This window comes from Achroia grisella, unplaced genomic scaffold (assembly GCF_030625045.1).
Source record: "Achroia grisella isolate CSIRO2021 unplaced genomic scaffold, CSIRO_AGI_Agris_v1 utg719, whole genome shotgun sequence".
Lineage (NCBI taxonomy): Eukaryota > Metazoa > Arthropoda > Insecta > Lepidoptera > Pyralidae > Achroia > Achroia grisella.
This window is the reverse complement of record NW_026713002.1, coordinates 456370-703991: the sequence shown is the minus strand read 5'-3', so window position 1 is coordinate 703991 and position 247622 is coordinate 456370. Positions and strand designations below refer to the sequence as shown.

Sequence of the window (247622 nt, the reverse complement as noted above, 5' to 3'; positions counted from 1 at the left end):
TCAAATGTTGCTTTAATAAGTAACATCGATCAGGGGTTGCGTGGTATATCGTGTGTTGCAATACTGAATGGATTTCGGGGAAGACTTCGTTACAATAGAAGCATTTGAAATTAGCTTGCTGGTAAAAGAATGGCTTGACGGTGGTGAATTGAAGAAACGTGGCGGCGTTTTGCCTCTCAGATATGGTCATTTGCCATATACTTGTTCTTGGTCCGCGCCGTCGACTTGTCGATAATCCTGAGAAAATAAAATTTTACCTTAATCTCTTGTCTATGTCTAAAAACCAAAATAGTGTCGTGCAGAAACAATGATACCAACCGTTAATGTACCACTTGTAGCTAACAATAGTATATATATTAGAAATATTTTAAATACTGATCTTTCAATCGACATTAAGGCGTCATATACCACAGATAAGAGAATATGATTAATATTACTAAGATAAAAAATATTACATATTCTTATTATTCACATAGGGACTGCATAAAATAAATAAAGACCTATTAATGAAAAGAATATTTATTGAAAACCGATAAACATACAAAAGTATTTGACGTATTAGCAATAGTTTTTCTACTCAGATCATCTAGGTAAACCAACAGATATTCACTGAGCTCTTTACACAAATTTAATTAGTCATCACTGCCTTCCCTTTATACCATTATTTGTGATCGGAGCAGTATGCCATCTTCTTCCACTGATCCCCATCGGCTGTCATATCTGAGCTTACTCTCCTATTTTACAAATCATCTTTCACACAATCCATCCATCTTTTTTTCGGTCGTCTTCTCCCTTTCCATCCATTCACTAGTAAAATAAAAAATAAACTAGTGCAATGAATAAAAATTACAATGTCCCATGACTGACATGTACGTGAGCAAATAGGGACGCTTGATCCACATAATGTTGTCCACATATCGAACAATTAAAACCCATATCGTGCTGCAAGATGTGTTCTTTTAAATTCTTCTTTCTTACATACCCCTTCCCGCATACTCCGCACACAAACTTTTTCTCCCCCGAATGAACAAACATATGCCTCGACAGGCAATACTTAGAAAAAAATCTAGAATGACATATAGAACATTCTTGATTCTTCTCCTGCAAATGCACGGATCTTATATGAATGAGAAGGTGGTACTTCAAATAGTACTCTCTTCCACATGTCTCGCATTTGTATAATCCAGTCGATTCATTGTGCATTATTCTCAAATGCTTTGTTCTCTGATAACTGGAGTTAAATCGCTCGGGGCATATAGGACATCTTCTTGGCCATTGTTTTAAATGGACTCCACGCATATGCATAGTTCTTTTCGCAGCGTTACTAAACACTTTATTACATTTATCGCAAGGAAAGCTCCCTGATTCGTGAATCTGGAGATGCCTTCGCAACAAGTGGAGAGATATGAACACAGAGCCACATATGTCACAGCTATAGTTGTTGTAGTGTTTACTCATATGAATAATAAGTAGTCTTAACTTCAGGAAACTCTCTCCACAAATTTGGCAGTCGAATATTTTCGCAGCAAGTTTGAATGGAATGATATTGTCTTTGAAGTTTAAATCTATTATTTTTCCGTGATTAGACAAATGTGCTTTTAGCGTTTCTATATTCGGTGGTATTTCTAAACACAGTTTGCATTGTAAATTACTGACGTCCACTTTTAAATTCTTATCTCTCACTCTATTGGTTAATTCTATTTTTAATTCTTTAATACAGTGTTCATTAGTAGTATGTTCCCTTAATAAAACTGCGTCTAAGAATGGTTTTCCACATACAAAGCATTTGTACTTATTCCCGGCGTGTACAAAGGGGTACACATAAGAATTTTCAAATATAACTAAAGCGTTTTGTTTCCAATTTTCAAAATCTTTATTTCTTGTCTTTTTATGACGATATCGATACGGGCCTAGAACAGTTTTAATATTAACTTTAACAGATCCTTCACCGGACTTTTCCTTCATGATTGCATCAAGAGATATTGGTTCTTGAAGCATCATCATTTTACTAGAATTTCTTTTTCCAGCCTTGTGTTTTACTCTAGCAGTTTTCGTTTCGTTTACTTTACCAGCCCTTTCTTTTATTCGATGCTTTTTTGGCATTTCCACTGCGTTTTCATATGGTAAAGCATCTAAAGGTATTGGAAACTTTAGAACTGTTAATTTTATATCAGCATCATTTTCATCTTTTACTACAATTGTAGAATTTGTCTCGTGGATGATTCCTAGAAGAAAAATAATGAGTATGTATTGGTAAGATTTCTTTGACACTATGTATGTAGAACTATTACCTACAAATAATTAAATAATAATAACTTTGGTTATTCTACATTCTAATATATGTATAAGCATTATAATTAAAACAATCACCATTGTTAGTAAATTTCTATGTACAATAATCAGTCTCGCCTGAGCCACAAAGTAAGCAAGACGTGTGCTTTGATTTCCGTAAAATTTATCGAGCCACTACCATTCAACTAAAACCTCTATGTAATAGCAAATATAGTTTAATATTGAGTCATAGTTTGTCCTGCTACTTATAACCAGTTATTTAAAGTGCATTTGAACATTTGCTGCAAACCACTCCATTACTTCACAGTATAAGCAAAATCAAAAGATAAATCATGCAACGCACTCCAAAATCTGGACAGACCATCTTGTTCTCCTCACAACCCGATCTCAGTACTACAAGTGAAATTAACGAAGTTGTCAAGAATGTTAATCTCAGGAAACGCCGTCACCCCGATTTGGATCAAATTACGGATCTAAAAGACTCTTTAATGCAATCTTTCAAGGATATGCTAAATACAGAGATTTCGGAGATGAAACAACAAAATACACAAATTCTTCAATCAAATGCTGAAATTATAAAACTACTTCAAACTAATACCACAAATTTATTAGTTGCAAATGAAAAAATTGCTGCTCTCGAGTCTGCACAGGAAGCGGCCAATGAGAAAATAAACAATCTTGAAATGCAATTACATGAAGTACAAAAGCTACAAAAGAAGAAAATGGTAGAGGTAAGAAATATTACGAAACAAAATTCTGAGAATCTTAAAGAGATCTATTCCAATTTGGTCACTACTCTGGATATAAGGTCCACCATAGAGATGCCAGTCATGTACAGAAAAGGAAAGAACTTAAATGCACCAATAGTACTAGAATTCCAGGATATAATGCAGAAGGAAATACTTCTAAAAGCGGTAAAAAAGTATAACAAATGCGAAAAAAGTAACCAACTAAACACCGAACAATTAGGTTTACCCGGAGTAAAATCTAGAGTATATATTTCAGAAGCAATTACAAACCTGACTAAAAAGTTGCATGAAGTCGCACGCGATCTCGTAAAAAATGGACACTTTAAATACAGTTGGATATCTCGTGGAAACGTACTAGTTCGAAAGGATGACGGTCAGCCAGCGATATTAATTAGATCCCTTGACCAAGTTCTAACACTTCATTCATCGTGACTATTTTGCGAAAATTCATCAAAGTTCATTTTTCTAATGGTCTTGGGTAGATATAACATTTTTATATTATTTTTGTTCTATATTTGGTATAATGTTCTCATGCTCCTTAATATCAATTTTATATATATTGTATTGTTTATCTATCTATACACAAAATTGTATATCATTTTATGGGATTCATATAATTTTGATATATTTAATTCTATTCTTATATATTCAAAGAGCAAAGTTGTATTACCATACTGTGATATACTATTATATTCTATCGCCGTCTGGATGATGTTTATCAAATATGGAGTATATATATTCTATTATCACACACTCAGTATCTTCTCTAAAAGTCATCAACCGAATACCAAAGCTTTAGTAAATAACCGTATAAATTATTTTGAAAATGGCTAATGACATTAATACAGTCACGTCAAGCGTTGATCACGAAATCAACGCTGGCGAATCGTATTTGGTTGATGATCCAAGTGTCTTTCATGAACTAAAATCTATATCTAAACACTCTCTGAAAATTGTTTCCCAAAATATTCGAAGTGTAAATAAAAACTTCAACGATCTGAACATATTCTTATCAAGATGTAATCTGGATTTTGACTTAATAATATTGTCTGAGTGTTGGTTACAGTCTTGCATAAGTATTCCTGTATTAATCGATTATGACAGCTACCATACTTCTAGACACTTAAACCAGAATAGTGGAGTAGTGGTCTATGCCCGCAATAATATTCGTAACTTAACCACATATGAACCATCTTTGTCTGATGCGGATGGTCTAGTCGTAAACATTGGGAACCAGTATGCTTTCATCTGTATCTATAGATCACCTTCATTTGGATCATGTACGAATTTTTTCAACTCCTTAGACTCATTACTAACAAAGCTACAAAATATACCAAATGTCTATATAATTGGAGACTTGAATATAGACATAAGTAATAGTAACTGCGATCCCAGATCAGATGAGTACTTGGACCTGCTTGCCTCCCATGGACTGATCCCCAGTCACATAATACCTACTAGAGAGACAAAATGTCTTGATCACAGTTTTGTAAAATCTAAAAACAAGGTTTTAACTGTGGTATGTAACTCCTCAATTACCGACCACAACTGTGTTTTTCTTGACATACCCACATCTCATACTCACAATATTCGTATACTAAAATAAAAAAACAGGATAAATTATGAAATGGCTGGTAAATTGCTATGCACCGCAAATTGGAATGATATTTATATGTCTAGGGATCCAAATGAAGCTACTGAATTGTTTATTGGTGTTGTGCGGGGCATAATCAAAGAATCTACTCATACTTATACTGTCTCTCATAGGAAATGGACTGTTCAACCTTGGGTAACTCCTGGATTGTTAAGATGCATGAGATATCGGGATACATTACATAGACGTCATAGAAAGTCACCCGATGATATAAATCTAGCAATAACATATAAACGCTATAGAAACCACTGTAACAATATTCTGCATAAACTAAAAAATGAGCACGACAAATCTAAATTACAAAATAGTAAAAACAATATAAAAAGTACATGGAACGTGATAAAGCGCATATGTAATATTAACAATAATAATAATTCTATGATTTCCACCGAACTTTTAAGACTGAAGCAAACACCAGAAGATTCGATTGAATACATAAATGATTATTTTGCCAATGTGGGTAATAAACTTGCGGTTGATATTTTGCAAAATCTTAATTTATCTGAGACTGACCTTACTCAACAATATACGGCTGAATACTCTAATCTGAACTCATTCGTACTATTAGAAACCGATATAAATGAAGTAAATAAAATTATACTATCACTAAAAAATACACCAGCTTGTGGCTGGGACGGTATTTCATCTATATTTATAAAAAAATACATTGATATTCTAATTACTCCAATTACCTTCCTTTGTAATCTCTGTATTTCATCAGGAGTTTTCCCAAATTCACTAAAAAAATCTGTGGTGATACCTGTATTCAAATCAGGAGACAAAGACAGTGTCAGCAATTATCGGCCAATATCGCTCCTTACCGTTTTGGCTAAGATCCTAGAAAGACTGATTAATCGCCGTCTCGTAAGCTTTCTGGACACAAACAACATTTTGTCAAACAATCAGTTCGGGTTTAGAGAAAAATTGTCTACAAATGACGCGATCGAGAGCCTTGTATCCCATATAGCCGACAACTTAGACAATAAACGAAAATGTGTTGGAGTTTTCTTAGATTTGGCTAAGGCGTTTGACACTGTCTCCGTCCCAATATTACTGTGTAAATTAGAGTCCATAGGCATACGGGGATTACCTTTGGAATTACTTAAAAGTTACCTCTGCGATAGATCCCAAATCGTAAGGATTGAGAACAGATATAGTAGCAATCGAACCGTCACTTTTGGAGTGCCTCAGGGTTCGGTCCTTGCACCGACCCTCTTTCTAATTTATATAAATAGTCTCTCTAATTTTAACCTATCAAATACAAAAATTGTGTCATTTGCGGATGATACCGTTCTAATATTTACAGGTCCTTCATGGGAGGAGGTTCGTCTAACTGCTGAGAAAGGAATAAGGGTTATAATAAATTGGCTTGACAAAAATATTCTAACATTAAATCTAAGTAAGACTAAATATTTAACTTTTTCAATATACAAAAATAATCAACCTAAGCCTGATTTTACAATAAGAGCCCATACCTGTTCCCAATATGAAAATGGAAATTGTGGCTGTGTTGTTCTCTCTCCTACAGATAATATTAAATATCTGGGTATTATAATCGACAAAACTTTAAACTGGAAACAACATATTGACTCATTAAAGTGTCGAATTCGTAAACTCATACCAATATTCAAGAAAATTAGTTTATTAAGAGACGATAAAACTAGTAAAATAGTCTATTTATCTTTATGTCAGTCTATTATTACTTATGGAATTTCAGCTTGGGGAGAAGCAAAGAAAACCATTCTGATCAAATTGGAACGCGCCCAACGATCTATCCTTAAAGTTCTAAAATTTAAGCCATTTAGATACCCCACAACAGAGTTATACCGTGATTTTACGGTGCTAACAGTACGCCAGCTATATATAAAAAGAATTGTTATAAAACAACACTCTCACCCAATTAACTTGGATAACTCTAAAAGATTAACACACAAAGTATACAAAGTACCCACATGTAAAACTACTTTTGCACAAAGCTTTTTTAATTTTCTTGGACCATTACTTTATAATCGCATTAATAAAAAAGTATTGTTAAACAATAGAAATAAATATGACTGTAGAAGGACACTTCAAGATTTTTTACTGAAACTTGACTATACCGGCACTGAGGAAGTTATTGCAGTTACATAATAGAACAACATTACAATACAATAACTATCATACATACATATATATACATACATTTACAATATGATGTAATATATTATAATATAATGTAACTTAGTATAGTTTAATCTATACTAATATAATATTTTATCTATATATAATTACTTTATACTAATATAAATATATAGGATAAATACTTATCTTGATATATGGAGCATGAATTAGAAATTTTATCTTTATGTTTTCTTTTTCTTTAACATAAATTCATTAAAAAAAAAATACTTAAATTATCTGTATCGTTAACATACAGTGGGTTGCCAAATTAATAGGGACAGTCACGAAATATTCGTTTTTTGTAAAACATTGGTCTATAATTAATTAAAAATGTCACTTTAGGCTATAATTATATTTAATAATATCAGACACATATCTTATAATGAATTTAGACTATAATAATTTAATATTTGAACAACTAGAAAATATAAACAAGTATAATAAAAATGATGATGGGAAATTATTAGTATTTTGTCACATTTCCTTTTGCTTCTATCAGTGCTTGAATCTGCCTCGGCATACTTTCAATACACTGTTTAGCACTTTCTTTTATTTTGGGATTGTGAAACCATACATTTATTAATTTTTCAATTAGTTTTACTTTGGTAGTTATGATTTCCTTAGCAATTTCCGCCTTGGTAATTTCCCACAAGTTTTCTATGGGATTCATATCAGGAGAATTGCCAGGCCAAGGTAAAACTGGAATGTTGTGGTCTTCCAAAAATTTGGTTACACTCCTCGCTTTATGACATGGAGCTGAATCGTGCATAAACACGAATTCCTCCCCATTCGGGAACCATTCCTGAAGTTGCGGCAACAGGCGAGTTTCTAATACTTGCTTGTATTGGTCCTGTCTCATGGTTCCCTGGACGATATAGAGGCGCCCAACTCCTTTTGCGCTGATGACAGACCATACCATTATTTTTACAGGGTGTTTAATTCGTTCCACTATGCAATCAGGATGAAATTTCTCGCCTGGGCGCCGCCTCACGAAGTTACTTTTGTTGGCCAAAATTTCAAAAGTTGACTCGTCTGAGAAACATACCTAAAAAAATATAGAAACTATTTATAATTTTTGTAAATATGATTTTATATAACACAAATAAAATTAACCATAGAACTGACCTTATTCCAGTCTTCAACAGTTTTCAGGCGGTGCTCACGAGCCCAAGCAAGCCTTTTCTTTTCATCGCCTCTGTTAATCGGGGTTTCTTATCTGGACGATGACCTGTCAGGCCTTCCTCTGCCAACCTTAGCTGTACAGTTCTTTTTGAAACACGTATTCCAGATTCCTGTACTATCTGAGTTAAAAATCCAGCACTTTTCTTTCTGTTTTGCAAGCAGATATCTCGAATTTTCCTATCGGAACGTGTTGTTGTGATACGTTTTCTGCCACATTTGCCTTTTCTTTTGGGCGAAAGTGGCTGATTTTGATCTAAATTTATTTTTATTTTATTGACGGCAGATTTCGATATCCCGGCCAGTTGTGCTATCATCCTCTGAGAGTGATTTGTGTGTAGGAGAAGGGTTTTAACCTCGAATTTTTTTCTCGGAGTCAAATCTACCCCTCGACCCATAGCCAAAGCTGAAAATATAAAAATAAATTAAAATTGTTCTAAAATCCGCTCCAAAATACTTTAATTTTAATTATAGTAAAATATTACTTACTTGCAGGTATTGATTATTTCACAAAACCACTAAAGAACTGTTTAAAAGAATAATTTACGTGTTTCACTTTTACACGTGTGAACGACTGTGTGTCTCTCCCGTCATTAAAATATATTTCCAAAATAAACAAATCTCTCAGCACTTGAAATTCACTTTGAATTTGAGTTATAGAGACAAGGTGAACATAAAAACATATCAGCAAAAAACTTTTACCACTTAAAAACGTAGTCAAGACCACTTGAAGAACAAAAATTATAAAAAATGTGACTGTCCCTATTAATTTGGCAACCCACTGTATACTGTAATAAGTTATTATTACATTCAAAAGAATGTTGCCGGCTGACGATCCCATTGTATTATAAAAACCGTTTGATATGCCATTTAAAAATGAGCCCTATTCATATAGTGCGAGATTCTTACCTTGCCGTAACACAGTTATCTAACTAGCACGGGAGGTAATGATTTTTAACTGTATACCCTCAAAAATATTTGTTTTGTTTTATATAGTTTATAAATAGTAAAATTAACAAAAGTGAATAAAAAATTAGATTAGATTAGAATCTATAATGATTACATAATACGTTAAAATAATTATCTTTAAAGTTTAAAGTTTCAGCTTAAATTTAAGAATATTGTTAAATCATTTTTATTCTGTAATGACAATTCACTCACTAAACGTCTACTTAAATTATAAACGTTGTGACGGAAGCACTGTATTTTAGGTTGGTTTAAAATGAGACACGTTCCTAGGTGAGGTAAAATATGTGTATTCAGCTCGCTAGCAAAAACGTAAAAGCCAAAGAATATGGCATTAGAAAACAATCGGTATATAAAAACAGAACGTCAAAATATACAATTCAAAAATATATAAAATGCTTATAAGAACTATCAAAAACGTTGCCTTCGGCAACAAACGTACATGAACCATGTACGAGATTATCATTTCATAGTATAAAAATAAGTAAACAATGGATTTTAATACAAAATGGCTTTTAAAAAAAACAATTGGGTACTTCATTTCATCTCTATATAGAATTATGAAAGATTTTTTCTTTTGAAATGTCTCAGAAAGCCTTTCCCTAGAAATGTACTGTTGATTTTATTTATTCGATTGTAAGCTGTTGGTTCTCTTATAAATCAATAAATAATTTAATGTGAAATAATATAATAAAATTGAGTTCCTTCTATTAGTAGCCTGACCCGGTTTAGCTCGGGTCGGCCTATATCACTTTGGACTACTATATACTAGCTGTGCCTTTTCACCCGCATGAAATTTATAGCCTGTGTTATCATCATACACGCACCTGTCCATCCATACTCACAAACTTGCGCATTTATAATATTAGGTCAGATTATAAACAGTTTAAGAATTTCTTAAAACAGTCAATTGATTCCGAATTTTACTTTGCTCGATAACTAAATCCGTTCCCACTGTATATTATTTGTATAAAAAAGAAATTTATGACAATCATATACAGATCTGAAGTAAAATAAAACATATAGTATTAAAATATATTGTTTTATTTATTGTGCATTTAAAGTATCAATAATTTACATTTTAAATGAAATATTTCAATATGATTGTAATTAAAAAATTATATAATATAATACCTAATCATAATTAAGAATAATATTTTAGTGGAAGTGGAGTAGCTTCTCTGATACCTTCAAATTCTACTGCAATTCCGACTCTACATTCACTGCAGTCCAAATGTAGTTCAATAAGTGCCGAAAGAGAGGTCTATGGATGGCACAGAATATATTTACTATTGTGTTAAATTTGTCTTTATTTCCGCGACCATTGGCATATGTGAGATTACAAATATTAGACGCAAAAGATTTTCCAACAACGGAGACTGCATGACGATCTATGTTGGTGATCAATCTGCGACTGTTATAAGTCCATTAAGCAATTGAGAAATCCATTAAGAAATTGACGGAGATGAAGAGTTTGGTGATGACTGATCATCGTCGATAAAAACAGTTGTAAAAGTTGAACGGAATTAAAAAGATTTAAACGTTCAACTTCATGATAAACCATGTAGTCTTAGATGATCTTTCAAATTTTTCCGTCTTAAGAACGCCATGCCGCAAATTCCGCATTTATAGTTTTTCTCTCCCGTGTGGATTATCATATGCCGCTTCAATGTCTCCTTGTTGCAGAATCTCTGATGGCAGACATCGCATTGCTGGTTTCTTTCCTGGAGATGGACAGACCTCGTGTGACAAATCAAATGGTACTTCAAATTAAATGCCCTCTCACATATGTCGCACTTATGAACTCTCGTCGATTGGTTGTGTACGTCTTGTAAGTGTATAGTCCTTTTGTAATTCGAATTAAATCTTTCCGGACACATTGGGCACCTTCGAGGAAATTGCTTCATATGCACACCTCTTATATGAAGAGTTCTTTTGTAGGCTGTATTAAAAACTTTACTGCAACGATCACATGGGAAGTTTCCATTCTCGTGCACTTCCAAGTGCTTTTTCAGAAGACGCAACGTCATAAACCCTGAGCCGCAGACCTCACAACTGTAGTTGTTGAAATGCACGCTCATATGGATAACTAAAATCCTGATTTTAATGAAAGACTCCTCGCATATAACGCATTTGTATGCCCCGTTCTGGCCGTCCAAATTAAACGGTATAATATTATCTTTTAATTCAGGATTTATAGGTTTTTGATGTTCCTTCAGATGATGTTTTAACTCTAATAGATCTTTTGGTCTTAAAGAACAAATCTTGCACATTATATCACTAATGTCGACTTTTAAGATATTTTCTCTTCTGTTGTTGACCAACCTCTTTAAGGGAGCGAATGTATGAGTGTCATTCATGTGTTGCCTCAAAAGTTGCGTTTCTAAAAATGGTTGCGAACATATAAAACATTTGAATTTATTGTTCCCGTAAATAAACGGGTATACTGTTGAGAATTCGAAGAGTGTGAGCGCGTTTTGCCTGATATCACCTGTTTTTTGTAGTTCTTTATCTTTTGCGGGGTCTGTGGATATTTTTACTGGAGTTTCTGATCGAGGTATGGAAAGCGGTGATGGACTGCGTGAGGGACTGATTTTTTTCACTGTAACTTCATAATCGTAGTCCCGATCCTTTTTCAATTGACTGAAGTTCACTATAGTTCCCAATGGTCTACAGAGTGTTCGGTCGTAGGCAACTTGGAATAATGGCACAGTCCGTTTAGATTTCTCCTTAATTGTGCTGTCGGTTCCTAAAAACAGAAAAAAAATGTATGTACTCGTTTGATGGCTCGTTCATGCAATCTTTTAAAGGCATTAGTAAGTGAACCATTTTCATAAGTGCGAATTAGAACCATCTCCCATTTCTTAATATATGTTACCGTCAACGGTACCGTCCGCCAGCGTGCCCGCTAAAGCAGATTTCAGTGACTACAACGCCATCTAGTTTGAGTGATATAACCACCATATATTTATAATTAATATATATATTTTTAATTAATTAATATGATTTATTATTATAAACTGGAAGTAAATATATAAATAGTAAAGATTAAATCAAATTACAATTATGATATAAAATGTATGTTCTAGAAGATTGATATAATCAAGTTTGTTTTTGAGTACAAGATATAAGTTCTGATTTGACCATAACAGTCCTACCTACCTACTGACTTTAAAAACAGTGTGGACAGTCCAGTTTGGTTTAAACGCTCGAAGTGAAAAGTGAAACATATAAGTGAAACAAGTAGTCTTCGTTTATCTTTGCTGCTGCTGCTGACCCGTAACATATAACCTATTATTATAAAGACCAAATATTTTATTTTCATTTGTTTATTTTTTTCTAATTATTTTAGACTTTTCGCACTATAAACTTGCAAGAAATAGAAAATTTTTATTAAAATAAACTTGCACTTTTGAAAAGTCATATTTTTTTATTCTACCACTCATTCGGAAAGACTAATCACAAGAAGAATGAGCAAGAAACTTGCGTGTTGCTCTTTTAAATGAATGATGTACAGAATTACATTTTTAAGAATTTTGTGTGAATAAACTTCCAAATAGCAAAGTTGACATAAATTAATAGTTGAGTCGTTACTCAACTATTAATTTATGTCAACTTTGAAATAAATCAGTTATAGTTATTAGAGCAGACCAGCCCCTACAAGCAGTACCCCTACACAAGAATAACGGGTGAGTAAGATAATGCTGGCGATTGTATTTTTTTTTATCTTCCATCAAAAGTCATTAAAAAGTGTTTCATAATCTATGTTATAATATATAAGATGTAATATTATCTAATCTGTGGTATAAGTGAACAATTTTCATATAATAATAACAAAGTACACTATTTTCGACGGCCTCGGTGGTCCAATGGTTTAGCACACCGCATTACTTCCCAAGATCGCGTGTTCGATTCCTCGCACGGTGCAAACATTTGTATTCATGAGTATGATTGTTTGTTTCGGTCTGGGTGTTTTCTGTGTATATTATGTAAGTATTTACAAAAAAATTAAGTATTTATATCTGTTGTCTAGTACCCATAATACAAGCTCTGCTTACTAAACACACTACGAGTATGTATATAGGTACTGAGTACAGATTTGTATAGTAGGAGAATCGAACCTGTGACCATTAGAAGACAAAGCAGTATTAAACCGCATCACCAACTTCACTGTGATTTATAATCTATACTAGCGATACTATAAATTGAGATTTAAGCTATCCTATCTTTCAAGTTGGATCAAATTGCACACAATGTGCAAATCAAATTTGCAATCAGCTCAGTAGTTTAGGAGTCCATAGCGGACAAACAACGTGACACGTAATTTTTATATATAAATATAACGATTACTTGACTTGACCGGACTAAGATTAAAAAAAAAGACATACTTAAAATATTTTATTCATTTTACAATTACAATATAACAATACTCGTCCAACGGAACCTTACACAAGTCTTACAATATCAAATGTAAAATATCACTATACAATAAGTACCCGGGCGATCGAGCTTCGCATTTATTTTAACACTGTTTTGAGGAGAGATGTATCAGTACTAAAATTATAATTGCGAAATTGACTGTCTGTCTGATTGTCTGTCTATTTGTTACAGTTACAACGAAACGGCTGAACGTCATGACATAGACGTGAAGTTAGACAGGGAAGGATATAGGCTATTCTTTGTCTCAAAAAAAAAACAGATAAAGCCACAGGTAATAAGTAGTATTGTATAGACTAACTTTTTAACACAATCTGTAAATTTTTTCGTTACTTTTATCGTCATTAACAATAATACAACGTAAGATGACGTTGTATTATTGTTCAAGTTCATCTAAATAAGCACCTTCTCATAGAAAACATTATTTATAAAAAGCTAATTAAAGCTTGATAACCCAGGTATCTCCAAAACTGATTACAGAAAAAGACTGAGCAAACCTCTGTAACCCTGGTACTAATTTTATATTACTGCAGTTGGCAACTATTAATTTTACTATTATCCTTCATTTAACTTCACTCAACTTACAATCATCATGAAAACAAACCACGGCAAGACACTTTGCTGTCCGAAACCGCATTTGGATGATGTACTTTCGTGTGATGCTTCAAACTACAATTCTGTACGAACCCCGTGCCACAGATGGAACAAACAAAACGCCTGTCATTCTCGTGAATTCTCATATGCTCCCGTAGAGTGTACTTCCTAGCGTACGCCTTCTTGCAAACGCTACATTTATATTTCCTCTCCCCTCCATGCCGTACCATATGGTCCTTCAATTCCGATTTAGAATAAAACTTCCATTCACAAACATCACATGTATGCCTTTTCATTTTCAAGTGCACTGTCTTTATATGGAGCCCTAATTTCCCGCTCAAATTGAACACCCTAGGACACATATTACATTTAAACTCTTTCAATTTAAGACCGTGAACGCTAGATATATGTTTGTTCCTTTGAAAATAATTTCGAAACGTTTCCGAGCAATGTGGACATCTGTGTCGTTTAACTTGCAAATGGACGGTAGCAAAATGTTCATTTTTCGCATTCGTCGAGCGGAAAACTTTGTCGCAGCTATCGCAAGCAAAAGACCCAGTTTCGTGTGAGAACGCGTGTGTTCTCAGTCTTTCCGGCGTCATAAAACCCGTGCCGCATTGCTCGCATATGAAATTTTGAAAATGCACGTTCATATGATGGTTTAATGATTTGAAATCCGCATATCGCTCGACACATAGTGCGCATGGGAAATCATATTGCGACACCCTGAACGGTAAGACTCCATCTTTTGATTTTGGGTCTATATTCAACTTGTGTTCTAATAATAAATGCGTTTTTAATACATGGAGATCTGTGACGTTGTCTTCACACAGTTTACAGCTTACATTGGTTATATCTACTTTAATTAACTCGTATTTCTTTAATTTTGACATTGCGTCTTTTATTTCTGAACAGTTTTGGTTTGGATGCTCTGCTGTATTATGCTCCCTCAATTTGACTGGATCGGAAAACTGTTGTTCACAATAAAAGCACAAGTATAAGTTTTTCATCCACCTAAATGGACAAATCTTGGAGTTCTCCAGAAGCACCATCGCGTGCCGCCGGCGCATCTTCAATTCATCGTTTAATTTCCTACGTTCTTCTTGTCTCCGGGTTTCTTCAACTTTTCTAAGCTCTACATCTGCCCAATCGACAAGCGAGTCTTCACCTATAAATAAGAAAACACACGTGCATGAGCATCAGCATCTCTCATTAATTTCATGCAAATTACACAATATTACATATTAATTTTAGTTCAATACTTGATTAGAAATCGTCATTTGAGAAAAATGCTCATTCACGTGACATTTTCTTTTAAATTTTTGTTCCAAGTATATTCAGATAATATTTTAAATAATATAAATGAATACCTCCTCATACCTGCTTTCCTCATATGAATCTAAGTTTATAGCATACCCTTCTAAAGGAATTTAAAAGTTCTCTTTAATTATGATAAAGGACACTCCTAACGCTGTAGGCATGCAAAGGCCGTACCGTAACAGTTTACCATCCATTACCAGTAATTACACGAGCACTTCATTATTTATTAAATAAAGAGAAAAATAATTTACATTATAACTGTGTTACAATATTGGTACGGTCATCAAAAAACCACGTCAAATGGGTCAGCGCTCCGATGAGTATGGGTTCGCTCTCAACCTTTATATGAATTTTCTGATTGGGGATCTTAGCAGTACTAAAATTAGTTGTCACATTGATGGGATTTGCTTATAACAGTTATGTGGATGATAGGTGTTGTTGAGCCCTTCACTTAATAACTTTAACTCATGGACTCAACCACAATGCAAAAATAAATTAGGTTAGGAAGAACATTATGATTGGTACTAAAAAGTACTAAAAACAACAGTTACTCTTACTCTTATATCTACATTTAGATATTTGGGTCACTGGATCACTAAGGACTGGAGGACTGTAGGTCGCTCTCTGTCCGATATAATATAATTCTTTTAAAATATGGTCGTGAACAAGAGCTTCTTGATTGGACTGGTCTGCTCTAGTCACTACGGCTGATTTAATTTTATTTATTTACTTAACCAGTTGTTTGTGTATTTAATATTTTAACTCTAATGATTAGTACTCTAGTTCATAGTTTATATTCACAAATTTTAACTTAAAATGTAAAGTTTCAACAATAATTTAAAGAACAACAGAAAAGTTTCTTGTTCTTCTTGTTCTGGTTCTTAAGCAGTAGATAAAAAAATTGTGACTTTTCTATTCTACTCTTTTAAAGATATTTAACAGTTTCGTAAATTTTCGCAGAATATTTTCAATTTTCAACTAGCGACTATCTTTATGGTGTGTTTTCATATGACCTGTTAAACTACATTTCTGAACGAAAGCACGTCCACAACATTTGCAGACGTATCTTCTATCATTATTATGTATTCTCATATGACTGTGGAGTGTTGTTTTTCTCAGGTAAGCTTTCCCACAGACCTCACACTTGAAATTCCTTACACCGCTGTGACAGGTCATATGAATCTCTAAATTTGATTTATATGAAGTTTTAAAATTACAAATGTCACACGTGTATAAATTAAGTCTGATATGTTTCTGTCTTTCGTGCGCTTTCAAAGCTGAACTGAGCACAAATGATTTTGGGCAGAAACTACATTTGAAATTATTCATCTGGTCACCATGAACTTCTATCATATGTTTCACTTTCTGGTAATAATCTTTGAACCAGTCTGGGCAATAATTGCAGACACTCCGACTCTTTTTCATGTGTATAGTCTTATAGTGTGAACGATTGCGAGATTCGCTACTGTACACTTTTCCACAGACTTTACAAGGATATTCGCCACTATCATGAACTTTTAGATGTCCTTTCAATCTCTCTGCAGTCATAAAACCAGCGCCGCATTGCTCACAAAAGAATCTACGGTAATGTTCCTTAACATGATTATTCAATTTGATATACCCATTAAATTCACTATTACAAAGAACACACTCCCATTTATCATCGGTAATCCTGAACAGCGTAGTTCCATCATTATTAACATCTATTTTCTTTTCATGTTCCTCAAGTAAATGACGTTTAAGTTCATCAAAATCATTGAGTTCTATCCTACACAATTTGCAACCGAATGTAGTTACATTCATTTTAATAAGCTGCGATTTTCCCGTTCTATTGAGCGCCTTGCGTATATCTTTCTCCTCTAACAAGCTGTGTTCCGTTACAGTATGTTTCTCTAACTCGGATATGTTATAACAACTCTTTGTACAGTATATGCACATGTAAAATCTATTGAATCTAAATGGGCATAAGGTGGTATTTTTAATGAGAATAATTGCAGTACATCTGCTAGCCTCATTCTGAAGCAGATCTTTCCTTGTTTCCCCACCGTCAATTCTATTGATTCTCACAGGACATGATTGAGACCCTTGCAGCTTTGGACTATCTCTAGCCAGTATCGATTTCTCAACATGAAGCACTCTTATTTTCACCGGATATTTATGTTCCGGTAATGTACGGATGTTCATTGGTGTTGATCGTTGACCTAAAAATAAAAAATAACTATAAACATTAGCGATTAGGGCCTACGAACGTCTATAGTTAATCTTACTGTTCATAAATGAAACGCAAACCATTCGATGAACTCTTCTTGTGTATACAGTATTTACCATTCTTTCAAGAAAATCCCTAAAATCCTACGAAGAATTCTCGAGTACCGACGAAAAAAATATGCCGATGATCTTGAAAGACGAGCTTAATTATCAGTAAAACTCAGATTATAGATAGAAATAATTTCAGAAGTAACGTTAAGTATTAATGTGATATTTTTCAATAAATACTATTCATAAAATAACAGTAATAGTTAAAATTCAATAATTAATAACAAGAGAAATGCTTACACTATACATTTAAAATGTATAGTGTAAGCATTTCTCTTGTTCTAAATCATTAATCAAATTTCATAATAAAACTCCATTATGATTAAATAAAAACAATTTATTGTAACTTGTATAAATATTTGTAGACATTAAATTCTTATCTTGACTTTTAGCTTTAGTACGTGGTGCTTAACCTCGTTATAATATAGTTTCATATGCATGATATGTATATATCTTTTTTTATGTAACTGGAATGGCAAATTAACTGTCGGTCCACCGGGTGATAAGTAGTAACCGTGGTTTATACCTGGAGAGCGTCAAGAACATTATGACACCCTCCTGCGTTACCATTCTGTAGGATTAAGAGGTCACGTCTGTACCCTGTACATTAGTTGCCATATCTCACCTTCCAATCAAAACAACGCTTACAAATCTGTTTGCTACACATTTAAAAATTAATAATTGAGATTCTCAACGTCTTTATGATGAGTTTTCATATGCCCTTTCAAGCTGCACTTCTGAATAAATGCCCTTTCGCAATACTGACATACAAATCTTCTATCATTATTATGTATCCGCATATGTTCTTTTAGAGTTCTTTTTCTTGCGTATGCCTTATTGCAAACTTCACATTTAAAGTTCCTTTCACCGCTGTGGCAAATTAGGTGCTTTTTGATCGCTTCTTTATAATAAGTTCTGTGATCGCATATATCACAGGTATATGTGTTCAATTTCAAATGCGTTTGCCTCTCGTGCGCTCTTAAATGCGAGCTGACCATAAACACTTTTGGGCAGAAACTGCATTTGTACTCGTTGGCACCTACACCGTGCACAGATATCATATGTTTCCTCTTGTGGTAGTAATCTGTGAAGCTTTCTTGACAGTGTTTGCAGATGTTCTTCTTCGTTTTTATATGTATCTTCTTATAATGGTCTAGTCTAGTTGCTTCTGTTTTGTATACTTTATCGCAGTCCGTACATGGGTATACTCCTATTTGATGCGTCCCTAAATGACCTTTCAAACCACCCGCAGTGACAAAACCAGCCCCGCACTGTTCGCACGAGAAATTCCTGTAATGCTCATTGAGATGTTTGTTGAGAAATCTATATTTTACGAAATGCTGTCCGCATAATACGCATTGGTATTCTTTATCCGTTATTCTAAAAGGTATGACGCCATCATTTGTGATGTTTATATCCTTCTTATGTTTCAGTAACAAATGATTCTTTAAATCGCTGAAATCAGCTATGTCAGCGCTGCATAGTTTGCAAGCGGCATCGACTACGTTCACTTTTATCGGTTGTGATTTCTCCGTTCTACTTAATGCTTTACGTACATCTCTTTTCCCTACCGCATTATGTTCCTTTTGGGTATGCAGCACTAGTTGGGGCATTTCCAAAAACTTTTGAGTACAATAAAGACACATATAGAATCTGCTGAATCGAAATGGGCATATTGTGCTGAATAGAATTAGATTTACAGCGCTATTTCTGCTAATTTGCTTTGCTAATATATCACTAGGTCCATCGTCGACTCCAGTTATCTTAATTTGCACAGCTCTCGAATTGCTAGCCATGACGGTGGCTTGGTCACCTAAAAATAGAAAATTTCAGTATAAGCGGCTATCCAGTCAATTTGTTATTACTATTCATATATTTTTCTTTCGTTTTAAATTTGTTTATGTGAAGTTTTCAAGAAGAGAGTACTGGAATGAAAAATGAACTCCTTATAGTGGATTTGGATTTATTCTTGAACAACTATTGGCTATTATGAGAGACAGCCAAGGTCCTAACCAACTCAAGCGATCTTTAGTATCAGAAGAATTAGCATATCTTTTAATTAAAAGTACTTAACTTATTTAAGTTATATATCGTTTACATTATATTTAAGTTATTAGAAATAATTTGTTTGATTGTTATGTGTATGCATTACAATGGAGTGGAACGATTTTAGAATTTTTATTATTTGTGTTTTTTTAATTACGTTTTTTTGTATGCGTTTCCAAAATATACAGCCTTATTTTTTATTCAATTATTTCGTTCTATTAATCCTTCTTGTCCATCCGAATAGATCACTTCTAACGATAAGGCCGCTTGTTCATTTCTCTGTATTGAATCTTATTCTGTGTAATGTGACACAACAGTGTGTTTATGGTAACACTGATCTTTCATTCTCTGCTGGTTCAGGCAAATATAGCAGTTATTTTAAGTACGTTATAGTGCACTTTTATATGTTCTTCTTGAAACAAAATTACTAAGGAACAATGTTTTATTTCATTCCTCGTTCAAATGGCACAGAGTATAAATGGAAAGACGAATACATATCCGTTATATTGGATTTGAAATTATACAATTACATAAGATGTATATATTTATTTGTATAATATCTATAAAAAAACAATAATTCTTACATACTAATTAAAAATAACATCACCTTAACTCTATTATAGCTCAAGTATTACGCCCATTAAAAAAATTATGTAAGCAGACTAGTGTTATATTATTTGTGACATACTATGTAAAAGATATATAGATATATTAGCTGACCCGGTAATTTTCTTTTGCCATATATACTAGGTTTGTTAACGGTGTGTTGTTTACACACCAGATCATATGTTGAGCGGAGCGCGTTTATTCTTAAAAACTCAACCTTGACCGATCGGAATTCATTTTGTAAACGATGTAGACACTAAGGTAGACCTTCGATGAAATTTTGGTCGGGATCGGTAAGGCGTTTTCGAAGCGTATCGTTACAAACAGTGCAAATCTGATCTCTAAGATCACTTCGCCCTCCGCTCGATTAATATTGTTATTAAAAAATAAACTATATTGATAGTAGAGGCGTAAAAATTTAGGTAATGTAGTTTTTAATGCCGAATAAAAATATATAATTTATTCCACCAAAATAAAAAAATAATCTGTGGGCCAATCTTATCACTTAGGGATATAAAAAATAGATAACAACCAATTCTCAGACCTAACGAGTATACATATAAAATTTCATCAAAATATCCGTTTCGGAAAAGTATGGCAACTAACATTGTGATAAGAGAATTTTATATATTAGATTATATATCTTATGTTACTTTGATTGTTTGTGCGTTTTCTTACTTATTGTTAACAGATGTGTTATTTAAATTATATCTAATAAATATTTTATTAAGTATCAGTAAAACTGTGACCAATAACTAAAGCGTAGAACTTATTATGTATAATAAAAATAATATAACGAAAAAAACATTTTGTGCTGTTTATTCCTATGTAAAATTGCCTTTATTGCACTTTTGAATACAAGATTTGAAATAAATATTAGAAATTTTGTTAGTAAAGGACTTATTAAAAGAGATCTCTTCCAGTCAACGTAAAACAGCGTGACTGAAAGTGGCGTGTGGTCACAGAAGTGTAAATAATAAATGTAAGAAAAGACAAAAGTTAAACAACGATAAATATAGTTGTCAGAGTAATAAGAATACAGTTTTAACATGCCAGCAAATTTTAGTAAAATTTATGTATAAAGCGTTGTTGTGATGAACATTATGTAACATAGAGTTAAGTAACATAGAATAATGATTAAAATAGCAACTATAGTCTGTTTTTTAATCACAGAGACTAAATTGACAGGTGTAAATGTCAAATTTTCAAATAATGTTACCACCTATATCAGGGTAGTACCTACCTATATCGGGGTGCACCTGCGATACCGATTTGTTTAATCGTAACTTTTTATTTTAGAATATAAGTTTTAAAGTTTTATACGAAGTTTCTACAACATTTTTCCAAAATGTACGTACATATACTAGTGATTCCATTACTATCATTGTATTATACAATACAAAATACATTTTTGTTGTTTCCGTATATAAAGTAATTTTTACAGTATTAAGCTACAAATCGAAATATTTTTTCTTTCAAACAACTAAATATTTTAAATAGGTGTATGTTTTATGAAATATGACACCATACTAATATAATTTGTTTTATAAAAAAAAGTCAATTATTCTTTGTTTCAGTGAAATATATGTCAATTTAATAACTATTTTGCTACAACAACCTCTATTTATTAATAGTTTGACTTTATTAATTTCGTTTTAATACGTTTTAAATAAACACCTACGCATTACTTCTGAATAACCTATAAAAATGTGTAATTAATATTAATTTCCGATAGAACCACAACTCTATTTAAAAACTACAAAAAGCTGACAACATAGGTAATGTCAAATTTGTCTCCGAAATAAAAAAAAAACAGACTATAGAGAGAACGCTTAAAATTATAACATAACATTATAGTACATGTGCGATTATGTATATAAAACAACAAATATATACTCATATTTTAACGAAATTACCAAATTATATACTTAATGGATTTAAATTATTATCGATAAAGTTTAATGCCGAACAGTTCCATCCAACCAAACTTCCAAGTCATATCCGGACTCTATTTAATACCTGATAATGCCTCGTTCAGAAGTGAAACAAGTATCGCAATATGAGTGTAGACTCAGTAACGGTCGGAATTTGATCACCAATAGAGAAGGCCGTAATACTTCCAGCAAGTTTTTTTTTCGGACTACTCTAATGCTGTTAGCCGCAGCTGGTCTTTACAGCTTCACCGGACGATAGGGGGCGAGTGCAGATGGCACTCCAAACCCGCAGGTCTTATGGAGCGGCTGAAGGCCAACTCCCGCCTGACGGATACGACTTTAGTCTGTGGGCACCGCTATGGGTTCAAACCTCGGCTCAGGCCGTCGTAATATCGATCCCCGTTTGAATTGGACGGGGGCTTCCAGCAGTGATGTTCATGTTTCCGCACTATTTTGTGCTCTCACACATGCTAACACACATGTTAGGGGAATTGAACAAAATAATATAAACCCATTAAATAATGAAATAGACATCCGCAAAATAACACATAATTCTATAAAATATATACCAAATTATTACAACAATATAGAATATCCACAAGTACATCATAAACAATAGTATTATTGTAACACTACTGGTGATCGTAATCACGTAGAACGTTGTGGTAAACAATCGACAACAGTAATTAAAGCATCTATATGGCGACATCTATTACACTGGCAACACAGGTTTTGTTTCCTTCATTTTTTTTCTGTTCTTGTATATTTTTTTGGCTCCGAGTATGAATTATTTTATCCATATGGGATTTTGCTAATGGCTTAAATTTTTAATATTTTAAATTTAACATTTCGACCAAATTTTGTCTGTTTTTGGGTAGTTTTATGGCTCTTATATACATATTCAACACAAATATAGCAAAAACAATCAGGATTATTTACATAACATCTTGTTGACGAAGTCATATAGAAAACAACAGCAAAAATATATCAGTGTCCAATAAAAAACGCAAATCAAAGTTGAACATAGTAAATGAGGGAGGGAAGTTAGCTGTAACTCAAAAACAAAAGCTGTGAGAGAAAAATTGTTGCTATATTCAGACAATACGTGTTAATTCGAGGTAGAAACGGAAAAAAATCGAAGGAAACAAACATTTTGTTTTGTTGGCCAGTGTTATTTATATTATAAACTAATTATTGTATTCACAATAAATCTTAAAAATATAAAATCGGACAACACGCAAGTTTCTTGCTAGTTCTCTTTGTGATGAGTCTGCATTTCGCACGAGCGGTAGAACAACATAAAAGTATGACTACTGTAAGTGCTTATATATTAAGTTTATATTAATAAAGATAAAGATATTCTTAAAATTATAGATGGCGTGTGAAACAATTCATAAAATCAAATATTTGCCCATTTTGGGATATTTTTCCCAACCGTCTATAGCCTATGTGTTGATCAATATTTAAGAATAAGTATAACAATAAAAGACTTCAGAATTATTTTGTAACGTTTACAAGAAATATATTCAATCATTACATTGTCTACGCCCAAATAAAAATTACGATACGGTTGGCAACACTAACGGAGTAATTCTCTGTGCAGCTACTGACGTGTGTGCTCTGTGTAAAAGAAACTATTAAAATACTTATGTAAAATAACTTGTTAATGATCGTGCTGGTCATTTTGGAAACCGTGACAAAATATCCTACTCTAGTCACGCTGGAAGTGAGTCCCATCAGAGTGGAATCCCTTTTAGCATTATGTATGCTGATATATATATTGTAACATCACCAAGTAATATTGTAGCATACCACAGCGCAGAAGACACTGACATGAGACAGCTTACGTACAAATAGCTGAAGAATAAACGTCACAAAAGTACCCTTTTAGATATATTAATAAATGCATTTTCCTATGAATATTTTGTATATTGAAGTGCAAATTATACATATTTGTAAATATAATGTAAAAACTTCTCAGCATTCCATGTATACACGGTACGAGTGTCCATCGTGTGGCAGAGAGGTACTCCGAGCAGTTCCCGCGATTTGTGAACGGATGTAGGTTTAAAGGGGCTTGCCAACGTACCTCAACATTCACCTTCGTGTTTCTCTCTCTGCCAAGCCACATCTGCTAAGAGCCTGGTAGTGCAGCTTTAGATACGCGTCTCTTCAGCCCAATACCCACAACTGATTTTACGTGAAACCTTAACTCTAATGATATTGTGATGATTCTTAATATTTTGCAAATAAAATGCACATGGAATTTTAAGCCGCAATCGTGTAACTCAGCATTTTCTAAAGATTTCTAATAAAAATGCAATAGCATTAAGTACACCTTTTGTACCTTAACCTATTGGTCAATAAAGAAAAATAAATAGTTCACAAATAGACAAGACAGGTTTCGCCTCATGATTTTACGGTATTTTTATATGTAAAGGTAGGCAGAACACCTGCGTTGTAGCACCTTGTTACGGCATATGCTGAACGTAGATCTATTTAGTACCAAAATGAATGATCCAAATTTTATTTAATAAATTCTTTTTTCTTCTGTATTTTATGAGTATCAAATGAATGTATTTTCTCTCTTTCGTTCTAAATGCTCTACTCTATTCCCTTTACATCCTGTCATTCATTCGTTCAATTCCATTCATTGATTTCTATTCAGTCAATACATATTATTATCAATTTATTAATTTCATACATTGTGTATGTATGTATAATGTGTTGTGTATTATGCGAATTAAAATCATCATCGTCATATCACCTGCTTCTTCCTCATCCCATTTGGGGTCGGCGTAATATGTTAAATTAAGGAACTATATTTAATTAAAATATTATTATGCTGTAATAATTTCCTTTTTTTTTGTAGAGATCATTATCAGACTTTCGTAGTCCTTCAATCTTTGGGATTTATTGAGATTCTGGTGATAAAATTGTGACATTGTAAATGGTTAGTCACGAAGTTCGTGTAATCTAATTAAAAAATATTAATCATATAAATGAAATTAAAACACGAAATTATAACTATTTCAATATCACCAGCAGTGACTTCGAAATGAAGTATCAAATAATATCTGATTTCATTTGTTATTCATGGGAAAAAGTTAATAATTATAAAATTAAATATTTTAAGTAACCCCCAATTAAAAACTCTCATAAATTATAGCCAAGAACCATCTCGAGCATGTAAATTTTCAAAGAAAGTGAATTTTAAATTAATCCGTAATATATACAGACTTCAATAAACAGAACTGGTTTGATTAAGAGCAGTAGTTATAGAATTACATGCCGACATTTTGTTACATATTTAAGTCATTTCCATATTCCTGTGTTGCATTTTCACGTGTGTTTTCAGACTGCTTTTCTGTACGAACGTACGTCCGCAAAAATTGCAGACGAATCTGTCGCTATTGTGCGTACGCATATGCTCCCTCAATGTACTTCGTCTAGAGTATGCCTTCTTGCACACTTCACATTTGAAATTCTTCTCTCCTGTATGACATATCACGTGTCTTTTTATAGACTCCTTATAATTACTCTGATAGTTACAAATATCGCATGTAAACTTCATATTCTTCAAGTGCACCTGCCTCTCGTGCGCTTTTAAAGCTGAGCTCACTAGAAAGATTTTATCGCAGAAGGAACATTTGAAACTGTTCTTTACGCCGTGAACGTCTTTCATGTGCTTCCTCTTCTGATAGTAATCCATGAATGAAGCTTGACAGTGTTTGCAAATGTTCCTCTTTGTTTTTGCATGCACTCTCTTGTGATGTTCGACTTTGGCTGCGAGAGTGTTGAACACTTTCTCGCAATTAGCGCAAGGGTGTGGTCCAATCTGATGTCCTTTCAGATGCACCCTCAAACGTCCAGCAGTTACAAAACCAGCTGCGCATTGATCACAGAAATAATTCCTGAAATGTCCGCTTACGTGTTTATTGAGAAATCTATATTCTACAAAAGTCTCTTTGCATAGAATACATTGGTATTCTTTATCGTTTATTTTGAACGGTATAACCCCATCGTTGCCTATATCTATATCAATCTTATGTGTCTCCACTAAATGAAGTTTTAAAGCATTAAAATCTGTTACAACTGCGTTACATAATTTGCATCCGTAATCAATGACATTCACTTTTATCGGTTGCGACTTCCCAGTTCTACTTAACACTCTACGTAATTCTTTCTTTCCTACTGCGTTGTGCTGCGCTGTGGTATGTTGCACCAACTGTGACATATTTAAGTAGCTCTCAGGACAATAAAGGCACATGTAGTATCTACTAAAGCGAAAAGGACAGAGTGTGGTGTGCAGTAGAAGGTTAATAGCGCTATTACGACTGATTTCCTTCTTGTATACATCTTTAAATGGTTCGCCGTCCTCGACACTGGCGTTCTTAATTTTCTCAGCAACCGTATCCCTAGACGTAGTTGGTTCTAGTGTGGTCGGGTCACCTAAAAATAGACATATTTTAATAAATATATATACTTAATAATCTCTCAACCTAAACTTATTATTACTGGTTACGGAATCACCAAAGAGAAAATTAATTCATCAGGGAGTCGCTCAAATATTCCCAGCGAAATGTGGGCATATTAAGTGTTGCATTCACCACAACAAATATAACGACTCTGACTACCCCATCAGGGATTACAGTCATGAAGCTGTTATTATCATTAATACTAGTTATGCTAAAATTATATTGTGTTCTGAATTTATTTCTTAATTTATCTATACTAATATTATAAAGAGAGATAGTGGTTTTTATTATAAGGTAAGTAAAATCTGGAATCACTGCACCGATTTGAGAAATTCTTTCACAATTTGAAAGGTACATAATTCCAGAGAGATATAGATTATATATTATGTTAATATACATATGCCTAACAGAGTTATGACCTACAGGGCGAAACTGGGATTGTCATTAGTAATAATATATAATCCTGCGCAGTTTAAATTAGACTCTGAAACTACTGAGATATGAACAAATCTTTTTGCATTTGATATTTCAATACTCGAGTTTAACATTTATGAATTTATTCGATATTTTGGTAATTTCTTGTGGTTAAATCTTTAGAAGCCAAAAGAATAAAGTCAGAAGAAATCCTAAACAATAATTGCATAAAAAGCAGGCAGACGATGTGATGGGATGTATCTAGAGTTCTAGACATCCAAGAGCAACTATCCAATTAATTTAGTTTGTTAAAGACATTACCAATTTCAATTTAATTTCTTGGATAATTTAAAAATATAATATAGATTACAAATTTTGATGAGCGAACAAAAAAGTAGGTTGCCTCGATAGATTTCAATTTTGAAAGTTATTTTGAAAAAGAAAAAAATATTAAGCTGATTAGATGACCCGACCAACCCAACCCTTCAGTTATCAGCTTGTCTTGTCGAATACACCAACTGTCACTAAATACGCATAAGTTTAAACTGTAAATATTTTGGAATAGCCAATTTTAGCGCAAATTTCGTAATTTCTCGTTCGGTAAGAACCATCTAGAATAACAAAGTAATATTAATTCACCCTCAAGAATCAATATGTACTCATATAAAAAATAAATCAAGTTATTTATTAGTCGAAAACTTATCGTTTGTATGGGGATAAGGCTTGTTAGTAATGTGTACCAATAACTCCACTACTAACAATGGTCTAACAGAAATAATCATTTCTGTTTGACCTCCACGCGTTTTCCAAAACCATCGTGATAAAATCCTGGTGAAATTGCCACGATGGGCTAACTGATCTGACCTCATGCTCATCCTATCATCCTCCACTAGTGCCCCAGGGTAAACCGTTATCACAGATGGGTGCACTATTTCATTATCATGCAATAATAATGTTATCCTTTGTACTGAACTACATTCAAGCATACAAAATCGAAATCAAATATCATTTATTCATGTAGGACATTTTAGCCGCTTAAGAACGTCAAGTTTTTTGTATTCATATTTTATCCCTATCGTCCAGTTCAGTATACAGATTCAATTGAGAACTGGCAAGAAACTCAACTGTATTTTTTCAAAGCCAGCCTTTTTTTTATATTTATACACTTTATTTGTACCAGATACAGAAAAATATTAAATCCCATAAATATGTATATATATGTATGTCTATCTCTAATCCTATTAATATTATAAACGCGAAAGTTTGTGTGGATGGATGTTTGTTACTCTTTCACCCAAAAATTACTGAACGGATTTTGATGAAACTTTACAGTAGTATAGCTTATACATCAGAATAACCTATAGGCTATAAATTCCACGCGGGGCATAGCTAGTATTAAATAGAAATCGCATGCATTAACAACCATTTCCATGCACGTTTGTATTTAAGTAATCGTTTAGTGAGTAATAGGCTTCGCTCAATAAATATGATTATCATAACAATCAGATAGTATGTGTCCATACTTCTCTGATCTGAATTATGTTAAGGATAGACTTCCATACATCAATAACTACTCTAATAAATAAAACATTTAAATGTATATAAATATTTTAATTAACAGTGAGTATATTTATTCATTTAATAAGATTTCGTTGTAGAACTTAAGGCGTAAAAAAATAAATATCTACAATATTATATGTAAGAGTAAATTATTATATAAAGAGTTTGGATTTATCTTTATTTAGAAAAGGAGAAACTCAATATTTGAGCGATCAAAAAAATAGTCCAATTATAGAAAGCTACATTATGAAATTAAAATAAAAAATGTATGTAGAAACTTGACTAAAATGTGCATCCGCCATCAACAAACAAGAGTCAGACTATTAACAAAATGATTAAAAGTTATTATTTTATGTAAAAAAAATAGACTTTACATATATATAACTATATATGTAATTAGGTTAATAGATAATTGTCGGTATCGGCATTAGAAGCAATAAACATATCTTCATCTAACAGCCTCGGTGGTCTAGTGGTTTAGCACACCGCTTTCCTATCCGATGGTCGTGGGTTCGATTCCTCGCACGATACAAACATTTGTATTCATGAGTATGATTGTTTGTATCGGTCTGGGTATTTTCTATGTATAATATGTATTTATTTACAACAAAAAAAATGTATCCATGTATTTATATCAGTTGTCTAGTACCCGTAACACAAGCTCTGCTTAGCTTGGCACTAGATGGCGCTATATGAATTGTCCAGAGATATTATTATTATCTCATAAAACAAAATCATCAATATCACTAAATTAAATTGCACATTTCTTAACACCTTAGACCAGGGTAGGCGAACATTTATGTATCAACGTGTCATTTTTTCCAAAAAATGTTTAATGGGGTCATTGACGTGCCATAAAATAATTTTGACTCTCTGATTATTTGGAAAATAATAATAATAAATACTAGCAAAACTCTCTATGAAATAAAGTAAATAAAAGAGGTACATATTGGATTGTTTTCATTACACGCATAAATTAAATTACTGTAAAATTAGTGTGACTTCTGTTGCTGCAGGTTAGATGACATATAATTTATGTCGAGGTTGTACGATGTTACTTTTAGCAAAATGCATGTTGAACTGGACTCATCTGTCAAACGGTTTCTAACCGAGTTTTTAATGTTATTCGTCTCTGAAAATAATGACTCGCAGGCATAGGTAGGTGAAAATTGTTAAAATAACATGAGCCAGCTTCTTCAAACAGTTTTATGATCGACGACGTGCCCAAAATATTGTGTCGCGTGCCGTCAATGGCACGCGTGCCATTGTTTCGCCTACCGGGCCTTAGACACCTATCGCTCATTTAATATCTACAAGCAATTCTCTTCATATCATCTCCACATCTTTATGATGCGTCCTAATATGTCCTTTCAAGCTGCAATTCTGTACAAACGCTTGGCCACAGTACTTGCAGGAAAACCTCCTATCATTATTATGTATACGCATATGTTCTCTCAAAGTCTTCTGTCGCGCGTACGACTTCTTGCAGACCTCACATTTGAAGTTCTTCTCGTTGCTGTGGCAGATCATATGTCTTTTAATGGATTCCTTATAATGACTCTGGTATCCGCAAATATCGCAGGTGAAATTCTGATTCTTCAAATGTACTTGTCTTTCATGCGCTCTCATAGTCGAATTAACTAGGAATACTTTCGAGCAGAAACTACATTTGTAATCATTTGAGTCCACGCCGTGTACATCTCTCATGTGCCTTCTTTTCTGATAGTAATCTAGGAATCGAGCTTGACAATATTTGCACAAATTCGTCTTTGTCTTCGTATGAATCCTCTTGCAGTGCTCTAAGCGGGCTGTGAGCGTGTTGAACACTTTATCGCAACTGTCACAAGGAAACGGTCCTACTTGGTGACCTTTTAAATGTCCAGTCAACCCTGCAGACGTTACAAAACCAGCTCCGCATTGTTCGCAGAAGAAATTCCTATAATGTGCTTTTAAATGCTTATTCAAATGTCTATACTCTGCACATTGTACATCGCAAAGACCACATTCAAACTGATCATCAGTTATTTTAAAAGGCATGAGCCCATCATTTTTTACATCTATATCTTTTTTATGTACATCCACTAAATGTTGTTTCAATTCTTCGAAGCTATTGACGTAGTCTGTACATAGTTTGCAAGTTATATTGAGTAGGTTTACTTTGATGGGTTGCGATTTTGCCGTTCGACTTAGCGACTTCCGTATTTCTTTCTTACTTAACGCGTTATGTTCTATTGTGTTGTGCTGTGTTAATTGAGACATGTGCAAGAAACTTTGGCTACAATATAGGCACATGTAAAATCTGTAGTAACGGAATGGACATAAGGTCGAGTATAGGAGAATGTTTATGGCGCTATTTCTGCCGATTTCTTTGGAAAAGATATGTCTAAAAAAACCATCGCCGTCGACTTCCGCTTGTCTAATTTTCACTGGAACCGTAAGAGTGCTCTGTCTAGTTGATTGAGGACCTAAAAATAAAAGAAAAATATGGATATAAGAGTCTCGTTGGACTAAGACTAGAAATTATTTTTATTTTAATATATTTCATTTAAAATATATTTAATTATATTTTTCTTTTATTTTTTAGATATTATATTTATCAAGACTTCAATAAAGTTCTTTATAATGAATCAATGAGAGTTTCTTCGGAGAAATAATTAAAAAAAAAATATTGTTAAATAAATAAGTATTTTTATGTGGGTACTAGCTGTCCCGGCAAACGTTGGTTTGCCTTAAAATAAAAAAATAAATTTAGGGGTGGACTACCCCTAACATTTAGGGGGATGAAAAATAGATGTTGGCCGATTCTCAGACCTACTCAATACGCTCACAAAATTTCATGAGAGTCGGTCAGGCCGTTTCGGAGGAGTATGGGAATGAAAACTATGACACGAGAATTTTATATATAAGATATATTTTCAGTAGCATTAATATAACATAAAATAAATAAAACAATAGATAAAAATAGCTATTTTCGCGGGCTAAACTTGGCTACACAATATTGACAATGTACGACCAAATGCGTTTTCTTCAGAAGTTATTTATTTTATTATTTTCTAGTTTCTTTTAATACTAATAGTTTATAGGTAATGTATTAGTGATGGTTCCCGGCTTCGCACGGATGAATATCTCGGCTTGTTCAATACTATAACATAATTGTATTAGACATAAACCTTCCTCTTGAATCACTCTATTGCTAAATACAGCATAATTTAAAAGATAAAAGCGCTGTTCGCTTTTGTCTATTAAAAGCGGCGGGGTTTGTTTACACTATGTAAATATACCAAAAGTAATTTAATTGGGGCCTTTGATTGTTTTAAAATGAATATTAATATTTAATTAAATTAAATTTATACGTTTAAGAACATTACCAATGTCTTTCGGATTCAGTTTCATTTATCAGTGTTTCCATCACCAGACAACCAGTCAGAAATATAAATTGACATTGAGCTCATGGGGTTGTTAGTACAAAAATACCAGCTGTTAGGTCGACACTCGAGAGGACACTCCATTGTCACTCGTAAATTTAGACACGATGGACTGACTAACCTCTAAAAACAAATATCCTCTTCCACGGACGTTTCCTAAATTTTGTCTGGTAGAAATACTTATTATAACTTTTGTAAATACAAATCAAATCAAATTATTTATTTATTTTATTTATTCGTTTAATTCAGGCTACATGACCCATATTATAAATACCTTATAGACTAACGTACATAAGAAATAATAATAAAATATGTATTTGCAAAATACAGTGGCAAACCATTTCAGAGATTAGCCGGAACAAACAGACAGACAGACAAAAATTGTAATAAATGATATCTTCGTGTAGGTACCGTACTTATATTCATATGCAAGTAGTAAAAAACGATTATTTCAATATTACAAACAGACACTCCAATTATTTATATGTATAGATGTATAAAAAAATATATATAGTATTTATGTCAGTCGTCTAGTACCCACAACACAAGCTCTGCTTACCGTGAGACTAGATGGCGCTGTATTAATTGTCCAGGGTTATTTATTTATTTGTCAGAATACAAGCCCCTTTTTCTCGGGGGAAAGGGGATTGTTAGTAGTGTGGATTGATAACCCCCATTGCTAGCAATGTACCATGTCAGGTCGACTTCCACGCGGTTCCCCCTGGAAACCATCATGTTAAATTTCAGGTGAATTTGTCACGATGGGCTAACTGATCTGACCTCATTGTCATCCTCCACTGGTGCCCTGCCAGCGTAAACCGTTAGCGCAGGCGGGTGCACCATTCCATTATCATCTCCTTTTTCTCAAGTCAGTTAAAGAAGGCAAATTAGTCCAACCCAAAAACGGTGGACTTACAAAAATTCTAATTTGAAAAATAGAAGAATGGATTCGAATTGGTACTTGCTGATGTTCTTGTCAGTAATCATTGCTCAAGAAAACGAAAACGTATCGAGTTTTAATTTCTTTACAGCGCCATCTATTGACGGCCTATTGTATATCATGTACTGGTACCACCAGCACAACTGCAGCCATCATTTATACTTTTTCTCCTTATTTTGACAACAGACTGACTTTATAAATAAAATTGGATAACATTTTTTACAATTTTTGTCTGTCTGTCTGTATGTCTGTTTGTTGAGGCTAATCTCTGAAATGGCATGACCGATTTTGACGGGACTTTATTGGCAGGTAGCTGATGTAATAAGGAGTAACTTAGGCAACTTTTATTTTAGAAAAATAAAATTAAATTCTACGCGGACGAAGTCGCGGGATCAGCTAGTGTATAAATAAAATTGAATAACATTTTATACAATTTTTGTCTGTCTGTTTGTTCCGGCTAATCTCTGAAATGGTTTGACCGATTTTGACGGGACTTTGTTGGCAGGTAGCTGATGTAATAAGGAGTAACTTAGGCTACTTTTATTTTAGAAAAATAAAGTTAAATTCCACGCGGACAAAGTCGCGAGTACAGCTAGTATTAATATATAAATGTACAAATAAAAATATTTTTACAATAGACATTGAGTGCCGAAAGTTTTACACAATTACTTAGTAAAATAAAAACTACAAGTTTTAAAAGAATGTAATAAACTTACAACAATAAAAATTAATAGAAATATAAATAACCCTGGACAATTAACACAGCGCCATCTAGTCCCACGGTAAGCAGAGCTTGTGTTATGGGTACTTAACAACTGATATAAATACATAGAAATAAAAAACATAATAAAATAATAAAAATCTTTAATGACGAGCGTGCATGGCAATAGTTTTCATGTTCGGGATTTTCATTTAATGTTAGACATAGACACCTATATAAAAATACCTATACATTGTAAATAAACTGGCTTTTAAAAAAAAAGTAATTCAATTGAGTTTCTTGCCAGTTCTTCTCAATTGGATCTATATACCGAACTGGACGGTAGGGAAAAAAATTATAATGTAAAAACTTGACGTTCATAAGCGGCTAAAATGTCCTACATGAATAAATGATTTTTGAATTTGAATTTGAATATAATATATAGTAAATTGTTAGCAATGGTCTAACAACACTTATTGGTAAGTGAGATGAAAAATTGAAAACTAAACTCAACTAACTAAACTTGTTATTTACTTTCATACTTTAACCATTATGCAACAGTCTGTAATACTATTCCTTTCTTCATTGTCGGTTTAAAAAGTTCATTGGTTCAACTGTTAAAAGTTGGACGTACAAAAATATGTTTGTTTGTTTGTAATACTTTATTGTACAATAATATTATAAATAAAAGGACACAATTGACTTAGAAAAAAAAAACATGCGTACAATGGCGGACTTATCCCAGAAGAGGGATTTCTTCCAGTCAACCTTTGAGTTACTGAGAGGAATTGCGCAGTGGTGGAAATAGGTACAATAAATAATACGCGTCACAATGACATATATAACTAATAATATATACAGAAAATACACAAAAATATATATACATATACATACATACACATACATATACACATACACATATACATACATATACACATACACACACCAGAAAGGAAAAGAAAAATAATGAAAATAAGTGGAGCATTAAAAAAGCGCAGACTCAGAATGACTCCAGAGCTTATTAAGATGTCTCTTAAGAGAACTGATCGAAGGCGATAGTCTAATCTCTGTGGGGAGTGAATTCCATAGGCGTGCTGTTTGTACAGTAAAAGATTTAGTGTAGCGGTGGCTTATATGATAAGGAATTGTGAGTATAAGATCATGACAAGAACGTATATGCTCACCAGTACGGAATCGGAATCTCTCCTGCAGGTAAAAGGGCGAATGGGGGTTGAAGAGGATTTGGAATAAGAGGGTAAGGAAATGAATATTCCGACGAACACGGATAGGAAGCCAGTTGAGCTGCTCACGGTAGGCTGAGATATGATCAAACTTTCGTAGACCAAAGATAAACCTGATACATAGATTTTGCAGCCGCTCCAGCTTATCAAGCAATCAGGGATCTAGAAATGCACTGTCAGCATAATCCAGTACGGGAAGAAGTAGTGATCGAAAACAATTTGGTACCCAAGGGCAGGAAAAACTGCAGGCGTCTGAGAGAATGGAGAGATGAAAATAATCTGCGGCTTATGTCACTTATGTGAGGCCCCCAAGATAAAGTCTGATCCATGATTATTCCTAGATTCTTGACGGTGGGAGAGAAAGGAATATGATTGCCGTCAAAGACAATGTTAGGAATTTGGACAGATTGTAAGCTTGAGATGGAGTGGTGACTGCCGACAATGATAGCTTGAGACTTCGCTGCATTAATTAATAGACCGAATTTTTGAGACCTATCAGCGATGGTGCAGAGATCGTAATTTATATTGTTGATTGCACGATTATATTGTCAATAGGAGCAGCGGTGTATAACTGAAGGTCATCAGCGTATAAATGAAAAGAAGAGGAGAGAGAGGCCGTGATACCATTAATAAAAAGTGCAAAAAGAATAGGTGATAATATTGCACCCTGTGGGACCCCAGCCAGAACATTAGCCCAGTTGGAGCGGAAATCATCAACTTTCACCAACTGACGCCGGCCAAACAGGTAAGATCTAAACCAGGAGAGAGCAGGAGAGGAAAAGTTCAGGGAACAGAGGATAGCCAGCAACAGGTCAAAATCAACTGAGTTAAAGGCACTAGTGAAATCGAGTAATACAAGAACTGTCACATCTTTATTTTCAATATTGTGCCTTATGTCATCAGTGATCTTGACAAGTGCAGTAACCGTACTGTGTGCACTCCGGAACCCCGACTGGTAGCGACTCAATAAGCTACCTCTGTCAACAAAATCAGAGAGCCGCAGAAGCACAAAATGTTCTAGAATTTTGGAGAGGAATGGGAGGATAGATATAGGACGAAAGTCGGATATAGAGGATGGGTGAGATGTCTTCGGAAGAGGAATAACATGACTATTCTTCCACGAAGAAGGAAAGGTACCGGTGGATAAGGAGCAGTTCAAAATGTCTACAATAAGAGGAGCTAGTAAGTTCTTATTGGGATCAATCATATCAAATCCGATACCGTCACTGCCGAGAGCTTAGACTTGATTGAACTTAGGATTTTTAAAACTCATCGACATATATATGTGAAAGGACCTTCATCATGTGAATGAGGGGAGTTAGGAAGGGAGGCCAAAGTTTCTTGTTTGGTAACGGGATTTGGACGTACAGGGGGAGAAACAAAGGACTGGTTGATCTCATCAAGATTGGGAAAGTTAACATCCCAGGTTTGACGTTTCCCGATACCAATACTGCGCAAGTAGTTCCAGAGCCTACCAGGAGGGCACTTTTCAATATTTGAGTGGATATGCCTACGTCTAGCCTGCCGACATAATCTATTACACCTATTCCGTAAGGTAACGTAATACTGGCGATCACTTTCAGTACAACTACGACGTAACCTGATCTTGGCTCTATCCCGTTTACTCATGAGAGCTTTCAGTTCCGTTGTTAGCCATGGAGCCGGATTGTGTTTAAGGCGCACTTGCTGTACAGGAGCATGTTTATCGTAGGTGCTCAGAATCAGGTGTTCAAATGCAGCCACTTTAGAGTCGACATCTGCAGCAGAGAGGATGTGAAATCAGCAAGACGAAGATCACTCTGCAAGGCATCAAGATCCACGGCACTAAAATTCCGACGAAGGACGACCTTATTTCGGCGTTTAGGAGGACGGAGTTTAAAAGATGCATAAATAAGGTCGTGGTTCGAGAATGCAGCAGCACAGAATTGACCATGGGATTCAACTAGGTCTGGAGATGATGTAATAACAAGGTCAAGAAGGATGGCGGACCATTGTGTGGAAAATGAGTAGGGAGGAGGGGTAGGGAATTTAGATTAAGAGAGTGGAGTAGAGATAGAAGCATTTTAGAACGGCAGTCATTTTTGATTAGGCACGTGTTAAAGTCGCCCATAATAATAAGATGGTCGAAATGGGGTCTCAATTCAGAAATTACGTTTTCGAGGGAGTCAAAATAATTAACATGAAGGGATGGACTGTAATAAACACCCACCAGAAGTTTAGCGCGATTTAGACAGATTTTGATAAATAAATGTTCACCATTTTGAATAGGAGAAGATTGATTTACCACTTCGTAGGGAATATCACAGCGAAGATAAATAGCCACTCCACCGCCTCCAACCATTCTAGAAACCTCTCCCCGTTGTGTAACGCAGGTTCGATCGTTTCTTATTAGATTATAGCCCGGGAGGATATAGAGAGAGGAGGATAAAGATGGTTTAAGGAAAGATTCCGAGATCAGAACTGCGTGAACATGATTGGAAGTAAAAGTACTCAAAAGGTCTGAGTAATGCGCAGGCACGCTTTGAGCATTAATATGAACTACGTTAAAGTTTTTACCAAAAGAAGAGAATTTAAAATTAATATTACTTTCTAAGGAGGGCATATCCGGGATATCATCCTCTGCGCTGGAAAAACTGTCTGATGAGGAAGAGAGAGAGAAATATTCATTATCAGATTCGCAATTTAGTGTATGTGACATGATTACTAATACTTATATATATATATATATAAAATAGAATAAATTTATAATTATAAAAGTATTATAATATTTAAAAAAACTTGAATATTAAATTATTCAAAGAATGTAATAAATTCCGCATCAGTCCACTCGCCGGCAGCTGAATCAAGATAACAAGGTATAATAGCACAACTACATCAAGTACTTACGAAAATAAATATATTTAGAGTCATACGTATTCATAGGGATACAAATATTAAGCAATAAAATTTACGTGCTGATAAGTGACAATAAGATTAAAGAAAAAAAAAAAAAAAAAATGCAATGCTTCCAAGATCGTAAAATTAAGTATAGATTATTTTATGACTTTTGGATATCTGTCACTTGTCATTGAGGTAAAATAAATGTAAACAAGTAATGACAATAAAAAGACAAAGAAAATTAACACGATTACCCCCAAGTGTGATAATACTTCACAAGACAGTTTTATATGTTAACCTACAAGTAAGTTAAGTAGAAATAAAATTGTCTACAACGGGTACATAATATAAGCACGCAAAATAAAATAAAATAAAATAAGAAACAAAAAAAAATATGATAAGAAATAATGCCATCAACCGTTATTTACCACCTTGTATTGGTTTGGCCAGGGCACGGGACCTGGTTTGAGGTGGCTTGTTCCCAGCACGTGTAGATGAGCTGCTTGCAGGCTTGGCCTTCGCTCCATGGCCTCCAGTAATCGATTCCGTCTCGATAGAGTTTTAATGGAACTAAGTTCTTCCATTGTAGTTATCTTCCTAAGTGAGCCATCTGGGCACACCACCATGACTTTGCCATTACCAGTCCAGCAGCCCTTAACACCTAGAGTCTTACGTGCCTCCATAAACACAGCATGTCTTGTACTGGTCAAGAATTCTGATAATGTCAACCCACTGCCACGAAGATACTTTTTAGCGGACCAGACCTGTGAGCGATCAGAAATGCTATTGAAGCGCACCAGGATTGGTCGGGGTTTGTCCTGTAATTTCCTTCCCAGACGCATACAGCTACCAAATGTTGTAGATGTTGTGTTAAAAACTGAAGTTTGTGCTGACATAAACTTTGGAGGTATTCCGAATGTTCTCATCATCTGCCTCGGCTACACCATGAAGCAATAGAATATTAGATCTGGATCTCATTTCAGTGTTGTCAATCATCAATACAAGTTCCAACTGAGCCTTTAAACTAGACACGGTTTTCCAAATAAGACTTTTAAAAGTGTGAAACTCACTTGACAATGATGCAATATCAGTTGATGAGCTGCGGGCATTCAAATCATCTTCAAAAGATGCCAATTTTGTAGAAAACAGCTGAGTGAGGTCATCCATATTCTTGCGAAGTTGCAGTAGGTGATCCATAACGAATAGTGATTATAACTTGTAGAAAATAATAAAGTGAAAATAAGGGTGAAAGAAAAACAGCTGCCGATGTGGACTAATAAACTACTTCATGTGAGTTAATAAATAATTTAATTTTACTGTAGAAATTAATTTAAAACAAATAAAATAAGGAGGAGCTAAATTAAATGTGTGTTTACTTTCCTACCCACCAAATGACATCACCATATGTTATTATGTCAATTAAAAAAATCTTGAAATAAATTTGTTTTTTTTTTTGTTTTTCGGACTACTCTAATGCTGTTGGCCGTAGCTGGCCTTTACAGCTTCACCGGACGTTATGGGGCGAGTGCAGATGGCACTCCAAACCCGCGGAAGGACTTATGGAGCGGCTGAAGGCCATCTCCTGCCTGACGGATACGACTTTAGTCTGAGGGCACCACTAGGGGTTCGAACCTCGGCTCAGGCCGTCGTAATTTCGATCCCCGTTTGAATTGGACGAGGGATCGATCGGAGGGGAAAATTCGGCCGTTGTTCGCTAGAACAACGGCCGAATTTTATATAGATTATTTATATATATAGAGTTATACCATATCGCGTTTTAATTGACTACAGCGCCATCTATTGGCAGAGGCTAACATCGCAAAGTACCGTACATTTGCAATAGCATTCAATGAAATGAAAATATTTTTATGTAAACCAATGAGGTCTCCCCGCGTGAAATTTATAGCCTACAACATGTAGGCTATAAATTTCACGCGCATTTACAGATGTATAAGCTATATTACTCTAGAGTTTCATGAAAAACCGGTCAGTAATTTTTGCATGAAAGAGTAACAAACATCCATTCATACTCACAAACTTTCGCGTTTATAATATTAACTAGATCTGCCCGCGACTTTGTCTGCGTAAATTGTCGATATTTCCATATAACCTTTCATCTCCCTTTTCAACCCCTTACAACCCTTTTTTCGGATTAAAAAGTAGCCTATTCAGATTCCTCCTTTCTCAGATTCTAGACTATATGTGTACCAAATTTCATTTAAATCGGTTCAGTAGTTTTGGCGTGAAAGTGAGACAGACAGAGTTACTTTCGCATTTATAATGTAGAGAAATGTGAAATTCTAATGTATTTTTTTAATTATGCATAAAAGATACTTTAAATCAATAAATAAAACATTACACAGAGTACCATGTATCTGACACACACGCATATATACTCTTTTGTTTATTGTCAAAGTCTGTGCTCAAATTAATAATAGATTAATATTTTTAGCGGCTATGTTGGGGCCACTATTATAGTATTTATGTTTATTGTGTTCCTTGTATTGTAGCAGCAGCAGGAAAGGAGATGAAGTGATGAGTCCAGGTTGTGGCTATGTACATATTTATAATATAGAAGTATTTACCAGAGATGTTAGGGAGCTCCCGTAACCGTAACCAAAACTATCGGATATCTGATATAAAAAAATATTTGTAACCGTAACCGAATCCGAAATAAAAGTGTCGGATAATATCGGATAGGGGCGGAGCCTAATAGAGACACGTTATGTAACCATTTTATTAGCTATTTGTAATTTACTTTTGAAAGTCCTTAAAAATTAATATCCGTAACCGAAATTATCCGAAACTAACGGATGATTTTAAATAATTTCATATCCGCATCCGTATCCGTATCCGGTATAATAATCATTACTATATCCGAAACCTATCTATAGGTATATATATATTTTGTAAATTATTATTTTCGAGCAATAGTTCTAGAAAATACTCCTAGATGAATATATCGTCTGTGTTTACTTTTAATGCCCAATTTACACTCAGCCCGAGTGGGCAGGGAAGTGAGCAGCACGAGAGTGGAAACACTTCCCATGCCATTGGCGCTGCCACTCGCGCTGCCCGGCGTTCCCTCGATTGTCGGTTTTTCGTGCGCGAGTCAAAGGACTGGCGCGCGAGTGGCAGCGTGTTTTTACATTCAGCCCTCTCGCTCAGTTGTCGCCCGGCAATATTTCCGGCAGCGCGAGTGGCAGGGGAAGCGGCTGAATGTAAATTTAGCATAATACAAACTATTTCGCGAGTGTCGTTCGTCATATTCCGCAAGAGATTCCGTTTTCCTGCCATCTTTTTCTGCCTGCAGCCGGTGTACACAATGTTCTTTAACGATGCTCTGGATTAGATTGCAGGTCAGTGGATTTAAAACCTAAATTTTCAAAAGTTCACTTCGATCGAGATTTTATGGTAAGGGTTCGAGGGCTCCCTGAGCTTGAGGGCCCCGAGGCCACTGCCTCTATACTCTAAAATTAGGAACACGCAAGTTCCTTGCTTCTTTTTGTGATGAGTCTGCGTTCCGAATGAGTGGTAGAATAAAAAAAATGTGACTATTATAAAGTGCTTGTATTGAGTTTATTGAAATAAAGATTATTTCTATTTCAGTGCTACATCTCACCTACCGATACACCGATGCTTTATGGTTAACTGAAATGGTTAATACACAGTACCATTTTGTTTTGGGTGGAAGGGGGTTGTTTTAAATATGGACTGATGACCCAAGCGCTAGCAATATATGAGGTTGACGCACGTGGTTTCTGGAAACCATCATGTTAAATTTCTAGTCAATTTGTCGCAATGGGCAAAGTGACCTGACCACATGTTCATTTTATCAGTCTCAGGTGCCCCGTCGGCGGAAACTGTCAGCGCAGGCGGGTACGCAATTCGGTTATCACCCATTAACGAGGTACCAAGTACGATTCTGAGTACCTCTGGTGAAATAATGTAATGTATGGTTGCTTCCGGGGGAGGTCCAGCAGTGGACGTCTTCCGGGCTGCGATGATGATGATGGTTGCTTCCGCCGTCTATTCGATTAGATCTTTTAAATTACGCAACGAATTTTAATGCTTTTAGCAATAGATAGTTACTGAAGAAAAGTTGAAAGTTTATATGTATACTAGCTACTCGCCCCGACATCGCACGGGTGTACATGTATTATATATATAAACCTTCCTCTCGAATCACTCTATCTGTTAAAGAATCCACTTTAAATTCCGTTGCGTACTTTTAAAGATTTAGGCATACATAGGGACGGACAGACAGCGACAGTGACTTTGTTTTATACTATGTAAAGATTACATGTACACCCGTGCAAAGCCTGGGTGGATAGCTAGTTGAACATTACATAAAAAGCCGACTGTACCGTGGTTTTATGTCAGCTGTTAGCATAACAATGTAAAAAATTGTTTTTCCTCTCACTCCAAAATTTGTCAAATATTAGTTTACTAGCTGTAAACTAATATCTGAAAAAATTACCCGCGACTTCGTCCGCGTGAAATATCTAACCCAAAAAAGTTAAAGAAAAAAGTGTACTAACTTATATTTATTAACAGCTCAAAAAATAAGTTTCAAGCTTCTAAAATGACGATACCTCCATACAATCATTCATCTCCTCTTTCAACCCCTTCTTTTTTCACTTCAAAAAGTAGCCTATGTCCTTTCTCAGAATCTATACTATCTGTGTACCAAATTTCATTTATATCGATCAGTAGTTTTGGCGTGAAAGCGAGACAGACAGACAGACAGAGCTACTTTCGCATTTCTAATATTAGTAAGGATATCCTATTTTGAATAAATATAATTGTCAACTGGTTGTATTATGGTGGGACACTACTCAGCTGTAGGCGTTTAATTATATTAGTGATAATTTTCCATTTAATAATGTACCTACATACATATATTTCTGTTAACATTCCACACCATTTTTTTACGTCAACTTAGATTTAACTCCATCATAAATCTCGTCAGTCAACTCCCTATCAAGTCCTAATATTGAAATAAACTTGAAATTAAAAAAAAAATACTACGTAGGTGGCAAACAAGCATACGACCTATCTGATGGTAAACAGTTACCATAGTCTATGGACGCCTGAAACATCAGGTACACATTTGTATTCATGAATATAACTTGAATGGTTTTTAGTAGTATCAATATTACACAATTATTTGTATTATTCTATTTATTGTAAACTATATTTACATAATATTTACAACTGATTAAATGCATTTTATTATAAACTTTACATGTTTTTCTGTTGCAGTTTACGCTTGTTCTTCTCCTATACACATACTATAAGATTCAATAAAATCATACTTTAATTGTCTGTGGTTTGTATGTTAATACTTCTCTTCTCTTCTTTTAATGTCTTCTATATTTATCTACGGTTTTGTCTTTGCTAGATTGCCTATTCTATTTGTTACTTGTCCATTATTCTTATAAATAAAACTAGCGAAGTATTAATTGTTTTCTGTCAAATTCCACATACGTCATAGATACTAAAACATATCCACTTTCATATGCGTGGGATGGTGAACCCTCAAATGCTGTTTCAGACTACAATTCTGTATAAACGACTGCCCACAGACTGGACAAACAAACCTTCTATCATTATTATGAATCCTCATATGCTCTCTCAAAGTTTTCAACCTAGCGTAGGACTTTTTACAGACATCACATTGGTATATCCTTGCACCTCCGTGTTTTATCGAATGTTCTTGCAGTTCATAATTGGTGAAGAACTTCATACCGCATATTGGACACACGTGGTTTCGCTCCTGTAGATGCTGGAACCTAATATGAGCCGTACGACGACTGCATAAGTCAAAAACTCGAGGACACGAGGGGCATGGGAACACCGCAGTTTTCTCACCGTGCACCGAATTCAAATGTTTCAACCGATGTTTGTAGGATGCAAACTTCTCATCACAAATTGGACATTTGTACCTTTTGTTCGATCTGTGCACTTTTGCTACATGAGCGTATAAAGCCGCATACGATGGAAAGGTTTCTTCACAACGTTTACATGGAAAATCTCCTCTCTCGTGCGTCCGAGAGTGGTTCACCATTCGCTGTGACGTAGCAAATCTTTTGCCACATGTTTCGCAAATGAAATGTTCGTAATGATCGTTCATATGTTTGTGGAGACTTAGAAACATCTCGTAACGTTTCCCACAAATTTGACAGCAATGTTCGTCTTTGCTCAGCTTGTAAGGAAGAACGCACTCTCCGTGAGTAACATCAATCAGCTTGCCGTGTTCAATAGTCAAGTGAAGCTTCAACATAGCATAATCCATAATGTTAGCACCGCACAACCTGCAGGAAGTCGTCGCGAAGTCCATTTTTAGAGGTTCGTATTTTCGCGGCTTCAAAAACTGATGAATTTCCGAATGCTGCCTTCTATTATGTTCCCGGAGTTTCTCTGGCTCTAAAAATGAACTTTTGCAAAAGAAACACAGATAAGTCCCCTTCCTGTATTTGAATGGGTAAGCTGTGCATGATTCCATGATAACAGATATGTTATTTCTGAACGCCGTCCTTCTCGCGTTACCCATATCGCGCGCTCTTGCTATACTTGCTGCTGTATTATTCTCAGTGTCAGACTCCACTTCAGTCTTAATCTCTATTTCTTCAGATTTCCTTCCTAAAAATAGAAAAACAGCCGATATAGGATCTTCAACTTCTGTTTCTTACACAGCTTATACAAGCATGATTTTCTACAGCTACATAAGCATAAAGTTAAGAGTTTGTGTTCAAAAGGTTGAAATAAAGATTTTTAAATGAAGCAAACATAATACTGAGGAAATATTTAATTGCCAACAATTCTAGTCTATAATTGGCATATTTACTTTTTTTTCTTTAAAGGTTCCGCGTTCGGGTGATGGGTTCTCATGTGGCTTTGGAGACTACATTTTTGCACGTATGCGTTATTGCAAAACTGACAAACAAATCGTTTGTCATTATTATGTATACGCATGTGTTCTCTTAATGTTTTGAGTCTCGCGTATGCTTTTTTACATATTTCACATTGGTACTTTCTTTCACCTGTGTGTTTTATCATATGATTTTTTAATTGGGCTCCAGTAACAAATTTATAAGGGCAGAGAGTACATACGAACTGCTTATGTCTTATATGGACCTGCTTTATGTGTTTAGTTCTTTGGTTGCACATAGCAAATACTGCTGAGCATAGATGACAAGCGTATTCAATTTTTTTATCATGAGACTGTTTGAGGTGCTTATTTCTATCAGCGTATCTTTTGAATGAATCGTTACAGTATGGGCATCGATACCTATACTCTGGACCGTGTGTTAGAGCTAAATGATTATTTCTGTGAACTCGGGTTCCAAATACTTGATCACATTTTGTACATTTATATTGTTCGCCGTTCTGTTCGTCGTGGATAACGAGATGGGCCTTAAGTCTATGTGCAGCTGAGAATACCTTACCGCACTGGAAACATATATTATTAGGATAATGTTTATTTATATGGCTGTTTAGTTTAGTGAATAATTCAAATCTCTCATCACAATGTATGCATAAATACTCCTTTCCTCCTAATAAATACGGCATTAAACCTAACCCTGTCTCTTTATGCATTGGTTTATTATGAACTATAATCAAATGATCTTTAAGTACATCTAAATCTTTAATACTCTGTGAACAAAGTTCGCATTTAAGTCCACTAATATCAACTTTTATGTTATCTATAGTGCGCGCGAAACGCATTGCCTCTACTTTATTCGGATGTTCTGATACGTGATCCTTGAGCCCTTTAAAATCACCGAAAGTGAGACAGCAGTAGGCGCACGTAAACGCGCCTCTTTTCCACCTGAACGGTGTAACATTCGAACATTCTATAATTAAAGCCGCATTGTCTCTCTGATCGTTATACTTGCGCTTCGGTTTCCATTTTACTTTGAAGTCGATGGATCCTAAAAACAAAAGAAAATCTAATTTGAAAAGCAGCTTGAATAAATGTTGTAGCAATAATTTTAAATGGTACATTCTGGATATCCAATTTTGATCTGTACAGAGCAATAAAATCAATGCATTTCTTCAATAATTTTTATTTATCGATTACACAAACATTGAGATTAACCAATAAAAGTGATTACAGTGATTGCATCCGCATACGATGTATACAACTATGATTATATATTGAAACATATTACAATTTAATTTTCGGGTCTAATTGTCTTCCTTTCTCTCTTGTCGCCTCGCTGAACATGAGAATTTCTTAACGAAATGGTGGCATATATTCCTTGGGTAAAAATCGCATTGATACTCTTTTATCTGACATTGGACCCTTTTCAAATGTTTTAGTCTAGCATAATTTAGTTATGAGATTATCCAATAAAGGTATTACAGTGAATATATGGTATACGAATACTATGTCTACAATTTTGATTATACGTTGAAACATATTTGATTATACAATTTAATTTTCAGCTCTAATAGTCTTCCTATCTCTCCTGTGGCCACGCTGAACATGAGAATTTCTTAAAGAAATGGTCGCAAATATTGCTGGACAAGAATCGCATGGATACTCTTTTCTCTGACCATGGACCCTTTCCAAATGTTTGAGTCTAGAATAATAGGACTCGAAATGTAGTTCACAGACGGGACACCTGTATCTGTCCTTGTATCTATGGGCAAGAGTTCGGTGTCTGTTCAATGCGGCGCGACTAGTAAAAACCAATTCGCATTGAGAACATGCATATTCTCCGGTATCATGGGATCTCCTATGAGCGAACAACTTGTGCTTCCCAGAGAATCCTTTCCCACAAATATGGCATACGAAACTCTGGTAATGTACGTTCATATGTGTAAATAGATTCATTAAATTTTCTAATTCAGCATTGCAATTTACACATTTATATTCCTTTCTTGTCAATATGAACGGTACAAGCTCATCACCGTATTTAGGATTTAGAGTCTTAGCGTGCTCCTTCACAAGATGTTCCTTCAAGTGGTCCATTGTGTCCATTCCTTTATCGCATATATTACACTTCAGATCTGTTATATCAATACGGAGTGGGAATGAATTGCGAACTTCTGCAGTGGTTTCAAAAATACTTAGTTTATCATGCTTCATTGTATGAACTCTTAATTCACTGCAGTTCGCACAAAACAATGGACAGTATGCACACATAAATTTGCCGAATTTATTTCGAAATGGCACCGCATTTGAGTGTTGTAGAATTAGAGCTGCGTTGGCTTTATCCTCTGCAACGCTCCGCTTACGTTTCCAATTAACTGTCGCAATCACCAAATCCATTGTGGGATCCACTTCTGGTCCTATAAAAGAAAAGAAACTAGTTTGAAATAGCCAAACTGTTCTTTAATTTATATCAGCTCAAATCTACTCACAAGCTACTACATATATTATATGATAAATATATCGAGAGTATCCAAAACAAAAACATATAGTGGTCATTTTTAAATTTAATAAAAAGATCGGATTATAAAAACTGCACATAAAGTAAAGATTAAATTCTTCTACTATTGCTATAGTCTTCTCATATGTGTCGCACTGTGTCGCTGTAATTTCGACTTCGTTACAAAAGAGGAGTTACATTGAGAACATTTATATCTCCTGTCTACATTAGTATGCGTCATACGAAAGTGAGCGGCACGTTTCGATGCAGTCTCGTACGTTTTCCCGCAAGCTGGGCAATCATAATCAATTTTCTGCTGACCGTGTTCGTCTACTAAATGTTTAGCTCTACTATAATAATTTGTGAACATTTCAGGGCATCGCGGACACGTATATCTTACTCCTTTCCTATGCACTTTCATTCTATGGCACATCCTAGCAACGCGGGTACCGAATATTTCCTTACAATCCGCGCATGGAAACGAGCCTATTTCATGCGATTGAACGTGTCTTCTAAAGCGAGATTTAGACACAAATGCTTTGCCGCATTCTTCGCAAATGTAGTTTTGGTAATGGGAGTTCATGTGTTCATTGACTTTTGAGAAAGTGTCGAAATGTTCGAAACATATCTGGCAATAGAAGCTGTTCATTTGCAATTTAAATGGAAGCACGCCATCACTGTATTCAAGGAATAGATTCTTTTTATGAATCGAAACTAGATGATCTTTTAAGGAATCAATATTTTCTATATAACAGTTACATATCCTGCACAGAAGATTGCCAATATCAATTTTGACCATATTATTTTCGGTGAGTTTCGTAAAGATTTTCTTTGTGGGTTGTTCGCCAATGTGATTTTTAAGGACATGTTCGCGTAAAGGATCTATGTCTGCGAATCTATGATCGCAATAGGAACAGTAAAAGGTCCCGTGGAACCACCGAAAAGCCCACGCTGTGGAACATTCTAGCAACGTGATAGCATTCCTGCGCATCATAGTTTTAGCTATTCTTTTATCAGATTCCTCAGGTAGTTCGTTGTTGGCACGTCGACGTCTTCTCAACTGACGCTCACTAACGTTTTCTTTTAACTTCCTACCACGTCTACCGCGAATTATATCTGACTCCTCTTCCGCAAAAGCGGAACCTAAAAAGAAAATAAAACTAAATTACAAAATAAAACAAAACTATAGCTCAAGTATAATAATAATAACGTTCTTTTGCAACAACTGTTTCTTATATTAAACTGATGACGTACCCCGACACCGCACTCATGTAAATATTAAAAAGTCGCTAATTATTTTGAAAATAAAAAACCGTTCATGTTACTCATTGATAATGTAGCTACAAGTAGTATGTAAGATCAATATTAAAATAATTTAAATATTTATGTATGTTGCTTTTGACTTTTTTTATGTTTTAGGTGGTATTGTAACTTGTAAATAGTTATTTTTTACACCAGTTATTACCCATTCATTACTATCTATGCCACTGTGTTGGGTTGACTGGGAGAGATCTCTTCTAGAGATAAATTCTTACACTGGTGGCCCGTCAATAAATATTATTAGCGAAAGCGAGTTAGAACACGTTCTATTATAATCCATTTAGTCACGGACTATATATAGCGTTTTTGGTTCATGGGACGAATTACAATTAAAATATCAAATGTAACATTTTACTATATTACATTTGCTAAAGAAATTACTATTTAATAAATAAAAATATCAAATGTATTAAAATAAATTTTATTCCGAAAATAATACTGACATGTTTATAAATTTAATTCTTTCAAATGCTTATACTTAACAAATTCAAAGATAAACATCCATAAAGCTGACTATACATTAGTATGTATAGTCAGCTTTATGGATGCTATAGTTAGCAACGCTTACTTTTATTAGACAGTCTGATATTCAAGTTGCCTTTTAATTTTAATCATATACGGAGATCAATAAAGCTTTCAATTTATATTTGTTAAACTACATTAAGTAAAGTCACAGAGATATCAGTACGACGGCTTTATGGTATCGTTTAATAATAATAATAATATGCTGCTGCTCATGTATTTTTTATATACTCTGTATATGAACAGCATTATGAATCACTTTATCATGTGACACCTGTGGTACTACTATTATTGAGGGCTAATGTGACATGCCCCCCACAAGTTGTAATGACATTGCCATATAAGTTTTTTTTTAAACTCTACCATAGATTATTAAATAATTTGACAGCTGAAGTAGGTGATATAGATATAGCCACGCACACAACACCGAAATTTATAAGTAAAGCGTTGTATGTATTTAGATATTTTCATAAAATTCATTATTTTTAATTCTTCAAAATTTATTTTCACCTATCATAAACGCTAGCTATGTCCTTGCCGTAAATGTGCCAATAACTGAGGCTTCTGTTTAAACACGGTCGCACACCATTTACAACAATACTCCTCGTGAACTTTTAAATGGGACAACAAAGCTTTGTTTCTTGGAAATGATTTCCCGCACACGTTGCAATGAAAATTCCTTTCGCCCGTGTGTCTGACCATGTGTCTTTTAAGTTCATAGCTCGTTTTGAATTGCCATTCACAGCACGGGCAACTATAATCTCTTTGCGGTGGAAAATGGACGGAACGTACGTGGACTGCTCGCTTTCCGCTCGTTTTAAATGACAATTCGCAATGCGCGCAATCGTACGACACCACTTTCTCCCGATGCGCCTCATTGAGATGCGTCATTCTATCGTAGTAGCCTTCGAACCGCATATTGCAATGTGGGCATCCGTACCGAGGACCTTTCGCGTGTGCATGCGCCTTATGAGAATCTCTAGCTGCGCGCATAGTGAAAATCCTATCGCATTCATTACAAGGAAACTTTCCGCTTATGTGCACTTCAGAATGTTTTCTCAAACGTGGCGCCGTCATGTATCCTTTACCGCAAGTTGCGCATATATAATGCTGGTAATGCACGTTCATATGCTCGTAGAGTTTCAGGAAATTATTGAACTTCTCCTTACAAACCACGCACTTCCAAGATTCCTTGTCTAAACAAAACGGTAGAACACCATCAGGATGCTTGGCGTCAAAATAGAAATCATGTTGAACTATATGATTGCGCATCTGATTCACGTCTGTAAATGGTACAGCGCATAATCGACAAACCGCTTCTGTTATATCGACATTTATAAGTGGCATTTCTTTGAATTTGCTGTAAATATCTTTGACGCTGTGCTGGGAGGAACACGTTCTAACATGTTCCCTTAATAAGTCGCATTCAGTGAAGTAGGCCTCACAATAGGAACATTTAAACTTGTTCCTTTTCCATCTAAACGGGCATACTGCCCAACATTCTAGTATCGAGGCAGCATTCTTCTTTATAATAATACGCGCTTCGGCTCTCGCACTTCTCTGGTACCGGCGTTTTTCCTCAACTTTTTGTTTCATTAAATTTCCTGTTGCTCCTACATCTATTATGGTTTCATTGACTTGTCCTTGGAATCCTAAAAATAGAAAATTTTTGGTCAGATTTCGTGTTTCTGGCCTTTGACCATTGTATATTTCCTAATGATATTGTAGCAATATTCTCCATGAGTTCCAGCTTATAAAAATTCACGTCTGAACAGTTTTTAGATTATTTAAGTCTTCTTTTTTTAAATTAAATATAGGTAAAATTTATTCTTAAATAAAACATGCATTACTGCAAAGCATTTGGTTGGCAAGATAAAATTCATAATAATCTAATTTTGCTTATTTGGTGCAACAAGCATATTACGGTTGATACATGTACCATGTTACCTATTATATATTTAATATCTGAGGGTAAAATAAACACAAAATCATTATCACATATTTTATATATATATATTATCTTTTCACAATAAATAAATTTTATCTATAACTTATCACAAACCTACCATCTAACAATTCTAAAATTATAATACGTTCAAATTAAGACGAAATATATTTATATATACAACTATATAATTTACAAGGTATATTTAAAATTAATACGATTGTCAATGTAATTTATATGCCGAAATTAAAAATATATTTTTTTTTTAAGTCACTCATATACAAAGTTGGGTTTACTTATAAAGTATAATTACACATTTTGAAATAATTTCAAAATCTAAATAAAAATAAGTATACCATTAAATGCCGCTTTCAAAGCTCTCAGATTTGCAAGCTTACATGCTGATTATGTTACTTCTATCAATCCTTAGTTACGAATTATTGCAATTAAAAATTTGGTAATTATGCGTACATAATGTTAAACTTGCAGATATAACTTGCAACTGCAACTATGCATAATCACAAATTTAACAATTTAAATCTAGACAACACAATAAGAAAATAATGATTGTGCTACATCAATTTCAACTTTCTGGTTGTATTGCAATAAACTCGCATATAACATAATTAAGAAGTGTTAAGTAGGTTTCATTTGCCGGTGGTCTGGCGGTTCAGCACATCATCTTTTTTATTGTAGCACTATGACCTACATAGATCTATTGTGCTCGCCCTTTTTCAGAGTTCACTACCTAGACCCGGCAGGGACAAGAATTAAAAGATATTCTTAGGAGCGATGATTTTTATCTCCTCAAGATAGAGTGTAAACTTTCCAAAGGAGATAATACGTTTATGCATGAGTGGGCTACAACCACATAGGATGTGTAGTGGCGTTTCCACATCAGTTTGACAAAATCTGCAGATTTTTGTTATGCACAGGCCTAAGTTTTACCAACTGCCTAACTTGCGATAGTCACGTCTCTTGGATAAATCTGATTTGCTATCTGCATACAATCAGTCAGAAGCATAATTTGACACAGTTTTTTAGTGTCTGCTACAGTCGAACTCATGTACTTTTACATCAAGGACCTACAAATCAATATACAAATTTAAACTATCACACATGGAAATGTTTTTTGGTAATATGTTTTTCCAACGACACTTTAGAAGCGAACGCTCTTGAACAGCTAACACAAGGGTAACTGTATTCAGACTCCTTCTTCGTACGATGAGCCTTTACATTGTGATGATACTTCTGAGATCTAGTTTTAAAAGTCATATGACAAGTGGTGCATTCGTACATCTCTGCGCCTGGTTTATAATTGTGGAACTCCATTAGATGACGCTTTCGGAGCTCCCACGTTGCAAACCTAGGTTTCTCTTTGCAGTAAACACACATGTAAGGCAACTTAGTATGCTGAGTTTTTATATGTATATTCCTTTCGTCAAACGTTGAAAATGTAGCCACACAACGGCTGCAATGATATTTGTTATCATGCGGAATCTTTGTATGCGCTATTAACGCTGACTCCGTAATGAATCCTTCACCGCACGTGTCGCAAACGTAATTCTGGAAATGTTCCGCTGTGTGTTTCTTTAATGATATAAAATCAGAGAATTGAATTTTACATATGGCACATTTCCAACATGAACCATCGTTCAACTTAAATGGCAACACACCAGGCTCGACGTCAGCGTTGATTGGTTGCTTGTGATCATTCTTCAAATGAGACATAAGATCATCTAAATTCTCTATTGACATAAAGCAAAGTTTACACTGAAGATCTGTTATGTCAATTTTAAGAAACTCTTTTCTCAGTTTCCTGCTAAACACTAGTTGAATGTCAAAATTTGCGTGCCGCGCTGCCATATGAGTTCTGAGCCCATTAGGATCATTCGACTGTACCCTACAAAAGACACAGTTGAAATTTTGCCCCCATGTCCTAAATGGAGAAGCTGTGGAACACTGCAGAATAATTTCAGTATTGCTGCGATGTTTCAGAGCTTTCCCAAATCGAGGCTTATAAGAGGATTTGTAGCACCTAAAGTTTCTTTCGTGTTGTCGCAATCCGTGTTCGGACAAGAACGTTGCACCACACTTGTCACAAGTAAATATCTTTACATGACTACGTAAATGTCCGTTTATTTGTGAGAATTCTGCAAATGTTTTATCACAGTCTAGACACATCCACAATCCTGTAGGTCCCTGTCGATACGGTAACACACCGAAAGGTACATTGAAATTTACTGAAACCCCGTGATCTTTAGATAAATGGCTCATAAGTATATCTACATTTTGAATGCCTTGTGAACAAATATTACATTTTAACTCAGTTATATCTATTTTTAAATCATCGACTACTTTGTAAAATGCACTATTGTGGTCGGCATTGGAATGATCTGTCTGAATGTGATTTCTTAGAGCTGCCATAGGTTCAAATTCGTCATGACAATAGGAACACACAATTCTATTAAATCGAGTTTTAAACGGAAACGCTGTAGAATGTTTTAGAACGAGAACAGCGTTTTGCCGCTGCGGATTCTGGTTTACTGATCTTTCAAACAGCCGCTTTTTTGGCTTATTTTCTTTCTTTTTAATTCCGTCAATTTTTCTTCTCGGCCCTAAAAAAAGAAAAGAACTTCATCATTATTATATTCTAAATACATTCTTTGTTTATATGGCTGCATTAAAGTATATTAATTAGAAGCTTTCCATGCTATAGTCTTTTCTACAAGCATCAGTGTTTCCTCATTATATTACAATTCTTCTTTATGTACAACACATAATTATAATAATCGACTTTTCCATTATATTAAAATGTTTCTTTAATTAATGTACGATTCCACAAACAGTTTAAACACCTAATCTTTCAGACTAGTAATATAGCAGGTTTATATTTTATTTATTCAGTCCGTAAGTTATCCCCTTACAATTCTCATCTGAGCCAGTGTCTCTTACGAGATTCTTAACTTCAGTTGGCGAACTTTTATTGCCGTTTACAATGCATGCAGTTCATCATATCTTCATCAGATTATTGTTATCTTTTATTAGTTCAATCGCATGTATTTTGATAATTTAGTTATAACTACGAAGTTTACTAATAAGACTGTCGGTTATTTTTTATTAACGCTATCTTCATCGAGTAATTCAAAACCATGTACTTTTTACAAATGTATATATAGTAATAAAATAAAACAACTATTAGATATCATGTTAAGTAGTAAAGCTAAATTTATGTTAAATTTAAATAAAGCAACAGTTTCGTGTAGAACTGCGGATGTAATATGAACTAAATCTAGCAAGTAACTCTAAGCCAATACCTGCAATCCATAACTGCATAATAAAGTCTTTATGTAAGCATTTTTGTCTATTTATTTTGTGTGTTCTGCTACAATGACTTCGGCACAAAGGTTATTCAGAAATTGTTCAATCATTTGATAATTCAAAGAGAAATGTACTATTCCCCTAATATGAAATAAAAGGATCACAACATGGTATTATTACTTAACGCCTCACATCATATCAAAATGTTTCTTTGCTATATGTTTGTCCAGGAAAAGTTTAGTCGTGAACGCTTTAGGACAACTTGGACATGGATAATTGAGTTCCATATCTTTTTTCATCCTATGAGTTCTAGCCATATGATTATATTTCCCAGAACGAGTCTTAAACACCTTCTGACAACTCGAACATTCGTATTTATCGGCGCCAGTTTTGTAATTGTGAACTTCCATAAGATGTTTCTTACGCAATTCCCAATTAGCGAATCGCGGTTTCTCCTTACAATATACGCACATATAGGGCATATTAGTATGTTGGGTCTTAACATGTATGTTTCTTTCGTCCAGAGATGAAAACGTGGCCACACACCGACTACAACTATATTTATTTTCATGTGGTATTTTAGTATGTGCAATCATTGCGGATTCTGTAATAAAACCTTCCCCGCAAGTATCGCAGACATAATTCTGAAAGTGTTCATACGTATGCTTGTTCAGTGATACAAAATCTTTGAATTCATTTGGACACATGGTACACTTCCATATTGAGCCATCATTTAATCTAAATGGTAATACACCTAATTGAGCATCCGAATTTATAGGTTGTTGGTGATCGTTCTTTAAATGATAGGTCAGAGACTCGAAATTATCGATCGACATAAAACACAGTTTGCACTGCAAGTCTGTTATATCAATTTTGAGGAATTCTTTTCCTAATTTCTTATAGAACGCGGCTTGAACATCATAGTTAACATGTCTAGTGGCCATATGAGATCTTAAACCGTTTGGATCACTCGATTGAACCCTACAGAAAACACAATTGAAATTATTCTTCCAAGTTCTGAATGGGCACGCAGTGGAGCATTGTAGAATTATTTCAGCGTTTGTGCGCGGTTTTAGTACCTTACCATTTCGCGGTTTATATGCAGTTCGAAAACATTTCACTTGGCGACAATGATCGCGTAATGCGTAATCAGACATAAAAGTCGTACCGCATTTATCGCAACTAAAATTCATAAAATGATTTCCTATGTGCCGTTTAAATTGAATGAACTCATCATAACATTTATGGCAGTATACGCACAACCAACGGTTATCATGATCTTGTTTGTATGGTAATACACCAAAGCGAGCATTAAATTTAACTGGCTTCCTATGTTCTCTGGATAAATGAGTCATTAACGTATCTACATCGACAATATCTTGAGAGCAAAGTTTACATTTCAAATTCGTTATGTCAACTTTAACAAGATTGTCTTTGGTTCTATAGAATACATTTTTAAAATCCGAATTGATATGTTCGGATTTCATGTGATAACGTAAATCCATGAGAGTGTCGTACTCGTCGTGGCAATACGCACAGAGTATCTGACTAAATCTAGTCTTAAAAGGGTAGGCGGAGGAACATGTTAGTATGAGCTCGACATTGCGCCGCTGTGGCGTCTGGTACACAAGAACAATTTTCTTTTTTGTTTCATTGTGACTACGTCCGTGAATTGCCAATGTGGACCCTAAAAACAAAAAAGAAAACGGTCAGTGTCACCGAATCGCGTAACAGGAAGCGACAACTAAATTTAATAAAGGCATAAATCATGCAGGCTTTATTAAGTGATTAAGTTAAACATCTTAACACGCTAAATTAATATCTGGATGACAAGACTCCATATGAGATATTAAGCTAACTTTTTCAATAAATTGTTTATTGCAAGATATGCACACTAATCTTTTAGATTCACTGTGAATCCACATATGTCGTTTCTGAATCTTCTTACTAGAATATGATTTAAAGCATATAGAACATTCAAAGGGTTTTCCATTAGTATGATGAGTCCTATGGTCATTTAAACGTCAAACTACAATACATGAACATGTATAACTTTCATTATGAATCAGTCTATAGTGGGTATAAAACATTTTTCTAGAATTATAGACTTCTCCACAGTCCGGACAAAAATAAGTCTACTGTGGCAAATTATGGACTTCGACTGAATGTCTTTGCTTGAACTCCCAACAGGTGAACCGTTCGCCACAAATGACACAACAATACGTCCAATACGATTTCGAAACTTTTTGGTGTTTCTTTCTTTCCTCTAGCGATTCGAATTGTTTCCAACATTTACGACACTGATGCTTCCCTGAATGCGCACATTTCATGTGGAACTTAAAAGCCTCTTTTGTAACGTAACATCGTCCACATATCTCACAAGTTATTTTCTGAAAATGAGTAATCATGAAGGATGCACACTTTTGATCGCATAACACGCAAACCCAGTTGTCTATCGCAATCTTGTACGGATGCATGGCAATTTCATAATTCAAATTTAGTTATTTGCGTTCATGTCTCTCGCGTATATGTTTGGCAATTTCGTTTAAATTCTCAAAAGGATCTTCGCACAATTGGCATTTAAGATTCGTGCAATCCACCTTAAGATAGTCTCTTGTATTCATGTGCGCAAACGCAGTGGCTACACTAAATTTCTGGTGATTTTCGTCCATGTGGTTTCTATAGACTGTGGAGTCTTGATATTTATCGCAACAGTATACGCACTGCATCCACTTGCCGCGTAATCTAAACAGATATACCGTCGAATATTGCAAGATAACTTCGGCATTCCTTTTCATCATCTGTGCCTCTGATTCTAGAAAAAAAAATATTCCATTATGACTGTAGAGTCCAATTTGGTCCCATTTTGGGAGACTTCACAAATAATGCTTTAGTACATGAAAATTTCTATTAGTGTTACAATAGAAGGTTCGTATAGTCCGAGGATATGCCTATAACAAAAAATATGATTTGTTTAACGTCACAACAAGAATTCAATTTCAAAATGTATAAAATACTTACAAAGAACGGGGTTTATTTTAATTAAAAACAATTTACCGTCATTCTGTTTATTGCTACATAAATACAACATAACATGTATTCAACTACAATTGTAAGTATTTTCTCCAGAAAAGAAATACAACCCTCAATGGTCACAGTAGTAAAATTGAACAAGGAAATAACAGCTTAAACAAAACCACATAATTTTAACGATCCTTTTAAATCAATATCTAGTTATATCTGGATGGTGAGACTTCATATGACACTTCAAACTAACTTTCTGAGCAAATTGTTTACTACAAATTGCGCATATGAATCTTTTTATATCACTATGAATCCACATGTGTTGTTTCAGTCCTTTCTCTCTAGAAAAAGATTTAGTGCACACTGTACACTTGAAGGGTTTTTCACCAGTATGACAAATTCTATGATCTTCCAAGGCATTTTTGCAAATAAACTTTAAACCACAATACGAACACATGTAACTTTCATCTGTATGTGTCAATTTATAGTGGGCGTAAAATAATTTTCTAGAATCGTAAACTTCCCCACAGTCAGGACAATTGTAAGTCTGCTTCGGCAAGTTATGGATTTCCACTGAATGCTTTTGCTTCAACTCCCATGAGTTAAATCTCTCGCCGCATGTGGTGCAACAAAAAGTCCAACACGGCTTCGAATTTCTTTGGTGTTCCCTTTTTTCCTCTGTCGATTCAAATTCCCTCCAGCACCGCCGACACTGATACTTCCCTGAATGCGAGCATTTTATGTGGTATTTAAGAGCTTCGTTGGTGAGGTAACACCGTCCACATACATCACAAGTAAATTTGAGGAAATGAGAAGTCGTGTGTCTACATAATTTCGTTAACGCTGCAAATTTCTTATCACATAACAAACAGATCCAATTATCTTTAGAAATTTTGTACGGTTGCATGCCTAATTCGTAATTTAAATTTAGTTTCTTGCATTCATGTCTTTCGTATATATGTTTAGCGACATCTTCCAGAGTTTCGAACGGTTGTCTGCACATACGGCATTTGAGATTCGTGCAATCAACTTTCAGGTAGTCTTTCCGTTTGCCGAAATGCGCGAAGGCAGTGGAAACTGTAAACTTTTGATGGTGTTCGTCCATATGATTTCTATAGACCGTTGGATCTTCGTATCTATCGCAACAGTATACGCACTGCATCCACTTGCCGCGCAGTCTAAAAGGATATACCGTCGAATATTGCAAGATAACTTCGGCATTCCTTTTCGCCATCTGTCCATCTGGTTCTAGAAAAAAAAATATTCCATTGTGACTGGTGGCTCCGTTTAATGTACCATTTCGGAAACATAAATTAGCTGTGCTGTTTTGTCGCAGCTTCCAATATTGATTGACATGTGACCGACTGTGACAGTGGCGGAAGAAGTCATGAAATTTATGGATGACCTATAATGATAAGAATTATCAGAACATAAAAACAATTACTTCTGCATGTTACTGGCATTTGTGTTATTTTTAAATAAATATTTTATAAGAAAACTATATTATTTTATATAACTTTTCTCCAACGATTCTTTTCATCTTGAAAACAAATATACATATTGTGGGGACAACCCAAACACCCAGACTACAGACAATTTTGAATAGTACATTTCTATAATTTCCCTGGCCAAGATTCCACCCCAGAACCTAGATTACTCAAAGCAACATGCCACAGCAATAGTGTGTTTAGACCAAAATAGGATAGCTATTTAATCAAAAACAATTTTAATATTAGCTTATTTATTAAACACGATTCTCACACTAGAACAATTAAAAACGATAACATAAACCTTACACCACTAAAATATAACTAATAAAAAGAACCACAATAGCAATTCGGACACAATTAACCCATATATACATTTAAACATATAACTCAATGGATCAAAACGATTAAACAATTATTTATACAGATGACCACCATATTCATAAGTTTTATAACAAGACATTGATTCAAATTAAGAAAAGGGCTAAAAAGATGAATCTATCAATCAAAGTATCTGAATGTCTATTAGACTCTTATGATATATCATTTGATCGCCATTAGTGCGGAGTGCATGAGCTAAGAACTGTTAAAAACTCAATATAAGAGTACAGTACTTTACGATGTAAGTGCATGATGGTTATAATACAAGCGGCGTAATTTCAGTCCGAACCGAAGGCGATGCCGTAATAGAGCCGAGTGTGTTATATACGCACGTATATCGACGACGTTTTTTAACACACTGATTTCTAATAAACTCAACCATAAAAGTGTAATGCACAATGTTGCCGTTTTACTTTTTAAAACTTCACTATTTACGTGATTTTGAACTGATTTTTATACATTGAACATCATACAACATATCTACAACAAATTTTATGAATACGGAGGTTTGTATAAATAATAATGACAATAATAGGCGAGAGACGAGGTACTCCACGCAGGCGATTTGTACAAATTCTAACATATATTTGTCTATGTAGAAATTTACAATGTCACTCATATATAACAATATATTTAGCTATTAAATAATACATCATTACAAATTATTTACATGAACATAACATAAAAATCTTTGCTAAAGTCATATATTTTATACCCGGAATTTTTACATAGAATTTTTTTTTAATTTAACAAAACTTTTGTGCCACATTTATATTTTATAAACAAGTTACAAATATAAAACAATCATTATAAGGTAAACATTATTGCACAAATCGTGGTCACTTTCATATACAATTTGAATTTTCTACGTATTACGTGGTTCTATTGAAATTTTATAAATCCAATATTTTGAAAATTGTCTTCAAAGTATTAAAGGATGTACAGAGTGTAATAGAAGCATTCGAGATTTTTCCTTTTGATATATAACTTGAAGTGGAATACGTACGCATGTTAAATAATAAAAATACCATATGGTAAGACGACAATAACATTACTCTGTCAAGTGAAAAAACAGTAATTCCAAAAATAAGTAAAAAATTATTCTTACAATTTACTCGTGGCCGTATAGAAAAACTATAGTTATTATCACATTTTGAGATATTAGACACTCTACGAGGATATTCACATATACATGTTAAAACTGTTCCATTGTTAAGCTCTACTCAGTAAATTAACATTCCAAATCGAGCTTTATTTATTCGCAGCAAAAACCATATCTGCATGATAAGTCCGCATATGAGATTTCCATGTAACATTCTGCGTAAACTGTTTATTGCATATTTTACATGAAAACCTCTTGTGCTCGCTGTGAATCCACATGTGTTGTACTAAATTCCTTTTCCTTGCGAAAGACTTCATGCAAACGGTGCAAGGAAACAATTTCTCTTTCGTATGAACCACTCTGTGTTTCTCCAGATTGGTTTTGGTGTCAAATTTGCGGCCACACGAACAAGTGAAGTACTGATCTGTGTGCGTTATTTTGTAGTGAACCCTGTAACGCATGCGATCTGGAAACACTTCATTACATTCTAAGCAATGATAAGTCTTCTTTTGAGCTCCGTGCAGTTGCGCTCTATGTGCATCTCTTTGGGTAGCCGTCATGAACCTTTCCCCGCAATCTCTGCATAAGAACGACCAACATTTAGGCGAATCATTCAGATGCTTCCTCTTAGCTTCTAAGGTCATAAATGTCTTTTTACATTTGACGCAAATCCGCTGATCACCTATATGTGAAAGCTTCATGTGTTGCTGTAAAGACGATGAGGTAAAATAGGATTTTCCGCAAGATTCACAAGTGTGTTTAAGGTAATGCGACTGAGTATGTCGACTCAGCGCTCGCAGTGTGGCAAATTTTTCACCGCACAACGCACACGATCGCCTCCCGCCCACAAACTTAAACGGTTGCACGCCTAAATCATACTTCTTTTCCATTTTCAAGTCATGAGCTGATATTAAATGGTCAGCGAGAGGTTCCAACTCTTCAAACGTATGACGACAGAGGCGACATCGAAGATCGGTTATATCCACTTTTATATACCCGTCTGGTATGTGGGCGAACGCGATACGTATTTTTACTTCTTGGTGTTCGTCATCCATGTGCTTCCGGAACTGTGCGGGGTCATCGAAAGACTCCAGGCAATAAACGCACACCATAGAACATTCTGGAAGCTTGAATGGGTACGCTGTCGAATATCCGACAATAATCTGGGCGTTTCGTCGTGCTAGCGCCATGGGCGATAGGTTCAACTCTAGAACAAAAAGAAACGGGTCTCGATCAGCATCTGCGTCTGGTGCATTCTCGTTTCGTTATTTTTCAGATAAGAAAAATTTCATAATTGTTGCTAGAGCTAGAGATTTACATAAAAGTATAAACCAACGCAGATGTTTTTATTTAATTTTCACATGATTAGATATAAAAAGAACCCAATACGATGTTCTATCTTTAAAATTTTTCTTACACTCGAGACACGAATAAGTACGTCATCGCATGTTTCAAAGCGCTGGTAGCATACTTTGCAAAAATGCGTCCAAATGTTGCTCTTTCTTCCAATGTTTTAAAAGTCTTTTTACACATTATACATAAACGTTCATCGCCATTGTGCGAGTTCTTAATGTGCGATTGTAAGGACGATACTGTAGAATACGATTTGGCGCGATATGCACACGTAAACTGGGATAAACGTGTTTGAGTGTGTCTACTTAGAATTCCAAGTGTCAGGAACTTATCATTGCACAGAGCACACAACCACTTTCCTTTCAGTAGCTTGAATTTAGTCAGTCTTTGAATGGAGCCTGAATAAGTGTTCAGCGATCTCTCCTAATTTCTCGTGCGTCAGAACAGATTCTACAGCAGGGATCTGTATTCTCTGTGGAATAAAGTCGTAAATTTATATAGCTTTATTGCTAAATTATATGCTAAATTTCTTTTCCTCGGTATCGAATATGCTAGTCGGTTGGTAGGGAGGAATGAGAATATCTGGATGATAGCTTTTCATATGCGTCCTCCAGCTGACTCTTTGATTGAACTGCTTATTGCAAAGAGTGCATTCAAATCTTTTGTGTTCACTATGGATCCACATATGTTGAGTCAAATTCTTTTTTCTACCAAATGACTTCGTACATAATGAACACGGGTACAGTTTCTCTTTTGTGTGTACTACTTTATGTTCGTCGAGACCACGTTTGTTATCAAACTTCAACTCGCAGAATGGGCATGTGTAGTGATTGTTAGTGTGAGTTATTTTGAAGTGCACGTGGTACTTGTTGCGGTCTAAGAAGATCTCACTACACTCCGGGCACACGTAAGACTTCTTCTCGACCCCGTGTGCTTCGCTCAGATGGACTTGCTTCAAATTCCATGTGACGAACCTCTTACCGCACAAATTGCATAAATAAGACCAACATCGAGGAGATTCATTCAAATGTTTCCGTTTATCATCCAAAGTCTTAAAGGTCTTCCTACATTTCCTGCAGATCTTTTCGTCACTAACATGCGTATTTTTAATGTGCACCTGCAACGAAGATGCCATAGAATATGATTTACCGCAGGATTCGCAAGTGTACTTAGCAAAATGAGTCTGCGTGTGTCTGCTCAAAGTACGAAGCGTGGAAAATTTCTCGTCACATAAAGCGCATATCCACATACCCTTAACCAACTTGAAAGGCTGCAATCCTAAATCATGCGATAGATTAATACAGGTTTTCGAATGTATTTTCAATAAGTGGTCAGCTACCTGTCCCAATTTGTCAAACCCTTCCGAACAAATTCGACAACGGAGATCAGTGCAATCGACCTTAATGTACCCTTCAGGTACGTGGCCGAAAGCAGACCACAATGGAAAGTCATGGTGTTCGTCCTCCATATGTTTTCTGAACTGCGAAGAATCCGTATAAGTTTGGTAACAGTACACACATGCCATCGTATCTTCTGGTAGCCTAAAAGGATATGCCGTTGCGTATTGTACAACGGTCTCAGCGTTCCGCCTCACGTAGTACATTGGTTCATTTTCTAGAACAAAAAGAAATGTTCCTTATCAGATACTTGCTCTTTCACTAATTTTATTTCTATTATCCCTTCGTTTTCATTTAGCTCTGACTAAGCCTATTTTGGAGATTTTATAAACATGTCTAATTATCTTTTAAAACGGAGAATAATAATTTTAAGTTATTATTCTTTCCTTCATCAACAAATTGGCTAGTTGACTGATATGGTGGTATATATATCTCCGGATGATATGACTTCATGTGTGTTTTCCAACTGACTCTCTGATTGAATCTCTTGTTGCAGAGTGTGCATTCAAATCTCTTGTAGTCACTGTGTATCCACATGTGCTGGGACAAATTCTTTTTTCTTGGAAAAGACTTCGGACATACAGGACACGGGAATAGCTTTTCCTTTGTGTGCACTACTCTATGCTCGTCCAAACCACGCTTCGTCTCGAACTTCAAGCCACAACACGTGCACATAAAGTTGTCGTCCGTATGAGTAATTTTAAAATGCACTCGGTATTTTTTCCTATCCAAGAATACACCACCACACTCCGAACACACGTATGTCTTCTTCTCGGTTCCGTGTACTTGATTTAAATGAGTTTGCTTCAAATTCCACGTGATGAATCTTTCACCGCACATGTTGCACAAGTGTGACCAACATTTCGGGGTTTCCTTTAAATGTTTTCTCTTATCCTCTAAAGTGCTGAAGGTCATTTTACATTTCCTACAAATCCTTTCGTTTTCTATATGAGTGAATCGAATGTGGTGTCTTAAAGTTGTGATGGTGGCATATGATTTCCCACATGCCTCGCACGTGTACTTAAGGAAATGACTTTGAGTGTGCCGACTTAGTTGTCGAAGACTAATATATTTAGCTTGGCAAATTGCACACACGAACCTGTCATTTTCTAATTTGAATGGTTGTATACCTAAATCTACATTAAGGTTTATTGGTCTTTCGTGTAACAATACCAAATGTTTGGCAATGTCTTCTAAATTTTCGAATGTTTCTGTACAGATCCTACAGCGAAGGTCTGTGCAGTCGGCTTTGATGTAACCCTCATTGCAATGCACGAATGCCATGCGCACATTAAAAACTTCGTGTTCATCATGCATATGCCTCCTATACTGGACTGGTAGATTGAAACTCTCGGCGCAGTATACACAGACCATCACTTCCTCTGGCAGTCTGAACGGGTACACGGTTGAATATTTCACGATAATCTCGGCGTTCCGCCTGGCGATGATATAACCATCATTTTCTAGAACAAAAAGAAATGCCCTTGGTCATTTGACGGTTCTGTTTGATTATTTCTTACGTTAACGATTATGCTGTTTTAACGACGTGTTATCAAACAGTTGTAGTCCAGACTTGTTGATAATATTTATTCTGTAATGTCCCGTCACTGTGCGCAGTCTTTTATATGATCGATTGATTTATGTTTAGATATTACTTGTTATAAGAGGTGTTAAGTTAAAATGACCAGAATAGTGATGGATATGAATGAATATGATTGTTATGAGACGTTTTTCATTGCAAATGTCGATGGATGTGGATTGATTATAATATATATTAATAAGAAATACAAGTTGAAAGACCAACATTGTCTCGAAGGAAACACTAAAGATAACCTAAACTAAAGCTAACTCTTCTGAAACATGTTTCACAGGCCGTAAAACTGTATTTGCGTGGCTGTATGTTAATTTTCAGGAACTCAAGACGGAGTAATACAATCTTATTTATGTGTACTATTCCAAGCTGCTTGGCAAGCATAATAATAGCAGCTGTTTGTACATTCATTCATTTTTAGGACGCATGCAACCTACTATCATAGTGCTACATGCTTCTTTAAATGCCTATTAAGCTGAGATTTGCAAGAGAACTTTAATCCACATTGCATACATAGAAATTCCTCTCCAGAATGCTGCTTTTTGAAGTGGTCATAAAAATATTTTCTGTTCGTAGTGGACAGATCACATATTGAGCAATGGTAACTTTTGCAGACTGTATCATGTATTTCTCTCATGTGGCGATGCTTTAATTCCCAATTTGGGAATCTTTCAGGACACTGAGGACAACAGTTGGGCATGCAATGCTTCTCCGTTCTCTGATGAAGTGACTTCGCCTCCATCGATGAAAAAAATCGCCGACAACGTCTGCATTGCACCTTAAATTCGTTGTTATGTTTAGATTTTACATGCTGTAACAATCCTGCAGACGCAGCGTAACTCTTTCCGCAAACTTCACATATGTAATTAAGAAAATGCGATACCGTGTGTTTGTTTAAGAGTAAAAGTGACGGATGCGTCTTATTGCAGAGCACGCATTTCCAATTATACTTGTCCAGCAAGTATGGCATAATTCCTATCTCAGAATCAATATTAATAGCTTTCTTATGAGAACTCAGATGTTTAAGAGCATCTACAGTACCGCGGATGGGTTCTGAGCAAATTCTGCAGGATAACTCTGAAATATCGACTTTAACATACTCCTTATTAGGTAAATTGGTGAAAGCCATTTTAAAGTTGAAGGTTCCATGTTCGGAATGCATGTGCGTGCGAAATTGTTTGGGACAGTCGATCAGATCTCCGCAGTAGACGCAAAATAATGATTCTACTTTCACGCGGAATGGATAAGCTGTCGTGTATTTAATTATTAACTCGGCGTTCTTCCGGACAGGATCGCGTAGCTCTAGAAAGGAAAAAAAAGCTTTGTACATATATCTTGTCAACATGCTGACAATATTTAATATAAACAATCTATATATCCATATAGGAATACAGAGACTATAAAGCCTGCTGCACCCTTGGATTATAAATCGCTCGACTAAATATTTGCAAGCATATTGTTAGTTTAGTGGATCAGGCATTATGCGGCAAGATATAGTTCTTTATAGACAGGGAAAAGATAAAATGGGGTTATCATTTTATCTTTTCCCTGTCTATAAAGAACTCCATTAGTTATGTAATATTAATAATGACCTATTGACACTTGAGTCTATTACTCTTGTGCTTACGACATAACTGTACAGAACGAATATAGTAACAGACGATGATGCAAAAGTATTTTCTTTCTGTAGGACTAATAGAGCAACGCTAAGTGATACACTATAGCACTAATAATCTACAGCTTTTCTTAGTAAGGCGTAGATTTTTCCTAATTGTACGGATAATGATTCGAGTCAAATTTAAAACAGTAAAACTCTTAATATTCTCATATGACAAAAAAGTAGCTCTAGTCGAGTTTCTTGTCAGTTCTTCTTTAACTGATGTACCTAGCCGAACAGTACGGTAAGGGATATAATAATAAAAAAATCAGGATATTTAAAATACCAGTAAATGTTCAAGTTAATAGTTGTGTATAAAATCGTTTAACAGTGAATGGTGTTTTGAGAATATCTTCATCTTGAAAAGTCTAAGGCAAATAAAGGCACTATCTTCATACCTGGTAATAATGTTCCTCATTGAAGTTTACAAGTGAAAGGTAGCCTATCAATATTTTAAAGGCCTGCGCAGATGTGGAGATTATGTTTGCAGACTATAAAACTCCCCTTTATAAGGCCGATGGCCTCGGTGGTCTAGCAGTGTCTCACACCGCCTTAGTTCCGTTGGTCGCGGATTCGATTATCGCACGGTACACACATTTGTATTCATGACTACGATTGTTTGTATCGGTCTGGGTGTTTTCTATGTATAATATATATTTACGAAAAATTTATATCTATGTATTTGTATCACTTAACTAATGCCCATAAGACAAGCTTAAGCTAGCTTAACTTGGGTCTAGATGGCGCTGTATGAATTGTCCTGAGATTATTACCTACTTATATCACTATTTAACTTTTTAGCTGTGTTCAAGTGTGAAGCCAGTGAGTCTTCGGGCAATGGCATCCACTCAAGATGTACACTATGTTTTTTGGAGTGGAAGAAGATGGGGCAGTGAGTCTTGGGGCAATGGCAACCACATGAAATGTTCCACGGTACACTATGCTTTTTTAACGCCACGATGTAAATATAGTTAAACATTACTACTACTAAACTACTACCATCATGTAGGTCTCCAGCTTGTATGACATTCTAAATCCATAAAAAAAACTATGCAACGCCGTATCATCCATTGTACACATTACATAATTTATATTTATTCATTATTACATACGTATGTCCACAAGGTATTTATAATATTGGCCTCAAATAAATATATTTAAACTATAGTCAATTATACTTATTTGGTGGTTAGGTTATATTGGTGGTTACATTATACCTCGGTGGCCTAGCGGTCTAGCACACTGCTTTACGACCGATGGTCGCGGGTTCGGTTCCTTGCACGGCACAAACATTTGTTTTCATGAGTATAATTGCTTGTATCGGTCTGGGTGTTTCCTATGTATAATATGTATGTATTTACGAAAAAATCTATGTATATGTATCAGTTATCTAGTACCCATAACACAAACTTTAGCTAGCTTAACTTGGGTCTAGATGGCGCTGTGTGAATTGTCCTGAGATTATTATTATTATTATTTACGAATATTATTTCGTTTCTATACTATGTAAAGAACCATAAAAAACTGTTTAAAACTATATTTATCTTCCATTGGTAGTATAATTAAAAATTGCTCCATTAAAATACTTCTACATTGAAGCTTGTCTGTGTGTATATATTTAATAGCCAAGTTTTCTTTATTCCGTCACAAAATAAATTCCATTCCTGTAAGTTTCCAGTGTTAACTGAATAAATAAATAAATACCACAGTCCCAACTAATCCGTAACCATAACTCTAGTTTAGTAATGTGCTTCGGTTGAAGCATAGTTTTACTAATTTTTTGCGTGAAAGAGTAACAAACATCCATACATACAAGCATTTTCGTTTATAATATTACTAAGATTAAAAATTTTAAGACATATATGGTATGGAAGGTGGCGGGAGCTCCACCGACAAGAGCACAGCTCTTAAATTATTTAATTATAAATAACACACAACTACGTTGGCTAGGGCACGTGCACAGAATGGACCCCTCTCGTTTACCACGACGCTTTCTGCTCGGTGCAATAGCGAAAGCAAAGAGAGATGTAGGGAGGCCTTAAATTGCGCCAAACGTGACATGGCCACATTTCAAATAGACCACCGTAGCTGGGAAAAGCTCGCAACCAATAAATCAGATTGGCGCAAACGCGTAATGGAGGGTCGAAGGGTTTGCGATGATGCCTGGCTTCAAAGGCTTGCTGACAAGAGACGGAAGCGCCACCTAGGCGGCTCAGTACAGACTACTGCCAATAGTTTCCCTTGCCGGGCCTGTGGTAGGCCATGCCGTTCTCGTATCGGTTTATACAGCCACGAAAAAAGCTGTTCACGGACCACTACGCCATAAATCGTCTATAATAGACGCATAGGCCATTATAGAAGTATAAAAACTTGCATCCTACGAGTATGCCCAAGGAGTCTTTGAGGCGGCCGGTCATAAAAAAGAACTGAAGCCAAAACCATTCTCTCATAATATAAATTTGAGTGAACGATTTGATGATGTGTTGTACGCTGAAGCAGGATTATATTAATGTATTTATTAAATAAAATTACAGAGCAAACGTATATATAATTTAATTTCCTAGGAGACAACAGATTGACAATTAACAGTTGCGCTCGCAGCTTGCATACGGGCAACCTGTTTTTATGTATACAACATACTTATCTCCATTACACTCAATAATTTAGTACTAGATTATTACAATCTAAAAGTTATCAGATCTTTATAAATTACCTATATATATTACTTCTAAAATAAAATGTCATATATACATTAGCCTATCCATTCCACTACACTATACATCCTCGATATAACAACCGTATTTATAAGTTATTAATCAGCCTGCGTCCTTATATATAATTTAATGATAATCATCTGCTTCGTCCTTATCTCATTCATTTGTGGTCGTCGTACTATGTTTTTCACTTCCATTCATCCCTGTTCGCAGTCATCTCGTTATTTACTTCCTTTCTTACCATATCATCTTTCACACAGTCCATCCATCTCTTTTTCGACCTTCCTTGGGCCTTATAACCATGTTCATTCCTGCAGTAAATGCCAACCAATATATAAGTAATTTAATATATAATTTAAATTAATTACAGGCAAAGCTAACACACGTAAAATATACAGATTAGGATTTCACAAACGGATATATTTATAGTGACGCGTATTATTTATTGTACCTATCTACTCCACGATTCCTCTCAGTCACTCAAAGGTTGACTGGGAAAAATCCTTCCTTAGGGATAAATCCGCCATTGAACGCATTTATTCTATAAAAAAATATACATAATTTATGGTACAATAAAGTATTACAAACTAACGAACGAAATCTAATCAGAAAAATAAGCAGCTCTAGTTCTCTAGCCTAAGAACTTTCCAACGACCAACATTATTGAAGAGGACGTCTTCGACGCGCGATTTTCGCTGACACTGTATTAGTCTAGATCAGATATTAGGGGTTCTTAACCCTTCAGGGATGAGGCATTTGCCCATATTCGCGTCCTTTTGTGGACCTACAGCGCAAGCTACCTAAATGATACAAAAAAACCCCTAGAAACCATCGTGGTAAATGGCCATTTACGCTAACTGACTTGACTTCCTGCTTATTTTAATCCACACTGATGCTCCGCCAGCATAAACCCTTAGCGCAGGCCGAAGCATCATTCCATTATCATCCATAATAAACTCCATCTTTAAGGGTCAATTTGAAAAAAAAAAATTTCTCAGATCCGGCGGCAAGTGAATCAGATACTATGCTTCGACAAATGTCGCTTCAAACGATACAACGACAAGAACTTCATACCGCAATGTTTGCAAACGGCACAGTCGGCCGAATGTTGCAGCTTAAAATGGTCGTAGTAGGCGTTCTCGCTCGTAAACGTCATATCACAATCACCACAACGGTACGTCCTCCTCGACTGACCATGCAGCGTCTCCATGTGCCGCTTCCTCGTCTTCCAATCGAGGAACCTCTCGTTACATTTATGACAGCAGTAGGGCATGCACGACTTCTCTACTCGACGGTGTCTCTCCTTAGCCTCCATCGTGGGGAAGACTTTCCCGCACTTTTTGCACTCCACCTCGTAATCCTGATGCTTTGACCTCATATGTCGCAACAATCCGGTACTGGCCACATAGCTGCTACCGCAAACATCGCAGACGTAGCTCAGAAAATGCGTTATCGTGTGCCTGTTCAAGTGGAACAAGGACGGGGAGTTTTTGCTACAAATTGCGCAATTAAATACGTCCTTCTGCAGATAGTAGGGCATTATACCAAGCTGTACTTTAGTGTTTATCGTCTGCTTGTGCATTTCGCTCAAATGCGCAGCCGCTGCGTCTAAAGATTCCAAGTTTTGCTTACACAATCTGCATTTCAGGTTCGTGAGGTCCGCTTTAATGAACTCCGCTTTGGGCAAGTTGTTGAACGCGACCTTGTAACTAAACATGTCGTGTTCCTCGTCCATATGGTGACGGAACGCCTCCGGGTCATCGTACAACTCCTGGCAGTAGACGCACAATATGGACTTATCATTGACCCTGAAGGGGTAGGCGGTTGTGGAACGCATGATGATGTCCGCGTTACCTCGCGTTGGGTCATGACACTCTATAAAAAGAAAAACGTCCATTGTAGCGAGGCGAGTGTTCACTGATGGAGATATTCAGTGGATATATACAGCAGCAAATATAATTTAATTTGGTTTTCACCACAATTGCACGTTAGACATAACTGTTACTTAGCAACAAGAACACTAAATATTGATTAATGGATTATACTTTTGATTCTAAAACCAATGTGCCTAATATTCACGATTTACATTTCTTTATAAATTAAAACAAACCAAACCTCCCAGATGAGTCAACATTATCAACTGTCGGCGTCATTATCAACGCAACACTTGACATATCCACAATTTCTTGGGTATATTAGAATTTAACGTGGAAAAAGACAACCTTAGCGTCTCTTAGATTAATTTGTTTATTGACAGACATAGCTTTAGTTTCGTCCAGATTCGAACTTACGAATTTAGAGTCTAAATCTTGGTAGTAAACCACTACGCAACAACGCTATTCTTCCTTAGGTATTTTGTGATTTCCTATCAAGTTATTAATACCGTAAGATTATGGTAAACAACCCATATATTTAAAATCATGTTAGGTTTTATATGGTCAAAGGTTTTAAAGCTTAAAGGGTGCCCGAAGGCAGTGTTTAATGTTATAATCGAGTAAGAATCTTTAAATATCGATATATAGTTATAACTAAAACACAGGGCCCAATTGTAAATCGATGATTGGTGATCTACTTTAGCAAATAGTACTACGACTTTACAATTAGGCATTACTTATTTGATCAAAGTATTCGGTTGATTAACAATTTTCATTCCTATATAAACTCACAATTATCCACAAGTTATTCATTGATTCATCTATGCATTTTATGAACTAGCCATATGTCCCTGCTTCACATAGATGCAATTACTATAATGATCTCTTTTTTTAACAAGTCTTTTGACAGTAGAGAAGAAAATATCAGTTTTTTCCCTATTGCCTAAAAGAGACAAATGTATATACTAGATAGGTCATAGATAATCAAGGAAAACAAATTACATATTTAAAACTATTATAGCATCTCGTCCCATACAAATAAGGTCGAAATTACCATATCAACCGAATACCCTTTATAACGGTTCGAAACACCGTGCACATCATATGGAACATATCCCTGTATCGATCCAAACGTCCGGGTTACACGTCAAAAATAAAAAAAAGGCGCTACACCCGGACGTGACGTCAGAGCCAGCTTAACTAACTACATCTAGCACTCACCGGTGGCGTCTTCAACGTCGACACGGGATTCGAACCCGCTATTGATCTTTTGTATCCCAATTGAATCCCAGCAAGTTCTGTAGACTACCTGTCCTATCCTTTTTTTTAATTTCGTAACTAATGTGGCAAATATCCAGACGGCACTCTTGACGGTAAGTGGTAACCGTCGCCTATATACATGAACAGCATTACAATATCTTTCGAAAAGGTGATCGGGAATCGAACCCAACACATTTGTCAAGTTCTAACAACATACTCTAAGCTATAAAGCCATCGTCCGGTGAAGCTGTGAAGACCAGCTGCGGCCAACAGTATTAGAGTAGTCCGAAAAAAAAGCTTTAAAGTTTAATATCACAAAATTATTATTGGACTAATCATAAATAACCAGTGTGACAGAGACAACAAACCAAATTTTGTATTAAACATACAAATTATAACCCTATTCTCATAATCAATCATTATTCAATCAATATTCAATAAGGTTTCCAATATGTGCACACATTTAAAACTGTTATCAGGAACGAAGACACGCTGTAAAACACATAAACATAAGAGCTTAACGTTGTACGAAAGTATAAAGAAAAAACAGTAAATTACAAGTACATCAAAACTCCACGAGATGGCGCTATATAAACTTATCACTCAGCGACACGACCCGGCTTCGCACGCATGCTGTACAAATCTTTGAATTTCTCGTCTTGTTCTATACTATAACACGCATGTATTATACATATAAACATTCCTCTTGAATCACTCTATCTATTGCTGAAAACTGCTTTAGAATCGAAAAAAGAGTAAGAAAAAGGCAACAATGGGCGGCCTTATCGCTGAAAAGCGATTTTTTCTATGTAAAGATTATTAAAAATATATAACGTTTTACTTAATATAAAACGAGTGTCCGTTTTTTACTATATACATATTAATATAAATGTTATTTTGGCGTATGTACCGTACATACACCAAAATAACATTTTTTACAATTTTTGTCTGTCTGTTCCGGCTAATCTCTGAAATGGCTGGACTGATTTTGACGGGATTTTTTTTGGTAGGTAGCTGATGTAATAAGAAGTAACTTAGACCACTGTTATTTTAGAAAAATAAAGTTAAATTCCACGCGGACGAAGTCGCGAGTATAGCTAGTAGACAATATATTTAATGTACAAACATTCGTACAACGTCAAGCTCTGCAATGACAAATTCTTAAATCTAAAATGGCTCAGATGCTTCATACAATTCAGAATAACAAATTGATAAATATAAATTTATTTATACATAAGTAACTTGAAGCATTAGTGGGATGTTCCATATGATCATTATACACTAGCATGCTTAGTAAAATCAAGTTATACATAAAAAGCACTCTGTTCGAATATATTTAAAGTATAATTTTGTTTCTAATATAAATAACAATTCAGTTATTTAAAAAGTCCATGAATTGACTTATCGCTAATTTGTATAGGTGTGTAATACAATAGGTTTGTATAGTAAATATATTCAACCACGGTGGTGTAGCGATTTAGCACACCGCTTTGACAATGGTCGCAGGTTCACAGTATGATATCTATCAGTGTTTGGTAACCATAATACAAACTTAGTTTAGTTTTCATTAATCAGAGTAACTAACTATTTATGAAATTAATCACGCATTACATGATTAATTTCATAAATAAATAAAAATTCATTATTTCTTTATAATCCTTACTATATATCACATATCTTATACATACATATCTTATATTATAAGCACGTAAGTAACTCTACCTGTCGTGCTTTCACTCCAAAACTACTGAACCGATTTAAATGAAATTTGGCACACAGATAGTGTAGACTCTGAGAAAGGGCATAAGACTACCTTTTAATGCGAAAAGGAGAAAGTGTTCAAAGGTGAAATGAAAGGTTATATGGAAATATCATTATTTTTAAAGCACTTTTAGCTTTTTTGCTATCCAAACCAGTTTATACGTTTTTTTTTTCAAAAAGTTGGCATCCCTTTACATACACATTGGAGAGCGCTGACCGTTTCATCGTGTCAAGCTTTCTTCAAAATCGACATTTGACTAATGTCGACGTCTAACAGGAGCTCCGAAACGTTCGTGGGGTAGCAGTGTATGGACGTCAAAGACTCTGTGAGAAAAATATGATTCCATACTTTTCCTCGCAAGTGTATATTATAAGACAAACTTGCTACCCCCATATATCGTTTAGAAAAAGTCAATAGGTCTTTTATGGGAATAGGTATAAAAAATTTCAATAAGATACCAAAGGATATATTGGTATTACCCTTAAATAAATTTAAAACATCTGTTAAATCATATTTACTGAGCAAAGAATGAGTGATAACTTGTGACAAACGTTATAATGTAAATAAATACATTGTAAATTTGACGTTCGTAAGGGGGACGATAAAAAAAATAAAATTATAGTCGTTCATACATGAATAATAAATGATTTTTTAATTTAAATTTGACTTTAAATTTACAATACATACATACTACACGCCCTCGTTACATGTGTCATTATTGCTTATGTTTGATGATATGCCTGTTGTGTTTTGTGTAATGTTTTATATATAATATTTTATTCGAACAGAATACTTTCCAACAAAATATTGTTAAGGAGATACGCAGTGAATTCTTGATAAATTACTGTTATATTATATTAATACATTAATCATGGATTATACACTAGTTAACCTAAACATAGCTGGCAAAGTATGTTATAGTCGAGAGAATTAATTGATACTGAGTTTGAAACATAGATTATTTTGTACAAAATCTGAATGATTACTTCGATGCCTGTTTGGTCACTTCTGGTTGGTTAAAAACTTTATAGGGATGAATAGAGAAAATTCATAATAAATTAATTGTTATTGCAAAATGAATATTATAATTTCCAGACCCGTCCACATGTTCTCGAGCATTACTAAATAATCTATACATATAAATAAAATTGGATTGTCTTTTTGTAATATTGAATTGGATTGGAATTGGAGTGTCTTTTTGTAATATTGAAATAGCCATTTTTTACTATATGCATATGAATACGGTAAAAACACCAATTTTTATCTGTCTGTCTGTCCGTTTGTTTGTTCCGGCTAATCTCTGAAATGGCTGGATCAATTTTGACGGAACTTTTTATGGCAGGTAGCTGATGTAATAAGAAGTGACTTAGGCTTATTAATATATATATTTTATTTTAGAAACTTAAAGTTAAATTCCACGCGGACGAAGTCGCGGGTACAGCTGGTATAAATCATAAAATTGCCAATTGGATGTTAATTTGTTTTTATCAAGTACTTTATGAGAATGAATTGTGATACTACATAATAGTCTGGTTATTATGGCAACATTCAACAATACGCCTGCGGGCAACACCGCTCGACCCCTGTACTATGTCGGCGAGGAAGCATGCCGTGGGATTTTAGTAACAAAAAAGGTTAAAAAGACCAACTAGTTACCGACGCAGACGATTTTGTACAAAGCCTACCTGAGTGGAGGACCGAAACTTAAATGTACCTTCAAAAATAATTTTTCTATTCAATTAATAAAAAATAAATAATTCACAGCGTCTCCCCTCCACAATAAAGATTGAAAGAGACAGATGCCTACCTTTCTTCTTCTTCTCCGGTTTTGGTTTGCTACTAGTCGGCTTGACGGTCTCCTTCTTGGTCTTTTTCGCGGGTGTCGCCTTCACTTTTGTGGTGGACTTCCTCTTCTCTGCCGCTTTGGAGTTGTCGATTAAGTCTAGTAGGTCGACAGACTCTTTTTTTGGTACTTTGGTGGCGAATTTTGTAAGAGGCTCGTCGTCAACTGGAACGCAAATGTATATAATAATAATAATAGTAACAATCCTGGGTAATTAACACAGCGCCATCTTGTCCCAATCAGAGCTTATATTATGGATACTAGACTACGGAAAGAAATACTTAATACATTTTTTTGTAAATGCCTACATCTAACAATTTTATGAAACGCGGAAGTTTGTAAGTATGGATGTTTGTTACTATTTTACGCAAAACTACTAAACGTGTTTTCATGAAACTTTACAATATTATAGCTTATGCATTAGAATAACACATAAGCTATATTTTATACTGAAATTTAACGCGAGTTGGAAACGCAGGCACAGATAGTAATATATATACAAAACAACCAGACCAATATAAACAAAAACAAAACCGCAAACATAGGCCGCATATAATAAATAATACTCCTGGACAATTCACACAACATCATCTAGTCCCAAGACCTAACTGGTAGAAATACTTAAGATTTTATTCTGTAAATACATACATAATATACAAAGAAAACACCCAGACCAATACAAACAATCATACTCATAAATACAACAGTTTGTATATATGTCACTTTATATTTTCTTTATTGCACTTAGAAAATGCAATAATAAAATATTTTAGGAACAATGTGAGCAGAAGTCCTTTTTTTTATAGAAAATCTTCAAAAGAGAGTCCCCCTGCCGGAAAGGGCCTGGTGGATTTTTAACCCCCCAAGCCGGAGGTATGACAAGGTGTGCTAATTAACAAACTAAAAAGGTAGACTTATCCCTGCAACAAATCCTTCGAGTGAAGGCAATGGGATTGTTAGTAATGTGGACTAACGAACCTATTGCCCAATGTACCACGTCAGATAGCCTCCACGCGGTTACCCTGGAAACCATCGTGGTAAACCGACCTGACTTCATGCTCATCTTATCATCCCACACTGGTGCCCCGCCAGCGTAAACCGTTAGCGCGGGTGCACCATTCCATTATCATCTATATTCAAATTCAAATTCAAAAATAATTTATTCATGTAGGACAGTTTAGCCGCTTATGAACGTCAAGTTTTTACATTATAATTTTTTTTTTCTACCGTCCTATAAGCATATATCGAAGTATGAAAGTGGCTCCGGTTTCGGAGAGGTAATCATCTGACGCGGTATGGACATGTAATGCGTTGGAATAAATATAATGTTTTAAAGAAGGTGTTGCATATGAATGTGGATGGTTATAAGGGCAGAGGAAAATCGAAAAAGAGATGGATGGACTGTGTGTGATGATATGGTATTTTTTTTTTATTAATTTTATTTGTTTCTCCTCCTTCTCTCCTTCTCCTCTTCACATTTTTTGGAATGATTAACTGGAACTTTAGCCGCCATTTGATACGGCCAAAGTTTTAATTGTTTAATGGGTTCTTCTGAAGAAGATATTGTAAGAAAGGAAGTAAAAAGCAACTGCGAAAAGAGATGAATGGAAGACAAAAACATTACGCCGACCACAAACAAATGGGATAACGAAGAAGCAGATGAAAGTTAAAATGGCAACTCAGCATTAAATTTAAAAATTAAAATAATTAAATTAACATTAAAAAAAATTAGTAACCACAATTAATTATCTAAATTGTATTATAATTCTTTATGTTGTAAATTTTCTGTGTTTGATACACAGTCTTTTAGTTTTGTTATTATTTCATTTTTTTATCAATACTTAGAACTCTTCAATTCAATAAAAATAATTTACAATTTATCTTGTCTTTTGTATTTATTGGTCTCCATATAACACGGTACGAATTATGTGATATGTACTAATTCCGAGTTTCTTATAGCGCAGTCTCCATATACCGCGGTACGAATTATGTGATTTGTACTAATTCCGAATTTATTATAGCGCGGTCTCCATATAACGCGGTACGAATTATGTTATTTGTACTAATTCCGAGTTTCTTATAGCGCGGTCTACATATAACATGGTACGAATTATGTTATTTGTACTAATTATATAACATGGTACGATTTGTATTTGTACTAATTGCGAATTAACATATTATGTTATTTGTACTAATTCCGAGTTTCTTATAGCGCGGTCTACATATAACGCGGTACGCACTCGCCGCGTTATAGGAGGGTTGACTGTATTTCCTTTTTTCTTCTTCAAAACAACTGTTTTTTACTAAAAATGTAATAATAAATGCTGTCAGTGAAATTTACTTTATATTAATTATTTTAATTCAATTAGTGTACTTACGATCATCATCATCGTCATCACCGAAGTCGGGCCCATCATCGACATCGACATCCGAGAGATGCGCCTCCAACTTCACAGTTTCAATCTTCACGTCTTCCGGCTCCACGGTCACTGCAACCATGATATGTTAATATCTTCACTAAGATAAACCCGCCCCATGTAATATAGTACGCATAAATCTTTAAAACTACGCAACGGACAGACAGTGACAGCGACTTTGTTTTATATAAACTACGCAACGGAAAGACAGCTACGGCGACTTTGTTTTATACTATATAAAACAAAGTCGCCGTCGCTGTCTGTCCGTTGCGTAGTTTTAAAGATTTAAGCATGCATAGGGACGCATGCTTAAATCTTTAAAACTACGCAACGGATTTTGAAGCGGTTTTTTTAAATAGATAGAGTGATTCAAGAGGAACGTTTATGTGTATAATACATGTACACTCATAGGTAGCATAGTATAAAATAAAGTCGCTTCGTGTGTTCGCTTATATCTTTTAAACTACACAACGGATTCAAGAGGAACGTTTATGTGTATAATACATGTACACCCGTGCGAAGCCGGATTGGTTAGCTAGTATAGATTAAAGAAGTCATAATGAAGTTGGTGAAGCAGTTTAATAATGGTTTATCTGCCTATGGTCACAGGTTCGATTCTCCTACTATCCAAATACTCAGTATATATATAGAGTGTGTTACTATTGATGAGTCTGTTACTATTAATCTAGTACAAGCCGAGAAATGAAAAAAAATATAATCGACCCATCGATCGATCCATGACAGGGTGGTAAATAAATAAATGACCTTGGTAACCATGGTAGGTAAGATATATAACACCTTTTTGACGGCCTCGGTGGTCTAGCGGTTTAGGTCACCACCTCATTTCCGATGGACGGGGGCTCGATTCCTCGCACGTCACAAACATGAGTATGATTGTTTGTATCAGTTTGGGTATTCTCTATGTAAAATATGTATGTATTTAAGAATATAATTGCATCAGTTATCGACTACCCATAACACAAGCTTCAGCTAGCTTAACTTGTGTCTAGATGGCGTGAATTATCCTGAGATTATTATTATATTATTCCCACAGTTTCACAATATACATATATTGGTTATTTTATAGTGATCACAAGGTCGGGCTTATATCACCAAGTCATATGTTATTATTTATTATTTACATTATTGTCGCATTTATTATTATTATTATTCTTTTATATATGTTTTATATATCTCCCTTTTTACGGGGGTAATACGTTCAAACACGCGGACCATAGCCAACCGTAGATGAGTTATACGATGATGATAAAAGTGATGAAGAAATTTTATTATTATTATTACTATAAAAACTGGTTACATTCACATCCAGCAGTTGAGGTGCTGCCAGGGTCCAGGTGCTGCATGAAGGTCCTCTCGCACTCCTGCACCTGCCGTTTGAAGTCCGAGGCATCCCGTAACCGAGATATGCATGGCTCGCATATGAGCCTGCTGTTGCTGTTAGGACCGCCAGCCGTTGAGTAGGCAATCTGTATATTATATATTATTATTCTTTTTATATATCTTTACTTCCTTACTAATATTATAACTGTGAAAGTTACTCTGTCTGTCTGTCTCGCTTTCATGCTAAAACTACTAAACAGATTTAAAATAAATTTGGTACACAGATAGTTTAGATCCTGAGTTAGGATATAGGCTACTTTATAATCCTAAGGGTTCTAAGGGGTTGAAAGAGGAGATGAAAGTTTGTATGGAAAATCGACATTTTTGGAGCTAGAACAATGTAACTTTTTTTAGCAATTTGGTTTAGATTATTCCATATTATGTTTTCTTTATTTGGTGAGAATCACTATAACCCCCGAAGTCGCGGTCACAGCTAGTATATTATATATCCCTTGATGCGGTGATAGAGTTGTCATTGCGGGTAAAAATCACCAAACATCATTATTAGTGATCGCAGTAGGTGAGCTATTTTATGTACTTGCCATATGATAGAATAATATGGATATTCCCCGAATCCCAGAATTTGTTTTTAAAGTAGAAACATAAAAAAAAGCTATTTACGCCTAAGGGCGATTATTCCCTCAGCCGTAAATTAAATAGTTTTTATTATTTTTAAAGAGAGAAAACATATACTTCCTATAAGTATAGGGACGGTATAAAGCAGTGATTCCCAAAGTGGTCTATATCGACCCCCGGGGGTCTATGACAAACTGCAATGGGTCTTCGACAGCGGTCATGTTGTTGTTTTTATATGTTTTTAACACTAAACTTTATTACAGTTAGAAATTTACAAAAAAATAAATACCAGGGGTCTACCCAAAATCGCAAAAATATGGCGAGGGGTCTAAGACACAAAAAAGTTAGGTAACCTCTAGTTTAAAGGATAGTACAATAAATAGATAGAAACTTGATTCATTAAACCACATATACTTTAATGTAGCAAATTCGTATATTACAAGAATCAATAATCATTTAACATTTTCATTTCAGTTGTACAAGAACATACAATACAAATAATTTGTGCCTCAAAAGACGAAACAAGATTGAAAAGAACCATCTAAAATCTATGAAAGTTAAATAGTATTTTAACTAAAGTAAATTCTTAACTGAAAATCAGTGCTGGAAACTATGTTCCCAGAATTAAGCTGAATTGTGGTGCACAATGACTTTTTTAATGTGTATATTACAGAACTCTTTAGAGTTGTTAGAATGTAAATTGTAATTGTTTATAGAATAGAATAGAATAGAAAATCATTTATTCAAATAAACTTAATTTAAGCACTTTTGAATAGTCATAACAATTTGTTTTTTATCTACCACTCGTTCGGAAAGCTGTCTCATCACAAGAAAAACGAGCACGAAACTCGTGTGTTGCTCTTTAAATAATCCTTGTAAGTTCACATTTACAAGTCGAAACGTGTGAATACAAACTACCAACAAGCACTAATTTTTTGGGTCAAATATAATCATGCAATAAGATTAAATCAGTCGTAGTGATAAGAGCAGACCAGTCCCTACAAGCAGCACTCGTTCACGAGTATGACGGATGAGCCAGCCATCACTGCGCTCGACCATATTTTAGGGAGCCCATTGACCCGGCCCACCACGCCGCCACATGTCTGGACATTTTAGTGAGCATGACTACTCATTCCACACGACCACGTCACAGCTACAAAAATTACTATTGTAACTACCAATTAATACTGTAACTACCATATAGGTAGTTACAGTATTCGCACTTTACATAAGGATGCATGCGGCAATCAATACAAAAGCCGCTACGCTATCATATATCAAGAAAGCAGTATGAAAATTAAAATTATAACGTTGTCCGCAAATAAACTTATTCTTGCTATATATTGCTATCATCTATAAATTCATCTATCTTATAATAGGCTTTTTTACATAGCATTTGTTTAATATAAGATTTGAATTGCCTCTCTGTAAGATTTAGCGTAGACTCTGGCAGTTTATTATAGAATCTTACGCAATTACCATAAAATGAATTACTAACTTTGTGTAGACGGCATTTAGGTAAAATTAGCTTATTTTTATTGCGTAAGTTTCTACTTGTACAGTCTTTAAGTTTCTTGAAACTATCTAAGTTTTATATTTCTTATCTTACTGTATAAAAAGAATTAATAAATTCTATTCTATTCTAATTAAAATTTTATTTATTTATTGCTTTTGTGCTGACAACTGTCCACTTCCATTTAAGTTTCTTAATAGTTTTGACTGCATCTGTCAGTTTGGTTTTTTGTCTTATATTAGTGAGATTGATTTTGTCTCCAAGTTTGATGTTTAAAATGCTTCCAATTAAAATTACCAACACTTTTAAACAATAATTTACTTATTAAAACAAAAAAAAATCAATATTCATGATCATCCATATTGACATCAATGTTTGAGGTCACTGATCCTAAATAGCTATACCTAATGGGATCAGTGGTTATTATAAATACTTTATTGCAATTGTAATATTAAAAAGTATAGAAAAATGTGTGTAAAGGTAGACTTATCTCTAAAGGAGATCTCTTCCAGCCAACCTAACGCTATGACAGGAGTGGTAGTTTGCAGAAATGTGTGTTAAGTTAGACTTATCTCTAAAGGAGATCTCTTCCAGCCAACCTAACACTATGACCGAAGTGGTAGTTTGCAGAAATGTGTGTTAAGTTAGACTTATCTCTAAAGGAGATCTCTTCCAGCCAACCTAACACTATGACCGAAGTGGTAGTTAGCGGGCAATGATAGAGTAATTACAACATTGTAATGTATACTTTAAAAAAATTAAAACATAAATACTGAAATTAATTAATGTCATAATATTAAGATTATAGGATTGGACTAGCGACTAACCAGTGGCTAGCAACATCTGGAAGGTGGCCGGTGGAGATTGTTAGTAATAGAGACTAGGGGTCACTAGAACCTATTACTGTCTTAATAATATAATAAACGCGAAAGTTTGTGACTATGGATGTTTGTTACTCTTTCACGCAAAAACTATTGAACGAATTTTGATAAAACTTTACAGTAATATATTTAGCTTATACATCAGAATAACATATAGACTATAAAACTCATGTTGGTGAAACCGCGGGCACAGCTATATTGCTAACAATGTACCATTTTAGGTTGACCTCCACATGGTCCCCGGAATTTATCCTTATTAATTTCAAGTTAGTTAATCTTAAAGGGCTAGTCCTTACCTCAATCTCATTTATCTTAATACACTTTTATCTTTTCTTTTTTGGAATCTATAGTCAACTAACAAACCTTGTTGAATAATACTATAGAGGAGGAAAGGGGATTATTAGTAATATGAACTCTGGACCCCATAGTTAGCAATGTACACTGTCAGGTTGACCTCCACGCGGTTCCACCTGGAAACCTTTGTAATAAACTCCCGGTGAATTTATCATGATAGGCTAACTGACCTGATCTCATACTCTTATCATCATCCACTGGTGCCCCGACAAGGTAAACCGATAGCGCAGGCAGGTCATAAAAAAAACAATGTACCATACTAGGTTCGCCTCCACATGGTCCCCAAAATTAATCCTGATCAATTCCAAGTTAGTTAATCACTGGGCTAGTCCTGATCTCAATCTCTTTTTATCAGAATCCACTTTTTTTTTGGTTTTGGAAGCTATTTAAAACTTGTTCAATAAAACTAGAGGCAAATAGCCTCTAGAGCTTCATTGAACAAAGAGGAGGTTATTATTAGTATGTGAACTAATAACACCATTACTAACATTGTAAGATTGCTTTGTGCAATAAGTCCACCTTTTGTTTGCATATTTTATGTTGTTCCGTTTTGTAATTATATTTTCTTTTATGCACAGTAAAAAGTTTTATTATAATTATTACTGTGGAATACAGGCCACTTATTTTAGTCTATGATCTATTTTTTATATCATAAGCTTTATATACATATCATATTTATTTATAAGCTTCATTTCAAATACTAAATTCTGTTCTAAATTGTCACTCCTTTCTATTGTTATTTTCAGTAACCCTTCCTGGCCCTAAATATTTTTTTTATTGGGTTGTTTGGGCTAAAAATTCAAGGATAAATTAGGGACAAGAATTGAAGGATATTCTTAGGCCCTAGTTAGTAGTGTTTATACACTATATACAATATATATATATATATATATATATAGATATCTTACAATTCCCTGGTTTTCTTTATCACTCACAATTATTACTAACAATGTATCCCTGATTAATTGATGAAATTATTTCCCTGGAAATCATCATGATAAATTCCTGGTTTATAATATATTATTCCCTGGTTTCCTTTATTGGCCACAATTATTACTAACAATATATCCCTGATTGATTAATGAAAGAATTTCTGTGGAAATAACCATAAATTCCTGGTGAATTTACCATGAAGGGCGAACTGACCTGACCTCATGCTCACCATATCATCCTCCACTGATGCACTGCCAGGGTATGCCGTAGGCGCAGGCGAGTGCATCATTCGTACCCGTGTAAGGTATGGAGTGACTGAAGTTCAACTCCTGATACGACTTTCGAGGGATTAAAATCTCAGACCGTAATTTGATTCCGGTTTTAATGGTTTCCCGGTTTTAGTGTATATCGTTAGCGCAAGCAAGTGCACCATTATCATCCATTAAGAAAAAAAACTATACCTTCCCCTCAATCATAGTCAATATTAATATTCTTGCTGAATTCTACATGGCATGCTAATTGGCCAGTCTTAATGATCATTCTAACATCTTCCGTTGGGGCACCGCCATACCTTTAAGTGAGTGCGCCATTCCACTATCATATATTTAAAATAAAACTAATAAAGTAGGTACGTTACTCGCGCAGGTCAAACAAAATAAAAAATGCATAAGACGCCGAAACAAAGTATTGATTTTATAAACCAACCGATTGAAATTGTGCATTCACTTGGTGGGTTTACCTCATAAATACATGTCAATTTGTCATGGTCGGATTATACACAATTAAATCCAAGAAAATGGACGCCACATCATGTTATTGCATATAATACTTACGCTGACGCTGAACGTCTCCGAAAGCATTTCAGAATAGACTTCCCGCTTCCCCATCCAAAAATATTCAGTAGAAATGTCTTTGTAACAACCTTCGGCGAGGCAACAACGACAAACCGTGGGGCCCGGCCGCCATTCCATTGTTTTAGCTGCCATTATCACTATACGGTTTTAATTTTCACAGAAAATATAACTACCATTATAATCTTATATTAGACACTTAGTTACAGTATTATGCAAGAACATTGCTTTAAAATTTATAAATCAAATTCATCACAGAAATAGCTAAACGCAATCCACGCCATTATCCATAACCCGCACCCCGCAACGTCTGCGGTGCGTCTGGCCTGAGTCTGGCCTTTTTTACAAGTGTAACCAGATATAATTCGGTGATTGTGCTAATTCTAAAATTAAATTAATGTTTCTTTTATTAGAACTAGTGATCGAAATTCGACCATTATGGTCGAAAATTGAAATTATTATTTTGAATTTTATTAAAGTTCTATTATAATAAGTGTCAGAAGCACTAGCAAGCGCACAGGCAATAAACAGAAGAGTACATATTCGTATGTGTCAGGTAATGGTTAGGTTAATGTATGTAATTTTTTTACCGATTTCATTTATTTTTTACACATCATTTTAAATAATGTTAGTATTCTGCACTCCTTTTCCTCGCAATTGTCATAAAAAGGGGTAAAGTTTTTGTTTTGCGTATTAATATATGGATATCGCTAATTTCAAAATTAATTTCATGGTTCTTTTATTTGGATCTTTTACTATCAAGAAAATATTATGATAATGACTGAAATGTAGCCCACTTTTATTTGATATGACAATAGGCTTTGTTTAGTTACATTAAATAATGAATATAACAAATAATATTTTGTTCATCGCTGCTGTCAATAGTATTTTTATTATTGACAGCAGTGACGACAAAAATCACTTTTATTATTTTTTAATTTAACTTCTAATTGTTTATCCAGTTAAGTTAATTTCTTTTAGATTTGGCAACCCAATTCTGCTCAGGAATTCTGATTTTGACATGTTGAGAAAATTTCTGTAATCTTTGATATTTGCCATTGTTTGTTTTTGTTACTTGATTTTTCTTATTATACATCCGATATGTTAAAATTAAAAAAACAACAACAAAAGGTTTTTTTGTTACCCCACTGACTTTTAATAAATCATGATTTAAAATATGGAAATTTAGATGATGGAAAATAAGCCTAATGTATCTTCGGGAAAAATGCCATAAATACCATGATATTTATTTGACAGAAGAATCTATGAAAAATTTGGGATATCACAGTCTCATTTTAAAAATATAAAACCGTTTTAAGTAGGGGCTACAAGAATTTTTTTTTTTTAACTCGCAGTTATTTTTTACCATTCTGTTAGACACAAAACAATGGAGTTTGTTCTGTACTAATAACCATGTACACCCAAACCATCTTTAAATAGACTTAAAAACTATCATGGCCTTATGTTTACCACCGTTAGTTATGGCAAAAAGATGTCAATTCGAAGACAGCGGGCCAAATAAATCCGAGACACGATGGTAGGCTCGCCCCTTGTTACTACATATAAACTTCTGTGTTCATTCTGGATTTAAATATATCCAAAAGTAGATAGGCCATGTCTAAAATTATAAATGACTAGCTGTACACGCGACTTCATCCGCGTGAAATTTAACTTTATTTTTCTAAAATAAAAAGTACGCAAAATTACTCCTTATTACATCAGCTATCTGTCAATAAGTCCCGTCAAAATTGGTCCAGTCATTTCAAAGATTAGCCGGAACAAACAGACAGAGAGACAAAAATGGTATAAAATGTTATTTTGGTGTATGTATGTATTCACATGCATGTAGTAAAAGACGCTTATTTCAATATTACAAACAGGCGCTCCAATTTTATTTATATGTATATATAATAATTCTGCACAACTCGCACAACGCCATCCCAAGCTAAGTGAAGCCTGTATTATGGGTACTATATAACTGATAGGATACACCATGTTTTGTAAATACATAACCAATAAAAACATTGTACTCCTGACTTGTTCGTGGAAACTCTTGTGCGTGGAAACAAACCCTCGACCATTGGGAAGTACTAAAGCACCGAGCTTCGGTAACTTATACAGCTTATCTATAAATCAAGTAGTCAATAATTGGCAGTGCCTCTGTCTACCCCATCTAGATTAGCAGTTATGATGTTATTTTAATAAACAACCTTATTGTGAGGGAAACTAATTTCTGATTGTTTTCTTCTTTTTTCATGGGTACCAGGTCCATTGGTGGCTGAGAGAAAACTCCCAGTTCCTGGGACTTGAGATCCGGGTGCAGGTTTAACTCCCCTTGCCGAGGTACGTCGACACTCACCTTCACCGCTCGTGTTTCTCTCCCTGCCTAGCAATTTTGGTAGGAGCCTGCTAGTGCAGCTTTAGATACACATTCTAGTATAGAACTTACTGCAGTTCAGACAGGATCTTAGAAAATTATAGAGATTTGCTGGTTTACCTACCTCTCCCTCCCACTTCGACTTTACATAGTATAAAACAAAGTCGCCGTTGCTGTCTGTTCCCTTGTATCTTTTAAATTACGCAACAGATTTTAATGCAGTGTTCAGCAATAGATAGAGTGATTAAAGAGGAAGGTTTATATGTATAGTCTAGAACTAGCTGAGAAATTTAAAGATTTGTAAATCATCTGTGGAAAGCCGGTACTGGTCGGTAGTTCACAATCATCATTACATAGTATAAAACAAAGTCGCTGTGGCTGTCTGTCTCTATGTATGTTTAAATCTTTAAAACTACGCAACGGATTTTGAAGCGGTTTTTTTAATAGATAGAATGATTCAAGATGAAGATTTATATATATAATACGTGAGTACGAGTAGCTAGTAGAACAATAAAATAAACAACAATAAATATGTATAATCTTTTATTATTATTATACATTAGATATCTATATATAACTATAGTATAAACATTATGTATGTACATTTATGAGTATTTTATGAATACCTATATACATGGGTTAATCCATAAGTTACTTTATGGGAAGGGAAGGGTGTGGTTAGCCATTGGTATTTTTTTATAGATGATAATGGAATGGCGCACCCGTCTGCTGAAGCGGTTTACGCTGGCGGGGCACCGATGGAGGATGATAGATGAGTATGAGGTCGGATCTGTTAACACATCGTGATAAATTTACCAGAAATTTGTCTTGATAGATATCGGGGGGAATATCACTTGCATGGTATGTTGTTAGCAATGGAGTCAACAGGGCACATTACTGTTTTTCTCCCACTGGTGGTATTAGATGCTATTATTTAAATAAGTAACTAAGGAGAAATCATTTCTTTCATAATTATAATATAAACTGCAAGGGATTAATGATTAATGTATAAATAAATAAACAACCCTGGACAATTAATACAGCGCCATCTAGTCCCACAGTACGCAGAGCTTGTTATGGGTACTAGACAACGATATCAATACTTACATTTTTATTTAAATAATAATAATCTCAGGACAATTCACACAGCGCCATCTAGACCCAAATTAAGCTAGTTGAAGCTTGTGTTATGGGTACTACATAACTGATACATATATGTAGATTTTTTTTTTGTAAATACATACATATTATACATAGAAAACACCCAGACCGATACAAACAACCATACTCATAAATACAAATGTCTGCCCCGTGCTAAGAATCCAACCCGTTACCATCGGAATTAAAACGATGTGCTAAACCGCTAGAGCACCGAGGCTGTTAACTGTCAATCAAGATGGCGACATATTGTCTTATAGAACCTGCAAAATGGCGGCTTCAAATATGATTGTACAGAAATATAAATAATCATTGTAGAAATACATTTTATTAGACTTTTTTTTTATTTTATCACGCAATCTGAATCTCAATCACAAGAATAACGTTTGAATGAAGTATTCAGATAGAATATATTATATATTAGCTGTGCCCACGCTTCGTCCGCGTGGAATAGTGACCCGTGTGGAATAGTGATGAGTGGATAGCATTTTTTAAAGTAATCTTAACTTTTGACGAATGAAATAAACAGAACAATGATCCAAATGGATAAAAAATATCATTAAATCCAATCCAAAAAAGCCTAAAAAATAAGTTAATCTTCTAACTTTAAAAATGGCCATACTTAAGTACAACCTGTGATCTCCCCTTTCAACCCTTTTTCGCATTAAATAGTAGCTTATGTTATTTCTCAGGGTCTAGACTATCTGTATAGCAAATATTTAAAATCGGTTCAGTAGTAGCGTGAAAGCGCGACGGACAGACAGAGTAACTTTCGCATTTATAATATTAGTAAGAATTTAGAGATTATATAATGTAGATTATAATAGCCACAAACGTTGAGTTCTGTTGTCTTATCCATATTCAGGATGTTGACTCTTCATATGCCCCTTCAAGCTACAGTTCTGGATGAACGCCTGGCCGCAAATATGACACCTGAAAAAAAGTAATATTTAGGCGCGAAAATGTTTTTTCTTTTTTTGACAAAAGTCTTGCGTTGCCTGTTTAAAATATCGTTAGGAATAAATGCAAATTGTAATGGCAACACCATATTTTTGCTATGCTGTGCTGTGCTGATACTCGAAGGCGGTTTAAATAATTCAATCATTACATAGTATAAAACAAAATCGGTGTTGCTGTCTGTCCTTATGTATGCTTAAATATTTAAAACTACGCAACGGATTTAGAAGAGGTTTTTCTTAAGATAGTGATTCAAGAGGAAGTTGTATATATATATATAATACATGTACACCCGTGCGAAGCCGGGGCGAGTAGCTAGTAAAATTATATAATATATTTGCTGGATATAAATATAGAGTATACAAAATAATATACCACATAACATTTTATAACATGTAACATTATTTGAAAATTTGACATTTACACCTGTCAATTTCGTTTCCGAGATTAAAAAACAGACTATAGTAAAAAAAAAAGCAAAAAATATATATACATATATAAACAAATAATAAAAATTATCCCCAAGTGTTATTAGTGGGCACTACTTTTGCAAGTTAAGTTCTTAATTTTATACTCGCCTTAAGAGGCTTCAATCCACTCGAAGGTTGTTGATGGAGTTGATGCAGGGGTAAAGGAGTACGGGCCTGAGGTGTGACCGCGGGGGCAGTCGCATCTCCAAGGAAAGCCTGAGAAGGTGGCGCGCGTATCCCCGCGTGCCTTCCCAAGCGAGGTGGGGTGGGCCCCCAAAATAAAAGCGAAAGGGCTCGCAAACTAAAGCGGGCCGACGCCGCCAGAGTTGCGGTGGACTGACATTCGATTCCGCGACTCCGGCTATAGGCGTTTCGTCGGGATATCTTGCAGTTTTTAATGAGTAGGAGTCTCACAGTACCCGGCCGGCGGGTCTCCATGACGGATTTTCTCCAAGTAAGAAAAAATGATGAAGGAGTTCGCCTCGAGGCCCCAAACTTTCCTCTAGAGAGGTGCGGATGACCAGTCAGTCACACAATAGTATATAAATAAACACCTGTATCTCCTGTCGTTGGTGTGTATCCTCATATGATCCTTCAGCGTCTTCAGTCTTGGGTACGACTTCTCACAAACTTTACACTTATAATTCCTTTCACCCGTATGCGTTGGCATGTGATTGTTTAATGCGAAACGCGTGAAGAACTTCTGACCGCAACACTGGCACTCATATCTGTAATAAATAATAATTATCAGGGATGTTAGAGAGGTCCGTAACCGTAACCGAATCCGAAATATCGGATAGAGGCGGAGCCTAATTGAAAAAGAAAGAAAGAAAGAAAGAAAGAAAGAAAGAAAGAAAGAAAGAAAGAAAGAAAGAAAGAAAGAAAGAAAGAAAGAAAGAAAGAAAGAAAGAAAGAAAGAAAGAAAAATATCTTATTCAGTGCAGACACGTTATATAACCATTTTATTAGCTATTTGTATTTTCCTTTTGAAATTCCTTAAAAAATTAATATCCGTAACCGAAATTATCCGAAACTAACGGACAATCCTAAATAATTTCACATCCGCATCCGTATCCGTATCACTCTTCTGTCGTTATCACTGTCACATTACTAGTAGGTAACATTCCTATGCGTGTGTCACAGTTACTGCTGCTGCTTGCATTTTGTGTTGTGTATCTATTTGTTGCATGTTGTTATGTATGTAGTATGTATATATATATTTATATATATAATATTTATATTAGTGTATACAGTTTATATAATAATAATAATAATCATCTCAGGACAATTTACACAGCGCCATCTAGACCCAAATTAAGCTAGCTAAAGCTTGTGTTATGAGTACTAGATAACTGATACAAATACATAGTTTTTTTTTTCTTAAATACATACATATTATACATAGAAAATACCCAGACCGATACAATTCATGAAGACAAATGTTTGTGCCGTGCGAGGAATCCAACCCGCAACCATCGGACGTAAAGCGGCATACTCCTCCGAAACGGCTTGACCGATTCTCATGAAATTTTGTGAGCGTATTGAGTAGGTCTGAGAATCGGCCAACATCTATTTTTCATCCCCCTAAATGTTAGGGGTAGTTCACCCCTATTTTTTTTTTATTTTAAGGCAAAACAACGTTTGCCGGGACAGCTAGTATATAAATAAATAAAATAAATAAGCAGAGCTTGTGTTGTGAGTACTAGACAACTGATATAAATACGGGGACTCCTCGACTTAGGTCGTTTCAAGTTACGTCGAAAATGTTTTGACACTATTGCTCAAACATACGTCAATTATTTCGATTTCCGGCAAAGAACTCACTTATCGCAAGGTCAATGTCCGTGGGGCCGGCGAGGCGCGGTGTCCGCGAGCGGGGTTTACTCCACAAATGCTTGTTCAGTTAGTTATAGGGGGTCAGCAGCCTCGAGGGAAACCAGTGTTGTGCTAAACTGGTCTATATTACCACTCAATCAGATGAGATTTTAACTCTAACCCAAGTCATGATCATATAGTAAAACCATATACACAAGTGTTTTCGGTTAGTTTGGATCCTAACCCTAGAGTTTTAATCTATATATATAAATAAAATTGTAGTGTCTGTTTGTAATATTGAAATAACCGTTTACTACATGCATATGAATATAAATACGGTACATACACCAAAATAACATTTTTTACAATTTTTGTCTGTCTGTCTGTTTGTTTCGGCTCATCTCTGAAATGGCTGTGCCAATTTTTACGGGACTTTTTTTGGCAGGTAGCTGATGTAATAGAGTCATTTAGGCTACTTTTATTTTAGAAAAATAAGGTTAATTTCCACGCAGACAAAGTCGCGGGTACAGCTAGTCTTACCTATAATCCTTCAGATGATCCTTCCGCCTATGTATAGTCAATGTCCTTCTCGTATCGCAGACTTTATCACACATACTGCATGGAAAACTCAGCGGTTCCTCCCCATGGACTTCCACCAGGTGCTTCAGCTTCTGAGGGTACGACATGAGCTTCATGTCACACTTGGGGCAGTACACCCGGCCCCGCTTGTTGTGTACCCTGTCTATGTGTAGGTCCCGGTTGTATTGTGCTTTGAATATTTTCCCGCAAGTCTCACATGGGAAGTCACCGACATCGTGCCTTTGTTGGTGCATGACGAACCTAGAAAATGTTTTTAAGATTTTTTTTCTATGTCCATCTTGCTATGAAAAATATATACAAACTTAAATACTTACTAAAATATATACTATATACATAAGTAAATTACTGTAATATATAAAATTCTCGTGTTACACGTTTTTATGCCCCTAAGTGTTAAGGGTGACTCACCCCAAAAAAATATTTTTTATTTGGTCGACAATTTTAATTTTTTTATTATGTGACATTAAAAATACATACAGCCTTAAATTTTCACACCTCTACCAACAACCCCGTTGGTAGAAGAAGGGTTTAAGGGTTTAGAAGGGGTTTTAATAGTGATATTGTCTTATACGGCTAAACAATGTTTACTTTTATTATTTATTTGTGATATGATGTGATAACCCTTTCGGTTATTAATTCTTAAACAATTGGAGATAGCTGTATTTTTGTTCATGAGCATTTATCATATTTTAATTTTAAATGTAATAATAGATTAAAAAGCCAACTGGCCCTACCAGAACCTAAAATAGAAATGTTTAGGGCGAGTCCGTATTACCGATCCATTGTAATATATAATAAAATCCCGGAAACCATAAAACAAGAAGATAAAATTTATTTATTTAAAAAAAGGCTTAAAGAACTACTGACCCACAAAGCTTACTATACAGTAAAATAATTTATCTATGTATAATATGTGTGTTTTTACGAAAAAAAAAATCTATGTATTTGTATCAGTTGTCTAGGACCCATAACTCAAGCCTTAGCTAGCGTAACTTGGGTCTAGATCGCGCTGTGTGAATTGTCAAAAAAAAAGTATTTTATGTATATCGTATCTTTATGTATGTATTTATATAGTGTAATATATCTATTATATGTATGTATTTTAATACTATATTATTATGTATTAATATGTATATAAGTAGGCCACAGTATTCATAGTTTCAGTTATTGCCAACCTGTCACTTACACCCAGTACAAAGAAATTATTGATATTAATATCAGTAACTAACTCACCTTGCTTTATCAACGAAACCCAAACCGCATGTTTCACACACATAATTACTGAAATGTTCGTTCATATGTTTGTTCAACGCATGAAAATAGGGAAACAATACGTCACACAGCGCGCACTTCATTTCGTGTTTCGTCAAACGGAACGGCAATATAGAATCTTTATGATTATAATAATACTTCTTCCTATGAACACTCGTTATATGTTTTTTAAAATCTTCGAGATTATCGATTCCCGCGCCGCACAGTCGACAATCGATTCTTGTTAAATCGAGTTTTATCACATTCTTCGTTTCTGTCACTTTGAACTTTTTGGGATGGTGCAAGCTTTCTGTGTGCTGCCTCAACAGCAGTGGGTCTTGGAAATTCTCGCCGCAGTAGTAACATAGCAAATGATTGTGGCGACACTTGAACGGGCAAACGTACGAGAATTCCACTATGGTGAGAATGTTGGTTTCTCTTATGTAGGCCGGGTCACGTTCTCGCATCATTTGCTGTAGTTTCGACATTGGCAACTCTGGAAATAAAAAGAACAATATATATTCTCAGATCAACTGTCAGTACAAGTTGTAAATTTGTTAAAATTTCTCGGGAAAGTTATCGGGTTTAGTGGTATACTGATTAAGAACTCCGCCGTACTTTCAATGGTCGCGGATTCAATTCCTCACACAGTACATTTTGCATTCATGAGTATGATTGAATGTTCGATACATACAATCATTATGAGTGTATTTTACAAAAGTTATGTATGATATAAGCTATGAGAGTGAAGCTTTCTGGTACATGTATCTTTATGCTTAAAAGGAGTCCACAACAACGGGACAGACTATAGTAATTTTTTTTTTTATAGCACAAGGGACAAACGAGCATGCGGCTTACCTGATGGTAATTACCGCCGCCCATCAACACCCGCAACACCACGGGAATTGCAAGTGCGTTGTCGGCTTTTCAAAAAGGAATAAGCTCTTTTCTTGAAGAATTCAATATCGTATCGGTTCGGAAATACCATTGCTGGAACGAGATTCCACAATGGTTGTGCGTGGCAAAAAGTTTCTAGAACACCGCACTGTGGAGGACCGCCGTTCATCCAGTGATCAGGATGGTACTTTAGTTTCTGGCTGGTGGTACAGTGGTGAAATTCAGCAGCCGGTATTAATCCGAACAATTCCTCAGAACACTCTCCGTGATTATGCAGTAGCAAATGCATTGTAGGTTCACTTCTTACCTTGTCGAATACGAAATTCCTAGCCATATCGCTTTTACCACAACCGTTATTGTGAGTGCAACTCTTGAAACCAACGGTTGACAATGTCTCTGATTAATCCAAATAAGATATATATTTTTGTGTAAATTATAAAATCTACTTACTCTTCATCATCATGGCCGAAGTTCGCACGCGCTGCCTCTTCAGCTCCAATCTCTTGAGGCTGGCTGAATCCTTCTTGATGCACTGCAGCGGCAAATCATCTGAATTAGTATCGTCATTGCAGGTTTCTGACTTGATCAGCTCGTCATCTCCATCTAAAATTACGACGAGTGTTTATGTAATTTAGTGGCCTCAGTAGCGGTTTGCGATGGTCCGGTGGTGGTTCCGATGGTCGCGGGCTCGATTCCTCGCACGGCACAAATATTTGAGTTCATGAGTACGATTATTTATACAGGTTTGGGTGTTTTCTGTACATCATATACTAGTTGACCCGCGCAACTTCACCTACATTTCATTTCCCCACCTTTTGCAATATTTTTATTTCAGCTCCGCTCGTTTTGGTCGTAGCGTAATGTTATATAACTTATAGCCTTCCTCGGCTAATGGACATAGTATAAAACAAAGTCACTCTCAATGTCTGTCCGTCCCTATGTATGCTTTAATCTTTGAAACTACGCAACGGATTTTGAAGCAGTTTTTTTAGATAGAGTGATTCAAGAGGAAAGTTTATATGTATAATACACGTACACCCATGTGAAGCCGAAGCGAGTAACTAGTTAATTATAAACAAAAAACATCACTTTAATACAGGATTAAAGTGTCATACTAACAGTCACCAGTGTCCGCCAGCGCGTCCCCGCTCAGGGAGCCAACATCGCTCTCCCGGTCTTGAGGTTCAGTCTTCACCTCATCCATCTCCACCTTGGGTATGCATATTATACGCTCCTCTATCTGACGCTCTGTGAAAAGGAAATCAATAGAATTTTGCAGTTTTTTTTTATCAATAATAATGGAATAATGCATCTGAATAATAGAAATAATAGAAATAGAAATAATCTTTATTCAAATAAACCCATTACAAGCACTTTTGAATAGTCATATTTTGATTCTACCACTCATTCAGAATGCAGATTAATCACAAGAAGAACGAGAATAATTAAAAAAAATATATTAATAAATTGCATCAATTTCATAGAATAGACATAATTTCAAATTATATCATATTGAATATATGATATAACTTAAAAACATTAAATTGTAAATACAATTAAAACTACTTTTTAACAATACCTTCATTATCAATATCATACATCTTCATCTGTATGAACGCCTCCTCACACTGTAGAACCTGTTGACGGAAACCAACTGCCTCCCGGAGCCTCAGCACGCATGTAGCACACACCAGCCTCTCAGACGGCTTCCCATCTAAATGGGATAGCTGTAATTATATTGTAAATTATGATTAAAACATTTCTAAACAGTAACTGACAAACACAATCACAAACCAAACTGACAGATGCAGTCGAAACCATTAAGAAACTAAAATGCAAATCCAGGACATGCAATAAGAAGTAAGAAAGAGAAATGGACTAAGGATGTTATAGATTGGTATACAAGAGAACAAAAAAGAAAACGAGGATGACAGAAAAAGAGATGGGAGGATGATATAAGGGCAGTGGCGGGACCAACATGGAGAAGGAAGTCATTGGACAGAGGAGCCTGGAGTCTTTTGGAGGAGGCCTATGTCTTGGGACAAGCTGATGATTGTCAGCACAAAGGCTATAAATAAAATAAAATACAGTAACTGGCTGGCCTGCACAACTTTCTGTATGTAACATCTTCCGCATTTGTGCAACATTTTTAATCAAAGCTCCTCTCCTAACTGGCCTAGTACAAGGCACCATTCCTCCTAGGGGGGAAGGGGATTGTTAGTAATGTGGACTCATAACCCATTACTAGCAATGTACCATGTCAGGTTGACCTCCACGCGGTTCCCCCTGGAAACCATTGTGATAAATTTCTGATGAATTTGTCACAATGGGGTAACTGACCTGACCTCATAAACCGTTAGTGCAGGCAGGTGCACCATTCCATTATCTTATATATAAAATTCTCATGTCACAGTTTTCGTTCCCATACTCCTCCGAAATGGCTTGACCAGTTCTCATGAAATTTTGTAAGCGTATTGAATAGGTCTAAGAATCGGGCAACATCTATTTTCATGCCCCTAAATGTTAGGGGTAGTCCATCCCTAAATTTTTCTTTTATTTAAGGCAAAACAATGTTTGCTGTGACAGCTAGTCATTCATAAAAAAAAAGGTATCATTCCATTATCATCCATTTACAAAACTGATAGATAGATAATACTGTGGACTAATAACCCTATTGCTAACAATATAGCATATCAGATTGACCTCCATGGGTTTCCGAGTGGAAACCATCATGACAAAAGGTGAAGAAAATGTTGAGATGGGCTAACTGCTCAGGTTCAGATCAACATGAGCAGTGTTAGAATGAGGTTTGCAATCAATGTCTAGACTAGTTGGTATAGCAGATGAAGTATGTTTGAATATTTGAAAAGAGTGTCTTTTGTCATCTTTAGTCACTCTGTTAAAGTGAGAAGTTCAGAGGTAACTTCCCTCACAAGCACTTAGGATGTTAAGATTATTATCCTCCATTGGTGTCCTGCCAGCGTAAACCGTTACCGCACCATTCCATTATCATCCATAAAAAAAATATACCATACGTAATGTAAGCATATAAGTTTTTAGTTCACCCCAACATATAAAGTTGACAATGTTTCGGATTACCCCATTTAAAATAATAGTCTTAATGGTGAAAGTTTAAAAACTTACCAGTAGCCCAAAGCAGTCCATCATCATATCCGAATAGACTTCCTTTTTGCCGCTGTTCTCGTATTCTACATTCAAAACGCGACATTTCTTCATGGTCCCACAACATCGGCATAAGCCCGGGTCGTATATTGGACCTTTACCCTTTATTGCACTCATTTTAATAAAATAATGCAGTATAATAAAAAGAACAAATATAGAATTACATTTTTAAATAAATTTCGTTTTCTACGAACGATAAGGGAAAGTAAGAAAATTAAGTAAAATAGTAAATAAATCAATTTTAATTCGTCAGTCACTCAAACTATCTTCAATGACATGACAGATACAGACTAATCGACTTGACGTTAGTATAATTTTATTTCAAGTTCACTGCCATCTATCGTAAAGTAGCTGTTATGTTATCATGTTGTTTATAGCAAGTTGTATAGCTTTTATTTACTTTTATATATTTATTCAACCATTGATAATACAATTAAATGTAAAAATTCGATAATACACATAAAAAACGTGCTTTTACCAACTTAAGTTAATTATTTAAGTTCAAATTTCCATATTATCAAATTTATTTAACGCCATCTCTTGTGGAATAGATTATATAGTGTAAGAAAATTATTGTTTGTTGCCAAAATAAAAAGAACAATGTATTGATGTCAGATTCTACAATATTTATAGAGAAGAAAACATATTGGCACAGAGTACTTTGTTACATCAACATTCAACACCGATAAATTTGTAATGATGAAATTGTGATCAAATTATATTTTCTCAATTAGAAAATGAGTGGAAATAAAAATAAACCAGTGATAGACGCGGGCCTATGTCGGTGTTGTGGTGCTACAAAGAAATGTCGCTTATTAAACGTGGAATATGAGTGGCAAGGCAAAAGAGAAGTGTACTCAGAAATGTTTGTGGATTGTTTTGGTTTGATGGTGAGTTAAAATCTTTTTTCATATATTACTAGTTGTGGCCGCGACTTCCTTCGCCTGTGACGTTGACCAAATAAAGAAAACATTATATTTTATTTCAAAAAGGCCAAAAAAAAAATTATTATTTTTTCATCTTCCCTTTCAACCCCTTACAACGCTTTTTCTCATTAAAAAGTAGCCTATGTCCTTTCTCAGATTCTAAACTAACAACTGTACCAAATTTCGTTTAAATTGTTTCAGTAGTTTTGACGAGACAGACAAACAGACAGACTTACTTTAACATTTAAAATATTAATAACAATTATTTTTATTATTATTTAGATATCTTTATTTCTAATCTTTATTCAAATAAACTCAGTACAAGCAGTTTTGAATAGTCATATTTTTGATTCTACCACTCATTCGGAATGCAGTTTCATCACAAGAAGAATGAGCAATAAACTTATGAGTTCCTTTTTTGAATAAAGGTTTTTTTTTAAATAAATAATTACAGTATAACAAGTAAGAGGCATTCGATAATCAACATAGAAACTGCTACACACTCGTCCATAGTTTGTTTGTTGCTCATTGTGATCAGATAATAATAATATTATTACTACAGCTGTCCCATTTAGAAGTGGAACAAATGGACCGGCTCATATGTGCGACCTGCGTGACGCGGCTACGAGAGGCATGCTCTTTCAGACACCAAGTGCTGGTCTGTGAACAAAAACTACTGCAATCTAAGATACAAGTCCATGAAGGTATATTGATATTATTTTTACTGAGTTACACTTTGAACAAAGTCATCTGCATGTGGATATAATTGAAATGGTGCCAACACTTTCCATCTGGTGAAGGAAAGTGTTGGATAGTAGAACATGGAGGTTATTGGAGGAGGCAGTGGAATTGCTTTAAGAAAAACATCATTAACTTCACTATAAATATCATTAACTTGGCTATGAAGGCTAATAATAAAAATATACAAAATGCTCGTGTCACAGGTTCCTTGTTTATACTCCTCCGAAGCAGCTTGACCGATTTTAATGTAATTTTATATGTATATTCATATATATTATTATATATTATATATTATGATATTTGTTACATATTATATATTTGTATAGTATGAGAATAGGTTTATACCAAATTTTTTTTACTCCTATATGTTAAGGGTGGCTCAACCCAAAAAAAATTTTAATTTATTCGACAATTTTTTTATTTTCTTTTTTATTATTAAGCATTAAAATACATACAACCTTAAATTTTCAGGCTTCTATCACCAACCCTATTTTTTAAAAAGCAATATAAATTTATATGGCAAATAAACGTATGTCGGGACAGTGAACCGTTAGCACAGGCGGCACCATTCCATATTAGGCCCATGCTCCGTCAGCTTGTTCGCTATTATTTTACAATTATATATACATATATTGCGGCTCACCTGATGGTAAGTGATTACCTCCGCCCAAGTGCACCCGCAACACCAGGCGAATTGCCAGTGCGTTGTCGGCCTATAAAAAGGAATAAGCTCTTTCCTTGAAGGTTTTAATATCGTATCGGTTCTCTATCAGTTGATATAGCTGTGTCTCGGTCTTCCCCTTGCGCTCTATATTATTCGATTGTTTAAAAAAAAAGTACCTGGTGCCACTGACGCGGTACTAATCATCCGGGGCATTCACCACCAGCATGGAGACCCACTGCCGATGTTATAACAAAAGACGGCGACTTTTCGACGGCCTCTGTGGTGTAGCGGTTTAGCACACTGCTTTATTTCCAATGGTCACGGGTTAGATTCTTCGCACAGTGCAAACATTTGTATTCATGAGTATGATTGTTTATCGGTCTGGGTGTTTATGGATATTATATATGTTTTTAGAAATAATAAATATTTCTAAAACCATATATAATATAACAAACATACATAATAAAAATATCTAGTATGTCAAAAAGAATAGCGTCTCTTTATACATTTTTTTTTTTTTTTGTATTCAAAAGTATTTAACTTTTTTTTTTTTGTATTCCTTTATGTACACAACTGCAGATGTACAAAAAATGTTTACAGAATGTTGGAGGGAACTGGCTTTCGTGACACAGGTTTCACCTAAATCGAAAGCCAGGGCTAACTATATTTAATTGTACCGTGCATTTATGAATAAAGTTTATTATTATTATTATTATTATTATTATAATATATAACACAAGCTCTGCTTATCGATAGACTAGATGGAGCTGTGTTTATTGTCCAGGGTTATTACTTACTGGCTGTGCCCGCGACTTCGTTCGCGTGTTACAGTGACCTTCTCCAAATAAAGAAAAAATATTCAATAATCTAACACAAAAAATCCAAAGAAAAAAGTTTCATCGTCCCAACTTCAAAAATGACTATTCTTCCATACAAACTTCCATCACCCCTTTCAACCATATTACAACCCTTTTTTGGCAGTAAAAAGTAGCCTATATCCTTTCTTAGAGTCCCGACTATCTGTGTACCAAATTTTTATTTAAATCGGTTCAGTAGTTTTGACGTGAAGCGAGACAGACAGATTTACTTTTGCATTTATATGAAAGACAAGCTGTTCCCGCGACTTCGTCCGCGTGGAATTTAACTTTATTTTTCTAAAATAAAAGTAGCCTAAGTTACTCCTTATAAATCAGCTACCTGCCAAAAAAGTACCGTCAAAATCGGTCCAGCCATTTCAGAGATTAGCCGGAACAAACAGACCGACAGACAGACGGAGAAAAATGATGAAAATTGTTATTTTGGTATATGTACCGTATATATATATATGAATATATATACATATATATAGCATTCAAATGCATGTAGTAAAAAACGGTTATTTCAGTATTACAAACAGACACTCCAATTTTATTTATATGTATAGATAATGTATCTCTTAAATTTCAGATAGCACCTCCTCTGATGTGAAAGTGGAGGTGGTGGTGAAACCGGAGAATGACGACAGTCATATGTATAGTGATGATGAAAGGGATCTTGAGCCACTCAGCGATAATGGTAACATTATAATTATAATATAAATACTAGATTTAAAAACAAACTTGTTGTCCTCAAGTATCGTTTAAAAAAAGGCAATACGGAACTTTTTTTTTTCTATCTGCTATCAGCCTATAGCTATAATCAGATTTTTTGATGTTATCATTTACTTTCTTTAGATGTTGGCAAGGCGAGCCCTTTTTAATCTAGATGAACAGTTATTTATATCCAGTAGTTTTGAAGCTAACTGGTTCTTTATCCAGCTAATCTGTGTTTATATCTTCCACAGGCTTTCTGTATCTCTTCTTTTACAGTCTTACAATACTTCTTTTGCGTTGGAATTTCTAGATATGTATGCAAATCGGAACTTATGGGAATAGGTATATAAAAAAAAAGAGCAACACACAAGTTCCTTGCTCATTCTTCTTGTGATGAATCTGCATTCCGAATGAGCGGTAGAATCAAAATATGACTATTCAAAAGTGCTTGTAATGAGTTTATTTGAATAAAGATTATTTTTATTTCTATTTACCATAAGATACCAGAGGATATATTGGAATTACTCTTAAATAAATTCAAAACATCTGTTAAATCATATTTACTGAGCAAAGCCTATTACTCACTAAACGATTACTTGAATGACGAGCGTGCATGGCAATAGTTGTTCATGCACGGGATTTTCAATATTAGATATACATAGACACCTACATAAATGTACATTGTAAATAAACTGGCATTTAAAAAAAACGTAAAAAAAGTTCTTCTTCTGAATGGACGGACGGTACGGAAAAAAATATCCACTACGATCGGTCCTGCGCTCCTCGCATCCAACGTCTTCCAGCGATCTCGACCAGAGTTCTTCACACACGCGAGGATTTTACTGCTCCAAATGCCATCTGTCCTACGAGCTATGTGCCCTGTCCATTGCCACTTCAGTTTTGCAATGCTTCGGGCTATGTCGGTCACTCTGGTTCTTCTGCGGAAAGAACTATGACTGTTCCCGCGACTTCGTCCGCGTGGAATTTAACGATTTGTTTCTAAAATAAAATATTTTTTCTAAAATAAAAGTAGCCCAAGTTACTCATTATTACATTAGCTACCTGGCAAAAAAAGTCCCGTCAAAATCGGTCCAGCCATTTCAGAGACTACCCGGAACAAACAGACAGACGGACAAAAATGGTAAAAAATGTGATTTTGGTAATATAAATACGGTATATTTATATTTATATGCATGTAGTAAAAAACGGTTATTTCAATATTACAAACAGACACTCCAATTTCATTTATATTAATAGATTTTATTTAATCATTACAGAAAGTCAAATTAAAAATGAATTGCTGACAGAAAGACAACAAGATGGAGTAGATGTTGAAAACACATTGAATAAAACGGTACCTGATGTGGAACATTTGAAAGCTAAACGGGACATGTTGGCTAAATTGAAGAAAATGAAGGACAAGTTAAAAGTTATACAGAAAAAAGGTAATTGAAAATAATAATAGCCCTGGAGAATTCACACAGTAAGCACACGGTAAGCAGAGCCTGTGCTAGACAACTGATATAAATACATATATTTGGTTTATACATACATAATATGCATACATTTTTTTTCGGACTGCTCTAATGCTGTTGGCCGCAGCTGGCCTTTACAGCTTCACCGGACGATAGGGGGCGAGTGCAAATGGCACCAAGGTCAACTCCCCCCTGACGGATACGACTTTAGTCTGATACCACTAGGGTTTCGAACCTCGGCTCAGGCCGTCGTAATATCGATCCCCGTTTGAATTGGACGTGGGATCTATCGGAGGGGAATATACATAGAAAATACCCACACCGTTACAAATAATCATACTCAGAAATAAAAATGTTTGCACCATATGTAGAATCGAACCTTGGACCATAAGAAGCGGTATGTTAAACCGCTAGACCAACAAAGTCAACATTATTTTCCTACTAATCTGTATATTACATTTATGATTTCGTTTTTCAGATAAAACAAATAATTTAACTCAACAACCATTAGTCACATCCAACAAATTCACAGACAAAGAATTTAACACGTACCACAACACGCTCACTATAATCGAGAACTCCTACGTCTGTCCATTTTTCACCATCTTCAGCGATTATCACTGCATCTACTGCAGAGAACTGTTCACGGAACCCGACAAACTAATCGACCACACGATGACCCACGACCCCAGAGACTACAAAGACGTAGCCATCGAGAAGAAGATCCCTTTAATCGATATAACCAGAGTCGACTGTCGATTATGCGCCGCTAGAATCGACGACATCGAAACACTGAAAATTCACATCACTACGGTACACAATAAAGTGATATACGATGAAATTGATACCGAATTTCTGAAGTTTCGCCTCAAACCGGGGAAAGTGAGCTGTGTGGAGTGTGGCAACACTTTTAGCTTCTTCCACGCGTTGAAACGACACATGGCCGAGCATTTTGGCAGCCATATTTGTGACGTATGCGGCGCCCACTACTTCGATCAGCACGGCCTATCCAATCATATGAAGACTCACGCCCAGAAACCGGAAGAAACATACGTTTGCAAACACTGCAGCAAGAATTTCAAGTCTAAACATGGTCTTTATTACCACATGACGCACAGGCATAGTACTGTGCCATCGTATCCTTGTTACAAGTGTGATGAAGTGTTATTCTCATATTATAAAAGATATAAACACATGATGGATGTTCATGGTGAACATAGATCGTTTCCATGTGAGAATTGTGATAAAGTATACAATAACAGGAAGACTTTAAGAGAACATAACAAGAAGAACCATTTGAGGATACTAAAACATGAGTGTACGGTTTGTGATAAGAAGTTCTATCTGCCATCAGCTCTGAAAGACCATATGATGTCTCACACAGGAGAGAGGAATTACCGCTGTGAATATTGCGCGAAGACTTACCCTCGACTGCGGGCGTTGAAAGTACATCTACAATCCCATGAGAACGCAAAGAGATATAAGTGTGCGTTATGTAATAATGCGTATACGCAGGCGAATAATCTGAAGACGCATATGCGTACTAAACATCAGGGTTTTGAGGTCAAAGATGATGATTGAAAGTACAAACTAATTTGTAACAAAGATGTACAGGTTTTGTCAAATGGAAGAGGAAACTACACAGTATGTGTCGGCTAATTTTATGAAAATTGGTAATCTTTATTCGAAGAATAGAAAAACAATAACAGCATTGCATATATTGCAGAGTCGTTACATTCTTAAATCTATTTTCTCAAGATGAGCGTGTATCTAACGTGACCATTTATTCTTCTACTCGAAACAGGATATCGGTTTATTTAGGTCAATTAACAGATAGTCAATGAAAAAACTCTTTTTTAATATTATCTATTCAGAAAATGTTAGCTTAAGTGTTACGAATTAAATAATATACCCGATAAATATAATTAAACATTTTGTTTAGTCATATTTATATTTATTTGATAAAGATTAAATGTTTAGTTATATTTATATATTTATCGAAGGAACAAATTTGCTATTTTAAGAAGCATCGCATATATTGCAGTCGTTAAATAAAAATATCTATGTAAATAAACGCAATAGAATCTTGTTGTCTATGACACATTTAAGTATGAAAAAACAAGAATTTGATTTTTAACACTAGGATATTGGTGTTCTGTGCTTAACACCCTCAGCGCCAGACCCTAAGTGACCGTTTAAATAAACAAAACTTTTTGTAAAATCACCGATTCCCAGACGATTTACATCGGAAAAATGCGACAGGCCAGGGCTATTATGTGTGTAATAGATGTTTAGAGAACGTGTTCCTAAAGGATACACAGCGCTTTTACTATGTAGAAAGATGTGTATGCTTTTGAATACACAATGTCGATAATTCATTGCTTTTTCACATCTCTACATGAAAAAAAAAATGGCGGGAAAATTGCAATTGCAATGCAACAGAAATGTAACTTGTATATTAATCTATTTATTTGTTTGTGATAATAAAATTGTTTTGTAAATAGATATTACGTTATTAAACTTTATACCAAAGTCATTTATTTATTTGTTATTCCATATAATAAGTGTAGCATAGATAATCAACAAAATTAATCGAATTGCGTGGTTTTTAACTTCTAAAAAGAACATTATTGACAATAGAAAAAGTATCCTATTTTGGAATTCCTTTTCAAGTCATATTTCCTTATTATTATTATCTGTTATCGAAAATATTTGTTTACGTGAATTTGAAAATGTTTATTATTTCTATAGCGTAGGTATTTTTGTACAACACAAAAATATCTAACAAATTATTTTCTTTCATCCTCGCAAGTCGACTACTAAATACATACATTGCTTAAAAACTGTATAATTTTACAGCGTGAGAGGCAAATACTATATTTCTACAATTTACATATGTTCTACAATGCCATCTAGTGACTAGTAGCAATGTATTAATAACATTCCATTTTCACGTATATATAATTTTCACTTTTTATTTATTTAATTTACTATAGCCACTTGTTAGAAAATTATAAATTGTTCATTGTATTATTTTAAAAATATTGTAAGAATGATTAAGGCAACAATTATTTATTTCATTCGTCACTTCAGTAAGCGTTTTCTTTTTCGGGCGGTTATTGAAATGGGAAATGGAACGTTAACGCGTTAATTTACTGTCATTCACTGTCATTCATTGTCAGTCGAATTGTATTAAAATTTGTCAATAGTTTATTGATATTCAATTCAAAACATTTTAATTCCCTACTTTTATGAATATTTCTTTTATAATTTTGATAAAATGAGTATACTCAATCGAAAGGGACCGGTCTTCGATCCAGGCTTGTGCCGTTGTTGTGGTGGTTTGAAGAAATGTCGTCTTTTAAACGTAGAATACGAATGGTCGGGGCAAAAGGAAGTGTATTCCGATATGTTTGTGGATTGCTTCGGATTACTGGTTTGTAATTTGTTTAATTTACTTGTATATCAATATATAATGATGTAATGCTGAAGTCTTTATTGTTATTATAATACAAACTACATTTCCGTTTAGTACTTTACTAAATAACACGTAATTTTAGTAGTAAAATGTTGACTAAGTACTCTATTCTACACCTTCTAGGATAACAGTTCTTACGGTATGCTTATCCATTTAGACATTGTACAAAATCATATCACCAACTTCAGCCGACATGTAGCTTTTAAAATGTTTCAGTTGAACATAAATTAGTGAATTTACACGAGAGAGTTATTTTTCTATATACTACAGTAAGTGTGCTCTGCACGCACATATACAGTATTAATACGAGTAAGATCAGATTACAAAGCGTTTCATAGCGCATCTACTGCACATCTCTCCCCAGTATTGTATATCATGTAGCACAGGAATAGCGTATTATATCAGTGATTATGTTTCCTGCATTATTATTTTGTGAAGCTTATAAACACCAGACCCATGCCATATAGAGGAGGACAATCTGTTCATAACATATACAGCAAAAGTGATAACTTGTAACGGCGAAAGTTTTAAAGCATGATACAGTAATAGTGCACCTGCGATAGGCACCAGTGAAGGATGATAAGATGAGTATGAGCTCAGGTTTGTTTGACCATTGTGACAAATTCACCAGGAATTAAAATGCATCTTCTTCATCGTCATCCACAAGGAATTAAAATAGATAAAAATTCTAAAATAAAAGTAGCCTAAGTTACTCCTTATAATATTAGCTAGATGCGAGTGAAAGTCCCGTTGAAGTTGTTCCAGCCGAAAAGAAAAGTAAGAAAAAACAGAATGACAAAAAATTTGAAAAGTTTATATGTTTGATATTAGTGTCCTATATACATCCACATTTAATGTAAACCATTTATGTGAAATTCAAATTCAAAGCCTTTATATAATCGACACAAAATATTTAATCTAACTGAAATTATTAAATGTAACAGAAATATTTAATTAAATATGCATTTCCATTATTTAAAAATATTTGTTTGTTAGTTTCAGCATATGTTTTAATTTATATGTTATTTTATGATATATGATTTTATGAGTACTTACGACACATACACGCCTCTTCTCTTAGTACTGTAATTTATATTATATTAAGTTTCTATCCGTAACAACCTGTAAGTAGCCGTTCTGATTTAATTATGTTTATAACTATGTTTGTAAATAGCCTTGGTTTTCCAATAAAAAAAAAAGTTTAAAAGATAAAAGAAATATTAGTTATATATATGTATATGTTACTTTTAATTCTGGACATCAGTCTCTGAGTCAACGTGTCCTTTAGACACAAAGGCCTCCTCCAGCGCTTTCCATATGTTCCTATCTTTTGCCAATCGGAACTACAGTTATTATTTTTTTTTAATTAAAAACAGACAATTTCGTTTTATTTATTTGTATAGATTACGTTGTTGTTGTTGTATATCGCATTTGCCAATGTACTGTACTATAATTTATATTTTGTGCAGTGAAGTTAAATAAATAATTATGAATTGCAGCTGTCCCACTTGGACGGAGAGGTTACGGATCGTTTGATATGCGCCACATGCGTTACGCGACTCCGCGAGGCGTGCTCGTTCAGGCGGCAGGTGCTTTGTTGCGAACAGAAGTTGCTGCAGACTGAAATACACGTGCATGAAGGAGGTATGTAATAATAACAATTACATAGACACACACACCCACACACCCTCTCACACACACCCACACCCCACTCACACACACCCACACACCCAATCATACATATCCACTCACATACACCCACTTACAAACACACCCATTCACACTCCACTCATACATCCACTCACACACACACACACACACACACACACACACACACACACACACACACACACACACATCCACACACAGACCTATACACAATTATTTTTATTTTAATAATCATCAAAAGAACAACAAACAAGGTTCTAGCTCATTCTTCTTGTGATGAGTCTGCTTTCCGAATGAATGGTAGAATCAAAATATGACTATTTAAAGTGCTTGTAATCAGTTTATTTGAATAAAGATTGTTTCTATTTCTATTTCACAGAATCAGAAGAAAAAATAAACACAGAAACACTAGTCAAGGTGGAGAACAATGATGTTAATGTGGAATCAATGATAGATGATGACAATGATGATGTTCCAGATCATATTGATAATGGTACAATACAAATTACTTTAAACAAGCAATTCTTTTATCCTGACCTAGCGACCCGCTCTGGTTTCAGGGATGCATTACAAGTCTTTGAATTTCTCGTCTTGTTCTGTACTATAACACTAGGGTTCATTCCCGGGAATTCTCGGTTCGAGAATTCCCGGGAAATTCATGGGTTTTGTTCCCGGGAAATCAAGCTCGAGAAAAGTCGAGAACTCGAGAAATCATGTACCTATATAGAAATTAAATGCCCTTTGTTTTCTTGCGTGGCGGCGCAATAATTTAAGATATTAACGTTTTTGTTTTCTTTCATGTTATTTTTTTATTTTGTAGAAACTATTTTTGTTTACATTGTTTTTTTTATCTAAATAAGCAGCCAAAAATGGTGCTATCATTATAAATATAAGTCTGAATAATTAGGTCCTAAAAAATTGAAATTGGCGTTTTGTAAGGGAATAACCTAAAGTATTTTTTTTTTCAAAATATATCAAAGTAAATAATATATAAAATATATTTATTTAATCAAAGTATGTACCATTTCTATTTATGCACTTTTGCCTTTTGTTTTTGCACTTTGGACTGCCCCATCGGAGTGTAATTTTATCCCTTGCAAGAAGTTACCGAATTTCGAAAAAAAATGGTAATCTGTTGGAGCAAGGTCCGGGAAGTACTGTCTGTTGTGCACTATGTGGTCAAGCGTTCTTGGCGATTGACCAGCTTCGGTTGTTTAGCAGCTAGCTTTTCCATCATGGTTTCTCAATTGCTGACAATACACATTTGCCGTAATCGTCTAGCCAGATTTAAGAAAGCTGAAGTGAACAACACCGTAAATAGTCCACCAAACGTTCACAAGTAACATTTTTTGAGCCATATTTCGCTTGGGGCAGGATTTGGTTGGTTCGCCAGGGTTTAGCCATTGCAATGAGCGTTTCCGATTATCGTACAAGATCCACTTTCCACCACAGGAAATGATTTGATTTAAAATGCCTTCATTATTATGCCGGTTGATTAATGTAACGCAGCAGGCTACGCGCGTACGTCGATTTACTCCATTGAATTCATGAGGGACCCACTTTTCAAGCTTTTTTTTTTTTTATAACACAGGGGACAAACGAGCATGCGGCTCACCTGATGGTAAGTGATTACCGCCGCCCATGAGCACCCGCAACATCAGGGGAATTGCAAGTACGTTGTCGGCTTTTTTTAAAAGGAATAAGATCTTTTCTTGAAGGTTTCAATATCGTATCGGTTCGGAAATACCATTGCTGGAAGGTGATTCCATAATGTGGTTGTGCGAGGCACAGAAAGCCGTACTGTGGAAGACCGCCATTCATCCAGATTATCAGGATGGTATTTCAGTTTCTGGCGGGTGGTACGGTGGTGAAACTCAGCAGCTGGTATTAATCCGAACAATTCCTCAGAACACTCCCCGTGATATATGCGGTAGAAAATGCACAGAGATGCAATATCTCGCCGCAAAGCCAATGGGTCGAGTCTGTCACATAGACGTTGATTACCAATGATTCTGGCTGCTCGGTTCTGAATGCGGTCAAATGGAAGTAGCTGGTATTGTGGTGCTCCGGCCCAGAGATGAGAACAGTATTCCAGATGCGGCGGGTCTGCGCCTTGTATAATTGCAAGCGATGGGCCGCCGTGAAATACTCTACTGAGCAAACCAAGCTTCTTTGAGGCTATTTTAGCCTTGTCCTCCAAATGACCGCAAAACTGAACGTCACTTGATATATCAACGCCAAGGACTCAATAATTTCGTCGGGACAGGATATTTGCGTCTCCGTAAGGAAGAGCAAAGCCGGACTCGCCGACTCTAGATGGTGGTGAACGGCGTTGAGATTGGAATGAATACCCCTGATGTTGCAAAAACTGACTATGAGCAAAGAAAACGCCGATGGAGATTTGCTCGGTTTCCTTCTGGCCAAATTGAGCGGAGAATTGCCCACCCCAGAATACGCAGGGCAGCCTGAGTGTGATATCTCAGGGGTGGATTCTCCAGTAACATGGTTACTGGTACCACCCTGGGGTAAAAGCTTTTTCGTCTTCCCAATTTGCTAAAGGATTAAATCAGTTTTGTCACTAACACCGCAGCTTGCAGCTAACTCGGACGGGTTTGCGATGGATCCGCTTCCAATTCTTCATTATTAACCTTGGATTCCGGCCGCCCACGGAGATTGCTTTGCAGGTCGAAATTTCCAGAACGAAAACTTTGGAACCAAAAATGCACGTGTTTTCTTTTGCGAGACCACTGCCATACACATCATTAATACTTCGAGCCGTTTAGCACCGTGTAGCACTGGTGCCACAGCGGAACTCGTACTCGTAAATAACGCGATATTTTAAGTTTTTTCATTTTGTATGCTGTGAGTGACCCAAAGTGAATAGCTGTATAAATTTGGAAATGAAATTCCTAACCAAAGAGGAGATATTTGAGATCAAAGTGACCAGTACCACAAAACGCCAATTTCATATGTAAGGATCTAATATTATTTCTCTATTAAAAAAAATAATAATTTATACATATGTATAAATTATTATTTTTTTAAATATACTCAAAAGTTTAATTTGATACTTTTATTTGAGAGGAAAACCACTGAATTTTTTGACGTTATTGGAACCAAATAATATGAGAAAACGTACGTAAATGTAAATTTCTCGACAACCCGAGAAGACCGAGAAATTGACCTCGAGAATTCTCGAGACCCGAGAAATTGAAAAGCTCGAGAAATCATGAACCCTATATAACATGCATGTATTATACATATAAACCTTCCTCTTGAATCACTCTATCTGTTGCTGAAAATTGCATTAAAATCCGTTGCGTAACTGAAAGATATAAGCAAACTGAAGCGGCGTCGACATTGTTTTATACTATGCTAGCTACCCACCCCGGTTTCGCTCGGGTGTACATGTATTATGCATACAATTCTTCCTCTTGAATTACAATATTTACTTCTAGAAACTGCATTAAAATCCGTTGCGTAGTTTAAAAGATCTAAGCGAACAGACAGCGGAAGTCACTTCATGTTATATATACAACTAGCAGACCCGGCCACGCGTTGCTGTGTCTAAGGTTCTTGAATAAAATAATATTGCGACTATAAATTGAGATGTAAGCTATCCTATCTTTCAAGTTGGATCAAATTGCATACAATGTGCAAATCAAATTTGCAATCGATTCAGTAGTTTATGAGTCCATCTCGGACAAACAACGTGACACGTAATTTTTATATCTAAAGATGTAAATATTATATCAAATTCCAGACGGAGATAGCGTCAAGAGCGAACCGCAAATAAAACCAAAAAAATCGGGAAAACTGAAAAAGAAGAAAGAAAGAATTAAAACGAAGAGGAAATCTAAAAAGTCCATTCCAATGAGAGAAGAGCAACTGGCAAGAGAGGAAGTGTTGGAAAAAATTGCAGAAATGAGCGCGAAATTGAGAAAAATGGAGGAGTATGGTAATTTAGAAATTATAAGCTTTACAGATAGATACAGATAGCAGGACATCAAAAAGGGATGAAATAGGAAGGGGGTGAAGTTTGTACAGACTACGAACTTCGTCCCCTATATCACCCTTTCATTTATTAAGGAGTTTGGGCTATTGCTACCTATACATAGATCTATTATGGTCGCCCAATTTCGGTTTGCCTAGGACCACAGTTTAGCACAACGCCTTCAGATGGTCGTGAGTTCGATACCTCGCACGGTACAAACATTTTTATTTATGAGTTTGTGTTTCTACGTATATTATGTATGTATGTAAAATAAATGTATGTATTTATATCAGCTGTTTTAGTACCCATAACACAAGCACCGCTTAGCTTGGGACTAGATGGCGCTGTGTTAATTGTCCTGATATTAAATATATAAAAAGAACCAAATAACTTCAATATGTATTCCATTGCAGACGAAATGCAACCCAAGCCGAAAAGGACCATCGACAATGACCACAAATCATTCCACAACACAATCGCCATAGTCGAGAACTCATACGTCTGCCCATTCGATACCTCCTTCAGCGACTACTACTGCGTCTACTGTAGAGAAGTCTTCACAGACCCGTGCAAACTCAGAGAGCACACGTCAACCCACGATCCTACCACATTCAAAAGCACGGTGTCAAACAAAAAGCTGCCGCAACTCGATGTGATGAAGGTCGATTGTCGATTGTGCAACCTACACATAGACAATATAGAAAATTTAAAACAGCATCTAACGACACACGGAATCAATTTCTACGCGATCAACAACGAGTTTCTATGTTTCAAACTGACTGTGAACAATCTGACATGCCTCGAATGTGGAGTGTCTTTCAGCTTCTTCCATGCTTTAAAGAAACATATGGCGGAACATTTCGGTACCTGCATATGTGATGTATGCGGGGCCCATTATTTTGAGGAGCGAATGCTGATGCTGCATCAGAGGTCCCATCAGAGAATAGAAGAGAATTACCCGTGTAAGGAGTGTGGGAAGACCTTCAAGTCGAAACATAGCAGGTACTTGCATGTAGCAAGAATGCATAAGAAGGAGCCAGCATACCAATGTAATAAATGTGATGAGATTCTCTTCTCTTACACGCTGAGGTATAGACATATGATAGAAGTGCATGGTGAACAGAGGATGTACCCGTGTGAACACTGTGAGAGGGCGTATGATAGTAGGAAGTCCCTCAGGGAACATAACAGGAGGTTTCATTTGAAGATCTTCAAGCATCAGTGTGATTTGTGTGAGAAGAGGTTCTATCTACCGTCGAGGTTGAAGGAGCATATAGCAACGCACACTGGCGAGAGGAATTTCAGATGTGAATACTGCGGGAAGAGTTATCCAAGGTTAATAAATGATTTGGTATCTTATAAATGATATAGAATGGCCCACGCGCCTGCGTTAACGGTTTACGCTGGCAGGGCAGCAGTGGATGACGATGAGCATGAGGTCAGGTCAGTTAGCCCATCATGGTAAATTCACCAGGTATATCACGATGGTTTCCAGAGGAAACCATGTGGAGGTCAAGCTGCCATGGTACATTGCTAGCAATGGAGTTATAGTCCAGTTATTACTAACAATACCCAAATGATTTGGTTAGCAATGTAAATTAAATTACTAGGAAATTAACAATTCCCTTAATTTCGGTCGAAGGTTCGATTCCTTGTACGATACAAACATAAAATATACACATATGACGGCCTCGGCGGTTTAGCACACCGTCTTATTTCCGATGGTCGCGGATTCGATTCCTCGCACGGTACAAACATTTGTATTCATTAGTACGATTGTTTGTATCGGTTTGGGTGCTTATTTATAATATGCATGTATTTAGGGAAAAAAATCTATGTATTTGCATCAGTTAAGTAGTACCCATAATACAAGCTTTAGCTGGCTTAACTTGGATTTAGATGGCGCTGTGTGAATTGTCCTGAGATTATTATTATTATATAGCCTCTAGACCACCGTAATTAATTATAAAAAAAATTGAATGCAAATTTGTTTTGAACATTCAATTTGTTTTGCATATAGCTTTCTTGGTCTTCCCCTTCCTCTCTTTCCATCTATTTTTCCTTCTATAATGCGTGCAAATTGACCAACTTGAAAGATAAGATAGCTTACATCTCAATTTATAGTCGCAATATTATTTTATTCAAGAACCTTAGACACAGCAACGCGTGGCGGGTCTGTTAGTAAAATAAAAAAAAATTTCAGACTCCGCGGCCTGAAGGTGCATATGCAATCTCACAGTTCAGACAAGAAGTTCAAATGCGTGATGTGCAACGCGTCCTTCACGCAGAACGTCAACCTCAAGAACCATATGAAGCGGCAGCACCAGAGCTTAGAGGCCGAGGAAGGGTACCACGAGGTAGGGCCGTAGCAGGAAGTGAACTACTAATATTTTGCTTCAGTAACCTAGTAAATCGAATCAATACTCCAAATATTTAATTATTATTTTCACGTACCCTCAAATGGGTTGCAGCTGAAAATCAGTCTTATGTTCCACGCTGAGCTTCGTTTTTGTATTGCTACAGATCACACATAATAACATAAACTTGTAAATCTTATGTTGTATTACGTACTGTCTATTCTTATGAACAAGTTGTGTGTGATTAGTAACAAACAAATAAGCGATCATCCTCAGCCCACTGGAGTCCACTGCTGGACATAGGCCTCTCCCAAGGCTCGCCACTGCGCACGATCTTCAGCCCTTCTCATCCAGTTACTACCCGCAACCCTACGTATGTCGTCACTCCACCTTGATGCGGGTCGTACTACACTACGTTTGCCAATTCGCGGTCTCCACTCTAGAACACGAATAAACGATATATCTATCTATCTATTAATAGACTATTATCTATACATATATAAAATTGGAGTGTCTGTTTGTAATATTGAAATAACCGTTTTTTACTACATACATATGAATATAAATACGGTACATACACCAAAATAACATTTACAATTTTTGTGTGTCTGTCTGTTTGTTCCGGCTAATCTCTGAAATGGCTGGACGAATTTTGACGGGACTTTTATTGGCAGGTAGCTGATGTAATAAAGAGTAACTTAGGCTACTTTTATTTTAGAAAAAATGAAGTTAAATTCCATGCAGACGAAGTCGCGAGTACGGCTAGTTGTATAATAATAATAATAGCTTTTTTCCTCAAAGTTGTGGTGTAAGTGTGGAAGTTCGTTAATGTGAGACAGGTGCACCATTCCAATATCATCCCTTAACAAAGAAGATTTTTATATTAAATTTGTATATATATCAAATATTTAAAATTAGACTTTAATGTTATAACTTTAGAGTGGTTTTTCAAATTTTGTACGATCTTAGGACAGTTGTAAATTGTTGTGAACATGTCGAAACAAGTAGAGAATATATGTACATAGTTATTTTAGTAGAGTGATATTGTTTCCTTTGTTTTAGAATATAACTTGAGAGTTTATTTATTTTACTAGATTAATTTATTTGTAATAAATATTTTTAATAATACAAGTGTTTTATTTTTTATTGAAAATAATAATAACCCTGTAGAAATCCAACAGCGCCATCTAGTCCCAATCTAAACAGAACTTGTGTTATGGGTATCAGACAACTGATATAAAAAAAACTATATAAGTTTTTTTTTATAAACACACATATAATATCTATGGAAAACATTCAGACCGATCGATAGAAACAATGATACTCTTGAATACAATGTTTGCACCGTGCGGGGTATTGAACCCGCGACCATCGGAAGTAAAGTGGTTTGCTAAACCAGTAGACCACCGAGGCCGTCTATTTGAATTGAAATGGAAACTAACTGACGGCTCACCTGATGGTAAGTGGTAACTGTCGCCTATATACATAAACAACAGTACGGACATCACGTTATCTTGGCTAGCGGTTGCAATCTCACGTAATGATTTTTAATAAATTTTTTTCTACGTTGCTCTTAATAATATTTTCTTTTTGTTGATCCTTACCACTCAGTTACAATTATATCAAATTATACTCTGAGCTATTTACATAATTTTTATTATACACACACCGCACAGACAATCACCAATAATATTGCTCTTTTTTATTTTTATATTTATTTCAATTATTATTTTCACGTACCCTCAAATGTGTTAAAGCTGAAAATCAGTGTTTTGTTCCCTGAACAATGTTCCACGCTGAGCTTCGACCTTTTTGTATTGCTACAGATCACACATAATAACACAATTTTATAAATATTATGTATTGTATATTCTTATGAACATGTTGTCTGTGATTAGTAACAAACAAATAAACGATACGAACGATCTATCATGTGACACCTGTGATACCACTCAATCGTTGTCATTTCAGAGTACCAAAATGTCATTCTCATGACCTTTTGGTGAATATCTGGGCAATAAACTGTTAGATAATGACAACTTGAACTGATATTAGCTTTATATCTCGCTAGCTGTGCCCGCGACTTCGTCTGCGCAGCGCAGACCAAGGAAGCCCTCAAATTATTTATTCAAATAAACTTACATTGAAGCACTTTTGAATCGTCATCACATTTTTTTTTTATTCTAACGCTCATTCGGAAAGAAAGAAATTTTTGATAAGAAATACTTAAATCTTTATAAAATTAAAAAAAAACACTGAATACCTACTTAATGGTTCCAAAATCGGCTTTCACAGAATTGGAGAAGATACTGCATAATCATTTGATCTTTTCCAGTTTGAATTGTTTTCTAAATTAAGTATTGAATTTGATTACTCTATTTTCTGCGATTAATTTGTGTTATTGTATCCTTGATAGATAATTTTCGATTACTAACAATCTTCTTTTCCCCCCAATGATTTTTTTTTAAATAATCGGAATGATATGGCCGCCTATGCTAACGCTGGCAAGGCAACAGTGTAAGTTCATAGATTAGGTTAACAATTAAACGCAAAAATATTAATAATTTAAATAATTTATTGTCTATAATACATTATGGAGAGAATCATAATTCTTTTTTTTAATTGCTGGCAACACTAGGGATGTGACACTTTACATAAAAAATCGATTATGCATTAATTTTTCTCTTTTGCCATAACGGTCGATTATAAGACTGTTTAAATCGATTTTAATTAAAGAAGTCAATATTTTGCATAATCGATTACATAACTGTTTCACATCCCTAGCACGTTGTACTAATTCGTACTGTATATATAGACTCACAATCGTACCAGCAATAGAAGAATAGATGTGTACCAACACGGCTAATGTAGCCGTGTAGATACATTAGGTTTATTCATCTGATTAGCTCACATGCGAAGCAATTTCTGACCATTTAAAACTCTAGGTAACATTTAAAAAGTTCCATCCATATCATATCCTTGATGGTGACTCTTCATATGATTCTTCAAACTGCCATTCTGCGTGAACGACGAGCTGCAAACGTTACATTTATACCTCCTATCATTATTATGAGATCTAATATGTTCCTGCAAAGATTGCAGTCTTGGATAACTCTTATCACAGAATTCGCAGCGGAAATTCCTCTCGCCAGTGTGCGTGGCCATATGCTCTTTTAAACGAGAAGGCAAATAAAACCTCTGCTCACATAAATCACACTGATGTCTGTAAACCTTCAAATGATTCCGTCTATTGTGCTCCATTAATGTTTTCCGTCGATTATACACTTTGTCGCACAATTTACACGGAAACGTCCTTTTGTCGCCATGCACTTCTATGAGATGTCGATTCCTCAACGCATAAGATAGGAAGCTGGCCTCACATTTGTAACAGTTGACGGTCGGCTTCTTTTCGTGAACTGTAGCTATATGCAAGTACCTACTGTATTTAGATTTCAAATTCTTCCCGCACACCTCGCAAGGGAAATTCGCCTCGATTTTGCTGTGGGACTTTATATGCGTCCGCAAGGAGTTCTGCTCGAGAAAACAGGCGCCGCAAACGTCACAAATGAAAGTGCCGAAATGTTCGATCATATGCTTCTTGAGCACATCAAAATACGGGAACACACTGTCGCACTCTGTACAACTCAAATTATTCATAGACAAGCGAAATTTGAGGAACTCATTCTGTACCGGATATATGTGCTTGCCGTGAACATTAGTGATGTGACTTTTGAATGTGGTTAAATCATCGATTTTAACGTCGCATAATCGACAATCGATTCTGGTTATATCGATTTTAGGGATCTTCTTATTTTCCATCATACTCTCGAACATGTCTGTAGGATCATGAGAAAGGGTGTGGTCTCGTAATTCGTTAGGATTTAAGAATTGATCTTTGCAGTAATAACAGTAATAATTGCTGATTCTGTTGTGAAAAGGACACACATATGAATTCTGCACTATGGTCACCGCGTTTGAGTATACCATATGATCGTGGTCTATGGATGGTTTCTTTTTTTTGTTGGTGATTGCTTTTTCCTTTTTTGGCGGGAGGGTTTCTGAAAATATAACATTAATATGCAATCAATGGTTTAGCATTATGTTGTAGTTTCCGATAGTTCCGGGTTTGATCCCCGTATAATACGTATATTTGTTAGTTTGGGGCTGAATGGCGTTGTGTGAATTGTCCACAATTATTATTATTATATGTGAAAAGTTAATCAGAATTCCTGCAGCCGTTTTTACGGTTTATAGGTATGTAAAAACAAAGAAGACTAAATCTTGACTGTAGATTGAAATAAAAGAAGAAAAAATAAATACCTGGTTTCTCCAGCATCCGGTCCAATTTTTCTCTCAATTTGTGCATCTTGCTCAATAGTTCTCGCTTCATCTTCTGTTTCCTCCCGCGTTTGCCTTCTTCTACTTCTACTTTTGTTTCTGGCAACTCTATATCTATCTTATGTTCCATTTCTGTAAGAAACCATGTTTACTTTTAAAATTTCGTGTTTAATATACATTATTTATATTATTAACCGAGTCTTAACGTACTATCTGTCCGGGCAAACGTTGTTTTGCCTTAAAATAAAAAAAAACTTAGGGGTGGACTACCCCTAACATTTAGGGGGATGAAAAATAGATGTTGGCCGATTCTCAGACCTACTCAATACGCTCACAAAATTTCATGAGAATCGGCCAAGCCGTTTCGGAGGAGTATGGGAACGAAAACTGTGACACGAGAATTTTATATATAAGATATAGACATATATATAATTTTGTGTATTATATACTAGTACTTAATTTCTTAAAACCCATTTCTGTGTACGTAACGTAACGTAACGTTCTCTGATGTATATTTTGTTTACATAAGTGTATATAATTTTATATTTCTACTCATGCGCCATCTACTCTATTTTTTGTAAATAGAAATAGAAATAGAAATAATCTTTATTAAAATAAACACATTACAAGCACTTTTGAATAGTCATATTTTGATTCTACCACTCATTCGGAATGGAGATTCATCACAAGAAGAATGAGCAAGAAACTTGTGTGTTGCTCTTTTTAATAGATGTTTTTTTTTATATAAATAATTACAGTATAACAAGTAAAAGGCATGCGATAATCAACATAGAAGTCGCTACGCACTCATTATTAATGTAATCAGATAATATTGTCAGTGCTATAGATTTAAAGTTTTTCTATAAAAACATTATTATCGTTAACGAATTCTTTAATTTTATAGTAAGCTTTTTTGCAAAGGAACTGTTTTATTTGACATTTAAATCTTTTTTCTGGCAGATTACGCAATTGCCATAAAACGAATTACTAAGTAAAATAAACACTCTCTTTCCAAAGGTTGTCTGTAAGAGATTGCATTAGCGATAAGACCTTTTGTACTTAGTTTTATATTTTGTTTTTAATTTTGTTCATGTCCTTTATATGTTAGTGCAATAAAATATATAAATAAATAAATAAAAAATATGGTAAGTAAAGGTTCAGTAGACGTAAAAGCAGATACTATATAATGTAGACTTACCGGTGTCGTGGATGTCATCCCGATCATCCATCTGATCATCTATATCCATTTCTGTGATCGGCTCCGTCTTCACCTTCACTTCCAGTTTGCGATCCACATCTGAAAAATTAAGAAATGACAAATAAATAATATTCCTGGACAATAAACACAGCGCCATCTAGTCGTAAGCTAAGCAGAGCTCGTGTTATATTAACCAACTGATATACATATTTAAATACAATTTTTGTAAGTATACATAGAGAGAGAAAGGGATTATGGGTAATGTGAACTGATGACCCATTGCTAGCAATGTACCATGTCAGGTTGACCTCCACGCGGTTCCCCATGGAAACCATCGTGATATACTCTTGCTGAGTTTGATTTAACTGTGGTACACTGCTAGCAATGAGGCTATTACTCCACATTACTAACAATCCCCTTTCCCTCACCACTGGTGTTTTTTTTATGGATGATAATGGAATAATGCACCCGCCTGCGGTAACGATTTACACTGGCGGGACACCAGTGGAGGATGATAGGATGAACATGAGGTCAGGTCAGTTAGCCTATCCTGGCAATTTCAGTAGATTTTTTTTTATGGATGATAATGGAACAGTGCAGCCGCCTGCGCTAGCGGTTTACGCTGGCGGGGTAGCGGTGGAGGGTAATAAGATGAGCATGAGGTCAGGTCAGTTAGCACATCGTGGCAATATCAGTAGATTTTTTTTTATGGATGATAATGGAACAGTGCAGCTGCCTGCGCTAACGATTTACGCTGGCGGGACGCCGGTGGAGGATAATAAGATGAGCATGAGGTCAGGTCAATTAGCACATCGTGGCAATTTCAGTAGATTTTTTTATTGGATGATAATGGAACAGTGCAGCCGCCTGCGCTAGCGGTTTACGCTGGCGGGGTAGCGGTGGAGGGTAATAAGATGAGCATGAGGTCAGGTCAATTAGTACATAGGGGCAATTTCAGTAGATTTTTTTTATGGATGATAATGGAACAGTGCAGCCGCCTGCGCTAGCGGTTTACGCTGGCGGGGTAGCGGTGGAGGATAATAAGATGAGCATGAGGTCAGGTCAGTTAGCCTATCCTGGAAATTTCAGTAGAAATTTATCATGATGTTTTCCAGGAGGAACTGCGTGGAGGTCAACCTGATATGGTACATTGCTAGGAATGGAGTTGTTAACGTCTACCATTACTAATAATGCCCACCATCCCCAGCCTTGATGATTACATAATATATTACGTTTATTCATTCCATCACGCGCCATCCACCACCTGTCTTCTCTCATACCCAAAGGTTGTCTGGAAGAGATCACTTAAGCGATAAGTACGCCTTTTGTACCTACATACTATGAATTTTGTTTATATTTTTTTAAAGGTGCAATAGAGAGTTATAAATTAAAAAAAAAATGCTAACAATCAACAAACCTTTGCTCTCGAGCTTGGCACTAAGGAACACATCTTCACACTGCAGCACCTGCTGGCGGAATGCACACGCGTCGCGCAGTCTCGTCACACAAGTTGCACATATACAGGACTCCTTGCTGTCGCCATCAAGGTGTGATAACTGCAAAATCATCTATAGATAACTCACATAAATATACAATGGACTGTGTTCTGAGGAATTGTTCGACATGATGCCTACGGCCACCTTTTACCATCGCCCAGGGAATTCATTCCCACACGTTGGAACCTAAGTGGTCTCGGACAGTGCAGTTTCAGAGGAGCTTCCTCCCGCGTACACTTAGATTGTGGAATGAACTTCCTGCCTAGGTTTTCTCACGAGACTACAGCATGGGGTATTTCAAGAAGGGTATATTAAGGTTTCTTATAAGTCGGCAACGCGTACGTGACACCCCTGGTGTTTCAGGCGTCCACAGACTATGGGAACCGTTTACCATCAGATGAGCCGTATGCTTGTTTGCCACTATCATAGTATAAAAAAAAAATTGTCAGCCTTATTTCCACGTTGCAATGTCTAAAAGGTGCATATTATGTGTGTGAATTAATAACTATATTGTAATTGTGCAATGCGACATACTAATATAATCTAGTATATTAGACACCTAAATGTTTTTTTCTTCTATTAGAAATCTTGCAATCAGTCAGGTGGACTATAAGTAGATGTGGTGTTCCGTATATAGCGGGTAGAGTGCCCCTCCCAGTAGAGCAGGTCCTCATTCTTAAAAAGTCAGTGCTGTCTGACTATCTTGGTCAAATATATAAATAAATAAATATATCACGCCTTTTCTTTAATCGACGCATGTTTTCGGATATTGTAAGTTGGCCAGCGAATTTATTTGGGTGCCTGTGTAGTCGTGATTTGTATTTGTTGCTGTAGTCATTAACCACATCCTTAACCATGGGAATATAAAAAGAGACCCAATTAGTTATATATCATTTTCTATTTACTTTACTTTTCATTATATAACCTTATCTAGCGTATATTGAATGCGTCTATATAATTTAGCTCTTAGGCATACATAGTGTTGGATTACAATCCAGTTTTGTACCGAACTACACGCTCCTAGTTATATTATTATATTGACTGTAATCTGATTTGTATGCTAATAAATAAATAAATAAACTAAACTAAAAATGCCACCATGTAGAACTAACTTGCATAAAAGTGTGAGTTAAACACTTCAGCTCCATACAAATATATAATAAAATACCTCAAATAATTCGAGAGATGGTGTTAAATAGATTTAAAAAAGAATTACACCAATGGCTCGTTAAAAATGCTGTTACTCTTTGCGAGAATTGACCTGACAATTAATATTGTGTATTTATAATATAGTTTAATTGTAAACCACTAAGAATTATAATTTGCATGCTTTCTGAATATGAGGTGAACATTTGTACCTAACACTGTAAATGTTGAAGTAAATAAAATTATAATATATATATATAAATAAATCTCATTAATACCTGTGCATTGAAGATATATGAGATAAACAATTATAAAGGGAGTTTATCAATGTAATTTTATCTAAAACAATAATTTTTAGACTTTTACCTTCATTTAATCTATACCAATATTATTAATGCAAAATGTAACTCAGTCTGTCTGTCGCGCTTTCAAGCTAAAACTACTGAACTGGTTTAAATTTAAAATGGCACATAGATAGTCCAGACCCCGAGAAAGGACTTAGGCTACATTTTAATATGAAAAAAGTGTTGTAAAAAGTTCAAAAAAAGGAGATGAGATTGAATGGAAGTATCATTATTTTTAAAGCTTAGAAACTTATTTTTATGGCAGTCAAATATAAATAAGTGTGATATTAAAAATTTGTAAAAAATTTACTTTTAAGGGGGTAAAATAAAATAGGGGAATAAGTTTGTATGGGAATTCTAGCTTCAAAAATGACGATGAATTATATTCATTGGCTTTTTTTGCGTTAGATTATTAAATATTTTATGATTTGTAAGTTCACTATTCCAGGTGGATGAAGTCGTAGGTACAGTGTGTGTAATTTATTAATCAATAATTAATAAATTACACAACTATGTACTTGTAGCTTGAGCAATATGACTTCTTATTATATTTGCTCTATGCTTTCTTTCCATAAAAATGTATTGAATTCTTTATTGAATATACTATGAAAAAATAAAAATTTATTATCTGTTGTACTACTTTTGTTCAACAAATAATGTCCTTTGCTTTATCTGTTGTAAATATTTGACAGTATTGTACCATAGTTATTTGTGATAATTAAAAATAATGTAACTATATAAAATGAAGTCGGAACAGCAGTCTGATTGTTGAAATCTTTTAAGCTGCAATGGTTTTTTATGCAGTTTTTAGCAATATATAGAATGATTCTAAGGGAAGGTTATTGTATAACATATGTACACTCTTGCGTAGATGGGGCGGGTAGCGAAATAAAATAAATAATTAAAAGTGATTCCCCAATATTTTTATTCTAACAATCATTTGCCGCCAAGGAATAAGATGGGCACCCTGCCAGCACGGCTCATATACAAGTCTTTTAAAATTATTTCTTTGTTCTGAATTTAAAAACTTACCAACAATCCGAAACAATCCATAAACATATCAGAATACACTTCCTTCTTTCCGCTCCACTCGTATTCGAAACTTAAAAGTCGACATTTTTTTATTGACCGACAACACCTACAAAGGCCAGGATCCAGCAATGGACCTTTGCTTTTCGTTACCACTGTTTTAGCAGCCATTCTGTATTAATTTTACATTTGTTATTTACAAAAAACAATCAAGCTGAGACGCTAATTTTATGGCCATCGATGCAATTTTGACGTTCCGAATTTTCTCAGTGTTGCCCTTATTGCAGACGAAACTATTAAGGTTGAATAGCGCTAGTATAAAGTCTATGACTAGAGTGGTTACTAGGGCTACCCTCCTTGTTTATTGTCACTCTCAAAAAAACTGAAAAAGTATATGTCATATACGTATTACATAAATTGTAAATAATAGTGTCTAAAGTGTTCGTGTCGTGTTGTGTACCTACTCGCCTGATCCCTTCCAGTGTGTAATACCCGTATCTGCTTCCGTCTCCACCGCTTACGATATTTGGATATCTGGTAAGCCACTCTAGTTATATTAGGTTTTGGGCCCCACCGGAAGAAAAGAAAGGTTTATACCATGGATTTCTCTACAAAAATAGATATCGGGAAACTTGTGGGTAAGGAAAACTGGTCTACATGGAAATATCAAATTTCTATTATGCTAGAAGGTACGGTAGGTGCCTTAGATGCAGTAGAAGGAAAACTCCAAAAACCAGTTCTAGCTGCAGAAGCAGGTGATGCTGCAACAAGCGCCTATAATGATGCTATGGCTTTGTATAGGAGGACTCAGAGCGGCGCTCTGCTAATGCTCACTACAAACATGAACGAAGATACATTAAAAAAGATTATGCGTTATAGAACTGCACACGAAGTTTGGCAAGAGCTACATAGACTCTTTGATGGACAAACTGAGGACAGGGCATACAATTTGTGTCTCAAGTTTTTTGGATTTAGTCGCAGTAAGGAGGATGATATACCTACTCTAATTGCAAAATTAAAAAACATATGGAATGACTTAAAAGTTGAAATTTCAAAAATTGACACAACTGCCAAACTCCCTGAATTGTTCCTGATTTGTAAAGTTTTAAATACGCTCGATGAACGGTATTTTAACTTTAAGTCAAGTTGGCTAATGCTGAAACAGTCTGCAAAGACAATAGAAAGTTTGACGAGTAACCTCTGCTCCTTTGAAACAGATTTAGGCAGTCAAGAGAGCTCACGTCAAGAGGCACTAGTGACTACGCCTGTTGAGCGAAAAGTTAAACAAAAGACAGACGAACAGCTGATCTGCAACTATTGTTCTGGGAAAGGACATAGAGTTCGCAAGTGTAAGAAGTGGATTAAGGATGGAAGGCCACCAAAACCAACTTCAAACACGTCAGCATCTGGTTCCAAGTCTAAGCAAGTACAACATATTTCGCTAATGGTAGATGCCTGCACAAAAAGTCAGTTTCAAGACCGAAATGGCTGGTATGTTGACAGTGGAGCTACAACACACATTGCAGTGAAGAAAGATATTTACACTAGTTTTCAAAACTTTGATTCAGACCACACAATATCAACGGCAGATGGTACTACCATACCTGCATTGGGAATGGGTACTATTGAGGTAGAGTCAAATGTTAACGGAACAATAAGGCAAATAACTCTGAATGATGTGTGGTTAGTACCATCACTGACAAAGAATTTATTTTCAACTTTAGCAGCACAAGATAGGATGCAGAATAGTACATTCACGTCAACAACTAAGGAATGCAACTTAGATATTGAAGGCATAACTAGAGTTGTAGGACGTAGAGTTCCATATGGCGGTTTATACAAGTTGGACATGAAGACCATCATGCCGACAAAGTATAATTCGACAATAGAGATAAATGCTGTAACTGACTCCAATATGCTACAATTGTACCATGAACGCTTTGCTCACCAGGATAAGAGACATGTCATGCGCGTATTAAAGCGTGAGTTAGGCGTACACTTGAGTCCGGATAAAGTTAAATGTGAAGGATGCATTTATGGGAAGTCACATCGGAAACCCTTTGGAACAAGGGAAAGAGCAACAACAGTTGGTGAACTTATACACACTGACATTTGCGGTCCATTTACAACCGAAAGTATCTCAAAATATAAGTACTTTGTATTATTTAAAGATGATTTTTCAAGTTATCGTTTTGTATATTTTATCAAAGAGAAGTCAGAAGTAAAGGAAAAGCTTTTGCAAATGCTTGAAGAAAGTAGAAATGCTGGGCATACTATTAAGACTTTACTAAGTGACAATGGCGGAGAATTTGATAATAAAGATATGCGAAAGATATTACAGAGATACGGCGTACAACAGCGGCTGACTATGCCTTACACGCCGGAGCAAAACGGCTGTAGTGAGCGAGAGAATCGTACTCTAGTAGAAGCTGCGAGATCAATGATGTATACTAGAAAACAAATGCCGCAAATACTATGGGCTGAGTTAATCAACACCGCTACCTATGTACTCAATAGGACAGGTCCCACTAGAGTGGAAGGCAAAGTACCTTATGAGCTATGGCATGGAAAAAAGCCCAAGATAACTCACCTAAAAATAATTGGTAGCGATTGTTATGCGCACATTCCAAAACAAAATCGCAAGAAAATGGATAAGAAAGCTATAAAAGGCATTCTTATAGGCTACGAAAATGATGACGGATATCGTGTCTATGATGGAAAGAAGACAATAAGGTCAAGAGACATTACTTTTGAAAGCGATGTTGAATTCAGGATTTCCACCTACATGCCTAATTCTTCAGAGGGAGTACTAAGAGATACGAGTCACTTTATCGAGCAAGAGCCTAGAAATGAGGATGACGATTTTGAACATGTTCTAGAGGGAGATAGAACAGTGGTGATGGAAGACCATGTTCAAGAATCCATAATCCATGAGAACAGCGATTCTATTATCCCTAATAATGAGGATAATGATGACAACTGTAGGGATGATGTTGATGAACCACTACAAGTAGTCGAACCATTAAGTGACATGGAGCCTAGGTACAATCTAAGAGAGAGAGCGACCATACCTCATCCCAAGAAGTATCAAGACTATGTGTGCCATATAGGTACAGAGAGTTTCCCTGGTACATTTAAAGAAGCTGTTAAGAGAGAGGATAGTGCTGAATGGAAGAAGGCTATGGCAAGCGAACTCCAGTCCCTTAAAGAGAATGATGTATGGACATTGTGTGATTTACCATCCAACAGAAAACCACTTCCGTGTAAATGGGTTTTCAATATAAAGCGTAACCCAAACGGAACTATTAACAAATACAAAGCTAGGCTTGTAGTTAAAGGATTCAAGCAACGAAAGGGTATTGATTATGAACAGACCTTCAGTCCCGTTGCTCGCATGGCCACAATAAGAGCTTTGTTAAGTGTTAGTGCTAAGGAGAACTTATATTTAACACAATTTGACGTAGCGACTGCATTTCTGAATGGAAAGCTCAAAGAAGAGATCTATATGAAGCAGCCAGATGGATTCAGTGACGGCACTTCAAAAGTATGTCGTTTAAATAGAAGCCTCTACGGCCTTAAACAAGCACCGCGCTGTTGGAACTCTTGCTTTGAAGAGGTACTAATAGAGAAGGGTTTCATACAGAACAGTGCCGATTGTTGTCTTTTCACAAAGAAAGTGAAAGACAAGAAAATATTAATAACTCTGTATGTAGACGATGGCCTTGTCGCCACTACAGACAAAGCCCTGGCGGACCAATTCCTTAAAGAATTAGGGCAGACGCTAAAAATAACAAGCAAAGCAGCAAGCTACTATCTGGGTTTGGAAATTGCAAGGTTGAAAGATGGTTCAGTATTCATCAATCAGGAATGTTATGCTAAGAAGATTTTAGATAGGTTCCGGATGTCTGAATGCAACCCAATCTCAACACCTATCGATAGGACTTCTGAAACAGGGAAAGTTGGAGACCCTGAAGAGAAAAAGTTCCCATATCGAGAAGCTGTAGGTGCACTTGCATATCTAATGACAGGCACACGCCCTGATATAGCGTATGCAGTTGGGCTAGTTTCGAGAAAATTAGAGAATCCAACTGAAGCTGATTGGCAAAGAGTGAAACGGATATTTAGATATTTGAAAGGAACAATATCCTATGGCATAAAATATCATGGAAATGCCAAAGCCATAGTACAAGGCTATAGTGATGCAGATCATGGAGGTGATGACCTCACAGGACGCTCTACTACAGGAGTCACCTGTTTATTTGCCGGAGGTGCTGTTTCGTGGCTCAGTCAAAGACAAGCATCAGTTGCGATATCTACTACTGAGGCAGAGATTGTTGCAGCGAGCGAAGGCGCACGCGAGCTTGTGTGGATACAGAGAATATTTGACCAGCTTACAAATATGGAAGGCATACCCACACTACAAGTCGATAACGAAGCGGCTATACGCCTTGCAAATAATCCCGAGTTTCATAAGCGGACGAAACATATCCGCATAAGACACTTCTTTGTTCGAGAGACAGTGCAAGAAGGTCTAGTAGATATACAGAAGACAAGTTCTACTGACCAACTAGCTGATCTTTTGACTAAGGCAGTTCCTAGATCAAGACTCGAGAAGATTCGAGCTAACTTGGGACTGCTAGACATTTCTAACTAGCGAGGGAAAGTATTAAGGTTGAATAGCGCTAGTATAAAGTCTATGACTAGAGTGGTTACTAGGGCTACCCTCCTTGTTTATTGTCACTCTCAAAAAAACTGAAAAAGTGTATGTCATATACGTATTACATAAATTGTAAATAATAGTGTCTAAAGTGTTCGTGTCGTGTTGTGTACCTACTCGCCTGATCCCTTCCAGTGTGTAATACCCGTATCTGCTTCCGTCTCCACCGCTTACGATATTTGGATATCTGGTAAGCCACTCTAGTTATATTAGAAACTTCCACATAAAGGGTGTACTATGCATGTACATTTTTTATAATTTAATTGCTGAGAACAAAAATATTCTTTTAGTTATTTTCTACAAACTGATACAGTTTTTTTATAACTTAGATAAATTTTTAAATATCTAATTGTATGATTGAGGCATCTTTCTCTGGACAATAAATTACCTAAACTTCGGTAAGCTAACTAACCTAACTTCATGGTCATGCCTAACATGTTCCACGATGCTCTATTATCGCAAGCGTGCGCACCAATCCATTATAATACATTAAAAACTAATGTAAAAAACTATTGTTTCAATAGAATTGAATAAAATATATTTAAGTTATAGTTAAGTTAAGTTAGTTTATAATATAATTTATACCTATCTTGAGTTCTTTGCCTACCAAGAGTACTTGGTAATCATAAAATTGAATTGTAGTAGTTACGTAATTTACAGTTTTGTCCATTACCGACAAGTCCCGAACAGAACCAATTCCCACTTGTCCATAATACGGCGGCAAAATCGGTCTCAATTTTATTTTGTAAGGTAATTTAAACACCAAAAATTGTATTATTGAAGCTACAAAAGCTTTTACTGCTTAGAATGACATTCTAAAAAATACGGTTTACTGTAGAAGGTTTATAATTCCACTCTTCATAACAAGTCACTGAAGCCTTTTGGCATAAACAGATTCTACAAGAAAATACGTACTTTTAAAATTATTAATTATATTTTTACCAAATTCAGGGTAGAATATTCGAATGTGGGAACACTTACTTTACTTTGTACGCTTGATAAAAAGATTTTTATGTCATAGTGTTTCGAACCAGAAACGACAAGAAATGTCATTTCTGGTTCGAAACACTAAAAATATAAATCATATCACCATTGCATGTAAGGTAAAGGGCCATATTATGAAACACCTTTTGAGTAGGAGTTGAATATTTTACATTGTTTAAAAAAAAATAGAGTTAAAACATTGAATTTTTCTAAGTTAATAGTTTGCCTGATATCTACTGAAGTGATAATAATTGTTATCAAGTGAGTTTTAGTTGAAAATGCTAATAAATTGAATATTATATATATTCTTATATTCCCATATGATAAACTAATTTACAATTAAGATTTCTACTAAGATCTTGTTCTTACGATAGATTTACGAATCCAGGGTGAGTAGTAGGGTAATTATCTAAGGAATATAGCAGGACAGTTTTTATACTGTCGGAAATTTTCCGATTATTTTTCTAGGAAATATAATTAATTACGATGCTGCTTATATAAATAGTTTGAATTAGTTATACTGTTTAAGTTGTTAATTATACCACAGATAACATAATATTACATAATTATACTATTTACTGAGTGATTTCGACTAGAACCTATTTAGTTAGAAGTTAAATGTCAAATTATTTTTTTGAAGTGCCATTTATTTTAAATTGTGTTTCGATTTAATTTTATTTATTATTGAATTAATTTTATATATTAAAAAGGGAATTAAAAACTTTATATAAAAATGGAGACGCAGTAGGTACGTAGAGGAGTGCAAGATGCTAACACTGTTTTTAAATTGTGCAAAAAAAGCCACGGCGGATAGGTAGTTAATAAATAAAATACTTTGACTTAATGATATTTTTTATTTGAAAATAACTTGAAATCTACATGATGTTACTATATACTTATAACAATATACATTTTTAAAATTCCTAACATAAAAATTTAACTTAATTATCGAACAGCCTGAATATTTGTACATTAAAACTGAAATTTTTAACAACAACGGCCATTTTGTATCGAGATAGAAGAATAAGATGGATACATTTCAAGGCGGGGGGTATTGTATCTAGTTTATTATAAAATATGATATTTGGGCGCACCTGTTTCTATAAAACTTGTTATTATAAACATAACTGGACAAATTTACGGTTATAAACCTTATTTAGACTAATAGAGCGTCTAAAGGCCAACTCCGGCCTGATACGGATACGAGTTTACTCTGAGGGCACCGCAAGGGTTCTAACTTCGACTCAGGCTGTTGTAATTTCGATCCCCATTTGAATTTGACGGGGGATCGATCGGAGGGGGATATAAACAAATGGGAAACAGGTTCATATAAAAAACAGTACATATATGACGTTAGAGATAGAACTATCTGTAAAACAAGGTACGCCCATATAATTTGTATATTTAAATGGTCTTCTGTAAGTACTCGTCGAAGAGGTAGAAGGCAAGAGACTTGTCCTGTCCGTTGTTGGCGGTGATGAAGCTCTTGAGGTCTGTGATATGACCGGCCAAGTTGCGGATTGTCTTTGAATGATCCTCGATGAACTCCTCTTCGAGATATTGGGCGACCTGCCAAGTTATAGTCATATATTATTATATGAATAAGATCTGAGTTTCTTGTTAATTCTTCTCTTCTCGAAGACACTCCGAACTGACGGTTGATTTGATATATCATGAAAGTCGGTAATAGACCTATATGAATAAAGATACTTTGATTTTGAGTCATTAGCTGCTTTTACTCGACACGTTCTTTTACGCTCGGTCAGGAGCGCGCACCAAAATCCTAAATAAAAAAAATTGTGGGGAATTCTGCAACACACATGCATTAACTTACCTCAGGATCATGAAGATGTTGGCTGTTCCTAGTGGCTTCGCGGTGGATGTAGAACGCTCTCTCAGCGATCTCCTTCTGGGTGTCCAGAGCTTTGGCGAGGGACTCGAGCTCGTGCAGCTCCACGGTGTAGTTCTTACGTTCTGCGGGCTGGTGAGTGCTGCGTTGGGCGAAGTTCATCTCACCACCTATAAAACAATATATCTTTATAATTATGAGCTAATGATTTAAAAAGGGTAGTTAGGTAATAGTTTGCAACTTAATTAAATAGTTAAAGTTTGTAACTTAATATATATATAATCTTTATAGAAATAAACTTAATATAAAAACATTTGAATAGTCATTTTTTTTTATTCTACCACTTGTTCGGAACGCAGACTCATCACAAGAACGAGCGAGAAACTTCCGTGTGCTCTTTTAAATAAAAATTGTTAATTTAATACACATTACCAAGGATTAGGCATGCGCATTAATCAACATGGAAACCGCTATTCAATCTTTGTGTAATCAGATAACATTGTCAGCGATATTAATTTTACGTTAAATTTATACAAAAATAAATACATAATGTCTATTGTCTTTGTGTTACGCTTTCTCTATGGTCTTTATTTCGAGAGATATATGTAATACCCCAAGTCTATAAATAAAACTTTCAGAGTTCAGCTAGAGATAAATTAAGAAAAACAAATGACAAACCTCTCTTGGTGATATGTTGGATCAGCTCGATGGTCTTCCCCCAAGCCTCATCCGACAGCTTCTTGAACAGCTTGCTGAATCCTTCGCGGTTGGTCTGGTAGTTGTTAAAGTAAGCAGCCGACAGCAGATATTCGTACGAACGCTCCAAATGCAGGTTAGCGTACGCTTGCATCTCAGTGGCGACGTTGCCATGACGACCGTATTCGCCATACACCGAGTTACAATGTGACAGGCCTGTTAGAAAAATAATTAATAAATAATAAAATAAATAATTATTTGATTTATCCACTAAATCGCTGACTGACGCTGTCGTATCTTTTTTTCTTCTCAACTTACTTAGGTATATAATGTTAACATATTACAGAAATACATATTATTACATATTAAAATTGTATAATTGAAAATCAAGACTTAAATAGTCTTGATTTTCAATTATATAATTTTATTATTCGTATTCATCTCAGAAAACCCTTTTATTTGGCAGCCTGAAGTGTATAAAAAATAACTAGTATGCCATCTTGTATGGTCCGCCATATTGGATTAAGAAATATCATTCCATAATTAAACATTTTTAAACATTAAGTTCTATCGATTTTTTTTAAGGCAGACTAATATTTTGTGGGAAAAAATATTATTTAATACTGTATTTTTAAAAGATTGTATTTTCTCAAGACTTCATTTTGTATACCAAACGATATAAAGATTGTTCTCTTTATATAATTTGGTATAAAGAGAACTTATTACTCAATATAAAAAATATTCAGTCCGAACAATTTCTTATTTCACATTAATGTTTTTTAAAAGCTTATACTCAATACTTCATTTTGTTAGCTATGATCCTGATAAGATAGATGACAAAACAAATTATAAAAATGTGGAAACCAAATGATATAAAAATAACGTGCAAATGTCTATGGAACAAACCATTTGTGAATATACTCTATTATTTCGTAAACATATTAAAATCTGTAGATATATCGCAAATGCAGTGAATAAATTGTTTTAGATAAAGTTATTGAAATGATTACGAATCATAACATGCAGTCAATTAAACAGAACATTATTATTACAAGAAATGATATATAAAGTGAAAAACAGATATAAAAATTACGTGTCACGTTGTTTGTCCGCGATGGACTCCTAAACTAAATCGATTGCAAATTTGATTTGCACATTGTGTGCAATTTGATCCAACTTGAAAATTAGGATAGTTTACATCTCAATTTATAGTCGCAATATTATTACATTCAAGAACTTATCTGTTAGTTGTATATTATGTTTATTTAATAAATATGTTTTACTATTATAATTTATATCTGTATCTCTTACAGCCCTTTCAATTCCAATAGTACGCCATCTTGTATGGCCGCCATATTGGATTACAAATGACTATTTAAACATGACACACAAAACTTGAACATTAAGTTCTGTCCGAATTTTTTTAATGCAGAGTAATATTTTGTCAGATAAAAATATTATTTAATACATTACGTATTTTTAAACCATAAATAAATAGATTTATTAAATAAATAGATGTAAATATGTAAAGATTTCATTAGTATAGAGATGGCTAGATTTAGATGTACATTTTCCGATGCAAATAAATATAAAAATAAAAAATAGTCAGGCAATAAGAAAGACAGCACAATGAAATATGATAATTCAATGTTATGAAAATCTTCACAAACATTTGTATTCATGAGTATGATTGTTTGTATAGGTCTGTGTGATTTCTATGTATACAATGTATGTATTTACGAAAAAAAATCTATGTATTTGTATCAGTTGTCTAATACCCATAACACAAGCTTTAGCTAGCTTAACTTGGGTCTAGATGGTGTTGTGTGAATTGTTCTGAGATTATTATTATGAAATCGCCATTTTGAGATTTTAATATTTTTTAAATGAGATGATAATCATAACCTCTAAAATTTATAGATTGTGGAATTGGTGTAACATATAGTATTAAGTATGACGATTTAAAACTATGACTTTTTTATCTACGATATGACCGTAGGTACAATTTATACTTTTAAACTTACCCGACCTAATACCTGCAAAAGATAAGATATAGTATATGTTAGAGAAATAAAATAATATATATATATATATATAAATAGATAAAAGAGCTTAAAAAATATATATTCGTATATAAATGTTTATACATATAATTAATTAGTCATTATTAAATTTATATATACATAATGAGAAACAAACTGAAAAAATATATGAATAATATTAAATGAAGCTGTATGAAAAAAATATAACACTAACATAGATTATTAAAGTTATATAAAGAAATAGATATATTGTGACATTTATATATGTACCTAACGAAATAGTATCACACAAAATTGTCGAAATTATATCATAATCTTTTTATTTTTTTTTTTATAATATTTTAATGGCCCTGGATACAAGTAATTTTGAGCCTATATTCATCCAACAATTTATTGTATACTGCTAAATATGAAACTAACCCAATATTATTTTAAAGAAAGAAAGAAAATATATTTATAAGGCGCATACAAAAGAATACATATAACGTGCATAATATTATAAACGTAGTTTTATAATTATTTAAGAAATTTATAGCGAAAGCAAAATATCTATATGAAACGGAGCATTTATTGATCCATAGTTTGTATTTTTTTGTGGATGATACTGAAATGGTGCTCCCGTCTGCGCTGCGGTTTACGCTGGTGGGGCATCAGTGGAGGATGATAAAATTAATATGAAATCAGGTCAGTTAGCCCATCGTGACAAATTCACAAGGAACTTATCACGATGGCTTCCAGGAGGAACCGCGTGGATGTCGACCTAACATGGTACATTGCTAGCAATGGGGATTACTAATTCCCATTACTAATAATCCGCTTCCCTCCGTCTGTACCTATTTGACAGACTGATATGATGCCGTCAGATGTCGTTCAGAAACGATATGTAGTTCTGGCTGAAAACCCGGATAGTGGTTGTGATAAAAGTTGATAAAACATACCTAAAACGGTAGAGGCTTGGTTGCATTGTAACGACACATCTTGGTAGCAGGCATCTTCAGCTAAAACACCACACACGGCGAGCAGACCCGCGATTACTGACAACACGACCTTCATGATTCTGAAACAATTAATAGATATGTTTTGTTTTATATATTTGTTGCAAACTCTTTGGACATTTTAAAATATTTATGAGTTGTCATATTTTTTATTGTCACTTTTGCCTCGCTACTGTTTGTACCAAGTGTTTAGTTGTTAAGGAACACGTTATAATAAATATCGGCCCCATAATAGCCGCTAAAATACTTTAGTTATGATTTTATTTAACTGTGAACATTCATAACAAAATGGCTGACAAGCACCTATATAAAAAAAAGTTAAAAAAATATTTTGACGTTTCAAAAATGTCTGTTGGTGCAGAATGAGAAAGAAATCACGTCGGTTTCTTTCAATGACAGCTTCATTACAGTAAATATGTGACATTTGTAATTCAGCTCAGAATTTATCAATGTTTACCATCAAGCTGATTGTGTAATTAATTACGACCCTTGTACGTATGAATAGTTGGAGAAAAAGACAAGGTAAGAAAATCTTTTTATCCAGCTATCCTTACATATTACATTATAAATGCGAAACTAACTCTGCATGTCGCGTTTTCACACCAAAACTACTGAACCGATTTAAATGAAATTTGGTATATCGGCCTGAGCCGAGATTCGAACCCCTGTCCTTAGACTAAAGTCGTATCCGTCAGGCGGGACTTTGCCTTCAGTCGCTCCATAAGTCCTTCCAGTGCGTCGCCGTGTATTAACGTCGTATATTAACGGTGAAGCTGTAAGGCCAGCTGCAGCCAACAGCATTAGAGTAATCCGAAAAAAAACTAGATAAATGACGGTCGCGGTGGTATAGCGTTTTTGTACACCGCTTTATTTCCGATGGTCGCAGGTTCGATTCCTCCCACGGTGCAAAAATGTGTACTCATGAATATGATTGTTTGTATCGGTCTGAGTGTTTTCTATGTATATTATGTAGGTATTTACAAAAATACCTAAATATTTATCAGTTGTCTAGTACTCTTAGCACAAGCTCTGCTCTCCGTGGGACTAGATGGCGCTGTGTTGATTGTCCAGGATTTATTTATTTGAATGAGCTGGGATAGAAACTCAACATTTTCTGGTCGTGGGAAAAGAGCAATTGGAGTTGTCCCTTTAGGAGAAATATACTATCTTAATGCCTCTCTTATATATATAAAAACTATGTTTAGTAATTACAAAAAACACAATGAACAGACAAACAAATAGTTATTTATGTAGGTCTATTACAGACTCTGAGTATATGTCAAATCTACCGTCAGTTCGAAGTGCTTTCGAGCTAAGAAGAGCTGACAAGAAACTTAGCTTTTATTCTTTTCTAATATGCTTGTACATGTTTACAAAAATACGGATTCTTAATTTCAAATTTGGGAAAATAGAGTGACCACCAGCATATGCTATTGAAATATTGTCAAAAGGAAATAGTCAAATCATTTATAATGTTATCTTTTATATTGATTGATGTAACATATTAATAAATCATAACAAAAGATAAAGGAAATCAATCTACATACTTACTTATGTTATTAACATTACCTTCCAAAATACATTATCTATATCATATAAGGCAATATTAAATCATACATGAATATTTACAACGGCTTTAGATATAAACAAGATATTAAATAATATTGATTATTGTCTTTGATTTAACGATAGAATTACTTCCATTCCATAATAATCACTGATTTAAAAAAAAAACAACGATTCATTTTAATATTTCCGTAAAAATAAATAATAAAAAAATTTTTTTATTTCTAACATTTTTTTTTGTAGGGTATCTGCCCCAATTGTTGTTTCTAAAATTAAGAAATTATGTAAAATCGAATATACTTTTTAAATAATGTATAAATTCTACTGATAATCCTACGTTGAGAAATTGATGCTCATTGTTCATTGTTAATACTGCAATAAATTGTATAGGTCGTCTATGTAGGTTATACTAGTAATAAAAAATTAAAATTTCTATTTAAACACCGTAATATAGTTATACTTAACATATGTATAAATTATAATTTACTAAAATCCAAAAATACATCTTTTTATTACCTTAAACAAAGACACAAATCTAAATAAAGAAATACGCAATTAAGAAATTAAAAGTTGAAAAATGGTTGTTTATTATCCACAACAGAAAGAGCAACATGACAAAAATGTAAATGTAATTCACTCACCAACGTTATAGTATGCGATGAATTAGACAAAATTGAATAATTGTAGACGATGGGATCCGTCGAAAGTGCAGCCTTTACACACACTGGCGCAGAAGGCGACTTCCAACAAAGACAAATTAGTACTGATAAAAATTCGTATGATCTGACTAGGAAAACTCCACGTCTGTGCACTTGTAAATCATTCGTGTACCGATTGGTAGCGACCAAAGATTATATTGACAATAAAATATATTCTCTACTCATTTTGTGTGAAGTTGAACACAACAAGCTGTGTTACCAGGTACGTAGTATTCAATTACCTAAAACCATTGCAAATGTCCACTAAATTGAATTCTATAATATTTTATCATTCTATTAGACGATACCACGCAATTATCTAAGAAAATAACTAGTAATGATAAGATATAAGTCATAAAAATCCTCTCTTCTAATATATATAAATTACTCAAATATCGGTAATTTTATAAACTGGTATCCCCATCATATTTCCCTTCTCGTTCTCCGTCTAACCCTGCGTTGTCATCCGCCAATGACGTAAAAACTTGATTCACACAATAGACGTTGAGGTTTTGTGTTTAAAACATTTCTATTTATTTCATCACACTGCATGATTTGACAATTTCTACACAGTTTTTTTATCAATATATGCCTAATTTTTAATACTGTTTCAAAATCTTGCAATAAAAATTATATTTCATGCCCAGAAAGTTCCAGACGAAGTTAGAAAAAAATTCCATGACTCCGCTTGGAACACAAAACCTCGATATTTTTAGTTCCACCCATCGCGTCTATCGTATTCCATCCCGCTCGCTCATGTCATTCCGTGAAATGACTTGTCAACACGACATGGTTTTGTTATCGTTGCGTAGTTCATTATTTTCGTTTAAACTGAGCCATCGAGGCGAATAGATAGTCTTTGTTGCTTATTGTCATATTTTGAGTCGCCTTCTGCACCAGTGTGTGTAAAGGCTTGACTTTAGCGTGTACTCTCAACTACATCGAATATTTATTATTGCATACCTACTTCGTCAAAGTATCTGTGATTTAATTGTAGAGTAAAAGATGAAGGCTATCCTGGTAGCAGTTCTTGGACTCCTGGCTGTATGCGCCCCAGCATTCGCCACACAATGTGAGTATATTCTTAATTTAAATATTCTCCGCAGTTATATACTTAAAAAAACATTTTTGGTTTTGGATTGAGGCTCTAAATTGGAACAGTTACCCTATTTTATAAAAAATAAAAAATAAAGCTATGTACCTGTGGTCGTAAATATTTTTAAAATGTATAAATTAATTCGATGTACATTCTTACCATTTCTTTATTATAGTTACGTTCATGTTATAAGCTTAATTAATTCTAACCTCAAAATAAGAGAAATTTTATTCCATTGACTGAGTAGGTAAAACTGCGTTATCATACCTACATTATTTTGGTTCCTACCATTAAAATTTTCAATATGATTATATTCATTTGTAATAGAATACTAATATGAGTATACTATAATATAATAACATAATTATTGTTTCTAAATGACTGTCCTCCATTGTTAGTAGATACTTCCAATTTATCACAAAGAACATAAAGACGGGGCTCTTACATTTAGAATTGTGGCTAACTTCAATTGAAATAAAGAAGGGAGTTAATAGATACAGAATTCAATGCAATGATATTTTATTGAATTATTTAATTAGATTGCCCTTGATATCGTGGGCTTGTATTCTTAAAGGCGCCATTTACAGATTATAATCAAAATACAACAGTAAATATGACATTTATACGATGTGAGAATATTTTTTATTAACTAACTGATTTGGAAAACATTTTTTTTCCACATTTATCAGTTAATGAAAATATAAAAAAATATAAATTTTAACATAACTTTCGTTGTGTTGTTCACTATAAAACTATAGTGTGTAGTTTTGTATTAGTTTTATTTTAAATTCTTCTAGATATTCATTTATCAAGTAGTTTCATCACAAATGTATTTTTAGTACACAAAACCTCTATGGGTCCGGCGTCCCTATAGACTATATCTATATTATTAAGTGGTTTTTCACTAATATTCACATTACATTACACTTATAGTACCTACATCACTTTTCTCTAATGTTAATTATTTTCGTAGCGTAAGCGTTTTTTTTTTATTTTTGTCACATGTTGGGTTACATTATCGAAGTATTCATTTCTCCAGAGTTTACTTTCTTTAGAACAAATTCCGCCCTCTTATAATTTTATTTATTTATTAAAACTTTAATGCACAAATACATAAATAAAGCTGCAAATGGCGGACCAACCATTGGGAAAACAGAGATTCATGTATAAATAATAATAATATAATGATACTAGCAGACCCGGCCACGCGTGGCCAGGTCTTCAGGTTCTTGAATAAAATAATATTGCGACTATAAACTGAGATGTAAGCTATCCTATCTTTCAAGTTGTATCAAATTACACACAATGCGAATAAAATTTGCAATCGGTTCAGTAGTTTAGGAGTCCATTGCGGTCAAACAACGTGACACGTAATTTTTTATTCAGAAAATTTTATATATATCTTATACAAATATTATACAAGTGTTTGTTAATTATCTAAATAAGAAAAATATAACATATATCGTTCGGAAACGAACTCCTTAACATTAAATAGATACACCGTGCGGGTGCTGAGTCCATCGTGTGGCAGAGAGGGAAACTTTTCCCAATTCCTGGGACTTTTTATCCCGGTGTAGGTTTAAAGGGCTTCTTGCCGAATGTAAACACTCACCTTCACCGCTCGTGTTTCTCTCCCTGCCCACACAAACCTGGTAGGATACAAACATCTGACAATAGGGGGGGGGGGGGGAGTTAGTAATGTGGACTAATAATCCTATTACTAGAAATATACCATGTCAGGTAGACCTTCACGCGGTTCTCCCTGGAAACCATCGTGATAAATTCTTGGTGAATTTGTCACGATGGGCTAACTGACCTGACCTCATGCTCATCTTATCATCCTCCACTGGTGCCCCGCCAGCGTAAACCGTTAGCGCAGGCGGGTCCACCATTCCATTATCTTCCTAAAAAAAAACCCTGGTAGGAGCCTGCTAGTGCAGCTTTAGATACACATTCTAGTATAGAACTTACTGCAGTTCTATAGGCTATGTATTCTAGAGGCTTATTCCAAAAGGCACGCCGAGTTGCGAGACATCTTGTAAACATCAAAATATATCTAACTATTAAACAAAAAAGGCTACATTATTATTATCTATACATATAAATAAAATTGGAGTCTGTTTGTAATATTTAAATAACCGTTTTTTTTACTACATGCATATAAATATAAATACGGTACATACACCAAAATAACATTTTTTACAATTTTTGTCAGTCCGTCAGTTCCGGCTAATCTCTAAAATGACGGGACCGATTTTGACGGGACTTTTATTAGCAGGTAGCTGATGTAATAAGTAGTAACTTGGCTACAAAATCAAGTTAAATTCCACGCAGACGATGTCGCGGGTGCAGTTAGTATTATTTATATGTGCGTATTGGCGATAGTAGTTTTCTAAGTAATTTCATATCGTTGTGTTTCTATCTACTTCATTTGGTCTGTGCCCTCCAAAGTATAGAGTAAGTATTGTACTCACTCTTCGCTCGATTTTTAAAACAACAACAAAAATGACAGGCAATATTTGAATATCGAACGCTACATTGATATCTGTTACCATATCTACGTAGATAAAGACGTAAGTTTATTGGTAGCTGGCCAAGTGCAATAACAAAATATCTAGGCATACTAAGTATAAGAACTTTCTTTTTTGGCAGCAAATAGAAATACGTAAATAAGTTTCAGGGACAAGACGATAAATTCCCTAATTAATGCGTATTATACAAATACATTGTTTTAAAGTATGCTCAGAAAATATAGAGTAACATAGACTGTTTTTTTTTATTATTATGGCTTGGCGCAAAGTGCATTCGCCAATCTTTGTGAAAATTTTATTAATTAATTATTATATATTTTTAATTTTATTCAATTAATTAAATTAGGACAGGGCTGATATTATAGACAATCAACATAGACTGTTAGTAATAATCAGAGACGGACTCATATTCGTAGATAGAGAATGATAGACGACTTGCTTTCTCGTTCTACTTAAAAAATGGTGGTTAGATAGTATAGGGTAACCACTTTTTTTTTTAAATGTAGTTTTATTTTAACATCCGTTCTATCCATACAAATATTATAAATGTAAAAAAATGTATATCTCTCTTTGTTACAATTTCACGATTAAACGAACGAATATATTAAAAAATGTGTTTGGGTATTGCAATCAGGGGCTTTTAATAGGTGATAATGGAATGATATGATAAGAAAGGGAGTTACGCCGACCCCAAATAAATGGGATAAGGAAGAAGCAGATGATGAAATGGAATGGCCTTCCTGCACGAATGGCAAACGCTTGCAGGGCGCTTTTGTTTATTATATGATCTGATATATCTGTTATCAGTTATTGAGACGAACTCACTAGAAATAAAAGATGGTGGTTTCCATGGAGACCGCGTGGTCAATCGAGCTGACAGTGAATATTGCAGAGATCAGTCTCTTTTCTAAATTGATAAAAAATTGTATTAAAAAATAGTATTAAGTAGCAACTTCTGTCGGTTGTTTAGTTACTAGTATAAGTTGAGCTTAGTTTCTAGGACTAGATAATGCGTTGAGCCTTGTGTTAGGATATTATTATTACTTATTGCCCTTAGTAACATTTCATTTGCCTGTAAAATCGATTTCCAATCTAATCAACGTCAATTCTTTTGTCTGTGACCTGTGTCAGATAACGTGTACGTGGTTTATAATGTGTCGATATCGCCCTCTTGAAACGAGATAAAGAACAAATAGACAATGTTACAAAATCTATTTTAAAGATCTACATACAGTGTCATTGTACGTTTCAAGTGTTTACTACAAGTATGTACTTAAGTATGTATAAATAGATATAATACTATACACATATGGCAACATTACTTTTACTTAACACTTTGCCAGGATTTAAATCGTAAGAACCCAGAGCCGGTTAAAAAAATATTTTTATTTTCAAGTAATTAGTATTTAATTGTAATGAATATAATACAATACAATATTAAATATATGACAACATGGCTCAACTGTTGGAGTTAAAGATCTTCAAAATGAAACTTCGTTTGTGTTCAAGGATTTATTTTTCAGAATACTTCACATTTCAAAATCAACTTCCTCTTTCTGAGGAGTGGCGTTCTGTTTATAGACATCCATTGAGTCGTTAAACAACTCATTTAGTTTAACAACTGAAATTAATATACAATGTTTATAAAGTTTTATAAATATGTACATTAAATAATAAATCTGAAAATATAATATTGTAATTCATACTAAATACTGTTTTTACAAATAATATATACTATAAATATTAATTTTACAACATTTATTGCAAAAGTCAAACATCGATATAGATCACATTAGTTACTCAATTATATTGATAATTAAAAATAACAGTTTATATTTGATACTAAATTACTATATTCTTACATTACTAATAGTCCTTGAGATTTAAAACACAAGAACCAAGAACCGTAACAGCATTTTTTTTAAGTAATTGTAGATAGAGACTTTATGAATACATACTTGTATTTTAAAATATAAATAAAAATCTGCTCTATGGGTAACTCAGTCTAGCGTCCTTCAAGAAAACAAGAAAGAATAACTGTAAGAAAATATGCATCTTATCCTTTATTGCTTTGTCTCACCCTTCAACCCAAAAACAGCTTGCACAATTAGTTGTTTGGGGGCACAAATGGGTGAGACAGGGCTACTTTTAACTAAAGGACTTAGATGATTTTTTATATATAGACTACGTAAATAGCTGCTTAGCTTAACATCAATCTGCAGATTCTGCCAAGCAGAAGAGGAAACGCCACTACACATCCTATGTGGTTGTAGCCCGCCCACTCATGCATAAACGAAGTATCTCCTTTGGAGAGTATACACTCATCCTGAGGAGACATGGTCCTAAGAATATCCTTCAGTTCTTGTCCCTCACGGATCTAGGTAGTGAACTTTGAATAAGGGCGAGCACAATAGATCTATACAAGTGGCAGTGTTACAGGTCTTAGCACTTGACAATTATTAGGCACATTGATTTTAGAAATAAAAATCTAATCCATCACATTTAAAATAAGTAATGTTAGTAAGTAACAGTTGATATGTAACGTGCAACTGAATCAGATCGAGAATAATGCTGTATATAATCCACTGAATATCTCCATCAACAATAGTCCAAAATAAAATTGTCCACCCAATGATAAGTGAAAGTTATGATATATTAATAACTTAACTGCAAACTGTGTATTTACACAGTTTGCAGCGCCATTATCATATTGTTTTGAGTTAACTATCATATGAATTATTAATCTGTACTATAAATATATAATGTTATCTGCCCGCTGCAAGTGGCCTGGCCCCGTTATTACATACAATGTAGCGCCAATTACATACAAAACCCAATTTAATTTTACTAATAGTATAAATGTGATAGTTGTGTAAGTATGTATGGATGTTTACTGCTGAATTTTAATGTGGGTTTACAGGAAGTTTTAGCTTATACATCACAATAACATAGGCTATAATTAAAAAAGATATTATGTTGATTGGGCGAAATATAATGATGAATGTCAAGTAGTGGCGAAGTGGCGCGGTCAGCTGGTAATTATTTTACTTTTTACACGGCTGCTCTGTGGGCCAACACACAAGCGTTATACTATATAACGCCCTCCGCGTACAGTATGATAAAGGTTTTAGGATGTTGATGGGGCGGCCGCGTTTCAACAGATCTCTGCCATGATTTGAAAAAAAAAACTGCATCTCTATTCATCAGAATGCGCTGTTCTCTAGCAACATTCTGAAAACATTTATGAAAAAAAAAAAATTTGTCTATGATACAACATTGTGTGAGTGTACTTGTTAGACAGAGGTCTAACAATTTGTAACGACTGTAACTGTAGTAGTCGTAGTTAAGAACCTTACTGACTTGGGTGATCTAAATCACAGTGTGTTTTCCTGCTCCTCTTACGATTGTTCTTCATTTATGGAGTCACTCATCTCAATAGAAATTATTTTTCCTTCATCAATTGTATGCCTATTAGCTCATCCTATAATTTAAATATCCTGTTTCTTTTATTTCCCATAATAACATTGATCACTGATTCAGAGTATATTAAAAAATTTAAGCCGTTATTTTTCCATTATCCCGTCTCGTTTCCTGTTGTTTAGTGCCATAATAGGCAACACTAGCCTCATGCCAAAAAAAAACAAAACCTCACTACAGCCTCTAGGTCCTCTTGTCAAAGAAAAAACACTTATTAACAATAGATTAGAAAAAAAAAAAACTAACAAATGGGCCATTGATCCTAAACTAAACATCTTTATTTTTTTTACCTTTATTAATATTAGTTATAACAAATGGGCCATTGATGCTAAACTAAACATCTTTATTTTTTTTTACCTTTATTAATATTAGTTATAACAAATGGGCCATTGATGCTAAACTAAACATCTTTATTTTTTAACCTTTATTAATATTAGTTAGAATAAGTTAGGCAAATTTATTTAATTGCAATATTTTCAGTCTACTTTTGTTAATAGACACGTCACGTGTAAGCGGCATGTGCTATTAATTATGACTAATTTAATAGGTAGGTAATGTTTATGTATAGATACTGTATACATTCTACGTGTAGGTCCAAGATATTGGACCAATAACAACAGTTGTGTAGAGTAGGTATCTACCACATTAATTATAATCATTAGCAATACACTAAAAACTATACGTTACACGATAAACGACTGGCTTTGTTACTCATTGTTATTCTGTTACTATAAAGAATCGACTCTAAATCTTAGTAGTTTACATAAAGAACAAGATACTATTATATCATAATTAAAAACCCATGCACAATTATATAAGATCGTAATCATAAGGTACATTTTCAGCGAACCGCTCTAAGCTTAAAAATAATGTATGAGAATGTAAATATATATATATAAATTGTAATACAAATAACATTTAGAATGTATATATACAAAAATGATATTTTCTACCGAGAATAATTCCATTTTAGAATTCAGTTGATGAATAGACCTATGTACAAAAGTTCTAAACATATCCAGACGGCTGGGGACTCTACTATAAACTTGACCGTTCCAGTATCTTTGCCAAAATGTCGGCGTTTTTTCCGGAATACCAATAATTTAGCTAAATAGTTTGTTAAATAAAATATATCAAAGAAGTACATCATTAGGTACGTCGTTATATTAATTACTAAGAAAACAATAAATGGTAAACAGATGAGGAAAATCATTTGTAAACAAAGAATAAATTTCTTTATACGCCATATAAAATTGGCGCCAATTCAATTCCTTATTACAAAGAAATAAAGATAATATGAATGGTTACAGAATAAGTAAGGTTTTCTTTGTTCTCGTTCTTAGGCGTTTCTTGTATTCCAGTTACTTATAAATTTGGCGCCAAATTTAAAACTACAGACTACTTATAAAATTTTAAACACTAATGGATATTATTTATTCTGTTCTGAATAGGTATTATACTATATTGATCGAAAGTCTTAATACAAGGTTTTTTTTTACTACCATTACAGGTACTGGATTAAATATTCAGTTAGTTCTCATAAGGGTGATCCACTCCTAAGTATTATTACTCTGTGGGAAAAACAGACAATGACCTCACCGTGGCTAATCAATCTATGGCGACGTAAACCTTTCCAACTCGATGACATTTCCTCTAACTGTTATCGTAGTAAGATACGATTTGTCATCTTTGTTTTTAGCCATCCTGGGCTTAGCAAATGATTAGAAAAACCCAACAAATACAAAAGCAGGAAAACTAGGAATAAAACCATAATACCCAGCTGTCTGGCTGTATTATAAAGAGTGTATACTTATATTGACGTAGGCATTGTGACAAGGTCGATTACCTTTCTGTTTTAGCTATTTCTTGGTAGCTTTGTGAGTTTTTGGGTTTGAAGGACGGTTAAATTACAGAATAAGTACGGGCAGGATACTCAGACATTATTAAAGTATTGACTGACACTGGTCATGCGTACCTCCCTAGGGGTGTGAAGGCTGGGAAAGCTCTTTTCCGGGCATCGAACCCAAAAGCAACAACCCTCGGGTAGCATGATTATAAGCCTCTTAGGGCCGGTATACTTATAGAAAGAAAGAAGAAAGAAATACAATAAAATTAAACTTAACCTAACTTAAGGATTTGTGCAATACTTGGGGATTAATTTTTAATGTTTTTTTTATTTGGGATTTTGTATTTTTTTTTATATTTGTACATATTTATTTTAAGTTATGTCTGTCACTATCAGGTTGGTTATTAGACAGTTTTCCATTCGAAAAAGAAATAATGACCCGTGCCCATAAGCTAGGTATTATATGGTTTGTTATGATGACAATTAAGTCCGTAATTAATTTGATATGCAATTAATTATAATTTATAAAAGATAACAAGCAACATGTTTATCAAAGTAGCAGAAGTCGAGACAAGCAAAAACGATAAACTGTAATGCTATACTTAGATATATTGATAACTTATTCAGCAATATGATAATAAAATTCATTTTAAAAATGTACTTAGAAGTTAGAACATTCTAGAACCAACCGTTGTGATATCATTATGGGACCGAGGCGGAAATAAATATAATTAATTAGGAGTACAGTCAAAAATATTTTAAATTGAAATTTGATACGAAGCTGTTGAATAAAAACTTAGTGATTACTTGCTCAATAGAATAACAAAGACAAACACGGGTCAGAAAGCATTTAAATTTCAAATTGAGAACATCTTTTGGCGGGCAGTTCCACCCAGTTCAAACTGGAAATTCATTGTAAAACAATTACAATGTTATATATTCTGATTGTACAGTGCATTGGTAGGCGTTTGCGTAATCTCGGAGGACATGATTGATACCCGGTTGGTTAAATAGGCCTGTGTTTTATAAATAAAACTACCATGCACACATATCAACATTAATTGCCATTAGAGAAGGTCAAGTTTCCGTACTGAATATTTGTGATCTCACCAATACCGTCTTTACCTTAAGGGCACACGGGGCCCGTGCCCAGGGCCCCCATTCTCCGGGGCCCCCCGAAGGACTGACAATTTTTCTCACATATTTATTCTCAAAAGATTTTTCTCGAGCACACTACAATTTTTTCACAAATCAGTAATGTTATTGTCCTTATACCTAATGAGCTTTTTTTTATTTTCCAAAAGGGCCCCGTATTCTTGTGTGCCCAAGGGCCCCAGCTTAGTTTAAGACGGCGGTGGATATTACACATGCTAATTGTAGCGGAATTAAACAAAATAATTTTAAACCATTAAGCACCTACTAGAGTTACAATAGTGATCATTCTAATTTCTCTATAATTCTCTACACAGGTACCGTGAACCCAGTCAATATCCCAAAGGAATGGATCACAATGCAGCGACCTTGCCGCGACAGCATGCGCCGACAGATACAAATGGAGGTGGCCGCCTCGCTACAGTACTTGGCTATGGGTGCCCACTTCTCTAAGGACACTGTACGTACTTTTTTATATAAATAGATACATAGATAAATAATAAAATAAATAATCCTGGACAATTAACACAGCACCATCTAGTCCTACGATAAGCAGAGCTTGTGTTATGGGTACAACTGATCTAAACACTTAGTTTTTTTGTAAGTACATACATAATATACATATAATAACACCCAGACCGATACAATCATACTCATGAATATAAATTATTGCACCGTGCGAGGAATCGAACCCGCGACCGTCTTAATTTTATTGCGCACACACTTTTAATAAATAATAATGATATAAATAAATATTTCTTATATTTAGATCAATCGTCCGGGATTCGCAAAGCTGTTCTTCGAAGCTGGTAGCGAGGAGCGAGAGCATGCAATGAAGCTGATCGAATACCTGCTCATGAGGGGAGAACTTACTTCTGATGTCACATCGCTCATTCAGATCAGGGTATGTTTTTTTATGGATGATAATGAAATAATGAAGAATTTATGTATGACAGCTCTCCGAATGAGCGGCAGATTAAAAAAAATGTTATGACTATTCAAATAGTGCTTAGATTAAGTTTATTTTAATAAATGATTTTCTATTCTTATTCTAATCTATTCTATTGACAGCCCCCAGAACGCAAATCCTGGGGCACCGGTGTTGAGGCACTCGAGCACGCCGTCAAAATGGAGAGTGACGTCACAAAGAGCATCCGCACAGTGATCTCGGAGTGCGAGAGCGACCCCAACTTCAATGATTACCACGTAAGTTTTATATCTATACATATTATATACTAGCTGTACCCGAGGTTTCACCCACCTGAAACTTATAGCCTATATGTTATTCTGATGTATTAGCTTCACATACGGTTAATTTTTCATTTGATGTTCATGTTTCCTTCACCAGAGTATTATTCAAATATATAAACTGACAAAGTTTATTTTGATTTGATTCATATTTGAACTCACGACCTCTTGCGCGTAGTACAGACTACTAAATGACTAGGCAATGACGGTATGAGATTCATATTTGAATTCAGGACCTCTTGGCCGTAATTCAGGTTAATAAACGTCTAGGTCATGATGTTATAACCTCAATATTTACATTTTTACAGCTTGTCGACTACCTGACTGGTGATTTCTTGGAAGAGCAATACAAGGGACAACGCGACCTGGCCGGCAAGGCTTCAACACTCAAGAAGATGATGGATCGCCACGCCTCTCTCGGAGAGTTCATCTTCGACAAGAAACTCCTTGGCGTAGACTTGTAAACAGTACTCTGTGCCATACAGCCATAACTATATTTTTAAATTCAGTACAAATTTTCCCGCGCATTTTGGTCGTACTTATATACCATGCCAACATCTTTAGATCGATATTTCGATTTCATCAAAATGGCAGTCTGATACTGCAATAGTTAATATATAAATTGTAATCATTTATAGATTTTCAAGTAGGAATTGTACAAAATGTAGTGTAAGATTGTAAATTACTCCACTCAATATATATTACGTATTTTATCTGTCAATTATGATTAATCTAGAACGCATCGTAATACTTTTTTTGGTTCTGTTTTATCATTCAAAGGACCTGGAACTGCTCCTATACAGCCATGTCTGCATACTTTTCGTAAATGTTCAGTTGGCATCACTGGCTGTCAAATATTTTCAATATCGATCAATACATTGTTTTTTTAGTACATATGTGATAATTTGTATCCATTATGGAGACTATACTTAGTTGTCAGTAGAATAAATATGTTTGTTAATTGTCTTATTAATAAAGTTTAATCATCCGTATAATTTTTCTTTCTAACTTACTCTAAATGTCTATTGTTGTGATTTCTCATATACTTACTTTAACAGTTTTATCTATACTTACAAATAAATAAAACTGACAAGTATATTTGTAAATTCAAATTAACAGCTTTTCAGTAAATGCATATGAATTTATGTAGGTCATTTAAATTTTTCTTTATATTTTTAAGTTTGTTCTTGATTACCTCTGAAACGGTTGGACCGATTTTGACTGGGATTTCCTTTGTATGTTTATGTTATAAAAGGTGTCATTTAGAAACATGTTTTAGTAAAAATAAGTTCAAATTCCACGAGCGGTCATGATAAGGAAATCCTTAAGTGCTTTATTACTATCTTTAAGAAGGTGAAAGTCGAAAGTAAAAATAAGTGAGAGATATACACAATTTACTCTGATTTTCTCAACTCATTTGGATTTCATTTCTATTCTGTGTTATTCCAGTTACATAAAAATCTTAAAAATAAAACGAAAAATAATTTGAATCAATCTTTATTATCAATATAAACAATTCACTCCGACTCGCTCGACTCTGAGTGAGCGTCACCCACTTCTACATTGAACTTGTACTCCTGGTCGGCTCCTAAATACGCGTCCGACATGAAGTACAGCGTGTATGTGTGACGGCCGGGGCTGCCACACACGAAGTCCAGTCTCACTTTGGCCGTGCGGGCCAGAGACACACGCTTGATGGAGAGTAGCGTATTCGATTTGGGATCCCCGATGACGACCCACCATCCTTCTTCTCGTTTCTGTGTAATGAAAATTAAAACAATCAATCAAGTTTTTGTGGCGTGCAATGGTGTATTTAAAATACATTCTTTTCAATAAATTAAACAATATAAATTACCCATATTATAATACATTAAAAATTTTTAAACAAAGAACAAATATATTGGTTGATATAAATCTGACATTTCTAGAACTTGTAAATGTTACTATAAATCCTATTATTTTTATCCACCAAATGAGAGAGAGAAAGAGAGAGATTCGTTGTCCGTCGCGTCGAGCACACGCAAATCAGTATATTCTCCGCAAATCAACGTTAACGAAACCATCAGCCGCGATCTCCGCGCAATCATCTGTTTAGTACATCATCCAGTGAAACTCATCGTAGTGTTGTGCGTTTTAAAGTGAAACGGCTACGCGTATAATAAGACCTGCACGCGGGGACGACACGAAGCAGGTTGGTCCTTAGTTTCCCTTTTTTTTCCCAACATATATATATATATATATTACAAGAACCTTAAAACGGTTTTTTGGCGTAGAATGGTTTCAAAATTCTTTTTTTTAGTTCAATAAAAAACTACCCTTTAATTACCAATATTACAAATGTAATATTGGTAATTCTTTGAAATTTAAAATAATATATAATTCAATATTAAAATTAATATTAATTTAATAATGCCCCCCAGCCCTATATAATTTAATAAGAAGGATTGTTAGTAATGTGGACTGTTGTTAACTCCTCGTTGCTAACAATGTACCATGTCAGATTGACCTTCACGCGGTTCCCCCTGGAAACCATCCTGATAAATTCTTGGTGAATTGACCACGGTGGACTAACTGACCTGACCTTATGCTCCTCTTATCAACCTCCACTGGTGCCTCGCCAGCATAAACAAAACAAAATTAGCAATTTAAACCAGTGAATAATTTTTTTCGTTTATACAATTATTCCTCTTGGTAATAGTAGTTTAGAAGAAAGAATTACCTGAGGGAAGAACGGCGCAATAACCGGCCCCACGATATCGTCTTCTCTCTCCAGAGACACCTCAACTACTATTGGCTTGCCGGCGCTGAGTCGCCGTTCGTTCTTTACCTGTATTGAGAGATATTTTTAATATATTTTATTTATTTATTTCAGGCTGTTAATGGCTGATATTACAAATACATTATTAACTAATATATCTTACTAATATTATAAACGCGAAAGTTCACGCAAAAAGTACCGAACGGATTTTGATGAAATTTTACAGTAATATAGCTTATACATCAGAATAACATATAGACTATAAATTTCATGCGAGAACAGCTAGTAATAATATAAATTGTCTCTGACAATGTTCGGCGTTTATTACACGAGTATAAATATTTACTTACTGCTTCAATGATTTATTCTTAAAACCTACTATTTAACTTTCTTAAGTGCAATTATACAAAACACCCATATACTGACCTCGTAGGTGAGCTCCACGTTGGGGTATCGGTTACAGAAGCGAGCAACATCCGCCATTTCCGTGGGTGACAGCTGCAGCAGCTTGGCTCTAGCGTTGTCTTCCAATTCCATCACGTCGAACACCGTCTCCACGTTCTAATACCATCAAACACATCTTATTAATATTATAAACTTTTGTTTCGGACTACTCTAATGCTGTTGGCCGCAGCTGGTCTTTACAGTTTCACCGGACGATAGGACTTCAGCGGGGTGAGTGCAAATGGCAATCCAAACTTGCAGAAGGAATTATGGAACGGCTGAAGGCCAACTCCTGAACGTCCTTAGACTTAGTCCGAGGGCACCGCTAGGGTTCGAACCTCAGACGGCTCAAGCTTTTTTTTATCCGGACTACTTTAATGCTGTTGGCCCAGCTGGCCTTTACAGCTTCACCGGACATTAGGGGGCGAGTGCAACTCCTGCCTGACGGATATGACTTTTGTCTGAGGGCACCACTAGTTCGAACCTCGGCTCAAGCCGTTGTAATTTCGATCCCCGTTCACTTCATGACCATCGGGAGTAAAGCGTCATTCTAAACCGCTAGACCGAGTTCCGACCGAGGCCTGTCATAGATGTTTCTTTTTTTACCTCTTTATTTTGGCTACAAACAGTCGTTACCTTCTAATATATAAAATTCTCGTGTCACAGGTTTCCTGTTTATACTCCTCCGAAACGGCTTGACCGATTTTGATGAAATTTTTGATATATACATTCAGTAGGTCTGAGAATAGGTTTATAACTAATTTTTATACCCTAAGTGTAATACTCTATTTTTATTTTTTTTAAAACGTGGTTAGTATATTCTAGTCATCATTTACGTAGAACGAGAAAGCAACTATATCGTCTGTCATACTCTATCTATGAATATAAATTCGTCTCTGATTAGTATTGTCTAATAGTCTATGGTCGCAGATATCGGAAGTAAAGCGGCGTGCTATACCATTAGACCAGCGAAGACGTAGAAGTTCTTCACTTCATGAACCCGCGACCATTATAAGTAAATCTGCATGCTAAACGACAAGATCAGCGAGGCCATCATACAACTTTCACTTCAACATATACAAGTATTGTGTGTGACCTTATCTGCGCAGCGCTGCACTAGTTCGGTGGTGAAGTGCGGCAACTGTCGCAGGTACGAGTCCTTGGCCCACATGGCTTGCGTCACCATCTGGGCCAGCTCCATGGCCGCCACCGCCGGCGACAGCCACCCGCTGCTGGAGACCACGTCTACACACGCCTGGATCAGCCGGATCGCCTGCACAAATGCACAAATTCAAAATATCTTTATTCATGTAGGTCTATTGCAGACTCTTATGATGACAAATTTACGGTCAGTTCGGAATGATTTCGAAATGAGAAGAACTGACAAGAAACTCAGCTCGGATTCTTTTCAAACAAATGTACAAGTTTACAATAATACAGATTCATTTTTAAATTCAAATTTGGGAGATTGCAATACACGCAGACTTTTAATGTAATAAATATTTAATAGATATGATTTGTTAAACATTATATTTATCTGTTTAACCGGTTTGGTACACACACACCATATATACAGACCGTATACCTTTCTCAGGGTCGAAATACCGACCCTGAGAAAGAACATAGGCTACTTTTAATTGCGTAATAATAAAAAAAATTTTTAGCCTAAATAATTTATAATGCAATACAAGGTAACTATTCCACGGGGACGAAGTCGCGGGTACAGCTAGTAATATATCTGCCGGTACCTTGGTGAGTTTAAGGGTCGGTAACGTGTACGTAACACCCCTGGTGTCTCAGGTGTCCATAGGCTACGGTGACCATTTACCATCAGATGAGCCGTATGCTTGTTTCTCACCATTGTAGTATCATCATTATCATTATTACATAGTATAAAATAAAGTCGCTGTCGCTGTCTGTACCTATATATGCTTAAATCTTTAAAACTACGCAACGGATTTTGATGCTGTTTTTTTTAATAGCGTGATTCAAGAGGAAATTTTATATATATAATACATGTACACGCGTGCGAAGCCGGGGTTGGTAGCTAGTAAAGTAATAAAAGAAACCTTGGTGAGTACGGCAGCGGTGTCTGCCTGCAGTTCCGCAGGCAGTTGCATCCGAGACAAATGCGCTTGAAGCAACACGTGAGCTTTCACGTGCGGCTCGTTGTACTTTACGCTGCCGCCAGAGGGAGCCGTCGGCTTGTGTGGTATTCTGAAAGACAATTTTCAGTTTACAGGCACTCCTCGTACATACGGCATGTTAGGTTAAAAAAACTCAGCTCTTATTATTTTAAAATCAGCTAGTACATGTTTACAATAATACAGATTCTTTTTTAAATTCAAAATTAGGCAGAATATCGTGACTGTGTTACTATCAGGAGCGTAGCTACCGTCGTGTCATACGGGGCTCCCGGGCCACGGGACGAGCGTGCGTGCCCAACGTGCAATTTCACAAATCACAAAAACAAAAGACGCATTAGCATATTTAATTTGAATTGTTTGTAAAAATTTTGGAAAAAGTGACAGATAATTATGATGCAGTGGCGAAAAAAAAATGTTTTTCACAAAGACCCTGGGCCTCGCTATGGGTAATAAGGCAGAAATCTTTATCCTTTATAAAGCCCCCCCCCCCACAATTTTTATACGAAGCCCCGTCAAGACACGCTACACTTCTGGTTTTTGTTATAAAAAATACTTATTCAGAATTGTGTACTTACTTGCCAGCGAGTGCCTTGATGATGTTCTCCTCCCGATGCCTGATGCAGAGGTCCGAGTACTCCGCTGCCGAGGATATGATCTCCAGCAGACCGCGGATCTTCGTCTTGTTGGTCAGCGACAAACTGAATAACTCTGTAATAGATTATATTTCGTTAATATTTTTTTTCTTTTCCCTTTGTCTTTTATCAGATTTGATTGTTTTTGTTTTAATTGAGAGTTTTGGGCTATTATCAGGTGTTAAGACCTGTAGCAGTGCGACCTACATACATATATTGTGCTCGCCCTTTTCAAAGTTCGCTACCTAGACCCCTCAGGGACAAGAATTGAAGGATATTTTTAGGAGCGATGGTTTTTATCTCCTCAGGATAGAGTGTATACTTTCCAGAGATATTTCGTTTATATATAAGTGGGCTACAACCACATAGAACGTGTAGTGGTGTTTTTGAGCGAGAATTTTCTTCTGAGAAACTTAACATTAATAAAATTGGTAAGTAGTAACATGGTATCAGGTACTGGTAGTATCAGGGGCGGATCTACCTACGGGCTTTATGGGCTGCAGCTCAGGGCCCCATGGAAACAAAGGGCCCCCAGCCCCCACTGTAAATAATAGGTGATATTTAGATTAAGAAATGTATAATACTAAAAAACTATCATAAGGTTGACAACCCTGCGATTAATCAACCCATGGATATGCGCGTCTATAGAACGGAACGGGGTCGGTGTCGCTTGTTTTTGGTCGGTGTTTTTTTTTTAGTTGAGTAATATAATTAGGTAGGCCCCTCAGTTTTAGCCCAGGGCTCCACAAATACACGATCCGCCCCTGGGTAGAATTCATTAATTTAATAATAGGGGCCGTTCAAGTATTACGCAAGCACTATGGATGACATGGGGGGTAGAAGAGTCTAGATGATGATTACGTCATCGGTAATTTATAACTTTTTTTTCACAAATGGCAACCCTCACATTGTCTTTGCTAAAAAACAATACATTAATTGAAAAATGTTTACGTAAGCATAGGGGGAGGGGGTAAGAGCTTTGCTTACGTAATATTTGAACGGCCCCTTATTAATTTCGAGATGATAAAAACTGACAAGAAACTCAGCTCATATTAAAAAAAAAGTAAAGAATACGAGCTGAGTTTACATACTACATGTTTACAATAATTAAAATTAAAAAATGAATCTGTACATTTTTTAATTTTATTTTGGGGTATAATTATGTACCTATGGTAGTATAATTGATGTAGTAGTAGGAAGCGATCATGCCCAAGTTGAGAGGCTGCACGTCCATGTCATCCTCGATGGCGATGCACTTGGACTGCTCCAGATCTGTGAGGGTCGTCTCCACCAGCTCAGATAGGTGATCCGACAAATGTCTGCAACATAAAATTCAAAAATCCTTTATTAATGTAGGACATTTTAGCCGCTTATGAACGTAAATATTTGTATATTATAATTTTTTCCTTACCGCCCAGTTCAGTATATAGATCCAATTGAGAAGAACTGGCAAGAAACTCAATTGATTTACTTTTTTTTTAAAAGCCAGTTTATTTATGTAGGTATATGTATATAGGTGTCTATGTCTAACATAAAATAAAATCCAGTGCATGAACAACTATTGCCATGCACGCTCGTCATTAGTGAGTCAAAGGCTTTGCTCAGTAAATATGATTAACTGAGCAAAGCTTATTAATCACTAAACGATTACTTGAATGAACATAACCACAATATTTAGATTTAGGTCGGCAACGCTCACGTTACATCCCTGGTGTTTCAGACGTCTATAGGCTACGATAACCGATGGGCCGTATGGTTAAGTGGGTTCTATGTAGTAAAAAAGTTATAGAAACCTTAGGGAGTACGGCATCGGTGTAAGCCTGCAGTTTCGCGGTCAAAAATTTATTTATTAAAACTTTATTGCACAAATACTAAAATTGCACAGTGCTTAGTGATCAACTATAATCAGGACGAGGGAGAGAGATGAATCTCTAGACTCTACATTGTGGGGTTTTAGACGGGTATATTAAGGTTTCTGAAGGCTCGGCAACGCATACGTGACACCCCTGGTGTTTCAGGCGTCCATAGGCTACGGTAACCATATACCATCAGATGGGCTGGTGAAAAATAAGCAGAGCAATATAAACAATCTGAATAAAAGAAGGGTATATTAAGGTTTCTTAAGGGTCGGTAACGCGTACGTGACACCCCTAGTGTTTCAGGCGTTCATAGGCTACGGTAACCATATACCATCAGATGGGCTGGTGAAAAATAAGCAGAGCAATATAAACAATCTGAATAAAAGAAGGGTATATTAAGGTTTCTTAAGGGTCGGTAACGCGTACGTGACACCCCTAGTGTTTCAAACGTTCATAGGCTACGGTAACCATATACCATCAGATGGGTTGGTGAAAAATAAGCAGAGCAATATAAACAATCTGAATAAAAGAAGGGTATATTAAGGTTTCTTAAGGGTCGGTAACGCGTACGTGACACCCCTAGTGTTTCAGGCGTTCATAGGCTACGGTAACCGTTTCCCATCAGATGAGTAGTGAAAACACCAGAGTAATTTCAACAATCGGAATAGAATAGAAAATCATTTATTCAAATAAACTTAACTTAAGCACTTTTGAATAGTCATAATTTTTTTTTATCTACCGCTCGTTCGGTAAGCTGTCTCATCACAAGAAGAACGAGCAAGAAACTTGTGTGTTGCTCTTTTAAATAATCCTTGTAAGTTTACATTTACAAGTCGAAATGTGTGAATACAAACTACCAACAAGCACTGATTTTTTTGGGTCATATATAAATATATGGACTCAGGAATACAAATGTTTGCATCATTTGCAGAACTCAACCCGCGACCATTGGAAACGAAGAGGCTTAACCACTAGACCGCTGCGTAAATATTTGTACCTGTGCGTGACTCCTTGGAGATTGTAGTAATTTGGATTCTGCGTGAGCCGCCGGTACAAGAACGTCCATGTCAGATAGTCGACGGCGTCTTGCTTGTTCTCTATGGTCTTCGTTACGATTTCCGCGTTCATGTGGTCGTGTAGTCTATGGTCCAGGTGACTCTGGTGAAGATGTGATTCAGTTTATACATACATTCATTTATTATTTATTTTTTTAATAATAATTGTTGGATATTTGAAAAGAAAGAAAGAAAAATATATTATTCAGTGCAATGTAAAAAATACAATACAATCATACATTATAAATAACAAACGAAAAAAAAAAGTTCAAATATAACATATAAACTTAATTTACCGTGTAGATAATTAAAAATAAACATAAAATAATCATTTTTTACATCCATATATGCACTGAAATGGCTCCATTCAACTTTAATGTATGTCCTATGTTAACATACAGCTGGTTTTCAGTGGCACCAAAACGAGGAAAACAATATATATATAAAAGGGAGAGAGAGAGAGCATTATTTAAAAATATTAATGATAATAATTAAACCGAATTACAACTAATTAACTTAAAATAACATTAATAAACATTAAACATATATATGTATACAACAACTTGCTATAAGATTTATAAGTTAAATAGTACATAGATAATTCTTATATAGTTTTTTAAATGTGAATAATGAATGATAATATTTTCAAATAACTTTATACACATGTCAATAAATCGGTAATCAATTTCAAGATATGGGTGGTCACCTCGAGTGGTAGACAGTCGTTGAGCAGCTTGGTGAAGAAGGTCTTGTGGTGTGCGACGCACATGAGCACCGCCACCGAGTGGTCGTCCTCGAGGGGGCGGCACGCTCGTCCCAGCATCTGCAGCACCGTCGTGATCGGGTACTGCTCGTAGGAATGCATCTTGCCGTTGTACCTGCGAGGTATCATACACATACAGGTACATATACAGGTTATACATATATATTTATAAATTTTCGTCTTTAATACACATTATTTATATTAATACAACACAAATAATTTTATGACAAACTAGCTGTTCTCGTCTGATAACTAACCGTTAATTACTGCACTCTATCGGCAGCTTTGGTTAAATAACGGTAGCTAACGGGTTTTTATAACCAGTTGTGACACATATCTATATGTATTATTATTACTTAGGCGGAATCTAGTAGTATGAGGGCGGTACTCACGTGTGGGTGTCGGCCACGACGACGGTGTGCACGTGGGCCGCGAACCCCCAGGCGAGCTCGGCGGCCAGCACGCACAGCTGCACGGCGCCCGACTCCAGCTGCTGCACCAGCCACAGTATGAGGGCGGTACTCACGTGTGGGTGTCGGCCACGACGACGGTGTGCACGTGGGCCGCGAACCCCCAGGCGAGCTCGGCGGCCAGCACGCACAGCTGCACGGCGCCCGACTCCAGCAGCTGCTGCACCAGCCACAGTATGAGGGCGGTACTCACGTGTGGGTGTCGGCCACGACGACGGTGTGCACGTGGGCCGCGAACCCCCAGGCGAGCTCGGCGGCCAGCACGCACAGCTGCACGGCGCCCGACTCCAGCAGCTGCTGCACCAGCCACAGTATGAGGGCGGTACTCACGTGTGGGTGTCGGCCACGACGACGGTGTGCACGTGGGCCGCGAACCCCCAGGCGAGCTCGGCGGCCAGCACGCACAGCTGCACGGCGCCCGACTCCAGCAGCTGCTGCACCACGCGCCGGTCGCCGGGCTCCACGCCCGAGTGCAGGTACGCCACGCCCGCCGCCAGCGTCTCCTTCAGCATCTGGCCGCACCATGTACACGGTGAGTCGCGGGGGCATGGTAAGACATACGTACAGGGTGTATACAGGTTGAGTCAGAAAAGGAATGTTAAACCATAACGACCAGTTTTTCTACAATTTTCGAAGTGAAACTTCTATATAATCTAGTAAGAATACACCACGTATTAGGAATTTTCGATCATGAAAAAGGTTTACCGTCTCATGAAGGGTTTGTGGTGACGGAGAGACTGATTGAGAGTTGTGTATTGAGAAAAAGAGTCAGCATCTGACCGCATGTTATACAAATTGAGTCAGAAAGAGTTATGCTAAACCACAAGGAACAGTCACAAACATTTCTATATAGACGGATTAAGATTTTTGATCACGAAAAAGCTTTACTTTGTCATAGAAGATGGCGGCGGAGTTGCGTTGTGTGAGAAAAGTCAGCATATGACCACACATTATACAGGATGTGTCGGAAAGGACATACTAAGCAAGGTACTTAGTATGTATGTAGTATTAGGATTTCTCGGTCATGAAAAAGCTTTACCGTCTCGTGAATGGCTGGTGACGGCGAAGAGGCGGTTTTAAAGTTGCGTTGTGAGGGAACTTATTCGTTAGAGTTTCACTTCTATTATATGTCCTAGTATACATTCGTTTTTTTTTATCATATCCCCATCATTAACAAGCCTCGTCGACCTTCAGTCTCGGTGGTCTCAGTGTATTGGGGGGTTTGGATTATTGTCAAGTACTAAGACCTGTAACATTGCGACCTGTATAGATGTTTTGTGTTTATCACGGTGTAGCACATTGCTTTAATTCCGATGGTCATGGGTTCGATTGCTCGCAAAGTAGAAACATTTGTGCTTATGAGTATGATTGTTTGTATATTGGTATAACCTTGAACTTAGTTAACATGTTCGGCTCGAAGAAGACCAGTGAACAAATAGGTACCGTGAGGTAAAAAAAGCTGCTACTGAGGGTTCCAGTTGAAATTATTATACAATAAGTCAATAAAACTAAAAATATCTTGTTAGCCTATCTTAATAGCGCCATTTACACTTACATGTGGCGCCATCTAGTTTGCACGGAGTGAATTAATATTACTTAAATCTCTAACTGGGTGTTTTCTAGGTATATTATGTAATGTATTTACAAATTATCAGGTGTCTAGACGGCGCCGAGTGGAGCAAAGACCGGGACTGACAAACCTTGTCGTGTATCCGCTTGAGGAAGGGCTGCACGAGGTCTGGGCGCGCGTGCAGGAACCTGGTGGGGCGGCCGTGGGCGGCGGCGAGCGCGAGGAGGTCGGCGGCCAGCAGGCGCGCGTGGCGCCGCGACGGCACGAACACCGCCGCCGGCCGCGCGCCCGCCGCGCGCTCCAGCGCCGCGTAGATCGGCTTCGTCATGGCCGCCAGCCGCGACCCCGCGTGAGATATGTTGAAGCCCTGGTAAACGTATCCACACATACATTTCTCTACTTTCAAAGATCGGCTTCGTCATGGCCGCCAGCCGCGACCCCGCGTGAGATATGTTGAAGCCCTGGTAAACGTATCCACACATACATTTCTCTACTTTCAAAGATCGGCTTCGTCATGGCCGCCAGCCGCGACCCCGCGTGAGATATGTTGAAGCCCTGGTAAACGTATCCACACATACATTTCTCTACTTTCAAAGATCGGCTTCGTCATGGCCGCCAGCCGCGACCCCGCGTGAGATATGTTGAAGCCCTGGTAAACGTATCCACACATACATTTCTCTACTTTCAAAGATCGGCTTCGTCATGGCCGCCAGCCGCGACCCCGCGTGAGATATGTTGAAGCCCTGGTAAACGTATCCACACTTTCATTTCTCTACTTTCAAAGATCGGCTTCGTCATGGCCGCCAGCCGCGACCCCGCGTGAGATATGTTGAAGCCCTGGTAAACGTATCCACACTTTCATTTCTCTACTTTCAAAGATCGGCTTCGTCATGGCCGCCAGCCGCGACCCCGCGTGAGATATGTTGAAGCCCTGGTAAACGTATCCACACATTCATTTCTCTACTTTCAAAGATCGGCTTCGTCATGGCCGCCAGCCGCGACCCCGCGTGAGATATGTTGAAGCCCTGGTAAACGTATCCATACTTTCATTTCTTTACTTTGAGAAAATCCCTCGTGCCCCCTCATCCCCCTCCCCCACTCTTATAGAAATCGCTACGCACTCATTATTACTGTAATCAGATAATATTGTCAGAGCTATGGATTTAAAATTTTTCTATAAAAACATTATTATCGTTAACAAATTCTTCAATTTTATAGTAAGCTTTTCTGCAAAGGAACTGTTTTATTTGACATTTAAATCTTTTTTCTGGCTGATTTATAACAGACTCTGGTATTTTATTGTAAAACCTTACGCAATTACCATAAAACGAATTACTAACTGTAGCCAAACGACATTTAGGTAAATATATATATATATAAATATTGAAGCCCTGGTAAACGTATCCACACATTCATTTCTTTACTTTGAGAAAATCCCTCGTGCCCCCTCATCCCCCTCCCCCACTCTCCCCACGGGGTAGGTAAGCGGATACTGTGAGACTGTGACACTCCTGCTAACTAAAAACATCAAGGTGGAGCGCTTTTAAAACCATGGGCATAGCTAGTACCATAATAAACTCTTCATTGTGAACAGAGAAAATAATAACAAAAACATCGTCAGCTCGCACAACTGAAGTTACCAAGTAATATTACAAGGCGCAGCTTGAGAATGAATATCATCGAACTTACACTTAACATCTCGCCACCGAGAACGACTACGAATACTTATATTTATTTCATTCTCTGTTCTATATACATTTAATCATATAAAGTCATCCTCCACATATATTGTATTTAAATTCTTCTGAGTTCATTGGTTCACATCCGGCTCGAAGGACCATAAACAGTACGGTCCTGAGCTAAGAATTAGAGAGTTAAATACAATATATGTGCACTGTAAATGTTATTAATTAAAAAAATTGCATTAAATCTGATACAAGATATTATTTTCTACCTCAGACTACTGTCGTCAACTTTACTTAAGCAGTAGTGAGAATGTGGCGTAATGTAGCGTAGTGTGGCGTAATGTATTATAGCGTGGTGTAGTGTGATATAGAGTAGAGTAGTGTGGTGTAAAGTGGCGCAGTATAGCGGAGTATGATGTGGTATGGCGTACTGTGGCGTAATATGGCACAGTGTGGCGTAATGCGGCGTAGTATGGTATATGTCGTCGTGAGGTGTACCTGTATGTGCAGCTCTAACGGCAGCGGCCTGACGCTGGGGTGGAAGTTGAAGGTGGCGTTGGCGCTGCAGCCGAGCCACTGCGCCACGTCACGCGCGTCCGCCAGCGGCAGGGACAGAGCCACCATGCGGATCGGACGACCTGCATACATACAACGTTGTTTTGCCATATAAATTTAAATGGCTATTAAAAAATAGGGGTTGGGTATAGAAGGGTGAAAATGTAGATATAGACTACAGCATGGGGTTTTTCAAAAAGAGTAAAAATATTAAGATTTCTTAAGGGACGGCAACGCGCACGTGACACCCCTGGTGTTTCAGGCGTCCATAGGTTACGGTAACCATCAGATGAGCTGTATGCTTGTTTACCACTATAGTAGGTTAAAAAAAGAAAATGTAGGGTTGTATGTATTTTTAATGCCACATAATAAAGTAAAAAAATATTCAAAAAATTTCAATACAAAATTGCGGTGTGGACAACCCTTATAACTTAGGAGTATGAAAAATAGATAATATCCGAGTCTCAAACCTACTTAATATGCATATAAAATTTCATAAAAAGCAAGCCGTTTCGAGCCGTATAATAACTAACATTGTGACTCGAGAATTTTATATATAATATATCTTATATATATAAAATTCTCGTGTCACAATCGAGTATAGTTTGCCGAGATGAATTACGAGTTCCAATAGTAGCAACAAACGAAGACGTGTGAAAGTAGACGCATATGTCTGCTCATAAAACATTTCATTTACCATCTACCCGCTGCTCTTCAGTTTACTCGTGATCATGGCGGTTGAAATACTACCGAAATATCGGGAACTCAATAAATATAACATGGTAAGATCCCGTGAATATTGTTACTCCACTGACCTATCTGTGAGGCGATGTACCTCATCCGGGAACAGACCACTTCTAATACTGGCCCCTCTTCTCCGCCGAGCAGTTGTAACGCGTCGACTATGAATAGTGACACACTTTGAACACTTTTGCGCACTTTCCATCTGTAATTATACATGAAATTATGTCAAAAACATTGTTTAAAAATGTAGATAGGCATTTTTGCATACCCTCTTCACTCCTAGATTTATAAATAGGCCATATAGGCCGCGGCATGGGGGCGGCAGCGTCCTAGGGGCGGCAGCTTCCTAGGGGCGGCAGCTTCCTAGGGGCGGCAGCGTCCTAGGGGCGGCAGATTTCAGAGGGAGGACGATCACTCGATTTCAGAGGATAAAAGTAAAACACGTTCACTTGTTTTCTCATGGTTTTTTATACTTTAAATAAATCCCTATAGAAACTCATTTCTATAGAAACCTATGTATATTATCGCGTGAATGATTGATGAGAGCAGCAGTTTAACCTTCTTTACTACAAATAGAAAATTATTATTTTTTAAAAGATGGGGCAGCGGAAATATAATTACCTACACTCATCATTACATAGTATAAAACAGAGTCGCTGTTGCTGTCTGTCTGTATCTATGTATGCTTAAATCTTTAAAACTATGCAACGGAATTTGAAGCAGTTTTTAATAGATAGAGTGATTCTAGAGGAAGGTTTATATGTATAATACATGTACACCTGGGCGAAACCGGGGCGAGTAGATATAAATCCAGCACTACCTCTATCTCCCTACCATGATGTTGAATGTTGCAAATTGGCACCTTATGGGCCGATATGCGTGTGCGATGGCCCTAATATATAATGAAAAGAGTGGTGAAACTAAGTGTTTAATAATAATAATAAAAACTAGTTATTGTAGATAAAAAAAGAACAAATAATTACAAAAAAGAAAGAAGAAAAATATGCGAACAGAATATAGATAATGGATAGGCGGCCTTATCACTGAAAGCGATCTCTTACAGACAACCGGGGAGATAGAAGTATTGGGTGATGGAAAGGTAGGTGGAGCACTATAAAAAGAGAGTTAAATATTATTAATACTAAATACATATACATACAAATACTAAACGTATATATATAGAAATAGAAATAATCGTTATTCAAATAAACTCATTACAAGCACTTTTGAATAGTCATATTTTGATTCTACCACTCATTCGGAATGGAGATTCATCACAAGATGAATGAGCAAGAAACTTGTGTGTTGATCTTTTTAATAGATGTTTTGTTATATCAATAATTACAGTATAATAAGTAAGAGGCATGCGATAATCAACATAGAAATCGCTACGCACTCATTATTAGTGTAATCAGATAATATTGTCAATGCTATGGATTTAAAGTTTTTCTATAAAAACATTATAGAAAAACGTTAACGAATTCTTCAATTTTATAGTAAGCTTTTTTGCAAAGGAACTGTTTTATTTGACATTTAAATCTTTTTTCTGGCAGATTTATAACAGACTCTGGTATTTTATTGTAAAACCTTACGCAATTGCCATAAAACGAATTACTTACTTTAGCCAAACGACATTTAGGTAAAAAAAATATATATATAAATAAGATACACATACATAAATAAAATATATAAAAAAAATACATGTATGACGAAACAAAACATTAAAGTTTTTTAATTAGAGAAAAAGTGGGATTTGACTAGATTTTTGAAAATGGAATGTGATTGAGTAGATCTAATAGAAAGTGGCAAGGAGTTCCAAAGACAAATAGCGTGGACAGTAAAAAATTGAAGTCAATGGCAACTAAATGTATTTTCCCTAGAATGTTGTGACTTTTGCGCATTTGCTACACTCACCTGCGCGAGAGCACATCCCATTTCTCAGCTGTGGTGATTATAATCTGTCCTTTGTTCAGTAATTTGTGATCGGTCGCCGTCTCCCCCGTCAGCTGGACTACCTGTGAACAAACTTTCGTATAACACCCAACACATATATAGGAGGAGAGGGGGTTGCTAGTTAAAAGTAAAAGTGCTAGTAATCAAAGCAAGTATAGACTGCTAGTTACTCAACTGATTTTTACTCTATTATGTTTAGTATCTTTAAGCTCTGGTTATTATGGGACTAGATGGCATTGTGTGAATTGTTCAGGGGTGTCATTACATCATTATTATCCAGTGTCCTCACCCATTAGATCACTGAGATCATCAAGTCATCGTTATTTGGTCTATGGTACCATTAAATTGAACTTGATAGCGAGTCTATGGTACCAGTGCGAACACAATGTGGGCTAGAATGTCTTTAGATAAAATAGAATATATAGGAAACATCATGACCAATATAAACAAATATTTGTATAATGCGAGAATCGAACCCGCGACCATTGAAAGTAAGACCATGTGCCAACCCAGTACACCACCAAATTCATCAAAATTCATAATCAACTTGTCTATGGTACCTTTAAGTTGAACCTGGTACGGAATCTATAGTACCGATCTGCGAACACAAACTTGTCTATGGTACAGACCACCGAAATCATCAAAAATCACCGTTATTTTATCTATGGTACCTTTAAATTGAACCTGGTACCGAATCTATGGTACCAGTCAGCGAACACGATGTCTGCGAGGGCGTCCTTGGGTAGCAGGTAGACCGCGCGCGGTGTGGTGGTGGTGGACAGTAGCCGCAGCAGCGCCAGTTCTGCCACCACCGACTTGCCGGAGCCCGACGGAGCACCCACGAACACGTTGTCATCCGAGTTGTAGACCGCGTTGAACACCTGTGTATATATAATATCTATTAATATAGACATATGGACCAGGAGGAACCTGACATTGAGGTGACGCAACTAGAGTCAAGTCATAACGCGAGTTTCAAGTTTGTGGCTTGAGTCCCACACTGCCCACCTTTATGAAGGAGCACTACTGGCTGAAGGGAGTGGTGTATCGGCGCTACCGTGGCATATTGCCGTCGTCATTGCCGTGAGCAGACAATTTATATATACTTTTATTTTATATTTAATATCTTTCGTATGTATGTTAATCTGTAAGGTATTTATAATAATCGTTACATAGTATAAAACAAAGTCACTGTCGCTGTCTGTCCTTCCCTCCATATGCTTAAATCTTTAAAACTACAGAACAAATTTTGAAGCGGTTTTTTAAATAGATAGAGTGATTCAAGAGGAATGTTTGTATGTATAATACATGCATAATATTGTAGAGAAACACTGATTAATTTAGAGATTTCTAATGTAATGTTGTATATAAACACATTTTTTTGCGCTTACGTTGCAAACGCTGTCTGCACCCCACGAGATGAATCTCAATAATGTACTACAGTATTGTACACCACAAAAAGGTCAACAAAAAAAGTCCGCGATGGTATATGTCTATCTCTTAAGGATAACCAACAATAACCTTTTTTTATCCTTTACATTTTACGGGAAAAAATGGCTTATTTACGAAGCGATTTTAAGCAATACAGCATTAATTTTTATCTCACTAAGTACCTTCAATAGATCGTCCATTTAATATATGTAGATCAATAAAGCCCTTTACAGCATGTAATATAAATTAATATTTCCGAAGATATTACAGATTTAAATACATAGACCATTATTACAGACTAGCTTTTGCCCACGGCTTCGTTCGCGTAGTAGTAAGTATTATTACTAATTAGGTGTAGTTTTTGCGGCTTTACTTTTGTTTAGCGTGTGTAAAAAATTAGAGCCTAAAAAATCTATGAAGATTTATACAAACTTTCATCCCCCATTTTATCCCCTTAGCGGTGGAATTTATCAAAATCCTTTCTTAGCGGATGCCTACGTCATAGTAGCTTTATGCATGCAAAGTCTCGGCCCGATCGGTTTAAAATTGACAAAGTTTCATACAAACTTTCATCCTCTATTTTATCCTCTTGGGGGTAGAATTAAACAAAATCCTTTCTTAGCGGATGCCTACGTCATAACATCTACCTGCATGCCAAATTTCGGCCCGATCCGTCCAGTGGTTTGGGCTGTGCGTTGATAGATCACTATGTCAGTCACCTTTGAGATATATATATTTAGATTTAAAATGCAAAAAAGGGACACGCTCTTTCATGAGTAAACAAAACATGTATGTACTGTCTAATGACAAAAGCTGTAAACGTTGTTTATAACTAGATTTTGTAGTAGGTAGGTATAGTTAGTATCAGAATTACACTCGTGCGAAGCCGGGTCGCTAGTATGCTATAAATTTCACGCTAGTGAAACCGCGACAGATAGTAAAGAATATATAAAATACCTGTGTTTGCACGGGATTGAACTGCGGGAAGGTCTCGTTGTACAATTCCTCGTACTTCGGGTTCCGCAAGGCCGATATGGGGAGGGGCTGCAGATCCAGGAGCTCGGTAGGGGGCAGGTTCTTCTCCGGCAGGATGAGGTGGCGGAAGGAGACCGGGAGTTGGGTCTCCGCTGCTATCCATCTGTCAATAAAATAAAGGTTATAAAAATTATAATAATAAAAATAATAATTTCTGACTAAAATGTCGTATTGTTCAAAATCTACCCTATACCATCGTAAGCACAGATTATTATATTAGAGTCCGTTAGTTTTCTGTTCCCACGTCTTTCCTTCCCCTCCCTTAACTAGTAACAAACGGACCGTACAGCGGCATTGACGCGCGCACGCATTTGTTGTGAATTAAAATAAATTAGAACTGTGAAACCTACTGTGAAACTGGAAAGCTAGCGAAGATACCTTCGAGACCCTGAAGCCCAAGAAATCCGCAGAACCATACAGGTACGTGACATACATAGTAAATTCCCTAACATTTTGGTAGCAGAGTAGTTTCCCAAACACGTATAGTTTTCTTTTTTAATCCCGGAAACAAATTATACATTACCGATTGCCAGGTTGCTGCATTTTATAAATAGGATTGTGGCACTATCAGTAATAAATATTAATTACCCATTGCTATAACAAATGTTACTGTTATAGAACTTTGAATTACGCCGAAGAAGTCTTGTTGTAAGAAAGAAAAAAACCTCGGTAGTCTAGTGGTTTAGCACACCGCTTTACTTCCGATGGTCGCGGGTTCGATTACTTGCACGGTGCAAAATTTCGTCGGTTAAATAGAAAAATGGCAGTTTTCAAAATGTACATTTTTTACAAGATAATCATTTAAAGGTTTTTTTTTATTTATTTTTCCCTTTAAAGTTTTAAATTTACACAAAAGTATTGTATATCATTTTAAAAGTATTTAGATAATGATTAAGACGGCGTGGTTAATTTAATTGACTTATATAAAAGGAGGCAATTCTAGATTCTTAATTTAGAAAAATGTCATTTTTCTACTTAATCGACGATTTGTATTCGTGAGTAAGATTCTTTGTAACCGTCTAGATGTTCTATTATATCATTTATTTATTAACCTTAACACAAGCTCTGTTTAATTTGGCACCAGATGGCGCTGAGTGAATGCAATTAATTTAATAATTAAAATTACCTGTCGGATACCACCCGAAGGAAGTACTGTGGTGGAAGCGGTTCAAACACCGGCACGAACAGCTTCACCTGGTGCTCGTCCTTGCTGTACTTCTCCTTGAGGAGGAAGTACTCGTGGTGGAGCACCACCTCGCTGTCCACGTCCTCCACTAAGATCCAGAACGCTTCCGACTGGCCGTGGATCTGCAAGAAATATAAATAAACTAGCTGACCCACGCAACTCCGTCTGCATTTCATTTCCCCACCTTTTGCGATATTTTTCATTGCAGCTCCGCTCCTATTAGCATTACAGCTTTAATTTTAGAAATAAATATTACAGAATATGGAAGAAATTGGGTTTAATCTGCCCGAAAAGGATGAGCAAGTCATCGACGTTAAAGCACTCACTGTAATCTGGATTTATATACGAAACTAGCTGTCCCAACAAACGTTGTTTTGCCTTAAAATAAAAAATAAATTTAGGGGTGGCCTACCCCTAACATTTAGGGGGATGAAAACGCTCACAAAATTTCAGGAGAATCGGTCAAGCCGTTTCGGAGGAGAATGGGAACGAAAACTGTGACACGAGAATTTTATATATAAGATATATATAATATAATATCTTATATATATAAAAGATATAAGAAACTACAGCGTATGTTACAATTTAATGTAATTAATTATAACTCACTTTATCGTCCCACTGGAAATCCGGCGTGATGGTCAGTTCCACTCGCAGCGTGGAGCGCGTGATCGGTTGTATGTGCGTCGACAGCTCCAGCTTCGGGAACTGATGCACATATCTGTGTATCATCTTCCCAAGTTTGGGGGCGCGGACCAGTTCGCCAATCTCGTTGGGTCCCAGCTCGTACAGCTTCTCCCATGGGAAGTTCTTCTTCTCCAGTTTCTTCACGACCTGTAGGTGAAAATGGTAATTTTCTTCAAATCAGTTAATGCTATATTTGATGTGTGCTATATTTGAAGTGGCAACCTTCGTATAGACGAAGGTTGCCACTTCAAATAGCTAGTATACATATAGATGTATACTAGCTATGCCCGCCACTTCGTCCGCGTGGAGTAGAAGACGAATCACAAATTTCCATATAAACTTTCATCCGTTACTTTATTTTACAAATAAATGTCAATGTTTATTTATATTTATGTAATCAACAGCCTAAAAAACAAGTTTCAAGTTTCTAGCTTTAAAAATTACGTAATACTCCCATACAACCTGTCGTCTCCCCTTTCAACCCCTTACAACCCTTTTTTCGCCCATACAACCTGTCATCTCTTCTCTCAACCCTTTTCGCATTAAAAAGTAGCCTATTTTAGTGTGTGCATTAAAGAGTAGTTTTTCTCAATGTCTAAAGTATCTGTGTAGTAAACTTTATTTAAATCAGTTCAGTAGTTATGGCGTGAAAGCGTGACAGACAGACAGAAAAAAATCTATCTACTGACCTCCTCCGGCATCTTCCTGAACTGTCTGAGTGGTGACATCGACTGCCACATCCGCCTGTCCACCATTTTACATAGCGCCAACGTCTTATCAACTAGCTGGGCCCATCCTGTAAAAAAAAACTACAATTACCAGTGTCTCTAGTACCAAACTAAGTCTTATTTATACTATAGGTACTAAACACAACTTTTTTTAGCTAGCTGTCCCGGCAAACGTTATTTTGCCTATATACATTAAAATCGCTATTAAAAAAATAGGGGTTGGTAGTAATATTAAAAATCTGTACAAAAAATAAAAAAAATGTTAGGGGTGGACAACCCCAATCACTTAAGGGTATGAAAAATAGATAGTAGCCGACTCTCAGACCTACTGAATATGGATATAAAATTTCATAAATATCGATCAAGCCGTTTCGGAGGAGTATGCTAACTAACATTGTGACACGAGAATTTTATATATGAGACTAGCGACTCGTCCCGGCTTCGCACGCATGCTATACAAATCTTTGAATTTCTCGTCTTGTTCTATATTATAACACGCATGTATTATATAGTCGAATTTTTAATTAGACGAAGTCAACTGACGTTTACTGTGTTGTCAGTATTTGATGAAATAAAAATAGTGTTTTGACAAAGTGAATAATTTAAAAAACTCTTGAATTAATGGAATTGCCTCGATTGTCTAGTCTAGTGAATAGTTAGTGTGCCGAACTACGGATATCGGGTACGGGGTTCGAATTTTAGCCATGCTTTATACATACCAACGAGTTTTCGCCGACTATGTTGCTATAGTATCTACCTATAATGAATACCGAGTATTTAAAACATAAAGAAAAAAATTGCGAGGTAACTTTTAAGACTGTCCTATTTACAATACATCATGTAGTTGAAACTATAGATGTATACAATATAACAATATATATGTAATAAGCCGTCAAAAAACTGATTGTAGTTACATACCACTAGTAACTTATATCAGAGCACTTTTATACAATTTTATTGTAAAATAGAAATAATATTCTTTTGTAGTTTGAAATGATTAACTATTCACACTCATTGATCATTCATCTGACCGAGAACTGAACGCATCACTATTACTTTCAATATGGCAACATTATTTTACAAAGTGACATTAGCTACTGTCCGTTAGCTTCGTCTAATTAAAAATACGTCTATACATATAAACCTTCCTCTTGAACAACTCTATCTATTGCTGAAAACTACATTCAAATTCAAATTCAAAATATCTTTATTCATGTAGGTCTATTACAGACTCTTGTGATATCGTCGGTTAAACAGAAAAATCAGTATTCAAAATGTACATTTTTGTCTTGTCTTGTAGATATGAATGAATAGAATGTGGAACATCAGAACAACTGTCACAGCAACATGCAGACTGCAACACTATGTCGGGCAATTACACATCACGTACATCAACATCCATTGTCACTTTTGGAATTCAAACAAATATACTACCCAATGTTGTTAGTAGTCACCACACATGTAAGAATAACACTGTAATATATTCAGATAGTATAGGAATAAATCTAGGATCACTCATGAATAACTGTTTGAGCGAACATATCCAAAACAATTGTATGCCGAATGCCCCATTTAGTTATATAGTTGATAAAATGTTAAAAATATATATATATATATATATAAATAATACACAACTATTGTGTTATTATAAAAATAGTTTAGGTATCACTCAAAATGAGTTGATGAACTTATTTGAATCTGTCTTAAATATGAAAATTAAAAAATTTGTAATATGTACATTTCCATACTCAAAATCATTATCAAAGAATAGAAATAATTATATCTTTAAACTTAACACTCATATATATATAATCATGAGCTGTTATAATGACAACATTCATTGTTTTGATACAAATAAATTTGTAAAAAAATTTACATATGACTAAAAATACTTTGTATTTGTCATATTTTGATAAAAGACATATAGCTACTTTGTTAGCTTATAATATACATAATCCTGTTATAAGTAGTATAATACGGGTACTTATCTATGACTGCACAGTTTTTAGTAGTTTTACTAATGTTTCCAGTGCAACAATCTTTAAACTTAAGTAAAATACAATATAAGAGAATCAAGCCATCACAACTAAATTTAGTACATCAAAATATTCAAGGCTTTCTTGGCAAAGAATTAGAGATAGAATTATTTATAACTTGTAAATTTAATATTGGTACATTGTATAGCCTCTGCAGAACATTGTCTTAAAACAGTCCAATATGATATTTCAGTTACCAAATTATGAAATATTGAGTACATTTACTCGGCAAATTTCAATTAGAGGTTGTTCAATTATTTTATTAAAAAATAACATTAAAGGGAAAGAACGTAAAGATATTGTAGCACTTTCAAATGAATGCATTATAGAATTATCATGTGCAGAACTAGAGAAACACATAATTATATGTGTGTATAGGCCTCACTAACTCAGACTATGAAAAATTTGAGTCTACCATGGAAGATGTACTGAAGTTAGCATTCAAAAGTAACAAATTTATTTTGGTATGTGGGGATTTCAATATAGATCTTCTTGTTGATAGTCCTATAACTAATAAAATTAGAAACCTTTTTAAAAGTTTTGATCTTGATCATATTTTCTTTGAACCTACAAGGATTACGTCCACTACAGCAACATGTATTGATAATATATATTGTAATTTTAGTATTTTAAATAAATCTATAATAAATACATTGCCGTCAGACCATTGCGGACAAATAGCAACATTCGCATGTAATGAAAAAAAAAAAAGTCGAGATTATATATAATCTCTACAGACCAACAACAGCATTTAAATTACAGAAATTTAAAATCAAATTAAATGAAAGTTTACAGTATTTAAAATTTGACAATATTGATCCAAATATATCATATAGTCGTTTTTTCGATATAATAAAAAATCATTTTGATAAAAATTTTACAGTAAAGAAATTTAAACTCCATAATTCTAAGTATGCTGAATGGTCAACGTTAGGTATTTATATAAGTAGGAAAAATATGTATCAACTATATGATATTAGGTCCTATTTGCGTGATCCTATATTCGACGAATATGTTAAAAACTATTCAAAGATATTCAAAAAAGTATGTATGGCTGCAATAACACTTCATTTAAAAAATAAAATAAAGTCTTCTAAAAAACTAAAATAAAAGCTACCTGGAATATATATAAATACGGAAACAGGTAACACTAAGTCGCGACAGTTAGAATATGAGGTAAAAGCAGAAAATGGCGTCGTTATTGATAAAAATGAACTTGTTGCTCAAACTTTTGACAATTTCTTTTCCACAATACCTCTCAAAGCTACGGAAAGGTTAAACTCGTCACCTAGTCTAACCGCAGAAACATTATATAAAATACTGTAAGTCCAAGCGTTTATGACTTTCATTTTCACCATATCAGCTGCTCCTGTATAATAAAAACATTCAACTCTCTCAATCTAAAGGGCACTGAGGATATCTGGGGTATGTCAGTTAGAGTAATAAAAACAGTAATAAACGAAATTGCTTCACATTTAACTGAAATATTTAATATGAGCATTGATCAAGGTATCTTTCCAGATCTAATGAAAGTGAGTAAAATAATACCGCTATTTAAATCTGGTGACAAAGACAATATATCAAATTTTAGACCTATTTCAATTTTGCCAGTATTTAGTAAGATTTTTGAAAAGATATTACTTACACAAATGTTAGCTCATTTTAATACACATAATTTACTTCATAAACAGCAATTTGGATTTACGAGCGGACGGTCTACCACTGATGCAAGCATTAACTTAGTACAAAGTATTTTCGGTGCCTGGGAAGATTCACAGGATGCCATTGGTGTCTTCTGTGATCTCTCAAAAGCGTTTGATTGCGTCGACCATAGGACCTTATTGCTTAAACTAGAACATTACGGAATTAGAGAAAAGTCCTTAGAACTCATTGGATCATATCTGTGCGATAGAATTCAAGTAGTAGACATTAAAGGAAGCAAATCTAAGGGGTCATATATAAAAATGGGTGTATAAAAGGAGGCCCCAGGGTTCTGTTTAATCTTCGGCCCATTTCTTTTTCTTGTTTACATAAACGACTTACCATACCAGTTTCAAAATATACTTGACATTGTATTGTTTGCTGATGACACATCACTTATTTTCAAAGTGAAAAGAAATAATAAGGATTTTAGTAATATAAATAATGCTCTTGAAGATATTCTTAACTGGTTTACATCAAATAATCTAGCGCTTAATTCAATGAAAACAAAATGTGTTAAATTCTCTTTACCAAATGTAAAACAAGTAATGACAAATGTTAGTTTGAATGATCATGTTTTGGACTTTGTTGATGAGACTTCTTTTCTTGGTATTGTAATAGATAATAAATTGCAGTGGGGACCACATATATTCACACTGGCCAAAAGACTTAGCTCGGCTGCTTTTGCTATCAGAAAAATTAGACAGTTAACTGATACTGCAACAGCGAAGCTAGTGTATTTTAGTTACTTCCATAGTATAATGTCGTATGGTATTATATTGTGGGGCAGGGCGGCTATATAGAATATATATTTTTATATATATAAAAAAGAGCAGTTCGTTCAATATATAATTTACCGTGTCGCGAATCCCTTAGAGAACGCTTTAAAGAAACAGGTATCCTTACTGTTCCCTCTCAATATATATATGAAAATATAATGTACGTACGTAAAAACTTAAATTTATTTACAAAGAATAGTCACTTACACGGTTTTAATACAAGGAATAAAAATAAATTAAATATGCCTAGTTTTCGTCTCAAAAAAGTAAGTACATCTTTCATGGGACATTGTATACGTTTTTATAATAAATTGCCCGATAATGTTTTGAATTTAAATGAAGGGAAATTTAAGATACATGTAAAAAATACACTTTGCGCTAAAGCTTATTATAAAATAAACGACTACTTGAATGACTACAATGCGTGGACTTAATTACTTACTTATTTTAACTTTGAACTTAATTATTTTAACATTTGTTATGAGGTATATAACTTTCTCATTGACATAGATAGATATGTAATAAACACTAAAGAAACTTATCCTAAATTTAGTAATGACATATTGTAATTTAAATATTGTAATGGGTGAAAACTGTGATTGGTACAGTTTATGCTGTAAATAATATAAATGACGTAGTGGAGTAACTTGAAACAGTCATGCTCGCTATAAAGTTCAAACTTGTGGCGGCGTGGAGGGCCGGGTCGATGTGCTCCCTCTAATATGGTTGAGTGCAATGATGGCTGGCTCATCCGTCATACTCGTGTACGGGTGCTGCTTGTGGGGACTGGTCTGTTCAGGTTGCGAACACTGATTAGATTTTTTGATTTTTTTGATTTTTTTTTATATAGCATATGCTGGTGGTCACTCTATTCTCCCAAATTTGAATTTAAATGAAATAGTATTATTATAAATATGTACAACATTAAAAAAAAAAAATACGAGCTGAGTTTCTTGTCAGTTCTTCTCATCTCGAAATCATTCCGAATTGACGGTAGATTTGACATATCATAAGAGTCTGTAATAGACCTACATGAATAAAGATATTTTGAATTTGAATTTGAATTTGAATTTGATAAGCATTTAAAGTTTATAAATTTATTTAAATTATTTTTCCCTTTAAAGTTTTAAATTTACACAGAAGTATCATATATCATTTTAAAAGTATTTAGATAATGATTAAGACGGTGTGGTTAATTTAATTGACTTATATAAAGACAATCAAACTTCTAATTTTAAAAATGACATTTTTCTATTTAATCGACAATGTGTCGAATCTACCGTCAGTTCGGAATAATTAAAATCCGTTGAGTAATTTAAAAATATTTTATAAGTGGACAACAGCGGTGGTAACTTTGTTTTATACTACGTGAAGATGGATTAAAATGGAATGGGGCAAACCGGGGCCTAAACCGATGCCGGGTGCACCATTACAATACAGCTTGGATGCAATTCCAACTACCTGGGACCCAGGGGGCCCGTAGTATCATCCTTATAAAACAAATAGTTGCTATACACGCTATTGCCATCCAGCTTGAATGGCATTCCAGACCTCTGGAACCCCAGGGAGTCCGTAGTCCCATTCATGACCTTAACCGAATAATATGAATACCTACATTTTTTTAATTTATGTTGCACTTTGGAACCTGGAACTGGTGGTACGTATAGTTTCGTAATAATAATAGTAACAAAGTTTTTGTATATTCCCTTGTTGCTGCTTATAAATAAAACATACATATATTTCAAATATACATATAATTACTAGAAGACCCGACCACGCGTTGCTGTGGCTAAAATAATATTGCGACCACAAATTGAGATGTAAGCTATTCTATCTTTCAAGTTAGATCAAATTGCACACAATGAGCAAATTAAATTTGCAATCGGTTCAGTAGTTCAGGGAGTCCATCGCGGACAAACAACGTGACACGTCCTACACGCCATTGCCATCCAACTTGAATGCCATTCTAGTCCCCGGGGATACCAGTGGGCCCGTAGTACCATCCTTGACATTAACCGAGCGGTACGTATAAATACTACATAATTACACTCACCTCTGTGTAAGACGATCTCGAATATCGCCCGTAGAAGTCGACATGCAGACTGCGTTACGTACACCATATCCGCCATCAGAGCGAACCCTTCCAGCTTCAACTGTGATATGTACGCTTGTAGGAGTACGTTTATTTTGGCTGACGGCTCTTCAATGCTCTCCTTGATTGGTATTGGTACCTAAAACGTATATATATTTATACTAGTCGCCCAGTGATCGAAATTCGACCATAATTTGAACAGTATTAAGATCATTGGGCTCTCTAAAATATGGTCGAGCGCAGTGATGGCTGGCTCATCTGTCATACTCGTGAACGTGTGCTGTTTGTAGGGACTGGTCTGTCCTAATCACTACAACTGATTTAATCTTATTGTGTATTTATATTTGACCTTAACAAATTAGTGCTAGTTGGTAGTTTATATTCACACGTTTCGACTTGAAAAATGTGAACTTACATGGATTATTTAAAAGAACCGAATGACTATTCAAAAGTGCTTAAATTAAGTTTATTTGAATAAAGGTTTTTCTATTCTATTCTAATTCAGATTACTGCTATGTTGCGAGGTAATAATGCGATGTTGTCCGTTGAGACGATGTATATTACAGATGATAATGTACTGATAAAATGTACTTAAAAATATTGATCTTATATACTATATACTATAAAATGTAAGGGGTGACACAGTTTAGACACGGCAGTGCTTAGACAATATTGAGTTTGTCTTACTAGCCCATAATTAAGTACAAGTGTTACATATATCTAGGTCCCTGTACACAATATTCTTTTTATATTTGTATATTGAGCGAGCAGTATTTCATTAATAACCAATATATTGTAATAAATAATAAATGAATTTATTATGATTATGTCTGACATTCAGTAAAACTATAGACAAATAATTTTAGTCTATTCTCAATTTGACCAGACTTACAATAAATAAAAGAGTATCTCTATAAGAGATTGCTTTGAGTGATATACATGGTAGTGTATGCAATGTTTTTTTAATGATTTCATGTATTCTTTACCAGCTTTAGCTTCTAGCCCTGTGGTGGGCCATTAGCTCATTTCTCACAATTTCTCAACTCACCCTCTCCATTAGCTTGTGGAGCTCCAGCTTCTCCTCCTCCCTGACCGTGATGTTTCTGAACTCGGCCGACAGGGAGAACACCCTGAACAGCTCGATCTCGCCGAGGGTCGGCCGCAGCAGCTGGTTGTACGACTGCATCGTCTCGTATGTACAGTAGAAGTGGGACGCGATACGGCCGAGTTCAGTCGGTTGGAAGTGGCCAGACTTGCGCTCGTACTTGATCAGACCCGCTCTGAATTAAACAGGCAAATTTGGACTTTAAAACGAAGGCAATATAATCTATTTCAGTTAAATTCTAGATGATATAATAAGGAAATTTACACTTTATGACAGAAAATCATTCATTCTCACTCATTTCAGTTAGCGGCCGAGTTCAGTTGTTTGGAAGTGGCCGGACATGCGCTCGTACTTGATCAGGCCCGCTTATAATTAAACAGGCGAATTTGGACTTTATAATTAAAGCAATATAGTTCATTTCAATTAAATTGGTAAATAATTGGAATTTACATTTTATGACGGAATTATAGAAATCATTTCAGTTAGCGGCCGAGCTCAATCAGCTAGAACAGGCGAATTTGATCTTTAAAACTAAGGGCATATAGTTCAGTTAAATTGGTAAATGATCAGGCCGACTCTGCATGGGACAAGGCGATTTATACTTTATGACAGAGATTATATAATTTATTTCAGTTAGCGGCCGAATTCAGTTTGTTGGAAGTGGCCGGACTTGCGCTCGTAATTGATCAGACCCGCTCTGAATTAAACAGGCGAATTTGGACTTTAAAACTGAGATAACATAGTTCATTTCAGAAATAGATTCTTCCTCACCCACAGCCTCATAACATGGGACCTCGGGGGGCCCGTAGTATTATACAGATTTAACCAGCCTATAGTTATACCACAGGTTATAAAATAAATTACTACTCACTTGTCCAGCAAGTTGGCAGCCGTGTGTATAAGATCAGCTCGGTGCAGCTCCAGGAGTGGGTCCTCCTGCAGTTTCTCCGGTGTGATGCCGTACAGAGCGGGCTGACGCAGCATACGGATGTACAGGTACGTGTAGCCTGTCGTATAACATATATGGGGTGTTATTAAACTATTTATACAGGTTGTTAAAAGTTATCAACATTCCTTTTTATAGTAGAATCTCTTGTATAAGCAAATATGCCGTTTTGTGTAAATTGGCTTTTAAAAACTGCTGGAGCCCCTTCTTACACTAACATATGATTGGTACTATAAGGGAACACTGCATTGCTTTAACGAACCTAAATAAATACACATTTACATATGAACACATATTCATTTTCTTTATAAAAAATTATAATGTGTACCAGCACATGAAACAACTGATTATTATTATTAACTTTAGACGACTAAATTTGTATATTAAAAAATTTGACTGTGTGTCCGTGGAATTCTCTCCCACCTTCTAAACAACCGATTATGATGCGGTTTTTTTATTTTGAAAGCTGAGGTGATCGAGATGGTTCTGAGATACAATTTATGAAGTCAACGTCTTTTATTAGAAGCGATAGAGATTTTGGACGGATGATGGGCATTTACTTCTTAAAGATTTTATAGTTCTTGTTACGTCAGGGGTTATTTCATTAGGCACATTGATCTTAGATGAAAAAGTGTAATCAATCACATTTAAAATAAGTAATCATGTTGCTAAGTAACAGTTTATATGTAACGTGCAACTGATCGGAACGAGAATAAATTATATTTACTGCTGGATATGTATCCACTGAATATCTCCATTATATTTTACTTAATTTGGTGGTTATATTTCAAGGCAGGGGTATAGTACTGACCGAGCCATGTGACAGCATCCCGCAGACTCTGCACGGACCCGAGCACCACCTCCGCATTCAGCATGTCAGGGAGCCGCCCCACCAGCTGAGACTCGATCGGCAGCTGTTGGTTCAGAAGCGAGAGGTAGTACTGCAGCTCTGAGTGGTTCGTAATCAGGATACCTGCAGGAAAGAGAGATCATTTTATAAAATTACTAGTTACTCGCCCCGGCTTCTCACGGGTGTACATGTATTTTATATATAGAATAGAATAGAATAGAATAGAATCTACTCTTCAATATCTTAATAAATCATACTACTAAACTACTTGGTTCCTCAGAAATCACTATGTTGGTAGACAAAAAGTAAATAGTTTTCAGTTCAATAGTTTCGAGATTATCTCAAATATACACACAAAATTTCAATTAATATTCACAAGTTTCTTGCTCATTCTTCCTATAATGAGTCTGCGTTCCGAATGAAATGTACAATAAAAAAAAATTGCTCTTCAAAAGTGCTTATATTAAGTTTATTTAAATAATGATTATTTCTGTCCTAAGATGAAATATGTTTTTAAAATAATAAGATTGCTTTTAGCAATAAGACCGCCTTATTGTAACGGTACATGTGTCCTTTGTTATATTGTTTGTGCTTCTTCTTTACTGTATGTTGCAAATAAAGTATATTCTATCTATCTATCTTGTTGTATGTTGATGGAACGGTGCTGGAGGAATGAGGTTGTGCAGTTCTTGAGCACATTTACCAAAATGGAGCCAATAGAAGACCGCTAGACAAGCCACTTTACGTCGGCCCTTAGTATATTTGTACAATAGTCCCTAATTTTCAAAGTAATAAAAAAGAATGTAATATTGTGGTAACCTTCTCCCTTGGTATCGTACTGGGGCCGGCCGGCCCTCCCCAGCATCTGCAGCACGTCGAGCGCGCCGAGCTCGCTCCACCTTCCCTTCTCGGGCGAGTACACCTGCGTGCCCTTCACGATCACCGTGTGCGCCGGCAGGTTCACGCCCCACGCCAGCGTCGCCGTCGATACCAACACCTGCAACAATTATAGTTATTTTTATCGAACGCTCTAATTTAATACTGTACTGTAATTTCACTGCCTAACCTGCACCCTACGACGGAAACACGTCTTACAAAGCAAGCTGCTTGGCAGCTGAAATGGGTGAGACTGAGGTATACACGCAAACTAGTTTTTACAGTCTACCTCTAGTTATTTTAATTTATAAAAATCCCGTGTCACGTTGTTTGTCCGCGATGGAATCGAAAACTACTGAACCGATTTTTATTGAATTTTATCTACTTTTTTCCCTAAGTGATAAAGGTGTCCCAACCCAAAAATTATGTCTTTAATTTTTGACATAACGTTGTATGATTACCATAATAATGTTGTATGATTTTACCAAACAACCCTAAAATTTTACCCTTCAAAATAAAAAAATCATTTATTGATGTAGATTTTAGCCACTTATGAACATCAAGTTTTTTTATTAACATTTATTATCGTTTAGTTCAGTATACAGACACTCAACTGAATTTCATTTTTGATAGTCAGTTTATTTATTATGTACTTATATAGGTGTCTATGTCTTTTATATGGCAATATGTTTGCCAGGACAGCTAGTTCATATACAAAACCTTACCTGTATGTGCCTATCAGCGAACAGATCCTCGACGAGTGTTCTGTCCACCCTGCTCATGCCGGCGTGATGTATCGCGAACCCGTACGGCAGCAACTCACGGAGTTCAGGGTTCTTCACCTGCTCCGCTTCAGTGCGGAGAACCTCCATACTGGCTGAACCCTCCCTGTGATAACATTTTTTTTATCTTAGGACAATTCACACACCTTCATCTAGTACCATGCTATCCAGGGCTTGTGTTATGGGTACTAGACAACTGATATAAATACAATTTTGTAAACACATACATAATAATTATAGCAAACACCCAGACCGATACAAAAAATCATACTCATGAATACAAATGTTTGCACCTTGCGAGGAATCGAGCTTGCGACCATTGGCGGTAAGGCGATATGCTAAACCGCTTATTATTATTACCATTTCTTTAGAACATCATGGTATAATTGCTCCCGTTGATATGGAGCTATCTATAAATTATAATCACACAATTTTCATTACTCTTAACTCCTCCTGTACCATTCCTATCTCTGTTACGGTTTGTCAATTTACGAGAATCCGTCATTCTTGTCACAGTTGGTCACATTTTAGTTCTTTTTCACCGTTGGTCACATTTTCGAGAGTCCCCGTCCATGTCACAGTTGGTCACATTTTAGACTCCCAACTCTGTCACAGTTGGTCACATTTTAAAAATCCCGTCCCTGTTACTGTCGGTCTCATTTTCGAGACTCTCCGTCCCTGTCACAGTTGGTCACATTTTAGAGACTCCCCGTCCATGTCATATTTGGTCACACTTTCAAGACTCCCACGTCCATGTCACGGTTGGTCACATTTTGGAGAGTCCCCCGTCCATGTCACAGTTGGTCACATTTTAGACTCCCAACCCTGTCACAGTTGGTCACATTTTAAAAATCCCGTCCCTGTTACTGTAGGTCTCATTTTCGAGACTCACCCATCCCTGTAATGGTTGGTCACATTTACGAGACTCCTCCGTCCATGTCACGGTTGGTCACATTGTCGAGACTCTCCCATCCCTGTCACAGTTAGTCACATTTTAGAAACTCTTTGTCACAGATGGTCACATTTTCAAACTCTCTCCTGATGTTATGTCATATATTTGAAACTCAACATGCAACTCACCTAAGAAACTGCCCCAGCGTGTCCTTCTCCAAACACATGTCTCGTATGGCTCGAGCTGTTTTACCGGTCTCCTTCCGCGAATGCACGAACACGAGAATCTAAAATGTATAAAAACAACGGTTGATTTTCTTGTTGATTTTGTGACGATGTAAATGTAGCATAATGAAAACTCAAAAATACAAATAATCTCTCTGAATAGTCATATTTTTTCATTCTTTTATGATTCGGACACAGACTCATCACAAGAAGAATGAACAACAAGAAACTTGCGTGTTGCTCTTTTGATATTTTTTTTTCTTGGGTTGTTTGACCTACATAGATCTATTGTGCTCACCCTTTTTCGCTATCTACCCGTCAGAGACACGAATGAAAGGATATTCTTAGGAGCGACGGTTTTTATCTCCTCAGGAAATAGTGTAAGCTGCTGCTCTTTTAATGAATGTATGTATGAAATTTTAAATAAATAATTACACAATAACAAGAGGCATGCGATAATCAACCCCTCCGATCGATCCCCCGTCCAATTCAAACGGGGATCGAAATTACGACGGCCTGAGCCGAGGATCGAACCCCTAGTGGTGCCCTCAGACTAAAGTCGTATCCGTCAGGCAGGAGTTGGCCTTCAGCCGCTCCATAAGTCCTTCCGCGGGTTTGGAGTGCCATCTGCACTCGCCCCCTAACGTCCGGTGAAGCTGTAAAGGCCAGCTACGGCCAACCAAGCATTAGAGTAGTCCGAAAAAAAAAGCGATAATAAACATAGAAATTGAATTAATTTTAATAGATACTCTGCTTACCTGATTTCTACCGGCATGCTCCATAGTCTTCTCATACACTATATCGTTCATTACTTGAAACCTTTTCAGTGCTTTCTTCTCTGTCACACCTATGTACTGCTGTTCCAGTGCTACGGGCCTGAGAGAGAGAAAACATAAGTTCTATAATTTATTTATCTGGCAACATTAATAACCTTTTAGAACAATAGCATCTCTGTTGAATTGGGTAATTATAGAGATTATTTTTCTAATATTAACTGGTTTATTCCGGTTCTATTGAGTTAATTTAAATAAAAAACGAATTCACAGAAAATGTAGAAACGCAGAACAAAGTTAAATGTACAGAGTACACTAGAACCATAGACTACACATATTATACATAAACTCGACCAAAGACAATAGCCACAAATATTATAAGAGTCATCCAAGTTATCTGAATGAATTTTCACTAAAACCTGTTTTAATTACTGTCTTGATTTAAATAAAAAGCCATTTCATAATACAGACTCACATTCTGTAGAATGCACAGAGTACGTTATAACCATAGACAACAAAGTTTAAAACGACCAAAAACAAGTCACAAATACTATAAGAACCGTGCAGTCACCTGAACGAATTGTCGAAGTAGAAAAGCCCCTGCTCGGGCTTCACTCTTAGGAAGGCAGCCACGTCGCTGTAATTTGGCAGAGTCGCAGACAAACCCACGAGGCGGACCTAAGATAAATAGACATGATATTATTATATACTATCTGTGCCCGCGATTTTACCAGCGTTAAATCAATAAAAATATAGCCTATGTGTTAATCTGATGCATAAGCTATAGCTGTAAAGTTTTATCAAAATCTATTCAGTAGCGTAAAGAGTAACAAACATCCATACTTACAAACTTTCGCGTTTATAATATTATTAAGATACATTGAGGTATCAAGTTTTTATCCATTGACAAATTTCACATTTCTGATGAATTTCTGTGAAATTTTTCAATGGATAAACCATTGAAATATTTCCACATTTCTGCTAGATTTCTAGTATTTGGAATGGCAAATGTGCTGTTAACCGATCTTTTTTTTATACCACGCAGGTGGCAGTCAAGCAGACGGCCCGTCTGATAGGTGATATCTGTCGGTAATATTGAGTCATATATCATATCAGGCTTTAGCGCCGTTACTATTCTAATATCCAGGGGATGTTATTACTTTTTTGTATTTTGACGGCCTTGGTGGTCTAGCGGTTTAGCACACCATTTTACTTCCGATGGCCGCGGGTTCGATTTCTCGCACCGTGCAAACATTTGTATTCTGAGTATGATTGTTTGTATTGGTCTGGCTGTTTATTAAAAACAAATATATACCCACAACAGAAGCTCTGCTGACGGTGGGTCTAGATGGCGCTGTGTAAATTATCCAGGTGATTTTTTTTTTAAATATCGCCATAAAATAGCACCGACAGATGAATATAAAAAAGCTGTAAACGCCAGCTGTGGCTGCCAAACGTGGAATAATTCGAAAAAAAGGCAAAGTTATCTGGTCCACACAGAGACGTGTTCTTACCTCCTCCTGTGTCTGCTCCACAGTACGCAGAGTCCTGGCCACCAGCGCCTCCAGCACGGGCCCGCGTTCATCATGCAGCAAGTGGATCTCGTCGATGATGATCAGCCGCACCAGGTTTGTGAACGAGCGTTCGCCACCTACAAATCAAAATATATATACATATAATAAAACTGTATTTCAAATGTACGTACATAGAAAAAAAAACAATAAACCGAGTCAGGGGGATGTTAGAAGTGAATAGAATATTATTTAAATAACCGGACGATAGGGGGCGAGTGCAGATGGCATTCCAAACTAAAGGAAGGACTTATGGAGCGGCTGAAGGCCAACTACCGCCTGACGGATACGACTTTAGTCTGAGGGCACCGCTAGAGATTCGAACCTCGGATAAAGTTGTTTGTCCGCGATGAACTTCTAAACTACTGAACCGATTGCAAACTTGATTTGTACATTGTGTGTAATTTGATCCAACTTGAAACATAGGATAGCTTACATCTCAATTAATAGGTAATATTATTTTATGCTAGTTTATTTATAATAACTGCACCCGCGACTTCGTCCGCATGGAATTTAACTTTATTTTTCTAAAATAAAAGTAGCCTAAGTTACTCCTTATTACATCAGCTAACTGCGAATAAAAGTCTTGTCAACCATTTCAGAGATTAGTCGGAACAAACAGACAGCCAGACAGACAAAAGTTGTAAAAAATGTGATTTTGGTGTATGTACCGTATTTATACTCATATGCATGTAGTAAAAAACTTATTTCAATATTACAAACAGACACTCCAATTTTATTTATATGTATAGATTCTATTACGGATACCAACCTTTCCTGGTGATGATATCCCACTTCTCCGGTGTGCACACAATCAGCTGTGTGGCTTCAATCTGCTCCCTGGTCAGCTGGTGGTCTCCAGTCAGCTCGGAGACCTTCATGTTGTACGCTGACAACCGTTTACTGAAGTTACCGACCTGACCAATGAGAGACGGTCATGAGCACATTAATAAATCTGCAAGAGATTATTTAACGCTTTCCACTCCAAAGTCGAATGTCACTCGACATTGATTTTGTTCCACCAGCTACACCGTCGAGTGACACTCTACATAATGTAATACTTTTTAGCGTGGAGCTGGTGGAATAAGAAACAAAGGCTTGGAGTGGAAAGGGTTAAAGATATGGAAGATTGTTAACTATAGTCTAGTGCAGCGGTTTTCAACATTTTATAAATCAAGGGCCAAAAACATTTTTATTCTGCACAGTGGGCAGTACCATAGATATTTTTATAAGGACTTTTTTATTTTATATTAAATGCACTTTTTATTACTTAATTGTTGTCGTTATTGAGTGTTCCTATGCTGTTGGCGGGCCGCAGAAAACACACCAGCGGGCCGCGGGTTGGAGACCCTTGGTCTAGTGTGTATGACCATTAAAACAAATTAAATTACCAGTCCCCAATTATGGCACTAGACTGTAAATGTCTTTGTTTTTTAATAATCCCTAGCTTAATAATTCAAAATTCAAAATATCTTTATTCATGTAGGTCTATAACAGACTATTATGATATGTCAAATCTACCGTCAGTATAAATTAGTTTTAGGTCACCCGCCCTAAGTGACTTCTATTTTTTTTTATTCATATATTTCGGCTATTGTCAGGTGCTAAGACCTGTAGCACTATGACCCGCATGGATTTATTGTCTTCCCCTCCGATCGATCCCCCGTCCAATTCAAACGGGGATCTATATTACAACGGCCTGAGCCGAGGTTCGAACCCCTAGTGGTGCCCTCAGACTAAAGTCGTATCCGTCAGGCAGGAGTTGGCTTTCAACCGCCACATAAGTCCTTCCGCGGGTTTAGAGTCCAATCTACACTCGCCCCCTAACGTCCGGTGAAGCTGTAAAGGCCAACTGCGGTCTACAGCATTAGAGTAGTCCAAAAAAAAAAGGATTTATTGTGCTCGGCCTTTTTCAAAGTACGCTATATAGACCCGTTAGGGACAAGAATTAAAGTATTTTCTTAGGAGCGATGGTTTATATTTCTTCAGGATGGAGTGTATACTTTCCAAAGGAGATATTTCATTTATGCATGAGTGGGCTACTGAGAGAATGAGTTGTCGCCCTCGGAGTTGATGTCGGGGCAAAGAGATCGCCTCGAAGCCCTAACCTTCACTCCTAGGATGTTGCAGGTCTTATATAATTTAATTAATCTAACTCACCATCTCCTGCACGAGCGAGCGTATGGGTGCGATGTAGATCATCTTGACGTCGCTTAACGCTTAACGGGATCTTAACATATTGAATAATGAAACCAGCTCACCATCTCCTGCACGAGCGAGCGCATGGGAGCCACATAGATCATCTTGAAGTCGCTGACGTTGACTGTGCCATCATCGTTGACGTGTTTCCCGACCTCCCGCAGTATACACAGCAGTGCCACGTTGGTCTTACCAGCACCGGTGGGCGCGCACACTAGTAGATTCTCATCCGTCTCCAGCGCTGCCTTCGATATTCGACTCTGTGGATATAATAATAATAATAATAATCTCAGGACCATTCACACAGCGCCATTTAGAGCTTGTGTTATGGGTACTGGATAACAGATAAAAATTCGTTTCGTAAATACATACATATTATACACAGAAAACACCCAGACAGACAAACAATCATACTCATGAATACAAATGTTTGTACCGTGCGAAGAATTGAACCCGCGACCATTGAAGGTAAGGCGGTGGTTTAAACCGCTAGTAAATAATTTATTACAATTATTTACCTCCCCCCATCCGCTATGTCAGCCAAAGTAAGCAAAACTCTTACCCCTTCCTCCATTCTTACGTAAACATTTTTCAATTAATGTATTGTTTTTTAGCAAAGACAATATGAGGGTTGCCATTCGTGTTAAAAAAGTTATAAATTACCGATGACGTAATATAGATCCCCCTAACCCCCTTGTCTTCCAAAATAAGCAAAGTAAAGATCCTCCGGAACCCCCATAGTGCTTACTTAATACTTGAACGGGCCCATATGAAAAAAGAACTTATACATTTAATGATTATTATAAACTAGCTATTCCCGCGATTTCGTCCGCGGGAATTTAACTTTAAAATAAAAGATTTTTTCTGAGTAAACGTAGCGTAAGTTACTCCTTATTGCATCACCTACCTGCCTAAAAAGTCCTGTCATTTCAGAGATTAGTCGGAACAAACAGGCAGACAAACAAAAATTATAAGAAATGTTATTTTGGTGTATGTACCGTATTTATATTCATATGCATGTAGAAAAATACGGTTATTTTAATATTACAAACAGGCACTCTAATTTTATTTATTGTATAGTATGTAAGTGTCACCTGTATCCGGTTGAGGGTCTTGAAACCGTCGAAAGCCGGCTGCACATACTTGGGTAGCTTCTCAATGGCCACATTTGTCTCGTTCTCTTCATACGGCTTCGGTTTTAGTGCTGGCACATGCACCTCTTCGTAACCTGTACAATAGAATAGAAAAATATCAATCAATCAAAATAGAATAGAATAGATAATCATTCATTCAGATAAACTTAATTTAAGCACTTTTGAATAGTCATAACATTATTTTTAATCTACCGCTCATTCGGAAAGCTGTCTCATCACAAGAAGAACGAGAAAGAAACTTGTGTGTGGCTCATTTAAATAATGAAAAATGCTCTTTTAAAGTGAATACAAACGTGTCAGTTATCTAGTACCCATAACTGAAGCTTTACCTAGCTTAGCTTAGATCTAGATGGCGCTGTGAATTGTCCTGAAATTATAATTATTACCTTCCCTGCGGAGCCCTAAACGGCGACTTATTTTGGGAGCCCTATTAGGGCTCTCCTGGCAATTTTGGGACACATGGGCAAGAGTGTGTTTAATTTAAATATCAGACCATTATAAACAATCGTACTCATGAATACAAATGTTTTTACCATCCAAGGAATCTACCCCCCGACCATCCAAAGTACGATGGAGTGTTAAACCGCTACACCACCGCATCTGTCGAACAACCACAATGTGCACCACAACTCACCTTTCCGCTGTTTCCTGAACGAGCCCGGTGGCAGTTGGCATCTCTTGTTGGCCATGAAGTGTGCTCCAGCTGCGAACACCAGGTCCTCGAGCTGCAGCACCTTCCTGGAGCCGGTCACTTGACCTGCACCCTCGCCAGTCTCCACTTCTGACTTGTGACGTTTACGAGGAGCTTCTGATTGCTTGTCCATCTGTTAATACATTAACAATTAGCTTTTTTATTTATAACTAGCGGTTATCACGCGAATTCGTTCGCGTGGAATTTAACTTTATTTTTCTAAAATAAAGGTACCCTAAGTTACTCCTTATTACATAAGCTACCTGCCAATAAAAAGTCCCGTCAATATAGGTCCAGCCATTTCAGAGATTAGCCGAAACAAACAGACAGACAGACAGACATAAATTGTAAAAATGTTATTTTGGTGTATGTACCGTATTTATATTCATGTAGTTAAAAATGGTTATTTCAATATTACAACCAGACACTACAATTTTATTTATATGTATAGATGTATAGACTAGCTGTGGCCCGCGACTCCGTTCGCTTGGAATAAACTTCTTCTTTTGCATATTTGATTGAAGGAAAATCAAGGCTGCTGTATCTGTACCACGATTGAGAACACTGACCTCTTCATCCCCTTTGCCAGTGTCCAACTGCGCTAATATCTTCTGCAGGTGTGGTTGTCGAGACATTTCCTCTCTGATGGCCGTCCGTTCGCTCTCAGACTGCGACGACGCTAGCTTAGTGCAGTACAAAACTGTGGACAAAATTACATTGTTATTATTATATATTACGATCCAGATGAGTGGCTATATGTGGAGATTACAGTCCGTATTACAGTGTATTATTTTCTTTTGGGTAGTCTAATATCAGTGTAAAGGATGGAACTAAAACACCGACTTATTTTCCCAAACTGAGAGCACGCACTTATTTTATATGTGACACCGAGCGTGACCGCGATCGTCTGAATCCGACTACAATATTGTGTAGAGAACGGGTAGAATTATATTAATTACATTATGCGCACCCTCATATGTATTCTCATATAAAAAAATGACAAAGAATGACGTATCGTGTATATTTATGTATATTTATTTATTCATTTATTTCAGGCAACTAGGCCCATATTATAAATACCTTATAGACTAACATACATATAATATAATATTTAAAAACCAATACAACGATATTGTCTGTGTGATCACTGCACTGAAGACGGCAATCTGCCACGGTAGCGCCGATACACCACACCTTTCGGCCAGTAGTCCTCTTTCATGAAGGTGGGCAGTTTATGTATATATATGTACATATAATAATAAAATTGACTATATAAAAAAAAGATATACAATATTTTGATAACGTAGTGCGTCGCCTACAATCAGGATTGATATATTTTTTTTATTATGTTTGGACTACTGTCAGGTGCTAAGACCTGTAACACTGCGACCTGTATAGATCTATTCTGCTCGCCCTTATTCAAAGTTCGCTAACGTAGTGCGTTATGAACTTTGAAAAAGGGCGAGCACAATAGATCTATGTAGGTCGCAGTGCTACTGTTGGAAACTATTTTATATACCTTTTTTATTGTCTATATTTTTTATAATATTATATTGTTTTTATATGACATAAGTCAATTTAATACAAATATTCTACAACAACAATGGTGCCGTTTAACTTTTGCTCGTCATCTTGGTCTCCATCCTTCACAGCTACAGATTCAAGCAATAGCCCAACCCCCTGATGATGATTCAGATGCGTTATAATAGTGTTAAGGATACATTATATTATTAGAGCATTCTTAACACGTTATAGACCGCATGCCCACCGGTGGGTTATTCCGCAACGAAAGTAAATTTACACATTGGGACCGGGAGATGACCCATGGGCACATCAATTGAAATAATTCTAGGTGTCAAATAATGTCTACCTCAGATTATTGTACACTAAAAACATATTTTAAAAGTAATTAAAAAAATTCCGGTCCTTATGTGAGAAATAAGATTTTTCTATGTGGTATTCAACATGTTAAAATTGGTACAATAAAACACATTTTTCTTAATATATTAAAGGCTGTAAATAAATTGAATAAATTAAACTACTATCAACTCTACAGATAACAAAATTACCATCTGTACTCACTCGTATGTCTGTATTTGTTTAAAACTTTAACAAAATCGAAACAGTCGTATCCCAGCAAGAGGACCAGCCTGTTCTCCAGGTCCCTGTCGTCTGCAGCATCAGCCAGCGCCTTCAGGACCTCACTGGACTTGGCCTGGGAGACCATAGCGTCGGGGAAGTGGCGTGAGAGACGACGCTGGAGCCAGTACGCGTCGATGTCCATAGGATGGAGTATTGTATCCCTTCTTTTCTGGGTCTGTTCCTCTGATAGCTGAAAGGTCAAGGTCAAGTCAATTTCTTTAAACACGGTGGAAACAACGCTGGCGGGGTACCAATGGAGGATGATAGGTGAGGTCAAATCAGATAACCCATCGTGACAAATTCACTAAGAATTTATCACAATGGTTTCCAGGGGGATCCATTGGATGGAGCATGGAGGTTAACCTGACTGATCTTATTGCTAGCAATAAGATCATCAATCCCCATTGCTAACAATCCCCTTTCCTCCCAATAAACTGGATTTAAAAAACGCATACGGCCCATCTCGTGGTAAATGGTTACCGAAGCCTATGGACGCCTGAAACACCAGGGGCGTCACGTGCGCGTTGATGACCCTAAATTCATTCATATACAACATTTCTTGACAATTATGACGTAAATGTTTTTTATTAAAGGGTAGGCAGCTAGCATAGCCGAAAGACGTGTAGATCTGCGCTTAAGCTTTGTTTTAAGTTAATAAATAGTACAATGGATAAAAAAACCATAGAACAAGTGACGAAAGTGCTCCAAGGATTTATTCTCCCTTTGGAGTTAAAATTAAACTCCTTGGGCGAAATTTTAAGGAGTTTAGAGGCTAAAATAGATGGATTACAAGAACGCCAACTTTCTCAGGAAGAGGGTAAGCATTCATTTCGATTTGTATCAGCTGATGCGTCACAGCAACGTATACCATCACCTAACAACGCAGTGACAACCGCCCCCGCCCCGCAGCATCCACCGCAACCACCTGTACAGGTACAAACTCGCAGACAACGAGCAACCAATACCCCCCGCTCCAAACCATCCGACAATACTCGTGTCAATTACTCTGACGTCATGCATGCCCCTACTTCAACGCATACATCCCCGCCAATGCAAGCGCCCCACTCGGCGGGTATCAGCGCATCTACTATTAGACCAAAAGATGCGGCTCCACTGACAAACGATGGTCCACAAACGATGGTCCACAAGCGGAAGCGGAATGGACAACGGTACGATCTAGAAAATATAGGAGGCCGGCGAACCATGGTACTGGAGAGGTGGATGATGACTTACGTGCAGTGGAAAAACGTAGGAAAATTCATATATGGTCATTGAAAAATGATATTTCTGCTGAACAGGTTCAGGCTCCAGCAAAATCCGGAACAGGCTCCATATACAGTCGAAAAACTTGCACTAACTCATTATGCATCATTTGTAGTAACAGTTCCCGAAAGTCTGTTCAACTTCTTCATGACTGCTACTAATTGGCCGCCGAACACAAACTTTAATGAGTGGTTTCAAAGACGAAACCAAAAAAGAGGAGATAAAGGCTAGTACAACTAAGAATAGCGAGCGTAATAGATTATTAAAAATCTACTACCAAAACGTTCGGGGGTTGCGGACCAAGCTTCATGAATTTTCGTCGGCTATGGCAGCATCTACATTTCAACTGTTTTTCATAACTGAAACGTGGTTACTTCCCGGAATCTTGGACAAGGAGGTCGTGGCACCTGGATATAATTTACTTCGATGTGACAGAAGTGGAAAGAGTCGCGGAGGCGGAGTAGCTATTGTGACCCCAGCTTTATATGATCTTCGCGGAATAGACATCGAACTAGACAATAAAACCGGTTGCGATTGTGAGTTAGTGTGTGGCGGCCTATATCGTAATAACAATTTATTATTTGTGGTTGTGTGCGTATACATACCACCGACTGCGTCTGAAGCTCAGTATTTTGCAGTCTTTGAGGTGATTGAATGTATTGGTTTTAAGTACTCCAATATTTTAATATGTGGAGATTTTTAATTTTAATTCGGCATCCCTTGCGGTGCATCATAGATATGAATATTTGTTATCGCTCTGTGATCTCGATCAAGTAAATTGTATACAAAATAGCTACGGAAGTACATTAGACCTCGTTTTAGTTAGCAAATCATTGGGGCAGGTGACAGTGATTCATGAAATTGACAGCTTAGTGCCAATGGACAAATATCACCCGCCACTTAGTTTCTTCATAAAAACTAAATATTATGGTGAAAATCAATGTTGTGATAAGTTGAGTACTGTAAATGACTGGGATTTTAACAAAGCTGATTTTATAACTTTATATTCAAAATTATGTAATATAGACTGGTGGTCTTTGTTACAAACAGGTGATCCACAACTTGCATTGAATATTTTTTACAATATTATTAATGCTTGTGTCGATGATTGTGTCCCAAGAAAAAAGCGCCAGACTGTACCATCTCGATATTCTTATCCTGTGTGGTATACGACTGAAACTAAGCGCAACATTAAAACTAAGTCGTTTTATCACACTAATTACAATATTACAAAATTATCGTGCCTTATTTTCACACTTTAGGGCAATAGTTAAGCTTAATATAAAAAGGGATTTTGATAATTATAGGTATAAAATTGAAAACGACATAAAACAAGACCCATCGGCGTTTTGGCGATATATAAAGGCGAAACGTAGATATAGGGATAATGTGAGCAGTATTCTACATAATGAACGATCGGTACCGATACATGAATGTGCTCAATTATTTGCAAACTATTTTTTTTCAATATATGCTCAGAGTCCACCAAAATTGAATGTAGATGAAGCGATGGCGGCAGCAAGTGAAAATAGTAATAATCGGATTCACATACAGTGCATATTGTCGCAGGACATTAACATAGCCCTCAAAACGCTTAAACCAAAAAGATCTGCTGGGCCGGATGGTATTCCTCCTTATATATTGAAGGATTGCGGTTCGGTTTTGGCAACTCTAAAGGAGTTGCCAAATGCATGCCAATGCTGCATATATTTAATTTATGTTTAAAAAATAATTACTATCCTGATGAATGGAAAATATCACGTGTAGTTCCCATTCCTAAAAAACAACCGGCTTCTAATGTTAATGACCATAGGCCAGTAGCTATCTTGTCAGTGTTTGGCAAGTTGTTTGAATCTATTTTACACCGTTATATCGCTCAACAAACAAAGAGTGTAATCACCGACGTTCAACACGGATTCAGGGAGGGACGTTCCACTACCAGTAATTTGATGTCATTCTGGACCTATACAACTGCAGCTGTTGATTTTGGCTCACAAGTTGATGCAATTTATTTAGATTACAAAAAAGCATTTGATATGGTAAATAACGATATACTTCTGAGAAAGTTAGCATCTGTCGGTTTTACCCCATCACTTACTTAAATTTTTTGCGTCCTATTTATAAAATCGAAAACAATATGTTCAGTATGGTGGCCATATTTCTCATTCTTATTACACACATTCTGGGGTCAGCCAAGGCTCCAACCTTGGACCGTTAGAGTTTCTTATCATGATAAATGATTTGCCTGAGACCGTTACTTCAGCAAGATGCCTATTATTTGCTGATGATCTCAAATTATTTTTAAAAATTGATAGTTACTCTGACTGCATTCGTCTCCAACGAGATATTGATTGCGTCAAACAATGGAGTGAGAAGAATAACTTAATGTTTAATACTAACAAATGTTCAGTATTAACATTTAGTAGACTAAAAAAGCCTATTAATTTCAATTATTGTCTAGGCTCCACGTGCTTACCAAGAGTTAACTCTGTTAGCGATTTAGGGGTGTTAATGAGTGAGGATTTATCCTTTAGTAAACATATCGTAGGGATGTGTCGCAGAGCATACAGATCTCTAGGATTTGTGCTGAGGCAGGCCCAAAACCTGAATAGTATTGACGCTATCAAAATTTTGTATAATGCTTACGTTAGGAGTATTTTAGAAAGTAATGCTATCATATGGAATCCACACGAGGCAAAATATTCAATGATGATTGAACAATTACAAAAAAAGTTTATGAGATGGTTATATCATAAACAATATGGTTATCGCGTAGGTTATCCTCATATATATCCGAGCACCTTCTTGTTAGGTATGTTGAGATATAATGCCCTTGAGGTAAGACGAAACATATCACTTCTGGAGTTCATATATAAAATAATCAAGGGAATTAGATATGATCCAAATATCTTGGGTCTGATCAGCTTTCAGGTCCCAGAAATTAATAAACGCGATCGTAAACATATAATATTTGCTCTGCCCCGGTGCAGAACCTCAGGTGCTGATCATGCACCAATCCCAAGAGCACTTCGTCTGCTTAATGAGGTATCTGTAATTTGTCAACTTGACATATTTAACTGTACTGCCCCAGAGTTTCACAGAGCGGTAACAAGTTTTGTGGAGTCACAATATTAGAATAGGTATTATTCTTGTCTAAATTATTATTGTTATTGTAATTTCTGTAGTTGTAAAACAGCTATTGTTACTATAATTATTATTACTATTAATGTATGTATTGCGTAAGTTTAATCCTTGATGAGTGTATTGGTATTATACTGTAATACTCACCGAGAGCATGTAAATAAATAAATAAATAAATAAATTAAGATCAAGAGTTCGTGAGTTCAAATCTGGTCGACACAAACTTTGCATGTCAATTTATGTTTGACGGCCTTGGTGGTCTAGTGGTTTAAAACTTGACCTTACTTCTAATAGTCGCGGGTTCGATTCCTCGCACGGTACAAACATTTGTATTCATGAGTATAATTGTTTGTGTCGGTCTGGGTGTTTTCTATGTATAATATACAGTATGTATTTACGAAAAAAAAAACTATGTAATTGTAGCAGTTATCTAGTACCTATAACACGAGCTATGGCTAGCTTAATTTGGGTCTAGATAAGGCTGTGTGAATTGTCCTGAGATTATTATTATATTTCTGCCTGACTCTCCGTGAAGGTAAAGGAAAAACAGATATCTCACTTAAAAATTATGACTTACCATCTTACTCATACATAAAAAAGAGTACATGTGTAAACTCACATTTGTGTGTATGGCGTTCCTCTTCCCCTCCCCGTCACTGTCCTCGTCTGCTGTACTGTCTTTCTCCTTCTCATTATCAGTTCCCTCTCCATCTTCTTTATCTTCTTCACGGACCTATGTCAACATTGGAGTTATATTTCTTCGAATTGGATATTATTTTGAGGAAGTCCATTTCATTACTCATTTCATTACTATTTATATTATTTTATTTTGTTTAATTTCGCTACCATTGCCATGTGTGAGATCACAAACATTCGGTGCAGAAACTTGACTACCGTTACGACCTTCTCTATTGGTGATCAAATTCTGACTGTTATTGAGACTACCATCCATATTGCGATACGTGTTTCGCCTCTCAACGAGGCATTATTAGACATTGAATAGAGTTCGGATATAGCTTGGTGTTGTATAACAATAATTGTGTATGTCTTTTATGGTCACCCTCAATATAACTTTTTTCAAAGATGTCAAATATGTAGGGTACTTAAATATAATCATTGTATGTGACCCCTGATCGACTCACATCAGACAATCAGATCAGGGGTCACCAAATTGTTTCTTGTAATTCCAAAGAGTTTATTGTTTCAAACGTTTATTGTGAAAATGATATATATTATTATTGTTGACGCGTACAAGGGCGTATCTTCGAGAATGTATATGTATCGTCTTAGGAGCCGTTGTGGCAATTGAATTCACTGATCGTATTACCTTTACCTAATTCACCGAGCGCGGTGCTCGGTGCTATGTTCGCACTGATGTGTGCCGCCCCCTCCACCCGCTCTGCCGTCTATACGGCGTGAACACTATGTAAGCCTCAATACAAACATTCATATTAAAAAACATTTTTCTAAAATCGAAACGTGTTTTAATCCATAATACTTAGTTTCCTCTCTGAATATTTGTGATCTCACATATGCTAATTGCTTCCGCAAAATATCACCTAAGTTGGTTAAATATATATTAAGTAGATTTTTTATTATAGTTTTAGATTACCTCTCCATATGCATCTTCATCGTCTTCCTCCGAGGACTCCTCAAACTGTACATTAATTCCGTACGTCTCGTCGATCTCAGTGTTGCCTTCAGATGCTGTATTTATATTGAAATCTGTTATCTTCTTACCTGTAAAGAGATATTTTACATTTTATAATTTTTTTAGTTTATATATCTTTCTGTACTTCTCTAGCACTAAATGGGTGTGGTAGAGAGCGATACTCCGAGCAGTTCCCGGGACTTGTGACCTTAGTGTAGGTTTAAGGGGACACCGCTCTTTGCAACGTATGTCAACACTCATCCTTTGCGAATGCGCTGTTTTAGTATTCGTCATATTTTTTTTATATAGTAGTATTGTCTTTTATATATTTCTGCTGTTACTATTTATACATTTTTCATTTAATTATTATTATTATTATTTTATTTATATGTAGGTATATTTATATATTATAGTTAGATATAATGCGTTTGTTTCTTTTTCCTTTGTTGTTATTGTCATGTATATATATATATATATTTCCACCACTCCACAATTCCTTTCAGTCATTCAAAGGGTGACTGGAAGAAATCCCTCATTTGGGATAAGTCTGCCATTGTACAACTTTTAAGAATATGTTGGTGGTCACTCTATTCTCCCAAATTTAAATGAATCTGTATTATTGTAACTATGTACATTTATTATAAAAAATACGAGCTGATTTTCTTGTCAGTCCTTTCATCTCGAAAGCACTTGGAACTGACGGTAGATCTGACATATCGTAAGAGTCTGTAATAGAAGAATTCAAATTCAAAATATCTTTATTCATGTGACCTACATGAATAAAGATATTTTGAATTTGAAGTTAATAGCAATAGGAAACAAAATTCTTACCTAAATTGACTAGCAATGCAAATCTCTCGTCAGCTATAGGTCCTAATAATAGTTCTATTTCTTTTTTCTTTTCAAGATCTTTCAGCTTATCATTTTTCAGCACCACCAAAACCTGAAAATTAGATATTCAAATTAATTAATCTTTACATAGTATAAAACAAAGTTGCCGCCACTGTCTGTTATAAATGTTTTAAATTACGCAACGGATTTTAATGTAGTTATTTTTAAACTTTCGTGTTTAATATACATTATTTATATTATTAACCGGGTCTTAACACGAATAATTTTATGGCAAATAAAGGTATTTACCTCTCTTGACGTTTCGACTAGGTTGCACTAGCCGTGGTCTCGAGCTGACTGGACCACGGTAAATTACTATTAATATTCACGGTAAATACCTTTATTTGCCATAAAATTATTCGTGTTAAGTCCCGGTAAATAATATAAATAATGTTTATTAAACACGAAAGTTTAAAAATAAAACCCGGTTCATCATTTAAATAATGAATTTTAAAGTAGTTTTCAGCAATATATAGAATGATTCAAGACGAAGAAGAAGGTTTATATGTATATTACATGGATGTTATAGCATAAATCAAAATGCGAAATTAAAATATTTGTAAAGCATTTGGGTGAAGCTAGGACGGATATAAAATATATATAATAATAAAATAAATGTATACTGAGGTATATTTGTTCAGAAGCCGTAAGCGTGGGTTTCTCTGTGGATTCTCTCTTAGTTCAACCTAAGTTCTCTGACTTTCGATTGTAGAGTGCAGATTAGGCAGTGTAATTATAGTATAAGAGTCATGAATAGCTTTGGAAAGGCAGCACAATCGTGAATGTCTTTGACTATATTTTGTGTTCATTTTATGCGCGTGAAAACGCGTATGTTTCAAGTCATTTCATTTTCTTTTAAATTTTTTTTTCTCCAAACACGTTTAATATTTATAAATAACCAATACCTCTATAATTATGTCTTAGTTCTATAGTCACTTGTCTGTTATTTCGCAATGATAATTATTACAAAATGCCGCTAAAGTAAGCACCATTGAAGAATGCAGGGAAAGGTAGGTAATAGTAAGGTAAATTACAATAACATACCAAAGGATATATTGGAATTACCCTTAAATAAATTCAAAACTTCTGTTAAATCATATTTATTGAGCAAGGCCTATTATTCACTAAATGATTACTTGAATGACAAGCGTAGAGGGCAATAGTTGTTCATGCACGGAATTTTCATTTAATGTTAGATATAGACACATGTATAAATATACATTGTAAATAAACTGGATTTAAAAAAAAGGTAATTCAATTGAGTTTATTACCGGTTCTTCTCAATTGGATCTATATACTGAACTGGACGGTAGGGAAAAATTATAATATACGTTCATAAGCGGCTAAAATGTCCTACATGATTAAATTCTTTTTTAATTTGAATTTAAATGGATCACTCACCTCATCACATGCACCACACAATATATCCCTTGGCTGGTCCCCTAAAGCGCTCTGCATGAACGACAGCAACAATTCGTAAGCGTGGCGCGTGTGCTGCGCCCGAGGGCGATACAGCACCCCCGGGGTGTCATCAGCCCACGCTACACGCGCTGTCTTCGATTTGGACAACTCGTAGGAGGCTTCGTCGCGTTTCTGTCGCCTGAATGTATGAAAAAATATATATGTAGATTTTCTTTTAAAATAAAGTTATAACTAATGGTTGCAGATCGTTTCAATATTTGTAGGAATTTAGAGCACATATAATGTATTAATTATTTTATAATATTAGCATTTGGCCTGCCTCTGTGGTCTAGCGGTCTTACTTCCAATGGTCGCGGGTTAGATTCCTCGCACGGCACAAACATTTGTATTCATGAGTATGATTGTTTGTGTCAGTCTGCTTGTTTTCTATGTATAATATGTATGTAAGTATTTACGAAAATAAAATGTAAGTCATATTTGCATCAGTCATGTAGTACCCATAACACAAGCTTTAGCTGGCTTAAGGGGGTCTTCCTATGTGACGGCCTGTTTTTTAGGGATATTTTAGGATTTTTTTTCTACGACCAGTAAATATTTAGAGCTTCAAGTTTTTTATCATTTATTAACACATATTTGGACAGTATAAATATAAAATTTCAGCTAAAAATATTCAGTCAATCTAGAGTTACAGCGCTCTGAACACCCCCGCCTCGAAAAAAAGAGCTCCCACTTCCTCCACGATTCCGGCTGATCGGCTTATCTGAAAAAAAAAAAAAAAAACGGCGTTTTAATTTGTAGGCTTAAAAGCACGGAATGACCTATATATAATCAAATGAATATAAAAAAAATTGGATTTTTGATAGACATTTGAAATAAAAGTTGCAAATTAGGCGTTTTTTTTTTTTTTTTTTTGCTATAAAAAAATCGAAGTTTTGAAAATTTTCGATTGATAATAGTTCATTCCATGCGTTTACATATATTGAGTGTGCCCTGTAAATTTCAAGTAATTCGGTCCAGCCGTTTCTGAGATACAATGGAGGAAAGTTTGAAAAACACAGTTTTGAGAAAAACGCGTTTAAAGTTTCAAGTCCGTTAAAAACTATTAAAATATCAACTTACTCTCAATCGGCGATGCCTGGTCCATAGAGTATTCCTTCCTCTTCCTCGTGAAACTCTTTTAAAGCAGATTGTTCAGCTCTTGAGTCAATCCTGGCTTGTTTAACGACATCACTTACGCGCCGCTCAGAGCGTAAGATTCGCTTTTCATCCCGTTTCTCAACATACGCTTGGGCTTCACGACCAACAGGGCATCCCATAATCGACATAACTTTTAAAATACCTTGAAAACCTTCATTAAAGATAATAACTGCTAAGTAGCTAGCAATTTCAACAACTTTGGGACCAGAATGAAGATGTTTAGGAGCGAAAGTCCAAATCAAAGAATTCAAAGATTCGTTATTGTTTTGTGTCTCTGCTCCTAAACAACGAATTAATAATTCGTCTTTCGATAAATCTTCGAAAACCGGTTTGATAGCTTCTTGGACTTGCGGAATTAGAGGTGGTTTATCGTGATGAAATTGGTCCAGTTCATTATTAGCTTCAGCCTTACGCCATTTACACCAACTGTCTTCGCCTTCTGGACAAAATTGATGCTGAGGGTTTTCATCAGAAGAACATTTGTGATAGTACGTTGCCCAAACTTCCTTTCTCATATCTTCAAGCGAATCTGGATGGCGTCGAATTGCTAATCCGTAGAATATTATAACAATAGAAATTTCTGTTTAAGTCTGTAGAAACGTGTCTAAACTTGTATAAACAAATATATTAATAAAAGGGAGGCCAGGTATAAAGCCGACGGTACACAATAGGCCCGGTCTCTAACTGCCAACTCACCGCTCCGAACCGCTCTTTCTTTTACCTGCTGTATCTTTAAAACGACTTCGAATTTTCTAAAATCGCTTTACTACCGTATTCTAGACATGTTAAGGGAGCAATTTATGAAAAAAAAAAAAATCGATTTTTTCAACCCATCACATAGGAAGACCCCCTTAACTTTGGTCTAGATGGTGCTGTGTGTGAATGCATGTATGTATTTCATATTATCAAAAATATCCAAATGTAAAATTCTGTTAAACAAATTAACATGCTGAGTAGTATAAATAGAAATAATCTTTGTTCGAGCTCACATTGCAATTCATATATGCAATTCTTATAGTTGCACTTTTGAATAGTCATATTTTATTTATTCCACCATTCATTCAGAACATAAACTCATCGCATGCAGAGCAAGCAAGAAACAAACTATTATACTCATTAATAAATATTAATCATAATTACATAAGTACCCTCACATAAATCAATTTACAAACAATAATAAAACTACCCATAGTTTACATACATAAGACTCATGAATATAAATGTACTGTAGGAGGAATTGAAACCATAACCATTTGAAGTAAGATGGTATGCTAAACCAGACCAGAGAGAATTTCGCCTCATCATGATTTTTTTAATATCTAAAGATTACTAATATTCTCTAACCACAGCTTACACCTAATTATGAATTTACAGCATCTAAAGATTACCAAAATTCTTACTTTGCTTTCCTTTCTTCAGCTTTATCTGGCTTTGTTCTTTGTGCTCTGTCTCCCATGCGAGTACCACTAAGTTTCCCTGAGAGAGACAGCACCTCACCGGTAGCTTCATCACGGCCCCGACGCTCTATTAATCTCACATCAGCTTGTAACACAAGATTGGAGTTCTGTGAAAGACATATTTTTTATGTAATTGAATAGCGAAACTGAAGGGGCAGGGCACATAGCTTATAGGACAGATGGCTGTTAGGGCAATAAAGTCCTTGAGTGGCGACTGTGCCCGGAAGATGCAGTATGGGAAGGCTTCTAACAATGAAGCTGAATGGAAATCTGGACCGACAATCTAGTTAAGATCACTGGAAGGTGTTGGATGAAGCAACGCAGGACCGGTCATCATGGAGATGTTTGGGGAGGCCTGTATTCAGTGGTAGATGTTTTACAGACTGAGATGATTGATGAATGAATAGTAAACACACTGACGGCTCATTTACATGTGAGTGGTAACCGTCACCTATATACAAGGAAAACACTACTTTGTTCATGTAATACACAAGCAGACGTTTTGGAAAGTCTGTGATTCAGTTGAATCACCACGTTCATCATATAGTGGTAAAGCGCAAAACTTTTTGCAGTCTGAAATTTGGTTGAAATGCTATTCTATGTATGAATAATTTTAATTTAAAATTCTTTATACTTCTTTATTGTTTATAATTCTAATTCAATTTAATAATACATAAAGAGCTTCACCACTATTACAATAGGTCTCCAAATAAACTAGAATAAATCTCTGTGGTAATAGTTAATAATTAAAAATTAACATTTTCATGTCATTGAGTAACAATAGTAAATAATGAAGCAATACGTACAAATTAGTATACACAACACAATGTGTACATGTTAAGTAAATAAAGAGGCTTGTGTAGAATACTCAGTATCAATAATATTTGCAATGAAACAGATTATTTGAACAAAATAAAATTGGATGATAGGAAAACAATACTTACAGCTTTATATTCATATTGCAGCTGTCTGGCCGCCGCGTCCGCCATGGCGATCACTTATTCTAAATCCACAATAACACAATTACAGTTTATACAATAATATTTTATGAAGCATGTATAATAAAAACAAATATGATTAACACGAAACTTCACGAAAGGTTATGCCGCTCGAAAAGACGCCATGATAGAAATATTTTTGTAATGTCAATGTCAGCAGTACTTTTTTATATATTATGGCTTGGAATAAAGTACATTCGCCAAAGACAAGTATGGCAAACTGGAACTCGAAGTTTGGTTAGGGATTAAGTTTTATTAGATCATATGAATTTGGATAGAACTGATAATTATAGAAAAAATAATTATTGCAGCAAGAAATAGCATAGATGTCAAAGCACTTAGTGTCTGTCCAAATATAAAAAAAACTAGATGTTATGTAATTCGAAAATAATTACCTTTACATTACTTTGATTATTTATTCAGAGTAATGTAATGCTAATTAGGTATGTTTAAAAAATATATCTCTTAAATACAAAAACTTACAAAAAATGTTATATGATTATTTTTACAAGAAGGTATATTTATATTTTCGTCTTTTGACAAATATATATTCAGTAAATTATAATGTACCCACTTTATTTGTAGGTTGGTACTACGTGCTATTGAATGTAAGAATGTAAGGTGAATGTACTCAACGTTATTTTCGTTATTGAAATTTTATAATACAAATATAAATAAGCAAAATTATATCTAACTAAAACCTTTTTTATTTTGGTTTTCAGTCAAAATCTTCATTATGTATGTTATCAAGAAAAGTGCCCACAATTTCCTATATAAAGATGTCCATAATAAAATATTAATATTAGATAAGTTTTCAAATTTTAATACAAACTGGCCGACTTAGCGTTGGCTGACATTAGGCGCTTTCACCTTAGGAGAGAACTAAAACAAAGATTTGAGTAGAGAACATTTGTATATCCGATCTCTTCTCATCTATTTGAGTCTTCTTGAGTAAAAATGTGACAGCAGTATACGTTTAGTTACTATTAGGTTAAGTTATATTTTACTCTACCAACTACAAAATAGCAGGTATGCCGAACATTTCAAACACGTCTATTAGAGTAAAAATTATTTACCTTTTGATTTTCTCTTCGCAATGTAAAAGCTACTACACATGAACCCGAAATTTGTGGCAATATTGGTGCAGATTTGGGAATGCCATAAATCGTTTTCTGTGTAAGAAATGATGAAGGAGAATAATTATGATTACGAAGTGCCTACTTCCTTTCGCATTTCCGATATTGCCACCGATTTTTAAGCTGTGTGTAAGCGCTTTAACATGCTCGCTACTTGAGCGAGTCGATTCATTGATTGTTTTAGACAGAGGTTCTCAAACTATTTTATTTAGTTTACCATTTGACATTTTTTTAGTGGATGAGAACGGAATGCTGCACCCGCCGGCGCAACAGTTTACGCTGGCGGGGCACCAGCAGAGGATGATAGGATGAATATGAGGTCAGATCAGTTAGCACATCGTGACAAATTCACCAGGAACCACTTGACATGTTTTCAACTTGACGTATTTAAGATTCACTATTATTCACTATTCGGCAACGCGCATGTGATACACCATGTGGTGTTCCAGGCGTCCATAGGCTCCGGTAACCGTTTACCACCAGATGGGCCTAATGCTTGTTTGCCACCGACATGATATATTCTTTTTATAGAAAATAATTACTTTTTCTATTGTAATATTGAATTTGCATTTTAGGCAAAATGTTTTTTTTGTACTACAATAGTGGGAAACTAGCATATGGCCCACCGTACCGTAGTTACCGTAGCCTGAAATACCAGAGCTGACAAGTGGGCATTGCCGATCCTTAAGAAACCTTAATATACTATTCTTGAAAAACTCTATATAATATGCCACATGCCGAGGTTTACTCGAGAGACTAGCAATTTCTCGAGTAAACCTCGGTAAAGTAACTATTTTTATGACGTGGCATTAAAAATAGGTACATACAATCTTAAATTTTCACACTTCTATCACCAACCCCTATTTTTTAAGCGATTTTAATTTAATAATATGGCAAAACAACGTTTGCCTGGTCAACTAGTAAGATATATCTATAAAATTAAGGGAATTATTAGTAATTCCTTGCTGTCTTTCTTGTTCCCCCTGGAACTGGTTCATCGTGGCAAAATGATATTTACCAAGATGGGCTAACTGACCTGATCTCATGGTCATCTTATCATCCTCCACTGGTGCCTCGCTAACGTAAACGCGGGTGCACAATTCCATTATCATCCATAAAAAAACAGAGTGAGAGAATTGAATGACTGAGTCATTCGCAGAATTCATACCTAGCGTTGCCTCGCAAGGTCATTGCTCCAATAAGTACACTACTGGTAATAATATTATATATTATTTACATTGCTAACATTGGCCTTTTTTGAAGTATTCTATTACTTCTAGCCGTAGATTTTACAGCAGACAAATTATGGCAGCGATTCTAGAGTGGAAGGACTTATGCTACGTTTACATTCAGCCGCTTCCCCTGCCACTCGCGCTGCCAGAAATATTGCCGGGCGACAACTAGCGAGAGGGCTGAATGTAAAAACACGCTGCCACTCGTGCCAGTTCTTTGACTCGCGCACGAAAAACCGACAATCGAGGGAGCACCGGGCAGCGCGAGTGGCAGCGCCAATGGCATGAGAAGTGTTTCCACTCGTTTTTACACCTTCGCTGCTCACTTCCCTGAACTCTGAAGGCTAACTTCTGCTTGTCCGTTACGATTTTAATCAGAGGACACTTCTAGCGATTAAAGCAAGACATGTAATTACGAACTCCGACAGAAAGGGACAGGGAATGCATCAGAATTGCGACCGGGTGTGTCGATATAAAACACGCGGTCGCTGTAAGCCTTACGATAAAAGGTGAAATTTTTATGCGTTTTGAAGGGAAACCAGAGACAAACTTCCAGGCGGCAGTTGGTATTCAGCCGCTCCATAAGTCCTTCCTTTGTTTTGGAGTGTAACCTGCACTCGCCCCGAATCGTTGACTGTAAAAGCCAACTGCAGCCAATAACATTAAGAGTAGGTAGTCCGAAAAAAAAGCCGGTTGACTGATTTCGACGGTGTTTATTATATACTTTGTATTAAAATAATAATTCAATTCATTCATTCATCATACATCTGATTATTACTATTTTTTAATATCAATCGAATCAGTGTCGTGTCCCTAAATATTTTGCCATATTATTGTTAAACAGCCTTCCGGAGCGTTTCGACCCACGCGAAATCAGGTTGAGTTCTAGTGTATTACGTTATTATTATCACACGTACATAAATAAATATTATATCTAACTATCCAAGAGCAATTTTTTTTTATCGAGTAATATTTTCTTCAATAAATTCGTTAGAAAATAAAAAAAATTGGATCCAATATTTATATTGTAATTAATAATAATTATAAACCAATGTAAACTAAAAAAAATTATTTACTGTAGGTCAATGCGTAATACCTATATTCAAAATACTAATAAATCTATTTATTTATAATAATTAGATTTCAAAAAATGTCCTAAAAAATTTAATATATTATATTTTTCTTGCTTCTTTATATCATAATATGACAACATTTAATAAATGTATAGTATATAAAGTAACAATCTTAACTTAGTAAATAATGATTTTCAATAAAAAGAAAATATTAAAATCAAATTCTACAGTCATGCAAGAACCAAAAGTTGCAATTTCGGACCGTACAACTTAGCTCACTTTCTAACCAACCCTCAAATTCTTTATAGAAAATAGAAAATCACAAATCCAATTTTAAATAGATACAGTTGATAATTTTTAATAACATAACGGTGTTACATCATTAAAATCTCGATTAAAAGTTTTAATCCAGCAAACTAACATAAACAAAATTAGTTTTATTAAATAAGTTATAATTATAAACAAAAACGTATATAAACGTGCCTATTTAGGTTTTAACTCTTGTGACAACCCTGATGTATCGATTGTGGAAATGAGACAGATAGCAACTGAGAAACGAGTAAGTGAAACTGACGTATGTATATATACATAAATGTACATAATAGAGTAGACATACAGAATTCCGATTCTGAATTGTGAGTTCGTCTTGTGTTGTTATCACTGACGTCCCTGAATAACAAAAGCGTGTTGCCGCTTATTAAATTTAATTATGGCGGCGCCTACAAACGGCAGTGGAAATTTAGTTGAAGAATTCGAAGAGTCTTTCGAGGTATGTCCTTTAAAATTTATACAATTATATTGCTAAAAAGATAGAAATATATTTTAATAACCTCCATGTATATGTTGACAACTGTCAAATTCCGGTACCAACCTAACGAATTTAAGCATGCCGTGGCCAGTGTTGCTGTTAGTAGAAGCTTCATAGGCGAAATTAAAAAACAAACATCGAAAATTCTATCATTTGTCGTGTCTACGTGACCTCTTTTCGGATATGCGGCTTCAACTACAATTCGATTTGTTTTCGGGTATTTTGTTGCAAGCTCAGCGCATCTCAAACTCATTCATGTCGGCCATTTTAGTGGTAATGTTTCTGATTGTTACGAAAGTGTAATCGCGTGGTTTTTAACTTAATCAATGAACACGAGACGCTAACTTGTTGTGTTTTAATAAATTAGTGCAAAATAAAGGATTGCAGTGTGAGACAAAATGGTGTAATACGGAGAAATAGTATCGTAAAATTTTATTGTTGATTTTGTGCATCGTGATTTCGTAAAAAGACAATGTCTACGGTCGGAGATGATACGGCTGGCTCCTCAGGTGCCGTAGCCATACAGGTGTTCCGTCCCACATGGGAGGAATTCAAGGATTTCAACAAATACATACAGTATATGGAATCTAAAGGTGCACATAAGGCAGGCCTCGCTAAAGTGATTCCGCCGCCGGAATGGGTGCCACGGAAGTCTGGGTATGACCTGGACCAGTTGAACGTGACTATTCCATCGCCTATATGCCAGGTCGTCACCGGCAAGCAAGGTTTGTTTCAACAAATTAACATTCAAAAGAAATCTATGACAGTAAAACAGTTTGCAGTGCTCGCAAACTCTGCCAAGTATTGTACGCCACGGCACAGCAGTTTTGATGACTTGGAAAGGAAATATTGGAAGAATGTGACGTATGTGGCTCCTATTTATGGGGCTGATGTGAATGGCAGCATCACAGATCCTAATGTTAAAGAATGGAACATAAATAGTTTAGGTACTATTCTAGACTTCGTCAACTCTGACTATGGCATAGAAATTGATGGTGTGAACACAGCATATCTGTATTTTGGAATGTGGAAGACCACATTTGCATGGCACACCGAAGATATGGATTTGTACTCTATAAATTATTTACATTTCGGTGATCCTAAAACTTGGTATGCAATACCACCTGAACATGGAAAGAGGTTTGAAAGAATAGCAGCCGGTTTTTTCCCAACATCTGCGAAGACCTGCCAAGCGTTTTTACGGCACAAGATGACATTGATTTCACCACAAATTCTCAAACAATATTCGGTCCCGATTAACAAAATAACACAAGAGGCGGGGGAGATAATGATAACCTTCCCATATGGTTACCATGCCGGTTTCAACCATGGCTTCAATTGTGCGGAGTCAACTAACTTTGCTGCACCTCGGTGGGTTGAATATGGTAAACGGGCTACACAGTGTACCTGCAGCAATGATATGGTGAAGATATCTATGGATACTTTTGTTAAAAGGTTCCAGCCAGATCGCTATGACCTTTGGCTAAAGGGCCAGGATATAGGCTGTCACCCTGAACAGCCAGAGAAAATGGTTCCCGCACCCCATCCGTCTGGCCAAGACATTCTGTGTAATAAAAACAATACAGAATTACCAGAATCATTCATCGCAGCCGAAGAAGAGGGTACTAAAAAGAAGAAACGCCATCCTCTTCATCTGAAGAGAGCTATGGCTAGTAAGAGCATTTCGGAAGGTGCGATTGCTGTGTCTATCCTCGGACATGATGTAATGGATGATGATGAAATGACAATGGCTGAAGGAGATTTAGACATGATGACGTCTATGAAACGGCCAAACATGCCCATGGACCCTGATGATACCCAACTGGATGCTCTCGAGGATATTTGGCTGAAAGGTGATGAAATGGAACCATCAGAAGCACAGTTACCTGACGTTGGGTATATGGACTCTGACAAAGACTCAGACTATGGCGCACCAAAGTCGAAAAAGAGTTCCAAGACCAGGAAAAAGAGAAAAGAAAGTATCAAAAAGGAGAAGGTAAAGAAAGAAAGTGAATCAGATCCTGAAGATGCTGAAACTAAGAAAAAGGTTCCTAAAATCCGTAAAAGGAGAGCTAAAAAGCTATCTGAAAAGGAAATAGAAAGCATGGAAGCTGTGGTATCTAACTGGGAGTCACCACCACATGTTGAGGAAATGAGTCCCAAAGTAGAACATGATGATTTAACTGATCCATTATCTACTACAACCAGTGTTCCACCTATTGAGAAACCACAATTAGAAGGTACTACACCAGAGGTACAAGTAAAAAAAGAGAGAAAGAAACGAACACCAAAACCAGAGAGTGAGAAAAAAGATAAGCCTAAAAAAGAAAAAGTGAAGAAGGAGCCAAAAGTAAAAAAAGAAGGTGACGAAAGTAAACCAGAGAAGAAACCACGAAAGCCTCGCACACCTAAGAAAATAAGCAATTTTGAATACAATTCTCCATTACAGCCTGTGATGGCTAGCGTGCACAATTCATACAGCAGCCCACAATCAGATCTGTTTAAACCCCAACCTTACCCATCTAATACTGCTAAGTTAGGCAAAGCTAGACTTGTTCCAATACTAAAACCTAAAGCACCAAGCACAGCTACTTCAACTCAAGCACATAAACCACTACACACAGTCTCCCAACACAAACCAGCTATATCTCCACCAAAACCAGTGTATCCATCAACAGAAATAAAATCATCCACAAAACCATACTCGAACCTGCTTCTTGATGCGAGTTTACGAGTACCTACCATTGTACCTCCTATAAATAAGGACCCTAGCGCCTTCCAAGGGGAATTCCATAAATTCATGACTACTAAACAGAATACAGACTCCACTGTTATTATAAACGCAAGACAGCATAGTCAACCGAGGATTAACAAGCCACAGAAGGTTGAGAGACCACCAAAAATTGATAAACCTCCAAAACAAAATGATAAAACTGTTATACAACCTCCTGAATCTGTGGCAGCAAACACGAGGACGCAGGAATGGCCTATGCCGATTGGACAGTACAATGATAGTATATTCCTTGACAATAATCCATTAGATTATAGTACTTATACACAAAACGAGAGAATACTTAATCAAGTGACGCACAGTGCTTTAGACGAGCGACAGTGGAGGCCCAATCAAGTATACGGTCAACCTTATCAAAACCCACCAATATTCAACTCTGCAAATATGGACTACTACAGAAATCCATACCAACCACCTTGGTATGGTTTCCAGAAATAACTTAGTGCAGTATTAAGTTAGCTTTTAAGGTATGGGATAGGTATGACGAGGCAGCACGTTAAAGATGTTTTGTCTCAACTATAGATAAAGCAGGAGCAGTTTGTTATTCTGTAATTGTAAATATTACTCTGTACTATATTAGCAAAATAAAATTACAATATTTGTATATTCTGATTAGCAAAATGTATAAACTTATTACAGGATTAGTTGAAAAGGGTGTGCCAAGCCTAAATTAACGAATTTGAATTAATTTTACCAGATACCTTTGCCTCTATAGCAATGCTTCTTTGAAACCATCCTAGAAAAAAACATAAAATTTTTTGTTCCATTTCTAATTTTAAATTAACAGCTTTGAAAGTATATACTTAAGGTAATTTTATCAAAAAAATATTTTAAAAATATCTGTCTGCTGTTTGTTATTGTTAATTTCTGAAACGACTAGCCCTATTTTGACGGTACACTCACATGAGATAGCTAATGTTATAAGGAGTGACTTAGGCTACTTATATTTAAAAAAAAAATTTCTTTAACAAAAATTTTGTTGCAAAGTAACAAATAACAGCTAGTGGCAAATAAGAAGACAAGAAATACTTATTTTAATAAACAAATATTTAAATTTTGAACTTAAATTTAGTATTGACTTTAAGTAAATTTTATATCAATTACTAAATTATAATAATTGTTTAGAACAATTCATACAGAGCCATCTAGTCTCAAGCTAAGCAGTACACGTGTTATGGGTACTAGACAACTGATATACTTTTTTTTTTATAAATACATACATAATATATATAGAAAACACCCAGATATACATAGGAAACTAATTACGATCATCGCAAATAATGCAGTGTTGAATTCATAGAGAGTCTCAAGCTAAGCAAATACATGTGTTATGGGTACTAGACAACTGATATAAATACTTTTTTTTTTATAAATAACAACATAATTTATAAAAAAAAAGTATTTATGTTATTTTTTTTTATCATTTTATACATAATTGTATATGTAATTGTACGGGTATCTATTCCCCGTACTTGTTTGTAAGGTTGCGGGTGCAGGTGGAAACAAGAAAGACAAGTGTAATTATCCTCTCGAGCAGAGTTCGGTGGTCTGTACTAGCGATGGAAGCGGAATGAATCGTGCCGCGTTCGGCACCTATATTTATACTCCGCCCGCTCGCACCGTGTCACGTACTAGGTAACGATTGTGTTACGCACATAGGTGCGAGCGGGACGGATAGCGCGAAAAGACCACCTCTACTCGCTCCTTTATTTATTAATTTAAACTTTACAATACAATTATATTTAATTCTATCTATTAGGGAATTGAAACTACTACAATTTTAAATTTTATTAAGCTAACAATAATCAAATATTTACAATAGTCGCGAACATATCTCCCGCCGCAGCTAAGCTGTATTTAATTCGAGTTCGCGTTGTTCGATTGGCAGGATTACTAATTTCTTCGTAGGCCGCCGAAGTATCCCCTTGTTAGTGCGCACGTCGACCGCCCGTATTTCACCATCCGGTCCCGGATACGTAGCCACCACCACGCCGCGCGGCCAGGAGTTCCGAGGCAAGTTGCCGTCCGCCACCAGCACCAAGTCTTCTAACTTGATGACTCCGTGTGTAGCTCGGGGCTCCCGCCGGTGTTGTAGCTGGGGTAAATATTCGGTTACCCAGCGCCTCCAGAAGCAGTCAGCGAGCCACTGACTGGCGCGCCACTCCTTCCTGCCCGCCGTATCGCCCTCAGCGAAAGCTCCCGGCAGTGGTACGCGGGACGGACCTCCCAATAGGAAGTGGTTGGGGGTGAGTGCGTCCTCGTCGTCTGCTGATGTCGACACGTGGGTGAGAGGTCGACTGTTGAGCGTGTGTTCTACTTCCACCAGCAGGGTGAGAAGGACTTCTTCTTTCGGGGCTCGTTCATGCAGCGTTGCGGCCAGCGCGGTTTTCACGCTGCGCACTAGTCGTTCCCAGGCGCCGCCCATGAAGGGAGCGCTCGGTGGTATGTAGCGCCAGCGTATAAAGCGCACCGACGACTCTTCTTCCATGGCTTCAGCGGCTGCTTTCTTCATCTCGAGGTCGGCACCCTTGAGGTTGGTGCCTTGGTCCGACCACAGCTCCGTGGGGCACCCGCGGCGGCTTATAAAGCGCCGCAGAGCCATTACTGCGGAGTCGGTGCTGAGGCTGCCGGCGATCTCCAGGTGCACAGCCCTCGTGGTGAGACATGTGAACAGCACGCCGTACCGCTTCTGATGCGTGCGACCCACCGTCACTGTCATCGGCCCGAAGTAGTCTAGGCCGGTGAAGGTGAACGGCCGCTGATGATGTGCCAGCCTGCTGCGTGGGTGGTTGCCCGTTGATGGTTGTGCTGGTGCTGCTTTCCTGATGCGGCACGTTTGGCATCTCTTCAATTCACTACGAACGGCATGTCGTAGGCGCAACACCCACATGTGTTGACGCACCTCGTTCGCAGTAGTTTCGAAGCCCCCGTGATGAAGTTTTCTGTGCACCCATGCTATGTACAGGCGTACCCATACATGTTGACCGTCGACTATGGGTGGTTCCCGTTGCTCCGCGGACAGATTGGCGGCAGCCGACACCCTTGAGCGGAGTCGCAGCACATTGTCTTCGTCGATGAAAATGGACAACTGTTTAAGTCGACTACTCGACGACAGTTGTTTATTGCGTCGCAACGCCGCTATATCGATGCTGAATGCCTCTTCCTGTATTGAGCGGATCCATAGCCGACGGGCGCGTTCTAAGTAGTGTGTGTCTATGGGTATATAACACACAGGCGCACGTACGTTTTTTCTTTTCGACGGTTCTGGTTTTCTTATCTTGTTGCTTCGCCACGTGGGATCGTCTTCATGTTTTTTGTTTCTCTTGTGGGTAGCGACGGCGCAGTGTTGCTTGAGTGGTCGCAATTTATTTATAAATTGCAATACGCGGGCCGTACTGCGGACGATCTTCATCCAGTCGGAGAATCGCGCGGGATCGGGCAACGCTCGAGATAATCGTGTTGCATCTTGTATTGTGTGGGCGCGCTCTTCGCTTGTATTTTCCGTCTGGTGGGAATCGTCTTCATGAGGCCACTCTTCTTCTGGTCGATATAGAAACTGCGGCCCACGGAACCATCTGTGTGTTGAAGTGAAGTGGTGTGGTACGTCGCGTGTGGCATCATCCGCGACGTTGTCGGCCGTCGGCACCCATCTCCACTCGTTCGTTTTCGTATCTTCCATAATTTCAGCGACTCGGTGAGCGACGAAGGGCTTGAATGCACGCGGCCCGGTGCGTAACCAAGACAGTACGGTACGCGAATCCGACCAGTAGACACGACGGGCAGGTTTCAGATCGTGTTCTTCGACAGCTGTGCGTGACAGGCGGCTCCCTAGTACGGCCGCTTGCAGCTCCAGACGTGGTATAGTGGTGACCTTGTTCAAAGGGGCCACTCTTCCCTTGGCTGCGATGAGTGACACACGTACCTCGCCGGTCACGCATACGGCCCGCCAGTATACGACACAGGCGTATGCATCTGAGCTCGCGTCGACGAATGTGTGAAGCTCCGTCGTATGTGCCGTCGCCACACCGGGGTAACACCGTGGTATTACCAAGTGGGGTAACTGCTGTGCGTGCGATATCCAGCTCCGCCACGCTGCTGCTTCCCGTTCTTGCAGTTCGATGTCCCAGCCGATACCCGTGCGCCACGTTTCTTGTAATATCTTCTTGGCTTGTATTGTGACGGGTGTGGCCAGGCCCAATGGGTCGAACAGCGACATAACGGCGCGGAGGGCTTCTCTCTTCGTTGGTGTGCGTTCGCCTCGTATGATGTGTAACGGAAGTTTGTTCCCGTTGAAGTTGAACCCGAGACTGTCTTCCTCAGGCCGCCACACCATTCCCAGTATCTTCTCAGCGTCGAGTTGCACCATGTTCTCTTCATTTCTATGTGAGAACTCTTCTCGTACATGGCGCGAGTTCGATGCCCAGCGCTGAAGATAGTAGTTCGCCCGGCTGTGGATGTAGGCGACCTCGCTTGAGACTCGTACGGCTTGCTCTTCAGTGTCGAAGCTAGCGAGGTAGTCGTCAACATAGTGATTGACAACCACCGCTGCAGCCGCCTCCGGGAACTCTTCTTTATGTAGTTCGGCGTTCTTGTTCTTCACGTATATCGCCGTGCATGGTGACGAAGTGGCCCCGAAGATGACGCTCTTCATCCTATATTCGACAGCTGGACCCTGGCGTCGATCTCCTCTCCATAGAAACCGTTGCATGTCTCGGTCTTCTTCTCGTATTGTGACACGCATGAACATATCCTTGATGTCCGCTGTGACCGCCACACGGCGCTGTCGGAACCTCATGAGGACCCCAGGTAGTGATTGGAGTAGGTCGGGTCCCGACAGCAGCATGTCGTTGAGACTAATGCCCCTTGTCTTGGCGGCGGCGTCGTGCACGATGCGCAGCTTGTCCGGTTTCTGTGGGTTGATGACAGCGAAGTGTGGCAGGTACCATACTCGTTCAGTCTTCACCGGTGGGGCGATTTCTGCATATCCCCTTTCTAACAGCGTGGTAATTTGCTGTTTATATCTGTTCTTCATGTCTTCATTCTTGTCGAGTTTTTTCTCAATTAACTCGAGGCGTCGCATTGCTGAGTCGTAGTTAGCCGGCGGCGTTGCGTTGTCGCGTTTCCATAGCAACGCGGTCTCGTAGCCTCCCGCCGGTAACGGGCGAGTTTTTTCTTGCAATATTTTCAGCGCGCGTTGTTCCTCTTCATTGTATGAGCGCTTCGGTGTGACGCCCAGTGATTCGAGAGCGAAGTGTTCTTTCATTAATCGCTCTATGGATTCTTCATTTTCTTGCCCGTCGACTAAGTGACTGATTCTGTGCACTTGCTGTCTCGCTCTCGCCGCTCCCGTGCCGTGCAACACCCAACCCAGGTCGGTGAGTGATGCGACCGGTTGTGTCTTATTGCCTCTTCTGACTTCATGTGCGAGCAGCAAATGCCAGTTGTCTTGACCCAGCAGAACCGTCGGTTGACCTTCTTCATATGTCAGCTGATCTATTATATCGTACAAGTGTGGACAGTCTTCTATTGCGCTGCGTGATACTGTTTGTGGAGATAACAGTAGTTTCTTCATGGTTCGCGCAGACACGGCATGATCTTCCGATCTTCGTCCCCGTATTGTGAAGTGGACAAGCTTCGATTCATCGGCGTTTATGCGTGTCCCGGCCACGGCCTCTATGTAGAAGGGTGCGGGAGGGCCAGTGGCGCCGATTTGCTTCGCTGTTGCTTCTTCGATGATGGTGCACGTTGCGCCGTCGTCCAGGAGTGCGTATGTATCGCACGTTCCTTTGGGACCGATCACTTGTATCGGCACTATCTTGAGGAATGCGATCTTCTTATCTTCTCTCGCAGACGCGACGACTGCGGCTGCTTTATCATCGGAGGGCTCGCTGTCCTTCTCTATGGTGTCGACGTGCAGGAGTGGGTGATGTAGGTGTGTACACCCACCAACGTTGCATCTCTTCGTCTTGCAGTTGTGACGAAATCTTTTTATCCTCAGGCAACGGAAACATAGCCTGTGTTTTTTTGCTATCTCCCATCTTGCTTGTGGCTCGGCGTTCTTCACAGTGATGCAATCGGGTGGTGCGTGTCCCTCCCTGTTGCACGTCGGACACGGCGGTGAAGTCGGTTTCTCCTGCGTGATGTATGTTTTCACGCTTCTCTTCGTTGCTGGCTCCCGCCGGTCTTCATTTACTATTATTTCGGCGGGTGCGAAGTCACCGCACCTGGCTGCGGTGATTTGCAGGAACTTGGAGAGCGTTATCAGGTCCGGTTGATCAGCTGGCTGTTCTGCTACGAAGTCGTAGTATTTGAATCGTAGCGCAGAAGGCATCTTCTCCGTGATGGATCTTGTCACTTCTTCGTTGTACAAATAGTGGTTCTTCTTCAGGGCTTGAATTGTTGCAGTGACATTGGCTATTCTGGATGCGAATAGACAGATGTCCTTGGGGTTGTCTGACAGCCGCGGCAGCGCACGAAGTTTATTCATCTCGGCCATTACGAGTGCTCCTGGACGGCCGAACCTCGTAGCAAGTAATTGTATTACTTCTGCTGCAGACGTATCCCCGACGAAAAGACAGTGTGCAGCCTCTTTGGCCGCACCCTTTAAACACCGACGTAATCTACCCAAGTTTTCTTGCTCGGTCAGCTGCCCCGCAGACTCTTCATAGGCCATCTTCCAGGGCAGCCATTCGCTTGACGCGCCGTTGAAGGGTGGTAGTTCTGTGACTCGCGGCACTGTGGAGGGCTGAATTGCGCGAGCTGCCATAGTCATAGCAGTCGCCAATTCCTTATAGTCGATGCCCCCTTTCAGTGAATCCTCTTCTTTCTTCGTTGGCATCATCGGTGCTATGGAGTCTTCCCTCGGACCGTTGTGGCTTGCATGGTCCCGTCGGAATGCGTCGCTGCACGGCTGCGGCTGCGGCGCTTTCGTTCCCTCTCCGGCGGGTATCGATGAGATATTAATCCCCTGATGCAAGTCGGCGGTCGTCCTCTCTGTGTGTGGCTCCATTGTGAGTGCCAATGTGCTCGTCCGGCGAATCCAGTCCGTAGTCCTCTCTCTTCTTAATGTGGCGGCGTCCTCTTCATTTTCGTCCTCCTCTTCGTCGTCCGTGTCTGCCTCCAATGCTGCGACGCGTGCGGCGGCCAGTTCTACCTCCTTGCGTAGCAATTCTTCTCGGGCTTTAGCCAATTCTTTCTTCTTTTTTGAAGCTGTGGTGCGCGGCGCCCTTGGAATTGTTGTGGTAGTCTCCGCGGAAGTCTCCGTGGTAGCAGTAGGTTCCGAGGACGTGTACGTCGTGGTGGTCGACGTAGTGGCGGCAGCAGGCGACGTAGTGGCGGCGACGGTCGGCGTAGCGGCGACAGGCGACGTGACGGCGGCGGTGTTTTCTTCGTTTGATTGAGCTTCCATGGCTGTTCTTTGGCTTCTTGTTGTTGGCATCTGTGATCTTGATCTCTGTGCAGTCTTGCTTTCTTCCTCCAACAATCCGGCTTCTCGAAGGACCAGATGGTCTTGCTTTCTTCTTCCAACAATCCGGCTCGAAGGACCAGATGTACGGGTATCTATTCCCCGTACTTGTTTGTAAGGTTGCGGGTGCAGGTGGAAACAAGAAAGACAAGTGTAATTATCCTCTCGAGCAGAGTTCGGTGGTCTGTACTAGCGATGGAAGCGGAATGAATCGTGCCGCGTTCGGCACCTATATTTATACTCCGCCCGCTCGCACCGTGTCACGTACTAGGTAACGATTGTGTTACGCACATAGGTGCGAGCGGGACGGATAGCGCGAAAAGACCACCTCTACTCGCTCCTTTATTTATTAATTTAAACTTTACAATACAATTATATTTAATTCTATCTATTAGGGAATTGAAACTACTACAATTTTAAATTTTATTAAGCTAACAATAATCAAATATTTACAATAGTCGCGAACAGTAATTGTATTTTCTGTGAGAGGAACAATAAAGAGTTTCATTCATTCATTCATAATATAAATAGAATACACTCATACTAATAAATATAAGGAAACTAATTCCGACCATCGCAAGTCATGCAGTGTTAAACCTCTAGACCACCAAAGGGGTCTTTTTATCATTACATAGTATAAAACAAAGTCGCTATCGCTATCTGTCCGTCCCTATGTATGCTTAAATCTTTAAAACTACGCAACGGATGTTGTACCTATTTTTTTTAATAGATAGTGATTCTAGAGGAAGGTTTGTATATATAATACATGTACACACGTACGAAGCCGGGGCGAGTAGCTAGTTATTCATGTTTTACAAAATTAAAAGATTTTTTCTAAGAAATTTCTTCTTAGAAAATAAAAGTAGCCTAAGTTACTCCTTATAACATTTTTTACTGACTCTTATTGGCAGGTAGATGATGTACATCTACCTGCCAATAAGAGTCAGTAAAAATGTAATTTTGGTGTATGTACCGTATTTATATATGTATGTAGTAAAAAACTGTTATTTCAATGTTACAAACAGACACTTTTTTTTATATGTATAGATTTAAATTGATTTAATTTGAAATAAAGAAAATAGTTTATAATTTCGATCTATGACCTAATTTGAAAGATAGAAAAAAAAGAAAATCATTACAAAGTCGCTGTCAGTCCGTCCCTATGTAAAAAATAGTGATTCTAGAGGAAGGTTTATATATATATATATAATAATACATATTCACCCGTGCTAGTAATTATAATTTCGGTTTGGTTCACCCTTCAAAACTAACTCAAATAGATAAATGCCCTCCTTACTATAGGGGTTTAATAAATAGGCTTAACTCAAAAATTACAAATTATGAAAAATCCTCTCTAATGTAATAACTTTAAAGTTTAATTCCGAAAGTTTGAAATTTTTCAGTAATTGTTTAGTGAGTTGACCTAATTGTCAGAATGCGTAACTCCACAATACGTGTCTGCAAAAATTATGTATTAAATAAAACTTTTAATGCCATCTAATGGAGTATTTTGAAGCCTTTTTGTTACTTCGTAAGAGCTATATTAAATACTAGCTGTGCCCGGGTAAAAACCGCGGGCACAGCTAGTATTCAATAGTGAAATAGCCTGAAATTTATAACTAACTCTCCGGCGATGGAAATGCTGATAACAAATAAATTCTATTGCCGGCGGTAGTCTCGCCAACTTTGTCAAGTGTTGCGTTCATCATAACACTGTCAGTCATAACACCTCTGCCCTGGTGATGGGTATTTTGTTTTATGTATGGTAATTGTATGGTGTAACCTGCGCTAACGGTATACGCTGGCGGGGCACCAGTGAAGGATGATAAGATGAACATGAGGACAGGTCAGTTAGGCCTATGTGTTATTCTGATGTATAAGCTTTGTCACTATAAAATTTCAACAAAATCCGTTCAGTAGTCTCTGCGGGAAAGAGTAACAAACATCCATACTTACAAACTTTCGCGTTTATAATATTTTCAAGGTTAAATGGTCACATCATTACAAAAACAAAAACATAACCTTAAAACAGCGCAGTTTGATGTGATTTGACTTTTTTTTGCCGTAAATTGTACGTCAGCTCAAAGTTACATCGCCCAGACGACGATTGCTCTTTTTATATTAATATCTTAATAATATTTAAACAATATTATTAAGATATTAATATAAAAAGAGCAACACGCAAGTTTCTTGCTTGTGATGAGACAGCTATCCGAATGAGCGGTAGATTAAAAAAAAATAAGAGATGACTATTCAAAAGTGTTTCAATGTAAGTTTATTTGAATAAATTATTATTTATTCTATTCTAAAATATAGCTAATTTGTTATGAAGTAAATAAACCATGCATTTCAAAGTTATGCTACGGTAATTTTAATAATTTAATAAATTTTACCATCAGATTGGCCATCTTGTTAGCCACGTACGTAGTATAAAATAGATTTGAAATAATTCTCGTGCATAAAAATTTTTATCCAGGAGTTACGCATTCTAACAATTAATTAAACTTTATATGTACTAGCTTCTGCCTACCGTTTCCGCTTGAACAGGTACGAAAAATAACCTATTACTACATAATTTAGTCCTCTAGAATGGCAACACATGAGCGATATCACGGGCGTTACATGATAACGTGATGTCCGTAGTGCTGTTCATGTATATAAGAAACTGTTTCCACTTAACATCAGGTGGGCCGAAGGACTGGTTGCCATGCCAATAAAATTTAAAATAATTTAGAAAAAAATTGTTTTTCTTAGCCGAATGCCTTACTATAATTTGTACGGGTAATCGACTGTCCACTGTATGTATATATACAGATATGCCTGTTTTATATTGTAACTATGCCATAGAAAAAAATATATGACGAATAATAAAATAGGTTTTATTTTTTGTACAATTACTATGTTACTATACATTCTTATTGCAAATGTGGTTTGAATTTTTAAAGAAAAACGTTATAATAAAAAAATAATAATATTTTATGTTCTTGTGAGAGACTATGTTTTTGTTCTGCGTAAACTATAGTCAAATGATATTTTTATGCACCATTTTATTATAAATGAGTGACGTGACGTGTTTCGATATTTATATTTTATATAACACACATATATATAGCATATATATAGCATATGAGCAAAGGAATAACGAAAACTATTTTATGACTAGATTTTTTTTTTTTTATAAATTAATATATAGTTTATATAATTAGGCTTATATGTTACAGTTTACAAAACCTATTTTTGGATATTGAATGCTTTCATCTCTTTCTTGCAAGCTACTTTCTTTATTTGCAAGAAAGTGATAAAATATACCAATAGTAAAATGCGGTTTCTATATTATATATTAAAAATTATCAAGGCTATAGTTTACGCAATACGTCGTCATATCCCCCATACTGTCGCTGTATTATAATTTTATCAATTTTACGACTGATTGTAATTAATTTCGTTTTAATCACGTTTTTTATGATTTGTAAGTAATATTTCCACAACATTTTAGGTAATTGTAGGAAGCTTTACTATATATTAGTTAGTTTAAGATTTTAAATAAATAATCTATACGAATAACGACTACGGAACGTCGAGAAATTTAAATTGAGAATGTTATGTTTTTTCATAGATTAAAGATCACGGACTTATAAATTATGTTCTAAGGCTCAGGAAATTTAACATAAATTCTAATTTGCAACCTTATTTGTATTAAAAAAATTGATTTTTGTACAAAATCGATCGGTTCGGTAAAATTTGATGTGTAACCTACTTATTACTTTTGTATTAAATAATAAGTACAGGGTTAGCTGTAAAGAGAGCTGAGTCGAAAGTCTGTGTCGAAATGGATGAAATTGAATAAATTCCCGAAAGATCGCCCAGAGGTAGACTGTAAAAACTTAAGTCTATGAGGCTATTTATCGATAAAGCCGATTCTGAGATTAAACGTACAGACAAGAATTGTAGTAATATTTTTTTTTTGTTCTATATCATTCTTAATGGTATGGGCATTTAATGAGTGGGAATGAATATATTTTAAGGAAGGTGTTTATTACATATGAATGGGATGGTTATAAGGGCATAAGAAGGCCGAAAAAGAGATGGATGGACTGTGTGAAAGATGATATAGTAATAAAGGGAGTAAATAACGAGATAACTGCGAACAGGGATGAATGGAAGAGAAGAATATATTACACCGACCACAAATGAATGGGATACGGAAGAATCAGATGAGGCATTAGTACATTTTTTATTATATATACTGATTCTACTTTGTATATTGACGTATTTAATTTCATGGATATTTGTTATTTTCGGCTTGGTGAGCTCTTTACGGCTAATAGTGCAATAAAATATATATTTAGGCCGGCCACACACGTCCGGTAAGAATCGGACGAATCGTACCACTGACGCTATTCGATTGGCGTATTGCTGATCTTTGGGAATTCGCCAATCGAACGGCACCGGCGAGGTCGTTCTGACTGAACCTAATGTGAGCCTAGTCTTATTTGAATAAATTGCCGTGTGATACTAAATTGTGTGTTATATATGTTTGGTTGTATGATTAAATGTATGGAAAATTAATTATTATTTATCTTTTATAGTGAAATGTGGTTGACAATAAATTATTGATTAAAATGATAAATTCAAGGCTATGGTTTATTTATCAAATATAATGAATAATTGTAGAATATGGTTTGAAGATTATTTTAGTACTAGCTTTTGCCCGCGGATTCGGTTGCGTTAATTTATCTCCTTAGGGGTAGAATTAATCAAAATCCTTTTGTCTACGTCATAACATCTACCTGCATGTCAAATTTCAGCCCGAGAAATTAATCATGATGGTTTTCAAGAGGAGGTCGGCCCGATATACTTATAGCAGTGGGGTCACTAAGTCTCATTATTAACATATATCTTCTGACTATTTTGTATTATTTTGTAAATACCAATAAAAAATTATACTAAGAAAATATGTGATAGGTTTGTAATATGTATATATTCCCGGATGATCTCTAGATCGGTATTATTCTGAGGAAATCCAAACTGATTGTAACCGTACATCACACATTTGTTTATTTATTTCTTGTTTTACGCATAATAAAGTTTAAAATTAAGAAGTTACATTACATACTTCAAGTTGTCTGAATGCAAGCAACACATTTATTGGTCTGTCCCGCCGGATCGGAGTCTAACGGAATGTTTTGTATTCGAGGAACCTGACTGACCTATAACATATGTTACATGTATATGTTTTAAGGATTTTCAGAGAGAATATTTTTGTTTTTACTGTTATGTAGCGTATTGACGGTACAAAACTAAACGCAACAAATTTCCAAACAGTGTGCGGGGCGTAACAATGAATGTGCCAATCAAATGGCGATATCAGAACCGTCCGGTTTAACCTGATATATGTGGGGCTCTTAATTATTGATTGATTTTTTTGTCAGTCACATTTCACTCAATCGTCGAATATTGCAGCTAATATAAAGAATTCTATGTGTGAATGTGTATTTACAGAGTGGTTTATTTTTAAAATTGAGATTTAATTATTTAAAATTAATAATGTAGCTTATTTATATTTAACTTAGTGTGGTGACGCCAGTGGTGGCATTGTTTCGCGCTATTTTTCGTGTTGCCGCCATGTTTGACTTTGTTTCTTATTTTGTCGAGGCAAAAGAATATAATTGTTCATCTATACTTAATTGTAAGGTGTTATATTTTTTACTTGGATTATGGCATGTGGAAATGAAGTTTTGATTTGGTGTCACGTGCACAGCTGTAAAAAGTCATTAGTAAATGCAAATCCTATTAGGCTCTTAACCGATTTGCTAAGATTAGTATAATGTGTTTAGACACGACAATTGAAAATTTAAAGCAATATCGACAGTGATTTTTCATAGTTTGTATATAAAATTACATAGATACAATGACATTTTTTGTTTCCGTTTTACAAAGCTAGATGTAGTGCTGTTCCTTTCAGATTATATACAACAGAAAGAGATGTTTGTTACATTTGTTGTCCTTTTCTTAAGAGTAATGTATAAGTAGTTAAGAAAACAAATGGTTAAGAGTCTATAATACCTACATAGTTTATTGTAGATTACATTATAGTAATTTAAAACTGTTTTAAATGGAATTCATAAATAAAATGTTTAATGATATATTTTTTTATTTATATGACTCCGTATAGTTTTATTTCTCGAAATATAGAAATACAATCAATTTCAAAGGTAAGTTGTTTCCATAATTTTTATAATACCTCACGGTGTTCAGCACAAATAGGGTATTTTTTCGCTGGTGGGTCACCAGTGGTGGATGATAAGAAGAACATGATGATGAGGTCAGGTCCATTCGGGCCGTAGCCTATCGTGATGAATCACTTGGTTTCCAGGAGGAACCGCGTGGAAGTTAATCTGACATGGTACATTGCTAGCTATGGGGTCCTAGACCATTCCATTATCATCCATAACAATGTGTTTAGGTTATGGTTGCTGATTTAGTTTATGTCCTCGGTAGTCTACCGATTTAGCCATTACTTCCAATGGTCTCGGGTTTGATTCCTCATACAATACAAACATTTGTATTTATAGATTTGTTTGTATCTTTTTAGTTGTCTTCTATGTATATTATGTATGTGTTTACAAAAAAAAAAAGTATTTTATACCAACCACAAGACCTGGCGAGGCACTAGTGGAAGACGATAAGATGACCATGAAGTCGGGTCAGCTAGCCCATCGTGGTAAATTCACCATGAATTTATCACGATGCTTTCCAGGTTGTTCCTCCACGTGGAGGTCAACCTGACATGGTACATTGCTAGCAATAGGGTTATTAGTCCACATTACTAACAATACCCTTCTTTTATTTAAACAGATGAATCTACATATACATCATTCAAAGTATATTATTTATTTATTTCAGGCTACTAAGCTCATATTATAAATACCTTATAGACTAACATACGTATCCAGTATCTTCGGAAATTTGCCTAAAGGGACCCCTTTTAATAATAAATAATATATTTTAGTTATAATAATAATCCCAGGACAATTCACACAGCGCCATCTAGACCCAAGTTAAGCTAGCTAAAGCTTGTGTTATGGGTCCTAGACAACTGATAAAAATACATAGATAATTTTTTTTCGTAAATACATGCATATTATACATAGCATACAACGTTATAATTTGTTTATCTCATTGCTTTCTTGATTTAATTATTTTAGAAATATGAAAGCGTAGCGGTTTTTGTATTGATTGCCGCATGCATTCTTATGTGAAATGTGAATACTATAACCATCAGATGGCAATTGTGAGTAGCTATGACGTGGTCTGGTGTTTTGAGTAGTCATGCTCACTAAAATGTCCAGACTTGTAGCGGCGTGGTGGGCCGGGTCATTGGGCTCCCTAAAATATGGTCGAGCGCAGTGGTGGCTGGCTCATCCGTCATACTCGTGAACGGATGCTGCTTGTGCGGACTGGTCTGCTCTAATCACTATGATTTATTTTCTCTTATTAATTGTTTAACCAGTTGTTGTGTATTGAATGTTTTTTCTATTTTATTATTTAATTGAATTAGTGCTAATCGGTAGTTTGTATTCACACACTTAAACTTAAATTGTAAGTAAGAACAAATTATTTAAAGGAGCAACACACAAGTTTCTTGCTTGTTCTTCTTGTGATGAGACAGCATTCCGAATGAGCGGTAGATTAAAAAAAAATGTTATGACTATTAAAAAGTGCTTCAATGTAAGTTTATTTGAATAAATGATTTTCTATTCTTTCTTTTCTATTCTATAGAAAATACCCAGACCGATACAAACAATCATACTCATGAATACAAATGTTTGTGCCGCGCGAGGAATCGAACCCGCGACCATCGGACGTAAAGCGGTGTGCTAGACCGCTAGACCACCGAAGCCGTCAGTCGTTATTGTATTATATTTCTTAAGCTTTTTAATTTTAGGTTGTAGTTGTATAATTAAGTTATGTAAATGATATAATTAGTTTAGTATGTAATCTTTAATATTATTTGTTCAACGTATGAATTGATATTATATATTGAAACTGTGTGCTCACGGCACTGACGATGGCAATCTGCCACGGTAGCGCCGATACACCACTCCCTTCAGCCAGTAGTCCTCCTTCTTGAAGGTGGGCAGCATGTTGATAAGGACCCGGACCACGATCGCCTTGAAACTCGCATTGTGACTCGACTCCAGCTGCATCACCCTTATGTATAACATGTGCCTTCTGGATTATTTATGTACTTCTTATCCATAGGCATGTCTCAACGTGTTGACCAAGCAGGATGCCTCGCCCAGCGTGGAGAAGGAGGAAGTCAGGGTGGAGGTGGAACGGTTCATAGATCTCGCCAGGCAGATGGAGGCCTTCTTCTTGCAGAAGAGGTACGGTTTTACGGAATTGTTAAGTAGTAGTCGTCGCTTAATAGTCGAAATTAGACTATAATTAATCTATACATATAAATAAAATTGGAGTGTCTGTTTGTAATATTGAAATCGGTTCTTTCAATATTACAAACAGACACTCCAATTTTATTATATCTACATATAATCTATACATCTATGCATATAAATAAAATTGGAGTGTCTGTTTGTAATATTGAAATAATCGTTTTTACTATATGCATATGAATATAAATACGGTACATGGGTCGTTCTTCTTTTTAACCTACATAAAGGTGTCTTCATCAGTTAAAAAAAATATATAATCGAAAATTATCCGTATTATTTTATTATTTATGTTTCAATATGTACTGTACTAAAAATGTAACGGCTATACACGTTCACAATAAATAAACATTTATATTTTTATAATAAAAAATACGTTACAGAGTCGTCAATCCGCGTGACAGAGGTGTATTTCATACAAATCATAGTTGTCTCCCGCTACCTGAGCTTGTGTTTAATTTATAATGGTACGAAAAAATATAAAGACAGTAGCAAATATAAAAGTATTTTTTAATTCTACAAGATATAGTTCATTTTGTTGTACTGACTAAAATTTTTTGACATTTTTAATAAAAAAATAGAAAAATCTTAAAGTCTTGTCTTTCACTACAGACTGTTTTAATAGGTATATTCGGTCACATGTTTTTTAATTCGAGCGACGCGTATACGCGGGTAGCTTTTGTTGCCGTCGATTGGATATTTAGTCCTTCCTATCCCTTGCTGAGATAAGCTCTCTAGGACTTAGAGATTGCGCGTAAGTCGCCCGGAATCTGTGGATGGAGGTGCGTGTGTTTATTCGGCGACAACTTCGTCACGTAAGTATTGGACAATAACATATCAATTACAGTTACTTCTTATTATTCAGCTTTTGCGTAATAAGAAACACTTTCATGCCAACCTGTTAAGTTTGTATTTTGTGGTAACGTTTAAATATGATTAATTTTGTAAGTAAGATTTACCCCTCCGTCACGCTACTACTTCGTCACAATAAAATTGTGACGGAGTGGTAAAGTACGTGACGGATGGGTAAAAAATACTCGCAAAGAATATAATATTTATTTTATCTCAAAAAATATAAGAATCTGTCGAAACAGGGCCAGTACTTATTATGGCAACTATTTCGATATAAAGTTTATCTAGTGTTTTTCTAATGTTTACGGATTTATTTACATATTTTCTTTCTCAAGATATTATTATGACGAAAAAGAAGTCATTAACAGCAGAAAAACAGCGGCGTTGCCGTAAGATACGAAAAAGTTATACAGAAAAGGTAGCTGAAGTAAAACGCAAACATTTCGAGAGATATCATACTCGTAAGAAGCTTGTGGCTGACATGACTGTGAGAGAACATCGTATGATGAAGAGAAAATAGCGACATGAAAAGAAAAAAAAACAAACGCTTGAAAACATACTGTTGAACACGCCGGCTCCATCGCCATCCAGAAATACGTCCTCATTCTGCAACACCAACTAATTCAGAAGTGTCTAGCTTAAGAGGGAGGAAGAGAGTGAAAAGAGATAGAACACAGAGAAGTTATACGGAGAGAATATTAGTTTACAAGATAAAATAGAAGAATTAGAGAGGAAAGTTCAAAAACACAAGAAAAGCTTGCACAGAAAATCCAAAAAATATAGCAATAGCAAAGATGAAAAGAACAGTAAGAATGAAAACAAATATAGTGTCCTTTCCAATGTCATTAAAGAATGATACCAAACTTTTTTTTAATCAGGACATGGAAAGGGAATTGCTAATGGTGTTGGTGGAACTTTGAAACGCCAAACTGATGCTATTGTAGCAATAGGAAAATATTTCGGAGACGTGTTAGAATTCTTTTTCTCCATTCAAGATACCAGCAAAATTAAATGGTTTTTGGTGGCAGACGAAAACATAGACAATGGAGTATCGACTATTCCAAGCAGTATTTTACCCCTGAAAGGAACCATGCAAATCCACCAACTGTTCTCAGAAACTCGTGGAATCTTAAACTTTAGGGTTCTGAGTTGTTTTTGTGAACAATTCTGTTCGTCGTTTCTAAAACTTATTGGCCTCTGCCTGAAACAGAATCCAATGTTGACAATATTTTGGACTAGTTGTTTCCTAACGAAAAAGAAGATGTTGCAATTCATGAAGTGGAGGATTTGTCGCTCACGATATTACGAACAAAATTGGGATACCTCGAAAAAGATTTTATGATATTCTGTATGAATTATCTGAGGAAGATCAGCCATTGCACACATATATGCAAGCAAAGATTCCTCTAATCCAACGGCCTTTTCTAATATTTCTTAAGAAACACTTCACCTCAAGGCCTTTCATCATAGGAATATAGAAGACGGTGTACATGTACTCGTTAAAGTAAAAAGTGAATTAAATGATCAATATACATACGTCACATAGGCGATGTTCTGGTGATGTTCTTGAAAACAGTCGATGATTGTGGAAGATTATTTATTAGTGGAGAATGACTTATCAGATGTTCCGTATGAGGATTTGATTAAAATTCTATCAAATCCAAAAGACGTTAAAAAAGGAAAGAGAAGGTTTTTTGAATTTAATGAGCTTTTGCCAGTGTTCGAAAAGTAAGACTGATTAGGACAAGTATGACTGAAGAAAGTAATTTGTTGATGATGATTATTATTTTATTTTAATTTTTCAGTCAAGTTAGACATTTTTTTTATTTGAGACAAGTTAGAAGTCTTATAATTTAATTATACTAATACGGATCTCATTCCAAAGGTTCTGCAATGTTATTTTATTAGTATGAGAGTATTTCAGTTGTAAGAATGTAAGACTGTCAAATATTTAATTATTCTAAAGAAGTAATAAATGATTCTAAATAAAATATTCATTTAAAACTAGTTTTATTCCAAAATATAACCGGATATTATATAGAATAACAACTCTGTCACATACTCTACCACTCTGTCACGATATGTCTCCTGGTTTTAAAATTTATATAGCCATTTTAATATTTTCTTATGAATAGTACAATTTCGGAAAAATTATATTAAAAATAGTTAACTATAATATAGTCTACGACATTAATATTTCTGTGCTAGAAGTGGTTAAAATTGAATTATAGCAAAAATATACTTCTAAAAAACTGCAATTGTGACAGAGTGGTATAAGATTAAAAATATATATTTATTGTTATATACAGAAGTCTTGCCTTGTAAGTTTTCCAGAAGGACCATTTGATTATTATTGTAAAAAGTAATTTGCAAGCTATCTCAGTTAAACTATTTGATACAAAAAAATAAAAGATATTGTGACGAAGGTGTACAATTATTCGCCCAATCCTGCTTTAAGGCCTCGAAAATCGTACAAATATTTGTAAACTTCGCGGCCAACAACTTTTTCAGATAGAACAGACATTCGGCTATCACAAAACATACAAGAGTTGACTAAAAAGCGTTATATTTTTTTTTGGAAATTTGAGTAAAAATTTTAAGATTATGTAGGTTAAAAAAAAGAATGACCCACATACACCAAAATAACATTTTTTACGATTTTTGTCTGTCTGTTTGTACCGGCTAATCTCCGGCTGGACCGATTTTAACGGGACTTTTTTGGCAGATAGCTGTTGTAATAAGGAGTAACTTAGGCTACTTTTATTTTAGAAAAATAAAGTTAAATTCCACGCGGACGAAGTCGCGGGTACAGCTAGTATTAAAACACAATCACAATACAAATATAAAAATAAAAACGCAGGCATATATACTCTTTTGTTTATTGTTAAACTCTATGGTCAAATTCAGAATATATTAATATTGTCTTTAATATTATTTGTTACTGAATGGATTTAATTATGGTTAAATTTAGACCACTAGTGATTCAAATTCAAAAATATTTATTCATGTAGGACATTTTAGCCGTTATAAACATCAATTTTTTTACACTATAATTTTAAATTTTTCCCTACCGTCCAGTTCAGTATATAGATCCAATTGAGAATTTATTCATGTAGGACAATTTAGTCGTTATAAACATCAAATTATTTACACTATAATTTTAATTTTTTCCCTACCGTCCAGTTCAGTATATAGATCCAATTGAGAATTTATTCATGTAGGACAATTTAGTCGTTATAAACATCAAATTATTTACATTATAATTTTAATTTTTTCCCAACCGTCCAGTTCAGTATATAGATCCAATTGAGAATTTATTCATGTAGGACAATTTAGTCGTTATAAACATCAATTTTTTTACATTATAATTTAAAAAATTTCCCTACCGTCCAGTTCAGTATATAGATCCAATTGAGAATTTATTCATGTAGGACAATTTAGTCGTTATAAACATCAATTTTTTTACATTATAATTTAAAAAATTTCCCTACCGTCCAGTTCAGTATATAGATCCAATTGAGAATATATTCATGTAGGACAATTTAGCCGTTATAAACATCAATTTTTTTACACTATAATTAAAAAATTTTCCCTACCGTCCAGTTCAGTATATAGATCCAATTGAGAATTTATTCATGTAGGACAATTTAGTCGTTATAAACATCAATTTTTTTACATTATAATTTAAAAAAAAAATTTCCCTACCGTCCAGTTCAGTATATAGATCCAATTGAGAATATATTCATGTAGGACAATTTAGTCGTTATAAACATCAATTTTTTTAAACATCAATTTTTTTACACTATAATTAAAAAATTTTCCCTACCGTCCAGTTCAGTATATAGATCCAATTGAGAATTTACTCATGTAGGACAATTTAGCCGCTTATGAACGTCAAATTTTTTATATTATAATTATACCCTAACGTCAAGTTCAGTATATAGATACAATTGAGAAGAACTAGCAAGAAACTTAATTGAATTACTTTTTTTTTAAAAGCCAGTTTATTTGCAATGTAATCTATATAGGTATCTATGTCTAACATTAAATGAAAATCCAGTGCATGAACAACTATTGCCATGCACGGTCGTCATTCAAGTAATCATTTAGTGAGTAATAGGCTTTGATATGTAAATATAATTTAACAGCTGCTTTGAATTTATTTAAGGGTATTTCCAATATATCCTTTGGTATCTTATTGTAAATTTTTATACTTATGCCCATAAAAGATCTATTGGCTTTTTCTAAACGATACTTGGGAACAGCAAGTTTATTACTTGTATGACGACCTCGGTGGTCTAGCGGTCAAGCACACCGCTTTACGACCGATGGTCGGGGGTTCGATTCCTCTCACGTTTGTTATGTATTTACAAAAAAAAATATCTATGTATATGTATCAGTTATCTAGTACCCATAACACAAGCTCTAGCTAGCTTAACTTGGGTCTAGATGGCTCTGTGTGAATTGGCCTGAGATTATTATTATTATTATTATTTTAACATCACCAGATTCCTGTTATCCGCCATGAAGCCGGAACTTCTCGTCAAGGAAGACAACAACGAGCTGAAGTGTGAGCTTCAACGCAAGGAGGAGTTACTGCGACGTCACTACGACAAGATCACCCAATGGCAGAACCTACTCGCTGATCTCCAGGTAACGAGATGTAGGCTAATGGACACGTAGTAGGCTACGGGTTCGATTCCTCGCAGGGTACAATTGTTATATGTATGTGTGTATATTAGCTGATCCGCGCAACTTCATTTGCATCATTTAGGGGCCGTTCAACTATTACGTAAGCAGATTTATTATAATCCCCCCCCCCCCCCCCCAATACCCTTTGTCAGGAAAAGTAAGCCAAGCTCGTACCCCCTCCCTCCAGTCTTACATTAATATTTTTCAATTAATGTATTGTTTTTTTTTAGCAAAGAAAATGTGAAGATTGCCATTCGTGTAAAAAAGTAAATAACTAGTGACGACGTAATCATCATATAGACTCCCCTACCCCCCCATGTCATCCAACATAAGCCATGCAAAGCCCCCCCCCTCCCCCCCATAATGCTTACGTAAAACTTGAAGAGCCCCTTATCATTATATTTCAATTTACATATATTTTTTAATTGGTCATAATTTAAAAATATATGTAATTTCAAATTGATGAACATTTATTATTGTTATGTATAAGCTATATTAATAGTCTTTGCGTGAAAGAATATAATATATTAATTATTATCTATTATATTTACACTTACAGACTTTGTAATATATTAAGATTATGGTGATTATATTCAGCCTGCATACAGGCGTGCGAATTTAAAACTAAAATATGGAACTAAATAGGTTTTTTTAACTATTCTAATGCAGTTAGACGTACTTGGCCTTTATAGCTTCTCCGAACGATAGGGGCCTAGTGCACATCGTTCGTTGCCAGTGTGTGAAGTGCCAAACCCTCGGAAGGACTTATGGATCGGCTGAAGGCCAACTCCCGCCTGATGGATACGACTTGTTCTGAGGGCACTGCTAGAGGTTCGAACCTCGACTCAGACCGTTGTAATTTCGATCCCCGTTTGAATTTTACTGGAGTTTTGTAGATATTTTTATGAGATAAATCGTTGTGTTACACCATCAGGGGACGGACTAAGACCTAGGCCCGTAATTATTGAGGCCCAAAAATTTAATTATTAGAATAAAATTTAATTTATTTATTAGAAAATTGTTGCTTAAGCCTCGCTTTAGTCTTAGTCCGTCACTGGTCCGGATAGGACCTAATAATATGGGCCTAGTATTGTCAAATGTACGTCTGTGTACAGGGCCATACGGTGTACAATAAATGTCAACAGCAGAACTCGCAGCCCGGGATCCAGCAGGCGCCGTCACCGCGGCAGCAGCCACCCATCGTCCAGCAAAGCGTGCAGGTAATATTGTTTTTTTTTGTTGCGTGTTTTGTGCTATTGTCAGGTGTGAAGACCTGTAGCACTGCGACCTAGTAGAGTTCAGACAGTGCGGTCTCATCACACAAAGATAGATCCATCAGTAATATAAATGTGAATATCGTTTGTGTTGGCTGGATTCAAACTTATAACTTTTCGGGACTAAGTCGGGGGTAACCACTAAACCATGACGGCACTTGGATATTTATATTAATATATATTCACAGGCACAACAAATGGCTGCTGCCGCCGCCGCGCAACAGGCGGCATTACAACAACAGGCAGCCTTACAACAACAACAGGTACAGCGGCCCCCGCACCCGCCCGCGTACCCCGCAACAGTGCCCAGGCGGTAGGGTTAGGATGGGTTAGATCGTATCCGGCTCGAAGGATCAGCTATTCGCCTCGAAGCAGTTTATTGTACTGTGGTTTAAATAAGTACTTGGAAGGACCAAGAATGATTATTATTGTAACCAACTATAAAATCTACAATTTCGTGACTTTGAATCTACAAAGTCAGGGGTGCATTGCAATTGCAACTTTTAATGTGTTCGTATAAAGTCGCTAATGTATCGATTTCAATTGAGACTTGTTAGCAACGGTGTTACGTAATTAAGCCCCTGGAAGATTAATACGGTATATGGTAAGAGTAAACGCGTGAGTGAGAACGAAAAATGTACTGTATTCGATGTTTGATGGAGAGTTGATTTTGATTTAAAGTAAATTTGTTATTGTCTCTTGTATATGTAGTATTGTTAATTGTTTCAACACAGGTTCAGCAATCGGAATTAGAACTTATGTGTGTGTAGGAAGTTTCAATTTCTCATTATAATAATTGATCTCTCACCAATTGCCTTGTAATGTGATTAAATACCTTTTTTTTTCGTTTTCTTTTAAGTTACGTTTGCTTGTAAGTTAGAATTATAATTTTCCTTTATTTTAAGTTCATTTGTGTTCTTTCTAAAAATTATAAATATATTTTTATTTTCCATTATTATTTTTTGTTTTATTTATTTTTTTAAACCTCCCTTATTCACCCAACTATCGCTAGAAAGAAGATTTAAATTAATTTGCTTTTATTTTTTTCCTTATAATAATTGCAAACAGTATGGGTCTTTATTAATAGGTACTATTTACACCTTATATAGCACTGAATCAATATATCATGAATGGTAAATGAATTTAACATAGAACAGGGTTTCACTACATTCAATTGGTTTCTTTATGTTTGCGGTACCTCATCACACAGCTGATGAGACACCTTTCCGTAAAAACGGTAGATAAAAAAAATTGTTATGATTTTCTATTCTATTCTATAAATATAATAATCTTTTGGAACTTACTCATCCTTGTGTAATTCTGAACATTTATTTAAAAAAACAATAGGCAAGTTTCTTGCTCATTCTTTTTATTACGAGTCTGTGTTCCGAATGAGCGGTAGAAAAAAAATTAAGTTCATTTGAATAAATATAATTTTTCTTTTTATTTCTAGTCACATTCGCCCTCTTACATTGTACTTTATGTTGGGCTAAAGGACTTGTATCCAGAGCCGTAAAATATTAATAAATAAAAAAAGTGTAATGTATCTAACATTACACTAGAGAGCGACTGTGGGAATGTGAATTTAACATATAGAAATGACATAAATTAATATTCGTTCCATTTCAAATATTTTTCTATTAGGAACGTTCTATTTAGATTTAATGAAGCCTTTTTATAACGAAAAAAAAATTTGAAAGTGACGTGACAAAATACGTCTTCTCTTGTCACATAATGTTAAATTTCGTCAACTTTCGATGATTGATGATAATCAATTAAATAAAAAATAATCCGCCAAGGATCAATGAACTTGTCAGCGTTCAGTTATGCGGTCGTTTGGAAGACAAGGCTAAAATAGCCTCAAAAATGTTAGATGTTCTCAGTAGAGTGGGATGGTATTTCACAGTATGGCGCAGATCCGGCCGCATATGGAATACTGGTCTCCTCTCTGGTCTCTCCCACCACAATACCAGCTTACTTTCTATTTAACAGCATTCAGAACAGAGTAGCAAGAATCATTGGTAATCAATGTCTTTGTGGCTCTGCGGCGAGATATTGCATCTCTGTGCATCTTCTACCGCATATATCATGGGGTGTGTTCTAAAGAATTGTTCGTATTAATACTAGCTGCTTTTCACCATCGTACCCGCCAGAAACTAAAATACCAACCTGATCATCTGGATGAATGGCGATCCTCCACAGTGCGGTTTGCCAGAATCTTCAAAAAAAGAGCTAATTCCTTTTTAAAAGGCCGACAACGCACTTGCTAATCCCCTCATCTGGTTTTGCGGTAGCTCATGGGCGGCGGTAATCGCTTACCATCAGGTGAGCCGCAAGCTCGTTAGTCCCTTGTGTTATATTAAAAAAATGTACTATGTTACGTTGACTTACCATGTAATGATAAGTTCCTGGTGAATTTGTTACGATGAACTAACTTACCTGACCTCGTCCTCATGCAACATCTTCCACTGGTGGTACCAGCGTAAACCGTTAGTGCAAGGTGCACCATTACATCCCATTCTATCACCAACACTCTTCCCGCCCTTTAATGCGTGACGAAATTTATAATCAGCTGTATTGGCCCGCGAGCTAGCAACAGGTTAATGTGACCAATTTCCTCCCGAGTTGTACAAGTGTAGGTATAAGTTGTCATCCCATCTTCAGACCCGACCTTCTGACCTTCACTAGGCGTCATAATACGACAGTCATAACCATTCTAGACGTTTCAGCCCGAGAGGCAGTGATTGGCTCTAGTTCGGGGACTAGGCGATGCGTATTATATATTTACATAATTTATGGCAACGAGGTCAAAAGTCCTCCTTACTAACAAACCCCTCCATCTAATCCATTAACCCAGGGTGTAACAGCCATGGGGTGTCCACAGATGCAGAGCAGTCTCGCCCAGGGCATGTTCCTGGCTGGAGGTCGCGGAGCGTACGCGGGTGCAGCGTTACAAGGCCCCCTCGCTTATTTAGAGAAGACTGCCACTAATATAGGTAAGCAAATAAGAGATACGTAAGGGAGCAGGAATGAAGTTAATATTTTAAACGTTGTTATATATGAATGTGGATGATTATAAGTGTAGAGGAATAATAATCCGGGACAATCTACATAACGCCATCTAGTCCCAAGCTAAGCAGAGCTTCTGTTATGGATACTAGACTACCGATAATATAGATTGAAAACAAGTATTGGTCTGGGAAATGAACACAAATGTTGATATGGTGCAAAGAATCGAACCTGTCCCGGTTTTATAAATAGGTCATATAGGCCGCGGCCTAGGGGCGGCAGATTTAATTAAATTAGAGAAAATTATTATTTTAGAAATGTAATATACCTACATGGGGCGGCGGAAATGAAGTGGCTTAAACTCATAAAAAAATATAAATCTGACACTGAATCGAACCCGCGACCGCCGGAAGTAAGACGGTGTGTTAGACTAGACCACTGAACCCATTGATGAGGTAGGTCGAAAAAGAGATGGATGGACCGTGTGAAAGATATTATAACTTGAAAGAAAGGGAGTGAATAACGAGATGACTGCGAACAGGGATGAATTGAAGAGAAAAACATGCCGACTCAAATTAAGAAATCTATGTGACTAAGAAGATGATATATAAGAGATAGGATGTCATAATGCTACTAGCACTCTGAAAGACTTGTAGTTGTAGGATGTTAGTGGTTGTTTTGTTATCTTTGAAAAGGTCAAATATATTCAGAACTTCTAAATGTGAAAGTAGGCAAAAACTACTGAACCGATCATCATGATAGTTTACACATGTTCTTGGAGGTATTTGAATGAACGTAGGATGCTTTTTATTAAAAAAAAATGCGAACGAAGCTGCAGATAAAAGCTTGTTATATATAAAATAAATTCAATTTTTTATATTGATGATAATGAAATGTGCCAGCTAGAATGCAAGCGCTAACGGTTTAGGTTAGGTTAGACATGTATATAATGTATCTCTTTAAACAGACATGGTGGGATTGGGCGATGGACGAAGGTGACGCGGCCGCGGGAGGGGCAGGGGTCGGGGCCGCGGCAGAGGTCGAGGTGAGTACACTAAAATATGTTTTAGAAATAGTGCATCGATCACCGTTGCTTCTCAGTTTATATACTCAAATATTCTATATGTTCAAAAAATCCTCACTTATTTCCACAAAACAGCAATATTCATAATTCTACATTTAAAGACAAACTTGCTGTTCCCAAGTATAGAGTCAATAAGTCTTTTATGGGAATTGGTATACAAATTTACAATAAGATGCCAAAGGATATACTAGTATTACTCTTAAATAAATTCAAAACATCTTTCAAATCATATTTACTGAGCAAAGCCTATTACTCACTAAACAATTACTTGAATGACGAGCGTGCATGGCAATATAGTCATATTTTTAATTAGACGAAGTCAACTGACGTTTACTGTGTTGTCAGTATTTGATGAAATAAAAATAGTGTTGTGACAAAGTGAATCGTTGAAAAAACTCCTGAATTAATGGAATTGCCTCGATTGTCTAGTGAATAGTTAGTGTGCCGAACTGCCGATATCGGGTACGGGGTTTGAATTTTAGCCGTGCTTTATACATACCAACGAGTTTACGACGATTATGTTCCTATTGTATCTACCTATACTGAATACCGAGTATTTTAAACGTAAAGAAAAAATTGCGTGGAAACTTTTAAGACTGTCCTAATTACAATTCATAATGAAATTGAAACTATAGATGTACAAAATATAACAATATATAACATAATATAGTTAGGTAATAAAAATAAAAAACTGCGCTTATTACAAAATTTGTTTTTATTCATCATCAGATAAAAAAATCATTGTCGCTTTCAGTGACATTAATTATAAATCTGTCTAAAAATTGATAATAAATAATCTTTGAAACAGTGTTTCGCTCCACGTTTCTCCGGAGACTTAAATTGTTCACTTTGTATTATTTTAATACATTGTAGACTGAGGTCACACCAATTCCCAAAATGTCAGCTGTTTTCGAAATACATTTGTTTTTTTGGGAGCCTCAATAGGTAATAGTGAAGCAGCTTTCTCAAATACGTATTTGTAGACGTTTTGTATCATAAGTTTTTCGGTAACGTCTTTCTTGGAGACAAGCTTTGGCTTGACGTGCTTGGTTGAGGATCCATATTGTTTGTATGAAACAATATAGTAAATATACAATATACCCAACAATTACCACAAACACAACATGAGGAAAAACTTAACAAAACAGCGTGAGCGCAAAAAAAACATTCGTGCTCTCAGACCAGAGGTTAGAAGCCGAATTACGAACAAAATGGCGACAGACGCTCGCGACGTTGATTTGTGTTGGCACTAGTAGCCGCGCGCTTTGTAATAAGCCGTCAAAAAACTGATTGTAGTTACTAGTAACTTATATCAGAGCACTTTTATACAATTTTCTTTTGTAGTTTGTAATGATTAACTATTCACACTCATTGTTCATTCATCTAACTGAGAACTGAACGCATCACTATTACTTTAAATATGGCAACATTATTTTACAATGTGACATTAGCTACTGTCAGCTAGCTTCGTCTAATTAAAAATACGACTATAGTTGTTCATGCATGGGATTGAGTTTCTTGCCAGTTCTTTTCAGTTGGATCTATATACTGAACTTGACGTTAGGGAAAAATTATAATATAAAAATTTAACGTTCATAAGCGGCTACATTGTCCTACATGAATAAATGATCTTTGAATTTGATCCTACAGTACTAAAGGTTCCTTCCTGTGCAGGTCGTGGAGCATCCCCTGAGTATGGTGGTAGTATGACGCCACCATAGCGCGCCCCCCTCCCGGCGCACACGGACGCACTCATACACACACCTCCGTTTACATACACACAAAACGACGACACATACATGCAGTATGGTGAAAATACTGAATCTACTATGGATATATTTTTTCCTACTTTTTAATTTAATTTACTTATTTCCCTCTTATTCATAAACTACAAACGTTTCATAAACGTGTTTTAGATACTAAACTGTTTTGTCATTTTCTATGTTCTGTCTGCTCTAATCACTATGACTTATTTTCTCTTATTAATTGTTTAACCAGTTGTTGTATATTGAATGTTTTTTCTATTTTATTATTTCATTGAATTAGTGCTAATCGGTGGTTTGTATTCACACACTTAAACTTAAATTGTAAGTAAGAATACATTATTTAAAAGAGCAACACACAAGTTTCTTGCTTGTTCTTCTTGTGATGAGACTGCATTCCGAATGAATTAAAAAAAATGACTATTCAAAAGAGCTATTCTATTCTATTCTATTCTAACAAGTTATTTTCTGTAAAGCATACCAATAGTATTTTTACTTCTTGTAGATTAATTTTCTATTCTATTCTATTCTATTCTAACAAGTTGATGACTATTCAAAAGTGCTTCAATGTAAGTTTATTTGAATAAATGATTTTCTATTCTATTCTATTCTATTCTAACAAGTTATTTTCTGTATTTAATAGAAAGTGACAAAGCATACCAATAGTTACAATATATGAGTTTTTACTTCTTGTTAATGTCTAGTCTTTTAAGTTGATGTTTGATGTTTGTTGGCACTTGGTGGAATTTGGGAACCGTATATCTAATAAAAGTATAATCTTATATAGGTTAAATGGATGCTATTACAGAAACTACTTGTGTCTATAAAGTTCTTAATAGAAACGGGACATAAGAGAAGTAACTACTGTTGTAATATTTTTTTAATTTCTACCCGACTTCAAAAAGCAGTTTTAGTATTTTTGTTTCACGAACTACATAATATTAACAATTCCTTCTTTCATCAAAAGTAGTTACCTACCTTCGTTTATCTTGTATTGAATTTTGGCAATAAATGTATTGTTCTAATGTTTGATTTTCGTTACTAGAGCATAAAAGACAAATCGGAGAATTAATGATCTTCATTCGGTGTAAATGTGCATTGCAATGTCGACACAAATTTGAGTATAAAATCTTCTCTCTAAAAATATTTTTCCCTGAATAAACCAGGGTTTTTTGCCAATATTTGTAATTTTTTGCTTTAAATTATTGATATGAAACTGTCCTGCCGTACGTTTGTTTTTTCAACTATTCTTAAACTGTTGGCCGGTAGTTTTCTAAGGTTAATGGAATGGTGCACCCGTCTTGCGCTAACGGTTTATTTATTAACTTAACCGAACTATAGGGGGCGAGTGCAGATGTCACTCCAAACCCGCGGAACTTATACTCGTATCTATCAGGTTAACTTCAACCTGATAGATACGAGTTTAGTCTGAGGGCATCGCTAGGAGTTCGAACCTCACCTCAGGGCCTCGTAATTTCGATTACCCTTTGAAATGGACAGGGGATCGATCAAGAGCCTCCCCTTGAGTGAGGCTTGATACTCCAAATTTTGTGAGGCTTAGTAGATCTGTTAAGGTAACAAGTGACAATCTAGTTATAATTTTAGTTAGTTTTAGCAAATATTTTAACTCTATATTCTCCAAGCAAACGTGTTCAGTGCAATTCAATGAAAGTACATTTGAATATAAAATTCTATTTGTTTAATCATTTGTTCTATATAAAATTCTAACCTTTGTTTAATCATTTGTTCGAAAAGTTTACTCATACAAGATGACATTTTTAGTTTATAACACAGTTCCTCAGTTCACCAAGTGTCATATTTTTATTGTATTTCTGTAATAGATATAATTTGTATTTGTTTGGACAAGAATTACTATTGACGTAAATTATTTTATAAGCGACCGAAGAAATGCTATAAATAATTAACCAAGATTTTTCAACAAAATCGTTAGTTGTCAACGTGAGTCAACTTTATGCCACCTATTTTAGCTACTAAAAATCTGTCAATGTGTCGGTTAAAGGGTGAGAAATGGTAGTAAAATTACAAGAACAGCCCTGACACCTTAACCTCTGAAATAGCAACACAGGAGTGGTACCATGACCACCATCTGACCCCGTGATGTCCGTGCTGTGTATAGACGGTCACCATTGATCAGGTGGTTTGCTATTCCAGTAACGTAAAATCTGTAATGGTTTTCGTAAAATCTGTATAGTTTTAAAAAGTCATCATTTTGAATATTGTCAGTAGGTTTAGTTTTAGTGTTTAAAGATGGAAAAGATTTTTCATTAAATAAACTAGTTTGTATTTTCTAATTGGGCATTCAGCTCTATTGAGCAACGAAAAAATATTTCGGATGCTATGACTTTTAAAACGTCTGAAGACTTTTCCCAAAAATATACATTGTATCGATGGTTAGTCAGAAACAACGTCACCCATAACGGGTCATCTATAAATTACGCCATATATTGTATATATTATTAACTGCACAGATAATACATTAAAAATATATATTTAGAGGCGAGGAGTAGTAGTAGTAGTGGTATATTTTATCCACAAGTGGATATGCAAAGGTACGAGACCATACAGCCTAATCTAATCAGAGGCGAGGAGGCAGGAGGGAAGCTACACTGTAACAGAAGTGGCGGAAATTGTCATTAATTTTTGTGTCAATTTTTTTATTGAGGTGTTTGGGTTCTTACTGGGAGTTTACGTTACCTGCGATGGTTTTTATCTCCTCAGACACAGATAACATAATATCTTCAGGATAGAGTGTGCACTTTCCAAAGATATTTTGGTTATACATGAGTGGGTAACAACCACAGGATATAACAAATGTGCCTCAATTTGACAAGGTACAGCAATGATATTTGTGTGACGTAATTATGGATGTACCTAATGATTGGCCTACTGGTCTCAAATGAATCTATATCTCTATAATTAATGTATTAATATATGCAAATTATAATGTAATATGAATCAGTTAAATATCTAAAAATCTGTGTGCGAAAAAAGAATTCAAGTAATTAATCTAGTTAATAATTATAATATTAAGCAGGTAGCGTAAGATTTTAAAAACTTTTTGCTTTATTAAATCTTCGATTGTACCACAACATGACGTTGTAACATCATTACGTTTATTCTCTATAAAAAACGATACAATCGAAGATTTGTTATTGAAACAATTTATGTTTTAAGATACTAGTTGCAATAAAGAGTGAATATTGCTACAATAATGCTTTTTTTACGTAAATGACTTAACAAACTGGCTGACGGTCCTGATGGTCAGTGGTGACCGTTGCATATATGTGTAGCATCTATATTGTTACTATTTATGTTTGTGTTTGTAATGTAGCAGCAGCAGGAAAGGAGATGAAGTGATAAGTCCAGTGATTGCTATTTACATTATCTATATTAACAAAATATTTACAATTGATATATATACGGTATGTACGGTATATACGGTATGATATATATATAAGGTGATTCGGTCTGGAATGACAAGCTTGTTATTCTGCTTGCCCCATCGTAACTAGGCAACGGTGTTGCCGCACGATGATAGTAGATTCGCCACATATGATACATACCACTACGGATATCACGTTATCTTATGATACCTATATGTTAATACATATTATGTCTCTTATGGGAAAGGCCAACATTCCCGAATACCTATTAAGATGGTATGATTTTTTTATGTAATCAACAATCAGATCTATCCAGGATAATCAAGTTTACCTTGTTTTTTGTTGCATGAAGTTTTTCTACTGATGTTTAGTAATTTGGGTGCGCTGATTTCGAATCTACCCTCAGATTTTTTATTCTGATACAAGTGGCGTCTTGATTTACATGAGTAGTCTGTGAGAGTGGAACACACTTCCAGCATTCGTGTTCCCGGGGAAATACAATCCCGGATTCTTCAAGTCTATGGTGAATAGATATCTTCTGGGTAAGCGCGTTACATCCTAGGTTTAACCATCATTTCCCATCAGATGAGCCAAACCAACCAAGAGCAAACCCGTTAATGGTAAAAAAAATCTATCAGTAGCGGTGTAACCAAACTAGTTTCTGTATACATTTCGTCATGTCATACTCAAGAAGGTTTTGTTTAAAGAGTTCTGACTGTTTTTGTGTTATTTGTGGAAAATGTATGTACAAAATATTCCGTTTGATTGTAGTTGGACTACTTTGGGTTTCATTGATGACAATTGCTAGGTATAGTATGTAAAATATGTGTGAAGTCTTTGCGATTATGGTCAAATAAAAAGACTTACTTTTAAGTATAACTGATCTGAGAAATATAAATGATCTGGCGTGAACCAAACAATAAACATGGTGATTGTTATTTGTGTATTACGAAAATGATACGGAAGGAACAATTATTTATATACCGTACCCTCTTTATTGCACTTGTATTTCAAAACCTAATATTGTTATAAAATGTAAGCTTGTCACTGAAAGAGATCTCTTCCAGCTAACCTAATGCTACGTTTACATTCAGCCGCTCCCCCTGCCACTCGTGCTGCCGGAAATATTGCCGGGCGACAACTGAGCGAGTGGGCTGAATGTAAAAACACGCTGCCACTCGCGCTGCCAGTCCTTTGACTCGCGCTTGAAAGACCGACAATCGAGGGAGCGCCAGGCAGCGCGAGTGGCAGCGCCAATGGCATGGGAAGTGTTTCTACTCGTGTTTACACTATCGCGCTGCTCACTTCCCTGCCCACTCGGGCTGAGTGTAAATTGGACATAATGCTGTGACAGTGGAGGTAATTGGCAGGCAATGGTCACGAGTATTCTAAAGGTGACAATATGATATTCTAAAGCAGTTGTCATAAAAACATATTTTAATCAATTCTTATAGAAAATATATCTAAGTATCTACATAGTAAGTGAGCATTTTATTTTTGTGTAAAATTACGTTTTATTTGCAAGTTATGTATGTATTTTCTTTACCTAATGGATTTATTTGATTTAATTCAAGTTATATGACCCATATTGTAAATACCTTATAGATTAACATATGTACATGAGAAATATAAATAAAAATTGTCTCTATGGTCACGGCACTGACGACGGCAATCTGCCACGGTAGCGCCGATAGACCACCCCCTTCGGCCAGTAGACCTCCTTCAGGGGGAAGGGGATTGTTAATAATGTGGACTCATGACCCCATTACCAGCAATGTACCATGCCAGGTTAACCTCCACGCGGTGCCCCCTGGAAACCATCGTGATAAATTCCTGACGATTTTATCACAATGGGCTAACTGCACAACCTCATGCACATCTTATCATCCTCCACTGGTGCCCCACCAACGTAAACCGTTAGCGCAGGTGGTTGCACCATTCTATTATTATCCATAAAAAAAAGTAGTCCTTCATGTGGGTTAGGTGGGCAGCATGTTGCAGCATGTTGGTTAGTTAGCCCATCATGTTTATCATGATAGGGTAACTTCAGCAAGAATTAATCACGATGGTTTCCAGGGGGAACCACGTCGAGGTACATTGCTAGAAATAAGATCATCAGTCTACATCACTAACAATCCCTTTTCCCCCCAGCTGACTGGGGTAACGATGTGAATGTCGGTTGGGGCCAGCAGTTTTTTCAACTACCGAAACTAGTTTTTCCAGCAAAAGATGTATTACAGACGAGTTTAAAAATAAACAATACCAAATTCAATAAAATGTATATATTTTTGTAAACAAACGAGGTATTGTATTATTATACTGATTTTTTGGTGATGAATTTTTTATTTTAAAATATTGTAATTTATATAAGAGTCACACATATTATAAATAAATTAGATAAAGTATGTAAGTAGAATTAAGTAAATTATTAAAGTGTATTATGGCAGTATATTGTACTTAGTATAATTTAGATATTAGGTGGCAATATATATATTACATGTATTGGATTTTATGTTTTTTTTCTGTCCAGTTAAATCGTCGATTAAATAGAAAAATGTCATTTTTCAAAATTAGAAGCTAGAATTAAGTACCTCCTTTTATATAAGTCAATTAAATTAACCACGCCGTCTTAATCATCATCTAAATACTTTTAAAATGATATATAATACTTCTGTGTAAATTTAAAACTTTAAAGTGAAAAATAATTTAAATAAATTAAAAATAAAAACTTCAAATATTTGTCTTGTAAAAAAACTTACATTTTGAATACTGGCAATTTTCTATTTAATTGACGATATTATTCCTTCTTTTTTTACGGCAATGGCAAACAAGCTAATGGCCACCGCTAAATGGTAATCACGAGTGGTACCAATGATTTCACTATCACTCGTGCATTTTGGAAGACTGTGTCGTGTCGTTCTTTGTAACTTCATTGCAATATCTTTGACGGCGTCGGTAGTTTAGAGGTTTAGCACACCGCTTTGTTTTTGATGGTCAAGGGTTCGATTCCTCGCACTGTGCAAACATTTGTACTCATGAGTTGTTTGGATCGGTCTGGGTGGTTTCAAAGTATAATACGTATGTATATATATATATATCTATGTATTTTTATCAGTTATCTAGTACCCATAACACAAGCTTTAGTTAGCTTAACTTGGGTATGTGTGTGCGATGCGTGAATTGTCCTGAGAAAAAAATATTCCTGAACTGTTTTAGATAATACATCAATTAGATAACGGTTGAATGTGTAAATCTAGACATAAATCTGCCGTATCTCCCATCATTCCTTTTTTTTTCGGACTACTCTAATACTGTTGGCCGCAGCTGGCCTTTACAGCTTCACCGGACGATAGGGGGCGAGTGACAGTGACACTCCAAACCAAAGGAAGAACTTATGGAGCGGCTGAAGGCCAACTCCCGCCTGACTTGTACAACTTAAGTCTGAGGGCACCGCTAGGGGTTCGAACCTCGGTTCAGGCCGTCGTAACTTCGATCCCCGTTTGAATTGGACGGGGATCGATTGGAGGGCGCGTCATACGTGCGGTTTTTACAAAATCTACCTTGGTGAATCCTAATATTATAAATGCGAAAGTATCTCTGTCTGTCTGTATCGCACGTCAAAACTATTGAACCGATTTAAATTAAATTTGGTACACAGATAGTCTAGACCCTGTGAAAGGCTACTTTTTAATACGAACAAAGTGTTGTAAGGAGTTGAAAGAGGGAGAAAGGTTGTATTCGACAGCCTCGGTGGTCTAGTGGTTTAGCACACCGCTTTACTATCCGATGGTCGAGGGTTCGATTCCTCGCAGGGTACAAACATTTGTATTCATGAGTATGATTGTTTGTATCGGTCTGGGTGTTTTCTATGTATAATATGTATTTATTTACAATAAAAATCTATGTATTTGTATCAGTTGTCTAGTACCCATAACACAAGCTTTAGCTAGCTTAACTTGGGTCTAGATGGCGCTGTGTGAATTGTCCTGAGATTATTATTATAACTAAAATATATTATTTATTATTAAAAGGGGTATATGTATATATGTATTTTATGTAGGGGTGTATGTTATTATTATTATTATTTAATGGAAGAATCGTCATTTTTACAGCTAGAAGCTTGGAACTTATTTTTGAGGCTGTTGATTAAATATAAATAAATATGACATTCAAAGTTTATGAAAATTTACCCCTAAGGGGGTAAAATAAAAAAGGGGATGAAAGTTTGTAAGGAAAATCGTTATTTATGAAGTTAGGACGAAGTAAATTTTTCTTTAGCTTGTTTTGATTATTGAATATTTTCCATTATTCGGTCATATCACGCGGACGAAGTTGCGGGGCACAGCCAGTACTGAATAAGAATCGGACGGGGGATCGAGCGTCATAGTAACACTAAAAACATATCAAGCAATCATAATAATTTATTTATCTTTCTATTTACAAAGATTCAATACATATTTTCCTTAAAAATATTTCGCATCTCAACAAATCTACTGTAAATAATCTATATCTACATTAATAATGTAGAACTACGAACAAAAAAACAATTATAATTATAACATTCAATTAAACATATAGAATCTAGTGTAAAGTATACAAGTGGTATACAGAACGAAATCCAATGATAGTGTTCATGATAATTGAAAACTTAAGGGCCGTACATTAATCATATAGTTTTTTAGCATTTACCCCCCCCCCTGCCCCCCACCCCTTGGTTATACGTAGGTAGATTTAAGACTACCGTCCCTCACCCTTCTGACCCCTTGATTATAACTAGAGGTTTCACGACTACCCTCCCCCTTAACCCTTCTCCCTTGATTATACGTAGTGATATTTAATACTACCCCCTCTTGATCATATCTAGTAAGATTTATGACTACCCTCCTCATAACCCAGCTTCCGTCTTGAATATACGTAGTGATCTCACTTATATCTATAAGACTTTGATTATAACTAGAGGTTTCACGACTACCTTTGCCTGGGGGGAAAGGGATTGTTAGTAATGTGGATTGATAACCCCATTGCTAGCAATGTACCAATACAGGTTGACCTCCACGCGGTTCCCCCTGGAAACCATCGTGATAAATTCTTAGTGAATTTGTCACGATGGGCTAACTGACCTGACCTCATGCTCATCTTATCATCCTCCACTGGTGCCCCGCCAGCGTAAACCGTTAGCGCAGGCGGATGAGGCATTCCATTATCATCCATAAAAAAAAAAAACTACCTTTGCCTCCCTAACCGTTGATCCCCTTGATTATACGTAGCGAT

At 35.9% G+C, this 247622-nt stretch overlaps 10 protein-coding genes and 1 long non-coding RNA gene across 28 annotated transcripts; 5 read left to right on the top strand and 6 right to left on the bottom strand.

Moving 5' to 3' along the window:
• Window positions 1-13827: 13827 nt before the first annotated feature.
• LOC131850278 (gastrula zinc finger protein XlCGF57.1-like) lies at window positions 13828-85088 on the bottom strand. 17 transcript variants are annotated; one of them, XM_059200480.1, is made up of 6 exons: window positions 84733-85088; window positions 79560-79728; window positions 78203-78313; window positions 75789-75989; window positions 44739-45825; window positions 44442-44533 (listed from the first exon to the last, which is right to left on the bottom strand). In XM_059200480.1, exons 1-6 carry the CDS (start codon window positions 84883-84885, stop codon window positions 44521-44523), a joined length of 1734 nt encoding a protein of 577 aa, XP_059056463.1. In that variant the 5' UTR covers window positions 84886-85088; the 3' UTR covers window positions 44442-44520. The 17 variants fall into 17 exon arrangements, with proteins under 17 accessions (XP_059056456.1, XP_059056454.1, XP_059056459.1 ...); XM_059200473.1 differs by lacking the exons at window positions 44442-44533; window positions 44739-45825 and adding an exon at window positions 13828-15199; XM_059200471.1 differs by lacking the exons at window positions 44442-44533; window positions 44739-45825 and adding an exon at window positions 16237-17552.
• Window positions 52154-54449, bottom strand: LOC131850283 (zinc finger protein Xfin-like). Its single transcript, XM_059200492.1, has 2 exons — window positions 54376-54449; window positions 52154-53676 (listed from the first exon to the last, which is right to left on the bottom strand). Exons 1-2 carry the CDS (start codon window positions 54392-54394, stop codon window positions 52172-52174), a joined length of 1524 nt encoding a protein of 507 aa, XP_059056475.1. The 5' UTR covers window positions 54395-54449; the 3' UTR covers window positions 52154-52171.
• Window positions 85089-89114: 4026 nt separating the features above from the next.
• LOC131850282 (zinc finger protein 260-like) lies at window positions 89115-97719 on the bottom strand. The gene is made up of 8 exons (XM_059200491.1): window positions 97420-97719; window positions 95855-96002; window positions 95395-95523; window positions 94726-94878; window positions 93361-93874; window positions 92068-92367; window positions 90267-90440; window positions 89115-89218 (listed from the first exon to the last, which is right to left on the bottom strand). The coding sequence occupies exons 1-8, from the start codon at window positions 97573-97575 to the stop codon at window positions 89137-89139; spliced, it is 1656 nt and encodes a 551-aa protein (XP_059056474.1). The 5' UTR covers window positions 97576-97719; the 3' UTR covers window positions 89115-89136.
• Window positions 97720-98123: 404 nt separating this feature from the next.
• Window positions 98124-104592, top strand: LOC131850280 (PR domain zinc finger protein 5-like). The gene is made up of 5 exons (XM_059200489.1): window positions 98124-98348; window positions 98947-99088; window positions 101236-101343; window positions 102638-102805; window positions 103314-104592. Exons 1-5 carry the CDS (start codon window positions 98196-98198, stop codon window positions 104414-104416), a joined length of 1674 nt encoding a protein of 557 aa, XP_059056472.1. The 5' UTR covers window positions 98124-98195; the 3' UTR covers window positions 104417-104592.
• A 1475-nt stretch (window positions 104593-106067) lies between these two features.
• LOC131850292 (zinc finger and SCAN domain-containing protein 12-like) lies at window positions 106068-114387 on the top strand. The gene is made up of 6 exons (XM_059200502.1): window positions 106068-106271; window positions 107813-107957; window positions 108361-108474; window positions 111745-111939; window positions 112389-113310; window positions 114179-114387. Exons 1-6 carry the CDS (start codon window positions 106116-106118, stop codon window positions 114342-114344), a joined length of 1698 nt encoding a protein of 565 aa, XP_059056485.1. The 5' UTR covers window positions 106068-106115; the 3' UTR covers window positions 114345-114387.
• A 2836-nt stretch (window positions 114388-117223) lies between these two features.
• Window positions 117224-124136, bottom strand: LOC131850281 (PR domain zinc finger protein 5-like). The gene is made up of 5 exons (XM_059200490.1): window positions 123887-124136; window positions 121286-121424; window positions 119869-119967; window positions 118653-118802; window positions 117224-118390 (listed from the first exon to the last, which is right to left on the bottom strand). Exons 1-5 carry the CDS (start codon window positions 124052-124054, stop codon window positions 117285-117287), a joined length of 1662 nt encoding a protein of 553 aa, XP_059056473.1. The 5' UTR covers window positions 124055-124136; the 3' UTR covers window positions 117224-117284.
• A 6649-nt stretch (window positions 124137-130785) lies between these two features.
• On the bottom strand, window positions 130786-137620 carry LOC131850285 (ferritin, lower subunit). Of its 2 annotated transcripts, XM_059200494.1 has the most exons (6): window positions 137374-137620; window positions 135110-135228; window positions 134154-134165; window positions 132112-132345; window positions 131419-131603; window positions 130786-131153 (listed from the first exon to the last, which is right to left on the bottom strand). In XM_059200494.1, exons 2-6 carry the CDS (start codon window positions 135222-135224, stop codon window positions 130989-130991), a joined length of 711 nt encoding a protein of 236 aa, XP_059056477.1. In that variant the 5' UTR covers window positions 135225-135228; window positions 137374-137620; the 3' UTR covers window positions 130786-130988. The 2 variants fall into 2 exon arrangements, with proteins under 2 accessions (XP_059056477.1, XP_059056478.1); XM_059200495.1 differs by lacking the exon at window positions 134154-134165 and having other exon boundaries at window positions 137374-137617.
• Window positions 137621-138185: 565 nt separating this feature from the next.
• On the top strand, window positions 138186-149561 carry LOC131850287 (ferritin heavy chain). Its single transcript, XM_059200496.1, has 5 exons — window positions 138186-138502; window positions 147850-147992; window positions 148302-148436; window positions 148604-148738; window positions 149089-149561. Exons 1-5 carry the CDS (start codon window positions 138436-138438, stop codon window positions 149242-149244), a joined length of 636 nt encoding a protein of 211 aa, XP_059056479.1. The 5' UTR covers window positions 138186-138435; the 3' UTR covers window positions 149245-149561.
• Window positions 149562-150261: 700 nt separating this feature from the next.
• On the bottom strand, window positions 150262-203432 carry LOC131850291 (U5 small nuclear ribonucleoprotein 200 kDa helicase). Its single transcript, XM_059200501.1, has 41 exons — window positions 203262-203432; window positions 202261-202424; window positions 199643-199841; window positions 198182-198293; window positions 197312-197439; window positions 196319-196432; window positions 191236-191485; window positions 189723-189853; window positions 189097-189286; window positions 188403-188536; window positions 187371-187568; window positions 185882-186026; window positions 185053-185189; window positions 184110-184216; window positions 183524-183641; window positions 182730-182827; window positions 181593-181755; window positions 180811-180988; window positions 179953-180114; window positions 179067-179202; window positions 178139-178370; window positions 177052-177229; window positions 170444-170550; window positions 169677-169901; window positions 169008-169189; window positions 167804-167984; window positions 166087-166296; window positions 165377-165477; window positions 163534-163664; window positions 162662-162801; window positions 160609-160845; window positions 159239-159420; window positions 158382-158553; window positions 157618-157778; window positions 155929-156080; window positions 154705-154837; window positions 154052-154199; window positions 153079-153255; window positions 151965-152099; window positions 151500-151607; window positions 150262-150537 (listed from the first exon to the last, which is right to left on the bottom strand). Exons 1-41 carry the CDS (start codon window positions 203304-203306, stop codon window positions 150298-150300), a joined length of 6441 nt encoding a protein of 2146 aa, XP_059056484.1. The 5' UTR covers window positions 203307-203432; the 3' UTR covers window positions 150262-150297.
• A 4312-nt stretch (window positions 203433-207744) lies between these two features.
• On the top strand, window positions 207745-234046 carry LOC131850223 (uncharacterized). The gene is made up of 15 exons (XM_059200392.1): window positions 207745-210779; window positions 211852-211990; window positions 212244-212455; window positions 212852-213035; window positions 214176-214347; window positions 214676-214811; window positions 214907-215294; window positions 215939-216283; window positions 216354-216620; window positions 217167-217300; window positions 217565-217722; window positions 226086-226210; window positions 231634-231778; window positions 232933-233037; window positions 233280-234046. Exons 1-15 carry the CDS (start codon window positions 208037-208039, stop codon window positions 233406-233408), a joined length of 5382 nt encoding a protein of 1793 aa, XP_059056375.1. The 5' UTR covers window positions 207745-208036; the 3' UTR covers window positions 233409-234046.
• Window positions 234047-235891: 1845 nt separating this feature from the next.
• On the top strand, window positions 235892-239328 carry LOC131850295 (uncharacterized). The gene is made up of 3 exons (XR_009357826.1): window positions 235892-236087; window positions 237068-237145; window positions 238859-239328. It is a non-coding gene; the product is annotated as an uncharacterized LOC131850295 (long non-coding RNA).
• Window positions 239329-247622: the final 8294 nt, after the last annotated feature.

Bases quoted from the DNA above. Each gene is read 5' to 3' on its own strand.
- LOC131850278 (XM_059200470.1), bottom strand. From the start codon at position 84,885: ATGGCAGCTAAAACAATGGAATGGCGGCCGGGCCCCACGGTTTGTCGT. The intron at 78,314-79,559 runs GTAACCAGTTTT...TCATGGTTGCAG, and splicing joins CTCAACTGCTGGATGTGAAT to TGACCGTGGAGCCGGAAGAC. The intron at 56,067-75,788 runs GTAGGCATCTGT...TTTTGTTTTTAG, and splicing joins ACCGGAGAAGAAGAAGAAAG to GGTCCACATTGGCAATTCAC.
- LOC131850282 (XM_059200491.1), bottom strand. From the start codon at position 97,575: ATGAGTGCAATAAAGGGTAAAGGTCCAATATACGACCCGGGCTTATGC. The intron at 95,524-95,854 runs GTATTGTTAAAA...TCCTTTTCACAG, and splicing joins GTATGATATTGATAATGAAG to AGCGTCAGATAGAGGAGCGT. The intron at 93,875-94,725 runs GTAAGTAGATTT...TTTTATTTCCAG, and splicing joins TTCGGCCATGATGATGAAGA to AGTTGCCAATGTCGAAACTA.
- LOC131850280 (XM_059200489.1), top strand. From the start codon at position 98,196: ATGAGTGGAAATAAAAATAAACCAGTGATAGACGCGGGCCTATGTCGG. The intron at 101,344-102,637 runs GTAACATTATAA...TAATCATTACAG, and splicing joins TGAGCCACTCAGCGATAATG to AAAGTCAAATTAAAAATGAA. The intron at 102,806-103,313 runs GTAATTGAAAAT...TTCGTTTTTCAG, and splicing joins AAAAGTTATACAGAAAAAAG to ATAAAACAAATAATTTAACT.
- LOC131850292 (XM_059200502.1), top strand. From the start codon at position 106,116: ATGAGTATACTCAATCGAAAGGGACCGGTCTTCGATCCAGGCTTGTGC. The intron at 106,272-107,812 runs GTTTGTAATTTG...TATGAATTGCAG, and splicing joins TGGATTGCTTCGGATTACTG to CTGTCCCACTTGGACGGAGA. The intron at 108,475-111,744 runs GTACAATACAAA...ATCAAATTCCAG, and splicing joins TCCAGATCATATTGATAATG to ACGGAGATAGCGTCAAGAGC.
- LOC131850281 (XM_059200490.1), bottom strand. From the start codon at position 124,054: ATGGCTGCTAAAACAGTGGTAACGAAAAGCAAAGGTCCATTGCTGGAT. The intron at 121,425-123,886 runs GTAAGTTTTTAA...ATGATTTTGCAG, and splicing joins TGGATTGTTTCGGATTGTTG to TTATCACACCTTGATGGCGA. The intron at 118,803-119,868 runs GTAAGTCTACAT...GGTTTCTTACAG, and splicing joins GGATGACATCCACGACACCG to AAATGGAACATAAGATAGAT.
- LOC131850285 (XM_059200494.1), bottom strand. From the start codon at position 135,224: ATGAAGGTCGTGTTGTCAGTAATCGCGGGTCTGCTCGCCGTGTGTGGT. The intron at 131,604-132,111 runs GTTTGTCATTTG...ATTGTTTTATAG, and splicing joins CCAACATATCACCAAGAGAG to GTGGTGAGATGAACTTCGCC. The intron at 131,154-131,418 runs GTAAGTTAATGC...ATAACTTGGCAG, and splicing joins AACATCTTCATGATCCTGAG to GTCGCCCAATATCTCGAAGA.
- LOC131850287 (XM_059200496.1), top strand. From the start codon at position 138,436: ATGAAGGCTATCCTGGTAGCAGTTCTTGGACTCCTGGCTGTATGCGCC. The intron at 138,503-147,849 runs GTGAGTATATTC...TTCTCTACACAG, and splicing joins CCCAGCATTCGCCACACAAT to GTACCGTGAACCCAGTCAAT. The intron at 147,993-148,301 runs GTACGTACTTTT...TCTTATATTTAG, and splicing joins CCCACTTCTCTAAGGACACT to ATCAATCGTCCGGGATTCGC.
- LOC131850291 (XM_059200501.1), bottom strand. From the start codon at position 203,306: ATGGCGGACGCGGCGGCCAGACAGCTGCAATATGAATATAAAGCT. The intron at 159,421-160,608 runs GTTTGTCAGTCC...TGGTGCGGCCAG, and splicing joins TCAAGCGGATACACGACAAG to ATGCTGAAGGAGACGCTGGC. The intron at 158,554-159,238 runs GTGAGTACCGCC...GATACCTCGCAG, and splicing joins GTCGTGGCCGACACCCACAC to GTACAACGGCAAGATGCATT.
- LOC131850223 (XM_059200392.1), top strand. From the start codon at position 208,037: ATGTCTACGGTCGGAGATGATACGGCTGGCTCCTCAGGTGCCGTAGCC. The intron at 217,301-217,564 runs GTATCGATGAGA...TCTTTTTTGAAG, and splicing joins TTTCGTTCCCTCTCCGGCGG to CTGTGGTGCGCGGCGCCCTT. The intron at 233,038-233,279 runs GTAATATTGTTT...ATATATTCACAG, and splicing joins TCGTCCAGCAAAGCGTGCAG to GCACAACAAATGGCTGCTGC.